The following is a 288,358-nucleotide window of genomic DNA, read 5'->3' on the forward strand; positions in this document are numbered from 1 at the left end:
GAGGGTATCAAATAAAAAATAATCTCCAGGTATTATTCTTATTTGAGCCCTGTATTAAGGAGGTGGACATTTCTCAGTTGACGCATTTCAACAGATGTTGAGGTTAATTCACAACGTATTTTGTAGAGGCATAAAACTCAATCACCACTGATTTTTTTATATAAAGGTTTTATATATAACCTTCATATATGTAAACTTGGGCTTTTCAAACAAAGAAATACTAAGCCTTATCTGTATTAGTCTGTTGTCACAGTTCCACAAAGAACTACCTGAGACTGGGTTATTTATGAAGAAAAGAGGTTTAATTGACTCAGTTCCACAGGCTTAACAGGAAGCACGACTGGGAGGCCCCAGGAAACTGACAGTCATGGCGGAAGGTGAAGAGGAAGCAAGCACCTTCTTCACAAGGCGGCAGAAGAGACAGTGAGAGAGTGAAGGGGGAAGCCCTAGACACTTTCAAACAACCTGCTCTTGTGAGAATTCCATCACGAAAACAGCAAGCGGGAAGTCCACCTACAGACTCAATCGCCTCCCGCCAGGCCCCTCCTTCAACACTGGGAATTATACAATTCGACAAGAGATTTGGATGGGACACAGAGCCAAGCCACAGCATTACCCATCTGCAGTATCTGTAAATCCCCCTAAGCAACTCCTGCTTTTCTGTAGAGGACAGAATGCAGCCTCACCAAAGGCCAAAGATAATAAAATTGGTATTGTAACAAAAATAGAAGAACTTGGAGAAAGGAAGCAAGACAGGTTGACTGGTGGCTCAGTGCCGAAGCCTGAGCTAGAGCAGCTGGAATCTTGCTTCCCTCCCTTCCTCACCCTGCATTTTTTTTTTTTTTTTTTTTTTTTTCAGTCTCTGCTTTGTTTTCACAAGCAGCCCCTGACTGGCTCTTTCCTAATAAAAAGAGCAGTGTGGGAAGGCCTCAAACTTCAGGCATCTCGGAGAAACAAAGAAGGTCAAACCAAGTCTCCTTATTAGTTGTTATAGCAACGAAGAAAATATTGCAGCGACGCTGAAAATGCCTCCTGGAATCCCACTTCTGGAGCTGCAGTTACAGCACATCTCCCCTTCCTGAGTGTTAACCCACGCACGGAATCGCGACTGTACCTGTGTGCCAGAATTCTGCATCTCCTGACAAGGGAAGCGTCTTGAGCAGCCCACTCGCATGGAGGCACTGGCTTGGCTCTACCACCTGACTTTCCACAAGTGTCTTGGATAAAAGCACATTGCCAGTTGCCTCCAGGTGCCTCAAGTCTTACCTGATAGGGACTCTCTGCATTTCTGTCTCCTCGAGCTTTGTTAAAATGAGATTTTATGCCATTTACCACCTGCACCGGAGTTACCTAGAGACACCGATTGAAAATGTAAATGTATGGACTCCACCCTAGATCTAGTGAATAAGTGTCTTTGCCAGCATTTAAGAACTGCTAGCTTACGGAGGGGAAGTGTGGGTGATGGTACTTTACTTAGTGCAGATCCAGGCAAAAGATTATCACCTTGGTCCTGCCTTGGTTGAATCAAATCACAACAGATTGATCCAATGAGTTTGCAATGAAATCAGCCAACTGTTGATTTTCATGACACGACAGGCAACCTTACCTTCGTCCAGTATTTAATCTACAGAATTTAAAACCTGAATATGAAAAGGAAATTTCAAGTTTGCTGTCTTAATGGAAATCTGAACATCAATTTTTTTTTTCCCCAGGACCAAAGGAAAGATTTTCTTTAATATAGTTTATACAGTATTTCTAGTTCATAAAGTATTCTCTTTCTCAAAAGTCAAGATTGTCCAAAGAAGAAATAGAAAAATGTCTTCTCATACAAATGTATGTTCCTGTTAGTTTTTCTGTGTCCGGAGCAATTGGGTTATAAATTGAGTCTGTGGATCAGGCATGGTGAAGGCAAACACACTTCTCTGGTATACATCCTGGCATTCCCATATATACTGGTAAATAAGTACTTGGAAAATGAATGAATACATTTCAGAAACTCAAGCAGTCTTCCCTGAGAGCATTTGAATCACTACTGCAATATCCTGCCTTAAACTGGGTAAAAAAAGATATTTTTAACAGAGTTGAGGATGCAAAGAGGAATATGAGATTTACTTCCCTACTCCCCCACCCTCACCTCCCACCAAAAGAAAAATGTTGCTTTTTCCAATATGTAATTAAAACAGAAACATCATAGTTCAGCCTCCAGATCCCAGTTTATTTGCAAGTTGCCATGAATGCTTTAGAATTTAGTTTGCATTAGGTAAAAATCCACCACAGCTTTGAAAAACTTTCTCACACTATGTTCACTACTTGAGGTAGGGATTTAGAAAAAATTCAAAATCACTTCAAATTATCAAATTATCATTCCCCTTATTTTAGGCCAGATAGTAAAGTATTTACATTTCTTATGTTTTCTACCTGAAACTGTGAAATTAATGTAAGATAGTATTTGAGGTTTTAATTTTAAAGCAGAGGATCCAGAATTGAGTCAAATCTGCCACTTGTATTTGTGAATAAAGTTTAATTGAAACAGCCATGTCTATCCGTCTATGTACATTAAAAGCAGGCTGCGCATGGTGGCTCGCACCTGCAATCCCAGCACTTTGGGAGGCTGAGACAGGTGGATCACTTGAGGTCAGGAGTTCAAGACCAGCTTGGCCAACACGGTGAAACCCCATCTCTACTAACAATACACACAGAAAAATTAGCTAGGCGTGGTGGCACGTGCCCGTAATTCCAGCTACTCAGGAGGCTGAGGCAGGAGAATTGCTTGAACCTGGGAGAGGGAGGCTGCAGTGAGCTGAGATAATACCACTGCCCTCCAGCCTGGGTAACAGAACAAGACCCATCTCAAAAAACAAAACAAAACAAAACACAAAACAGTCTATGGTTGCTTTTGCACTAGAAGGCAACAGAGACCATATGACCCAGAAAGTCTAAAATATTTGCACCCCAACTCTTTACAGAGTAAGTTTGCTTTCCCCTAAGGAAGCTGGCCTTAGGGATTTACAGAGCAGACTCAGGAATCAGATTACCTGGGTTCAAACATGAATCTATCATTTAGTAGGTAAAAGATCTTGGGCATATTAATTACATAATTTAGACTCCTTGAGGCTCCATTTCCCTATCTGTAAAATGAAGATAATTATACTTACCTCATGGAGCTATTGTGGCAATTGAGATAATACCACAAAAGCACTTAGAGTTGTGCCCGGCAATAAATAAAAGCTGATAGCATAACCTAATTGAATGCTCTTTTCCGTCAATACATTTCTTTTCTTAAAAATCCTAAAAGAGTTTTTCACTTATAGTTACCTACATTCAGCAACATTTCTTTGCACACTCATTAGCTTGAGGCTTGCTTCAGTAATTTTAACTTCATTAAAATTATAATTATTTCTTTAATTCCATTTCCTTTATCTACTTCTTCAACTTAATCCTCCCATTGGCTGCCAAGGCCCTGGGAATCATGGAGAATCTATTATGAGACAGTCTTAGAGAGAAAGAAAATAAAATAAGAACCAGATAAAGTCAGGAAAATGAACAGTGAGGTAATTATCAAATGTGCCTGGCAAACCAAATTTTTAAAACACAAAAATGAAGACCCCTGAGAGAAGTAGGATCAGCTAAAATTGTGTGAAAAGTAGCTACAGAGAACCCAGAGAGAACACAAATGCATTTCCGGGAAGCCATTAGCACTAGACAATTTATATATCCCTAATCTACTAATTAATTGTTAGTTGAATTCAATCCTTTCACCGATATTTCTCAACCCCTTGAAAAAACGCATCCTGACCAGCAGTGTCCTTGGAAATCCCAGCTAACTCAGATCTATAAAACTATGCATTGCTTATCTGAAATTCAAATTTAATTGAGTATCCTGTATTTTATCTGGCAAAGAGTAGTGAAACAGGCAGGCACGATCCCTGCTTGCTCTGCAGCTTTAGAGGAACTCTAACTTACGGTGCTCACAAAATTCAATTCACATCCAGCACTGACCTTCTCTTTAGAAGTTCACGGCCACCGGGGGCCCATTTAGCAGGTGTCACTGTATGAGATTTCCAACTTGATTTTCTTGTGGTACTCTTCTGGAATTAAAGTCTTTGGCAACAAAGACTGTGTCTTTTGATTTCTACATCCCCGGACACCAGTACAGTGCCGGAAACCCATAGACACTCAATACAGACCACGTTAATGAATGAGTGAGAAAATGCGTGAATGGTTGAATTCATATTAAACACAATACGCAATACGCTCAAAGCTCACATGCAAAATATCCACACACCCTTCAGAAATACCTAGGATAGAGAAAAACGTGTTGCCAGAATCCAAAGAACATATGGGTGAAGAATGATCTTTTATTTTCAAATGTTTTACGAAGGTACTCCGAACAAAATAAACGCTTTTAAAAAAGGGGGTAGGAGGGTGAGGAAAGCATATAAGAAAAACTGTAACCCTGTAAACAATACGAACGGGTTCTTTGAAAGAATAGTTTTGAACAGAACCGATAAGGGTGAGTCAAAGCACTGATTTAACTAATTGGTGATATAATCAAATATAATTTCCAGTAGTTAATCAGAACCACAGTAATAATAACTGAGGAACAGGGCGTAAACAAACAACAAATAATTAAAAGCCATTTTATTGTCAATACTGACTGTCATACAACTGAAACACTTGGAAGGAAAATCACAAGAATCCACTAAAGGACAGATTCAGAGAAGTGCAAGGGATAAGGTATCTACAATAGAAAATCATTTCGTGACATTGACTTCTTTCTGTCCAGCTGTAAAAGAGGGAACACAGAGTCAATATGTATAGAGCATGTTTCAATTACGCTAAGAATTTAAAAAAGAAAAAGAAAATAAAGAAAATTATAGTATTGCAGAGTTTCCCAACGACCACACAATTAGCCAGGACGTTAAGCTTCTTCTCTTCGTCGTCACTTCCCTTGCTGTCATTCTGTGACCTCCTGGGTGAATCTGTGGCTGACACATCACAAGTGTGTTAACAATTCTCGGCAGTTACTGTCAGTGCTCAGATCTGTAGGCTGGAAAAGTCTCTGTTCGATGAAGCTTCAGAGGGCTGGCAACATCTTTTCCAAAAAGAATTTAAAATCAACAGTTACAAGAGAGAGCCCACAATCAAATTAGCTGGTAACAATTTTCTCTATAACAGAAATAAGTAAATGTACTTAAGGCAGAATTTTTTCCAAAGGCTACTCACGATGATATGTAAATGAGTCACAGATATTGTATGATTTACATATCATTTGCATGTGGTCTCTGGGTTGAGCTATGGTCAGTCCATTAGTAATTATTTTCTTCCTTAATTTTTCACCTGCCTCAATCCCTACATCCAGGGTATTTAGGAGAAATGAGACAGAACTATGGAAACTTTTAGCCAGAATACTTTTTAGAAACCTGAGTAGCAATAAGGCAGTCTTATGCTTACACTTTGCTAATCTTGTAAATGTTAAAGAGAACTTCCTAAAATTCATTTAGCTTTTATTATTTCAGGTTTAGATTTCAGACCAAACAGAGTTTAAAAAGGCAAGAAGGCAATGCACAAGATCTTTGTGACATATTAATAATATATGGATTGTCAAGCATTTTCTAGAAAGAGCCATACACTAAATATTTTAGGTTTTGCAAACCTTACGGTCTCATTGCCACTACTCAGCCCTGCTGCCTGTAGCACAAAAGCAGCCATAGTTAATATGTAATGAATGGGCCTGGACGTCCTAATAATGCTTTATTAATGAAAACAGACAGCAGACTGGATTTGGCTCACAAGCCCTAGTTTGCCCATCCCTGTAGATAACACTGCGCTGATTTAACAAAAACTAGAGGTTCTACTGCCACCTGCTGCCCAAGGGTTACCACAAGCAAAGAAATGCACACTGCTAGGTGAAGAGCTCAGGACTCAGTGCAAAGCCTTCGGAACAAACTTCCGCAGCCTTGGTGAGTAAATGTGTGCATCAAGCAGGCGCAAGAAACAGGACTGCAGCCAGTGGAGCATGTCCGCCCACCCACACACATTCAAAAACATGTTGTTTTTATTTTTATTTTTTTTATTTATTTTTTTCGCCAGGGCTGGAGTGCAGGGGCGTGATCTCAGCTCACTGCAGCCTCAACCTCTTGAGCTCAGGTGATCCTCCCACCTCAGTCTCTCGAGTAACTAGGACCACAGGTGTGCGCCACCACACGCGACTAATTTTTGTATTTTTTGTAGGGACAGGGTCTCGCCACATTGCCTAGGCTGGTCTCAAACTCCTGGGCCCAAGTGATCTGCCTTGGCCTCCCAAAGTGCTGAGATTACAAGTGTGAGCCACTGCACCTGGCGATGTTGTTTTTAAACACTAAACCATGCAAAAATGTTTATGGTGGCGTGTGGCCCTTAAGCCTTGAGTTTATGCTCTATCATCTTATCATAAGCAGCCCTGACCTCAGTTCAAGTCCCATTTGATCTTCCTCCCAGAAGCATGAACTTAGACAAGGAACAACATCGCTTTGACCCATTTTTCACTCCTGTGGAATGGGGAGAAAACATTTGTTCCCCCTCCTCACAGTATGTTGAAGAATAAAGGAAGTAGAAATGGCTTCATGACCTGTAGAGTCTTTTTTTTGATTCGGAGTTTCGCTCTGTCGCCCAGGCTGGAGCGCAGTGGCCGAATCTCGGCTCCCTGCAAGCTCCGCCTCCCGGGTTCACGCCATTCTCCTGCCTCAGCCTCCCGAGTAGCTGGGACTACAGGCGCCCGCCACCTCGCCCGGCTAGTTTTTTGTATTTTTTAGTAGAGATGGGGTTTCACCGTGTTAGCCAGGATGGTCTCGATCTCCTGACCTCCTGATCCGCCCGCCTCGGCCTCCCAAAGTGCTGGGATTACAGGCTTGAGCCACCGCGCCCAGCCACTGTACAGTCTTAAATCTATTACTATGGTCTCAACACCAAAACAGAAACAAGCAAAAAATAACATCTTGGATTCAGATACTTGCAAGACTCAAATCTGAACCAAAGGAAAAGGATTTATCCAGTCATATAGTTGCTAGTACATAACAGCAGTGATTATTATTAGCTAAGTCTTGAATATTAATATATCCCAAATAATTAGAAATCATTTATCCCAAACTCCCGGCCAGTTTGAACACACATTCTATTCTCCTTCCAACACACAGACGCATGCACACACTGTAACGCAGAGAAATTGTATTAATGAGTTTGAGTACTATAAGTAAAAATCCAGGAATATCTTTATGACTGTGTATCAAAATCTCCTTCAGGGAGCAGAGACCATACAAATATTGTTAGTGCAGAATCCAAAGTTTTAGTCAACTGCACAGAGAAATGACTGACAGCATTCACTTGAGGTCAAGTCAAAATGAAAACGCTTACAGTTTCTATCCTGAAGGCTGAGTCTTTCCTGCATGGTTTGAATGCTGTGTTTAGTGTAACGCCAGCAAATGGAATGAAAGGCTTCCCAACCCTCCCTACATTGTTGCAGTTCACACAAAAGTCACAAGCTGATAATAACCTGTAGACCACATCTGGACCCAGACCTGTTCTCTGGCCTCCACAGGCTTTAAAACATTTGGAATTGCTTATTAATATTTAAATAGCTGCTGACTGCCCATAAAGATGTCAATTTCCCTGTACTCCTGGAAAACTGGAAGGCAAAACTAGCCCTACATTCTGCTAAGCATGACCATCTGCAGACAGCAGACTGCCTGCTCTCCCTGACATCCGCCAGGGACCCCGCCACTCCTATACCTGTCCCATTTACTCATCTGCATAGCCTGCCTGGACCCTGTAGACATGCGGGTTTGACACCTTTCACATTTGCTTGGATCCGAATCTATTGCTTCCCTCTTAACTTCTACCCATTTGACGTTTGTGACTGTGGTAGGATTAATACTGAAAAAAACAATGTTAACTTCTCCAAAGTAGCCCCTTGCTCCAAGAATCGATGATCTTTAAAATCAAAATGTAAATTGCATGGGTTGGAATGAATCCTCTGGAGGCATTTCGGTCTCAGGGAACCTGCATTTGAAATCACCCATGGAGGCATGACTTCCTCCCACAGGTAAGACCATATGATGAAGGCAGTAGCCTGGATTAGAAGTCAGAGCACCGGAGCACTAATGCCAGTGCCTACATCCACCAGCCACGTGGCCTGGAGTAAGACCTTAACCTCCAAAGGTCTCCATTTCTTCAGTCATTGAAATGGAGAGGATGGTCCCACTCTCACCAACTCCCGCGGTTGTCAGGAGAACCACATAAGGCTAAATGGAAGATGCCTGGGTCAGTGACACAACTGTTCAGTGTCACCCTTTTATTTCCTCAAATTACCTTAAGTCCGATCTGTGATCTAGGTGCCTAGTTTTTCTTGTTTTTGTTTTGAAACAAGTGATGCTATCTTCCAAGGCAATTCCCACAGAAGAGCTCTGAAAATCCTGGAGCAATGAAGCACCTTGGCCTAAGGGTAAAGCTTGCTGAGATGATAACTTTGAGAAGGAGGTGAGAGAGTTAGAGGCGCATTGTACTGAAGCAGACCCTCTGGCGCTCATGTGCAACAGTCTTGGGGCTAGTCTCCCACTTCCTCTCCTGTTCTCTTGTAATCCCTTGAATGAAAATGTCAATTAAATCTGACACTGCCATGCTGAGGAGGACCCTCTAATGCTTCCCCTCACACTTAGGATAAGCAAGTCTTGGTCACCTGTGGTCACCACCCCAGCTGTCTCTTTATGTCCCTTAGGCACCAGCCACACTGGCTCCTTCCTGATCTTTGAATGCAGGCAGCTAATTTGTGACTCAGGGCCTTTGCATTGCTGATCTCTCTATGGAGAATGCCTTCCCCTGGCTCTTGGTATGGCTGCCTCTTTTAGACTTAAGGTCTTCAGTGATGCAGGGGCTTCCACTGACTACCCCATCTCAAGAAGTGCCTTTGTCAGTGTCTTCTCAAAACCAACAGCTCTGCCTCACCTTCTTTATCATAAAAACTTTCTTTTTTACTGTTCCATATACCAAATCTGAAATTAACTATTGATTATGGATGGTGACTCTCCATTAGATTATAAGCTCCGAGGGGGGAGGAATGTCCCTGCCTGGGAGTCCCAGGTATGTCTGTCATCTAGCACAGCGCTTGGCCTAAACTAGATGCTCCATAAACATTTACTGAGTAAACAAAGAATGGATGGACAGATGAATGAGAGATAAAAACCTTACAATCCCAGCACTTTGGGAGGCCGAGACGGGCGGATCATGAGGTCAGGAGATCGAGACCATCCTGGCTAACACAGTGAAACCCCGTCTCTACTAAAAAATACAAAAAACTAGCCGAGCGAGGTGGCGGGCGCCTGTAGTCCCAGCTACTCGGGAGGCTGAGGCAGGAGAATGGCGTAAACCCGGGAGGCGGAGCTTGCAGTGAGCAGAGATCCGGCCACCGCACTCCAGCCTGGGTGACAGAGCGAGACTCCGTCTCAAAAAAAAAAAAAAAAAAAAAAAACCTTACAATCTTTGCTACTTACTAGATAGGTGGTCTTGGACACCTTAGTAACCTTTCAAATTCTCAGTTTCCAAACAGCAAATGAGAATCAAATACCCTGTCAGGCAGCTGTTTTGGGATCTAAATGAGATCATGTATTTTAGGTCTCAGTGGAAAGCCGGGACACAGTAGGTCCTTAGAAAGAGTAGTTTTTAGAAAGACCCCATTGAATATGGCTTGTCTCCCTCGTAATGACGAAATCTGAGATTTCAGCACTGCACTGGTGGCATGTGAATGTTTGCTCATATAGCAAGAGGGAGAAGAGGTTTCATGTCCAAATAGATGTGCAGAGCGTTGGTTTAAACAAGTTTAATCAGGTTTTTTTTTATTGCAGGACATCTCAGAGCCCTGAAATTATTGATTTGTTTTCTGACTCTCCATGAGAATTTAACATGTAGCATTTCCCCTAAACTCGTTTGACCACAGTACTTTTCTTAGGGGGAAGGTGCTATCTACCAGAGTTAGCTTTCCAAGGAACGTAATTTGGGAAATGCTACTACTGTAACTGCTGTTATTTTATCCAATGCATTCCTAAAAGAATCCAGTGAAGAGTATTCAACATAAACTTGTTGATTGCTTCTGTAAGTTTCTTCCATAATTTTCTTTCTTTCTTTCTTTCTTTCTTTCTTTCTTTCTTTCTTTCTTTCTTTCACTGAGACAGAGTTTCACTCTTGTTGCCCAGGCTGGAGTGCAGTGTCACGATCTTGGCTCACTGCAACCTCTGCTTCCTGGGTTCAAGCAATTCTCCCACCTCAGCCTTCCGAGTAGCTGGAATTACAGGTGCCCGCCACCGCGCCTGGCTAATTTTGGTATTTTTAGTAGAGGTGGGGTTTCACCATGTTGGCCAGGCTGGTCTTGAACTCCTGACCTCAGGTGATCCACCCACCTTGGCCTCCCAAAGGGCTGTGATTACAGGCATAAGCTACCATGCCCAGCCAGTTTTCATTATAAACCTACTTCCAATGTTGATTTTGTATCTGTATAATCATAGAAGAGAATTTCTATGAAAATTTTAAAACGAAGTGGGAGAAGCAGTGAAGGTAGATTATGTATGTCTTGTATGGCACGTGTCAAAACCAGCACCTCCCTTTCCCCACCAAAAACGGTAATAAAGTGGTAATTCCCAAATCAACCAGCAGGTGGCTCTCGAAGACTAAATTTGAGAAAAAGACCATTATTCTCAAACTGATTTGGCAAATTCCTCCCTAAGGGTCTGTATGACTTCCAACCATAACCTCCAGATTTGCCAGGGAAAAAAAAAAAAAAAAAAAAGCCTGAAATTCATCAATGTAGGTGAATTGGCCAGAGGAATTACAATCCATAATCACCAGCAAAACAAGAAGAAATTAAAGGCTCTGTAACTTCATCACATGGCACACCAGGCCACCAAGTCATTAACTTTACCCAATCTTATTTTCTTTTTCTAAGGGGCATGAAAAGGAGGGGAGAGGGAAGGTAGGCAGTATAGGTAGAAGAATAAAATTTTTTTAAAAAAATTTACTTGTTGTTTAAATAGCCACTTGTAATAAGCAAGATAATTTTAGGTACTCTGTGAACATATTTTAAATCTTCAATACTTATTATTTTATTGTCTATTAAAAAGCATAACTAGCTGGGTGCAGTGGCTGATACCTATAATTCCAGCACTTTGGGAGGCCGAGGCAGGAAGATTGCTTGAGCTCAGAAGTTTGAGACCAGTCTGTGCAACACAGTAAGACCCCCTCTCTACTAAAAACAAAAAACAATAAATTAGCTGGGCTTGGTGGCACACACCTGTAGTCCCAGCTATTCGGTAGGCTGAGGCAGGAGGATCACTGGTGCCCAGGAGATTGAGACTGCAGTGAGCCATGATCGCACCACTGCACTCCAGCCTAGACGAAGAGCCAGACCCTGTCTCAACAACAAAAAAAGTATAACCAGTGGATATAGCAGTATTAAGGTAGTAAAATATGCTTTAAAAAAAAAAAAAAAAGTGTATCCAAATAGAAGAGAGTAAAATTGAGTAACAGTCTGGTATGTATATGACAAAAACTGTGATAACTCAAATATTGCAAAAAATTTTTGAAGTTTAAAGGGGATCAGTGGCATGCCATGCTCTCTGCTAGTGAACAGAGCACAGAGACATAAAAACTAAAATGTAAATACCCCCAGTGCCTTCTTAACATTATGCATTCTTTCAACAAATACTAATGGAAGGCACGCAAGGCACCGGGGGATCAAATGATAAAGACAGACAGAGGCGCAGCTCTCCTGCCCTCCTGGACATTATTGCTTCCTAGGAGAGCTGACCATGAGTCAAGTGGCCACATAGTTAAATATGAAATGAACACTAGTCATCATCTGCATCTTATGAGTGCGCATCATCAGAGGTGTCCACGCAATCTACAAGAAAGTCTGGAGGGCTTCCTTGGAGTCTGAGGGGCACTGGAGGTGAGACCTGGAGGTGAGCAGGAGTCAACTAGGATGAGGGACCAGCGCAGCCTACAGGAAAAGCTGCCTGGGGGGAGAAAGGACCAACAGCAAGGACTGAGAAAAAGGCTGTTGTGACCAGGGTTCAGAGCGGGCATGGAGGACTGAGGTTGCAGTCTTCCTGGTCATTCATTCATTCTTGCATTCATTTATTCAGCAAATTTCTGCATGTAAACTACGTGTGGTCTAGTGCCTGCTATTTCGAGTTTGCAAGTATACTCCACACAGGTTTGTTTGCTTGTTTATAAATTATATGTGCGTAAGATATTCTTATGTAATATGAAATGTAAAAAAAAAAAAAAAAAAAAAAAAAAAAAAAAACATGTTTGAAGGGACAGGAGAAGGTTTAAATATAATTTTTTTCAGACAGAGTTTTGTTCTTGTTGTCCAGGCTGGAGTGCAGTAGCATGATTCGGCTCACTGCAACCTATGCCTCCCAGGTTCAAGTGATTCCCCTGACTCAGCTGGGATTACAGGCACACGCCACCGTGCCCAGCTAAATTTTGTATTTGTTTTTAGTAGAGACAGGGCTTCACCACGTTGACTAGGCTGGCCTACAACTCCTGACCTCAGGTGATCTGCCTGCCTCAGCCTCCCAAAGTGCTGGGATTACAGGTGTGAGCCACCGTGCCCAGCCAGTTTAAATAGAATTTGTAATTGTTCACACTGTCTGCACTATGGGCCATTGGGTCTCATGCTTCAGAGACCACTCCTCTGAAAGAAGAGCTTACTAGGATTTGCCTAAAGTCATTCAGCAAACCTGAAGCCATGGCTTCTGGCCTCAGTCCAGGGCCCCATCCAGTCAAACATTGGCTCCTAGACCTGAGGTCTCGGGAGAATCACCCGGAGGGCTTGTTCAAACACACACAGCCTGGCCCCACCCTCAGAGCTCCTGATTCAGTAGGTGTGGGGAAGGGCATGGAAATTTGCATTTCCAGCAAGACCTCAAGTAATGCTGATGCTGTGATTCATCAGTCCGCTACATCATTTCTTGAAGCCTGGTCCCTGGCCCCTCGCCCAGACCCTGCGTACGGTCTGTTAAAAGTGCAGATTGCTCAGCCACATCCTGTGCCTTAAGATCTAGAGTCTCTGGGGATGAAACCCAAGAATCTGCATTTTAAGTGACTTCCCCCAGGACACTGTGATAAATGCAAATAGCTGAGAAGTATGGCTCTACAAAGATTAAGTGCCTCATGTTGTGAGGCCTTGGTGGGGGTCCTACCTTTGGAGGAAGGGCACTGACCAGCTGGCATGCAACAGCTGGGAGTTGAGCTGAGCCCTCTCCCCAGAACTGCCAGGCCTGGCCCACACCCTGGACACAGGCAGCACCGCGCTTACCTTGCAGGCGGTAGAGCTGCCCCGTGCTGTGCTGCCGTGTGATGTGCTGCCAGTAGGCGCTGCGAGGCAGGGGTACCATGGTGCTCAGTGAGGCGGCCCGCTCACTCATCTTCATCTGGAGCTGCAGCCAAAGGGAAGAAAGTTGTGTGTCAGGAACACTGGGGCTGAAAGAGGCCTGACTGAGGAAACAGGAGAGCATGGAGTACAAGAACCACAGAGCTGGCCAGGCTGCAAATCAATGGGCATTGACTGATGGCAGTGGGCACGGTGGCCAGCTACTGTTTTTGCTTACTTAGCAGCATCCATTCTTTACCCTGCTTGCAACAGTGCATTGATGATGTTCCTCTGGGGAGCTTCCCTCCAACTCAGCTCAGTCCCTCCAGTCCTGGTGGGGCTGACTCCCCCATTCACTTTAGGGTTGGGCTGGTGAGCCACACCAGACCAGTCAGAAAGAATTCATTGAGACATTATTAGAATTTTTGTGGAAGAGAGAATCAGCAGAAGTGAGCTAAAGATTTGTGACTGCTTTGTTCATTGCTCTATCCCCAGAGTCTAGAATATTGCCTTGCACAGAGGAGATATACAAGTAACATATGTTGAATAAATGAACCTTCTTGTGGAGTTGATAAGAGGTTGGAGATGGGACTGGAGGCTATCTTGGAACTATGAAGGGACCAGGTGACAGTGAGTAGACACCGTTCAGAAGAAGACAGCCAAGAAAAGGAGAGAAATCTTGACAAGCTCCACTGAGACCTTGGATCCCACTGAATCCAGAGGCTGGCCCCAGACTTTTCAATTGTATTAACCATTTCATTCTTTTCAGTTTTGGTTTTTTGTTTGTTTGTTTGTTGTTGTTTGTAGGTTTGTTTGTTTTTGAGACAGAGTCTTGCTCTGTCACCAAGGCTGGAGTGCGGTGGCACAATCTCAGCTCACTGCAACCTCCGCCTCTGGGCTCAAACAATTCTCCTGCCTCAGTCTCCCGTGTAGCTGGAACTACAGGCGCACGCCACCACGCCTGGCTATTTTTGTTTTTTATTTTTAGTAGAAATGGGGTTTCTGCATGTTGGCCAGGCTGGTTTCAAACTCCTGACCACCCGCCTTAGCCCCCCAGAATGCTAGGATTACAGGTGTGAGCCACCACACCTGGCCTAATTCTTGTCAGTTTAAACTGGCTTGTGTTGGGTGTTCTAGCATCAGAAAGAGAGGGAAAAAAGTCTGCTTGAACAAGTAACTTTTTTTGACAAATTATTGTTCCAGACATTGAGGGAGGAAAAAAGATGAAATGGCTTTTGGCAGCAGGCAACTCTAAAGACACAGTTCTGGTCCCCCAGATTATCAGAGAGCAGTCAATGGCCTGACCAACCACATCGGGGAAATAATTGTACAAAAGAAGGAAAGTTTCAGAGAGAAAAGAGCCTGTAGGATGGGTAGAATAAAAGGAAAGGTGAACGGGGTCAATGCATGCAAGAAGAATGGGGATGCAAGTGGAAGCAGCCCTCCAGGCACCCCCATATCTGAGCCCTGGTCTTAGACACAATCATGATGCAGGTTGATTATGCCATTGTGTAAGAAGTCACTATTTGCAAAGTTGGATTTCCTGGATACTTGAATATCAAATAATCCATTCCCATCTTTAAAAAAATTCACCCACAAAGACTTATGCAAGATGTTCATTGGGAGGTAATTGGACATTGGCGAAAGCTGACAGCTATTTAAGTATCCCCTCATTCAAGGCCTGGTTATCTAAAAGTAGGTACAATGTAATACCTGGCAAAGAGGGAAGATTTACATGAATTGGGAATGAAACATTTATATATTGTACCATGAAGGAAACACAGGGGGTTACAGACCTGGTGCAATGTCATTTTAGTTACTCATATGAAAATTGTTGGCATTAAACATCTGTCCATTTGGGAAGTATGAGAGTTTGATGAGATGATACGTACTTAGCCTTACCTAGCAACAAATAGGTAAAGAGGAAAAATGAAGACGATGATGATGATGATGACGATGATGATGATGATGATGATGATGATGATGATGATTAGAAATTGCAATGAATATTTTAGGATTTTTTTAAAAATATTTTCAATCTCTTAAAGAAAAAAAAGTCTCCACTGTACACATCTCATCAGCATGGTAGTTTCAGGCATAATTCACTCAGTAAAGCCAAAATAATAGGAGGTTTCCTATGTTGAAGACCAAAACTCCTTGTAGTTGATGAGATTCAACTTGAAATAAAGATTATATACTCACTCAAAATATAATTTAATTTATAGTCATTGAATTTACATTTGCTGAATCGAATTCCCTGTCCCTATAATAATTCCACAATTACCAAAACATGTCCCCAAGTGGAATCATAAAGCATTAGGTTCCATGAGGACAACTTTTCCTAAAAATAAACTCTTAGATTAAAAGGTCCAAAACCTAAGTACTAAGCTAGTAGAAAAATTCTGCAGCTGTTTCCTGTTTTTAATTTTTAAAATGTATTTTTAATGGACAAATAATAAGTATGCATATTTATAGAGTACAATGTGACGTTTTTATCTATGTATATACAATAAAAAGATTCACTTGAGCTAATTAACATATCCCTCACCTCATCAACTTCTCTTAGTGGTTGTTTCTGTATACACGAAAGTCTAAAAAAATCCAAAATGATTTACCAGTGACTCTTAGTAACACTGTATTTCATGTGCATGGAATTCAAAAAATAAAAGAAGGAAAAGAACTCAATTGAGAGGTACTGGTTATTTGATTTTCTTAATATAAAGAGATTCTATTTAATTTAACAGAAAATTTATATAAAGAAAACATTTGTGGAATACTAGTCACTTCAAATTATTCACTGCTTCACTGCAAATATATTTAGGCAGCCCAGCATGATTTGACTGTATTTTTAGAAAGCTGATTCGGGATCGAGAGTGAAATGACAGCAATGCCACATTTTGAAGAGGAGAACAGTACAAAGCCTGGCTCTCTAGTTCTTTCTCAACCCTTTGGGAAAATATCTAATTTTATGAAAGGAGCATTTTAATTGTCTTTGGACAAAAAGAAAAGCCTTTTAACAATGCAGAAATGTCTGCATAATTGTGTAAGGGAGAAAAGACTTAGGAAGTCATTTGGCGAGAATCCAGCAGGCAGATTTCTGCTCCCGCTTCTGTGACGCTCCAAGTCCCTCTATCCTTGATATCAACCACCAGTGGAGGGCTGCAAGTGGCACTGATGTACCACCCTGGTGGAAATAGCAGTTAGCACTCATTTTTGGAGGAGTTAAAATTGGGTTACCTGGAGTGCCGCAGGTCCTCAAATAACGTCAAGTCACTCAGCTTTGTTTCATTACGACTTTGATGTGAACATAAAAATCTCTTCCTGGCAGGGTCACTGTCTGTGTAGCTTTGGCATGTTCTCCCCATGCCTGCTTGGGTTTTCTCTGGGTCCTCTGCTTTCCTTTCATAGCCCAAAACTGCCTGTTGGCTTCATTGGTGCGTCTCAATGGTCCCTGTCTCAGTGGGTGTGGGTATCGGTGAGTGTGTCCTGGGATGGGAGGGCATCCTGTCCAGGCTGGGTCCCATCTGGCACCCAGAGCTGCAGAGATGGGCTCTAGCCACCCGTGATCCTGAACTGGAATCACTGGGTAAATAATCATCTTGTTTTTATTAATCTTTCTTAAATGTACGTATAGCTCAAATTTATTTCAATGTGTAATATTAGAAGTGTTTTTGTCTTTATCTAGAAGTTTGGTAAGGTTTTTGTAACCAGAAATATGCTATAGGAATTTAACTCTTCTTTATATCAGTCAGCCTACGGGAAAATTGGTTTTGTTATATGTCCTTCCGCTAAAGTCACAGAATCTATCAACAACGTTAAATGAGGGCTTACTGTATTTGGAGAGAAGGATTACATACAGTCTTCCTACCTAAAAACCTATATATTTTATATAGGTTTTTTTACAATAAATATAATATCCTCACATTAACAAGTAAAAATAAAAATTACCCCAAGCCATAGAATTGTAAAGTATGGGGATTTCCCCTGTAAGGTGACACAGACATTCTTGAAAAACCTCCCATTCACAAAATTGTGGGAAAATTCAGGGAGTGGGTTGACCATTCAAATGTATGCCTATTTACAACCAAAGTCATTGTTACTTTGGAGGATAGCTTGCACAGCCCAGCTAGACTGGAGGTTGATTTGGGGTTATAAAAAAATGTAGAAAACACTTGATTGGAAGTGCTGGCTTGAGGAAGTCCAGGTGATAGACGTGGAGAAGAGGCTCTTGCAGAAAGCTGGCAATGGTGGCTGTGCAGCCACATGAGCAGGAGCTGAGCACGGCTGCAAAGGCTGGGCACACCCCCTAACAGGGAGGGAGTCCAGGGACCTGTGCTCATGGCTCATCTTCTGGAAGAGGCCCTGCCTGTGCACCAGTCTATTAAGTACCTTTTCCTTTCCAGCTTAAGGTTACAATTTCATTCCTGCTAATCTATGCTTCCTTTTCTCAGGAAAAATTGCTTAGGAACCAACACAACCTTAATATTGTAATCAATTTCCAATTTTTCAAATATATCTGAGGTCAGTGGCGATATAGAAATGGTGTGGCCGGGTGCGGTGACTCATGCCTGTAATCCTAGCACTTTGGGAGGCCGAGATGGGTGGATCATGAGGTCAGGAGTTCAAAACCAGCCTGGCCAACATGGTTGAAACCCTGTCTCGACTAAAAATACAAAAGTTAGACATGGTGGCAGTGAGCTGAGATCATGCCACTGTACTCCAGCCTGGGCGAAAGAAAGAGACTTCATATCAAAAAAAAAAAAAAAAGAAAAGAAACGGTGTTATAGTGGAACAAACTGTATACTATACGTAACCCACACTCCTGACCTCGTATAACCTACTAAAATCATGTCCCTGGACTCTATAAAAAACAACCACAAAAATTACAAATAATCCACTATTCCTGTGTCAGAAAAATTTAAAAGAATCGTGGAACATTAGAGTTGGAAGAACCATGGGGGATATCCAGCCCAGTCTCCTGAGTTAACTGGTCAAGGGACTATATATCCTCATGCTAATGGCCAAACTTCTTAGACTGGGGGGCTCTGATCTTGATACCCTTCCCATCTCAGGCCTTAACACAGCCTAAACCACACCACTCAGCCCAGCCAGTTCCGACCACCAGGAAATCCATTGCACATCTGCTCCTAAGCCCAAAGGTTCTCCCCATGACTTACATGGCTAACTTCAACCTTCCCTTCAGGAGTCAGCTCAGGAGTCACCTCCTTTACACACTCTCCTGATATCTCTTCTCCTCCCTTAACAGGATCAGGTGCTTCTACCAGATATCTCATCATTTCACTGTTTTGTGATAGTCACTAACCTAGCTCCTGCTCTAGACCATGAACTGCTGAAAAGTAGGGATTATCTTTTATCTCTGTATCCTATCCCCAGCACCTAACTACAGCCTTCAGAGACTTAACAAATGTGTAATGAATGAATGAATGAACCCAGGCTTTGCCTAAGTAGCAGAAAATAGTCTTCAAAATAAATCCCAACCAAGCTATCAAGTTAGAAGCACTGTTAGCCCAAGGCTGAATTCATGCTGAAACTTTAGGTCCAGGTTAAATTAACATGGCTGTGATTGATTGTGGGTTTAGGCCCTGGTTAAATTAACATGGCTGTGACTGACTGTGGGGAACGTGGCAATAAGACTACTTCACTCGTCTTTGCCATTCAAGTGATGAGCAGAGGCAGGGCCTTGGGGAAAGATCTTTCTTATGTGTATATGCACAATCATTTAGGACCATCCAACAGCAGGGAAGTTTAGCACTGCACATTTATTAATTCTATTAGCGGTGTTAGCTCAAGATCCCACCAGAGTAGAAAGACAAGTCTTTGTGAAAGTCAAACAAATGCCTTCTTGTGCTTCAACACTAGAACTTTCCCTCTAAACAGTAGGAATGCATGCAGGTGTCTGCCTAACCCGGCCTAAGTGAGTCATAAAGCAATCAATCAACTTATGTCATCAACTGGGTTTTGAATGCCCAAAAAGTATCATGCTGCTGGGGAGAGAAGCTAACCATGGAACAAGAGACCCATGTTATAATGTAGAAGCAGAAGACGCTTTGCTTAATGCAAGTTGTTTGGGATTACAGGTCTCTTTTCTCTTAGTTATTAGAGACACATGATGAAACTGTATAGAAATTAACAAAAATATTCAGATGGATATAAAAAGAAGAATGAAGTTCTGATACATGCTACAACACGTATGATTCTGAAAACATTGTGCTAGTCACGAAAGTGCAGGGATTGTATTATTCCATGCTATGGCTTGAATGTTTGTCCCCTCCAAAAGTCCTGTTGAAATTTAATTGTCTTGCGACTATTTTGGGAGGCGGAACCTTTCAAAGGTGCTGCCATTATCTCAGGAGTTCATTTGTAACCATCTGACGAGTTCTTCCTGCCCATTGCGCAAATAAAATCAATTCATGGAGATCATGGCATTGCACTAAAGAAAGAGCTTGATTGACATGAAGTCAGACACACCACGTGGGAAATGGAGTTATTAGTCAAATCAATCCACCGAAGGCTCAGAGGTCAGGAGCTTTTTAAAGATAGTTTGGCAGGCAGGGGTTAGCGTGTTGGTGTTGCTGATTGGTTGGAGATGCGATCATAAGGGTGTGGAAAATGGTCCTCATGTGTTGAGCCCACTTCTGGGTAGGACCACAGGACTAGTTGAGTTACAGGTCTGGGTGGGGCCATCTGGTTGTCAGAAATGCAGAAATCTGAAAAGCCATCTCAAAAGGCCAATCTCAGGTTCTGCAATAGTGATGTTATTTGCAGGAATAATTGGGGAAGTTGCAAATCTTGTGGCCTCTAGTATAATGTCTGGTTATTTTTAAACTACATCTACATCTTAGAAGAATTCAGACCCCTTTTATCCTCCTAACTTGGCCTTTCATTAATTTTACAAGGGCAGTTTAGTTTCGGGGAAGGGCTATTACCACTTAAACTAAAAACTAAATTTCTCTCAAAGTGAGCTTGGCCCATGCCCCAGAATAAATGAAGGCAGCCGGCTTGTGAGGCTAGAATCAAGATGGAGTCAGCCATGTCAGATTTCTCTTACTGTCATAATTTTTCAAAGGCGGTTTCAGGTTTATTACTGCAGGAGTATGTTCATCCCCTCTTGGTCTCTCTTCCTGTCCTCTCTACTCTTTCACCATGTGATACTTTCCAACATGTTACAACACAACAGGAAGGCCTTTTCCAAGATGCCAGCACCTTGATCTTGGACTTCCCAGTCTCTAGAACTGTGAGAAGTAAATTTCTGTTCATTATAAATTACCCAGTCTTTGGTATTCTGTTATAGCAGTAAAAATAAACTAAGATATTCCATTTATATGAAATGTCCCAAATAAACAAATCCCTAGAGAGAACATAGAACAGTGGTTGCTGAGGCCTAGAGGGTACTGTCAAAAATATTTGAGAAGATTTATTCTGGGCCAAATATGACTGACCATGGCCCATGACACAGCCCCACTAGATCCTGTGAACATCTGCCCAAGGTGGTTGGGCTACAGCGTGGTTTCACATATTTTAGGGAGATATAAGACATCAATCAATACAAATAAGATGTACATTGGTTTGATCCAGAATAGGTGAGACAACCCCAAATGGGGGCTTCCAGGTCATAGGTAGAATCAAAAATTTTCTGATTGGCAATTGGTTGGAGGAATTTATCTAAAGGCCTGGAATTAACGGAAAGGAGTATCTGAGTTAAGATAAGGGGTGGTGGAGACCAAGGTTTTTATGAAGCAGATGAAGCCTTCAGGTGCCAGGCCTCAGAGAGAATAGATGGTAAATGTATCTTATCAGAATTAAAAGGGCACCAGACTCTTAGTTAATTCTCTCCTGGATCAGAGAAAAAACCTGGAAAGGGAAAAAGATTCTCTACAGAATGTAGATTTTCCCCGCAAGAGACAGCTTTGCAGGGTCATTTCAAAACATGTCAAATAAATATATTTTGGGGTAAAATACTTCAATTTCTTTCAGGGCCTGCTATCTCTCATGTTGGTATCTTACTCCTACAAAGAGTCTGTTTTGTCAGTCTTAAGGTCTGTGTTTTAATGTTAATGCTGCTCAGTTTTGCCTGAACTCCAAAGGGAGGAGGATATCATGAGGCATGTTTGACCCTCACTTCCCATCATGGGCTGAACTAGTTTTTCAGGTTAACTTTTGAATGCCCTTAGCAGAGAACAGATGTCCTTCCAGCTGGCTGAGGAGCTTAGAATTTTATTTTTGATATGCAGAGGTGATAGCTGAAGAAGGTGTGGTTTCTTTGACTTCAAAAAAAAAAAAGAAAATGTTTTCGAATCAGTTGTGATAGTTTCACAAATCTGACTACATTAAAACCATTAAATTGTACAGTTTGAAAGGGTACATGTGTATGGTACGGTACATGTGGTATGTTCATATCTCAATAAACCTGTTACCAAAAAAAAAGCAGATAGTAGTATATGCCTTGAAAATTATTTTAAAAACATGATAATAATCCCAGCACTTTGGGAAGCCGAGGCAGGCAGATCACGAAGTTAGGAGATTGAGACCATCCTGGCTAACATGGTGAAACCCCATCTCTACTAAAAATACAAAAAAAAAAAAAAATAGCAAAAATACAAAAAATTAGCACAGCATGGTGGCAGGTGCCTGTAGTCCCAGCTACTTGGGAGGCTGAGGCAGGATAATGGCGTGAACCTGGGAGGCAGAGCTTGCAGTGAGCCGAGATACACCACTGCACTCCAGCCTGGGCAACACAGCGAGACTCTGTCTAAAAAGAAAAACAAAAAATAGCATGATATGATGAATTAGTGAGTGGCTACTTCTGGTCAAGCAGCCCCGGGGAAAGTACCATTGAAGGAAGACATGACTGACAACTGGCTGAAGCACGGTCCCCCATCATTATTGTTGTTAACAGCACAGTAAAAGCCTTGTAAAAACTTCTCACTACTCACAGTGAGTGAAGGGCTGATTGCCAAGGCCCTTTCCTCATAATGGTGAGAAAATTCTATCAGCCCTCTTGGGAGACAAAAAGATTCTAATGACTGGACCACTGTGCATAGCTTGTCACTGAGAAAAGAAAAACAACTGTCTCCCACATCTGCCAAATGCATTTCTGGTTTCCCGGTTCCTCATTTGGTTTCACTGACACTTACTTGTTGCTAGCGCACTTCTTTCATGAGTCTGAGACCAGGAGAACAGAGCAGTGGCAGGTCTTAGCCTCAATACTGTACCATATTGTCCTTCTCTGGAATCCAACTGTTTTTACGGTAGAGCACTGTGTTTTGCAAAATTGAACAGCACAACAGGATGTAATTGTTTTCTGCTTCAGTCAGTCATGAGTACCATATGCCGTCTTTGTGACACCAGTCTGGATTCATTCAGAAAGGAGCACAAATCTTCACATGGCAAAAAGATCAGCACCTCAATACTTAATGCCATCCTCATCAAGCTCCTAAATTTTCATCAGGTTGCTCCTTGAAGTATGAATAACTCAAGTGGGGTCTTTGCCAATACCAACTCTGCATATGCAAATTGCATTGTAATTTTCCTTTCATTCAACCTGGGCCCTAAAGCTACTGAATAAAGACACTGTCTTGATAAGATTCAGCTGATTTGGAAGCCACATCCACGCCTGAACACATTCTCAACCTGAGAAACTTCCAATTCTAATCGTATCTTCTGTTTCGTATACAAAATTCAACTAATTTTCCATCAGTATTTCAAGCACAAAATATGGGCAAAGTTGAGTCAGAAGGGCCATCTCAGTCCGAGAGAGAAAGAGTAAAACCACGTTCCAAATGAAGCCAGCCTCTGAATACCTGCTTTTCTCACTCTGCTGAAATCTCAGCTCTCATCTACACTGCCCTCTACATTCACTGACATTCTCCAGGTAGCTTCCTGAACAACACCTTTGGGTTCTGCCTACTTATTCTTCTGTGAAAATAATATTTGAAACATGATCTCCCTATGCTTTCTGGGTCCTGGGTCAGCAGTTCAGTTATCCAACTGCAAGCAGAAGCATTACCTGGAGGGCTTGTTCGAATGCAGATTCCTGGCCCCACTCCTAGGGTTTCCAGGGGTGGAGTCCAGGAATTTTTTTTTTTTTTTTTTTTTTTTTTGAGATGGAGTTTTGCTCTTGTCACTGAGGCTAGAGTGCAATGGTGCGCTCTTGGCTCACTGCAACCTGTACCACCCGGGTTCAAGTGATTCTCCTGCCTCAGCCTCCAGAGAAGCTGGGATTACAGGGACACGCCAGCACACCTAGCTAATTTTTGTATTTTTAGTAGAGATGAGGTTTCACCATGTTGGCCAGGCTGGTCTCGAACTCCTGACCTCAGGTGATCCACCCGCCTTGGCCTCCCAAAGTGCTGGGATTACAGGCGTGAGCCACCACTCCCGGCCAAGAATTTGTATTTTGTAACAAGTTCCCAGATGGTTTTGATCTTAAATGATTTAGGACCCATGCTTTGAGAATTACTGTTCTGTGCTATTTATTACCTCTAGACCAATCATTCTGGGAAATTTTCCACTGTGGTAAGAGCCCACATGAAAGTCAGAAAATCTGAGTTAAAGTCTGGAATCCGCCACGAATAACTGCATGACCCTAGGCTCATTACTTAGTCTCCCTTAGTCCTTAATATCTTGCCAATAAAAAAGAGAGAAAATAGTTCTCGCTTTGCAGCCAATTCTTAGGCCCTGCATAATTCATTGTGGAGTTCCATAGTTATTACCAATATTTATAATTAGCTCTATATCATGATATTGTCTTTAGCAAGACTTTCTGAAAAAAGTCATAATAGAAGTAGTCACATTTTCTTTTCAAATCTAAATATCTGATATTGGACTGTATTTCTAGCTTGAGGGCAGAAGCCTTAAAATATTTTTAGGCAACAACGACAAAAAGCCATACATAAAACCACCAAATAATATGCTTAGAGAATACATTGAATCACCTGGTTTCAGTGAATGTGCAATGAATCCAAAGAACAGGCTTGAGTTAAGATGTTGCTATAGGCATGGAACCATTGCAGGAACAGGAAAAAAGCAAAAAAGCTCTAAACCCTCACATTCAGTCATGACCCCTGCAGGGAGTTTACAGTCTCCAAGATAGCTCTATCGTTGGCTCTGGTAGTATTTTGCCTGGCACCAAAAAGTGGGGATGTCCATATTTTGTGATACTACCTTTCTTTTCTTTTCCTTTTTTTTTTTTTTGAGACGGAGTCTCACTCTGTCTCCAGGGTGGAGTGCAATGGTGTGATCTTGGCTCACTGCAACCTCCACCTTCCGGGTTCAAGTGATTCTCTTGCCTCAGCCTGCCAAGTGGCTGGGACTACAGGTGTGTGCCACCACATCCAGCTAACTTTTGTATTTTTTAGTAGAGATGGGGTTTCACCATGTTGGCCAGGATGGTCTCGATCTCTTGACCTTGTGATCCACCCACCTCAGCCTCCCAAAGTGCTGGGATTACAGGTGTGAGCCACTGCGCCCAGCCTATTACCCGTTTTTTTACACGTAATAAATTATATTATTCTTCCTTTTGCTGTATTTTTTATTATGTTCAGAAAATACAGAAAAACATATAAGGTAGATTTTAAATCACCCCATATCCATTACCCAGAAAAACAAAACAAAGAAATAAAAACCATTTTTGAACATATTAGTATATTTTCTTCCACCCTCCTTCCTCTCTCCTCTCTCTCTCTCTCTCTCTCTCTCTCTGTTTTTTTCTTTCTTTCTTTGCCAGGGCCAATATTTTTAAAAAGGTACATACATAATGTATATTTAACACAAACTGGACATATTCTTATGCCATTCTGGTTTTTCATTTAGTATATTATGAACATATCCTAACATTCCTAATTACTGTCTTCTACAGCATCATTTTAATGTCTGGATCTCAGTCCATCCTTTGGCTGTATCATACTTTGTTTGTTCATCTCCGTAACCACTTTTTAATTTACCAGATGAGACGGTAAAATTAAATTCTGACACAATCTCCTTTGTAACATTTTTTTTTTCCTGCTGACCACAATTTTCCTCCTGGGACCTACTATATTGAGGACTGTTCTGATAACCAGTTTTTAAATGAATATTAGAACTTCATTTTAATTTGCATGTTAAAATGGATTTTTAGACGGACTCAAAAATTACTTATGTTACTGCTATATCAAAAAAGTAGATGAGATGGTAATTTCATTTTTATTCTTACACAGAGGAGCCTTACCTTCACATTATTGTGCAACAGACTAATCTGTAGCCAATAAGAAGAGAAAAGGTAAATCTTTGTGCAGTGATACGAAATGATCGTAAAAACAAAGGAAGGCAATTATTAATCAAACCGATTCACAGAGAGAGCTTGTCATTCAGATGGGTTTAAATACTGTCTATCGACAACCTGACAATTCCCATCTGGAAATCAGCAACCCTTATCTCTCCCCCAAATCTCAGAGTTGTGTATTTAACAGACTATTTCCCACTCCCACCCAGATGACTGGTAGGTATCTCCCATTTAACATATCCTGAACTGTTGTTTCTCATGCTCCTCTCCCCTCAACCTCTTCCCCTTCCAAGTTAAGGTTTCCTCCATTCTACATGTTGTTCTGGTTAAAACATACACAAAAAAACTACAGTCTTGATATTGACTGTCTCCTCTACTCTATAAGAGTTCTTACGTATCAGCAAATCCTGTTGGTCCAATCTTCAAAAATATCTCCAGAATCCACCACTTTCCCTCACCTCCATCACCACCATCTTGGTCCATACCCTGATGCTCACCTAGATACTCAGATGACTGCAGTAGCATTTAACTCATCTTCTTGCTTGTATCCTTGCTCTGGGCACCCCCAGTCTTTTCCAAACAGCTTCCAAGGTGATCAATTCGAAAGCAAAGTTAGCATATCACCCCTTTCTCGAAACCCTCCAATGACTACGCAACTCTCCCCAAGGAAAATCCATAGCTCGTAGCTACAGGGTCAGACAGGACCTGGCTCACAGTTTCCTTCAGAATTCACCTACTATGCTCTTCTCATTTCATCTGCTCCAAAATCACCAACCTCTTTGCACATGCACATGGAAAGCACAGACCGCCTCAGGGCTTTGGCACTTAAGGGCCCCTCTGCCCAAAGCACCTTGCCCTTAGGAATTTTTAGTGCTCCTCCTTCATTTGCCTCAGCTGTGTGCCTGGGTATCACTTTACCAGAGTGACCATTCCTGGTCATTCGCTCTGCCTTACACTGATGTCTTCTTAATAGCATCCATCAATTCTTGGTATATATTTATATATTGATTGTTGATTGGCTTCTCCACCCACAGCAATGTAGTAAACTCCTTGAGGACAGACTCCTTGAGACAAGAACTCAAACTCCTTGAGACAAGAACTCCCTGAGTTCTTGTTCTCTGTTGTACTCCTGCTTGTTGGAACAAGGCCATACAGAGCATAGGTACTTGTATGTGTAAATGAATGAATGCATTAATAAATGTTTTATATCTATTAAACAATTTATATTCTGGAAAGATTCAAAGGAATCTGGTAAAGTGTTGGCTTCTGAGAATGTAAATTGGGGGTCTGGGATGATGGGACTTGTTTTATAGTGTATGTTCTTTTGCACTATCTGCACTTAATATCATGTTGCCAACAGAATCTTTTAATCCAAATGCTTTATTTTGAAATTAATGCAACTCAAAATAAATCACAGCTTCTTCGCTCACTTGCACAGTATTCTATTCACCAGTTTCAAGGACTCTGTATCTGTGGATGAGGCACTGAGGGATATGTTAAGTGCATTACTCCTCTAAACGCAGTCTTATCAAGAGGAAATATCTTCCTACTTCGTACACTGTGGTTTTATAAGTCCTCCCCCCAGCACCATCCCTAACCCTTTTGGTTTTCTCCAAATGACACTAGAAAATGAAAACCAGGGGAAATTCAAAGGAGAACAGCAAACAGTCCTCAAAGAAACCAAACATAATTTTGAGTCTCTAACTAGAAAGAAATATTCAAAATATTTCATGAATAACAAGTAAGTTTTTAACTGAATCTTAAAATGGTCCCTGTATTTACACAAGATTCAGACCAAATGGTCTCCCTTAAAAAAGAATGATGATCATAGACAATCCATTTTCTAAAAGACATTAAAAATAAAAAATGTGTTTGTGCCATGTGTCATCTATTTACCAAGTCTGAAAAGTCAGTATTTCTGAGGTTTATAAAATACCTTCCTAAAGTTCTCCCAAATGTATCTTGTATGGCTTGGTGTGGGGCATAATTTATTGAGAAAAATACATCAGCGGCATTTTGGGGGGCTCGTTCTGCTTGATGAAGCAGGTTCGTTTAATCAATACACACTGCTTAATATGCTAATTGCTACGCTAAGTGGCAGTAACCAATTCCTCTGGAACAGAGATGCAGATGTTATTGAACAAGTTTTGTAATAATCATGAGGCAACCACGTGGCTGACGAGTAAGCCATTCTTAGGGCATACAGAGACCTGCACATCAGTTCTGGTTCCTCCTCTTTCCTCCATCTGCTGGATTCGGTGCATTCCCCTTTGTGTTACAGGAAGAATGAATCCTTAAAAGGATCCCATTTTCTTCAATGAGAAAACGTAATCACTTATAACTTGTTCTTGTTTCCCTGAACACTTGCAACCTTGTGAACATATAGGGTTAACACACACTAAAGGCTGGTGAGCGTCCGGTGTGATGAGACAAGTAGAAAATTATGCCTGAATTGACTCTGTTCTCAGCACAGGATATGATTACTGATCAGTGAGTATGTCTCACTGTGAACCGTTGTATCATGAAGGGTGGAGAAGCATAAGGTGCATGCTATGATTTCTCTAGCTCCTGTTTCATCCCTCGTTTTTTCTTGATACAGTTACACTTCTTGAGAATATACATCCTTTTGTTCTTTTCAGGACTAAGGGGCCAGATCCTAAAATCCACTTCAGAGCATCAGTGCTGAAAGCATGTTACCTGGTCTAGCCACCTCAACATCACCTGAGTACTTAACCAGAAATGTGCACTTCAATGCCCTGCCCCAGGCCTGTTAAAACACTCAAGGTGGAGCCCAGAAATCTGTGGCTTTACAAGCCTTGTAGACGACTGTGACGCACAACTAAGTTGGAGATCCACTGCGTCTTTCTTTCCCTTACCCTCACCCTGTCACCTTTACCCACACCACAGACACATTTACACTCAGACCCCAGAGCCTCTCTCTGCTTTCAACCTCTGATGAGTCTCCCAAACCTGTTTCTTCCTTTCAGTTCCCAGTGAGTATCCATCTAGGGCTTTTGGTTTCCGTCCTGACTCTCTCCTTAACTACAGGGTGACCCACCGAGCCTCAGTTTCTGCCATTATGAAATGGATCTACTAATAGATCCAATAAAATGCAAGATACTCCAGCAGCAACACTGATTTAAATATTTTAAAAAGCTACTTATATCCTTTAATTCAGCAATCCTACTCCCGAGTTTAGAAAACTCAGTTAACTAAAGTTCACAAACTCGGTTCAATTAGGTTAACAATCTATAAGAACTGCGTACAAGGATAATTGATGTAGTACTGGTTTTGATGTTGTTGTTTTGTTTTGTTTTTTATTTTCAGGGACCCACTTCACAGCCAAAGAGTATTGTTTTAATGGCAAAAAATCTGATATTCTTATAAATAGGTTTAATAAATTATGTTACATCAAAACTCTGAAATATCATGCAGCCATCAAAAAGAATGAATAAGAACAAAGTTGGCAAACTTTTCTGTTTTGGACCAGATAGTAAATGGCTTTGCAGGCCACATCATCACCAACTACTCAACTCTGCTGTTTCACTGTGAACAACAACTCATAAATGAACAGGGAGGATATAGCTGTGTTCCAATAAAATTTAAATTACAAAAACAGTCACAGGCCAGACTTCGCCCCTGGGCCGTATTTTGTCAACCTCTGAATTACAACTGTACTAGAAGACTTCAAACTATTTCCATTAGATGTTTACTGTTGAATGGAAAAACTAGGGGTTAGTTGTGTGATGTGATCACAATTTTGTACAAAAAACAATTGCATCACGACACCCATCTTTTGTATGTATCTGTGTGTGTAAGTGTCTATGTATATATGTAGATGTGCACATCTGTACAGGATTATATGGGTACACAGGAAAACACGGAAAGGTACTTCCGTGTGAACTTCTTAACTAGGTTTAGGAATTGCTAATAAAGAGACAGGAGGGGAAAAAGATGCATGTAAACAAATTATAAAAAGAAAAAATAGAGCACTAATCATCATCTATATGATCATAATTTTGCAGTTAGTTAAATTTTACAGACATGTGTTTATGTAAAAATAAATTAAATAAGATTCAAAAACCAGTCCCTATCTCCAAGGATAGTTGTGAAAATTGAACGAAATAAAGCATGCAGACTCTCAGCAAAGAGCCAGATGGAGCCGCTCATTCCAACTCTAATTATCCCTCAATTAGAAGAAGCCTCCTAACTGGGTTTTCTGCTCACATGCTTCCTACCTAAAAACCTCCACCCTTTCCCTCACCCCTTTCAATTCTGCACTCAGTATTCTTCGGCTCATTCATTCCCTCATTCCATCCATTTATATACTCTGGGCACCATTTATGAGCCACACACTGTGCTAGGGACTGGAAACTTAAAATAAATAAAACGTTCACACTTTCTCCGTCCCCCAGGATTTTAGAGTGTCTGGTCAGAGAGCTCGCTGAAAGCCAGGTTTTGGATATATCGTTGTCTGCCTCCACAACGGTGCTCCTTCCCCTAAGAGAAGACCGTCCTCGCAACAGAGTTCTCCTTCCTGAAGGCAGAGGTTTCTTGGATATGCTCATATACGTCGTGCCCACCAGGATTCCTGGCATACAGTAGGCATTTAATAAAAAGGGATTGGATAATTGAATTATGGATGGACGAATTGATTGAAGAAATGAATGAATCATTTGTGTGAATGGGAATTCCCTATAATCTGCCTTCCCTTGTTTCTCCCACTACAAGTCAGTAATAGTAACAGCTCAGGTTGCTGCTGTATTTAATAGGTACCAGGCGCTGTGCCAAGAAGCCACCTGCCTTATCTCACCTGGCAAGGTGTGAACTAATATAGTCCACACTTTGTAGAAGGGAGAACCAGTCCTAAGGGTGGTAAAGTGAGTAGCCCCAGGACCCTGAGCTGGTAAAGATGTCCAGCCAGGATATAGGACCTGGCCTCTTACTCCAGAGCTACGGTTCATAACACAATCCTACGTATTTCTCATAGAAAGTACTGAGAGTATTCTCCAGATCCTAAAGGATGGACTCAAATCTACTCTGTTCCAAATGCTAAAAGGCACCTTAATTGTGTTTCCAAAGCTTAAAGAAATGGCAACTAGCCAAACGTCTAGGCTGCAAGGAGATGAGGCTACCCCCACCACCATCTTGAAAAACAGGATATTAGAACCTCTATGAGGCCCTTGGACCCCCACTGTCCCAGGGGTCTCCTTTCAAGTGGAAATTAACGATCTGCCAAACATGTGGTCTTCCCCAACATTTAATGAACCGGTCCTCAAGGGCCGCCTAATTCTGATTCCAGCTCTGACAGATGTTTGGCAGGAACCACCCAAAGAGCCGTCTTTACCTTCTCCAACTCCTCTCTTTTGTTCTGACATTTGGAGGAAAAGTGATGGGTACTCCTATCATCCAAATGTTACCAAGTTATCACAGAATATTATGGAGCTGTCAAGAAAATAAAGTGAGTAGAGGCTTACTTCCTTGATGTTAGAAAATAAAAAAAAATAAAAAAAAATTGTGGGTAAGAAAGAAAGACCGCTTTCCTGCTAAGGGAAAGAAAACCATGCAGCAAAGACGCTAGACAGTGAGCAGAACGCTGGCGGAAACAATGCCTCCATCGTCGCTTACGGCTTTCACAAAGCAGACTGTTAGTGAAATCAACCATTTGGGGCCAAATTTCCAAGTGCAGCATGTTGCCGAGCACCAGATGCACTCAAATGGTTATTTTCACGGGGAATGCAAGTGATTTGCATCCATTTATTCAGAGCCATCTGAATTCTCAGCCACATGCACAAAACAAATTCACTGCTCCCTTTGCCTCCGGTAACTTTTTCTGCCTCCTTACTAAAAAAATCCTGTCCCCCACCTGTACATTGAAATAGATGTCCTCAGGGACTGAGTTTTCTGTGGCCTTTTAAAGCAGACTTGCCTGGCACCTGTGCCCTGTTTGGGCATTAGCAGAGAACTGGACTTGGTATTTTGGCTTCGATTTTTCTTTTCCTCTTGGCTCACATAATAATTTATTTGATCCCTATTTTGTTCATTCAACAAACCTTTAAGCCCTGTGCCAGACCCTGAGCTTATTACACACCCATGGGGCCTTGTCCCTGCCTTCCAGACAGGCTCGAATGGAGCTGCCACTTATTCAGAGGTCAGCTTTTAAAGTTAATGCATAAAATAAAAATCCCATCTAATCAGATTGTCCCTTTAAAGACTAGGGCTCACACTCAGTGGAAGCAGGTGCTTTTGTGACAAGATGCCAAGCACATGCCAGAGTGAAGGGGTGGGCTGCTGGACAGAATCACCTGCACCATGTATTCATACATTGTTTTCTTGTTGCACTTTGCTTTACAAAGCAAGTATAACTATGCGTATTACTGGAATTCCTGCTGAGTACTAGGCTATGAGCCGTACAGAAGACAAGGGCCTCATAGTCACATGTGGTTGCGCTTGCTCTGTTCTTTGATACTGCACAAACATCATCAGGGTCTTGAGGAAACAAGAACTCTCGGCTCCATCATTCAAATTCCTGGTGTTGCCTGTTTATGTCCCCATTGCTTCAAGGTGAGTCTCTTTCTCCTGACCCAACTCACATTGGTTTAAGTAAAAAGGAAATCACCTGCCGGGCACAGCAGCTCACACCTGTAATCCCAGTACTTTGGGAGGCCAAGGCAGGTGGATCACAAGGTCAGGAGACCGAGACCAACCTGGCTAACACAGTGAAATGCCATCTTTACTAAAAATACAAAAAAATTAGCCGGACATGGTGGCACACGCCTGTACTCCCAGCTACTCGGGAGGCTGAGGCCAGAGAATCGCTTGAACCCGGGAGGCGGAGCTTGCAGTGGGCCAAGAAAGTGCCACTGCACTCCAGCCTGGGTGGCAGAGCAATACTCCATCTCGAAAACAAAAAGAAAGAAAAAAGAAGAAGAAATCACTGTAATAGTCCACATGTGTTGAATCTTACTATGCCCTGTCGCGGTGCCTTACATGTACTAGCTCATATGAACCAAAACACCAAGGCATAGATAGGCTCTAGTGTCACCCATTTATTACATATGATGTGAACAAGGCAAACAGAGGCTGAGTTGCACAGCTCAGAAATGATATTCAACCCCAAACACACAGACCCATCAAATTCTGGCCCAGCTTCAAGCAGAACTTGTCTATCAGAAGAGCAAGGGTTCTCAACCTTGGCCCTACTGACATTTGGGGCCAGCTCATTCTCTGTAGTGTGGAGGGGGGCTGTGCTATGTATTGCGTGGTACTTACAGCACTCCTAGCCTCTACCCACTAGATGCCAATGGGACACCATTGTTGGCAGCCAAAAATGACTCCAGATCCTACCAAATGTCCCCTGGGAAATAAAACTGCCACTAATTGAGAACCACTGTTTTAGGGTGACTACACGTTCCAGTTTGCTTGATCACATCCTGTTTAGGTATGTTCCCCAGGCATAACTCTTCACTGAGGCTGACTTCCCAGGAGTACAGTGTGTGCAGTCATACAGGGCTCCGTGCTTAGAAGGGTCCTGTACTTGATTTCATGCCCTGTTATGACCATTTTGAAAATCTTAAGAGTTTTTGAACTCACTCCCTGACTTCCCAAAACAGATTGGAAACTGCACTGAATTGATTTCTTTCTTCTCTCAATCCTCATCACTTCTACCTCTATCTTCTTTGCCATGCTTGACACGGGGAAATAGGATTGCTCACCACCACCCACACGGTCAAGCAGATGCACGTGTGATTTTACGCTCTGAAGTGAACACCTCCAAATAAGGGAAGGGTTGTGGCATGACAGGCTGCCTTGCCACCATCAAGCTCGCAATGTACTGCCTACTGACAGAGCCCCCATCTCAAATATTAATACTTGTTTTCGAGTTTATAAACAAAGCCACAATCTGTTAGCAAAACAAGTTGTCTCCTTTTCCTATAGAGGCAGAGCCATGAGCCAAACAACATCCCTGGCACCATGATAGGAGCTCCCAGCTCTGGGGAGGAGCTGTGTAAGCTAAGGCAGCATTTAATAATCAGGTGAAAGCACTATTAAAACACACCCCTGCACATTGCAAATTATTATGTTGTTACAAGAGACTGAAACAGAAGTGCTCAGAAAATGAGATTTGTTTCCCCTAATACACAAGAACAAAGCCATCGCAAATTTAAGGAAGAAGCCTGAATTTCATCTGCATCTATCCTGTCTGAATAAGCAGTTTGTTCTGTGTTAAATGTCTATTAGTAAATGTAAGTTAATCTCATTTAGCTTTTTTTTTTTTTTTTTTTTGAGATGGAGTGTCACTCTGTCACCAGGCTGGAGTTCATAGCGCGATCTCGGCTCACTGCAACCTCTGCCTCCTGGGTTCCAGCGATTCTTCCGCCTCAACCTCCCGAGTAGCTGGGACTACAGGCGCACGCCACCATGCCCAGCTAATTTTTGTATTTGTAGAAGAGATGGGGTTTCAGGATGTTGGTCAAGATGGTCTTGATCTGCCAACCTCATGATCCGCCCACCTCAGCCTCCCAAAGTGCTGAGATTACAGGCGTGAGCCACCGCGCCCAGCCTATTTAGTTTCTTTTAATTTCTACAGAATTCATAAGTAAGTACAGCATGGTGGTACAAGTGTGGGCACCGGAGCCAGTGGCTGTCTGGGTTTAAATCTTGGCTTTATCACTTCCTATCTGAGCATCCACACTTCCAACTCCTAAGCCATAAAAATGAGATGGTAGTACCCTTTGATACACCATGTTGAAGATGAAATGTTAATACATCTAGTACTTAGAAAGTGCCTGGCACATAATAAGTTCTCAAGAAATATCAGACGTATCATCAATACCATCAGTAGCAGCATGTAGCTAACTCTTGTTTATTCTAAAATTCAGCCCAGGCATAACCTTCTCCAAGAAGATGTTCTTGATCCTTCACAGACACTCTATAGCCCTGAGAATTTTCCTATCAAGCTTCTAAACTCTACCACATATTTTTCTTTAAGGTGTTATCATCTTTAATCACGATTTTTTTTTTCTTTTGAGACTGAGTCTCACTCTATCGCCCAGGCTAGAGTGCAGTGGTGTAATCTCAACTCACTGCAATCTCCACCTCCTGGGTTCAAGCGATTCTCCTGCCTCAGCCTCCCAAATAGCTGGGATTACAGGCACCCACCACCATGCCTGGCTAATTTTTGTAGTTTTAGTAGAGACAAGGTTTCACCGTGTTGGCCAGGCTGATCTCAACCTCCTGACCTCAAATGATCTGCCCGCTTCAGCCTTCCAAAGTGCTAGGATTATAGGGGTGAGCCACCGCGCCCAGCCAATCATGCATTTTTATGTACTCGAAGTGAAAGAACCCTCCCTCTCTCTTACCAGTTGAATCAATTACATTTGCCATATGCCAGAAATTCAACCACTGTTTCTTTTTCCAAAAATACATTACATAGCCATGGTTTAAAACAGTTAAATATAAGAGAAAGACATAAAGTAATATATGAAAGCCCCTTCCCACACTCTCCAAATCATAGTCTTGCTCCCAAAGGGTAACCAACACTAGCACATCCATTTGTACCCTGCCATAAGTTAATTTTCTGCACTTAGAAGAGCATTAGTGAGGTGTCAGAATCCACCTTGAGTTCTGCCTCATAGTCATTCATTTCCTTTATACACCTTGATATGACTATAATACGACTCTCTTCATGTTGTCATTAGTACACATGAATTTCCTCTATTTCTAGTTGACTGCCTCATGTAATTCCTGTCCTATCATGTGCCATAATCTGTCCCCCTGTGGTGGACACTTAACCTCTTTCTAGTTATTTCTGCTCTTACAAATAAGCTCCCCAAGAATGGGAACTTCATCTTCTTCAGAGCCATGTCCCCAGTACCTCGTATATTATCTAGTGGATAGCAGGGCTCAGCAAATACTTGTTAAAAAGAGGAATCTAAGAATAAAGGAATGAGTCCTCCCGTGAACATTTGTGTACACATCATCTTCACTTCTGCTAGTATACTTCAGAGTAAATTCCTAGAAGTACTACTGCTGAATAAAAAGATGTGTGAATTTAATTTCAGTAAATAAGAACTCACTGTCCTCCAAAGCGACCATAGCAAATTAAACCCACAGAATTACACTGTTGCATGAGGGGTATATTTAGAACTCCTTATTTAAATGGTAAGCTACTTTAAAGATGAAAACAAATGCCAGGCGTGGTGGCTCACACCTGTAATCCCAGCACTTTGGGAGGCTGAGGTGGGCGGATCACTTAAGGTCAGGAGTTTGAGACCAGCCTGGCCAACATGGTGAAACCCTGTCTCTACTAAAAATACAAAAATTAGCTGGGCGTGGTGGCAGGTGCCTGTAATCCCAGGTACTTGGGAGGCTGAGACAGGAGAGTCACTTGAATCCGGGAGGCAGGGGGTTGCAGTGAGCCAAGATCGCACCACTGCACTCCAGACTGGGCGACAGAGCAAGACTCTGTCTCAGTAAAAAAATAAATAAATAAAAGATGGAAACACTTTATGCTTTATTATATATTCTCCATAAGATCTAACACATTGCTTTGCAAGTAGTAAATAGGTATTTCATAAAAGTTTTTTGAAGGATAATTAATATGCCAGGATATAAAAAGGGTTTAATTCAGGAGGGGGAAAACGATAACTGCTTTAAGCAGTACATTTTTAAAAATCCATAAGTTAACCCAATTAACCAGAGCCCATAAGTAGAAGAGGGAAAGACAGATTTTCTTGCGGGGGGAGGGGCAAGGAGCATAGGAGATGCTGAGTTGTGAGAAGAGCATTTACACACATAAAACCCCACCATGCAAGGGTCTACTTTAGTGTCTATATAGTAATGAAATTGACTCTATGATTTCTTTGATGCCCTCTATATCTAAGGAAACAAAATGTGTAGCATATTGCTTTTAAAATTAGATTGACTATAAATTAATCTGGTTTCAAAAATTGTGGAAGAATGCCACTTGAATTCTACTAATTCATTAGCAAATTGTATTTGCAAATCCCAGCTCGGAAGTAAATCAATCTCTTAAACAAAGAAACACAAAGAAGTGACCAAAAAAAAAAAAGAAAGTTCAGATTGAACTCTCAAGCCTGTGTATAATCAGGACTCCAGAGTATGGGGCAGAAGTCACCCGGGGGTCTGAATGTCCCCCTCAGTGGAGCTCCCCCACCCTACCCGGAGCCCCTGGGAAAACCTGTTAAAAGCAGGCATTCTTCACCTTGAGGCTCTCGCCTTGAAGGAAAGTCTAAAAATGACAAGCCCAGTCGTGGAATGAGGAATATCCCACACACTGCCACTCCTCGTTCCAAAATTAGACTTTGTCATAGACACTGATCTCAAAGGTGGCAAAAATAGCTATAGCCGCTCTAGGGAGTGCCTGAGCTGTCCTGAAGTTTTGCTGCAGCTTCTCCAGCAAGGCAGCTGGCAGCTGGTGCAAGACAGTCCTCGCCTCCCCGCCTCATTCACAGTTAGTTCTGCACTTCATACTCCAGGCCCACCCTTCCTTCTCCCAGCACCCCCTTTAGAGTGAATAATAACAATGCATTGAATTTTTAAAGTGGAAATGTAGAGGAGAAATAATAAGGTGGCAAGACTGCTCTCTAAAGCCAAAACTACACAAATAAATGAGATTTCATTTAACAGTGATTTTTCATATATATGTAAAATTTATTGAAACAAGGTCTTGCTCTGCTGCCCAGGCTGGAGGGCAGTAGCACTGTCATGGCTCACTGCAGCCTGGATCTCCTGGACTCAAACCATCCTCCTGCCTCTGCCTTCCCAGGAGCTAGAACTACAGGCATGCACCATCATGCTAGGCTAATTTTTAAATATTTTCTAGAGATGGGGTCTCCCTATGTTTCCCAGGTTGGTCTCTAACTCCTGGCCTCAGACAATCCTCCTGCCTGGGCCTCTCAAAGTGCTACGATTATAGGCATGAGTCACTGTGCTCAACCCTAACAGTGATTTTTTTTAAAGATATATTACAAATTGATAGACGTTTCTGAAAGGTGCTCTGTCTATCAAGGTCATTTGAAAATGCTAAGACCAGCCGGGTGTGGTGACTCACAGCTGTGGTCCCAGCACTTTGGGAGGCTGAGGCGGGCACATCACGAGCTCAGGAGTTTGAGACCAGCCTGGCCAACATAGTGAAACACCGTCTCTACTAAAAATACAAAAAATTAGCCAGGCGTGGTGGCAGGTGCCTATAATCCCAGCTACTTGGGTGGCTGAGGCAGGAGAATGGCTTGAACCCGGAGGCAGAGGATACAGTGAGCCAAGATTGTGCCATTGTACTTCAGCCTGGGTTATAGAGTGAGAGTCTGTCTCAAAAAAAAAAAAAAAAAAAGGAAAATGCTAAGACCATGCTGAGTAGAGACATAAGAGGTTTAAAACCCTTCAAAGGAGTGAGACATCATGGCCAGAGGTAGAGTTTTGGAACCAGATAAAACCATCCTGCATTCCTGGCTTCAGGAGTAATTAGCTGTATAGCTGCAGACAAATGACTTCACCATGCTGAACATCTCTTTTCTCATCTACATCATAGGACAGTGATTCCTTCCAGGTCAGGGATCATGAATATTCTCTGCCATTGTAAGCCCCGTAGGAGCATGGGCCTCAAGTGTCTACTTGCCACTGTATCCTGCCACACAAAACAGAACATAGTAGGTTCTCAATAAACATGTTTAAATGGTCAAATGAATGAGAGTGAACAAATGAATCTACCTCACAGAGTTATTGTGGTTATTAGAGAAAAGGCAAGTAAAGATGTAGGAGGCCTGAAAAATAACAGTGGCTGTTATTACTAAAGAGTTGGGCATATCGTAGATGTTCAATAAACACATAGTGTTATTAGCAAATGCCATAAAGTAGGAAAAATATTTAAAAGTGAAAAATCAAACCACTAAGTAAATATTATTCCAGAAATTTTCATGGTGCAGGGGACAGACACTGAGGTGGCCCCATGATCTCCTCCTCCTGGTGGACATATCCTTGTGCAGTGCCCTTCCTTTGCATGTACAGGGCTTATGACTTGCTTTTAGTCAACAGACTGGCTGGGTGCAGTGGCTCATACCTGTAATCTCAGCACTTTGAGAGGCAGAGGAAAAAGGTTTGCTTAAACCCAGAATTTGAGACCAGCCTGAGCAACATCATAGGGAGACCTCATGTCTACAAAAAATAAATAATAAATAAAAAGAGCCAGGCATGGTGATGCATGCCAGTAGTCCTACATACTCAGGAGGCTGAGGTACAAGGAGGTCAAGGCTGCAGTGAGCTGTGATCTCGCCACTGCAGTTCAGTCTGGGTAACAGAGCAAGACTCTGTCTCCAAAAAAAAAAAAAGAAAAACATATTGATAGAGTATGACAGAGTGAGAAGATGAATAAAATAATCCTTCCATGATTGGGATACATAGGATTGTGGCCTCTTGCTAGCTATGATGAAGTATGTGGCCGTGCTGGCAAGGTTCATGTGGCCAGGAGCTGAGAATGGCCTCTGTCCAACAGCCAGCAAGAAATTGTAGCCCTCCGTCCCACAACCGCAAGTAGCTAAATTCCACCAATAACCACGTGAGCTTGAAAGTGGATCCTTCCCCACTTTTACCTCGAGATGAGACTGCAGCCCCAACAGAAACCCGCATTACAGGCTTGTGAAAAACTTAAGAGGAAGGCCCAGTATGCTATGCCAAACTCCTGACTCAGAGAAACTGTGAAATAATAAATGGATGTTGTTTTAAAGGTGCATAGTTTGTGGTACTTTGTTACATGGCAATAGAAAATTAATTTATGTAGTAATATAGACATCAATTAGCCACAACATCAGCAGCGAGATCCTAGAGAAAGACGTGTGAGGCCAGACACTACTGGGTGTGTCTAAGCATTGCCATGTCAGGATGCAAGATCAGCACTGCCAGAGCTTTGCACTTTTCAAGAAAATATAAAAATCAGAGATTCATGTGTAAGCTCTTAATTTTTAAATGTTGGTCACTAATTTGGAGTTTTCAAAATAACAGTGAGTTAATCTCATGCAGGGTAAATAAAACATGTCTAAGGGCTTGATTCAAAGACACAGTATAAGGCGGGGGTTATGCCAGCACACCTGTTCCAAATTTGAGCCCCACTACCTTCTAAGCTGGTGGTTTGGGGTCTTCAATGCAAGAGTTTTCATGAGGTTTAGAAATTACACAAAACGTCCTTAAAATATTGTCTGTTACAGAGAAGATATATAACACATTCTTGTTTTGTTACTGTTCTCATATTAGTTTTCTATGGCTGTCGAAACCAATTACCACCAATTGGTGGCATAAAACCACACAAATTTATTGTCTTACAGTTCTAGTGGCCAGAAGTCCCAAATCAGTCTCACTTGACTGTAGTCAAGGCATCAACAGGGCTGGTTCCTTCTGGACATTCTAGGGGAGAACCTGTTTTTATGCCTTTTTGTTTTGTTTTGTTTTGAGATGGAGTCTCACTCTGTCACCAGGCTGGAGTGCAGTGGTGAAATCTTGGCTCACTGCAACTTCTACCTCCCAGGTTCAAGCAATTCTCCTGCCTGAGCCTCCCGAATAGCTGGACTACAGGCACACGCCACCACGCCCAGCTAATTTTTGTATTTTTAGTAGATATAGGGTTTCACTCTGTTGGCCAGGCTGGTCTCGATCTCTCGGCCTCATGATCCACCTGCCTCGGCCTCCCAAAGTGTTGGGATAACAGGCGTGAGACACCGTGCCAGGCTGTTTTTACGCGTTTTCTAACTTCTCAAGGCCACAAACATCTTTTGGCTCACAGTCCCTTCTTCCACCTTCAAAGCCAGCTGCATGGCATTTTAAAATCTCCCTCTCCACCCCTTCTCTCTCTCTGTCTCTCTGCTTCCACCATTGCCTTGCCCTCTGTTTGACTCCTCTTGTTTCCCTCTTCTGAAGACACTTGTGATTATATTCGACCCACCTGGATAGACCAGGATACTGTCACCGTCTCAGGATCCTTAACTCGATCACACCTGCAAAGTCCCTTTTGCCTTGTAAGGTAACATTCACAGACTGCATAGACTTGAATGTGGACATATTTGGGGAGCCATTATTCAGCCTCCTACAACTGTTACTATTATTATCTGACCCACAGGCCCCTTCTTTATGAGTTTTGGGATTGAGGGTCATAAGGCTGACTCTGATCAATTCACTCCAGGACGTAATTTCTGCCTGGTATGGGCCCCACATTGCAGTATTCTGTCTGTAGACACACTCGGGAATTTTACAACAGGGACAGTTAGCAGTGAGTTAGGTCTTCCTAATCGTGAGGCTAAGGCCAGATATGAGTTTTGCCATCTTTCTCCAGTTATGATCTTGGCCATCTCATAGAAGCAAGTCAGCAGTCATATAAAAGCAATTCCTAGTAGGGAATGCAGCCAGGTCTATGTGGATCCACTCTCAATAACCAGAAAAGGCAAAACAATAACCTAGGCAGGGTGACCCAGTAATGTTGCCTTCATTTGCTTTATTTTAGCATGGTATCCCCTAATCAGAGATTGATTACAGTACATTGATTTAAGTTTTCACAATCCCTCGTTTAACTCCTTAAGATTCAGATCCCACATTGAAGCTTACTCATTTCCATCTATAACAGGATGCCGTGGCTTTAAAAATCACATTTATTTTATAGAACCCATTAAGCACACAGCAAATTAAGAGCAGGTGACATTATTTTCTAGTTAAATTTGCAAAGGGATAATCCAAACGATTTACTCATATTCCTGATTAATTTTTAGCGGAAATAATGAGGCTGTAAATGGAAAAACATGTGCGTGAGCAGGCGGAACCCGGCTTTCAAGTACAAAACAATTTATGCTAATTGATGGCTCTACGAACAAGACAATCTTAGACAAACTTCTTGAGGTGCCTAAAGGGAGCTGATGGAATAGCCACACAACCCTAATGCAATGACATGTCGCCCTGTAAGTTTTAAGTGACCTGAATTCAACTTCACAGCTCGCTCTCGCTCTCTCTCGCATTCCCCTCCCTCTGTCTCTCTCCATCCATCCACTGATGTCTCTTTATTGAAATATCCAGAATTCCTAAGTACGTGGGAAAATAAATACCAACATTGTATTAGTTCAAAAAGAAAGTCTTCCTGGAAGGCTACTTGGAAAGAAAAGCAAATCCTTAAAAGCATTCTGAGACTTTGATTCAGCAATCAAGTTTTAAGAATTTATCTTAAACAGATAGTCACTGATGCATACAGATTGAACATCAAGCTGACGCACAGGTTTTTTGTTGTTGTTATATATTCATATATATATAAAACCTCATATATAAATATATATAACCATATATATAAATAAATATATATATAACCATATACATATGTGTATATATATTAGAGATAGGGTCTCCCTTTGTCACCCAGGCAGGAGTGCAGTGGCAGGAACCTAGCTCACTGCTGCCTTGAATTCCTGGGTCCAAAGGATCCTCCTGCCTCAGTCTCCTGAGTAGCTGGGAGTACAGGTGCAAGCCACTGTACCTGGCTAGTTTCTAAATTTTTTATAGAGACCAAAACTTACCATTTTTCCCAGGCTGGTCTCAAACTTCTGGTCTCAAGTGATCCTCCTTGCCTAGGCCTCCTAAAATATTGGGATTACAGGTGTGAGCCACTGTGCTCAACCTTGATGCATAGTTTTATAAATCTATGAAATATCCATATAATAAAATAAGACCATAAAATATGATGTTGAAGATGATATTTAATGAGACAATATGTATGTATTTTCTTGCAAAAAGCTAGCACAAGCAATGTATTCAATATAATTGTATTTCCTACATCCACCTAGTTAAAATACTGGAAAGCTACACATTCCAAAGTGAGTAACAGGTGTATTCTTGTGTGGCAGGCAGAGGGATGACTTACTATGTTCTTTTTATTCTGCTGTGTTGTCTACAATGTTTCAATAATGTGTAGATTCCTTTTGAAATAAGAAAATAATAAATATAATTATTTCTTAGAGTTTCTTATAGTAGTTTCTAATTCTCTAAAATCTATTAAATTATATCATTCCCCATTCCTTCTCAATCTAATTTTACATTTGCTCTACTTAGACATTTAGAGAGAAAGAGAGAGAGATGGCGAGAGATGGAGAGAGATGGCGAGAGAGAGAGAGAGAGAGGACTTTAAGATAAATACTATTACTGCTCCCATTTTACAAAGGATAAAACTGGAGCTCAGGGATATCAAGAACTTTGTTCTCCTCCACAAAGCTGGAATGTTTCAGAACTGGTGTTGGAACTAAGTCTGGCTTCGTGGGTCATGATCTTGAACACAGTATGATGGTACTGAAATTTATCTCTTGTTTTATCTATGTCTACCCCTAAATTAGTTATATTAGTCACAGTTTTCCAGAAACAGAGTAAGTACGATATATACACCAAGATCTGCAGTCTTAAGGCCTGAAAGCCAATGGTGATGATTTCTGGTCTGGATTTGAAGGCCAAAGGAGACCAATGTCGCAACTCAAGACCACAAAGAGAGCTAATTCTCTCTTACCCTCCCTTTTGTTCTATTCTGGCCTCCATCAGATTAGATGAGACCCACTCACATAGCAGAGGGCAATTTGCTTTACTCAATCTATCAATTCAAATGCTGCTGCCATTCAGAAACACCTTCAGAGACACACTCAAAAGAAAGTTTAACCAAATATCCAGGCACCCTGTGTCCCAGTCAAGTTGACATATGAAAACCACCATCAAAACCCCTTAATTCATTCCATGCCTCCTCCTCAGCATGCCCACCTCCGCCACCTCTGAGATCATACACAAGTCTTCAAGCCTGGTTTCTCACAAATGCTTATGTCAGCAGTGGTTCACGGGGGCACTTGCTCTTTTCCAACAATAAGCTCTGTCCTGTGGCCCAAATCCAGCCTCCTGACTGTTTCTGAATGACCCATATGCAAATAAATAAATAAATAAATAAAGTACACTTATTAATGGTTGAGAGAAAATGAAGAGTAATATTTCATGACATGTGAAAATTATATGAAATTTGTATTTCAATGTCCATTAAGTTTGTTTTGAGACATGGCTATGCTCATTTGATTATATCTTTCCCATAGCTGCAGTTGTGCTACAATGGCAGTTAAGTACTTGCAGGCCATATTGGTCCACAAAGCATAAAACATTTACAGGAAGCTTTGCTGACCCCTGCTCTAAAATCCTGGAGTGCTGCCTATAGACGTCATTTGGAAATAACCCGAGGCTGTGTTGGAACAGATCACGTTACTGGCATGCTTTGCCCCTCCACTCTTTAAATCCAAACACCCCACATGTTTCAATCGTAAAGTTTCAAACTACCCAAATCTTACCATGCCAACCCAATTCCTCTTTGTTTTGTATATTTCCTTCCAGATGTGTAGCTCTATGTATGTGTTTGCAGCCACAATGCATGCTGTGCATTATTTAACTGTTGTGCATTCATTTATGATTTATGATTTCATGAATTTACTCTCCTTAAAGAATAAACTCATGAACATAATTCTTTTATTTTTTTTGAGGCAGGGTCTCGCTCTGTCACTCAGGCTTAAGTGCAGTGGCACAAACTCGGCTCACTGTAGCCTTTACCTCCTGGGCTCAAGTGATCCTCCTACCTCAGCCTCTTGAGTAGCCGGAACTACAGTCATGTACCATCGTGGCTGGCTAATTTTTGTATTTTTATCAAGACAGGGTCTCCCCATGTTGTCCAGGCTGGTCTCAAACTTCTGGGATCAAGCGATCAGTCTGCCTCAGCCTCTTAAAGCTCTGGGATTACAAGAGTCAGCCACCGCGCCTGGCCTCATGAACATAATTCTTTATGTAATCCAAGTCCCTAGCACAATGTAAAGCAAAGAGTAAATGTTCTGAGGGCATGTTTATGTATGCTGTGTGTTTGGGCATCTTTATATACCAATGACTATAAGACACGGCACATGCATGACTGTGGGTAGCAGTTCACCCACAGACAGGTTCTCTTTGACCCACCCGCAGTGTTGGAGTCTTACTAGAATTAATTTCCAACAGTTACCAACTGGCAGGTATTACACACAGACTCAAATCTTTGGCTTCCCTTGAAAAATCAAGTGATCTACCCACATGGATATCACAATCTCATGTTCTCACGTCAACAGTTGTCTGGTCTTGGGCTTTTGACATTTCACTCCAGTTTCCCTCAGCCCTCTTCTTTCATTTACATTTTTCTCTCTGGCCTCTGTTGACATTTGAAATAACTTCTGATATAGCAAGACATATCTCCATAGGTAGATGATCCACATGGTTGTGTCTACAGATGTCTATACACATGCAAATTAATTTTACACACCCTTGCGATTGAGTTGCAAAGTAGATAATGGGGATGCATGGTTAAGGGGTTACCCACGGCCTACATCAGGCATTCCGGAATGGCATTTAATCCAAGTGATACACTATTGAGAAGAGGAATCAATCATCTGCTCAAATAATGCTGACCATATTTTCCAGCACAAAAACGAGCCAATTGCTTTCTGCAGTGATAGGCACTGGGACACGAGCAAGAAATTCCAAACATACCATTGAGTTTTTCACGCTCTGTAGCAAGCGCTCGTGCTGCTCGGCTATGGCCAAGGCAGCAGAGTGGACTTTCTGATAGATGGCCTCCCCGTCTCGGGTCTGAAAGATAAACAGCCCTTCACCAGTCTCACACATCCTGTGAAAAAAAAAAAAACAAAATAGCTTCTGAAAATCCAGCGCCTAGAAGTTCAATGCACTAAAATCCTGGAATACTCCACTAGGCTGTGCCCGTTTATTATTTTTTATGAGATCAAGATTCTTGTTCACATTTGCTAAACAAAGTTAACTAGAATCGAAATGTTCAAAGTGTTCAATTAATTGTAATTAACAAGGGCAGGGGACCAAGGGACTCCAGGCTAACCTGTGCTGAATACTTTCTATCACAAAGTAAAAGAGAAATTTAATAAAAAAGCTGTTTCTTGATTTTCAGTATAATAAATACTTCACCTTCCCTATCTTTCACCTTACCACCCTCAAAGAGAAATACCTGTGCAAGCACATTCCTTTGTGCAGCCTGTGAATAGCTCCTCATCAGAAACTGCCAGTGCAGAGGAGAGGAAGATTCTATATCTCTTAGCTTCTGTTCTCGCTTTCCCTACCGACCATGGCTTTAAGGATTCTTTCCTTCCTAAAATCCTAGATTAAATATTACTCCAGCTTTCATTCAACGGGATGGATCAAATGCCGTTAATTTTTTTTGGCCATGAGTATGACTCTGCTGAACTAATATTTGGAACATTAGAAAAGTTCTTCACGGAAAGCTGTATGGTTTTGATAATGAACATCAAGCATTAAAAAGAAGGGTATCTGTACCTCAGATGGTAAAGGTAAACAAAGAGAAATAAATTTCATTAATAAAGGAAGACTGGTACACACAATTAGGCAAGAAACAAACAAATGTTTTTTACTTAAATACATTTTAGTATATATGTGTGTGTATATATATGCCATACACATATTTTAGCGTGTGTGTGTATATATATAAAACTACACTAAAATATATTTAATTATTATAAATATTTTTAAAGAACTTGGACAAAATCATACACAGGGATATTAAAAGAAGCTCTGAATTTGATACATCCATATGCCAACAGTAAACTAAGAGGTTGTTTTGTTTGCTTGCTTGTTTTTAAAGGCCCGATTATTCTAAGACACAATGCCACTCCTTCCATTTCAGAATTTCTTGCTGAAAAACTGAACGGTAGCTTCAGTGCCTGAATTTTGCTCCCATCTAAAGAACTGTTTAGCACAACATAGAAACAAAGCAAATTTTCAGCCTAAACCACTGTTATTTTTTTTTAGTCTAGCCCAGTCTATGCAATTAATGCAATAAAACGAGGAAGAGGTATCTAATGTTTTGCAGTTGGTCCAGTACCGCAGTCAAATGACAGCTTTCTATATATAAGGCATGGCCTAAGTAATGGGCCAAAACCCATTAAATTTGAATTAAATTTCATGAATTTTATGAATATGAGCCATGTATGAAGAAACAGAGGGAGTTTGGGTGCGGTGGCTCACACCTGTAATCCCAGCACTTTGGGAGGCCAAGGTAGGCAGATGATCTGAGGTCAGAAGTTCAAGACCAGCCTGGCCAACATGGTGAAACTCCATCTCTACTAAAAAATACAAAAATTAGCCAGGCATGGTGCAGGAGGCACCGGTAATCCCAGCTATTCCGGAGGCTGAGGCAGGGAGAATAGCTTGAACCTGGGAGGTGGAGGTTGCAGGGAGCCGAGATCATGCCACTGCACTCCAGCCTGGGTGATAGACAGAGGCACCATCCCCCTTCACCCGCCACTAAAAGAAAAAAAAGAAGAAGAAGAAACAGAGGGAAAAAAATGATGGCTCTTTCAATAAGCTAATCTAAAGAACTAGCTCATGAGGTTGATCATGTGATTTTAATTATTAAGTCATTTTAATCCAAAGAAGATCTGAAACTGAAATTCAAGGCATTTTCAATAAAGTCTCATTTCTTCCCTGAAGACATCTCAAAATACTTAAACCCTTTCTGCTACCTTGTCCTTATTTAAGCCATCATACAAACTTGACTCTATTGCTTGGCATCCAATTCTGTAAGGTTTTGTTTTTCATACATCTTTTTTCCATCAAACACGGAAATATTAATTTGTTAAGAGAAGGAAGTAATCTTAATCAGTTCTTTCAGAGGAAAAAGTGGCCACTGGTTTCCCCTGGGGCAGAGGTCACTGTATATTTATTTACTTCCTTAAATGCCAACCTTGGTTCCAGAAGTAATGAAAGTACCTGTTACTCAGAAACACTTGTAGTGTGACAGATTAATACCAAACCTTGCAGCTATGTTTCTCCAGCTTGGACAATCTAGTTGCTTTCAAAGTCTTTGTTAACTGCAACGCACCGTAGGAAATAAAGTTTAGATTTTTAGCCAGTATACCTATCAATCTATCATCAATCTATAACATGCTATTATTTTCTATTCTATCTTATTTTTAATACTAGTGGTGGAATGCTTAATCTATATCATAACCCATTCATTTTACTCTTGGAAAATCACTCTTACCCAATGCCCACGTGTTTTTTGTTTGTTTGTTTGTTTGTTTAGATGGAGTCTTGCTCTGTCACCCAGGCTGTAATGCAGTGGTGCAATCTTGGCTCACTGCAACCTCCGCTTCCCAGGTTCAAGCAATTCTTCTGCCTCAGCCTCCTGAGTAGCTGGGATTACAGGCATGTGCCACCATGCCCAGCTAATTTTTGTGTTTTTAGTAGAGATGGGGTTTCACCATTTTGGCCAGGCTGGTCTCCAACTCCTGAGCTCGTGATCTGCCCGCCTCTGCCTCCCAAAGTGCTGGGATTACAGGCGTGAGTCACCGCACCCGGCCCCCAATGCCCACTTTTAAGCAATGTAATAAATCTACAACCTTCCTTTAATGACATTTAAATCGCTAAAATAATATTGTTATCAAAAACAAACGAAACCAAAACAACTATAGTACCAAACATTCTTCTTTAATGTACATAGACTTCCCTCTCCTCCGCCTGAAGATCTGGAACACACACACACACACACACACCACTTACCACTAACAGAAAAGAACAGGAGACACAACCTCAAATTCCATTAGAGTTCAGGCAGAGAACATGAATGCTCAAACCCATTATGACCAAGGGTACAGGGAGCACAGCTAGCCGAGAGCACAGGTCCCGTCTAAGCATAGGAGCCAGAAGTCAGCCCTAGTCAGGTGTCTACGTGGGGGAATGGGGAAATACGCGTCCAAGGTACTCATAGTTTCTGATTGTTTAAGAGAAGCAAGACTTCTTGACTTTTATGTGAAGACACCTGAATTTTATATGTCAGCAACTTGTTTCATTTTCTTTCTAAGTTGTGAGAGTCCAAAGGCCTTAATCAACCAGATCTGGCCAAGAAATCACCACTGTGCAGTAAAGACACAAAATGCATTAAGAGCTCTAAATAGAACAGAAATGAGGTCTTTGGTGTAAATTGTTAGGGCTTTTGCTCCTATTGCTTGAAGGCATGTGTCCTTCATTGGACAACCTGACCCACGAAGATGCTAATGACCACAAACTGACCTTCAGATGCTCTTCCATCGGGTCTCTGCTATACTCTACCCACAAGTCCTTTTATCGTATCTACCCCTCCTACTTGATGTGTTTGGAACTGTTTCATAAGCAGCTTTACAACACTTTAAAATGTTACTACATGCCTCCATCAAAACCACATGATGGGCTAACTCCCCAGGGCAGTGAGAAGAAAATAAACAAACGAAAAAAAGGAAGTGAAAAGAAAGGTACATCAAATAGGCTAATGGTCTTACATAACCTCATACAGCCATGTCTGCTTCTCGTCTCCAGAGAAAATTCAACACAGAACAAAGATGTTCTAATGGGTTTACCCTTTAGCAGAATAGCAAAGCCACCTGCTTTGACTTCTGATGCTCCCGATTCCTCCTTTCTCTTTACCCATTGATTTTTACCCTGGATGCTCTTCCTGTATCCAAAGTAGTCCCAAGTGACCCGACACTCCTTACATTAACGGAAACCAGTGGATTGGAAACCCAGAGAAGGTTAAAAAATAAGTTTAAGTTAGGTCTTTCTAATTTCCTCTATGAAGATAAGCATTCAAATATAATAATATTGCTGCCATACAGATGCAGGTATAGTTTTGAGTTTCCCAATAATTGCCTAAATGAAATGCCTGTCACTCCAAATCATGGATTATTCCATTATTCAAAAGTCCAGAGGGAACCAATAGCTCAGAAAATGTTGGGAACCATTCATTCTTCCACATACCAAATACATGTCAAGGCAACATAATAGAATGCAGGAGTTTGACCAGGGTTCACCTGGCTGACCTGGCATCTCACCAGCTTTGTGACCTACCACCAGCTATCTAACCTGTCTAAATCTGCATTTTCATATGTAAACAAACGTAATGCTAAGAACTCTCACCTGGACTTACTGCAAGTATTAAATAGAATATGTAGAGTACACAATTATATCTTCGACTAAAGAGAGCTTCTATTACTCTACCAGAATGTGAACTCCCTGTAGACAGGGATTTTATTGTGATATATTCACAGCTTTTCCACTAATGCCTAGAGCATGGCTGGGTTTACATTTGGTGCTCAATAAATAACTGTAGAATGAATTGTGAAGCAGAAGGCAGTGCTAGGAAAGGCATAGCTGGGAACCTGACCTAGGCTTCCTTGAGCAACTTTTACTGACACTGAGAATTCATTGAGTTACCCTGGGGAGGGGAGTGGTTTGAGAAAGAAGGCAGGAAAAGCAGTCTTGACAGACAGAACTGCACATATAAAGCTTTTAGGTGGGACACAGGTAAGTGAAGCCAACACGTTGGGGAGAAGGTGGGAAGAGGGGCAGCCTGTGGGGCTGAGCCTAGTGGACAGAGCACAAGTGTGCATGTCCTGGGACTGTGGTCCCGGGTACTGTGAAGATTCAAGACCCAGACACTATGGTTCATACACACGGACTGCCCAACTTCAGAAACTCTGTTCTCTCCTTTTGCCCAAAACATTGCACATTAACATATCTTATTAGAAAAATACTAATGGGGCTGAAATTATGAAAACTAAAATAAATTATCTCATGGTAGACAGAATGAATAAGTAAACATTTGAAATCAGTAAGCCAACTAGTTTCATATTTTCTTGCTTCCAAGATGTATGCTGTGCACATGGCTCTCTCTCTCTCTCTCTGTTTCTGTGTGTGTGTGTGTGTGTGTGTGTGTGTGTGTGTGTGTGTGTGTGTAGAATATATGGACATTGCCAAAAGCAGAACACATTTTGACCTCAACGTGTGTGTGTGTGTGCGTGTGCGTGTGCGTGTGTGTGTGTGTGCGTGTGCGTGTGTGTGTGTGTGTGTGTATGTGTATATATATATATAGAGAGAGAGAGAGAGAGAGTCTTGCTCTGTTGCCCAGACTGGAATGCAGTGGCACCATCTCGGCACACTGCAACCTTTCTGCCTTCTGGGTTCAAGAAATTCTCTGCCTCAGCCTCCTAAGTAGCTGGGATTACAGGTGCCTGCCACCACGCCTGGGTAATTTTTATACTTTTAGTCGAGACAGAGTTCCACCATCTTGGCCAGGCTGGTCTCGAACTTACCTTGGGTGATCCACCCTCCTCAGCCTCCCAAAGTGCTGGGATTACAGGCATGAGCCACCACGCCCAGCCAACATGTACATTTAAGGTAGGCTTTTCTTTTTCTCCACCCCTGCCAAGGCAGCTATTAAATCAATGTTGTATTTTACATTTACAATTACGTTATAATTGAAAGAATAAGGTACTCGTTACACCTACCAGAGACAAAGCATAACAGCCGTTGTGAAGGATGTAAACATAAGCTTTTTCTTTGAGGAGCTGAGAACTAATTTGGAGAGACAAGATCTACATATGCAAAACGTTTGAGAATAATATCATGGTTGCATGAGCCATACTGATGCAGTAATTAAAAAAGGAAATGTACAGTTGAGAAGAGGGGTGGGTGTCAGCGTTGGGAAAATGAAAATCTGGTATTCAAAAACCTGAGAAAAACAGATCTGAAGCACCTGACAGAGAGGGATACAAAATTAAAAGGGGAAAAAAAGCACAATGTTTACTTTTGTCTGTGAAAGTGAGGCAAACTGAAAATACAGTTAGAAGCTGGGTGCAGTGGCTCACGCCCGTAATCCCAGCACTTTGGGAGGTCAAGGAGGGTGGATCACGAGGTCAGGAGATTGAGACCATCCTGGCTAACATGGTGAAACCCCGTCTCTACTAAAAATACAAAAAAAAAAAAAAAAATAGCTGGGCGTGGTGGCGGGCACCTGTAGTCCCAGCTACTCGGGAGGCTAAGGAAGGAGAATAGCGTGAACTCAGGAATGCGGAGTTTGCAGTGAGCCGAGATCACGCCACTGCACTCATGTCTGGGCAAGAGAGCAAGACTCCGCCTCAAAAAAAAAAAAAAAAAAAAAACAACAGGTTGAACAAGTGGAGTACAATCCCCTCCCTCCATCCCTGGGGCTATAGCAAGGCCAACAACACTATGACAAGAAAACATACTTGCACAGACATGAGATGAAGAAGCAAGAGGCTTAGCCATGTAGGCTCTAAGAGCTTCATTTTGAGGAATAAATTCAGGAGGAATTTCAAAGGAGCTTGTAATATGGACTTGATCTCAGCTCTACTAAAGTCAGCAACACTGACGTCGTCCAATCATGCTTTGCTATTAGGGCTGTCCTGGGCGTTGTAGGATATTGAGCAGCATCCCTGGCCTCTACTCACTAGATGCCAGTGGTACCCCACAGTTTGACAACCAAAAGTGTCTCCAGACATTGACAAATATCCCCAGTTGAAAATCATTGAAATAGACTAAAATGAGGACAAGGGACAACCCAAGTAATGAGTAGGTGGTAAGAGGTTTTTTATACAGGGCAGCGTCTGAGTTTAGGGAATTGTTGCTTCAGTACAGACTGAGATGACATGGACATTCTGCGGTTGACTATCTTTGTTGTCTTTCCTGTTCCAATCACTGACATTGCTGCCTGGTTGATCTCAGCTTAAGACAAAGCAGCAGTCTATTCTCCTAGTGCCCCGTGTGTGTGCTCACTGGAGATAAGGGCAATCTGGCCCACTTGCTGCTGCAATAGTTTTCCTAGCCCTTTCTATGACTGGTCGGGTGAGAAATGGGAATTGATGTAAGATATTACATCATGTATCACTTGCCACTCAGGCTTCTGAGCATGGGACAGTTGTCGACATCCATCATTCATATACAACTTTTATGATGGTTGTCAAATCATTGTGCCACTATGTGATTCGTTTTTAATCAACTTGCTTCATTTTCCTTAAATGAATAAATTTTTGTAAGTTGGAATCATCACATCAATATCAAATCAGTATCCCCTGTTGTAAGTTGAAAGCAGACTTAAAAACTACATTAAAAGGCTGGGCGTGGTGGCTCACACCTGTAATTCCAGCACTCTGGGAGGCCGAGGCCCGTGGATCACAAGGTCAGGAGTTCAAGACTGCCTGGCCAAGATGGTGAAACCCTGTCTCTACTAAAAATACAAAAATTAGCCAGGCGTGGCGGCGTGTGCCTATAATCCTAGCTACTTGGGAGGCTGAGGCAAGGAATTGCTTGAACCCAGGAGGTGGAGGTTGCAGTGAGCCGAGATCACGCCACTGCACTCCAGCCTAGGCAATACAGCAAGACTCCATCTCAAAAAAAAAAAAAAATACATAAATAAATAAAAAATTGTTATAAAACTCTGCTACATCCTCTTGCTGTCAAAGATCTGAGCTAGAAGTTTGCTCACTTCTTAGTAACACAAGTATATTAGAAAGTTTTACAGATGTATGTCAAGCATGCAGCATCCAACTAAATGGTTTCTCCATTATTCAACCAAAAGGATCAAAAACTAAACAGAAAAGAAAATGACCTTATCACTGTGAGACTCACATTTATTTAACATCACCTGTACTGCCCAAATTCATGCCACATTTTGGAAACACAGGTCTAGTTCCTAGAGCCCTGCTCCAGGTGATGTGGAGCAACGTCTGGAAGATAAGAAGTCTCAATCCCAGCTCCCTCCCATGATGCAATCACAATCCTGGACGAGTTCCTTGACTTCTCAAAGTCTCCATGACTTCATATTTCAAATGTGAATAACAAGGTCTCCCAAACCACACAGGATGGTGAGAGATTGCGTTTTGTATTTAGCAAAGGATCTGGCATCAAATAAGCATTGAATTGGAATCTGTTGTTGTTGCTATCTTAACCCTTTAAAATGTCAAAGCCAAAGAGAACATGACTCTCTGGAAAAACCTCATGAGAGAGGCACAACCACAAACTTGCCTTGAAGGAAATGGGGGCGGCTTGCAACCCAGAACAGCAGTGGGGAAGCAATAATGACGAAGATGTATGGGAATGGAATGTGTGTGGCTGGGAGAAAGAGTGATGTGGAGGCTCATGGGTGGCTGAAAACAGAATAAAATAAACCTCTTCTTTGAGAATGAAAATATGAATTCAGAAATAAGAATCGCCCTCTAAGAAAAGGATCAGCTTTAACTAAAGAAACCTAGGATGCAAAAATTGGGTGTTTTGTTTCTCCAGCTCCAGTGAAGTACAGTGTCTGTGCTGGAGGATTAGCACACCTTATGAGATATAAAGCTTATTAGCTGGAGTGCAGGGTGAAGAGAAAGACCCCAGTGCAGACTGTGCAGGGCCACACTGTGGCCCTCCTCCTGCCATTTCATCGTCACTAGCACAGTTTTCCTAACAGCCAGAGTCCCCTCAAATGTGCACAGAGACCTTCGCTATCACTTTTAGATGTAAATTTTAATACTTACTGTCTGGACTTGAAGGTTTGTGGAAAAACAAACAAACAAAAGAATAAATTAACTACTATCTGTAGTCATAGAACAAAGCTAGTATAACAGACAGTGGTTGTTTATTAATTGTGTCTGTTCTTTATCACTTATGATATGCATAAAGTCAAAGGAAATCACTTTGTTCCATTTTGCTTTATGATGTGATCTAACTCCTTGTGTGAAGAAAGCATTTTCACACATTCTTCCTGCAGTAGCAGTTATAAAAAATGGGTTGGAATTAGCAGTGCTTTTAACACTTCTAAACTCAAACACAATGTGTAGCTTTACTAATCCCTGACAGGATGAAATGGCGGCTTAGTAAGTGGGGTAAACTGCTGAATGAGCCTTGAAGTTAGCCTTTCCAAAACTGACCTCTGGAAAATCCTCAGCCCCAGTGCCCACTCTGCACCCTTTCTCTGCAGTCTTAGCTGCTCCTGGAGGGTGCCTAGCACTTCCCTTTCCCTCTTAGTCCACATCCAATCTGTCAGTAAATCCTTCTGGCTTTAGCTTAAAAACCTATCATTATCCAACACTTAAGACCATATTCACTGTTACCCACATGCCTACAGCCATTCTTGTCCCTCACATGAGTACTACAATACCCTGTAACTGGTTTTAGCCTGAGAAAGTCTTAAAGAAAAAAAAAGATTATGTCACTTCTTTGCTTAACACCTCTAGCATAGAGAATAATTTAACCTTGTCTAAAAATAGCTCTTTGCTAGGATCTCCTGCAAGGTAATGTTTGCCTGCCTGGAAAGTTAGCTAGACATATAGGAACAATATGACTCAAGATAAGGGCTTCAGGTCATGTGGTGTCAGTCAGCCTGGAGACTGAGATCCACCACGTGGGCCACCAATCAATCACACGTACATAACGGAGCCCAGTAAAATCTTTGTGCGTGGTGGCTCAGGGGCGTCTAAGTGGACAATGCTCCATGTGTAATGTCACATGTTGGTAGGAAGAAAGCAGCATGCCTAGATTCCACAGGGAGAAGATAACAGAAGCTCCACACTTGGTACTTCTCTGGACTCCCTCCCATGTGCTTCTTTGCTTACTTGATTTCACTCTATATGCCCTACTGTGATAAACCATAACTCTGTTTAACAGCTTTTGGTGAGTTCTGGGAGTCATTTGAGTGACTTACTAAATCTTAGGGTAGTTTTAGAAACCCGTGAACTTGCAGTTGGTGTCAGAAGTGAGAGCCATCTTGGGGACTTGCTCAAACTCTGTAGTTTTCCAACTCTACACAGCCCCTGATGGCTCCCCATCAGACTAAGACTAAATGCCAAATTCCTTACAACCACCTTCAAGCTCCACATGGCCTGACCCTGCTGCATCTCCACCTGTGTCATGTGGCTTCCCATCCATTGATTCTGCTCAGACACACTAACCTCCTGGTTCTTCTTTGAATACTTCCTCTTCAGCATTTTCTTCCATCTTCCTTCTGGAAGAAATGCTCTTCCCCCAGATTCCTACATGGCTCACACTCTCACCTCTTAACATTACTTACTCAGTAAAGCCAGTCCTGCTCACTCTCTTTAAAACTGCACCCATTCTTTGGCACTGTCTATTGTCCTTCCCAACTTTATTTTTCAATCTGACATCTATTTTACCTTTTAAAATGCTTGTCATTGTCTATATCTCTCTCCTCTATTGAGTAAGTTGTATGTTGTTTTCACTGCTATATCTGCAGTGCTTAAAACCACACCAGGCATTAGGGTTCACTAGGTGAATATTGCATGAAGGAAGGAATGATTCATTTTTACTAGTCCTTTCTAGAATTCCAAAATACCATCTCAGATAAAGTAATCACAAATGCCAGTGGGCCATCACCTACGTTAAAGATAGCCACAGATGTTGCTGAGTGCCTAATTTTGCCTCAAAGGTCAGAAAAAAGTCATCCTTTCTTTCAAGAATTGCACATGCTATTTAATAAAATCACAGAAGCTCAGAGGTGGATAGGATCTAGCTAAGCCTCTTACAATTGTGGCCTTGTCTTGCTTGTCCTCATACCTCTCACTTAGCACAGTGTGTGGTAGACAGTAGACATGCAATAATGGAACATCCATTAAGATGATTATTAAAGAGGTTACTCTGTGGAGTAGAAAATGCTTCCTTCTGATTTCATACATGCCTCTACTATTGGAATATTTATAATATGTGCATTATCTTTGTAATTAAAATTATTTTTGAGGAAAATGCTAATGAATAACAAGTGGCCATTTAAATGACACAATGTTTGTTCCCTTTTTCTTATAAAAGAAGAGGATTTTACTTCTCCAGAGCAAACTTGTGTTAGATCCAGCACATTTGTATTTTAATCGTTATACTCAACATAGTTGGGGGAGTTGAGTATACTGGATTGCTTACCTGCTTTAAATTCTTCAATAAGGATAAGTGAATGCTCTGTAAAACATTCAGAAGTGGGAGATTACTAAGAAGCTACTAAGAAGATAAATTGGGAACATGTAGCTTTCAAATATTCAAATAGACATATATTTCAGATATTCAAAGAGATAAATAGAAAATATTCATAAGCTATCAAAATAATTGTCATTTTACATGTAAACTCACCAATTAAAGGAGAAAACAATTTTTTTCTTGAATAAAAAATTATTTCCCCAATTAGGCTGGTTTTAGGGTGAAATATGCAAGAAACTAATTATTTTCTAAAGCTGTTCAGATGCCTTTATATCCAAATAAATAAAAATCTATTTCAAAAACCACTTGTGAACTCCATTTAAGGAAAAGTATTTGTATTTGCAATTTGGATTTTCACATATTTTTGGCATACCTAAAAGTTTCTCTTAAAACCATGGCAAAAGCACAAGAGAGACTCTCTCTGGCTCGTGAAGAAAGGCACTCATGTGCAGTAATTATTTAGTACGTTCTGCCAAATGTCACCTGAGCTTCTCTAGCTCCTGCAGGTGCAAAGCCCAGGGTATTAATTTAAATCAGTCAGGAGGTAAGGCGAAGTCTGACATTGAAGCATGCTAACTCAGCAGCGAGCTATACAGTTAACAGAGAAAGGCACTGGACACCTGCCACCCTTCTCTACACAATCACATTGCAAGAATGGTTCCCAGGGGGGTGATGCTGCAGTTAGAACTTCATGTCAATTGGATCTTCCCTGAGAATTTCATGTCAATTGCATCTTCCCATAAAAAAATTAGTGCCCCTGACAGTCTGATGTGCCTCAGTGAGGTTTCAGGGCTTTGAAGTGGAAAGAAACAAACAAAATACTAAGAAAACTTCAAACAAAATAAGTAATATATCCCTTAGCCCCCAAGATAAACTAATTATTCTCTGTCTCCAAGGGTCATTAATTGTGCAATTCATCTTATTAAAAATGTTATATTCCAATTTTGAATTTCCTCAAGAAATAGAGACTGTGGTCAGATTTTCTGATACCAGGAGGAGAAGGAGAAAAACATGTGCAGAAGACACTAATGACCTGTGATCCGCAGAGTGCCACCCCGGAAAGATGAACAATCCTGGCTGTATGTGCCTACACTCCAAACTAAGAGAACATATAGGGGGTTCCAAAAAATCAACTCAAACTAAGGACATTTATACCCCAGTGCACAGCTCAGGAGGAATATTTACATCACCAGCATCTTTGCAAGTCTGTGGCTTATTGACAGATGCCTTACTCATATTGAGGCTGCTTCAGTGGGAAAGGATAATATGCTCACAACATCATCCAAAATGGATTTAGCAAGCTTTGGTTATGCAAGCATGCTTGCTCTTCCTCACCTCTGCAGAAGTTAACTAAGAACTAGGCTAACCTCCAGTAGAAGGTGAGCCTTCTTAGAAATCTATAGAGTTTGGAAGTAAAAGATCTGAGCGTGAGTCCTGAATTTATCAGCCTTGTGTCTTTGGACCTCTTGCCATTGCCCACGTTTCATTTTAAGATGGAAATGACTGTATCCCCTAGTTTCTATGATAATGAGTAGTTTAAATGGGGTAATGAGCCTCTTAGCACAGAGGCTTTCTTATAGTAAGGGCTCAATAAATGGCAGTGATGATTTTCAATGTCTCATACACCTGCTACAGTAGGGTTTCTCAACCACATGATTAGACCTGATAATCCTCTGTTGTCGAGGACTGTTCTGTGCAGTGTAGGATGTTTAGCAGCATCTCTGGCCCCTTTATGCACTAGATGCCAGTAACATCCCCTGCCTAGGTTGTCACAATCAAAAATGTCTCCAAACATTATCAAATGTCCCCTGGGAGCAAAATCACCTCTGGCTAAGAACCACTGCCCTGGACCATTGAGAGTGCAATGTTAATTACAGTCAAACAGCCTCTTGACCTAATTTGTTTTGAGCAATTATTAAATGTTATATTGTACATATTTTGTTAGTTTTTAAAAACCTCACCTCTACTCCTCCTCTGATGGCAACAGTACCCTCTTCATGCCTTCAGAGAACCACCCTCATTGCGTTTGTACCCTGTGAGCTTTGTGTAAAGTGCAGTGCTTGACACATAGTATATATAATGACAGCAGAGAGTAGTAACATATCTCTCTTCTACTGAGATAGTGTGGGGAGATCTCAAAGCTCCTGAAAGTCACCATATGGAGCTAGAATGAAACTATTTTAGAAGAAACAGAACTGTCAAATAAAACCTGGGAATATCATTTGGACACTGAGCTAAGCCAAGCTTGAAGCCATCTTTACTCCTCAGACTTTCAGTTTATGGAAGTCAGTGAGTTTCTTTTCTGTACCAGTTTGGGTTGATACAGCTGCCTACCACATCCAGGCACTATTCCAGGTGTCTTTACATGTGCCTTTATTTAATCTTCATAGCAATCTTGTGAGACAAAGTAATATATGTGTTCCCAATTTACAGGTTGCAATGAAATAAAGCTCGGTGAGTTAAGTGACATATCCATGTTCCCACAGCTAGTATGTGATAGAACTGTAATTTTACTTCATTTCCTCCAACTTCCAGTTCAGTCTATTACACATGTCCCACTGTCAGCTTTGGTGGAGTGAAACGGGGCCACTGAGCAGGAGTAACACTCAGTTCTAGTTCTAAGAGAGGTTGAATATGAGCAGAACTTTGTCCAAGAAATATTTCCTGTGTTCTAGAGGATATTGTTAAGTTTTTGCAGATGCATGTGGGATATGTGAAAACTATATGCTTAGACAGACAACTTCTGCTCACTTCTTGATGTGAGAGATGGGGAAAATTACATTGGTTAATATAAAACTGCCTTGTTTCAACACATCCAAAAATAGCCAAGGAAAAAATGATCTTCACTAATAAAGCAAGGCAGACATGAAACTTTCATGCTTGGTGGAACACGAATGATCTTATTATCCTGAGCATCTTGATGGTAACTATAAAAATTTATCTTTATTTGAGTTTCAGGCAAAATATAAAATAGTAATTTTACCTTGCATTTAACACTAGCCTGCAAGCCCATGTTCTGCTCCAAAAGTAATCATAATAGAATACCAAAGATACTATTTAGGAGAAGCTCAGCATCCTTCCAGGTCATCTACATGCATTTCTGCCTTTACCTACAACAAATCTGCAAGGAAGTTATTACTCCAATAAATTTACAAGGAAAGTTAAGAACTTTGTCCAAGGTTAGCAGCTAGCAAAAGTAGAGATTACCCAGGGTTTCTCTAAATTCTGAATCAGTACTTCGTATACTATACCATGCTGTTTGAGAAGTAAGATCCTAAGCATACAACTCCCACACTTTCCTTTCTGACCATTCAATCTCAAGTTTGCACCAGGCCTGCAAAACATGGCCAATGCATAAGAATAATGCTATTCAAAATCAATAAATATTCTATGTCCCTACAATATTGGAGATATAACATTGAGTGGCCTGGGTTGTGAATATTATAATCATCTAACCAATGGAGTTCTCGGATTAAATAAGCAAATGGATGGACTATAAAGGGGTCATCAAAGTCATGGAATAAAACACTTGTATCTTCCAAGTCAGCATGTTGGTAAACACCATTGAAATAGTTCTGGAATTTATGTCACCAATATATCTTTTCATCCACCATTGTTTCACTTGAGCCGGTTCAATATCCCCCACATCCATACCTATCTCCTCTATCCTACTGTCCACACAATGTGGTCAAAGTGACCTTTATATACTTTTTTTTTTTTTTTTTTTTTGAGGTGGAGTCTTGCTCTGTCGCCCAGGCTGGAGTGCAGTGGTGCAATCTTGGCTCACTGCAAGCTCCGCCTCCTGGGTTCACGCCTTTCTCCTGCCTCAGCCTCCCGAGTAGCTGGGACTACAGGCGCCTGCCACCACGCCCAGCTAACTTTTTATATTTTTAGTAGAGACGGGTTTTCGAGCCAGGATGGTCTCGATCTGACCTCGTGATCCGCCTGCCTCAGCCTCCCAAAGTGCTGGGATTACAGGTGTGAGCCACCGCGTCCGGCCCTTTATAAACTATTAACACAATTACATCACATACTCACACAACCCATATACACACATCTCATACACACACACAGACTCAAACATACCAGCCTCCAAGTCTCTATGGTTTCCTACTGCACTTAGGAGAAATATCAACATCTTTTAAGCAATCACCTAAGTCCTTAGCAGTTCTATTGGATTTCAATATGAATAAACTAAATGTTTGCAGGATATGTATAGTGTTCATCCTAAACCTGGAAAATTAATAAGATAATATGTTTTTAAGTTTAAAATAGACATGAGATACTAATAAAATTTACTAAGGTTTTGGTATTCAAACACTGCCATAAAAAGCTATACACTTTTTCTACTACTATTAGAAATAGCAAATAAAAAATGATTTTAAAATATTAATAATTGAGTAAGTACTGTCCAAAACAGATCCAAAGAGTCTTGATCGATGCAGAATTCTCTTACACATCAATATGAAATATGAATGGAGGTGTTTTGAGATATAGAGTCATAGAAAAGTCTATTTATATTATAAAACATTTTCAATACTTAGATTTCACTGGTTATAGTTAATGCATACATAATTTCTGAGACCTAAAGGAAAAAATACACCAACCTTACCAAAAAAATTATTAATTTTCTATAGGGATTTTCTTTTGTTGTTGTTTTTTTCTTTTTTTGAGACAAGGTCTCACTCTGTCGCCCAAGGCTGGACTGTAGTGGCATGATCATAGCTCACTGCAGCCTCGACCTCCGAGGCTCAAGTGATCCTCCCACCTCAGTGTCTGGAGCAGCTGAGACCACAGGTGTGTGGCACTATATGCCTGGCTAATTTTTTTTTCATTTAATTAGCTTTTATTTTTTTCTACAATATATCCAGTAATGAATAAGTATTCTTATTTTCCTTTTTTTTAACTTTTGTTTTAAGTTCATGGTACATGTGCAGAATGTACAGGTTTGTTACATAGGTAAATTTGTGTCATGGTGACTTATCGTACAGATTATTTCATCATGCAGGTATTAAGCTCAGTATCCATTACTTATTTTTCCTGATCCTCTCCCTTCCCCATCCTCCACCCTCAGATAGGCCCCAGTATGTGTTGTTCCCTTCTATGTATCCATGTGTTCTCATGATTTAACTCCCACTTATAAGTGAAAACATGCAGTATTTGGTTTTCTGTTCCTATATTGGTTTGCTAAGGAATTAGGCCTCCAGCTCCATCCTTGTCCTGGCAAAGGACATGATTCATTCATTTTATGGCTGCATAGTGTTCTATGGTATATATGTACTACATTTTCTTTATCCAGCCTATCATTGATGAGCATTTGGGTTGATTCCATGTCTTTGTTATTGTGAATAGTGCTGTGATGAACATACATGTGCGATTGTTTTTATAACAGAACAATTTTGGAGAGATGGGGTCTCCCTATGTTGCCCAGCCTGGTCTGAAACTCCTGGGCTCAAGCAATCCTCCTGTGTTGGCCTCCCGAAGTGCTTGGATTACAGGCATAAGCCACCAGCCTGGACTGGGATTTTCTTATAAGAAGAATAAATAAGTAATTCTCACAAAACAAAAACATTGCTCTAAACATTAAAGGTTTACTTTTTGTGATAACTTTTATAGTCTTTGAAAGATTCACCAACTTGTTTCTAGGTACTTAAAAATAAAATAGACCAGAAAAGAGCTGTATGAAAAGTATAAAGTAAAAAACTTTCCAGACAGTTGTAAGAACATCAAATTGATCATATTTCTAAAATGTAAATTTTAAATAATTGGGCTTTGATTATTTAAAATGTAATTTTTTTTTTTTTTTTTTTTTTTTTGAGATGGAGTCTCACTCTGTCACCCAGCCTGGAGTGCAGTGGCGCAATCTCGGCTCACTACAAGCTCCATCTCCCGGGTTCACACCATTCTCATGCCTCAGCTTCCTGAGTAGCTGAGACTACAGGTAAAACGTAAATTTTAAATAATTGGGCTTTGTTCATTAAAATGGAATGAACAGATTAGTTAGAGGGGACCACTACTGTTACCCATTCACATGGATTGGGGTGTTTAGAACTTCTGTGTTTACTTTCCTTATATCAAGAGTCATATTCCTGTCAGGAATAACTGTCTGCTTTTACAAGCAATTGTTATTTAACATCACAAGTTGATGGTTTTCAATTTCAGTGTAATGTCAGGCCATATACAGAAGAACTTATACTTCTTAAAATTTAGGCATTTAAAATTCTAAAATAGAAAATTTATCTGGCTGGGAGTGGTGGCTCATGCCTGTAATCCCAGCACTTTGGGAGGCCAAGGTGCAAGGTCAGGAGATCGAGACCATCCTGGCTAACACAGTGAAAAACCCCATCTCTAGTAAAAATACAAAAAATTAGCCTGGCGTGGTGGCGGGCACCTGTAGTCCCGGCTACTCAGGAGGCTGAGGCAGGAGAATGGCGTGAACCCGGGAGGCGGAGCTTGCGTGAGCCAAGATTGCACCACTGCACTCCAGCCTGGGCGACAGAGCAAGACTCCATGTCACAAAACAAAACAAAACAAAACAAAAACAAAACAAAACAAACAAAAAAAAATCTGCAGTGTTTCCAAATGAATCCTAAATTCTGAGGGAAAAGTTAAGGACAAGGAAAATAGGATTCTGACTAGAGGAGTCTTTTTGTAGGTAGCAACCAACCCATATATTATTGGCACTATTTTATCTCTCCCAGATTAACCCTAAGAGGAAAAAGAGAAAACCCAGAAAGTGCTTAGTAGGTATCACAAAGAGCAAGTTTGAGCATGAATCTCTTCCAGTATTCATGGGAATCCTTACACTGTAAGCCAAATAGATGGAACTCAATAAATTGCAGCTGGTAAAAACTCCATGGCCCCTCATATTAATAATCTACCACGGTTAGCTCAGATGAGGAAACATAAGTGAAATAATAATATGAAACTTTCTCAAAATCAAGAAGCTGGCCTCTGTTCAGCTTGACCCAGGAAATGGTACCTTGTTAACGTTTTTACCTGGATCAACTTCAGTTTGTGGTATGGAAACAAACTGTGTAATGAAAATTTGTATCACGCATGTGAAACATTAGAATCTTCCACAGGGGAGAAAAGCCATGTTGAATATATAAATATTTTACAAGACCCCTCATATTATGTAATTGCAACCCTATGAATTTCCTCAAGTGACTTCAGTTGGGTCTCATATGCAAATCTACTGTCTCATATGATGCGAGCCTAGTAAAAATGAACACACACACACACACACACACACACACACACACACAAAACAGAAAAATAGTCATTAAAAGTCATTAAACTCACCTCCCTGCCTCAAAAGTGAACCATGTAGTATCACGTCCATACCGCCGCAGGGCGCTTAGCGGCCAAGAGATGAGTTTGACTCTGGGATTCTGGACGTCCCAAAGACAGATATACTCATATGTAATCTGCAAGGCACATTCGCCATGTACATCTAAGTTAGGAGATGGCATCAAATACACATTGAATCTCTCTGGGAGAAAAACAAAAGGTTAGTCTAAAATCCCCAGGAATAAAACATCAAAGACATTGTAGGAACACAGAGGCATTTAAAAACATTTCAAGTTCACATTCTACATTTTGGTTGCATATTCAGAAAGATAAATCTTTCCCATTAATTAACAGTCCCAGAAAATAATTTCTGAAATGCAGATCCTATTAAATAACATAATAATGATACAGCCTGACTGTCAGCATACACTAAGCACTATTTACATGAGCAAAGACCATTTTTAGAATTTTTAAATTTGCATAATAAAAATGTGTATGCCAATAAAAGTCTAAAGCAATAAAACCATTAAAAGCAATTTTTTTTTTCCTGCCAAGAACACATTAACTAGATCCACACTTTTGTGCTCACAAAAGATGCAGGTGCAAAACAACTATGTCATGGTTTAATGTTATTAAAGTTATATTGATCAACTTGTAATTTCTATAACTAAATGAATAAAACTGTATCCCAAATCATTTAAACAAAACTCCACAGTAATACTATGCACTTCACTGGCCAACAATTTGGGAAAATGCTAATGCATATATTTGAACTAGTTTTAACAAAGAACTTTCTTTAGCAAAATACTGGAAAGAAATGTTCATTGCATATTTGGATGATTACTAAAATGCAACCAAAATTATTCTACATAAACTGCTTGGCTGATTACTGCAACCTAATTTTCATCCCTGCAGTTACAGTCACCATATTTCTGGAAACTTCATTAAGAAGTTTTTGAGTCAAAATCTTTCAGTGAAATATGAACAAAAATATTACCATAGCCAATATATTTCCAACTATGCATCATTATGATAGATTGCCTACATATGACATTGTGGCATTAACAATTTTATATTAGTGGCATTTTAAATACATTGTTTTATAATAAGATAGTCATTTGAATTTTCATAGATTTTAGTTGAATTTAGTAAATAGTAATGCCAAGATTGTGTTCATGAAATGTGTTCCATTATCTACTATTCAAAAATGTTAAATTATTTCATGCTCCCAATAAGCAAATATTCATTGATTTCTAGTAATTATTTGAAAAAAATGTATTCTAATTGAGCACATTCCCCCCTTGAAACTTCCAAGTAAGAAAGACTATCTATATAAAGTAAAAGGTAAGAGAGATCATTATCAATCTATTTGCTTAGACGTTCTCTAAGTCCTATCTCACTCAAGAATAACAACAGGGGAGAGGTAGGAAAAAATAATAAAATTTTAAAAAGAATAACAGCAATAGTGGTAGAGTAACCATTTTATTTACAATCACTTGACGTCATACTAACTAACATTGTAAAGGGCCTGAGAGGACTTAGTTGAATTTATAATAATCCCTGATACTTGTAGACCAGAGCTATGATTTCCATTTAACAGAAGAGGAAACGGAGGCACAGAAAGCTGCTGTGGGAAAGGTATCCCCTAGGCCCCAGCAATTTTTAAATTCAGACTGTAGTGCAGTCAGGATACTGCTTCCCAAATACAAATTTGTGAAAAGTGCTGATCTGAGCACTCTAGGTGAAAAAATGAATCATAATCAAAACCTGCCAGGTTTTCTTTATGCTTGGCTCCTATGTATCCTCTCTGCCTGGGGCATCCTGATTTAGTGAACCAGAGAAGGAGGAGCCTGGGGATTGGTTGTGTAATCCCATCAATGACTCAACTTCTCTGTAACTCAATTTTCCAACCTACAAAGAGGCTCCTCTGAATTACCCAGCGCTTCTAGGTCTCGGTCAATAACACTTCCATGGAGATGGGTTATGGTAGATATGTTGCATCCAAAACAGTCACAGGTCGTAAATGTGTCATGAAGACAGAGTTCCAACTGGGAGGGACAGCATTTTTTTTACTGACATTGGAGTGTGCACCTACAGAAAGAGTCAGTACAATTCCATCTCTGCCATGTCCATAATCAAACCAGATGACCCACAGACCTTTCCATGGTGACATGCCCTCATAGATCAAGTCAACCAGCTAAAGCAGAGCTCTGTGATCTGATCTACCCTGTCCCCAGGCTCAGCTGTTAGGAGACAAAGAAACGATTCCTCACATTCAGGTTTGTTCTGTAAATCAACATTGATTTTTGCTGAAGTGTTCATGAATATTTTGGTCACTATTATTTTAAATTATTTATTCCCAGATTGAGTGCTGAGCTCAGAGTTGGCTCAAGTGTTTCAACAAAATATATACTTTTTTAATTACAGATTTTAGATGGGTTTAAATTTGGTGAAATATTCATAAAGTTTGAATTACATTGAAAGCATTGCAAAGCTGTTGATAACATTTTAAGTGAAAAAGGCAAGACCAAAAAATGCCCATGACATTTTAAAATCTATACACTGTAAATATAGGCCCAACAGTATTGTCTAGAATCAAACACTAGTGAGCTAATGGAATTGAAGCAAGGTCTTTACTTCCTCTAAATTTTAGTTTCCTCATGTGTAAAATGAATTATACCTATACCATAGGGCTGCTATGAAATGTATTTATACCTATATCATAGGGCTGTATGTAATTATACCTATACCATAGGGTTGCTATGAAACGTATAATAAATAATCTGAGATGAGTAAAGCATCTTCCAACAAACTGGCACATAGCAGGTTCCCCAAAATTTCTAATTGATATTATTAATGTGGATACATTCATGTTACGAATTGGAAAAAGAAAATAAGAAAAAGATACACTGAAATGTTAACACAGGTTGTGGATTAGATAAAAGGTTATTTTATTAATTTCTTTATGCATTTTTATACCCCAAAAACTTTACATAATGAAGATGTCTCATGTTTTATTATATGGAGACAGAAGCAGTTTTGAAAAAGAGAGGAGAGAATTTTCTTTACATACCACTCTGTTCTCTCTCAACCCCAGTGGCCAGTAAGTCGGGCTCTCCAAGGCTGATGTCATTGATCCGTGTTCCTACACACTCCATCTGGAGTACTTTGCACCACTCATCGGCCTCGAGATCTGTGGAAATGTCCAAAAGATTAAACTGTGTGCCCAGCATCCATTCAAAATCTAAAAGCAAAAGCCCCCCTGCCCTGCCTGAGACAAACCTGATTCGCAAGCAAAAGTCTTGGAGGTATCGTCATTGAAATAAATCCCTATGGCATGTTTCTTGGTGCTCTTTGGCAATCGAGCTACGTTCTTCACATTGTTGAGTTCTGTAACCTGAAAATGAACAATTAAAAGTTGACACACTCCCTGAATGAATGTCTCCAGTGTACAACACCAAAAGTGAGGCCCAGAAATCAGTATGGCACAGCACAGCTGAGCACAACCTGTTGAAAAAGTGTCTACTATCTGAAAGCTAAGATGTATTTAAGTGAATTTAGTGTTATCTGTAACACACAGCAAGAATGGTTAACAAATTATCTTTCCTTACTAAATTTTCTGAAACGTATTAAGTGGAACAGGCTTAAAACTTTATAGAGGAAGAACATTTTGGTTTTTCTTTTTTCTTTAGTTTTTTAAATCCTCCCAAAGACTCCCACTTGATCAACAGTTCTTATGTCTGTTTTGGTCTCTGTGGACAGACAGCCTTCTTTCTCAGCCGACTGCAAAAGCCTCCAAATATTCCATCCCTTCCGAGTACTCCCCACGTTAAGTGTCTTAAACACATCAACCCAAGGAAGGGAAGGGAAGGAAGAGTGTTCCAATTCATAACTAGATTATTTTACTCTTGACCAGTCAGAGGTTGAGTGTCAAGAGTCTTAAAAATGACCCTTGACTTGAGGTCCAAATTATAGAAAGTACATAATGAATTTGGTTTTCCAAATATTTTCCCTCTGTCTCTGACTTACTCCTAGCTCCTCAATGGTTATGGGGCCTCTGTTTTACGCTCTGAGAACACTACCCAGTGGCACCTTCTTCCTAGCAGGGAGGAAAGCCATCTCCACTGGACATTCTCTCTCTCCTTCCTCTATCTTATGATCCCTTGGCTCCTTTAACACTTTTGTAAACCCCTCCCTTTCCACAAAGTGTCTTGGCTCATTGTGTTTCCACAGTGGTCATCCCTTATACAGTTACATCCGCATCCTCGGCTGCATTGGAGGTTTGGAATATTTGGGTCATGCCTGAGAGAAGGCTTACGTGGCTTCAGGGTAAGTATTTACAAGATCAATAGCTTTTCGCACTGACAAGTTTAACCTCTCTTTCATATATCTCTTTTGTGCTGTTACACAAAAGCATCTGCTTTCCATCAATCTTTGCTTGCAATGATGTTGTGCTGTTTCTCCCGTCTATTACTCTAAATTCAGTAAGTGCTTAGCTCAAGAAGCAGGTGGGAAGAGAAATAAATACCCTCCATGCACAACACTAATCTGATTATTTCATTTCTCTGCTTCTTCATCTCCATCAGCCCTTTTTATAGTATAAATGCAAATTTCTTAGCATGAAATGTCATACCCCTGCTCCTCAAAAACTGCCCAAACATATCATGTTAGTGACTCAGCACCATGTATCTTATTCTGCAACTACACCAAGTGCCTCAGGACTCACCAGATACAACTGTTGATTTGTTTGTTTATTTATTTGTTTATTTTCTTGCCACTACTCCAATTCAAGTCACTATCATCTTGTGGCAACTACTTACTGGTCTTTCCACTTCCATTTTAATCCCCATTAATGCATGCTGCACATAGCAGAATTTTTTTTCAAAACATAAGTGTTGAAATATTACTCTGCATAAACAGAACACTTCAGTGACTTCCCATTGCACTTGGGACAAAAGCCTGCATCCTTAGAATGACCACCAAGACCCCCTGTGGTCTTGTCCACACTATCTCACCAGTGTCCTCTCTATACCTTTCCCATGTGCTCTATGTCTCAGCCACAGTGGACTTTGTTCAGTTCCCAGAAGACACCATAGTTCTCCTGGCACAGGACCTTCTCTGTCTCTCCTTACCTCACTCCCATTCCCACATGGGTCTCAGTTTAAATCTCAGTTACCCACAGAGGCCCTATTGGACACCTCCCATCCTAACACCTAGTCAGTCTCAAGGCTACACCATCCAATGATGTCCTACACCTTTCCTATGGGTTATTGGTTTCATGCTCGTCTTGCCTGAAAAGTGAGAGTTACATACTACATAGGGCAGGAATAGGTTTTGTTTTTGTTTTTGTTTTGTTTTGTTTTGCTCTGCTCATCATTGTGTTCCCTGAGTCAAACACAGAACCCCTCACATAGTGAGAACTCAATAATTATAAGTGGACTATATGAATGAAAGACCCAACTCACCCATACATTTACTTGCATGGTGCTTCTGGAAGGCAAATGCCTCTCTCTCTCCTGCCTCTTTTCTCCAGGGAAATTTCACTTTTCCCTCAAGATCTACTTCCTCTAGGAAACATGCACTGACCTTAGTGTCAACTAACATTTCTCTTCTCTCTGTTCTCATATATGCTGCATGAGGTTCTACTGCATTATCTGTTGTTATACTTAATGTTTCTCTCTCCAGCACCCAGCTAGACTTGAGTTGCCCAGCAATGACTTACTGAAGGGCCAAACCAATGAAAATAATCATACTGATGCCAACATGCATTGGTCCCCACACATATGCCACATAACGTGCTTAGCTGTTTTGTTTTGTTTTGTTTTGTTTTGTTTTTTTCGAGATGGAGTCTCACTCTGTTGCCCATGCTGATCTCAGATCACTGGAACCTCCACCTGCCAGGTTCAAGCTATTCTCCTGCCTCAGCCTTCTGAGTAGCTGGAATTACAGGCACCCACCACCACATTCAGCTAATTTTTTTTGTATTTTTAGTAAAGACAGGGTTTCACTGTTTTGGCCAGGTTGGTCTCAAACTCCTGACCTTAGGTGATCTGCCCGCCTCAGCCTCCCAAAGTGCTGGGATTAGAGGTGTGAGCCACTGCGCCCGGCCAGCATTTTTATAGATAATATCTCATTTGATCTTCATAAAAGCTCTGTGAAGTAAATATTATTATTATCACCTTTTCACAGATGAGGAAACTAGACTGCAAAAGGTTAAAGTCATACAACCACGTTCACAGCTTAAAAAATGAAGCAAACTGACCCTAAAGCTGTGCTTTTAACACATCTGAAACACTAATGACTAACTAAACACTTTCAGCCAGAGGATCTTTAGACCCTGAAAGCCACCTCTCATTTTAAGATCTCTTTCTTTTCAACGTGGTTAGAAATTGAGGTGGAAGTAGAATACGTATGCCAACTGTATTCCGACCCTCTAGTGAGACATTATGTAAGAGTAGTCCACCCCAGCCAGACACACAGCAACGACTTTGAAACATGTGACTTCATTACATCTCCATTAAGGGCAAAGAGGAAAAGATAGTCACCTGAAATAGTCAGGAAATGTAGGGGGAATTGTATGAGTCAGAACACGATTACCCATTTAGGAAATTGGTTTAGGAAATCAGCAACTGAACACCCCCGCTCAGGAGAAGCAAGTGACTGTTCCCAGAGCAGGCAGAGTCATAATTTTATGGGTCAAAGGACAATCAGATTTTAAGGCAACAGTCTCTGTCTGTACCTCAGAACTACACCTAGTGGGCATGTGCACACACACACACAACACATACACACATGCACACACACAACACACACAAGCCTTGCAATCTACACTAATTCATAATGTCATAATGGAAACTTCCTCAATATACATGCTAAAGTAATAATTATGATAACTAAATTTTGCAGATATATTTACAAGTCACATAAAACTTTTCAAAGATGTATTTATTTCCACTATCATTCCATTTTGCAAATGAGAAAACCAAGGCAAGACATAATAGTCCTCTTACAAAGAAATCTGCCTTATAAGAAATGCTAAAGGAAGTCCTTCAAGTTGAAATGAAAGTAACATGAAGATAGTAACATGAAAGCAAATGAAAGCATATAATTTACTGGAAAAGGGGGTGTGTGTGTGTGTGTGTGTGTATATATATGTATGTATATATATACACACACACATACACAAATACATATTATAGTACTATAACATTGCATTACATGTAACATTACAAATATCATATAAACAGCTTTTAATTTTGATATAGAAGTGAAAAGATAAAAGTATAAAAACTATAAAATTATGTTAATGGATACATAATATAAAAACATGAAATTTGTTACAACAATAACATAAAGGAGTCTAGTGGAATAGTACAGTTTTTGTATGTGATTGAAGTCAAGTTGTTATCATCTTAAAATAGATTATCATAACTATAAAATGTGTTATATAAGCCCCACAGCAACCAGAAAAGAAATACCTATAGGAAACACACAAAAGAAAATGAGGAAGGAATCAAAATATGATCCTAAATAATTTTTTAAATCACAAATAAGACAGCAAGAGAAAAAGATAAGGACAAAAGAGTTACAAGGAATATAGAAGATAATAAAATGATAAAAGTAAGTCATTTCCCATCAATACTTATGTATTTTTATTATTTATTTATTATTATTATTTTTAAACAGAGGTTCACTCTGTCACCCAGGCTAGAGCACAGTGGTGTGATCTCAGCTAACCTCTGCCTCCTGGGTTCAAGCGATTCTCCTGCCTCAGCCTTCTGAGCAGCTGGGACTATAGGTGTGCACCAACATGCCTGACTAATTTTTTTTTTTTTTTTGTATTTTTTGTAGAGACAGGGTTTTGCCATGTTGGCCAGGCTAGTCTCAAACTCCTGACCTCAAGTGACCCATCTGCCTCAGCCTCCCAAAGTGCTAGGATTACAGGTATGAGCCACCATGCCTGGCGTAGTAATTACTTTAAATAGAAATAGATTAAACTGCCCTATCAAAAGATAAATTAAAAACCAGGTCCAATGATATGCTGTCTACAAGAGACTCGCTTAGATTTAAGGACACACATAGGCTGAGAGTGAAAACATGGAAAAAGATAACCCATATAAACAGCAATCAAAAGAAGAGTAGGGGTGGCAATACTTATATCAGATTAAATAGGCTTTAATTAAGAGACAAAGAAGGACACTATAATGATAAAAAGGTGAATTCACCAGTAAGATATAGCAATTATAATATATTTGTATCCTGTACCAGAGCAACCAAATATATGAAGTAAACATTGATTGATAGAATTGAAGTGAGAAAGAGAAAGCAACACCATAATAGTAGGAGATTTCAATACCCCACTTTCAATAACAGATAGGACATCCAAAGAGAATATAAGTAAGAAAACAGAGTGCTTGAACAACACTGAAGACCAATTATACTTAACAGACAAATACAGTCAATAGCAGCAGAATACACTTTTTTAAGTGCACATAAGATAGATCATGTGTTAGGTAACAAAACGAGTCTTGACGAATTTAAGTATCTTTCCCAACCACAACATAATAAAACCAAAAAACAGTAACAGAATTAAGTATCTTTCCCAACCACCATGGAATAAAACTAAAAAACAATAACAGAAGGAAAACTGAAAAACAATCACAGCATGTGGAAATTAAACAGCACAATCTTAAACAACCAATAGATCAAAGAAGGAGCCAAAAGGGAATTTGGAAAATATCCTTAGCTGAATGAAAACAAATACACAGCATACCAAAATTTGTGTGAAGTAGCAAAATCAATACTAAGAAAGAAGATTATAATGGTAAATGCCTACATTAAAAAAGAAGAGAGACCTCAAATAAACAACCTAAATTTACACCCCAAGGAACTAGAAACACAGCAAACTATGCCCAAAGTAAGGAGAAGAAAAGAAATAATAAAAATTAGATTAGAACTAAATGAAATGGAGAATAGAAAAGCACTAGGAAAAAACAGTGAAACCAAGAATTGTTTTTTGAAAGATCAATGAAATTGACAAACAGCTAGGTTAAGGAAAATAAGTGGAGTCTAATCAGAAATGAAAGGAGATACTACTGCTGATGCCACAGAAATGAAAAGGATTATGAGACTACAATGAACGATGATACACCAAGAAAAAGTCAACAGCTTGGATAACCTAGAAAAGGCAGATAAATTTCTGGAAACATACAACCTATGTAGACTGAATCATGAAGAAATAGAAACTTGGAACAAACCTGTAACTATTAAGGGATTCAATAATTAATCATAAATCTGCCAACAAAGAAATACACATGATCAGATGGCTTTTTGTGTATTTCTTTGTTGGAAGAAATGTTGGTGTATTCCATGAAACATTTAAAGAAGAATTAATGCAAATTCTTCTCAACCTCTTCAAAAAAATTAAAGAGGAAGGAACACTTCCAAATTCATTTTGTGAGGCCAAAATTACTGTGATACCAAAGCCAGTCAAAGACACTACAAGTAAAGAAAAGTGCAGGCCAATATCATTGATGAATATAGATGCAAATTTCTCAACAAAATACTAGCAAACTGAATTCAGCAGCATATTAAATGGATAATATATCATGATCTAGTGGGGTTTGTCTCTTAGATGCAAGGGTTCTACATAGCAAGATGGAGACACCACATTAACAGAAGAAAGGATGAAAAGTATATCATCACCTCAACAGATGCAGAAAAGGCATTTGACAAATTTCAATACATTTCATGATAAAAACACTCAACAAAATGGGAATAGAATACTTCAACATGATGAAGACCATATACTCAATGGTGAAAAACAAAAACATTTTTTTTTCCTAAGATCAGGAGCAAGTCAAAAGGTGCCCACTGTCACCACATTTATTCAACAAGGTAGTAGAATTCCTAGCTAGAGCAATTAGACAAGAGAAGTAAAAGGCATCAATATCTGAAGGGAAGAAGTAAAATTATCTCCATTTGCTGATGACATAATTTTATGTGTAAAAACCCTAAAGATTCTGTCCACACACCAAAAAAATGTTAGAACAAATAAACAAATTCAGTAAAATGGCATGATACAAAATCAACATACAAAGAGTAAACAAATTCAGTAAAATGGCATGATACAAAATCAACATACAAAATCAGTTGTATTTATATACACTCGAAATAAACAATCCCAAAGGAAAATTAAGAAAGTGATCTCATTTATTATTGCATCAAGAAAACCCAAAATATTTAGGAATAAACATAACCAGGTGGGTGAAATATTTGTACACTGAAAGCTAGAAAACACTGAAGAAATTAATTTTAATAGACACAGATAAATGGGAAGGCATTCTGCTTTCATAGATTGAAAGACTTAACATTGTTAAAATTTCCATACTATCTACAATGATCTACAGATTCAGTGTAATCTCTATCAAAATCCCAGGGGATTTTTCAGAAATAGGAAAAGCAATGCTAAAATTCATATGAAAACACAAAGAACCTTATATAGTCAAAACAATCAACATAAAAGAACAAAGCCAGAGTTGCTTCAAAATATACTACAAAGCTACAATAATCTAAATAATATGGTGCTGGTACATAGGCAAACGTATAGATACATGGAACAGAAAGAGAACCTGGAAATAAATTGATGCTTATACAATAAAATGGTCTTTCACAAGTGTGTCAAGTTTACACAATGGGAAAATGATAGGCTTTTCAACCAGTGATGCTGCAAAATCTGTATATCCATATGAAAAATAATGAAATTCTACCCTTTACTTCACCATAAACAAAAAATCAATTCAAAATGGACTAGAGACTTAAATGTAAGACCTGAAACTATAAAACTCCTAGAATAAAACAGAGGGAAAAGGCTTTATGACAGCAGTCTTGACAGTGATTTCTTGGATATGAGACCAAAAGCGCAGGCAACGAAAGCAAAAATAGACAAGTAGGACTACATCAAACTAAAATGTTTATACATAGCAAAGAAAAAATCAACAGAGTGAAAAGGCAACCTACAGCATGAGAAAAATATCTGCAAACCATATCCTTGATAAAGGATTAATAGCCCAAATACATAAGAAATTTGTATAACTCAATAGCAAAAATAATAAAAGTAAAAATAAATAAGCCAATTTTAAAATGGGCAAATGTCTATTCAAAGATAGACATTTTTCCAAAGAAGATATACACTGACCAACGGATATATGAGAAGATTCTCAACATCACTAATCATCAGAAAAAGGCAAATGAAAACCGTAACCACAACCTCCTATCTGTTAGGATGGCTATTATCAGTAAAAAACAACCCCACAGACCTAAAAGATAAGGAGTGTTAGCAAGGATGTGGAGACACTGGAACCTTTGTGCACTTTTGATGGGAATGTAAAAAGGTGCAGCCACTTAGGGAAAGAGTGACAGATAACGATGTGTTACTGTAAACTGTTAAGATTTTGGAATTATTGCCACAGACATTGGCTAATACACCCTCTGTTTGATTTCCTTTTGGCCAAAGATTTTCATAGAGTTTTCTCTCAAATCCTATTGTGTAATAATATTGCTTCTTGTATGAAGAAGACCAGATTTCCTAGCCAAATTCCTAATAATCAGGAAACTCTACTAGAACATTGGCTATCAGTTTTATTTTAGCAGTTGAATCATGTTTTCTTTTTAATTTTCAAAGGAAACCTCACACAGTGTCCCATTATATGGATGCAGATCTAGTATAAGGAAATAAAGAAATGAATTCCACTCTAATCCTCTTTCCAGTAGTAACAATTATAAATCTACTTCTCAAGAAAGAAGCCCATTCACTTTAATCAAACACAGAATACTGACTGATTTTAAAGTAATACTAAATTCTCTGGATGATACAACATCCTTGGTAAACTATTATTAAACCCATTATAAGGATCAGTAAAGTGAAAATCAAAGAAGTAACTTAATTATAATTTCAAAGAAAGGAAGGGATGCCGCCACACTCAAATCTAGAACCTCTGGCTTCCAAAACAGGTATGTTTTTCCTAATACTACTCTCCATAGCAAATGTTCCTTAAAAATCAAATAATAACATGTGAATGAATCCATGACAGGCTGAGAAAATCAGCAAATGAATAAAATTAAAGATGCAAATGGTCTTAGAGAGAAATATGTTAAAGGATATTTCTGAAAATCATAAACTGCATCTTTAAAAGTACATCAGTTGGAAGTGGGAAAAAATGAATGCAAATCTTAATTTCTATGTAAAAATAAAGTATTTGTCAATTCAAAAGAAGGCAGTCTCAACTGAACTCATCTTTCCGACTTGCACTTTAAAATGTGGAAGACAAACTCAGCTTCTTAAAACCACTTGGTTTTATCTGGATACATATGGCACCATGGTTTAAAGCCCACGCAGGCTACCACTCAAATGAAATTTAAGACACACAGCATAGGAATCTGGATGCCAGGTCCCGTGGCAAAGCACATATAGTAAAAAACAGAAATCTCAAGACTGCAGTTCAGTGAATCTTTATTCGTTATACAACTGTGTAGTCACCATACAGAGCAACATATAAAAACAATTTCAGTCAATCCCACCCCTTCCTGGTCATTACGGCCCACATATAAAACTACCATTCTGACCTCGACCACCATTGATTAGTTCTTTCTTTTAAAACCTTTTTATATAAATAGAATATCATATTTTTTGTGTGTGTCTGGATTCATTCATCCAGTATCATGTCTGTGAGATTCATCCATGCAGTTGAAAATGTAAGAAGTTTTGGCTTCTGAGCAGTAGTCCATTATGTGGATGACCGTTTTATTTATTTAAAGTTTATTTTAAACTTTTATTTGCTTTCATTTTATAGGTATCTCTTATAGAAACATATAACTGATTTTTAGAAATATAAAATCGGATTACTATACTTTTATCCAATCTAAGGCATTGTCTTTTGATATAGATGTTAAATCAACTTAAACTAATTATGATGACTGACATTTTAGGAATCTTTTCAGTCCTCTTTCATTCTTTCTAAATCTTTTCATGCTTCATTTTTTTTAAAGGTATTCTTTGTTTTCTGCCTCTGTTCTTTTCTCCAGGAATTCTGTGTTCATGATTCTCTTTTTCAAAATTTTATTTTTAAGATTTTCAAATACAGAAAAACTAAAAGAATAATGCAACAAACACCAATGTATCCTCTCCTTAGGATGAACAATTATTAAGATTTGCTACTTTTATTTTTTGATTTATCCTCTCTTTATATATAAATGTAATGAGTGTTTGCGTGCATGTGCATGTGTACACACGTGCACATACTTGCTTTTGGTTAAATGATTTGAAAGTAAATTATATAATTTATCTCCACAACTCCAGCAAATATTTCTTACAAATAACACAGTTGGCCTGTAATCCCAGCACCTTGGGAGGCCAAGGTGGTTGGATCATTTGAGGTCAGGAGTTTGAGACCAGCTTGATCAACATGGTGAAACCCCACCTCTACTAAAAATGCAAAAATTAGCTGGGCACGGTGGCGGGCGCCTATAGTCCCAGCTACTCAGGAGGCTGAGGCAGGATAATCGCTTGAACCTGGGAAGTGGAGGTTGCAGTGAGCTGAGATAGCGCCACTGCACTCCAGCCTGGGTGACAGAGCAAGACTCTGTCTCAAAAATAAACATGATTGTATATTTAGAAAACCCCATTGTCTCAGCCCAAAATCTCCTTAAGCTGATAAGCAACTTCAGCAAAGTCTCAGGATACAAAATTAATGTGCAAAAATCACAAGCATTCTTATACATCAGTAACAGACAAACAGAGAGCCAAATGAGGAATGAACTTCCATTCACAATTGCTTCAAAGAGAATAAAATACCTAGGAATCCAACTTACAAGGGATATAAAGGACCTCTTCAAGGAGAACTACAAACCACTGCTCAGTGAAATAAAAGAGGACACAAACAAATGGAAGAACATACCATGCTCATGGATAGGAAGAATCAATATCGTGAAAATGGCCATACTGCCCAAGGTAATTTATAGATTCAATGCCATCCCCATCAAGCTACCAATGAGTTTCTTCACAGAATTGGAAAAAACTGCTTTAAAGTTCATATGGAACCAAAAAAGAGCCCGCATCTCCAAGACAATCCTAAGTCAAAAGAACAAAGCTGGAGGCATCACGCTACCTGACTTCAAACTATACTACAAGGCTACAGTAACCAAAACAGCATGGTACTGGTACCAAAACAGATATATAGACCAATGGAACAGAACAGAGTCCTCAGAAATAATACCACACATCTACAGCCATCTGATCTTTGACAAACCTGAGAGAAACAAGAAATGGGGAAAGGATTCCCTATTTAATAAATGGAGCTGGGAAAATTGGCTAGCCATAAGTAGAAAGCTGAAACTGGATCCTTTCCTTACTCCTTATACGAAAATTAATTCAAGATGGATTAGAGACTTAAATGTTAGACCTAATACCATAAAAATCCTAGAGGAAAACCTAGGTAGTACCATTCAGGACATAGGCATGGGCAAAGACTTCATGTCTAAAACACCAAAAGCAACAGCAGCAAAAGCCAAAATTGACAAATGGGATCTAATTAAACCAAAGAGCTTCTGCACAGCAAAAGAAACTACCATCAGAGTGAACAGGCAACCTACAGAATGGGAGAAAATTTTTGCAATCTACTCATCTGACAAAGGGCTAATATCCAGAACCTACAAAGAACTCAAACAAATTTACAAGAAAAAAACAAACAACCCCATCAAAAAGTGGGCAAAGGATATGAACAGACATTTCTCAAAAGAAGACATTCATACAGCCAACAGGCACATGAAAAAATGCTCATCATCACTGGCCATCAGAGAAATGCAAATCAAAACCACAATGAGATACCATCTCACACCAGTTAGAATGGCGATCATTAAAAAGTCAGGAAACAACAGGTGCTGGAGAGGATGTGGAGAAATAGGAACGCTTTTACACTGTTGGTGGGATTGTAAACTAGTTCAACCATTATGGAAAACAGTATGGCGATTCCTCAAGGATCTAGAACTAGAAGTACCATATGACCCAGCCATCGCATTACTGGGTATATACCCAAAGGATTACAAATTATGCTGCTATAAAGACACATGCACACGTATGTTTATTGCAGCACTATTTACAATAGCAAAGACTTGGAATCAACCCAAATGTCCATCAGTGACAGATTGGATTAAGAAAATGTGGCACATATACACCATGGAATACTATGCAGCCATAAAAAAGGATGAGTTTGTGTCCTTTGTAGGGACATGGATGCAGCTGGAAACCATCATTCTTAGCAAACTATCACAAGAACAGAAAACCAAACACCGCACGTTCTCACTCATAGGTGGGAACTGAACAATGAGATCACTTGGACTCAGGAAGGGGAACATCACACACCGGGGCCTATCATGGGGAGGGGGAAGGGAGGAGGGATTGCATTGGGAGTTATACCTGATGTAAATGACGAGTTGATGGGTGCAGCACACCAACATGGCACAAGTATACATATGTAACAAACCTGCACGTTATGCACATGTACCCTACAACTTAAAGTATAATAATAATAAATAAATTTAAAAAAAATAAAAAAATAAAAATAAAAACCAGTGATTAAGACCAAAAAAAAAATAAATAAAAAATAAAATAAAATAAAATAACAGGGTTGTCTCACATTACTTCAAAGCCATTTACACAACTAAGAAAATAGGCAATAGTTCCTCATATATTTAACTTCCATCCCATATCCAAGGTTCCCTAAACCTCCCCAAAACGATTTTTAGCGCTGTACCCATGCCTCTCCACCGTCACTCCAATCCAGAACCCCATGAGGATTCATGCCTTGAGTCTCTTTGTATCTCTGAGTCTCTTTAATTTAGAAAAGTCCATATTTTTTAAATGATTCCTGCCTGTTGAAAAGATCACGTTAGTTTTCTTGCAGAATGTTCCACATTCTAGATCTGTCTGTTTTCCCGCAGTGCCCTTCATTTTTCTATTCCCTGTGCTTCTTCTAAAATGGAAGTTACACTTAAAAGTTTGATGAGATTCAGGTAAACATTTTGGTTAAGAATGCTTTGCAAGTGATGCTGAGGACTTCACACGGCATTACATCATAAGGCAAAGAATGCTAGAAAATCCCTCCATGAATGAGGCGCAGCTTGATCACTTGGAGGTAGCTGCCATTTCTGTTTATAGTAAAATAGCAATTTTCCTAATTGTCATTAGAGCCAGGTGATGTTTTGGCATCACCTACTATCCTGTTTCCCAACCATTTCATCAAACAGTCTTAGCATTCATCTAAGGCTGTTCTCTGCATCAAAATACTATTTTTTTTAATCCCCCGGTTTGTCCTCCTAAGCCTACATGTCTATGGTTGCCAGGTTCAAGCTAAACATTGACTGAAGACATTTTTCCTGTTTCTACTCCACAATGCTTTTCACTAATATAATCTGCAGAGATCCCGATTATTACTAGAGTCACTATTGTTATTCAATTTTTAAATTTCAAAAATGTGTAACTACTGCATTTAGTCACATGAGCAAGTTCAACTCTTTCGAATTTACTCTGCCTGTTTAGCTGACATCAGTGCCCACCACATAGTCCTTGTAGGCACAGACATCCTCATCCTCAGCTTTTAACTTAGATATGTCAATAGGTGAGCTGCTATACACACTCAGGTAGCTTCCTCAAGAAAGGAACAGTGGCATTAAAACATCACATCATCATCGATCCTCTTCATGGGCATTTTAGCAGAAATAGCCAGCTGGCTGTTATCACAACCACAAGTTCGAACTGTACTTATTAAGGATATGAAGAAAGCCAAGCAGAGGTGGATACAGGTGTCCATCTAGTCCTGTGGAGAAGGGATATGGGTGATGCTCTGCTTCTCAGGTCTTTTGGCGGCATTTGCATTCCATCATTCCTTCCATCATGCCTTCAAAACCTCCCCAGGCAGCACAACATCCTTCCTTCGACAGAGACTTGTGGCAGATGGGGAAGGCGGTCCGGCTCGCCTTTCCTGGAGCAGTGCAGGAAATGACAGAAGGCTACCTTGTTGGTGATGTGTTTTTTGGCTCCAGCATGTGATTATGTTGGATGGCACTGCCTGAAAAATCAGTCTGAACAAACTTTGATTCCTTCTTCTCAAGATATATTCGAACCGCATGTGTTCTTCCCACACAGTCTGAGTTCCTCTAAAAGAAACGGCTCTGTTTGCATAGTTGGAAGAAGTAAAGCTGCACACTGAAGTTCTGCTTGTCTAGTGGGCAGCCCTTTGGAACTCTCAGAAAGCTCCCATACACCTCTCTGCAAGCATGGCCTTACTATGATGCTAGAGGTCATTATGTGGAAGACACTCTACTGAGATCAAGTCAATGCACAACCAATTTTATTATCTTTTTTTTTTTTTTTTTTGAGATGGAGTCTCCCTCTGTCACCCAGGCTGGAGTGCAGTGGTGCGATCTTGGCTCAATGCAACCCCTGCCTCCCGGTTTCAAGCGATTCTCCTGCCTCAGCCTCCCAAGTAGCTGGGACTACAGGCGCCCGCCACCACGCCTGGCTAGTTTTTTGTATTTTTAGTAGAGACGGGGTTTCACCGTGTTAGCCAGGATGGTCTTGATCTCTTGACCTCATGATCCACTTGCCTCAGCCCAAAGTTCTGGGATTACAGGTTTGAGCCACCGCGCCCGGCCTAACTTTATTAACTTAAGAGCCCAACTTTATTTTATCTTTAAAGCCCAACTGAAATCCATTTCATTTATGTGGTCTTTTTCTGTTGCTCCCAAGAAGCATTATTCCTGCTCCGGGCTTTGCACTTGTTCTTCTTTTGCCTGGAAACACTTTCTCTAGCTATGCCATTGGCTCACTCTCACCCTACCATCAGTGACTTGCATATTACCTCTTAATGAGACCATTCCTGATTATTCTGCTTAAAACTGCAACCCTTTCCTTCCGTACTTCCTATCCTCTATTCCTGCTTTAATTTTCTCTTTGGCATTTATCAGTAACACCAGTACACGACATATTTTGCTTATATATATTCCTTTCTGTCTCCCTCTATTTCCTCTATTGCGTCAGCCCAAAGTTCTGGGATTACAGGTTTGAGTCACAGCTCCCGGTCTAACTTTATTATCTTAAGAGCCCAACTTCATTTTATCTTTAAAGCCCAACTGAAATCCTGCAGTAGGGTCAGGGTTTCATCTGCTGTATTTGCCACCATATCCACATTGCCAAGAACCATGCTTTGTACAGGGTAGACCCTCAGTAAGTATTTGTTAAATTAAAGTTCTACTTCCAGAGGTGAATATTGGCATCATCCCCACTGTGAATGCAAGAAGGCTGAGAGGCACAGTGATGTCATTAACATACCCAGGGTTGGACCATTCCCAACCAGTGGCAGAGGCAGGCGAACTCCAGAGAATGATTATTTAGACCAAGTCTGCACAAGTGCAACAGAAGCACACAAAGGAAAAGATCCAATAATCTGATCCATAGGGTTCCCAAAGGTCCCGAGACCTAAAAAGGCAGGGGGGGGGCGGGGGGGGGGCTCCCTGCCTTGCTTGTGGGCCATTTGTAGAACCTTAAACAAAAGATATTATGATAGCATAATAACAATAATAATGGCAGTGGCTGACATTCATTTGGTTCTTAATTATATGCCAGGTATTAAGTTCTAAACACTTCACATCAATCACGTCATTTAATTTTTTTCCAATCTTCTAACTGTCTGGCACTATTGTGTTCCCATTGTACGTATAAGAATGTTGCGACGTAAAGAGGTTAATTTGTTCATACAGATGGCGAATAACTGAGACAGTAATTCGAACACAGAAAATTGAATAACTCTTTACTAAACCACCAAATGAATATAGAGAAAAACATCAGAGAGGCTATCATTTCTGGGTTAGGCCTTGTTAGTCCTAAGGTAAGTCTCGAAGGATGAGCATGGGTTTATGAGGCAAAGAAAACAAAGATAAGCTTCCAGGCAAAAGAAACTACACGTGCGCAATCATAAGACGGCAGAGTTTGGTATGACGTAAGGAAGAGTGATGGGAGAAAGGTGGCAACAGGAAACTGATGAGCATGAGGCTGGAGCAGCCGGACCAGAGCTAGATCCTAAAGGGCCTGGTGCGCTGCACTCAGGAGTTCAGGGTGAATCATAAGATCTGAAAAGCACAAATTAAGAGGCTTAAGCAGGCAAATGGAACAGTCATATTTATTCACTAGAAAGATGATTCCATAGGCCAGTGGTCCTCAGTCTGGGGAAGATTTTGCCCACTCCCCTTTCCCAGAGATATTTGGCAATGTCTGAAGATATTTTTGGCTGTCAGAATTAAGAAGATGCTGCTGGCATCCAGTCGGTCAAGGCCAAGGATGCTGCCAAAGGTCCTACAATGCACAGGACAGCCTCTCACAACCAAAATGTCAACAGTGCTGACGTTATATATAGTAAAAGTGGACAATGAACAAGGCAGCTGCATCATACAACTATAAGAAGCACCACTCAAATGGAATCTCTGGGAATGACACCTCCTGGATTTGAGCCTTGTCCAGCTGGCTTGGCCACACATTTTGACCTTTAACCATGAGAAGGATGGGAACCGGGCCTGAGGGCAGGAGAGGAGGTCCTGAGAGCTCAGCAGACAAAACAGCAAAAAGTGATTAAGACTGTCACCTAGGTAAGAATAAGGAGGAATAAAAAAGCAGGGAGATATTTAAGAAATAGTTAATTACTATACAGTTCTTGGTTTCTAGCTTTCTGAGTATCAAATACACAAAGTACTGTGATTCCATCAAAGGAAAGAAATACTCAACTCTCTCCTAAATTACAGATAAATCTTTATGCCATCCAATTAGGAATTTCCAAAAATGGACTGCCAAATTAATTTGTCTGTTTAAAGCCATACTCCAGATGTCTTATTCATCATAAATGATAGTATTCATTGAAATAAATGTTTAACAGCCAACAATTAACAAAGTGGTCATACTTTAAAAGTTTAATTTGCTACCGATATAGTTTTGCATTAACAACTTGGAAAACAATTGCAAATTACACAATTCAATTTTCCAAATGGATTATTTTGTAACTAGACAGGGAAACTGTTGAAATTTCTTCTGCTATTTCAAAAAGATTCATACAATGGGATTTTTAAAGGCACAATCCCTTGAGGAACTGGCATACTCCTGTCAGAATTATGCAATTAGTCTGCATTTTGTGGGAATATCAGCTGTGTTTCTGGTATGCTGCAAAGTCAAAAGCCATTTTTATAAAAAAAGGACCTGATTTCCAATTTTTCCCTTTATTTTGCTGATGATCATTTACAGATGATGATTTATTTATGTTTACCAAGTAAAAACAAGACTGCTACGTAAAAGGTAATTTTCTGCCCTGCTTTGTAGGTTGTATCCTAATTATTTTTTCCCTTGTGGGACTGAATGAATTAAGTGAGCAATTCACTTTGTATATGCAAATTGCAAAGCTCTGCAGAAGCTTCAAATTATTTCATTCTTAAAAAAAAAAAAGTAAAGTCATTATCCTACGGAAAATAAAGAGGCACAAGCCCCTTTAACTTTTGTAGGTTGTCTTCAAAAATAAAACTAACATGAAAACCATCCATTTCTGAGTCCACAATGTTTCTGAAGTGTTAACAAATAACCCAATTAAATTATAGCAATTATTTTTATATAATTATGTTTAAAATGGCAGAATACTCTAAAGTACTCTAATAAGCATTTCTATTAAAAATTTCCAAAAGATTTTGTATAATGTGTTACAAAACTTTTAACCTTTTCATATTATCTTTTCTAGAAAAACACCAGTGACTTAAATATACAGTGCCAGTGAGCAGGGAAAAGCGAGCAAAGAGAAACACCCTTAGTTCTCATCAAAAATTTTATCCACAATACATTTCATCCAAGCTCTTCCCAGGACCCTTGAACGTGGCAGTTTAAGCAAATACTTTATTAACATTTTCTTCAGAAAGAACCAGTCTAGACAGTCATAGTCCAGTCCTCATATATATGGTTTCATTCTTTCCAAAAATATCTACATGCCCCTGGTCACTTAAAATAGGGACTAGCGCCTGTCTGAGTTATAAATGTGGACGTCTCCTTGAAGAGTGGATCTTTATTTGTCCATGTGAAATAACTAAAATATCCATTTGTGCATTGTGTCTTCCTTTAAAAATGCTTAAGTTGAAAAGTTTACATCTGAAATTTACAGAGAGAATGGAATCTGACATGAGGAGGACTTTCATAAGCTGTCAGTGGGTGGATGATTTTATATAACCTTTCTAGAGACATCTGGTGTAACTAGAAAAAACTTAAAAGTGCAGGCTATTACCTGATAACCTCACTTCTAAGCCTGTTTAGTCCACAAATATTAGTCTGAGCACATAAAAATAGATGCACACGTTCTTTACTGTAATATAATTTGCATTAGCAGAAAATTGGAAATATTGTTGCCCACCAATTTGGGTATGCTTAAACAGATTATGGTGTATTGATACTAAACAGTACCCTAGAGCTGTTAAATTAAGGAGGTATAGCCATTAATTACTGACTTAGAATTAAAGTCAAAACATGAGGAAAAGGGGAGTAGGGTAATTCGTGTGATCATATAATTTATCTCATTAACCACAATATTTTGAATATGAAAGGAATTGCCACTATAATTTATGCAAGAACCACAAGCTCACCAAATGTGTCCTATGGAAACCTGAATGTATGGACTACTTAAATATAATACGTATAATATGTAATGAATTACTCCATTTTAGCTCTAAAACTAATTTATATGTATGTGAGAATGTGTTTCTGTGTGTGTAGACAGAGGAAAGAGTTTGGAAAATGTGCATTAAACTATTAGCATTTTTTTCTGATGACAGGGATTAGGGTCCAACATCAGATTTTTTTTCATTTTAGTTCATACATTTCAGAATCATTTATATTTGTTACATACAGAATAAGAAGTGTAAAGAGAAAAAATAAATCTGCAAAAAAAATTTAAACAGATTAGTAGATTTCCATCTTTTGTCAACAGAATTTCTTGGACAATGACTGCCTTGGCTAATAATAGCCTGTGATTTCTCCCAAACAGAAAAACTATCTGACAAACTTTTCACCAACTGGAGAAAACCCACCCTTTCCTTTTGGCATCATTTACAAGGAGATTATATGTGTACTTGGATTAGCTTTAGGTGTTTGTGCACATATGCATACAAATGTGAAACTGGAAAGATTGTATCCTAGAGATACACGTTATTAAGAAATTCATGTAAGAAACACATATGAATGGAGGAAAAACATCTACGATCAATTCATAAGTAAAGTTTGGTTTTGTCTCGTTTTTCTTATTTCATTATGTGTATTGTGCGTTTCTTAAGACTATAACTAAGCTAACCAAAAACAAATAGTCCAATGACAGACTAAACAAATTAAACTTTCATAAACTGATAAAAACCTGAGGCTCCTCCCAAAACGCAAAGACAATTAATCATTTCTAAGATCAAATAATTGTGGGGTAGGAGAGAAAACTAGATGATTGTTTTGTCATATCATAGGCCAAAAATGACTGGCTTATACAAATTAGATATTCAATTTTAAAAACCTTAAAATTTAATACAAATTAAATGAAATAATCAGGCATAAATGTAATAAAATGTACAGGATTTGAAGGCTGGACATTAGAAGATGCTGATGAAACACACTTTTAAAATCCTCTAATAAATGGAGAATCATACCATGTTCATGAATGGACTTAACATAGAAAAGATATCAGCCCTCCTACAATTTGATCTATAGGCTTAACATAATTCTTAAAATCCCAAGGATTTTCTGTAGATATAGACAGGCTTATTTTTAAGTTTTATGGAAAAGCACAGCCACTAGATAACTTTGAAAAAGAGAATAAAGGGAAATGAATCACTCTACCCAATATTAAAGATTACTATATAGCTACAGTAATCAAGAGAGTATGATATTGGCAGAGAAACAGATATACAGCTCAATGGAAAAGAATAGAGAATCCAGGAACAGACTCACATAAATATGCCCAAATAATTTTTGACAAAAGTAAAAAAGCAATTCAATGAGGAAAGAATAATTTTTTTCAACAAATGGTAGTGGGATAATCGGACAATCACAGGGAAAAAGAATTAAACTCAATCCACATTTCACTCCTAATACAAAAATTAAACTCAAAATGAATCATATTTCAATGTAAAACTTAAAACTATAACTTCTTTCTTAAGAAAAAAAAACAAGAAAATCTTTAGGATCTAAGTTCAGGCAAGGAGTTCTTAGACTTGACACCAAAAGCATAAGCAATAAAAGTAAAAATTCATAAATTGGATCTCATCAAAATTAATACTTTTCTTCTGCAAAAGATCCTGTTAAGAGGGTGAAAGAAAAATCTATGCATTAGGAGAACATATTTGGAAGCACATATCTGACACACATATATACACATACACACACGCACACAATCCCAATACTCAATAGTAAAAAAAAAAAAAATAGAAAATAAGTCAAATACATAAAGGGACATTTCATAGAAGATATACAGAGGCATGTTCAACATCATTAGCCACTAGGGAATGCAAATTAAAACCACAATGAAATGTCACTATTAGAATGACTAAAATAAATCCCAGTGCTTTGGGAGGCTGAGGAGGGGGTATCACTTGAGGCCAGGAGTTCAAGTCCAGCTTGGGCACCTCATCTCTACAAAGCATTAAAAAATTAGCCAGGCATGGTGGTGCATGCCTGTAGTCCTAGCTACTTGGTAGGCTGAGGTGAGAGGATCTCTTGAGGCCAGACCTTCAAGGCTACAGTGAACCATAATCATGCCACTGCACTCCAGCCTGGGTGACAGAGCAAGATCCTGTCTCAAAAAGAAAAGAATTGACGAAAATAAAAATAGTGACACCACCAAATTCCAAATGCTGGTGAGAATGCAGAGACACTGGATTACTCATACATGGCTCATGGGACCGTAAAATGGCAGAGTCCCTCTGGAACACAGTTGGACAGCTTTTCACAAAACTAAACGTGCAACTATTTATTGCTACTACTATTATGACCCAGCAATTGCATTCTTCAGAATTTACCCCAGAAATGGAGAGGAGGGGGGGACAACTTATGTTCATTTAACATGAACTTGAATATTCATACCAATTTTATTTGTAATGACGAGAAACTAAAAACGACCCAGATGTTCCTCAGTGGATGAATGTATGCAAACTCTGGTAATGCATCCTATGGATTACTACTTAGCAATAAAAGGGAATGGACTATTGCTATGCACAGCAACTTGGATAAGTCCCAAGGGAGTTATGTTGCGTGAAGAAGGCCAATCTCAAACGATTACATATTCTTGAAAAGAAAAAAAAATTGTAGAAATGGGAAACAGATTAGTGCCTGCTGGGGTGGTGGGGTGGGAGGACTGGAGGATGTGATTACGAAAGGGCAACACAAAAAGTCCTTTTGCTGATGGAAATGTTCAGGGTTTTTGTTTTTGTTTTTGTTTTTGTTTTTGAGACGGAGTCACGCCTGTCACACCAGGCTGGAGTGCAGTGGCGTGATCTCGGCTCACTGCAACCTCCATCCCCCAGGTTCAAGTGCTTCTCCTGCCTCAGCCTCCTGAGTAGCTGGGACTACAGGCACACGCCACCATGCCCGGCTAATTTTTTTGTATTTTTTAGTAGAGATGTGGTTTCACCCTGTTGGCCAAGATGGTTTCCTGACCTCGTGATCCGCCCACCTCGGCCTCCCAAAGTGCTGGGATTACAGGCATGAGCCACCATGCCCGGCCATGTTCAGTATGTTAATGTGGTGAGGAATACAAGAACCTGCAGGTGACAACACGCACATAGTAAGCTTCCTGGAGCTTACAGTATACTAGCAGTAAACAAATATACAAGTAGATTACTTTTTTTAAAAAAGACAATGTTAGAGAGACCATGTTGAGACTATGTTGCTCAGGCTGCTCTCAAACTCCTGGGCTCAAGTGATCCTCCCACCTCAGCCTCCCAAAATACTGAGATCACAGGCATGAGCCACTGCACCTGGCCAACATAATTCCAACAGTGAGAAAGGCTATGTGCTTAATATATGGTAGTTTTTCTTGTCCACAGTTTCCGTTTCAGAGGTTTCAGGTTACCTATGGTCAGCTGTGCTCTGAAAATAGGTGAGTATGGTACAATAGATACTTTGAGAGAGAGAGGCCACATTCATATAACTTTTATTACAGTATATTGTTATAATTGTTCTCTTTTATTATTAGTTATTGTCAATCTCTTATTGTGCCTAATTTATGAATTTGTCATAGTTATGTATGTATAGGAAAAAACATAGAATATATAGGGTTGACAACTATACACGGTTTCAACCATCCACTGGGGGTCTTGGAATATATCCCCCACACAGAAAGGGAGAGTACAGTACTAAAGAAATGTGATTCTGAGTAGCATAGAGTATTCATACAGGGCCATTTTCAGGCACTGAAATTGAGCTAATCCCTGGAGGAAGAGAAAAAAAAAATGGGGGCGAGCTCGATAGACCAAAGGAACAGAAACTGCAAAGGCTTTGAGACAGGAGAAGTGAAGGGAGGTCATTGTAGCAAAGTGACAAGTGGCAAGGCAGGTCGGAGAAATGTGCTGGAGCAGGATCGTGCAGGGCCTTGGAGCCCAGGGTATTGGCAGTGAGCTTTGATAGAATTCTAAGGGTGATGGGAAGCCTCAAAAAGAAAAAAAGAAATCTTGCAGAGGCACAGCTTTGAAACCATCTTGTACTTGCAACTCACAGGTGATATCTGACCCAACGTTTGTGACTCCTGCCCCGGTAGATGTTACAACATGGGGTTGACATCACCTTTGACCTTGTTTCAACCATGGTCATACTACATGGTATGTGTATATTTTCTCTCTCTCTCTGATTTTGTTCTTTGTGTTTCCTTTGAAACCTGTCATTCTGGCATATAAAACATTCAGCTTTCCAATCACAATTAGGGTATCCTTACAGAGGAGGCATAGACACAAATTTGTCCTTGATGATTTTAATGGTGGTATTGACCAAAATAATATTTTGTGACGCGTATGTGTATCTCTAATAAAAATGTTATTATAGCTGAAGTATTTGTAATGTTTTCCATCACAATGAATGTATATATATAAAAACTATAAAGAAGTGAAAGAAAATAGGAGTCTAGGTCCATTGCAAATAAAGTATGATGATAGTTTTATTTGTAATTTACACATATTAAAATAGTAGACCTACTAAGCATAGTGTCACATGTTGCCTCCTGGGAATACCGTTGCTTTCTCTTTCTAGCATTAATTCAAGGGGTAAATAAGAGATTTTAAAAAATTTTAAAGGCAGCTTTCAGGCCAGTCACCCAGAGAGATATTCAATTTGTCCTTTCTTGTATCAACTAAAAGATCTTTGCTTCCAGTCTCTCTCGAAACAATGGAACATGTGACAAGAGTGAGCCCACATTGCTGTAAGACAAGAACCTTGTACTGAATAACAGGAAAGCAAAAAAAAAAAAAAAAAAACCTGACAAATAGAGAAGAGAAAAGCAACGGGGACAGGCAATAAGATCGTTAACAAATGAGACTGATATAAGAATCACTTTCTAACATTTATGGGGAAGGGCACAGGGGTTTAAGCATGTTACTGAATGTTCCACATACAGTAGAATATTTATTGAAAGTAAAGTAAGGGTCACAATTTGTAAGTAAGAAGAAAGAGTTGATGAGATTTCATAAATGAGCCAAACCATTAACTTTCTAAAGGGGAGGAATCTGTTGGTAATGCTGGAAGTTAATAAAACAAGAAGCAAAGTTATAAACACATCATTGAGAGTTACAGAGGCAACCACCAGGAAAATGAACACCAGGGAATGACAATGGTGATTAAGCCTCGGGAGGTGAATTCATGTCCTAGAATAGGGTTGTAGTAACAAAGTACTGGGTTCTTGCACAACAGAAATGTATGCTGTCACAGTTCCGGAGGCCAGAGCCCAAAATCAAGGCACTGGTGGGTTGCTTCCTACTGGAAGCTGTGAGGAAGAGCCTGTTCCATGCATCTCTCCTACGGTCTGGTGGCTGCTGGCAGTCCTTGCCACTTTTGGCTCTTAATTGCATCACTCCAGTCTCTGCCTGTCTTCACGTGGCTTTCTCCCTGTGGGTCTGTGTCTCTTCTTGTAAGGGTACCAGCTATGGGACTGGGGTCCACCCTAATCCAATAATCCCACTGCAACCTGAATACATCTACAAAGATCCTAGTTCCAAATAAAGTCACATCCACAGGTATCAGCAGTTACACCTTAGGCATATATTTTTAGGAGGTCGCAATTCAACCCACAACAGATGGGTGGGAATAAAGTAGGCATTACTACTTTTCATGATATGCTCTTCAATACCATTTGATTTTTCTTAACCTTCTGCATGTTTTAGATTGATTTTTTAAAAATGTAAATATGTGTACAAATGAGGCCTGGCACAGTGGCTTGTGCCTGTAATCCCAGCACTTTGGGAGGACCAGGAGGGAGGATCACTTGAGCCCATGAGTTTGAGACCAGCATGGACAACATAGCAAGACCCTGTCTCTACAAATAATAAAAAATCAGCTGGGTATGGTGGTGCACGCCTACAGTTCCAGCAACTCAGGAGGCTGATGTGGGAGGACTGCTTAAGCTCAGGAGGCAGAGGTTGCAATGAGCTGAGATAGCACCACTGCACTCCAGCCTGTATGGCAAAGCAAGACCCTGTCTCAAATAATAATAATAATAATAATAATAAGTAAAACTTAAAATATGATGTCATTATCTCTGTTATTAGAGGGTCTTCTCCATAAGACAAAACTATGCATGTGCTCAGATGACAGAGAATTTGGCATGTGAGTCGCACAACCCTTTTAATTCTCAATACACCAGGGTTCCCTAACATTTCTACTACACAATACTAGTATAAGTAGGCCAAGAATCATTTCCTGGGAACCCTAAGGGTCTGTGGAATCCAAAGCACCTATTTTGCATGAGACACTATGCTGGAAAGATAGATACAAAGATGAATAAAGCATGGTTTCTATCTTCAAGAAATTCAAATCCAATGGACAGCGACCATGTCAGGATACTCCTGACTGTGAATAATAGGATTCCCTATCCAGAGTGCATTGGATGATGAGGAAATTTTACTACATCTCTAATAGCTAGGGCTCTGGTGCACATGAGAGAAAATCCAACATTATAAAGGCTTAAACAAGAAAGAAGTTTATTCCTCTCATATAAAACAAATCCAGAGGTAGGTAGCCTTGGGCTGCCCTGGTGTTCTACGGTGTCAGGGAGCACAGACCAGCCCTGAACACCCAATTCCAGGCTTCTACCTGTTGCTGTGCTACCCTCAATCCATCAGCTTTCGAGTATCATGGGCCAAGATGGCTGACGCCCATTTTCGAATCAGTAGGAAAGAGCAAGAGAAAAAGAAGGGCACGTGTCTTCCGTGCTTATTCGCCTGAGGCCAGGAATCAGTTGCAGGAACATATCTCGCTGCACAGGGGTCTTTACTATGGGTTGCCTTGTCTCCAACTAGAAATCAGATATCCATTACCAAAGAAGAAGGGATCGGCCCTAACCGGACAGAACCTGCCACCACCGTGAAAATAAAGCCCTGCTTTCACTGTGACCAGTGCATCCCGGCAGAGCGGGCCCAGCAGATGAACCACCTCAGGGAAAGTCGAGAAGACTCATGGGGAGGTGAAGACAGAGCAGAGACTTTGAGGGATGGATAAATGTTTGCACATGGACCAGGAAAGAACAGGGGTCTATACAGCGGGAGGGCTGCATGCAAACCTTGTGACGGATTGATTTGGGAGGGAATACGGGAGAGAGTAAGTCAAAGAAAACTCCCTGGCTTCTGCCTTGAATAACAGAATGGATCTTGATGCTGTACAATGAGGCACAGAAGCCCATAAAGAAACCAAGCTCAGGCCGGGCGCAGTGGCTCAGGCCTGTAATCCCAGCACTTTGGGAGGCCGAGGCGGGCGGATCACCTGAGGTCAGGAGTTCAAGACCAGCCTGCCCAACTTGGTGAAACCCCATCTCTACTAAAAATACAAAAAATTAGCCGGGCGTGGTGGTGGATGCCTGTAATCCCAGCCACTCAGGAGGCTGAGGCAGAAGAATCACTTGAACCCAGGAGACGGAAGTTGCAGTGAGCTGAGATCCCACCATTGCACTCCAGCCTGGGCAACAAGAGCAAAACAAAAAAAAAGAAACCAAGCTCGGGTAGGAAAGAGTTCATTCCGTTTTGAACGTGTTTCAGGAGTCTTTGGCACTCTGGTGCAGACTCATACTTCCTTGACTAGGAAAAGTACTTAAATTGGAAAACATAGGGGTTTTTTGTACTACAGTTAACCTCTTCTATCTATCTACTCCTTAGAAATATGGGAATGGAATTATCACCTGGGAAAAACATCAGAGTAATAATCCATAGTTTAATTTATGAAGATGTAAAGAGTCATGCCCTCTTTGGCATAAGCTTAGGAAACTTCCAGAACATGGCATGATGGGTAGTTTCCTACATGAGGAGGGGATGGCTCCAAAGTAAATATCTGAGTATTGAAAGGGGGGGGCTATAACATTTTATGATTTTGAAAAGACATATTACAGACAGCCGTATCGGAAGAGGAAATGTTTTAGATGAGGAAGAAACTGAGTAAAAAAAGAATGAATCATTAGTACAGAAAAAATTCTCTCTCTCTCTCTCTCTCTCACACACACACACACACACACACACACACACACACAGATAAGTTGGATGAAATTCCAGAGAAATAAATTTTAGTACATTAGCTCATTGTGTGGAACCTAGAATCCTATTTTTGCAGAAACCAAGAATAAGGTCGGACATTGAGCTTAGGAGATACAAGTGACCTAGTCATTATATAAAGGATAGAATGACAGAACAAATAAGACTAAAGGTGTTTGGCAGAATAAAAATAATAATGGCAATTAATCCCTACAGTTAGAGAGTTGTTCCCTTTTCAAATACATTCACATTCATTTAATACACACATTAACCCTGACTTTGATAAAGTAGAAACGATCGTCCCTAGTTGTTTACTGCTGAAACAACAATAAGTAACACATGAAAGCAGCATATCCCAGACTGTGTTCCCTAGAATTAAATTTATTTGTTCCCTGGAATATGTAATTTAAAAAAAAAAATAGTTCCATGGAAATGCTGACTCAAAGTCCCTCCAATTTCTTAACTGTAGGACTTTTCAGAGCCTGTGAGGGGCTGCAGTGGGCTATGAATCTCAAAGATGGGGCCATAAATGTTGCATTTCCCAATTTCTTTGACCACACAATCTTTAATCATGAAAGGTTCCTTTGACACACTCTGTCATACACATTTTGGGAAACACTAAACACAGAATTTGCTGGACTTGTTCTTCTGGTCCAAGGTGAACTGAATCCCTGCAGACTCAGCCATGTGTGATGATGAGGAAGTGAATGTGTAACTTGCCTCGGAGGCCACCTTTACACAGAAAGAGGGTGACTTGTCAAACATACACGGTGGCAAAGCTGGGATTGGAACTCAGACTTCCTAAATCCAGGACCGGCATACTTCACACCACACCATTTGCCTTGGTCTCAAAAGCGGTCGATAGTCTTCTTTCCACTCTATTTCATCTCGAGTGTTACTCATCTTGAAAAAGTCAAACTATGCACAGAAACTTTCATCCCCTTCTCATTAGTGTAAGCAACATTATTTCCTGAATGAAAACATGGAACTGGTGTTTAACAAGAAGGTCAAGAACTATATTTAAAGTAACTGGAGTCTTAATATTGTTGGAATTACAGTTAATCAAATTCACAGCCATCTCTGACAACTATGGGTGCTTGAGGGGTGCTTCATGGTGGAAGTAAAGAAATGAAAAATGAATTGTTCTATATGTGCATTATTCATATATTTATTTTCCAGTTTTTGCAGGAGTGTACCTCAAGCTACATTTTCAGTGAGGGGGCACCAAATTTTAAAATTCCACAGTCTTTTTCTTGTGTTGAAACTTCTAAAAAGAGTCAGATATGCAAAACTGGCATTTTCTTCTTAATAATATCTTTAAAAATAAAATGGGAGAAGTACTGCGCTCTTATCAATGCTACAGATTTCCTCCAGGATGGATATGTCTGTATGCACCACACCACCTCCGTATTCATCAAATAGCATGATGTACATTTCCTCATTTCTTTTGGAAATTGCTTTATTTATATTAGAATAAACTCTAAAATTTGGTCACGGTGTGCTACTTATAACCTGAGTATTTTATTATCAAGATTCATAAATTACACAGCTTTTAGATGAAAAATGCATATCTCAGAATTACTCCAGCTTTTTATATGCCCCGAGAGATTAATACTAAATGTATCAGATCTAAAAGAGTAGAGGATGAATCAGCTACAGGAATTCATCAAGGGCTTGGAGGCTAAATGTAGATAATTCTTCCGTTCTAATGCTTTGAACTTTGGTTAATGATTATTATAGATGAAAGAGAATGTGGCTTACCAAGTTCCCCAAAGATTTACATATTAAATTCCAGAGCCAGCAGGTAGAGTCTGAAATAGAGCAAGTTTGTCCTCAACTTCCCTTTCTTCATTGCACATTCAAGCAAGAGCTTTTTCATCCATTTTGACTTTATATTTTTCTGTCCTCCTAAAACATCCAAATCCTGGTTTTTTCTGCCTCCATCACTGCCCACCCTATTTTCTTCAAATCAAAATTCCTTTTTCTGGTTTCAGATGCCTCAAGTACAGATTTCTTCTGGTAAGCTAAATAAAAGTATGACACATAGACATCTGTATGTATTCCATTTCCTCTATTGATAACATTTCTTGCTTTTCAGCCAATACTTTTAAAAGTGTTCACTATGTGTTAGATTCTGAACTAATAGTGAATCGTGTCTCCCATCCCCCCAAAAACCCTGTTTCTGTAGACCTTATTTTATGCGGGGGAAAGAGGAAGACGATAGGAAACAACCAAGCAAGTGTGTTATGTTATGGTGCCTCCTAAGAAGAGAAATAAGAGGGATGTGGAAGGCAGTGACTAGGTGGGTTCTATTTTCAACAAGGGAGTCAAGAAATGGCCTCTCTTAGAGGAGCAATTGGAGCAATGCACTGAACAAAGTAAGGGAGTGAGCTCAGTGGGTACCTGGGGGAGAACATTCCAGGAAAAGGGAAGAGCAGGTGTAAAGGTGCTTGGCATCTTCTAAGGAAAGAGAGGAGCCCAGGGCACCTGGAGCAGAGGAAGGTAGGACTAAGGAGACTCAGAGATGAGGTTAAAAGGGCAGCAGGAAATCAAATCATGTGATCGCATAGACCAGGGACCCTCACCCCTGGGCAGCAGATGGGTACTGGACCAGTACTGGTCTACAGCCTATTAGGGACCAGGCTACACCGCAGGATGTGAACAAGCATTCCTGCCTGAGCTCCACCTCCTGATTCTCATAGGAGTGTAAACTCTATTGTGAACCTAGGGATCTAGGTTGCCTGCTCCTTATGAGAATCTAATGCCTAATCATTTGAGGTGGAACAGTTTCATCCTGAAACCAATCCCACCCCCAACTCCGTCTGTGGAAAAATTGTCTTCCATGAAACCTGTCCCGGTGCCAGAAAGGTTGGGGACCACTGGCGTAGACCATTATAACACCTTGGCTGAGAATGTTGCAGCAAAGAATATTGCAGTGTCATACAAGTGTTTCGAACAGACCCTAGAAGCCCAAGAATTTGGCAGTCCACTGCCTAGGACCCCAGTGGTAGCAGTAGAGGCTGTGAGCTGTGTTCAGAGTCTCCATGCATTTTGAGCATACGGCCAACAACATTGCTGATGGATGGGATTTGAGGAGTTCCTATAACGTATTCCTCATTTATCTTCTTTCTTCTCTTAGGTATGTATAGGTCTATCAGTAAAACATAGCCTATTTCTTAGTTTTTCTACATTCAGAAAGGTTGGCATATGGAATTGTAAAGAATCAGATATGTGGATTGTGAAGAACCAGACATATTTGGAACTCTACCAAGACAAAAACAGGATCAATGGCCACACACAATGACCAAACAGTACAGGGCCTCGTGGTGAATTGCAAAGTTACAGACTGGCTAAGTTTCTCAAGAGAAGTCCTGATGTGTAACGATAATTTCTGGCCACCTAAAGCTCTGTCTGTGTCTAGATGATAAGCCAAACATCTTCCTGGGTATTTTGATTCTCCTTTTAAGAAAGGGCTGATCGAGCTAAAATAAAGCAAGTCACCCTTATAGCATTGCTCGCCATCTTGTTATAAGATAAAATACTGGATACATGAGGGATAGCTGGGCCATAATACGTCTGATTCAAAATGACTGGATACAAATAGTTGGGAGTGTTATAGAAGTGGAGAGTTTGGCTCAAGATTATTTGCAGGGTTCAGAGTTATGCTATCACTGGCTTCATGGATCACTGTGCCTCAATAATACATTCGCAATTCAACAACACTTCCCTGAGAACAAAAAATAGATATATTTGAATAGCGTCATTTCATATTTGGCAGATGAAAGATAAATGATAGAGGAAATCTGGATTCAAAAAGGTATAAGTGGGTTCTCCTTTGGAGAGAAGGAAGGCTGGGAGTGGAAGCCTTGGAATGTGGAACTACTTCATGGGGTGACAGGGAAATGAAACGCATGGAAGATGCCGCCCTTGACTCCCTTTTCTACCTGTCCCAGAAGCTTGTTTTGTGCTTATTCTTCCCTTATGTACATATAGATGTGCCTATAAAGTATAGCATAGTCCTTATTTCTCTAATTTGAGAAGAAATGCAGCTTCTCCTACTGTTTTCATCATCATATAAACCAAAGTGTCAACATAGACCCTTTATAAGATGTCAAAAAGTCACTACTTTTGGTGGATTTGCACAAAAGGAAAGACTGTTCACTTCCCCCACCTAGCCAAGTTTCTGTTCTAATAGATCGACTGGTTTCACATAAAATTTTAAATGGCAAAGAAGCCTGGCCTCAGTAAATTCTCACCAAATGAGGCTTAAAGAATCTTCAAGATGGAAAGCCAAAATTAAAATGTTCTATCATAAAAATAAGCATAGTTCCTTCACAGACAAAAGAGTAGTATTTTCTCCACCTGAAAATAACCAGAGCCTTGGAGGAGTGTTAACCATGTGCTTTCACACGTTTTCATGAAAAAAAGAAAATACATAGGCTGCGTATTAACAAGGACCATGGAAATATACTGCCATGTAGAGGGAAATATTTAGCTAATTTGTGAAACCAAGTGGTAAGTAAACCTTGTACTTACCTTAATGAGTTCTAACACACAATGACTGTTTTTAGTGAGGAAGTCTCACTACTACTAAGAAAATTTAGTCATCAAACTTAAAGAAATCAACAAATGGGTCGAACTTCCGCTTCGTCCACAGTTACCTGTTTTCTGCTGCTTCCCCTCCCTTCTCTCCCCACATTCCCCAAGCATTGAATGAGTGCCTTTCTGCATCAGGCAGTGTCTGAGACACAATGAGGTCCAGTCCTCATTCTCTCAGGGTTTCAGTACAGGGAGTATAAGAACATGATAAGTCCCATAGCACAGACTGGAAAACAACAAGAACAGCTACAGCAAATAGCAGGAAACCAGAAGAGTGACTTTACATTAGTCAATTACTTGAAACAATTAGCAAGCAGATGTTATTTTAGGGGTGTTTTGTCCTTGGAAAAGGTATTGCTTGTACCTTTGTTAAATAATTTAGGCAAGTCTTCAGACTCAATAATTCCAGTTGCCTCCCTGTAAACAGATTTCTGGAAAGCTACAGCAATTGAGTCTTACCTTATGATAACACCTGAAATATGCAGCACGTTCATCAGAAAATTTCTCCAGTCTTTTTGGACCTTTGCTTGAAGCTTTCTTGAATACTAACCAGCATCGTTGATAAATCTGGAAGGAAATACAAAGACTGAGCTCAGCGTCTCCCCTGACTGACATTTGCATTTAAATGTTTTCTTTTTGACGTTTCCACCTGTGAAATATTTGCAAGCCAGAAATGTGATGTTGCTTTGGGAAAATAAAGTTTTAAAAATCAAAATTATTTCCACAATGGGCATATTATGTGTCATTCAGACAATTACTGGAATCAAAAGAAAATAAGTATTTGAAGATAAATTTCTTCATGCTTTGATAGCAATATCACTAGGTATATTTCAGAAATAGTCCCAGATATAAAAATCCCAAATAAGTACAAATAAAATAGGCGTTCAAGGCACATGCTAGAATTTCAAGTGCAATTAAATCTGAAAATCATGGGCTTGGTCTATGCTAAAGATCTCATTACCCATCCTAGAATCTGACAGCTTATGGTTATCATGTGATATTCTTAATAATGGATAGTGAAGAGTTGGACCAGACACTAAACTAACTAGCTAATAATTGACTGATTAACACCAACCAAATTCTTGCTTAGGATATTCAACCCAGAGACCGGAAGATCACTGCCAGAGGTGCAGACCAAATTGAAAGGTCAATGCTGGTAGGTTTACACAGAAGTTGTTGGCCATGTTGAATCACTTGCAGGAGAGTTAAGCAGTGGAACCTGCTACAGGGAACTAGATCATTTCTACTCTAGGTAAAAGAGACAATTTAGTTCTTCACCATCTTTCAATTCCTAATATTGAGATCTTGCCTTTCCTCTGGGTTTCTTGGAAATCGTCTATATCCCAAGGAACCCATTACCATCAACATCACTGCAACTTTTAATTAAGCTAGCTTGAATGGGGGTCTGATTCTAGCAACCAAAACTACCCTGAAGAAAATAACTGGTAAAAAATACACTAGTACTTTAAAATATTAGTAATGCTAGAGAGAGAAAATGCAAAGAGCTAATGAGCATATGAAAAACAATGTTCTCAAAAAGCAAAATAAAGTAAGACTTTTTTAAACCTAAAAATTAATGAATTTTTATTTTTATTTTTATTTTTTTTTTTTGAGACTGAGTCTGGTCTCGCTTTGTCGCCCAGGCTGGAGTGAGGTGGTGCTATCTTGGCTCACTGCAACGTCTGCCTCACGGGTTGAAGCGATTCTCTTGCGTCAGACTCCTGAGTAGCTGGAATTACAGGTAAGCGCCACCACTCCCGGCTAATTTTTGTATTTTTTTTAGTAGAGACGGGGTTTCGCCATGTTGGTGAGGCTGGACTCAAACTTCTCACCTCTTGATCCGCCCACCTCGACCTCCCAAAGTGCTGGGATTACAGGCGTGAGCCACCACACTCGGCAAATGAGTATAAATTAATAGTAGTATTTACTGATGGCAAATGTCTGAGTGGCACTATTATACTTGACTGGTGATCTTTAAAGGTCACTTGACAATAAATAACCTTAAAAGAATAGAAATCAGGCTGGGCACGGTGGCTCACGCCTGTAAATCCCAGCACTTTGGGAGGCCGAGGCAGGCGATCACAACGTAAGGAGATCGAGACCATCCTGGCTAACATGGTGAAACCCCATCTCTACTAAAAACACAAAAAATTAGCCGGATGTGGTGGTGGCACCTGTAGTCCCAGCTACTCGGGAGGCTGAGGCAGGAGAATGGTGTGAACGCGGGAGGGGGAGCTTGCAGTGAGCCGAGATCGCGCCACTGCACTCCAGCCTGGGTGACAGAGCGAGACTCTGTCTCAAAACAAAAAGAAAAGGAAAGAAAAAAAGAATAGAAATCTATTCTTAGGAAAAAACCCAAAACAAAATGAATTCCATATTCAAGGGCAGATGGGTGGACTGTCTTCAGTCATGATTATCCTCCATCCTTAAATCACCTCCAATTACCATACATATGTGGTTTTGTATACTTTACCGATACATAATTTTTATGCACTACAAAGTTTAAGAACCTCTGAGCTAATAAGAAGAAACAAAACAAAGTCTACATAAAATATTTGGTCCTTCAAACCATAGTCAATTTTAAAACCTTTTATAATTCTATCAGTACCTGGCAGATGTGGGAGGAATTCAAGTTAACTACTACTTGTCTGCAATGTTTATATATTCCATTTTTCTCTTCTGTCTCAGAAACTTGAACATAAATTAACTGCTTTGTTCAGGGTGAAAAAAGGAAATCCACTCTACTCCGAAGTTTAGCTCTAAATAAAGAGGGTGAGATATGTGTCTGATCCCACCGAATGTACAATAAAATGTTCACAGCATTATTTACAATAAAAAAATAGAGATTACTCAAATTTCAACAATAAGGAGTCACAAAGTAAATTATAATATTTCTATAATATATAATGTAATATACCTACTTATCTATAAAGTAACAGTAGCTATATATAATAAATGGTACACATACAGTAAATATGTAGTACATATTATGGTATACATATAGAATATATCTATAATAAATGTTATGCATCTATAAGATAACATAGGCAATTATTTTATAAAAATAGTAATATAGATAATATACATAATATTTATATAGTAAATTATACTACATCTATAGTACGTAAGTTATCTATCTGCAGGATAACATAGGTGGTTCATTTGAAACAAGTTTCAGAAGGAATTTCCAAGGACATAGGAAAGTGTTCATAATATGTTATTGTGGGGAAGGGTGAAGCAGAATACAAAATTTCATTTAGGTCATGATCTCCACTACACTAAAAATGCATGGAAAAAGACAAAAACAAAAAACCCAAAATGTTAACAATGTTTTCTCTGGGTCATAAGAATAGGTTTTGGTTTTGTTCGTTAGTTTTTGTTTTGTTTAATAAAAGTTAATACTGTATGGCTGGGCACGGTGGCTCATGCGTGTAATCCCAGCACTTTGGGGGGCTGAGATGGGTGGATCATTTGAGGCCAGGAGATTGAGACCAGCCTGGCTAATATGGCAAAGTCCCATCTCTAGTAAAAATATAAAAATTAGCTGGGAGTGGTGGCACATGCCTGTAGTCCCAGCTACTCAGGAGGCTGAGGCACGTGAATTGCTTGAACCCGGGAGGCAGAGGCAGCAGTGAGCCAAGATCATGCCACTCAACTCCAGGCTGGGCAGCAGAGAGAGACTACCAAAAAACAAACAAACAAAAACAAAACCAAAAAAAACCCTGTAAATTAAATGAAAGAGGATTCTGTTATTTTTTAAATACCCAGAGGTATTAGTATAATTAGTCAATTCTATTGGTTTCCATCCTGCAGTTATTAAATCCACCAAGCAATATGAAAACACAGAGACAAAGGTGGAAAAGCAATTCAGTGGAAGAAGAGCAAGCTTTTCAATGCACAGTACCGAGGCAATTGGACATCCATGGGGTGGGGGGAAATCGTCGACTTAAACATTAAAACACTCACCTTAAATAAAAAATGGCTAAAAATAGACCTAAATATTAAATAAAACGATAAAAAGAAAATGCAAGAGATCACAGTCGGGACAGAGTTCTTAGACCTGTTACCAAAGGCACAATCCATAGAGGGAAAATTTGATAAACTGGACCTCACCAAAATGAAAACTTTTGCTATGTGAAAAAGTCATGAACAGACATCTCACCGGAGACAGTGTGCAGATGGTCGAGAAGCACATGAAGACATGTTCAACAGCACTACCTATGAAGTGAAAATTAAAACCACAAGGGCTACCCATACACACCTATCAGATTGGCTGAAATAATAATAATACCACCACCACCCAATGCTGACAAGGAGGTGGAAAAATTGGATGACTCATACATAGTTGGTGGGAATGTAACATGGTACAGCCACTCTGAAAAACAGTGGTAGTTTCTTTAAAAAATGAAATAAGCAACATACAACCAGCAGTTTCATTCTTAGGAATTTATGACACAGAAATGAAAACTTTTATCCCCACATACAAAAAAAAAAAAGAAATCTGTATATGAATATTCATAGCTTTATTCAAAATAGCCAAAACCTGAAAGCCTGATAACATGGGTGAATGATTAAACAAATGGTGGTATTTCCTCCATATGATGGGATACTACTTAGCAATAAAAAGAAATTAACTATTAATATCTGCAACAACTTGAGTAAATCTCTGTAAGAATTATACTGAGTAAAAAAAAAAAAAAAACATCCAAATCTAAAATGTTACATACTACATGATTGCATTTGTATAGCATTCTTGATGTGACAAAATTATAGAAATGGAAAACAGATTAACGATGGTCAGAAGTTAGGAATGTGGTGGTGGAGGAGAGAGGGAGCCCAGGGATGTGGGTTTGGCTGTAACAGGTTAACATGAGGGATCCTTGTAGCAATGGAACTGTTCTGTAGCTTGGCTACATCAATATCAATGTCAATATATTTGTTATGATATCGTACTGTAGTTTTGGAAGACTTTACTACCAGAGAAACTGAGTAAAGGATATAGGATCTTTTTGTAATATTTCTTACAATTGAATGTGAATTTATAATTATCTCAAAATAGAATGTTTAAATTTTTTAAAAGACAGTAAGATGTACAGATATTAAAGCAAGATCTGAAAATTACAGCCTAATCTAACAAATGTCATCTACATTCTTCTCCAGTCCTTTTTTTTTTTTTTTTTTTTTTTTTTTGCCATCAGATCACAGTCTAATTAACCACTAGACTGAATAACTCTAAGAAGGCAAGTTACAAGAGCCATTGGTAAGAGTTCAAGCACCAAATCCTTTTCAGGGTGGAGATTCAGCCATGAAAATGAACATTCTCAGTACTATGGTTGGCAAGGAGAGTCCTATCAACATCTTGCTTATGTCTGAATAACCGATGAGACAATTGGCTCCCTTAAAATATTACCACAACCTGAGGACTGTAATTACAGCGGGAATGACTGCCACTCTGCTTCTTCAAATAAAGGATGTGAAAAATAGGTTTCTTGCTGTCATTCTACTATTGGCAACCTCTTGCTTTTGTACATGCCCCAAGAATGTGTTCAAAAACTGAACATGCTAAACATGTGCAAAATGTATGCCCACTGCGAGAAAAGAAATCTTCACCAAGAAAGATATTTTAAATTTCCTAATTATCCCTCAGTTTTCAGATCCAAACTTCAATGACAGCATTTCTAACAGTTTAAAAAATGTGTTCATTTTCTTCACAGTTGAACCAGTGTTTGCCTGGCTTATGTCCAAAAGCTGCTGAATGCAAACTAAAGGTTCTTCAATTTCAGCATGCCTAATGATTTCCATTTTGGACCCATCTGTATTAAGTCTAGGGGACTTTTTTCTCATTTCTTATTTTTCTTTTTATTTATTAAGTAGTAAGGACAAATGAAAACATATTGGTTCATTAGAAGATAAGGAAAACTCAAATTTGGTTAATGAACAGGCAGTCTGCGATGTCAAACTATCACATACCAATACACAGTACAAAAGTAGACAGTACGAAAGTTGAGAGCAATGTGTGCAATCAAGAGCCTTCCTTTATTGTCATATATCATACCTCAGTGATTCTCACTGGTCCAGCATCACTCAGGATAATTGCTAAATATGCAGATTCCTAGAGACTAGCCAAGGTCCACTGAGTCAAAACCTCTTCAGTTGGGACCAAATATGCTCTTCACTATGTTTTCAGGTATTTTATCTGTAATTTGCAAGTCAATGTCATAAATATTTATAAAGTACTTTCAGACGATGCTGTGTCTCCCTCTCGGGGCTGCCGACAAAGACTTCTAAAAGTACTTCCGGATGCGGGCACCTGAGATGGGTGGCTTGCAAAAGGTGGCACATGGTGGCCTTTGAAACAGAGCAGCATAAGCTGCCATCTTGAGTTTGAGAGAGACACTGAAGGAGAAATGTAATCCATTAAACTAAACTCCCAATTTCAACTGCTAGCACACTGTCCTAAGAACACCAGAAGAGCCACTAAGTATCCAGAGGACTAAAAGCTTATCTTAAATATCTCAGTACTGTTTAGCGAAAATAAAACAGGAAAACTTACTAAATATGGTAGCATGTGGGAACTACTTGGATTAACACTGACATTGTTTCAAAGAATGACAATTTGAAAATAATCCCATTCACTTAATAGTTTAGGGCAGTTTTTAAAAATTAATTCATTCAACTGTCTCCTTTATATTTTATGTAACAAATCTACTTGTCATCGATAGTATTATTTAGTTAACATTTTTCTTCAAATTGACTTTTTAAACTAACATATGTTTATTTAAAAGAGAAATCTTTTATTCGAACTATAATAGTTTCACTGGCTATAAATAGTAGTTAATCCTGGCTGGGTGCGGTGGCTCATGCCAGTAATTCCAGCATGTTGGGAGGCCAATGTGGGTGAGTTGCTTGAGTCCAGGAGTTCAAGACCAATCTGGGCAACATGGTGAAATCCTGTCTCTATAAAAAAAATATATATATATATAAAAATTAGGTGTGGTAGTGCATGCCTGCAGTCCCAGCTACTTGGGAAGCTGAAGTCAGAAGATCACCTGAGCCCAGGGAGGTCGAGGCTGCAGTGAGTGGAGATTGTGCCACTGTACTCCAGCCTCATGACAGGGTCTTAAATAAATAAAGATAGGTAATCCTAATGTAAATACACTGTATGAGATTTCAATGACAGTACAATTTCCATGTTGAAATATCTCACCTCCTATACATTCATGTTTCTCAATTTTAGCACGAGTGACATTTTGGGCCAGAAAATTCTTTATATTTGGGGGGTTTTCCTGTGCATGGTAGGATGTTTAGTAGCACCTCTGGCCTCCACCCACTAAATACCAGTAGCAGATTCTCCCACCTCCACTGAAATCCAAAATTGTCTCTAAACATTGTCAAACATCCTCTGGGGGGCAAAATGAGGACCACTGCCACAGCTGAATGCACGCTGATCTGAAATTGTATATTTGAAAAATATGTGTCTTTGTGAGTATCTTCAAAGCCCCTGATTTGAACAAGTCAATCCCCACAGGCCACTGTCAAAGCTTAAGCAAATAAGCATATCACACAGTTCCAACAACCTGGGTAGAAGGACAGCAGATTTAGTAGTTACACGAAAATCTCATTCAGCATGTACTTTGTTGTTGGTGATGGTAGTTTTATTACACCTAATTTTCAGCCTTAAATTGTCACCAATCCATGTATAATTTGTTCTGTTTTTCCTTTGTCTTTTCTTCCTTTAAAATTTGATACTCTTAATAATTTCTTAGCCCTGGTTTAAAATCTCTAACATTTTTTATTGGCTTCTTTTCCTAGCAAAGAATATTCTGATAAGTTCACTGAAATTTCCAGTTCTAAGAAGCAGCTGAAACAATTAAGAATTTGCTTAGAATTCCTAATTTTACTATAATAGTAAGCCTTTATAATGTCTTGAACAGAATCACAATTATACCTCTAAAGGATTCAAGGACAGTTATGAAGAAAACAGAAAATTTTGGTGCCAAAATTCCTGTTGAAAGGAAATAGTACACTGCCTCCATGCAAACTCTAGAGATAAGATGGGGCTCTTTAGGCCTTTATAATCTACCACAGGAGTCAGCAAACTTTCTGTAATGAGCCAAAGAGTAAATGTTTTAATCTTTGAGAGCCCCCAGGTCTCTTTGCAGCTACTCAACTCAGCAAATATAGCATGAAAGCAACCACAGAATATATGTAAATGAATGGGTGTGGATACCTTCCAATAAAACTTTATTTACAAGGCCAAGCAGTGGGCCAGATTTGGCCTTGGGCCTTAGTTTGCCAACCTCTGGTCTACGGTAGTATTTCTCAACTCTTTAAGCACAGATCTCATAGAAATCTGTTTGACAAGTCTCTCCAGGGAGAAATGGAAGTAATTATGCCTTCTGTGGAATCCCTATACATTCCACATCTCCCCACAAGCCAAGATTCTACTCCAGTAAAATTCTATTAAAATGTTGACTTGAGGCTTTTTCAACCCCCTCCACCAAATGTCTGGTCTCCCTGTCCACCACTGGGGAGTCACTGTTCTACAATTAATGTGGATGCCATCCTGAAGAGCACTTTCTCATGCAGATCCATTAGCATCCCCATCTCTAGCACTGGGCTGCAGTTAGGTTTCTATAGTTACTCTATGAAGTTAAGGTACAACTTAACTAAGTAGGTGAAAATTGTTTTCCATTTTGCCAGCATGCCCTTTCTGTAATCCCATTGACTTTCTCTTCTCAGAGCATTCTCTCCAAACTCTGAAGATATATATCAATGAGAACACTTGGACACAGGGTGGGGAATGTCACACACCAGGCCTGTTGTGGGGTGGGGGGAGGGAGGAGGGATAGCATTAGGAGATATACCTAATGTAAATAACAAGTTAACGGGTGCAGCACCCCAACATGGCACATGTATATATATGTAACAAACATGCATGTTGTGCACATGTACCCTAGAACTTAAAATATAATCATAAAAGAAGATATATATCATCACAGTACTGACTGAATTAGCCTCAGTTCTCATGTGCTATTCCTATTGGCACCTACTTTCCAAAACAAATCAAATATTTTTCTCAAGCAGGATGTTAATATTAATGCCTAGCATTGGCTGAACTCTTGTTGTGCACACTGTGGAATGCTGAGCCCTTTATGTGCATTATTTCAATTAGTCCTCCCAACATTTCTGTTTGGCAGATTCTATTATTATTCCTGCTTCACAGATGAGCAAATTTTGTTTTAGTGAGGTTAAGCATCTTACTCAAGGTCAAAAACTAAGAGAAATATGCCAGGATTCCAACTTTTGTTTGCCTGAATCTGGAAAATAAGCTCTTAACCACTACTCCAGGAATTGTTTCAGAAAAGTTGGACTCTTAGGGATGCATAAACTCAGGCTGATGGTCGATCCATCTGTAAGAAGTTTATTTTCATGCTTATCATAATCTAAAAAGAGACACTTAGTTGTAGCCATATGCTCTTTCATCTGGACGACGACTTTATAGATAATCTATTTCAGTGTGACATTTGCATTTCTGATTTTAAGTTCACTCACTGGCACTAAGTGTTCACCCACAGTGATAGTTTTGAAGGGAGTTTTTCTGAAACTGGGTTCTTAAGACAGTAATTCAGGACTCCATGTAGCCTAGCAATCTGCAAGAAGTATTTGCTTTGAAAAGAACTCCATATTATCTCTCCTTAAGTGATAACATAGTCAGTGTCTTTGACAGAAGTGCAGGGACCCAAGCTAAGTATTTTCCAAACTATATTAGAATTAGATGTTATCTCATGCAACTTCTCAATTCTTCTTGGACTTCCTTGCTTCTCTAACTCTCAGCCTCTTGCTCTTCATTTGCCATGGCGGTAGCAAACTAGGCTAAGTGACTCCCCACTGGCCTGGACAGTCCACTACCTGGGGCTGACCAGTCACTTCTCCATGAGCGTCCAACCCTCCAATTTGGCTGACACTATCGCCGTAGAGTCTCAGTCTCCTCTGTCACTTTCAGGCTTTTCAATAGCCACAGAAAATGGTGTGGGTTGATATAATCTGGAAGTCAAGGGTGGAGATGTTAACCAAGGAGAACTAGGACATAGGAGTTTGCCCCACAGGTAATGCCCCTCCATCCTATATAAGAGTGAAACCGTCTTTACAAAAATTGTAACAGTGAGAAAATTAAGACAATGAAAGGGATTTGATCTAATCAGCCCTCATCTTGCCTTTAATCTCAAAATCTCAAAACTGCCCTTAGTCATTCTCAGGCTTGGGCCAAGCTAACATTGGGAGAAATTTAGTTTATAGGTTAAATGATAATCGCTTTTCTTCAGAACTAAATGTTCTTTGTGAAACTTGTGAAAGACCGCCAGGTTAGGAGGATGAGAGGAGCTATTCTGCTACGATGTAGGTGTAAAGAATGACCAGCCATGATTCTGGAAGTCACAAGATCTGCAGCTTCTTCAATTACTCCTGCAGATAACACCAGTACTGTAGAACCTAAGTTCTTGAGTTGTCTTTTTAGGCTTTTGCATTGTTGACCACCAATAGCCCCACCCAGACCCATGACTCTTGACTCAGCTGATCCTGTGGCCTCCACCCAGGAGTGGACTCAGTACACAGCACTGTTTTCCACACACCTACGATTGCATCCACAACCAATCAGCAGCACCCATTCCTTTGCCCATTCAACTATCCTTGAAAAACCCTAGCTTCCAAATTTTTACAGAGGCTCTGGTCTCCTGTTCAGACAGCTCCGGGTGAATTAAACTATTTCCCTATTGCAATTCCTCTGTCTTGGTAACTTGGGTCTACCTGGGCAGTGATTAAAATGAACCATTGAGCAGTTACAAGATCATTGGCCTGGATGATCTCTGAGGCCAAGAAGGTCAAAACTTTTCAGTCCTATGAATGACTCTGTCGTGACAGGATTTCACAGTTGGTGCTTGAAGATTACAAAAGAGTGATTTCTATGGCCTCCCCCAATCGTAATATACAGGCTGCTACCAATTCCACTTACCAAACTAATGAACTGGGTCAGAATCATGTATTTTATGAAGGGAAAAAAATCTTTTTAATGAGTAAACAACATGATTCTATGCCTAAGATTCATATATATCCTTCATTTGTAAGGAAAGAAAAGCCAATTTGGAGAAAATTGCACAGTGGGTATCAAGATACATTTTAAATTCACTGTAAAGAAAAATACCAGCAAAAATGGGATGATTAATCATAAAATAGAATATGTATAAAGAAGACTAAGAATATGTAAAAAGCATCCACAGGGAATAAATTAGCTATGCCAACCCTTTACTGGTGGTGAAGTAAATTAGCACAACCTTTCTAGAGGCAGAATTATGTCTACATTTTGACCCAGAAATACTACTTCCAGGAACTTCCCTTTGAGGAAATAATTAAGGAAATATGCACACATCTGAGAATAGAGTTCTTTGGAGAAAAAACTGGAAATACTCTAAATGTCTCAGAGGACTGGTTTAATTAATCATGGCAAATCTGTAAACTAAAGGTTGCCATCATTAGAAATGATGTTGTAAAATAATATGTATACCATAGAAAATGCTATTAGTAAGTTATTAAGTACAAAAAGGAGGTTGTCCCTGCTTTTTAATCTGTTTCTCTTCTAGTTTATATACACATACACTCGTTCTGTAAATAAGGTGGAGGTTGCAGTTGCTCATACAAGATTTGAGCTATATTTAATCCTCTCCCTCCCCCTCCTCTCTCTCTCTCTCTCTCTCTCACACACACACACACACACACACACACACACACACACAGCAATTCTAGGGAATAATCTGCACTTCAATGGAAAATTGGGCATTCTCTAGCAAGCACCTTTCGAGAATTATCTGTTTTTGATTCTGTGGGAGCTATTCTACTTCTCTGTAAATTGTAGGTAAGTGAAAACAATGCAAAATTATTCTAGTCTCTAAAGATGCAAATTATGTCCCGTCCAGCAGAGGTTCAACTGAATCCCACCCACCCCACCCCCACTGTCCACAAAGCTAGATTTGCCTCCTTTTGAATATTCATTTCATCATTCGGGATATACAAATGTGTGAGTTCTTTGAATTACCCTTTGAACTAGTTTTAATATTCAACATTGTTCCTTCATTTAATTAACGAGTTAAGTAGAACCTTCGACACATGTTCATTCTACATTTGTATGACAGTCATCATTTTACCTGTTTTGAAAATTATCTTTTAACGCAATTCATCAATCACCAAATTCTGTGTATTTTTACCCTTTAGCTAAACCTGGAATATTTGTATTTCTCTACAAGGGACTGCTACTCTAATCTAAGCCACCATGTTCTGAGTTTCAGAGGGCTCCCTGTTTTATTCTTGCTACTTTGCAATCCATTTTCTACCTAATATCTGGGGTGATTTTGGCAACACTAATCTGAATACATTGATCCTTTACCTCAAGTATTTCTGTGGCTGCCTGATGTCTTTAGGGCAAAAATCAACAAAAATCAACGTCTTAATAAGACATTCCAGAACCCTCAAGAACTGGCACCTCCCTATGTTGTAACCTATTTTGCGGTTTTCTTCATTTTACATTCTTTTTTCATAAATATATGTTCTGTAGTATGTGTTTTTCATATAATAAAAATGAATACATTATTTTGAAAACATTCTCATGGAATCAATATCTGCCATGAACAGCTCAGACCATTCTTGCTACACATAGGGAACCCTTCCTTTGTCAGTACAAAGTTGACCAGTGTCAACCAAGCAAGCGCTAAAAAAGAGAAAGTTATATATGCTTTTCCTTCTCTCTCTCCAATGCCTTTCTCTTCTCCAAAGCAGAAGCACTGCAGAAAGAAGCCATAATTTGGTATATTTATTTTTCTAGCTTTGATTTCTAACCAGTTTTATTGAAAAAAGTAAAGACACTACTCTAAAGAAATGCCAGAAAATCTAAAATACTGGGTGAGCATTCTATTTAAACGAAAACTTGAGAGCTGATATCATTCTTTAATTAATTCCACAAATATTTATCAGGTGCCCACCATGTGCCAGGCATTATTTAGGTACAGGGGCTATGGCTACGAACAAAAGGGAGAAAATCTGCTGTGTTTGTTGTGCTTTCAGACAATCAATAAGATATATATGCTTACGTGTGTGTGTGTGTGAGTGTGTGTGTGTGTGTGTGAGTGTCTTATAATATGTCTTACGGTGTGATGGACCATGAAGGGAAATAAACCAAGGACAATGATAGGAATTGTTAGTGGTGGTTATTGTGATTTTAAATAGGGTGAGGGATGATTAGGGAAGTTCTCATGAAGAAGGTGTCATCTGAGCAAAGACTTGAAAGAGACAAGGTAATCAACAGAGTGGATATGTGAGGGAGGTGGGCTGTAGGTGGAAGAAATAAATGGCCTTGAGTCAGACCCGTGTCCAGCATGTTAAAGGGAGAATAAAGAAGCTTGAAGATGGCCGGGCGCGGTGGCTCAAGCCTGTAATCCCAGCACTTTGGGAGGCCGAGACGGGCGGATCATGAGGTCAGGAGATCGAGACCATCCTGGCTGACACGGTGAAACCCCGTCTCTACTAAAAAATACAAAAAAAAAAACCTAGCCGGGCGAGGTGGCGGCGCCTGTAGTCCCAGATACTCGGGAGGCTGAGGCAGGAGAATGGCGTAAACCCGGGATGTGGAGCTTGCAGTGAGCCGAGATCTGGCCACTGCACTCCAGCCTGGGCGGCAGAGCGAGACTCCGTCTCAAAAAAAAAAAAAAAAAAAAAAAAAAAAGAAGCTTGAAGATAGGAGAAGAAATCAGGGCTGGCAGTGGTGGTGAGTGTGGGTCAGCATGATCAGGCCTTATGGGTCCTACTCTAAAGATGTTGGCTTGGCCAGGCACGGGTGGCTCACACCTGTAATCCCAGCACTTTAGGAGGCCCAGGCGGGTGGATCACTTGAGGTCAGGAGTTCTAGACCAGCCTGGCCAACATGGTGAATCCCCCGTCTCTACTAAAAATGCAAAAATTAGCTGGGCATGGTGGTGCACGCCTATAATCCCAGCTACTCAGGAGGCTGAGGCAGGAGAATCACTTGAACCTGGGAGGCAGAGGTTGCAGTGAATGGAGATTGCACCACTGCACTCCAGCCTGGGCAACAGAACGAGACTCTGTCTCAAAAACAGTAAAAATTAAAAATATATAACTAAGTAAAGACATTGGCTTTTTCTCTGACTGAGATGGGAAGTGAGATGAAGCATTGAATGGAAGTGATATAATCCAACTTCAGGTACTATAGGGCAGGAAAGGCACAGGTCAGGGAGCCAGTTAGAGAGGATCATAACAAACATTGTGGGGAGTGACGCTGACTTGGACCACGATGAAAGTGGAGGAGAAGTGGAAAGTGCTAAGAATCTGGACATATTGTGAAATTATAGTCAACAGGATTTACTGATGGGATTGAATGTAAGGGTAAAGTTAAGACAAAAGTCAAGGATGATTCCAAAATGTTTAGCTCAAGCAAGTGGAAGAATGGAGTTTCCATTAGCTGAGAAAGCCTGGAAAAGCAAGAAGTTCAGTAGGGAGGGTGTGAAATCTGGGGATGGGTAAATTGAGCTTCTCATACCTATTAAACATGTAAGCCTGTATAAAAATTATGTTATTAAGCATAATGAAGAAGTAGTTCTGTATACATTTTGTATATGAAACTATATATACAAGATTTTATTGCACTCTATAAATACAGTAATATTATCTTCCCTATAGGGCTGTGTGAGAATTCAATATGTCAGTGCATTTAAAGTACTTAGGGCCAGGCACGGTGGCTCACATCTCTAATTCCAGCATTTTGGGAGGCCACTGTGGAAGAATTGCTGGAGGCCAGGAGTTCAAGACCAGACTGGGTAACATGGTGATACCTTATCTCCAAGAAAATAGAAAAATAAAAAAATTATCCAGGTGTGGTGGTGCGCACCTGCAGTCCCAGCTACTCGGGAGGCTGAGGTGGGGAAGGATCACTTGATCCCAGGAGGTTGAGGCTGCAGTGAGCCATGCTCATGCACTGCACTCCAGCCTGGGCGACAGAAACCCTGTCTCAATAATCAAATAAATAAATAACATACTTAGCATATTGCTTGGTATACAGTAAACACTCCATAGTGGTTAGCAGTTCATACCGTCCAGCTAGGTGGTGATTTGCGTGCAAACAAGGGCAACACATTTTGTTTCCTTCATTTACTCATTTATTCTGCAGATATCTACTGAGCACCTACTATGAGCCAGACACTGTCCCAAGCAATGAGGAAAGAGCAGTACACAAAGCAAAGTCCAGAAACTTTACTGTCTATTACGCAGGGACAAATAACCAGGCACTCCAGGCCTTCACACAACGCCAGGTCTGTGGTCATAATGGTGATAGACTATGTATGCAGAGCACTCATTTTGTGGTATGCACCCAATAAGTATTTTGGTAGAGTTTAAAAAAAAGCAATGATCTTTTTGGGGCTTCCAAAGGGACTTCCAGAGAGGTCTTCTGAGTAGTCACCAAGACTAAGTTCCAGTTGCTTACCCTACCCTATATAACTGACCCCTGCTTACTCATTAGGCCTCATATCCTACCACTTCCTACTTCACTCATAATAGGCCAGCCTCCAAAGTCTTATATTCTTCTCTGACAAGAGATGAGAGAATATTTCCTCCCCTGCACTTCACATGGTTGACTCCTTTTCCTCCTACAGGTCTTAGGCGGAATTTCTCTATCAGTTAGTTATTGTTGCATAATCAATCATTTCAAAGCTTAGTTGCTTAAACAACAATTTATCACTTCCCATGAATATAACTGTTGATTGGGCAGTTCTGCTGATCTGACCTGGCTCCATTAATCATGGCTGGGTTCATTTACCCATGAGCAGTCAAGTCCTGGGTTGTCTTAAGTTTGCCTGGAATGACTTAGCTCTGTGGCTCACGGTGTCTGATTCTCTAATAGCCTATCTGGGGCTTATTCTTCTGGAGCAAGCAGGAGTCCATGAGAACAGGCAGAAACTGAAAATGCTTTTCATTTTTCAACTAATCTTTTTATTTGGAGATAATGGTTGAGTCACATGCAGTTGCAGCAAATACTACAGAGACATTGTAGCTACTCTTTCTCAGTTTCTTCTAAGGGAAACATCCCCCAAAACGATAGCATAATAATAGAGTCAGGATACAGACATTGATACAGGCAGGATTCAGAACAATTTCCATCAAGAGGATCTCTCACTTGCCCTTTCATTACCACAACCACTTCCTTGCCTGCCTTAACCCCTGGCAACCACTAATCTGTTTCTGTTCTCCCCCACCTTTTTTTTTTTTTTTTTTTTTGGAGATGGAGTCTCACTCTGTCACCCAGGCTGGAGTTCAGTGGTGCAATCTCACCTCTGCCTCCCGGGTTCAAGGGATTCTTCTGCCTCAACCTCCCAAGTGGCTGGGACTACAGGCACGCAAGACCACGCCTGGCTAATTTTTGTATTTTTAGTAGAGAAAGGGTTTCATCATATTGACCAGGCTGGTATGACCTCGTGATCCACCCACCTCAGCCTCCCAAAGTGCTGGGATTACAGGCATGAGCCACCACACCCGGCCGTGTTCTCCTTTTATATAATTTTGGCATTTCAACAATGTTATATGCATATAATCATATAGTATGTAACCTTTTCGATTTGGCTTTTTCCATTTAGCGTAATTCTCTACAGATTCACCCAGGTGGTGATAGTCCATAGTACTACTGTAACACAGTTTGTTTACCCATTTGGTGACTGAAAGACATCTAGGTCCTTCAGATTCTGACTGCTATGAATAAAGCTGCTAAAAACATTCATACACAGATTTTTGTGTGATTATAAGTCATTACTTCTCTGGGATATACTTTATCACCCTTCACATAATTTTATGTCTCCTATTTATCATTGTCCTAAATATTTTTTTCTATATCCATTTAGAAATATCAAAGACAGTGTTACAGTTTTACTTCAACCATCAAACCTAATTTAGAAAACTTGAGGGGGGAAGGAAAATGTATTGCGTTTACCCATATTTTTGCTCACTGAGTTCCTTCTTTCCTCCTGATGTCCCAAGATTCCTTCGTGTATTGTTCCCTTTCTGTTTAGAAATCTTCATCAATTTTTTTTTTTTTTTAGACGGAGTCTCACTCTGTCACCCAGGCTGGAGTACAGTGGCGTGATCTCGGCTCACTGCAAGCTCTGCCTCCCTGGTTCACGCCATTCTCCTGCCTCAGCCCCCCGAGTAGCTGGGACTACAGGCGCCCGCCACCTCGCCTGGCTAGTTTTTTGTATTTTTTAGTAGAGACAGGGTTTCACCGGGTTAGCCAGGATGGTCTCGATCTCCTGACCTCATGATCCGCCCATCTCGGCCTCCCAAAGTGCTGGGATTACAGGCTTGAGCCACCGCACCTGGCCATCAATTATTTTTTAAGATAGATCTGCTGGTGACAAATTCTCTTTATTTTCTTTCATCTGACAATGTCTTGATTTCCCCTTCATTCCTGAAGGACATTTTTGCTAGGTATAAGATTCTGGGTTGACAGTTCTTTTCTCTTAGCACTGGATGAGCAAACTTCCTTCTGCCAAATCTTTTCAGCTATTATTTCGTTGAGTTTATTAGGTCCTCCTTTAATGTCAATAGGTTCTTGCAAACTGTGACTTGAAGCAAAAAAAAAAAAAAAAAAGTGCATAATAAAACCATTTTTTTTTTCTCACCATTATAATGAAACGACATTACTCAAGAACTTGTTGTTGTGGCCAAGTGTGGTGGCCCACGCCTGTAATCCCAACACTTTGGGAGGCTGAGGCAGGTGGATCATGAGGTCAGGAGTTCGAGACCAGCCTGACCAATATGGTGAAACCCCGTTTCTACTAAAAATACAAAAATTAGCCGGGTGTGGTGGTGTGTGCCTGTAATCGCAGCTACTCAGGAGGCTGAGGTAGGAGAATTGCTTGAACCCAAGAGGCAGACGTTGCAGTGAGCTCAGATTGTGCCACCGCACTCCAGCCTGGGTAACAGAGTGAGACTCCATCTCAAAAAATAAAAATAAAAAGAACTTGTACATCATTTCATTTAAAGTCACAGTTTCCAAGATTCTGTCAGCAATGGAGGTGAGGACTTCCACACTTTTCAGTCCCATGTCTCTCTCCTCTCCTTCTGGGCCCTGTTAACATGAATGTTAGATCTTTAGTTACAATGCCATGGGGTCCCTGAAACTCTTGTGATTATTTTTCCATTCTATTTTTTCTCTGTTGTTCCAATTGGATGATTACTATCGCTCCATTTTGCCTGTGTTCTCTCTATTCTGATGTTGAGCCCATCCAATTTCAATTATTGTATTTTTCAGTTCTAAAGTCTCCATTGGGCCTTCTTTATATCTAATTTCTCTTGAGAAAATTTTTAATTTTTTTCCTCATGCTTCAAGCAAGTTTGTAATTGCTCCTTGGGGCATTTTTTATCACAGCTCCTTTCATATCTTTGTCATATAATTCTATCACCTCTGTACTGGCGTTCATTATTTGAGAGCTTCCTGATTTGGTATAATGAGTACTTTTTATTGGAACCTAAGTATTTGGCACATTATCTCATGAGGTTCTAGATCTTAAATAAATCTCTTTCAACAAGATTCCTCTAATGTTGCTACAACAGGAGAAGGGGTAGGAAAGTATGCCTTCTTGTTGCTGCTGGTAGAAATCCAGAATCCCCAGAAAATCATACTTGATACTTGATGGGGCCCCTCATTATTGATAATGATACTTGACAGGGCCCCGCATTATTGCTGGGTTGGGGTGGTAGGGACTCTGTCTGCTCATGCGGCCTCCACTGGCTCCGCATTGGGAGTGGCCTCATTACCACTGGGCAATGCTGACTCCATTAGGTCCGCTCTGACACCACCCCAGTGGGGAGAGGAAGGAGCACCTCATTCCTACTGAGCAGAATTAGAAGTCCCGACTTCTCATGTGGTCTCCGCGGACACCATGGTGTGGAGGACTTGTTACTGATGGGTGTGGATGAAAGTTTGAGCTCCTTACTCGGCCTTCACAGACATCATCTTGGTGAAGTTTTGGGATAACTCATGACTGTTCCATGAGGATGGAGGACTAGGTCCCCCACTTGGTCTTCATGGGAGAGGGTGCGGCCACAGTCTCTTCTTTAGTGTTTGAATGGTACAGAGCAGCTCTTATCTGAAAGTTTCTTGCCTTGCTAGACTGCCACATTTCCTGGTCCTCTGGCCAGGGAGAGCAGGTTTTTGTTGGGACTTTTTTTGTCTGTGCCTGTTGGGGTTTCTGGGTTATTGGCTTCTTCATTTCCATGTGTGGGATCTATGAGGCAAAGGTTAGTCTGGCTAACTTCTTCTCTCCACCTTTCAGAGTCTTATTAGGTTTGATTTATATGCAATGTCCCAGCTTTATAGTTTCAGCAAGAGGAGTAAGAAAAGGTACACCTACTCACTGTTCCCAAAAGTGGAAGCCTGTAAATACTTTTATAAGCCTTTGCTGTGTCAAGTTTGCTAATATTTTATCTCATGTGGTTAAACCCAGAGTCAGAGCTGATGGAGACAATAAAGTCACATAGCAAAGATTATGGCAGTGACTGAGGCCACTGATGCACTCACAATCTACTGTGATGTCACCATCTCAGAGACACATCTCCACCTCCCAAATCTAAAGCACCCCCAGGACTGTACATATTGACTTCAAATCAATACCTGAAATTATTTTGCTTACTGATTTGTCTGCATTTTTAGTTTTTGCCTTGGTCTTCAGAATATAAAAACACACTATATTTTATCTGAATCACTTCGAATCCTCAAAGCCTGGAAGAGCATTATGTTCTCATTTCTTTATTTTTGAATGGCTAAGTGAATAAACAAATGAGCAAACAAATGAGCGGGCAAAAGTCATACAGAGAACTCATGAAATTCCCAGAATTTCATAAATGAGGTCCTTGGATCAAAAAGCCTCAGAATATGCCTGACATTTCCAAACATGCCTTAACATATTTATATAAGAGTTTTATTTAAAAAAAAAATAAGCCCAGAATATGTAGAGTACAAATATTCAAATCATATTGAGAGACATTGTTTGAAAAGAAACATTCTTTTAAACAATTGTAAAACACATTTTTCATTAAAAAGTTCATTGTACCAAGTGCTACTTTTTATACCATGGAGAAGGGCTCTGGGGGCCATTTGTCACATCAGTGTTTTCAGACATCAGTGGGTTTTGTTCTAAAACCACAGAACCTCAAGATGAATAAATTTCCATACAGATAAAACAAATATAGAAATATTTGTTAAAAACAAGCTGTAGCAAAATTAGAGATATATCACTCTACTGCGGCCAAAAAAAAAAAAATCCCAAATTAGGGACTTTGCATTAAAAAATGTCTATTCTGAAATTGAATCACTGTAATAATTTCAGAAGGAAACATTTCAGCAAAGTTCAGTCTCTCAACCTCCACATTATGGAAGCCACATTGAGTAAAAGACATTTTGTGAGAAGGCTCAGTACAGAAAACTAGAATGTCACTCTCAAAGAAGGGAAGAGAAGTGAATTCCATGGTTGAGAAAGCACTCTTTAAGAAAAAAGCCCACAAGGAACAGATGTTGCCAGAAAAGGGCAGAAGGGGAAGAATAATAGTCATGTGGTAAAAAAAATTTAAGCCAAGAATTTAAGAGAAGGAAACCTGGGTGGCCATAAAGGAGACAGTTGCAGATTTTCACGGATAACTTCCAGGAAAGAAACACGTTTTCGGCTGTGCGCGGTGGCTCACACCTTAATCCCAGCACTTTGCAAGGCTGAGGCGGGTGGATCATGAGGTCAGGAGTTCAAGACCAGCCTGGCCAAGATGGTGAAACCTGGTCTCTACAAAAAAAACACAAAAATTAGCCAGGTATGGTGGTGCACACCTGTAATCCCAGCTATTCTGGAGGCTGAGGCAGAGAATTGCTTGAACCTGGAAGGCAGAGGTTGGAGTGAGCCGAGATCGTGCCACTGTACTCCGGCCTGGGCAACAGAGTGAGAATGTATCTCAAAACAAACAAAAAACAAAAAAAAGGAAACATGTTATGTTTTCAAAATCAATTCTTATTGTGAAGAGATATGAAAGGGACAGCATCTGCAAGGTGTTTTTGTTGTTTGTTTTGTTTAAAGGATGAGAGATATTAAGCGCTGTCAGCACACTCTTTGTAATATATCATCATCCTCCTCCTCACAGATCTTCACTGCTCAGTTGACGGGTATTCAACTAAGTATTTCACACGTACGCTTTAAATGTCACCCAAACTGTGTGAACTAAGACCTGTTCACGTCCACTTTATACAAATGAAACAACTAGGACTCAGACACTTACGCAATGTGATCAAGGTAACACAGCTAATATATTATGGAGTCACATTTGAAATGTGGCAGTGGCACACGCCAGTAATCTTAGGACTTGGGAGGCCGAGGCAGGCGGATCACTTGGGCCCAGGAATTGAAGACCAGCCTGGGCAACATGGCAAAATCCCATCTCTACAAAAAAACACAAAAATTAGCTGGGCCTGGTGGCATGTGCCTCTAGTCTCAGCTACTCTGGAGGCTGAAGTGGGAGGATCACCTGAGCCCAGAGGGATCGAGGCTGCAGTGAGCTGTGATTGCACCACTGCACTCACGCCTGGGTAACAGAGTGAGATCCTGTCTCAAAAAAAGACACAAAAAAAGATTTGAAATCAGGTTCATCTCTCTCCTAGGCCCTGCTTTGCACCCTGAGCTCAAATTCCTGAGGTTCGATCAAAAGCAAATCTTTACCACCATCTGAGTTTTATAATGGGTAGTCCAGCCATACTGGCTATTTTCTTTTTTAATTCATTCTTCAGGCTTTGAATTTACTCCTGACAATAAAGTAATACTTTAATAAGCCACTAGAAAAATAGTCAAAAATTAGATAATTATCAAATAAGTTATAGTATGGTTGCTATCTATAAATACTGCTAGTTGAAAACAATGACCAGCATTTTGAGACCCCCCTTTCTCTAAAATTACAATATTAATAAAAAACATAATTGTCATCTTTTAATTTGGACCTTTACTTATAAAAAGCAATAATTTCTCTTCTGGCATCAAGCAAATAATAAAATCAGAAATAAAAATATTGTTTATTATATCACAAATTTAATATTAAGAAAGGTTCAGCGCAAGCTCTAAAGATGAGAAGCTTGAGATAGAATTAAAGTAAAAAAGATACTGCCATTCTGCTTTGAGTGAATAACTTACCCTTTTGAGCTTCAGTTTTTCCATGTGTTAATGATGATAATGGTAGTGCAGAACTTACGGCTATGTGTATAAGGTACCCAATACTTAGTGCTTACTAAGGTTAGCTATTATTTTATTACGATGCATTCTTTTGTTAACTGGATGTTTTATTATTATTTTATTATTATAATTAATTTAATCACAATAGGTTAGAAAAAATGTCTAAATTTCAAATTATTGAAATGCTATGAAATGGCCTCTTATAACATATCATCCAGTTCATAAACACAATCCATATCAGAATGACACAGGATTGTAGATGAAGAATACTGTTCCTTTATGCTCAGACCAATAGTTCTCAACTAGGGGTGATGGTGTCCCCCAGTGGACATTTGACAATGTCTGGAGAAGCTTTTGGTCGTCACAACCAGGAGGGGCTTCTAATGGCATCTCATGGGTGGAGACCAGGGATACTGACAAATATCCTGTGACGCACAAAACAGCCCCCACCAAAGAATTTTCTGCACCAAAATGTCAATGGTGTTAAAGTTGAGAAAAGGAAGGCATTAGGCAAAGAAGAGGATTCTCAAAATTAAAGCCATTATCCCAGATTTAAAAGGAATAATTAATCAGAATTTGGTCTACTGGATAAGGCAATGTACAACCAAAGTGCTTGTCACTTTAGAAACCAACAAGATGACAAATTAGCGTGGCAAATGCTTTAGGATGAGGTAGACACAGATATCAACGTGTTTATCAAGCCAAGACGTGCCAGTTGTCCCAGGAGGATATACTTGAAATTTTCAAGCATTTTCAAACTTAGGTAGCACAATTAGCTCTGGGCCAGGAGGTCAGGACAAGGCCTGAGGAAATGTCACTCAGATCGCAGGTCTCTGAGCCTCCTGGCATCTTGCCCAAACTTGATCCTGGCTAGCAAAGTCACTGCCAGCATGAAGACATGGAAGACAACAGAAAAAGTGACACGGTGAAGATCACTCAGTGTGAAAAGAAACAAAACAGAGGCTGAGAACAGCAGCAGTCCTGGCACATAACGTCTTGAGTCTATAGGCAACCTACAAGACTTGCACCAAGCTATGAAGATATACCCACCTCCAACCTCCCACACGCCAGGCTCCTTTCTTTCCTGAAACTATTCCCACCTTCCCCACCTTCTTTCTTGCACCTGGGCACAATGCATCTATGTGGAATAATGTCTCCATTCCACACCCTTCTACTTGGCTACTTATCTTTTATGTATCATGTTACTTGCTCTAGGAAACCTTTCCTAATGCCTTCTTCTCTATAAACACAGCATGGGGAGAAGCATCTACAATTAAAGTCAAGAACACAACCTCAGGAGCCCCCCTGCCAAATTCCGAAATGTACATGCAGTGTGGCCTTAGGCAGGTTAACCTCTCTGTCCTTCATGAGATAATTGTAATCGTGTCTACTTCACTGGGTTGTTGAGAGGGTTAAATGAGTTACTTCATTTAAAGCACCTTAGAACAAGGCCTGGAATATAAGTGGTTAATAAATGGGAGATGCTCTTACTAGACTCCAACTTCCAGAGGTGGAGGGTATTTGTCTATAGCCTTCATTACTGTATCCCCAGCTTTAGCACAGGGATCACCATATTGTAGGTATTCAAAAAATACTTGCTGTGTAAATGAATTACATGAGAGGCCCCTCTCATCTACACTCAGAGCACACGACCTTTCTCCATCATAAATAAACTACACTTAAGGTAATTGTATAATTATCTCTCTTTAGACTGTCAATTCTATGAGGGGCAGAGCCTGCTTTATGCACTACTCAAATTATAGTAATTGGATCATGGTGAGCACAAAACAAAACACTTTCCAAGTAAAATGAAGAAATAAATGAATGTCCAACTTAAAGAATAAATAACATCAGCAGAGCCAGTGGCATTCGTATAAATCTTGCTTTGTGCTTTCTTGGAAACTTGTCTTTGTAAAGTTTTACTGGATTGCTTTTTCAAAGGATGTGAAGAAAGTGAGAGCCTTTCCACTAGAAACTAATTGGAACCTGAATTCCCCAAGACTTTGTCTCCAACAGTAATACGTGGAGGTAAGAGACTCAATTTCTATCTTCCTTGTATCCAAAAACAAAAAGAAGCTTGTAGGAGGTTGCTGAATATTGCAAAGCCCTGGAATGGCATTCTTACTCTGATTTGTTATAAAATGAGAAAAGCTGGTGATTTATTTCCCCTATAATATCAATTTATCCTTAGGTGTTCTATCTATAGTGAATTTTACCCAAACTCACTCAAAATTGAAAAACTTCCCTAGCTATAACCTAGGTTCTTGCAGCTTTAGTCTTTTGGAGCTGTGGGGTTCTATGACTAAAATTGAAATTGACTCCAGATCATCTGAATGAGAATTTTAAGCTCCAGTGAAATGCTTTTCCAATACCACATAATATACAAAAGTGGAGCGACACTAACGAAAATTCAGAATATAGTTTCACAGACATTCATGATGGACCACAAATTGTTTCTAAGCAAGCAACATAATTCAAACTTGGTAAGTTGTGAATAACATTCTCCATAAGCCAAAAACAAACCAATTACTGAGGAAAGTCACAACTATTCTTTATAATTGGTCCAGACAGTAATATTGTCTCAAGCTCTTCATAACACATAGGAGTGTGGTTCAGACAGTCTCCATGGAAGGGCAACTTGACAAGATTGTTCCCCATAATGTACACATCTTCTGATCCTGCAATTCCACTCACAGGAATTTAGCTTACCCCTTTATTCTTATATTCTTATGTGGGTCATATATATTCTCACATTTGGGAAATAATGGGTGTACGGGGTATTGCAGGGGTGAAAGGCAAGTTTCTCTTCACCCTCTAAAGGCTGTCTAAAAAAATCAACTCACAAAAGACAGATTAATAGGGGAAAAGGCATACAAATTTATTAACGTGCACATGGGAGAGAACCACAGAGTGATTACCCCAACTCTCCAGTGGGGTGCAGAAGCTTTAAACCACCTTGAGGTTACAGAAAGAATGAGGGCTCAGGGTGGCCCCAAATAGGCTAGGCTGGTAAACCAGCTTAGACTGGCAAGACAGGTCATGGGAAGCAGAGAAGAGGAAGCTTGGTTAGCAAAGGTGGTCTTGTGTAAATGAAATCAAACAGGTAGCAGCCTTCAGAGAGAAGAAATGGTAAATGTTTCTTCTTTAAGGGTGTCAGACTCTCAGTTGATCTTCACTAGATCAGGATAAGGGAAGGGTTGGCTGCCTCAATGTACATTCTCTACAGATGCAAATCTCCTCCACAGAAGACAGCTTTGCAGGTTGCTTCTGTTTGCTGGCCCTGTGAACAGCCATTTCAAAATATGTCAAATAAATGAGAGTAATTGGGCAGACTCCCAAGCCAGAATAGGCTCACAGAGACTTTAGCATAGCCACATGGTAAAAAAGGATTCATAGACACACACCAAAAAAAGGACAAAGAAACGAAAGTGAGATACAAAAACAGCCAAACTGGTTACACTATGGCACTTGCACATGATTTGAACAGTTGACCATCTTTGATTAGCCGAAATTCAGTAATTGACACAAGAGTAAACTACAGTTCACCAAAAACCTTTAGGCTAAACTTAAAATATATAAAAAGAGGCAGCTGTAGGCTAAACTTAATTTAACAAACCCAAATGTATACATGGATGAATAGATAAACAAAACATGGTCTATCCACACAATGGAATATTATGTAGCCTTAAAAAGGAATGTAGTACTAATGCATGCTACGACATAGATGAAACATCAAAAATATTGTACTAAGTGAAAGAAGCCAGACACAAAAGACCATATATTGTAGGATTTCACTTATATGACATTTCCAAGAGAAGCCATTGCATGAAAACAGAAAGCGGATTCATGGTTTTCGGAAATTGACGGAAGGGAAAATGAGAGGTGACTACTGTTAATGGATAGGGGAATTCTCTATGGAATGATGAAAAAGTTCTAAATTTACATTGTGATGATGGTTATACAACCGTGTGAATATGCTACGAATACTGAATTATACATTTTAAAAGGATGAATCTTATGGTTTATGAATTTTATCCCAATAATGCTGTTTTTTTTAAGTCACACTTATAAACTTGCTGTTGGGGGTAAAATTCAAAATAATTACAGAATGCCTGGCACATGGTATGCCAACAACAAAATCATCCCCATCTTGCATTTATTGAGCATTTATTAAGGGTCAGTGACCTAATCAGCATTATCTTCTTTAACTCTTACAACAATTCCATGATTTATACAGGAACTAGTATTAGTAGTAGTATTTCAAGGTGATAAGTTGAGGTTTAGAATACTAAAACTGCAATTGAAGAGCAATTATTGTTCAATGGAATATACTACTTTAGGAAAGCATTCCATATATTTTAATTTCATTATTATAATTATGTCTCTCTTCCTTAACACCCTAATGCCTTTGCATTTAATCATTGGAAGCCTAAGTGACAGCCAGTAATTAGCATTTGACATTAGAACTGTATCTCTGCAAATATTTTTAGTAGAAATAAAAAGACCAAGAAATCCAAATTGTGTATGCACCTGGTTGTCTCACCCTGCTCAGGACCCAGAGAACGGCCATGCAGTAGGTGATCCATTCAAACATGCAAAGATGCTTTAACATCAAAGAGTAGGTTCAAGCAAGATACAGATCATTTCTATCGTGTCACTAATCTCGGACAGATGACTTACCACACCTCCACTTATGTTTTCATTTCTTCTTTAAAATATGCATCCCTCTGGGTTTTTTTTTTTTACTGATTATTTAAAAATGCAACAGTACAAAAGTATATAAAGAAGAAAATGGAAGTGTTCCTGCTCTTCATCTCCACTTCTAGTACCCAAAGGAAGCCACTTGCAGCAGTTCCAAAAAGCTGCTTCCCAACAGCCATTCTCTTTTTATTTGGTAGTACAAAACCCTCGGCAATGTGCCAGCTGACAGACTGTGCTTTCTATTCTTCCAGGTAAAGCCAAGTGACCAAATATTGGCCAAGGAGATACAAGAAGTTTTGTGTGAGCTTTCCAAGAAGGCTTTTTTAAAATGAGAAGGGACAAAATAAGTTTACTCTTCTTCCATTCCTCCTTTTTCTGGTCATTAACATACATGATACATGGAGCTTCAACAGCCATCTTGGACCATGAGGTAACCTGTAGGTGGCAAGCCATATACAAGAATGGTGGAGCAGACACGTGAAAGAAACCAGGTTTCCTGTTGACCATGGAACTACAATATTAACTTTGACTTCTTCCCCATGAAAGAAAACTAAACGACCTTAATAAGCCACTATTATTCTGAGTTTGAGGGCATATGCAGCCAAACCTAATTCAAATAGAGATATAATTCTATCTTCCTATTTGTCTATACATGTATGTGTTTTTTCTGTTTGTTCGTTTTTTTTTTTTGTTTTTCGAGATGGAGTTTCACTCTTGTTGCCCAGGTTGGAGTGCAATGGCGTGATCTCAGCTCACTGCAACCTCCACCTCCTAGGTTCAAGTGGTTCTCCTGCCTCAGCCTCCTGAGTGGCTGGGATTACAGGTGCCTACCATCACGCCTGACTAATTTTTTGTGTTTTTAGTAGAGACAGGGTTTCACCATGTTGGCCAGGCTGGTCTTGAACACCTGACCCCAGGTGATCCACCCACCTTGGCCTCCCAAAGTGCTGGGATTACAGGCATGAGCCACCACGCCCAGCATATGTGTGTATTTTTAAAAATTAAGAGGATCAAGTATGTATTACATTCCACAATGTTCTCCTTTACTCTTCCTGTAGAAAGCAAATCAAAGGCCACTTTCCACTTCATATCCATAGCCCTAACTATTTCTTTGTAATGCACACACAGCTTTCCACTGCATACACCAACCTTAAGGACTACTGGTGGACACAAACTGTTTCCCTGTACTCCTTTGCCATTTGGTTGAATTCTTGTTTAAAAAGGCCTTTCTCAAATCCATTTCTACTCACTTCCACCTTCCCAGGGCAGTAAGTTTTACTTCTGTTCTTAGGGAAGCAACTTTGTTTCCCAGCTTCCATTCTGGAACTAACAAAAAGCTCTCTGGGGTTAACCTCCCTCATAGTGGGGACTGAAGCGTAAATCTCCTAATAGCACACAAACCTGAAAGGTTTGCTCTTCGATTTGAATTTAGCTGTGGACGCCATGACAACATATGGTTCTGTGAAAGCAGCGAGCTGAGGGCTGTTTCCTGGTAACAGCTAGAGAATTGCAAGTGTAAGGAAGCTTCATCAAATCCTAAGCACATGGACGTATGCTTGAAATGTATCTCCATTGGCCAAACCATAAAATAGCTATTAACTGTAGAGGAAAATAATTGAATTTGAAAAAAAAACTTTTAAAACGGCCATTCTCAAACAGAAGGCTAATTCTGAACTAAAGATCCTGAAATTTGCCATTGGAATTAGAATTGCAATTGTATGGGTAAAACAGACCCCATATATCATTCAAAATCCGTGTTTTCAGGCAAGTTGCTCAACCTTTTAATTTTTGAGAGAAATATTAAGGAAATAACTTTTGTGAATTGTTCTTTCCTCTAAAAGTACTATTATCTTGATATCCTTATCAGACCTATACAGAAACCTCAACTATTTTGAACCATTTCCCAGTAAAATTCAATGACAACAATAAACCAGGAAAATTGTACCTTAATATGTAACATGGTCTATAATAAGTACAACCTCATGGTTTCATAGATATTACCTGCTTCTAGTTAAGCAATTGATCGAAAACATCTCCACTTCTGAAAAAGAAATCGCACTTTTCTTTCTCACTGGTATTCAGAAAGGGAAAAAAAGACGCTTTTCGAAAACAGACAGCCCCACTCTTTTCTCTGGGAGTTCAGACACGGCCATGTGTATAAAGAAATATCTATTATTGGAAAATGGAGGTGTTCCAGGTATTTCTGAAAAAACACACAGTTTAATTTCATTACACGGCTCTAGGGAACTTCTAGAAATTGGACATCTTCTTTGTGTTCTTAAATTTTGGGGTTTTTAAAAATCGCACATACTTGGATTCTGCCAAGTACTCACTTTGTTCATAATCAAACCAAGAGTCTGCAGCAAGAAAGTTCAGTTTGAGTCCTAAGAAGACAATCATGACTCCTAATGTTAACATCAGACTTGTCAGCTTCCATGTTTCCTTTCACTTGCCAGCCAGCACCCCGGGTAGCCAGCTCTGGATCAAAGGACACAAATACGTTTCTTTCCTGAATATTCACTAGCTAAAACTCCACGGATCCTGGCGCCATGCTGTCGTCATCCTAGCTTTGGGGTCTCACCCTTCACAATGCAGAGAAAAGACACCCCTCAGACTGAAAGTGCTCTTTAAACAGCCTGTCTTTATCCAACATTATGAAGCGAGGAAGGAAGAAACAGTTTGGCAATTCTGAAATCTGACCTCAGCAAACCTAAAAGAGAGGAATGCAGGAAATAGTTAAAAAAAAAAAATCTTGGTTTACTTTCACGCAGGCTTCTGGGCCAGAGATCAGAGAAGAGTGAACCTTAACTGGGAGAGGCAGCCAGATTTAAAGACTAAAACTTAGTGAGGGAAAGTGGTTGCCACACAAAAGAAACAATGCAGCCTGTCACTGGAAGCTGGCACGAAAAAATATCACACTCAAGCGCACAAATTTAAAACAAAAAGTCTATTTGTGTCTTAATGTTTGGCCCCGAATCTGTAGGCAAATCTTCCAAATACATTGAATCAGCAAATGGGAAGCATTAGAAGGCCTGAATACAACCTCTAACAAATCCCTCTATCATTTCAGCAGAGATCAAAGGATTGCCTAAATTACCTTTGCAAAACCACAAAAATTTCTACATCGTAGAAATAAGCAGCAAAACATGGTTTACTTTCAAATGGAGAATAATGATCAATATTTAGTAAAAGCCTAAAATCTGGACTTCTGCATAAATGTAGCCTATTTAACTCGCCCAGTTAATATTATTATTGTCTCCATTATATAGAGGAAGAAACTTCCAACAGGTTGAGTAACAGGCTTTGACATCTCAAGACCAGATCTACATCCAGATTTTTCCATATTCTCTCTTACCTGTAGCCTTTAGTGTCTCACGATTATTATCAGCCATTCAGAAATAAGGTGCAGTAATAAAAACTAACAAAGCACCATGTGTTACTTGCTCTTTAGGGTACTTCATTGGATGTTTTCTCTGACAGTGTATATTCCCTGCATAAATATGTTCAAAGGATGTATATTTGAAAATAAAATAAGAATTTTAATGTTCAAGTCCGAAAGGGAATTCATCTTGACCCACTTGGTATATTTTCATTTGTTCCTGTAATGTTGTAATATTCATCTGTACCCCCTGGTTAATCAGGTGGGTAATTTAATGATTTTCAACCAACTAAGAGAACAGGATTCCACATTCTCCTGCTAGAGCTCAATAGTTTGTTAGTCTGTCACCCACCCTTGGGGAAAACAACTTCCTTTCAGGACAAGGACACTCATAATTAGACTCACTATAAATAACACAAGTGCTCAGAGCAATGCCACTTGGAATATTTAACATGTGAGCAGGGCAAGAACTTCCGCCTGCTCTCCCACTGGACAGTGACCATCACCCACTTGGGAACACCCTCAAATAATGCTCTTCTCCAAAGGGCTGTCCTCTGGCTGAAAACAAATCACAGCCAAGCACTATAACATACAAGCTGCAAAGAGTGACAAAAACTCAACCTTCTCCATCCCCCTTTGAAGGCCTGATTTTTAATTAAAGGACTGGTATAGATCCATTTCAGCTATAAGCTCGAGTATGCAAACTGTCTTAGTGAAAATTAGTTATCAAGAAAGAAAAACAAGTTAGCAAGGGAAGAATATTAAAACTTCAAGAAATGCTGTATGTTGGAAGTTGACTCTAATAGTCAGAGAAAGCTGAGTTTGAAAGCCAGCTGTCCTTCTGCTGTGTGACCTTAGGCAAATACATTCTCTAACTCCCCTTGGTCTCAGTTGTTCCCACTGAACAATGAAGGAAATACAACCAACATCTTCATAGCTACCTCACAGTATGGTTCCAGGAGGGAAGGCAGGTCCTGAGGCATACAATAGGCTGTTTCAGTGTTAGCCACAGCTAATAGATTTTCCTAAAATCAGAGAATTCGAGAGGAGCCTGTGGTCAGAAAAGCAGAGTTAGGAGTTTCCAGGAACTGTTCAGTTTCAAAGGGTAAGTCCTGCTCCTGTTCATTGCATTCTAATGGGCCATTTATCAGCATATATCTGTTTATGTTGTCAAATGAACCACACTGATTCTGAGAAACATCCCGGGTTGGATCTTTCCCTGCAGCTAAGCTGCCCCTCACTTCATCCTTCTTTCCAATTAACACCCTTCTGTTTCTCCAATCCCAGAATTCCCTAGCACAATCTTTCCTCCCCTCCTCTACCATGCTACTTTTCTCCCCTCAGCCTTCCATCACCCCACAGTGGGAGGGCATAAAGGTTGGGCTAGAACTGGGAGATGCATGGAGTAGGGTGACAGGTGAACAGGGTGAACCATTGCTAACCCACATTTAACAAACTTTTAGTCCCAGAACAACTTTTCAAGCCTGCTATGAAGGAGATTCGCAGAACAGCATCCACAGTTTTCAATTCTGCAGCCAGAAAAAATTCAGTCCCTGATGCTGACCTTAAATACATTTATTTGGCCGGGCACGGTGGCTCATGTCTGTAATCCCAGCAGTTTGGGAGGCCAAAGCAGGTGGATTACCTGAGGTCAGAAGTTCGAGACAAGCCTGACCAATATGGTGAAACCCTATCTCTTCTAAAAATACAAAATTAGATGGATGTGGTAGTGCACATCTGTAATCCCAGCTACTTGGGAGGCTGAGGCAGGAGAATTGCTTGAACCCAGGAGGAGGAGGTTGCAGTGAGCCGAGATTGCACCATTGCAGTCCGGCCTGGGTGACAAGAACAAAACTCCATCTCAAAAAAAAAAAAAAAAGGCAGTTATTTATTTATTTTATTTGATTGATTTTTTTTGAGACAGAGTCTCACTGTCACACAGGCTTAAGTGCAGTGGCACGATCTTGGCTCACTGCAACCTCTGCCTCCCAGGTTGAAGCAATTCTCCTGCCTCAGCCTCCCGAGTAGCTGGGACTACAGGCATGGGCCACCACGGCCAGCTAATTTTTGTCTTTTTAGTAGAGACAGGGTTTCACCATGATGGTCAGGCTGGTCTCGAACTCCTGACTTCAGGCAATCCACCCATCTTGGCCTCCCAAACTGCTGGAATTACAGGCGTGAGCCACCATGCCCAGCCCAAAAAATAGTTATTTAATTAATAGTTGTAACATTTCTATTGGAGTTTTGAAGTTAAGTGCCCTCAAAGAGGCCAAGTTTGATGGTTACTTTCAGAATGCTTAATGCGTTTCTGACTTTGGCACTACAATGGCCAGGAATCAGACATGTTGGAGCTTTCTCCCTGGAGCCAATAGGAAATACAAGCCTTTCTCTTTGTAGCAATCATTCATTCACTCAGCAAATATTTTTGAGCACCTATTATGTACCAGGCATACTTTTTTTACTCTAATAGGCTTAAAAGGGTTGCATTTGTCATGGTATTTTGGCTTACTACAAATGGAAAACCCATTCAACCTTACTTAAGAAAAGGAGAATTTATTTTCAGGACAGAGGCAAAGCTCAGAGAATTTTCCAAGAAAAAGAAGTAAAACAAAGATCATGAAAAAGTAAAATTCCAACCAGAAAGTTCTTCGGAAATCAACTTTGGGCCAGGTGCGGTGGCTCACACCTGTAATCCCAGCACTTTGGGAGGCCGAGGTAAGTGGATCACTTGAGGTCAGGATTTCAAGACCAGCCTGGCCAACATGGTGAAACCCCGTCTCTACTAAACATACAAAAATAAGCCAGATGTGGTAGAAGACGCCTGTAATCCCAGCTACTTACGGGGCTGAGGCAGGAGAGCTGCTTGAACCCGGGAGGCAAAGGTTGCAGTGAGCTAAGATCACACTACTGCACGCTAGCCTGGAAAACAGAGCAAGGCTCTGTCAAAAAAAAAAAAGAAAGAAGAAAGGAAGAAAAGGAAGGAAGGAAGGAAGGGAAAAGGAAGGAAGAAATGAAGGAAGGAAGGAAGGAAAAAGGAAGGAAGGAAGGAAGGAAAAAGGAAGGAAGGAAGGAAGAGAGAGAGAGAGAGAGAGAGAAAGAAAGAAAGAAAGAAAGAAAGAAAGAAAGAAAGAAAGAAAGAAAGAAAGAAAGAAAGAAAGAAAGAAAGAAAGAAAGAAAAAGGAAGGAAGGAAGGAAGGAAGGAAGGAAGGAAGGAAGGAAGGAAGGAAGAAAGAAAGAAAGAAAGAAAGAAAGAAAGAAAGAAAGAAAGAAAGAAAGAAAGAAAGAAAGAAAGAAAGAAAGAAAGAAAGAAAGAAAGAAAGAAAGAAAGAAAACAAGCAAACTATTTTGCTTTCTCTCCTTCTCTGTCTCCGACCCTCATGGAGCATGTTTTCACTCATGTCCGCCTCTACCTATGGTCTTCCTCCATGAACTAATTGCATTAATTAATGTCCAATTTAATTCATGGAAGTAATTCATTCAGTAAGTACTGAGTGTCTATGGCAAGCTTGTCTAACCTGCGACCCATGGGCTACATGTAGCTCAGGATGGCTTTGAATGCCACCCAACACAAATTCGTAAACTATCTTAAAACATTATGAGATCTTTACGTGCTGTTTTAAAATTTTTTAAAGCTCCTCTGCTATCGTTACTGTATTTTATGTGTGGCCCAAGACAATTCTTCTTCCAATGTGACCCAGGGAAGCCAAAAGATCGGACACCCTGGTCTATGGTGTATTAGCACTGCTCTGGGTGCTGAATGAGACCAGATAAAACTGGCAAAAGTGACTTGTTTCTGTAGAGCGAAGTTCTTGCAAGTGGGGACAGACAACACCCAAGAACAATATGAAGCAGTTTGGCTGGTGTGATACAACAGGAAACATATATTTCATCTTTGTCCCTGGTTCCAGCACAGAGACTCCCAACCCCTGGAATGTCCCGAGTGACAAAAGTGACTGGAATTTTAGGAGTGTCTCTTGTGATTCAAAACCAGCCCCTTTCAACCAGTCTTGAGTTTATGCAAATGAGGTGACTCTCGACTGGGCAGAGGAACCAACGTTGTGATTGGAGAGTTGGAACTTTCAGTCCCAACCCCAACTGGAGATGGGCTAAAGATGGAGCTAATCACCAATGTCCAATGATTTAATTAATCATGTCTAAATAATGAAATCTTCATAAAAGCACCTAGATGACAGGATCGGGGGAGCTTCCAGACTGGTGAACACATTGAGATCCTGGAGAGAAGGCATCCCCCAAGAGGACACAGAAGCTCCTCACATCACACCCCATATCACATACATCTCCTTTATATCTGTTCCTGAGTTGAATCCTTTATAATAATCCAGTAAATGTAAGTAAAGTGTTTTCTTGAGTTCTGTGAGTTGTTCTAGTGAATTATTAAACCTGAGAATGGGAACCTAGAAATTTCTCGTCTGCTAAACAGGTGTAGGTAGGGTGGGACCCACTTGTGGTTGGCGTCTGAAGTAGGAACATTCTTGTAGGATTGAGCCTTTAACCAGTGGGATCTGTATGAGCTCCAGGAGTTAGTATCAGCATTGAATTAAATGGCTGAGCATTAATTATTATTGGAGAATTGGTATGGAAAAAGAGAACAGCAAATGTGATATTAGAAGTCATGTCATTAAAAAAATGGATACCACAGCTGGTGATAAGTGACATGATACCACATAACAGATGGTAAGGGCCATGAGGGAGAGAGGTGCTGCTTCAAAGGTTGCTCATAGAAGGTCCCCCGAGCAGGCACCATTCAACCAGAAGGCCAGGTGATGTAAGGGAGCAAGCCGAGTCACAAGCAGGGAAAGACCATTCTCAGGAGAGGGTAAGTGCAAAGGCCCTGGGGCAAGTGTGCTTACCATAATTAAGAAAAAGCAAGTCAGCTTATAGAGTAAAGGGAAAAGTGATAGGAGACCACACCACAGAAGGATATAGACACACAATCATGGGAAACTTCAGAGGCCATGAAGGACTCTGTATTTTATTCCATGTAAAATATAAGACATGTAGGGAATTTTTTTGTTTGTTTTTTGTTTGTTTGTTTGTTTGTTTTGAGACAGGGTTTCGCTTTGTTGCTTAGACTGTAGTGCAGTGGCATGATCATAACTCACTGCTGCCTCAACCTCCTGGGCTCAAGCAAGTCCTCCTGCCTCAGCCTTTCCAAGTAGCCAGGACTATATGCACACACCACCACACCCGGCTAATTTTTTATTATTATTTTTAGTAGACATTAGGTGGTCTCAAACTCCTGAGCTCAAAAAATCCTCCTGCCTTGACCTCCCAAACTGCTGGGGTTACAGGTATGAGTCACCTTGCCTGGCCAAGACTTGCAGAATTTTGAGTAGAGGAGTGGCATGATCTTACAGTCTCAAAAATAATCTCAATCAAAAATGGGCAAGGGTAGAAAAGGAAGAAGGTTAGAAGGTGATTGCAATAGTCCAGGTGATTACATATGAAATCTTGACCTAGAGTGGAAACAACAGGGGGGGTACCAATCACTACATCCAGATGTATTTTGAACACAGAGCTAATGGAATTTGTTAAGAGGCTTAGAATTTGCTAATAAAATATGAGCAAAAGAGAGAACTCGAGTGACTTAAGGTTGACAGCCTAAGCAAGTGGAAGAATGGAGATGTCGTTTACTGAGATGATAAGGACTTATGGGGAGCATTTAGGGGGCAGGATCAGGAGTGCTCTGCTGAGATGCCTTTGGTTCAATTGACTGTGGCAAGGACATGGAGGGGCCCAATAACATAAGCATTGCAACCAGAGTTCAAATGTTCAGTGAAGCTGCAGGTCAAGGAGCAGTGGTGGGCAGGTATGTGCACCATAGAGGTTAAAATACACTTGGATGTCAAGGACCAAAACATTAAGACAACAGGATTCTCTCTTGAGAATTTGAAATGAGGTGTTACTAAAAGCCTGGAGTCAAATTTGCCACAGATCATCTACAATTTCTAATGCATCACGTCTCCTTGAAGCCTAAAGAAATATTAATTCAAGGATAAAATAAGACAAATTGGGTATCTCATAGCATAGAGCCAAATTCACAAACATAGCTATTGAATGCATCATTCTCTTTCAGATGAATTTGTGTGGCATCATATTTAAACAGCTTATTTCTCTTTCTTTACTGAATCATAAGATAATGATATTATAGATATTTGTTTAAGAATACAAGCTAAGTGTTTGAAAAAAAATGAGTATAAGCCTTACTCAAACTTGAAACTTTGACCTAAATGATGAATCTATTTTTGCTATTCTGTAGAAATTGCAAAAATCTTGGCATTCCCTTATCTTCAGCAATATGGGCAATAGTAACTTTTGCATCCTTATAGAAGAGAATAAACCACATAATGGTTTTTAAATTTTAAAGGCAATAATAGAATCAATAAATATAACTTATAATATTATCATTTATAAGTTTAGAAAGAAATAGATCTAATACCAATTAAATACCTAGTAGTTATTTAGCATTTACTATGGAACAGATGCTAATTATTAAACATACATCATGTCTCGTTTAATCTTTATTATACCTGAATTCTTGGTAAAAGAGAATGTAGTTTAAACTACCAGAGCACAATAAAACATTAACTGAGACACAGTATATATTAGAAGTATTAAAGTTAATCAAACTTACGTTGGAGCATTAAGTGAGCCTGGACATGTTAAGCAACTCCACAAACCTCAACTTCTCATCGAAAACAGGGATTATGATAGCAGCTACCAGAGGGGGCAACTGAGAATGCTATGAGGTGATGCATGTAGAGTACTCAGCACAGTAACTGGCAAGAAGGAGGGGCTTAATAACTGTAAGGCTGAGTCCATTGGGTCTCTATAACAAAACCCTCACAAACTAGATGGCTTATAAACAACAGAAATGTATTGCTCATCTCTGGAGGCTGAGAAGTCCAAGATGAAGGCACTGGCCAGTTCAGCATCTGGTGAGGGCCCATTTCGTGGTCCATAGACAGCCATCTTTTAGCTGTGTTCTCACATGAAGAGAAGACAAATGACTACCTGGGGGTCTGTTTTGTAAAAGCACTACTCCTACTTGTGATTCATGACTTCATCACCTCCCAAAGGCCCCATCTCCTAATACCAAATCCTTGGGGATTAGGATTTCCACATTTAAATTTGGGGTGGGGGTGCATAAATATTCAAGCTGCAGAAACACTGTCATCACCACCATCATTATCATCATCAGTTTAGCATCTCCACCAGCACCTTCACCATTATTATCAAGCCTATAAAAGAAAACAGTATATTACTTTATTAAAAAGGAAACTAACAGAGAAATATTAAATAAATCACCCAAAGCCACACAGCTTACAAATGGCAAAGTCAGCCTTTAAACTAAACATATGAAACCTCAAAGAATATGTAACTCAAATTGCATGACTCCAGCATACACAGTGGTTAGGCTACAATTTTATCCCATGTTGCCTACATCATGATGCTTTAGTTTTATTTCAAAACGTAAGCTTGTTATACAACTTCTGTAAAATAGCATCTGATTCTTGTGAGAATCCATACCTATGTCCATTATTCAGATGAAGAAAATGAGGCTAAGCTAGCCCAAATAGGTTAACCGATTGCTGATAAATCTTAGCAAGAGAGAAGAAGGGGTTAGAACTCATGTATATGAAACTCAGGGGCATGACACTGCACATAGGGTGGGAAGTTATATTTGAATCAAATCAGGTCTGCTAATTCTTTAGGGATTTTGCATACAACATTATTTTCAAACTCTCAAAAAAGGGAATGAAAGGATTACTACAGAGCGAAAACATCAATCAGAGATATGTTGCATTTAAAAGCAATAAGCAAGGCTTTCAAGGAACTTGGTAACATGAGGGACTCTGAGCCCGGGAGACAGTTTGTAGAAACAGAATTGCTTCTGAGAAAAACCTGTTTTAAATTCAGTGTTGCAGAATAAATGCATAGATATTAAAGACTTAATTGCTAGTTTAGGAGTAGGTCTACCCCCTGGACGGTAAATTCTTTGAGGGCAAGAGCTAAATTCAACTTCTACATTCTCAGGTCTAGCAAAAAGCTTGACTTTTAGTACCTATTTAGTAGTTGAGTCAATGAGTTCATGTTAATTTTTACATCGTATATTGCTAGGCTATATCTTGGGTCAGTGTAAAGCACACATCCGGGGTCAAGCTGTCAGAGTTGGATTCCCATCACCATCATTTGGAGGGACCTGAATTTTGGGAGCATGAGCACTTAGCACAGGATGTTATAAGGAGAACACACAGTTCAGATATGATAGCATACTCTACCCACAACCCAAGGAAGGCAAAGTGTCCTTAAAGCTAGAGTATTTACAAGGGGTTAAATTTAAATTATTTTCTTCTCTCACTATGCCTTTCCATCTGTTGTAAAAGCCTCTTTAAGTCAGGCAGAGCTACGGAATACATACACACATACTATCTCCTAAGAGGCAATCATCTCAACAATACTGCTCAGTTTTTTTTTAGACTGAATTAGAACCCCAATTTGAATAAAACAACCCCCACATCATTTTCAAATTCACATTTTTTCTTACCGTAATTAAATATGTAACTCTAGCTGACAGTGATTTCTCCACACGCATATATAAATATACTTTCTCTTCCCACTGTAACAGGATTATATAACCAGATACACTTCTGCCCACTTAAGAAATTATATACGGGGAAATGAGAATACGGGAGCCAGATTCTGAGATGCTTGTCTATCTTTAGCCTAAGGGTACATGACACACTGCAAGTGAACATTTTACTATTATACAAACTTCTCTTTTTGCTTTCCCTGTCCACTTTATGAGTCAGAAGTAACTAGAACCAGAAAGAGATAGATCGAATCAGGGACTGCTGTCAGCTAATGCATTCCCCAATTACTGCAGCATCACAGAATTGCATAAAAGCATATGTTGAACATTCATGCCATCGCCTGGCAAAACTGGCTGATGGCCAGTAATCTTACGTATTATTAGTCTACGTTTCCGGGTAGCTAGCATCTCCTCAAGAGGTATAAAACCCATCTTGGCATGCTCTCTTTAGTTGGACTATGCCACTTTTCATTGGTAACCAATACAAGAAATGATTTTCTTCTTGGTAAACAAATTAACTCTCTGAAATGGATTAGTCAAGAGAGAACACAAGCTCAAACAAATCTGCATCTGAACTGACATTGGTAGGATGTTCCCGGTTTTAAGATCTCAAAGTAAGGATTTAGTAATCAATATCAACAAGATGTGCTGTGGTAGACAAGAAAATGTCCCCCCAGAGATATCTACATCCTTGGCTTTTAAAATCTCCATGTCCTCACAAAACTCAGCAAAGTTCAACATTGAGATAATCTACAAGTTAGTTACGAACCTGGACTGACTCAGGAAAATAGGTGGTGGTTCCAATTAGATTTTCATCTTGTCCAGTGGTTGTTTCCCACTAGGTTATAAGAAGCAGAATTAAGAAGAGAAATAATTCAGTTATTAAATCAGTCATAACTGGCCGGGCACAGTGGCTCATGCCTGTAATCCAGCACTCTGGGAGGCCGAGGCGGGTTGGACCGCCTGAGGTCAGGAGTTCAAGACCAGCCTGGCCAACATAGTGAAACCCCCATCTCTACTAAAAATACAAAAAATTAGCTGGGTGTGGTGGTGGGCACCTGCAATCCCAGCTACTCGGGAGGTTGAGGCAGGAGAATCGCTTGAACCCGGGAGGCGGAGGTTGCAATGAGTCGAGATTGCACCATTGCACTCCAGCCTGGGCAACAAGAGTGAAACTCCACCCTAAAAAAAAAAAAAAAAAAAATCAGTTATAACTAACACATATCTCAGAGCCTGATGTTAAGTCCATAGAACAATAAGATTATTTTCTTTAAAAAAAAAAAAAAAAGAAAACGGAAGAAATGAAGAAAGAAAAAATGAGGCCGGGCGCGGTGGCTCAAGCCTGTAATCCCAGCACTTTGGGAGGCTGAGGCGGGCGGATCACAAGGTCAGGAGATCGAGACCACAGTGAAACCCCGTCTCTACTAAAAATACAAAAAATTAGCCGGGCGCGGTGGCGGGCGCCTGTAGTCCCAGCTACTCAGGAGGCTGAGGCAGGAGAATGGCGTGAACCCGGGAGGCGGAGCTTGCAGTGAGCCGAGATCGCGCCACTGCACTCCAGCCTGGGCAACAGCGTGAGACTCCGTCTCAAAAAAAAAAAAAAAGAAAAGAAAAGAAAAAAGAGAAGAAGGGAAGGAGGGAAAGAAGGATGGAAGGAGGAAGGGAGGCAGAAAGGAGGGAAAGCAGGTGAGCATTTCTGTAATTCAACTCCCTGTGACATCATTCACTCAAACTATTCAGCAAAGGAAAGATTAAGCGGAAGATGGCTTCCTTGAACTTGCTTCTAATTGCCTCAGACAGGGACCTACACATTTCTTCTAACATCAGTTTTATGTTAGAAAAGACCTCAAGTCCCAAAGAAACACCATATTCCTCCTCCTTTTCTCCATGAAGCCCATCTCCAATTGCTCTCCCCTGATTACCTTTCTGTAGCCAAAAAAAAAAAAAAGTAAAACTTCTCTCAGTAAGCTAGTAAAGCTGTAGTTACTAGGCAACCCTCAATATATATTAAAATAACCTGAAGTTCCGCAGCAAGAGGAAGGAATATTTAAGAGTCCATTAAATGTTGAATTTTTAAAGCACACCTGAACCAAAGTTAGCAACAAAAGAGATCTCCTGCCATTTCTGGAATCATTGGAATTCCTCTTCTGTGTCAAAACTGAAGCATGACCTTGGACTCCTACAAACTCTTGACATATTTTGACAAGTGGAGAAGGCAAATTCTCACGCTTAGTACAGTGCTGGGAGGATGTGGGCTTTGCAGAATTATTCAGAATAATGAAAGAGGAGTAAAATGTCAAGTTGGCATCTGTCAAACCAGAAGATGTAACATCCCAGGGGGGACTCCAAAAGGAGCCCTTATTCAGAGCCACATGTCCCTTAACTGGAGCAGCGATGGCTTAGGAGGTACCAACGACTCTCGCAAGAAATCAGAATCCAAACCACTTCGGACTGCCCAGCTATTCCCTTGAATTGCATCCTGCAGCACACAATGAGTACAAAAGGTAGGGTGCAGCTACTGAATCCCTTCAGAATAAGTATTCTGAACCTCAAAATTCCAGATGGGAGGTCATTCCAAGGTCACTAAAACCACACAGATTTCTCTCTGATACTCTGTCCTAATTCAAAAAAACTTTGCAAAATAAAGGCCCACAGCCCTTTCCTCTGCTAAAACTTAATAATTCTCAACATCTAGAAAACTGTTCTCGTATTTACTCAAAATTCTTCTCCTGAAAAATAATTGTTTTCTTTTTTACCCTATTCTGCAGAAGATAAAGGATAGTCAACATCAGCTGTCTAAAATCCCTTCATATATATGAAAACTATTAATTAGTCAATGCACAGCCCACTCTTCTTCAACTTTAATAATCTCACGTTTTAAACATCTTCCTTTGACAGTCTTCTTCTCTAGTCCTTTAGTGACACACTTCTGAATTACCTTCAACCTCTCTGTGGTTTGTTGAGTGAATAAATGAAAGCAATAAATGATCAGTGGTGGCAAAATGGTGGCCTAAAAATGGATGTTGGTTTTGTTTGTTTGTTTGTTTTGCTCACAGAGTATTTAAAGCAAATAAGCAAACAAAACAAACCAATATTTTAAGACAACATTTTACATAAAAGCAGATTTCTAATTGTTTTTAAAAATTGGAAAAATTGGTGAAGCTGGGTCCCAGGCTGGATATAAAAAGTGACTGCTTAACTGAGATAGACCAATGGGTCTGTATTCACAATCTCTATGCAGCCCTCCTTACTTGTTTATGTTGGCAATTTGCCCCAAGATAACTGAGCTTTTGACTCTTTGGAATTATGTCTTCCACAATGATAGCTCATTTTTAAGTACCTACTATGAGTTAGTGACCTGAGATTAATATTATCTACTGTGCATCAATTACCCATTAATTTCCATCATTCTCACTATAGCCCTGTTGGCTTGGTATCATGGTTATTGACACCTTACAGAACTGAGGTTCTGAGAATAGGAAACTCAACTGGAAATGTCAATAAAAATTATTTAAGGGACAAAAGCATGTATGTCCTTACACTGAGCCATGTCTCCAATTATGGTAAAGTGCTTGTCAATGATATGTAGTTGAAAAGGACAGATTCATAAGGTAAGTCAATAGAGAGGTCATGATGTACAATGAAAATGAGCAGTTTGGTTAATTCCCACTGCCAGTTAATTAGTCCCCAGCAAGTTAAGCAGTGTAAGAACTGGAATTGGATTTCTCAATCCCTGGAAGCCATTCTTGCTTATAGATGCTGATCAGTTTTAAGATTTGGGACAAAGAAATTTAACTAACATCTCTGCTCTTTACTTTGTCAAATGGAATACACCATTTCTTTATTGCTCCTGAATTAGAGTACAGTTGTGAACACTTCCTGCAAAGCGGAGGTTATGCTTGTTTCTTTAGCTTATTACTTCAATTTTACCTACTAATGTTACCTACTAATGTAACAGGAGCCCATCATAAAAAGTGAACTTACATCTTGCTTAAGAGAAGACGCTTTGCTGTGGAGCAGACTCACATTCACAAGTTACTTAGAATCATTATGCCTCAGTTTCCTCATTTGCAAAATAGAGATGTTGTTTCCAATACCATTAACAATCTGGTTGTAGTAAGAATTAAATGAAATAACAAATAGAAGGCATGTGGCATAGTGCCTGGCAGGTAGCATGCCCTCAGAAAAGCTCAATTAACTACTACGAACAGTATTTTTCTAATTAGGAATTGCATTCAGCTGAAGTAACAGAAAACTAATTACTACGTCTTGTTAGCCCATAGTACCAAGATGACCGCTCAATCTCCAGGAGCATCCCCGGGTACACTCTAGGAAGAGGCAAAAGACAAGTTGCCAACTGATTCTGACCCTTATTAAAGGGATTCACCAGAAGCCCTATTGAGTGACTGAGCATGAGCTGAGGAGCTGGGAAATGTAGTTACTTTAGCTGGGTATAGCATGACCCCAAACAACCCGAGGATCTGCTGGTGTATAAGGAGGAAAAAGCCATCAGTGAGATGCCCAGCAGTGTCTACAAAACAAACCTACATCATGGGTTTGTTATGAGGAAATAAGAGTTGATGCAAAATTTCTGAAACACGCTTAGGCCCCCACAAATGTTTGCTCTTGCTCCTCTCTCCTTGCTTTACTCCTTTACACCCCTCTTCCACTCCCAGCTGCCACATGCTCTGGTAATGGCCTTCCCCAGAACCACATTACAGCAACTATGCAGTGACTGAGGCCAAAATCTAACATACACCATTGAAATGGAGTTTATCCTTCATAGCAAATTTCTTTTTTTAACAAAAAGTGTTTTTGTAAGAGTAAAGCAAAGTACAACATTTTAACATAAAACAATACTACTAAAAATGCCAAACTTTCTTATCAAAACCCATGTTTTATCACCCTCACTGTCCCTAAGGCAAATAATTAGTGGGCCTATAATTAAGCCAATACCTTCCTCTTTGCTTAGTGTGGATCGAATTTTCTGCCATTTGCACCATCATTGATACAAATTCCAGCTATGAATCTTTACCTAGTGTTAGTTGACAGTGAATAAAGACTAAGCCAATGACTGTTAAATTCTCCAAGAAACTATGTATAACATACTAGCATACTGGAAACACATTTTTAAAAATTATCAGTTATCTACCAACTTTTCTACTTTACTTTCTTTGGTTTATCTTTTGGTGAGGCCAGAGACAACATCTGTTGTATGAGCATGAACAAGTTAAACAAGCGACTTCACTTCCCTAAACCTAAGCACCCATTAGCAAAGCCATGTCAATACCTTTTATTGAGCACCTACTATGTATCAGGCACTATGGTACCCTGCTTGATACAACAGTTCTATGTAGTGTATCCCCATTTTAAAGATAGGTAAATGTGAGCATCCAGGAGTTAGTCCACTTGCCCAAAGTCACAAAGCTAGGAAGTGGTCAATGCAGCATTGATACCCTGGAAGTGTATGACTAAAAGCACCCTCGTCCTCCAAAGTGATGCTACCTAGCTCATGAAGTCAAGGTCAAGCTTAATGAAAACGCACATGAAAATGTTTAGCTCAGCACTGAGCCCATAGAAAATATAAATGGCAGCTATTACGGCTGTTGTTGTTGAAGCCTGGTGGTGTGGGTTTGACTGTCCTCAGACGCAAATGCTACTCTGTTGTCCTGCTAAGCACCATGGACAGTGTTGATCAAACCAGCCCTGAGGAGCCCTCTGGCTCATTCCCATTTTAATGGGCTACTCTTTCAACTCCAGAGGCCCAGGAGTGAAATCAAGTGGACAAATTTGTAGATGGGGTGGGCTCCCAATAGCTGAGGAGGGAGAGTAATTTCAGCCCAGCAAGCACACAAGGCCAGGCAGCCTTCCAAGCCAACACAACCCAGGGCAATGTAAGTGAACTCAAGCAAGGCAAGGCAGAGGCGGCTGGGCCAACTGGATTCCAGCAGACCAGGAGGTAGGATTGTTCTCGCCAAAACTAGGCCATGGGATCCTATGTTGAATTTATTTTAAAAGCCCCCACAACATTTCTCTCAATGTTTCAATAATATCATCAGTTTTTCCAGTTAGTCATTATTATGTAAAGCAATTTTCTGAGTATACATCCCTGGCTGTGGTTTCAAGACATTGGCAATAAAACACCTCTCTTAACGGTGACCAAGAATTTAACATAAAATGGTTTTCTTCTCTCTTTACATCTAAGAAGAAGCTAAAAACTGCACAAATAACAAAGGTTAAGATCAGCTGTTTTAAAAATGTTACGTTATTTAGTGGACGTATATTTTAAAATTAAGTGTAAAGTGTGACTCTTAATTACTGAGGAGTTGTGGATAAACAGCCTCTTCTATGGTGAGTTTGCTTAACCAAGGAAGGCAGAAAGGAGAACCTACAGTGAGAAAAATGAAGAGCTCTGTTTATCATAGCAGCAGATTTCCCGTATCAATAAAGAATGCAAACCAAAAAATGTAAGTCAGTATTTTTTAAATTTTTATTTTTAGTTCTGGGGTACATGTGCAGGATGTGCAGGTTTGTTACGTAGGTAAGCGTGTGCCATGGTGGTCTGTTGCACCTGTCAACCCATCACCTAGGTATTAAGCCCAGCATGCATTAGCTATTTTTCCTAATGCTCTCCCTCCCCCCACCCCTCCACCACCCCCAGTATTTTTGAAAGCACATGTACTGCCGTCTGAAAGCCTCCGATGGACATTTCCAGATCGCAGCGTAACTGAGTGGTTTTTAGGCAACTGGCTCCCGGGCAACGTTAGTTTTCTAGGTGGAGGCAGGGGTCAGTGAGAGCAGGCAAGCAGTCTGTCCCAGAATAAAATTTCTCTCTGTGATGAAGGCTTGGTCTTTACCAGCATGAGTTTTTAACTTACAGAATTAGAGAAGTGGAAAGGAGGGAAAGGAGAAAATTCTAGTCAATAATAAATGCTCTTGTCACCATCTTGCTTGAAACCCTTTCATTTGTTTCTGCTTTGCAGATGTTAAAAATAAGATGAGAAAATGAATGTAAAATGCTTACCAAAATACTAGTCGCCATCTCTTGCTTAAAACCCAGCAATGGTCTCCCATCATATATGAAAATATATTAAAATCTTTCCCAATTGGGCATGGTGGTTCAGGTCTATAATCCCAGCATTTTGGGGGGCGGAGGTGAGCGAATTGCTTGAGGCAAGGTGTTTGTGACCAACCTGGGCCAAAAAAGCAAGACCCCTGTCTCTACCAAAAAATTGTAAAATTAGCCAGGTGCAGTGGTGCATGACCGTAGTCCCATCTACTGGGGAGGCTGAGATGAGAAAAATCACTGGAGCCCAGCAGTTTAAGGTTACAATGAGCCATGACTGCACTACTGTACCCTTGCTGGGTGACAGCACAAGACTCTGGCTCAAAACATAAAAATTAAAATTAAAATTCGAAATTAGGCCGGGCACAGTGGCTCAAGCCTGTAATCCCAGCACTTTGGGAGGCTGAAGCAGGTGGATCACTTGAGGTCAGGAGTTCAAGACCAGCCTGGCCAACATGGTGAAACCCCATCTCCACCAAAACACAAAAATTAGCTGGGCCAGGTGGAGCGTGCCTGTAATCCCAGCTACTCGGGAGACGGAAACAGGAGAATTGCTTGAACCAGGAGATGGAAGTTGCAGTGAGCCGAGATCATGTCACTGCACTCTAGCCTGGGTGACACAGCGAGACTCTGTCTAAAAAAATAAATACATAGCTGGGTGTGGTGGCTCACCACTATGATCCCAGCACTTTGGGAGGCCGAAGCAGGCAGATCACCTGAGGTTGGGAGTTTGAGACCAGCCTGACCAACATGGAGAAACCCTGTCTCTACTTAAAATACAAAAATTAGCTGGGCATGGTGGCGCATGCCTGTAATCCCAGCTACTCGGGAGGCTGAGGCAGGAGAATCGCTTGAACCCAGGAGGCAGAGGTTGCGGTGCGCCGAGATCGTGCCATTGCACTCCAGCCTGGGCAACAAAGAGTGAAACTCGAAGTCAAAATTAATCAATTAATTAATTAAAACATTCTCAAAGCCTACAAGCTCTTCATGAGGTAGCCCCTGCACAGTTCTCCAGAAGCAGCTCTGAACACTCTTCTCACCATCACCTTACCCACTTCCTTATTTTCACCATCCAGATATAAGCTCCAGCCATCTCGTGTGCGTGACAAGCATCATTATATCCCCAGCCCTTTGCCTGTGTAATTCTGTCTGCCTGGAACAGTCATTTCCAAAGTAAAATGCAGTGGGATAAAAGAAAAAAATATTGAAACTTTTATTCGTGTTTGGTGGGGAGGTGGGATAAATAAGAAAAGTTTTAGTAAAATAGTAACACTACAATTTGACAGCAGAGCACACGCATAGGGAATAAACACCTATACAAATACTGGGAGTTGCTACTTTTAATTGAATGTGTTGTGTAATCAGAAAGGTTTGAAGTCTATGGGTCTAAAACACCCTCTGACTCTGAAAACCCCATCTAAACCCAACTTTGGTGTGGGTAAGTCCTCTTTAGGACACATTTCCTCTAAGCCGTCTTTGAGCTTCTACAGCTGGACTGGATGTCTCTCTCATGGCTTTGTGCTTACATGCTTGCTGTTAACATTCTACTCTCTACACGGCAGTCAGTGATAGCTTAATCATATCACTTCCCTTCTTAAACCCTCCACTGGTTCTCAATACACTTAGAATGTATCCACTCTCCTCATCATGAACTCTTTAAACTCCTACCAGAACCGGCCCCAAATAACTCTCCAATGTGATATGACATCCTTTTTGTTCTCTAGCGTGTAGCCCCAGTGGCTTTGTTGATCTGCTTTTAATTATCATAAGAAGCCCATTCCTGCCCTAGGTTCTTTGCCTAGTTCTATCTTGTAACCATGAGGGCTTCCTTCAAATTTCTCATGGCTAGATGCTTCTTCTCATAAAAGTCTCAGCTTCCCCTGCCATTCAATCTAAAGTAGACGCCTCATCATTCAAGACCTGCACTGTGCAATGTGACAACAACCACCAGCAACATGTAGCTTTCAAGCTTTTGAAATGTGGCTAGGCTGCAGAGAATTGTGCCACAGGGTGTAAAATACCGGATTTTTGAAGCCTTAGTGGAAAAGAGAATGTAGAATGTTTGACTAATGATTTTTATATTTTTATGGGTTAAAATGATAATGTCTTGGATATATTTGATTAAATAAAATATATCATTAAAGTTAATTTCACCTATTTCACTTTATTTTTTAATGTGGTTTCTAGGAAATTTTAAATTGTACATCTGCCTCACATGTGGCCTCAAATTATGTTTCTATCGGACAGTGCTGCTCTAGAACACATATATTTTAATTTTCTATGTAATTGTTACCTCGACCTATCATTTTCATTTATTTATCCCCACTCAGTCCCCCTTGATCTCCTTAAAGGCAGGGTCTTCTTGTTCATACTGTACCCCCAAGTACTTTCTAAACTCCTGTAACATGGTAGTAAGTACTCAAAAAATACTTGTGAAACAAATGACTGAGTTTGTAGAAACCTTTATGTTATACTAAGAGCTGATGTTCACTGAGCACTTAGATGCATGATCCAAATAAAGTTGATGTTCCTATTTTATAGATGAGGACAAGGATATAGATAGACTACATAAACTGTAAATGGCTAGCTTCAAAGAAATCATGCTTAGGACCAAGGCAGAGTCTGTGATTCCCCCAAAGCTGCACTGCTTCAGAGCAGTGACCTCACATATGATCGCCAGGTATTTCTCTATCTCCCCATGAAGACAGAAACCAGAACTCATTCATTGTTTCTCTAGTGCTGACACATAATAGGTATTCAAAAATAATTATCAAGCCAGGAGCAGTGGCTTATACCTCTAATCCCAGCACTTTGAGAGGCCAAAGAGGGAGGATCACTGGAGCCTAGGAGTTCAAGACCAGCCTGGGCAACCAGGGAGACTTCGCCTCTACACAAAGTTTTTAAAAATTAGCCAGACGTGGTGGCACCTACCTGTGGTCCCAGCTACCTGGGAGGCTGACATGGGAGATCGCTAGAGCCCAGGAGGTGGAGACTGCAGTGAGCCATGATCGTGCCACTGCACTCCAGCCTGGGTGACAGAGAAAGACCCTGCCTCAATAAAATAAATTAAAATTAAATTAAAAAATAAAATGGCATGAATTGAGTAAGTCCTCAGTAATAATGTCAATCGTGGTAATAATAACAGCTAACATTTATTGAAAATTTACTACATGGCAGACATTGTTCTAAGCAATCCCACCCAGATGTCTAAGGGGCAGCTCAAAATTAACATATATGATTATGACTTCTTAACCTTGGCTCCAAAATCTGCCCTATCTCCGTTTCTTCCACATTGCAGTTAATGGTCATCCCATTCCTGCCATTGACCAAGTCAAAGTATCAAAGTGTTCCTGACTTCTCTCTTTCTTTCCTGATGCACTCCAAATCTGTCAGGGAATTCTCATCTCTTTTTTATTTTTATTTTTTTAAATATAGGCAGAGCTGGGCTGCTTCTCACCACCTCTACAGCTCTAACCCCAGTTCAAGCTGCCACTCATGGCCACCATATGCAGCCAGAGTGATGCTTTAAAAATGCAATCCAAAGCACACCATCCCCAGCTCACAAGCCAAGTAGTGTAGTGCCTTCCTTCCCATGCAGAACAAAATGCAACATCCTGTCTGTGGCCAAGGAAGTCCTACTTCACTGAAAGCATCTTCAGGGCTCTCCTCTCCACCACCCAGCGGGCTTTCAGTACACTGGCCTCCCTGGTTGGTCTTCAAACACTCAGAGACACACTCTCACCTCGAGGCTTTTGTCCTTTTATGCTGGCTGTTCCTTCTGCCTGGAACCCTTTTCTTCATGTGTCCACATGGCTCTGATGTCATGTCACTCTTTCAGTGAAGCTTCCCTAATGAGCCTAATTAACATTGCATCTCCCCCCCTTCCATACTCTCTCTTTCTCTTGATTTCCTGCATTTCCCCCTCTGAACTACTGGATCACTTTACATATATTTTACATTTTGGTGGTGTTCTTTTTGCTTTACTGTCTGTTTCCCCCCTTGAACTGTAAGCTCCACGAGGGCAGGGACTTTTGTCTGTGTTTCTTCACTCTTATAGGCTCAATACCTCAACATAGCAGCCCACAAACATTTTGGAATTGAATTTATAGGTACTCACCTGTTTAATCCTGGGCTCAGCTAACTTTCTTAGTATATACCTTAGGCTTTGTGAGCCACAGGGTCTCTGCCACAACTGCTCAACTCGCTGTGAGGTGTGCAAACAGCCACAGATTACACGTAAACTAACGGGTGTGGCTGTGTTCCCGTGAAAGTTTATTTGCAAAAATAAGCAGGACTGAGGGGCACTTTGGCCTTTGGATCATAATTTACCAACCCCTGATTTAATCCTCACAACTACCCAGTGATTTGGAGCCTGTAATATCCCTCCATTTCAGGGACTTGAAGTGACTTGCCCAAGGTCAAACCACTGGTAAAATGCAGAACCAATTCAAACCTGAGCAGTGGGGTGTGGGATGAGGCACAGATTCAAAGATGGAGGGGATCCAGGAGACACCACTTGGGGAATGCTACTGCAACAGATATGAATGGAAGCATCTCAGTGAGAAGCCAGCCCCTGGTGCTTTCATCCACAGTTAGTAGGTCTGCCAGAAACTTAAAGTCATGAGGTCTCTTTAGCTACACAAAATTCTCCAATGGGTACTGAGATGGTCAAAAAACCTTTCATAGATTCGAGCCAGACTATGCTTTCTTCTCACCTACTACCTCAAAAGCCAACAAGACTTTGATGCACACAACATTTGTCTTTGATGCGTGCCTATGACCGGTCTTCAGTAAGCTCTGTCTGCAGATAAACAAAATCACTCATTTCCTTTCTGTCTACCGTATGATCATCTAGCTCATCATTTCATTGGTTTAAGAAGCAGAAATGCAGATAAGGCCAAGGATAGCATGACATCTTCTCCAATCACCCCCGTATCCTCCTTCAACTGCCAGAGGGGAAAAAGAAATTGTATTGGGAGAGGCAACAAATGGCACAGAACCTCACAGTGAGAAAGATACTCATTTTTCATGTCAGTCCTTCTGAATGAGTCAGGAAGAAGCTCCATTCAGTGGGTAACAATAATTTTAAAACCCCCCTAAAACTTCCAAATCTTCCTTTTCAACAAAGAGAAAGCCTCAGGCTCAGTGCCTTCATTGAGCAACATGTCTGGATACAATTTAATAATATTGTTTCATTTTCATTATATTTATTTTTAGTTATCTTTTGCAATGGATTTGTATTATATCAGCTCAGTTATGCTAGAACTGTTTTTCAAAGAACTGCTTTCCCTGTACAGGTCAGAATTAGGGTGGACCATGAAACCTAGAAGGTGGACAAAGGTAGCCATATTGTAGGATGTGGGAAGGTGAGGGTAGCCATATTGCCTTCCCCGCTGGAAGCTCAGAGCAGTGCACACTACTCTCACTCATGCACACTGTCTGATGTGCTGGCTCACCAGAGTAGCATGGACAACAGCTGGGCTGCAAATACTTTAGCTGCTTCCAGATCCTCCTTCAGCTCTTCAGAAACCTCAGCCAAGTGCCTGCTTAGCCCTTGTCCTTACAGGATGACCCCATCTTTGAAGTTGGTGGATTGGGGGCTTTGAAAATCAGACGCTTCCAGCCCATCTTCATAGGCTGCAGTTTGTCTTCAATCCCCTCATTTTATGTCCATCTTCACTTCTGATGTCAGGTCTCAGCACTAGAAGTACCTAGACCCTGCACACCAGGTCCCTACAAGTGCAACAGAAATAATCCCCCAAATCCCCAAACCAAACCTCTAATTAAATATTTCCCTGTGGTTCTTCTTCTCTGAATGAACTCCAACTTATGCAGCCTCTACTCATGAAAAATAATATTGATTTTTTCGTTAATGGCACTGCTGTAAAATTCCAAAAATAGAGAAAAATAAATTATTTTACTGAAGTACTAAGTGAATAACAGTGAAAGCTATTCAAAGATATGACAAAGACTTTGAAGGGGACGCAAAAATGACTGACATTTGGGAAACACTTAATTACTTTTCCATTTTTTTTTAAATCAAGAATAAAAGCAACAAAACTATGAATTAGATCCAACCAATGAACAAGTTCCAAGACCAGGTCCACTTTGTGACTTCCTGCATTCCACCTGATTATACTACTTTTCCAATACCCTAGTCTATAAAATTATTTTTTAAAAAATCCATGTGTACTCATATATTGAAAATGGCAGAATAATAAAGAAATATACTTTAGTTTTTAATTTTATAGTTAATATAAATTTTTAAAAAATTAATACATTCACATGGATCAAAATTCAAAATTATTTCAGAGGTATATATTAATGAGTCTGCTTCCCACTTCTCTTTCCTACCCCTGCGCCAGACCCAGTCACTGACTTACAACTAAATGCATTATTTCCTTGTGCAAACACAAGCACATATATACAAATACAAATATACAGTCTTACCCCCACTTCTTACACAATATATAGTATTCTGTGTATATTGTAGATCAATATTTCCAGATTATAACTTGAAGAATATTTGTCAATAGCCATAGAAACTTGCTCCACTTTAATTTGCAATTCTAGTTATTAGGGAAAAAAATCTAAATGAAAGAAACTTATATAAAGATATGCATTGTAGTACTATTTACAATAATGATAAAAATAAATAAACAAGAATTCAAAATCAATAGAATATTTAACACAATGAAATACCATGCTGACAGGAATAAAAAAGAAAAGTGGCCAATCTTTAAGTAATAATTAAAAGAGCTTTTCAAAATGTATTAAGTGACACGAGGTAGTTAGAGAATAATGGATGCAGCATATATACTATTTTTGTGGGAAAAAATGGGGTGTACACACATATAACATATATGCAAATACACCTATATAGGTATATGCTGATATGTGCTTGAAATATGGCTGAAAGAGAAGAAACTATAAAATTGATTGCCCTCTTGAGGAGAATTGGTGGCTCTGGGTAGACGGGTGAGAGAATCTTTCCTGTATACCCTTTTGAACTTTTAATCCTTGAATTCCGAGCCATGTGAATAACTGTAAAATTTTTAATAGTGTTGCTATAGTAATCCTAAAATGACTCATTAAATAAGTGCATATCAAAGGGACGATACTCACCATTCATCTATTTTCTGGTTTACTCTGATTCACCAGTTACCTACTGGTACCAAGAATTACCTTATACATAGAAGGTACTGAATGAAAAGTCGTAGAATAAATGAATGAATGTGTGGTCTACATGGATCCACAAATGAATGTAAATGCATTAAATATACTAAACTACAAGAATGACTAGGTCACTGGTATAATGGTCATTAAGTTGGTCTCAATTATTATTGTAGTTTCTAATAGGCCACACACATACCACAAATAGCTAGAGATGCACATTCTGTCAGTGCAGAACTGACTCAAATGAGCACGCTCTCTCTTTATTAACCTTCCCAGTACTGCAGTGGAGGTAGATCACTTTATCAATGGCATATAATTGATAAAGAGCATAAGCCACAAAGCCAAATTCAATGCTTTCCATTGTTAGCAAGTATAGCAAGTAAATTACATTCAGATTATTAACCGAGGAAATAAAATTTGTTCAAAAGTCAGACACCAATATTAAGTGTCTTCTTTCTAGTTTTGCAACAAATGAAATAAAAATATTCATTGAAATCATTTGGTGGCATTTATTAATGTGCTGAACACAGCAGAGCTCAGCATTGTTAAGTCATATTTAAGTTTTCTTTGGTTATAATGAAATTCCTGAATGTGTTAAAGAATTTACAGAGACTCTATGGAAGTCACAAAACATTGTATGTACCTTCATGCTAAGGGTCGGAATATACACATTGGACTCTACATATGACTTTGTTTTATTACTTAGTTTGGGATCCTGAGCCATATCCTATAATCAGAGCATGGATGACTGCAAAACAAATAGAACATCAGCTTCCTCTGTGGTCCACTGCCAGATTTTTAGCCTTAAAATTTGGCTTTAATGTAAATTGTGGCCCATAGGGAAGTTAATTTGTAATATGTATTAAGGGCCATAAAAATATTCAAACTCTCTAACTTCATGATCACATCCATTCCAAGGAAACAACCTAAAACATGGTCAAAGTTACAAGCCTGAGTGTCACTTTTAATTTAAAACAATTTAAATGTTTTTATTATCAAGTAAATTATGTACCTAGTCATCACAGACTTCAAACTCACGGTTTTAAAGTTAAAATGATGATTTGGGGAAATACTTACAACATAACAAAATACATTTAAAAATATACACGGCCAGGTGCGGTTGGCTCATGCCTGTAATCCCAGCACTTTGGGAGGCCGAGATGGGCAAATTGCCTGAGGTTGGGAGTCCGAGACCAGCCTGACCAACATGGAGAAAGCCTGTCTCTACTAAAAATACAAAATTAGCCAGGCGTGGTGGCGCATGCCCGTAATCCCAGCTACTCAGGAGACTGAGGCAAGAGAATCACTTGAATCCGAGAGGCAGAGGTTGCAGTGAGCTGAGATGGTGCCATTGCACTTCAGCCTGGGCGACAAGAGCGAAACTCCATCTCAAAAAAAAAAAAAAAAATACACTGGGTATGATATTGTAAATATGCAATCATTGTAACCATGTGAATTTTTAAATGTTTAGGGGAAATAAATAGAAATAAATATATCAAAATGATAATTTTGTATTGGTGCAGTAGGTTTATATTATTTTATTAAAGGGAAAATATTGTAAAATCCAGCAAAATAATGACAATAAAAAAGAATAAAAACGTTTATTGACATCTATGTTGTCTTCCCTATTATTTTTGTGTCTAGTGTTCAAATTTAGTTTATTACAATGCAGTTGATCTTGGTTATTAAGATTCTCCTAAAGATTGTAACTATGGAATTTAGCTTTAGTCTTTTTTCCTAGATAAACCCACAAAGAGAGCTCGAACCCCTGCTGCATCTTCCTCCTTTTTCAAGTCGGTTGTATGGCATTCACTTTGGTTTCCTTAAAAATCCACGTTTTAACTTTTTTATTTAGCAACTTCTTCAAGCTCCTCATTTTCAGAGGATCAGGTAAATAAAGCAATTCAAGAACATATCTAAAAGAGACAATCTTCAAGTGATAACCTGGGGTATTCAGCTAGCCCTGTTACTAATATTAAAATTACAAGGATTGGCGGGGCGCGGTGGCTCACACCTGTAATCCCAGCACTCCCAGCACTTCGGGAGGCTGACGTGAATGGAACACGAGGTCAAGAGATCGAGACCATCCTGGCTAACACGGTGAACCCCTGTCTCTACTAAAAATACAAAAAATTAGCCGGGCGTGGTGGCGGGCGCCTGTAGTCCCAGTCACTCATAAGGCTGAGGCAGGAGAATGGCGTGAACCCGGGAGGCGGAGCTTGCAGTGAGCCGAGACCGCATCACTGTACTCCAGCCTGGGCTAGGGAGCCAGACTCCACCCCCCCAAAAAAAAAAAAAAAAAAAATTACAAGAATTGGCTACAGGGCTATGCATCAATATAGCAGTGATTAAGCAGAGAAGGCATGGATCTGAGCCCCTCGCTCCTCCTGTTCCAAGCTGGGCAATCTTCAGTAAATTGTGCATCCCTCCAAGCCCAAACTTCTTTATCTGTAAAATGAGTTCAATAACAACACATCAGAATAGACTGAGACTCAATTCAATCCCAGATTTAACCATTATGCTCTATTGCTACTTGGTCAAGTAATGTGATTAACCATAAACGTGGATGTGAGCATCTTGTTTGTGTAAATTTGATTCATTAATCTGCGTCTTAACCTTACTAATGTACACAGAGGTCTTTTTAAATTGGCCAAAGAGACAACATAAGTGAAACAGAGAGCCTCCCACTCAGTAATAATTCCACTATTATTGGCTCCATAGCAGTACAATAACTGCCATATTAGCAGAACATTCACAGATGCAGTATTTGTGGGTGATGCCTAATTCAGCCACACTTCCTCATCCATCCAGCATTCTGATGAGACTTCTAGGTCTGTCTGTACCAGGGTAGGTATAATTAACAGAACTAGCTTGGACACCGGTACCGCAAATACAAATTCAAACTCTATCCAATCCTTTACCCCATCCGTAACTCTGGACAACTTCCAAACTCTTGGAGCCTGAGTTTCCTGAAAACTTAAATGAAGTTAATAACATACGCCTTAAAGGATTAGTGAAAAGAGAATAAAAAAGATGATGAATACAGAAAATCTAGCATGGCACGTAAGAATCCTGCTCTCCCTCCCAAGGGAGTAACAGCAACGTTTAAACCTTATCCCAAGAGTTAAATTAAGAATTAATTAAACATTCCCAAACTCAAATTCTAGGTTCATCTCTCTCATCATGGGCCTAGGACAAGCTTTGACCATGCTCTGATCCCCAACTTCTTCATCCATGAAATCAGGGTCACCGGTAGTAACTGTTTACCCCGTACATGCATATAGTGCTGTACGGAACCAGTTATTAGTCAGTGTCTCATTATTATTAATTTCAAACTCAGAAGGCTGATGCATATAGCTCATATCTGTCAATATTTCCGTATTTCTATATCTGCATTACAAGTGACTGCACAAGTGGCAATTAGATGGCTTTATTCTTCCACGGAGGGGGACAAAAGTCTTTTTTGGCTAAAGAGCCAAAATGTGTAAAAATATTAGCTCGTGAATAAAATAAGCTCAACGGAACATGATTTTCTCCTTCCCCACTTTCTATTATTGTCCTAAACAAAACATGCTCTTTATACAATTCACCAGGATCATGGCCCTTAAATATTGAATGTACTTTTGCTACACAAGGAGCAAACACCAACACTTGCAGTGTGACAAAAATTAAAAGAAAACAAATGATCAAGGTACATTTTATTTTCAAATCGGCTTGATTTACTCTGAAAATATGACCCAACTTCCTCTTCCCAATTGCTCAATCTGACCACAGCCTCTCACTGACCCAAATTGCAATTCTTAAATGTATGAGCAGATGAATCCAAATCCCATCTTTCTCTCCTTTGACAAACTAGAATTGCTGTTGTTCCCTCGGCAAACATAGTAGGATATGAAATAAGACAGTTTAATCCTCTGGTTTATGACAGTAGGAGAGATGTTGCTGAAAACCCTCGGCTATCAGTGCTTTTAATTAAAACAACATTAGTAATGGTCACTAAAGGAAAATATATTCCATTGTAAATGTCAAGATTTATATTGTTTTTGACAATGCCACAGTAATTATGCTAAGGTGCAGGAAGTAACACCGCCTTACTAATTCTCCTGCAACACAAAATATATAGTGAAAGTGACAAATGGATTAATTTACATATGGATGAACATGATCTGTCGCTCTCCAAGGTCCCAAAAGATACATAAGAGAAAAGTTTAGTGATGTTACTGGATGATGTCTTTTAAGACAACACAATACAATATATGAGTATGCACCCTTATCACATAGAGAAGGGATTTGCAAAATATTTTAACTTAAATGGGTTCATTTAAAAAAATCATCACCCAACAACAGTCCCTTTTCTCTGGTCAATTAGGGTCATAATACTGTTTTATTGTATTACAAAAGTTAAGAATGTACACTGTATAAATGAATAAGTAATACAGATTACTATATAAGCAGATAAATAAATATAAAAGCACAAACATACAAAAGCAAATGACCACTCAACTCACTTCCACCCCTTCAAGGAAAACACAGTTCCTTTACCATAGTTACCATCAGAAGCCTTTCCTTTCTTCATTTTCCTACAAGCATGCAGAAATATACATGTGGACACATTTGTGCCAAAACTCCTTCTTTTCTGACACTTGCTTTTTTCCTCCTACTCCACAATATGTCAGGACAATTTTCTACAAGATATAGCAAATGGAGTAACATAGAATAGAGCAAAACATGAAAACTTCAAACTCATTAGTGGGTGATTTTTTTTTTGGTCTCATAACAGATTATGCCACCTTTTCACCTTCCACTCCTCCATTTAGAAGGTGTTACCTATGCCTATGTTACACAAATTTACACTTCAATTATGAGTTCAGAACTAGATAGTCCAAAAGTAAAGTAGTGGCATGTTGTTCAAATGTAAGACTGTTTAAATTGGATTTAAATGGATGACAATTTTAGCCTACATAGTGCATGAAGCAGAGTCTCTACATTCTGGTTTGTAGTATTCATTCATTGATTCATTAAGGACCCACTATGTTCCAGGGCTCAGGAATCCAGGTGAACAACCAGCCATGGTCCCCAACTTCAGAATCCGCTTTTCAAAGTAGCTAATATGTTATGAAAAGGCTCTACAGCAACTATTTTATTATGTTCAAGACATCCCTGTGATTCAGGAGCCATAATTAGTGACATTGTTTAGCTGAGGAAACAGAAATTAGGAGAGGTTAAGTAACATGTCCAGAATCACAATGCAACCATGGTATAGAAAGATCTGCCTGTCCACCACCTCCCACAGAGGTTTATGCTCTGACCCACCAGGTTATAGGTTTTACAGCTTAAAGATGTGGTTACTAAGAGACCAGAATCTTGGAGAAATCATGAAATCTCACTTGCCCTCAGTTTCCCCATCAGTAAAGTACAGGGATCAGAGAAGTTAATATCAAATCTCTCTGTACTCTAAATGTCTATTTATGCTGGGGTTTTTTTGTTGTTGTTGTTTTTGTTTTTTGAGACGGAATCTCTCTCTGTTGCCCAGGCTGGAGTGCAGTGGTGCGATCTTGGCTCACTGTAAGCTCCACTTCCCGGGTTCACGCCATTCTCCGGCCTCAGCCTCCCAAGTAGCTGGGACTACAGACACCTGCCACCATGCCCGGCTAATTTTTGTATTTTTAGTAGAGATGAAATTTCACCGTGTTAGCCAGGATGGTCTCGATCTCCTGACCTCGTGATCCACCCACCTCAGCCTCCCAAAGTGCTGGGATTACAGGCGTGAGTCACTGCGCCTGGCTCTTTTTTTCTTTTCAAGGATTTCAAAACTTGAACTGATGTTATTCATCCAATATGTTCTCTCTTAAATTTAATATAATCTTCACTTGCATGCCTCTTTAGATCAGAGAATAGTAAGACACATTTTTAATAATCCTTATATCCTTCCTATTAGTCTTTCTCCAGCTAATATGCCAGTGCCTTTCTCAGTCAAAACCTTTGGAAGATAAAAGGAGAAACTGGCATTTCTAACTTTGTATTCATAACGCCTATTTAAAATCAAGATCAAATTCCCTAGAATGCATGACCTTAACTTGCAGAAAGTTGACCCATTCTTGAGTTAATATTAGAGCAATTAGTCTAACAAAAGGTCGTTTCTTCATCTTTATAATATTCAACTTCATCTGTGTCTGAAAACTAACTTCAAAATTTAATGCCAATAAAATGTCCAATCTGCTTCACACATACTTGATCCTCTGTCTGTCACTCTAAAATGAATTTAACTTCAGAAATTTACTTCTGTATGATAAAGAACAGTCCTATGTGTAAAATTGTCAATCTCACTAAGAGGTACCCCAGGAGCCCGGGAAATGTACTTCTAATTTTTTTTTTTTTTTTTTTTTTTTTTTTTTTTTTTTTTTTTTTGAGATGGAGTCTCACTCTGTTGCCCAGGCTGAAATGTAATGGCATGATCTTGGCTCACTGCAACCTCTGACTCCCGGGTTCAAGCGATTCTTCCGCTTCAGCCTCCCAAGTAGCTGGGATTACAGGCACCCACCATCATGCCCGGCTAATTTTTGTAGAGATGGGGTTTCACTATGTTGGCCAGGCTGGTCTTGAACTCCTGACCTCAGGTGATCAGCCCACCTTGGCCTCCCAAAGTGCTGGGATTACAGGCGTGAGCCACTGCGCCCAGCTACTTCTTTCTAAATATTTAATCAATCTCAAAACATCTGCTTGTCTTGTCAGCATAACCTCTATAATTCCATCTATTATAGAAACATTCCCCAGATATGTATAGCTGCCCAATGAAATTGACAGTTATGAGAAAAAAATAAAATAAAATTGTCTCCCCTTAGTCAGTAGGCTACTTGATGGCCAAATACCCTGTTCAGGATTAAAGTGGAATCATCCCCACAGACAAAAGCATCCCTCTTCCCTCTGGCTACAATGAGCTATAACCAGCATTCCCTTTTCAGGGTGAAATAAACAGGTACTCAGGAAGAGCTGTTATTAGGCCTTTGATGGAAGAAAAGCTAAAGTAACGTTTCTTTAAGGCATAGAAATCTTGCCTACTGTTTGGAGCTTCTTCCTCCCAGAGAAAAACACGGTTGGTACTAACCCTTTACCCAGTGCAAATTCAATGTGATGAACCAGTTAAGGGATTTTCTTTTTTATTTGTTTAGTGTATGAATCTACTGAGGAGATTGGGACATTTTTAACAACATAATAAATAAAATATGATCTACCAAATTTCCATTTTATGAAAATTAGACTAAAGAGCCATTTTAGTGTTGAGAACATTGGGTAAAATAAAGGGAGAACCATGGGCCAACAAATCAAGCCCGATTCTTGCAAAAGGTCTTGAATCCCTCTTTAGAAGGTTGGTCTAAAGTTGCAGATTTGCAATGACACATCAGGTTGCCAGAGACTGGGTTTTCCAGGAGCAGATTCCAAGGAGATCTGCATGTGGGGTGTTGACTGGGGAGGGTTCTCAGGATCAGCACCTTGGAGGGAGTCAAGGGCGGGCACGGGTCAGCTGTGATGCACTCTCAGTAAGGGCTTCCAAAGATTTTTTTTCAGTGTATGAATGTACTGAGGAGACTGGGGCATTTTAACAAGATAATAAATAAAATATGATCTGCCAAATTTCCATTTTATGAAAATTAAAGAGCCATTTTAGTTTTGAGAACATTGGGTAAAATAAAGGGAGAACCAAGGGCCAAGCTACCTTGCCTAAAGGTGCCAGCCACCACACCCAACTAAGTACCAGCTCTGCTGCAAGTTGTCACTGAATCACACTTCAGGCAGCTGGGAGAAGGAATGCTTCAGTCATTAAGACAGGGATGGAGATCTGGGAAGCAAACTGTTAAAAGCATGCTCACCACACAAGTCTAGCTCAGTCATGGTCAGTCTTCCCACAGTTAAGCAATGGATTCTGAAATGTCAAGCCCAACAGGAAAGGCTAAATATCCCCAGATGAATGAGTCTTGCTAAGGTATCCATCGCAGTTTTGAAGGAAATGGGTAAAAGTGTAGAACATCCAGCTCCTTCCCAGGAGGTCCACTGAACATTAAGAATACGACAATAAAGCTAAGAGCTAGGAGGAATTCTTTAATTCATTTACTCATTTATTCATTCAACAGATAGTTATTGAACATTTAATATATGGGAAAAAGCAAGAAGCAAGACAAGCTGTGCCCTTGTGAAGCTCACAGGCTTATGGAGCCAAAATCATCAAAACAACACTCTCAAAACAAATACTTTTAAGCCATGAGTGTCATGAAGAAGTAATACAGGGCTATAGGGCAGCACTGTTCAATAGAATTCTCTACAACTATAGAAATATTTTGTTTAATTTTTAATTTTTATTTTGAGACTGGGTCCCACTCTGTCACCCAGGCTGGAGTGCAGTGGCATGATCATGGCTCACTGCAGCCTCCAACTCCTGGGCCTAAACGATCCTCCCCCCGCAGCCTCCTGAGTAGTTAGAACTACAGAGGCTAGCCACCACACCCAACTAAGTTAATTTGTGCAGAAATGGGGGTCTCCTTAAGTTGCCCAGGTTTGTCTCAAACTCCTGGCCTCAAGCAATCCTCCCACCTCAGCCTCCCAAAGTGCTGGGATTACAGGCCTGAGCCACTGCATTCAGCCTGGAAATATATCTGTATTCTCCAATATAGTAGCCACTGATGACTATGTACGTGGCTACTTATCACTTAAAATGTGGCTAGTGTGACTTAGGATTGGGTTTTTACATTCGTATTTAATTTTAATTAAATTTACATATCCACCTGTAGCAAGGGGCTAACCCTACCATTTAGATGGGGATGTGTCAGAAAAAGCAACTCCAAATCAATGACATTCCAGCCTGGATTTTCAAGATGAGCAGTAATTAGAGAAACTAAGAGTAAGAGTAAGAATTTGCTAGTCGACAGGAAGAGCACATATAAGAATGGTGACAAAGGAAAGAGCACGTGGCTACTGGAGGAACTAAAGGAGGTGTGTTGGGCTTATGCACTGATTTTGTGGAGTATGGTGTGACACAGCGAGTGAATGCAGCAGGCTCTGGGTCACACAGTGTCCTGAGTACATTTCAGAGATATTCATGTGCAGGGGGAAGGCACTGGAAAGTTGTAAGAAAGGTAGGATAGGATTAGGTTCAATTTTTAGGTGATCAATTTACCATAAAGAGAACAGATTTGGGGAGTGGGGGATTGAGCCAAGGAGCAGACGGACAGACGGACAAACACATCCTTTTTTTTTTTTTTTTTGGAGGGGGACAGATTCTCACTCTGTCACCCAGGCTGGAGTGCAGTGGCTCAGTCTCGGCTCACTGCAACCTCCGCCTCCCAGGGTCAAGCAATTCTCCTGCCTCAGCCTTTCGAGTAACTGGGATTACAGGCACCCGCCACCACTCCTGGCTAATTTTTTTTTTTTTTTTTTAATTTTTAGTAGAGACAGGGTTTCACTATGTTGACCAGGCTGATCTTGAACTCCTGACCTCAAATGATCCACCCTCCATGGCCTCCCAAAGTGCTGGGATTACAGGCGTGAGCCACCGTACCTGGCCAAGAACATCCTTTAAAAGGTTGTTCTCTCTGTTCTCTCTCCTCCTAAAACACACACACACACGCGTGCATGCGCTCGCACACACACAAAGCCACACTCTTACAAGCACTCTTTATCAGAGTGTACCTGGTACAACCTCTTTGAAGAAAATTTCGTATTATTCCTCAAAAGTGTAAATGTACATAACTTTGTAAGATAACTTCCTTTTTAGGACTTATCTTAGAAATACAGTATCAGTATGCATGAGTGTATAGTCAGGGATGTCACCACCTCATTATTTATATAGCAAAAACTGGAAACTACCTAAAAATGTCCATTGTTAGTAGACTGCATTAAAGAAATTGTGACATAGGAAAAAAATGAATATTGACCATTCTTAAAAATGTTTGAAAAGTGTTTCAACATCAGTTAAAAGAGACAAAGTATATAATAGGATTGTATAGTATGAACTCTTGTGTGTAAAACAAATTACACATATACACACAAGTACACGCACTTTTATGCTTGCCTCTAATAAACATCACTGTACAAAGATACAAGAATCTACTAAGAATGACTAATCCCAGGAAGTGAGACCAGTCTGGGGTTGGAGAAAACTTTTCTTTTCATTCTATCCTATTTTGCATTGTTTTATTTCTCTATCATGTATATAGAATATAAAATACCGGTTAATTTAAAAGAATTTATATATATGACATATGAATTTATAAATATGACATCTATGTCATATATGTATATGATATCCTTCGTTGTGGAGTGGGTCGATGTTCTTTCTTTCCCTCCCTGTGTCTTTCTTTCTTTTTCTCTTTCTTTCACTTTCTCTCTCTTTCTTTCATTTTTTGCCATTCTTTGCCAGAAATTAAACTCTGCTTTTTCTAATATCAGATCACTCTTGGAATCCAAAGGAAATAATAAATTCAGTTGTTTGGGATCTGATACAAGTCATGGCAACTTTGGAGAAAAATCTCAAGTTTTCTCTGCTATTTTCCACTCAGGAAGCCAATGGTGGGATGCCGGGGAGACCCACTTGGGACTGAATAGAATGTTCCGGGTACTTGAGAGGCTCTTCACATCCACAGTCACACTTCCTGTGCAGAGGTGAACAGCTGGTGGGGGAAGGAGGGAAGGCATTTCTGTCTCCATCTTCTGCAGTGGAAGCCAAGGTGTAAGCAGTTCAGTGACCTGGTCTGCTCATAGCAGATGGCCAGAAGTAGGACAGGGGTGAAAATTGGACCCTTCTCACCCTGGCCAGGTTTCTGTTCTACCAGTTTGACCTGTCCTGGGGATTGCAGCTGCGATACTGCAAAGAGACTACAAGAATCAAGAATCACACAATAGAATTCCACAAACCTTTTGCAATTTCTTGACATGTATGAATGTCTTGACGTGTATGCATACTATGCTAGGGTGACTCACCTCTTTCATAATTTAACATGCAAGATGTTATTTCAGGTTTTCAATTTTCACTTTATTTATTGAGCACCTACTGTGTGCTCAGATAGTATTCTAGCCACTAAGAATTCAGCCATGAACAAAACAGACAAAGACCCGCTCAGTGCTTGTGGTTACTAAAAGAAACGAGCAACAAAGAAATGAATAATTTAAGAAATCATTACCATTGTGAGGCATGATCCTGCATGCAATTAAAAGGGAGAGAGACAGGGAATACCTGAAGGAGACCATCTGAGATTGAATGGTCAAACAGTTCTCTGGGCAGGGGACTTTTGACCTGACAATGAGGTCAGAGCCTGCCATGGAAGAACATTACTGACAAAGGGAAGCATGAGACGGCAAAGACATAGACGGAAAAGAGTTCATCATTTGAAGAGTGAAAAGGAGCTGATGTGGCCAGAGCTTAGAGAGAAAGGAAAGGAGGCTGGGTGTGGTGGTTCACGCCTGTAATCCCAGCACTTTGGGAGGCCGAGGCGGGCGGATCACAAGGTCAAGAGATCGAGACCATCCTGACCCACATGGTGAAACCCCATCTCTACTAAAAATACAAAAATTAGCTTGGCATGGTGGTGTGCGCCTGTAGTCCCAGCTACTTACTTGGGAGGCTGAGGCAGGAGAATTGCTTGAACACAGGAGGTGGAGGTTGCTGTGAGCCAAGATCACGCCACAGCACTCCAGCCTGGCGACAGAGCAACACTCCATCTCAAAAAATAAAAACAAAAATAAGAGAGAAAGGAAAAGAGAGTCTCAAGATACCAGATACCTAGGAACAACATAAATGCAATATTCAGAAATTATATCTAGCACTCAGTACAAAGAATCACATCATCCCCTACCCTCCCACTCCTGCCACACAGCTAGACACACTCGAAGTATTTTATAAGATTGACCAAGAATATAGACTGAGCTGCATTAGTCAATATGTATTTATCTGATTAAATTTAAAATGTATATACGTATGTATGTATATATGTATGTGTATGTATATATGTATCATTTCATTCAACATACATTTATCAAAAGTGCACATTCATAATTTAATTTTTAGAGTAAAAATAAATACAGTAACAGCTAATAAATAATTTATCCTATCTTCTAGGTAAAATATTTCCATAGAGCCATTTCCCAGGAATGTGTGTTTTAAGAAAGTAAATTATGATTTATATGTTTCTAAATGTTCACTAAATAACTACTTTTTGAGTAAATATTACTGTTAAAACAAAAAAACCTGTACAACTGAAAAGATTCTAATTATAAAATGCCCTAAAACTCAGCCTCAAGTCAGGGAAATCTATACACAAATGAGTCCATTTCTCACCTAGTAGACTGACAAAACATTGAAAAAGCTCTTGGGCGTAATGTGACAAAATGAGAGGAAATGGGCTTTCTTGTACATTGCTGGAGAACATCCTCCAAAGCAACTTTCATGAAATTCTACATGTGAATACCCTTGGAACAATAAGTCCCACTTCTTCTAAGAATTTATCACCTCCAGGATCTCCACTGGGTGTGATGAGGGGTAGTCTGTAGCACTGTTTGTAACAGAGGGGAAAAAAATGGATTTACCCCAATGTTCCATGAAAGAGAAAGACAGTGGATTTGAACCCAGGCTCTAACACGTAAGACTGTGTGAGTTGGCCGAAAACTTAACCTCTTAGTATCTCAGTTTCATAATTTGTAAAATGGGCATAAAATAACACCTACTTTATGCACATATTTAACAAATAAAAGGAAGGAAGGAAAGAAGAATCAATAAATAATCAAATAAGATATATCCATACAGGGGAATCCTATCAAATTATTCAAAACTATGATATATCACTAAATAAAAAATCCATGGCTCAGAAGACTATATAAGTAAAAATTGCATGCAAACGCACATACAGACACACACATGCACACACACCCACACACACACACAAAATTACTTATATATAGACTATTCTGGAAGAAACTATTCACAGTGGTTGTTTCTGAAAAAGGGAACTAGATGATTCTAGGAAATGGAGATGAAAGGAAACTCTACTCTTCAGTGTATAAACTTTGTATCCTCGAATTTTATACCAAGTGTACATATTACCTACTCCAAAAGAAATCAAATAAAATTTAATTTTAATGGAGTAAATCCAAACCTTTGATATTAATTGCTGTATTTCCTGATTATGAATTTGCAGATTATATATAAACAACTATGAGAAATTCTAAAACGTTCTACTGCTCAGAAAAGAATCTACTGCAAAATGAGATGGGATATAGGCACAGTTTTCTATTTGTCTTCTCACATCTGAATACACCGTTCCATTCTTCTGACAGGAAGTAAAACCATTCATCCATTCAATCAACAAATATCGAGAATGTACTAAGGACTATGACCTGGGGATACAGCAGTGAACAAGATAGCCAAAGTCCCTGGCCTCAGAGAACTTACTCTAAGATGTAAATAATTTGTAAAATGGGCATAAAATAACACCTACTTCATGCACATATTTAATAATAAAAGAAAGGAAGGGAAAGGAAGGCAGAAGGGGAGGGGAGGGAGGAAGGGAAGAAAGGAAGGAAGGAAGGAAGGAAGGAAGGAAGGAAGAATACATAAGCAAATAATATATGTAAGATAAAACTTATGTCTCTTAGAGTAAGTTCTATGAGGCCAAGGACTTTGGCTATCTTGTTCATTCCCTTTCTTACAGAAGAAAAACAAGAAAAAAAGAATGTATATAGAAACAGAGAAACAGAAAAAGAAGAGAACAAATGGCATCAAATTTTAAAAAATTGTTAAGTTCTATACATGAATTAAATTAGGTGATGTTCTAGAAGAATGTGAGGAGTCAACTTCAAATGTTGTAGTCAAGGCAAGTCATTCTGAGGCAGGAATATGGATGCCAAGAGACAGCCAGCCAGGAGAAAATCAGAAGTAAGAGCAGCCAGTTAATGGACAAGATGGATTCAAACTAGTGAAGACTTCTCCAAGAGGACAAACTTTCTTGGAAAGATTCCTATCCAACTTCACTTTACACCACATTGAATTAATGGATGCTGAAGACTAGACTAGGTTCGTGATAACTTCCACATTTGAGGCCACTGCTAGTGGAATGGAACCCAGACTCAAAAAGTGACTTTTTCACGGATTAGCCAAAATTTCTGCACTTTGGTGGAAAGAAACCTGGAAACTGAGAAATTAGTATAAAGAGGGGATTCAAATAAGTATGATTTCTTAAAAGTTTGGAAAATAAATTTCTTTTATTGAATGAATGTATGGTGTTAAGATAATAAAATGAATTCTAAGAGTTGAATTGTTCTTCTAAACATGAAAACTTGTATTAAATAAAAGCATTGAACTCAATACCAGTGTTTTAACTAATTTGAGTTAGTCCATTCACGAGACTTGCTAGTTTTTCTTTGTATTAATCACAGCAGTATCCATTGTACATTTGAATGAAGGGAAGAAAAAATAAGGGCTTGGGCAAAACCAAAATAAGGTTGTACAGTTTTTGGGGGGTGAGAAGTGACATACACATGGTGATATCAGAGGAAAGTTTTGTAAGATGATGGTATTGGGTACACAGGAGTTTTTTCCCTAAGCACCTAATTTTTAAGTTATTTATATAAAATGATGACATAGAGCAGCTATAAGCAAAGATATTTTAGAAAAGCTATTTTAAAAAATAAGTACACTGGTCTGCAGTTTCCCAAACTTCAGCCCTGCACCCTTTGGATTTGCACTGCCTCTGTGTACTATCACCTGCCTCCAAAATTTTTGCCACTGCATGGTCATATAATACCTGCGCTGTAAGTTAACATGAATTAAGTTACTTTACTTTTTTAAATAAATAAGCCTTATTTAAAGAGGAAGCACACATTCTTATCTGAAATTGGAAACCAGTGTCACTTGAAAGAAAATGTAAAATTTAACATCATATAAAGTTAATTAATGCAACGAAACATGATGCTGTCAGCCTGAACACTCCGCACCTAAGTTAGGATGGTCCCCTCTAGGAAAAGTCCTAGTAGTCACCAACTCTTTGAGATATGTTGAGCAATAAATAACACTTTTTCTCATTTTATGATTGAATGTTGTTTACTACCATAAAATTCTCTCTCCAGACATATAAATCTCACATTTGGACAAACCTGTTAGAGTTAACAGGTAAAAATACTGTGGCCAGTCTTTTAATCAAAGGTCTGCCATTTTGGCTAATACATTCAAGTCTTTATGTTCTAAGATAGGATTTCACTGGAGGCTCCTAAACAAACCCAATATTACAAAAATATATCACAGAAGTCAACACTAAGAGGAAGACAGAATGCAACCTTATTTTTTATTATCAAAAACATGACTCTTCCGCTGGAATATGAGTGAATTAATTTCCACCAGGCCATGGTTCTTACAGACAATAAACTAAAAATATCGTTTCAACCTCTTACCAATAAAAAATAAAAATCAGTAGTATGACTCACTGAGTTTCTACTATGATTCAGGCACAGGATTAAGAGCCTGGTATACTCATCTTTCATATATTATCCTCATTTTTCATATATAAGTAAGGTAAAGATCAGAAAGAATAAGTAATTTTCCCTTAGGCCACAGAACCAATAAGCAGCCAAGCTGAGACCCAAATTAAAATGTGAGTCTCAAACTTATGCTATTTCCACCACAAAAAAAAAAAAAAAACTAATGCACAAATTAAATTGTGTATGTGTATGTGTGTAGAATGAGACAGTGTCCCAGGAAGATTTCTAGTAGTTATAGACATTATTTAAAAATTTATATTAAAAGGCAAAGGAAATAGAATAGCTAAAACAATTTTGAAAAAGAATAAACTGAGAGGGATCAGTATGCCCTATTTCAAGACTTAATGTATAGTTACAAATACAGACATATATAGACATATCACTGTACATATATAAGGCATATAAAACAATGGAACAGAATAGAGGGCCCAGGCAAAGACACACATAAAAATGCTCAATGAAAGAAAAAACAACCTTTTCAAAAAAGTGCTGGAGTAACTGTGTGTCCATAGGCATAACCTTGACCTGAAATGCACACCTTATACAAAAATTACTCAAAATGGATAACAGACTTAAATATAAAAGATAAAACTATAACACTTACAAAAAAAATTAAAACATCTTCAGGATATTAGGCTGGCAAGGCAAGAGAGAGAGAAGATACCTGCAAATCACATATCTAAAAGGGGTTGATGTCTAGAATATATGAAGAACTTTCAAAACTCAACCGTTACAAAATAAGCAATCCAGGCATTTCACTGAAATGGGTATACAGATGGCAAACAGGAACATGAAAAGATGTTCAACATTGCTACCCTTTACAAAAATGCAAATTAAAACCACAATAAGATACCACGACACATCTAGAAGTATGGCTAAGATAAAACACAGTGACGACACCAAATGCTGGCGAGGACGCAGAAAAACCGGATCACTCACACATTGCTGATGTGAATGTAAAATGGTATGACCTCTGTGAGAAAACAGCTCAGCAGTTTCTTTAAAAACTAGACACAACTCTACAACCCAGCAATTGCACTCCTGGACATTTGCCTAGAGGCATGAAAACTTATGTTCACATGAAAATCTCTGCACAAATGCGGACATTAGTATATCAGCTTTACTCATGATAGCCAAAAACCAGAAACAACCCACGTCCTTCAACAGGTGAGTGTCTAAACAAACTACATACACACCATGGAACACTACTCAGCAAGAAAAAAGAACAATCTCATACACACAACAACCTGAACGAATCTCAGGGGATTATATTGAGTTTTTAAAAAGGCCAATCCCCAAAGGTTACATCCGTATGGTTCTATTACTTTTTTTTTTTTTTTTCTTTTGAGAGGGAGTCTCACTCTTATCACGCAGGCTGCAGTGCAATGGCATGATCTCGGCTCACCGCAACCTCCACTGCTCACTGCAACCTCCACCTCCCAGGTTCAAGCGATTCTCCCGCCTCAGCCTCCAGAGTAGCTGGAATTACAGGCACACACCACCACGCCCGAATAATTTTTGTATTTTTAGTAGAGACAGGGTTTCACCATGTTGGTCAGGCTGGTCACAAACTTCCGACCTTGTGATCTGCCCAGCTCAACCTCCCAAAGTTCTGTGATTACAGGCATGAGCCACCATGCCCGGCCTACATAATATTCTTTTTTTTTGAAAATTCTAAGACAGAGTCTCATCTTGCTCTGTTGTTCAGGCTGAAGTAGAGTGGGATGATCACGGTTCACTGCAGCCTCAACCTCTCAGGCTCAAGTGATCCTCCCACTTCAGCCTCTCAAGTAACTAGCACTACAGGCATGTGCCACCACTCCTGGCTAATTTTCTATTTTTGTTTTTTGTAGAGACAGTCTCACTATGTTGCCTAAGACCGGTCTCAAACTTCTGGGCTCAAGTGGCCCTTTTGCCTTGGCCTCCCAAAGTCCTGGGATGACGGGAATGAGCTACCAAGCCTGGACTCCATTTTTACATAATAATCTTGAAATGACAAAATGACAAAAGGAAAACAGATTAGTGGTTGTCAGGGGATTAGGGATATGGGGGACAGGGGCAGGAGAGGCAGCTATATAAGAAGACTGTGAAGGAGCCTCCAGGGAATGAAATGTTCTATATCTCAACTGTATCATTGTCAATATCTTGGCTGTTATATTGTCCTACAAATTCGAAAGATGTTACCATTGGGGAGAAAATGGGTAAATGGCATGGAATATCTCTCCATATTATTTCTTACAAATACATATGAACATAACAATTATCTAAAATAAAAATTCATTTAAAATAATGAAATATTGATCTTAAGTTTTTCCTTTTGTTTAAGACAAAGTCTCGCTCTTGTTCCCCAGGCTGGAGTGCAGTGGCGGGATCTCAGCTCACTGCAACCTCTGCCTCCTGGGTTCAAGGGATTCTCCTGCCTCGGCCCCCCCGAGTAGCTGGGATTGTAGGCGCCTGCCATCATGCCCGGCTAATTTTTGTATTTTTAGTAGAGACAGGGTTTCATTATGTTGGCCGGGCTGATCTAGAACTCCTGACCTCAGGTGATCCACCCGCCTCAGCCTCCCAAAGTGCTGGGATTACAGATGTAAGCCACCATGCCCAGCCTGATCTTAATCTTTAAGAAGGCACAGTGGGTGGGAAATGGGAGAGGCTGGGGCAGGGAAGACCAGACTTCTGTAAGAATCTCATACTAGCTGCAATGCATTGTCTCAGAAAAGTCACCTGCATCCTCTCCCTGGAGCCTAGTTAACAACTCGGCTTAAGCACACAAGACACACAGTTAACATGTTTGTTCTCTGGGATCCAGGGCATAAATAGAGGGTGAGAACACTAGTAAAATAAAGACAGCCCCCACAACTGCTCTGTAAAAATCAGCTTTCAAATACTTATTCAAAATTTAGCCATCTGCATGCTAGAAAGAAGCTATTTTAATTTAAAGATTCACATATATCATATGGCATTTCTAAACTCACAATTTTATTTTGAATTTCACAGGAACGGCAGTTGCAGGAGGGAGGCACCATAATCACTTGAGAGCTTAGAATCTCCAAAGGTTTAATTTCCACCCCACTAGGATCAAATTCCTAGAGTAAGAGAAAAATCAAACTTGTCCTTCCTCACTTCACAAAAATAGAATAGAAAAATATCCGCGGGCATCTTTTCACTTCAATACTTGACCTGTTACTCAGATTCATTCCTCTTTATGGTGATACATTAATCTCTTGTTAATAACACAAATCCAAAATTAAATTGTCAACTCCTTGAGGATGGTGATTGTATCTGCCTTTTTAAGGTGGCTTACATTAAGCTTAACACAAATAGGTACTCAAGAAATATTTGAGGAATGATAAAATAAATGAAAGAAAAGATATTCCAAGGAAAACTAAGTTCTTAAAATACCAAACAATTCCCCACAAAAATTACAAAGCTGCTTTAAAAATAAATATCTCTAGTCTTCTAATAAATATGATTTCGAAAATACATTGGCAGATGTGAGGAAAATCATATCACTAATTTGGTTTATGTCTATATGCAAAGTCACTAAATTGGCTACTCTTTGCTTAAATCAGTTTTGGGGATGATGATGTCAAGGCTGATTTTATGCACAATTAATCATATGATCCACGTGGACAATCAGATGAAGATGACTGAAATACCAGCTGGAAAGCCCTTCTGACATGGAAACCATGTCAACGAAGCTGATTCAAATGAAGCCAAAATAATTGAGTCATCCTGACTGATGCATGTATATATACGCAGTCTATCTGGCCATAAATTTCCCTACCGGTAAAGTTATCCCAAAGCCTCTTGTTCTTAAAGAGTAACTAAACTTCACATATCTTACTGAACAGTTGCATGAGTTCATATGTGCATGTGCATATTTATACTTAAATAAAAACAGCATATGATGAGGCTGGGCGCGGTGGCTCATGCCTGTAATCCCAGCACTTTGGGAGGCTGAGACGGATGGATCATCAGAAGTCAGGAGTTCAAGACCAGCCTGGCCAACATGGTGAAACCCTGTCTCTACTAAAAATACCAAAAGTAGCCGGCTGTAGTGACACGTGCCTGTAGTCCCAGCTACTCAGGAGGCTGAGGCAGGAGAATTGCTTGAACCCGGGGATGGAGGCTGCAGTGAGCTGAGATCGCGCCAGAGCATTCCAGCCTGGGCAGCAGAGCGAGACTCCATCTCAAAAGAAAAAAAGTAGTATATGAGTTTATTCTATTAGTATAATTTTCATATCATGACTATAACTTAGTCATGGTACCATTAAAAATGCATGGATTCCTGAACATTTAAATCTAAAAACCCCAAATGCAACATGAAAGCCTTTGTGGCATACCAGGTCAGGTAAAACTATAAGTGAAAGAGTTAGAAAATGTTTATTTTTAAAACCTGTACATGAGCTGACCAATTTTTAAGATTTCTTCTCTGCCACAAAAGAAAACAGTCCCCAAGTTAACAAAAATACCTCCTAGTCCAGTAAATTCACTCATATTGAAGTTACCTGAAGAGGTACTTCTCCTTATTCCATATCTCTGCCATTTGTGTAGAATCTTAAAAAATCTTATAAAGGTGAAATCTTATAAATTCCTTCTATATCAACCATCAATGCCAAGCAACATTTGGTACTTGTACTAAGTTTGTTTTCCTAACTAAAAAAAAAAAAAGTTCTTTGAGGATAAGAACAATTGCAGTAGAAACAGTGAAAATAATAACCAGTTAAGTGTCATTGTCTCTAACCACACTGGAAGTAGGAGTGAGAGCCCTAATAAACATTAATTGGGTTTTTACTGTGTCAAGCATTGTGTTAAGCTCTTTATGTTAAGCTCTTACTACGTGTTAAGCTCTTACTACCCATCTATTAGGTGAGTTGGGATTTTAACACAGTCACATGTCAGAGCCTATGTTCTAGTCACATAACCAGCCAGTGAGTTAGGATTTTAGCACAGTCACATGTCAGAGCCTATGCTCTTAAGCCACTACACAGTGATGGGGTCATTAATTTATTCCACAAATCTTCATCAAATGCCCACTCTGTGCTGGGCCCCGTACTAGGCACTGGGGTACAGCTACGATTAAAGAAGACAGAAACAAGTCCCCAACCCTCATGGAGCCTCACACGTCCTAGGCAGTATATAGACAATACAAAAATAAATGAGGGAGGGGGTAATAAGTCTAGGGAGAAAAAGGGGCAGGGAAAGAAGGAAAGGAGAGGGAGAAGAAATAAAATAGAGTGGTCTGAGGCCAGGCGCAGTGGCTCACGCCTGTAATCCCAGCACTTTAGGAGACCAAGGCTTGTGGATCTCAAGGTCAGGAGTTCGAGACCAGCCTGGCCAACATGGTGAAAGCCCGTCTCTACTAAAAACAGAAAAATTAGCTGGGTATGGTGGCGCATGCCTGTAATCTCAGCTACTTAGGAGGCTGAGACAGGAGAATTGCTTGAACCCAGGAGGCAGAGGCTGCTGTGAGCCGATATCACACCACTGCACTCCAGCCTGGAAAACAAAGCGAGACTCCGTCAAAAAAAAAAAAAAAAAAAAAAAAAAAAAAAAAAAAAGATAGATAGATAGATAGATAGAGGCCTGAAAGCCCTCACTGAAAAGGTAGCAGCTGAGAAAAGGCTGAAGGAGGTGAGAGAGCAAGCCAGGAGAAGATAACTGGGAGTAAAAGAAAGGGTTCTGGGGCAGCACAGGGCCTCATGGCCCATTGTACGACTTCTCTGCAGTATATGAAAAGTCACCAATGGTTTTGTTACCAGACAGGGATAACATCCAGACCCCAAGACAGGGTTCTTGGATCTCTCACAACAAAGAATTCAGGACAAGTCCGTAAAGTGAAAGCAAGTTTATTAGGAAAGTAAAGGAATAAAGAATGGCTACTCCACAGACGAAGGAGCCCCAAGGGCTGCTGGTTGCCTATTTTTATGGTTATTTCTTGATGATATGCTAAACAAGGGATGGATCATTCATGCCTCCCCTTTTTAGAACGTATAGGGTAACTTCCTGACGTTGCCATGGTATTTGTAAACTGTCATAGCACTGGTGGGGGTGGCGCCATGTAGCAGTGAGGACAACCAGAGGTCAGTCTCATGGCCACCTTGGTTTTGGTGGGTTTTGGCCGGCTTCTTTACTGCAACCTGTTTTATCAGCAAGGTCTTTCTGACCTGTATCTTGTGCTGACCTCCTATCTCATCCCGTGACTTAGACTGCCTTCACCATCTGGGAATGCAGCCCAGTAGGTTTCAGTCTTATTTTACCCAGCTCCTGTTTAAGATAGAGTTGCTCTGGTTCTCACGCCTCTGACAGCTTCAGCAGCCAGGTGACATGACCTTTCTTACATTTCCAAAGGAACACTTTGCCGTATTGAGAAGGCACTGGTGGGAGCAAGAGTGTAGGCAGGAAGTCAAATTAGAAGACTGTTGCAATGTTACAGGGAGGAGATGAAGAGGGTTTGGACCAGGGTGGTAGCAGTGGATAGTGTGAGGTGACAGCTGGATTCTAGATATATTTCAAAGATACAGCCCACAAGATCTCGTGATGGATTGCCTGTAGGGGTGGGAGATGAGGGGAGAAGAGTGAAATGACACCAAGGTTTGCTTGTGATGTTTCCCTTTGCAACCAAAATGCTGGGACCTCTAGTGGCTAAGATGGAGAGGACTCTAGGAGCAGCAAGTCTGTGAGTCATCCAAGTGGAGATGTGAGGTAGACAGGAGAATTTACATGAGTGGAGGTCAGAGAAGAGGTCCAAGCTGATAAGTCCTTGGTAGACAAGAGCGCAGAAATGTCACTTAAAGGCAAGAAACTGAGGGATTGTGTGTAGATAAATAGACCCGAGTTTCCATTCTGAACTTGCACTGTGGGCAAGCCATGACAATGATTGATGGAAAATCCTCTCCATTGCAAGGAAAGAAACGAAGTGAGAACTGTTATATGATGCCATCTAAGTCACACATTCAGCAGGTTAATGTCGTACAAATTGCCTGATTTGCCTCTCCCCTAAAAAGAAATTTTTAGTGCATTTTGTGGATTAGTCAGATAATTATAGACAGCTGCTTCCCTCCTGCCCCCAGCCCCCCAAATAGTAACATCGACATTCCTGAACAAATTTGGTACCTAGGGCACAGCTGGAGACCTCCAGGAACCAATGGGGATTAAGCTGGGGAATACAGATGTGAAGATATTGAAACTCTTGAGTTAAATGAATCGTATTTCATTAAGCTTTTTGATATTTAAAGAAGAGAATAAATCTATACATAGTTGATTGTTTAATCATTTAAACTCTTTAGGATTTCAAATGAAGGTGAGCACTTATCTGTCACCCATTTGGATGGGAATGTTTTTAGAATGTTTCCCATCCTGTTAAAAAATCACATGTATAAATACATATGTATATTATATATTATACAATATATACATATGTTGTATGTATATATTTATTCCTATGTATAAAAATACACACATACACATATATGTATATAATATGTAAAAGTTTCATCCATTGAAAAAATATGGAACTGCATAAACAGTTATGCCTTTGTACACTTCTACATACAAAGAGAAGGAAATAGATAATTTCTGTATCCGTCTACCAATCCTAATTCATCTTTGATTAAAAAAAAGATACAAGTAGCATCAATGTTCTAGACTTTCATTGCATTTTCACAAATATCTTATTTAATGCTCCCAAGAACATCACTAAATAGTATTCATTGTACAGACTAGAAAACTGAGGCTAAGAAAGGTCAAAAGTCAACAAACAATAGAAGTAGAATGCGTTCCCTTCCCTTTCTCCAAATCTGAAGAAGCATTTATTCCTCGGCACAAGGAACAGCTGCTTACCATGAAATGTTTTTGTATTTAATAATAAACCTTCCCAAACATGGTCTGGATTCCACTAATAAAACTGCTGTTGTATTAGTTCCTAAAGAAGGTTATAAATGGCAAGACCATCCATGCACTATATAGTTCAGTGCATATTTCAGCAGGAACTTACCAAGTGCGTATTGTTCTAGACAAAATAAATGCCCTACCTCTCTTTGAGACTTGCACATGTTCATAGAATATACATGTCCCATGCTGTTCTAGGCTATATGTAGCCTAGATTAACACCACTAACATTCCTTCCTGTGGACAAATGGTCCCCATGCCAATTCCCTACAGCATCCTTGACCAGTATTTGCAGCCTCCATTAAAACTTTGGTTTGCACTGTGTTCTGGCAACTATGTAATGAGCCTCTTTTGTAAATCATACCATAAGCATATTTTTAAAATTAACTGGCGAGAAAACCAATGCTAACAAATAAGACCAGATTTATTTGATCATATTTTTGACCTTTTCTCTCCATGAGCAATAACCATAATTCGATAGATATTCTGAAGTCTGAATGTGAGCACAGACAAAAAGAATAAATCTTGAGAAACTATACTGCTCACTAGCATCCAAAATGTTATAAAATATAAAACAAATACAAACTAAACTGTATTTCTGTTCCTTCTGCTTCAAATATCTGTCCATAAATGTTGGCGCACACATAGGGCTATGTTGTGTCAATTGTAATAATTTACAAAAAATAATCTCAGTTACCACAAACAAGAAAGTGACGGTAACCAGTCTTTCAAATAAATTACCATGTGTCACAATTTGGCATAAACTCTGATCCTTATGAATAATTCATATTTTGTGCATTAATAATGCATGTCCTCTTCCCATTGCAATGCTCCCTAACAGAGAATGGATGTCTCGTACCAATTCCTTCCATTGACATGATGGAGTAAAGCTAAATTAGAATGGTGGGGTTTTTTTTTAACTTACACCCCTTAAAATTGTAACAGTTGGCCAGCCTATAAGCATACCAAAAATAGAAAGTTCCTATTACTGTTTGCCCCTTACATGGGAGTCACTCAGTAAAGTACCCCAACAATGGGTGTTCTTGCAGATGAGAATATTTGCATAGCAGAAAAGAAAACCAAGGAAACTTTGGCAGAGCTGATGGAAATGGTGAGTTCTGTTGCATTTCTCCCTAATTACATATGTATATATTCACAATAACACAGGACATAATTGCTAAAACATGGTCACCAGCAGGGGAAAAAAAGAAAAGAAAAGAAAAAGACCAAAACGAATTAAGCAAGAGTTTTATAATAATTGTGGCTGTTCCTCCCCACAGGGCTTCCCTCTCTAGCTGAGTTTACTACTGTGAAATTTCTTTTCAGTTTTCAGTAGAAGTATCTGGCACATTAAAACAGTCCAAAGACTAAGTAAGAGAAAGATGCCAAATGACACATATTTGTAGAGAAAGTTATTCAATTTATCACTATCAATAGGGGCATTCCACACGATTACTGACATTACAATTATTTCAGGCATTACACTAAAGGATATTTTCTCTCCCCTCCCCACCCCCGCACCTCCCCACCCCCAGTTTTCACCCGCTATGTCTGGCCCAGACGCACAGGATCAACTAAAACAGCGACAACACTTGATAGGAGGCAAAGAGAAATGAGGGACCTAGTTTGAAATTTTTAGGAAATAAAAAAAAATCATTCCAGTCTCTTCCCTTTCTCTCAAGAATTCTTTCACCATCATTCAGGCCCAAGGAGAGGAAGGGTGGGTTCTCTCTTGAAGCCTCCTCCAGGGAAGAGCCAGAGAGAAAGGGGCGAAAGAGAGGGAGTTTAAAGGAAGCAGCTCGCCTGTGTCAACATCCGTCCCCAAGTGCCCTAAGATTCATTCATTCTTCCTTTCAGGACCTATGTAGGGAGCACTTGCGCTACGCCAGGTATTAGGTTCCACGTAAATAACCCTCCCCTGGACCTCCAGGGTGTATCACAGCAACAGAAATCCACCACCCCGGCTTCGAACCAGGGAAAATCCAGATTCAAGTATCTACTCCAGTTGGCCGCGGTCAGAGGCCAGCCCGCACCGCCGTTGACACGACACCTGGGACAGAGGCGGGGGAGTCCAAAGACACCTTACACTTGGCAGAAATCTCTCCCTGGGGTCAGAGGGCTCGTGACCTCTTTCACACCGAGTACGCGTGTCCTCCTTCTCAACCGGCCAGTCCATCCCCCGGAAAAGTTAAGTTGGCGGCGAGTGGGAAAAGAGGGGAACCGGGGGCATCCGGCAGGCACCCCCGCCCGGGTTTCTCAGCTCCAACTTCCATGGCTACCGAGAAATATTTATTTCGAGTAGATGGGCTCCAGTGGCTACTGAAGCCCAACACGCGGCCACCATCAGAAAGCCAAGTCATCCAAGAGATAAAGATAGATCCATTACATACCTAGACGCTGGCCTTACAGTGACAGCCCCGGAGACGCGGGTTTCGGCTGAGAAAGCCACCGCGTAATTCTCCGGCCCGCGGCCGGGGACTCTCCGTCCACCCTCCAGGGATGCTGGCTCAGGAAAGAGACAATCGAACCGGCGAACAGCAACACGGAGAGGATCGATACTCACCCCGAGGCGTCTGCTCCGGATCCTCACGTACCCTTGCTTCACTATGTCATTAAAATTGGAAGCCATCCCAGACAGCCGGTGACCCCCCTTTACCCAAGAGCGCGCACCCGAAGTGGCTTTGGGGAGGGTGGAGGGCAGGGTCAAGACAAGCAGTCGGTGGGAGAAAGTTGGAGAGGTGAAGCTGCTTCGGCGGCGCTGGGCGAGGCTTTAGAAGACGCACATCACTTTCTCTGTCCCCCCAACCCTGAGAGTGGGCGTCCAGCTTGCAGCCACTTTCGGGGAGCGCAGAGCGCGGCGCGGGGAGGCGAGGCTGGAGCGCCGGCGTCAGCTGACTTCGCGGCCGGCCTGCCAGGAGGAGGAGCGGCGGCGGCTGAGGGATCCAGCCCTGCCTCCTCCCGGGGCCGAGAAGGAGGAGGAGAAGGAGGAGGAGGAGGAGGAGGAAGGAGGAAGAGGAAGGAGGAGGAAGGGGTGGGGGACTGAGAGGAGGAGCCGCGCGAGTCCCAGCACCGGGCTGCGGTCACCCGCGAGCAGCCGCCTTGGAACGCGCTCCCCGCGCCTCCCACCCACCTTTCCCTCCCCGCTTCCCCTTCCGATCCCTCCCCTACTGGCAGACCCAGAGCGTGCCCCCCCCCCCCCCGCCCCTGCACCTCGCCCACAGCCTACGGAGATAGCGCCCGCTCTCCTCGCTCCGGTGACTTAGGAGGAGAGGAAATTTCACTTTTTTCCAGCCGCCGCCTACCCCGCCTCTCCCTCCAGCCCCTGCTCTTTCCCCGAGAAGGGCCGATGTTGCGTGTGTGTCTGGGGAGATGGTGTTGCCGCGACTCGCCTTGACCTTGGCATCTGAGGAGAGCGATATTGTCACGGCCTTATCTAAATGCGCCCTTGGGTTTCCTTGGTGTCAGGGACCCAGCCCTCGCTGGTATCATTTGCCACAGTTTCCCTGTTTGAGCCTGTCTTTCCCGCCTGAATGTGTTTCCCAGGGGGCTGAGACTTGACCTCATCACTGTTTGTCCCCAAAGCCTGACCCTAGAGCAAGTGCTCAGTAAATCCTTGTGGTTATCAAGATGGCCACCTGGGTGCCAGGCACTCTCCAAGCCTTTCGCATGGATTCACTCATTCAAACTCCCCTGCACTTTTTGAGGTAGGTGTCCTGTTATGTACATACCAGGCTCATATTTAAGCCTCCTTAGGCTGGCAATAGAGCTCTCATTGCCATTATGAGATACTGCCTATACAACAAGATGAAGAAGGGGACTGGATTTCACACTCACCTGCCCCTGACTGCATTACCTCCCTGAAGCATACTTGATTGATAATTGCTAGCACACATTGAGCACCAGTGTGCTGGGCATTGCGCTAATCTTGTTAAGGGAATAATGAGTTAGGTACCAGCATCCACACTTTACAGACCGAAGCTCAGAAGAGTTAGGCCCCTGGGACTTGCTAAGGTCTCACAGCTGGCCACTATCAGAGCTAGGATTGAAGGGAGGTGTGTGTGGTGCCCAGCTCTGCTCCTAAACATTCTCCTATTCCTCTTCTGAAGAGCAGATCTCACAGAAAGAGAGGTTACTAGTTGATTTCCAAGGAAGATCTTTCTAATCATTTGCACTATTCACAAAGGCAAAGGTAATTATCAGAAATGACACAAAAATTCTTACTCACTGGAAGTGACCAAGCTAAAGCTGGGTGATCACTGCTCAGAGCTATTGAGAAGAGGATTCAGTTACTAGTGGATTGTTTGACCTGATGACATCCACAGGTCTTTCAGCTCTAAGACGATATGAATCTTCCCAATCTCACTGGGAACATTAGCTTTTAGTCACCTTGGCTTGATGAGTTTCAGTTAAAGAACAGAATCCCCCAAGAATGTGTCATAGGAGAACCGAGACTAAATGGGGACAATCAAAAAGGAGATATTCTGGCAGGGAGAACTATTTTTGCTACGTAGTAAACCATCTGTCTTCATGTTGCCATTCTATGGAAAATGATGTTCTAATTTTAAATCTCTCGCCAAAAGAGATGAAATGGTAAAATCATTTGGAGAGCTCTTTTTGAAGGATTGGAACTTAAAAAAAAAAAAATGCTGCCCATGGTTGCTGTAAAATAGAGGTGTTCGTGGAAGACATTTATCTAACACATCATTTATAGACCAGATCCACAGCATTATAGAAACAAAGAATAAAGAAATCAAGGCATAAGGAGCTTGAAGTGAAGGACCCACAATAACAGAAATAATTACTGACAAAAACTGAAAGTGAGAAATCCATCTCTTGATAGTTAATGCTGACTATAATCAACATCCATAAATAATTTAACTGGAACTGAGGAAACTCGAATCAAACCAGAAAATATCAAGCTAGATGTGAAGGAACAAGTGATTTCTTTTTTAAATTGCAAGACTGAATCCAATATATGGTTTTGTTTGTTTGTCTGGTGAAATCAAATTGACATACATGCAAAACATACAGACTGTGATATACTATTCACAGGACATTTACACTTGTCCAAATTGTGCAATACACAGCCCTGGCAGCAAGGGAAAAGAAGCCGGGCGCGGTGGCTCACACCTGTAATCCCAGCACTTTGGGAGGCCGAGGTGGGCGGATCACCTGAAGTGGGGAGTTTGAGACCAACCTGACCAATGTGGAGAAACCCCGTCTCTACTAAAAATACAGAATTAGCCATGTGTGGTGGTGCATGCCTGTAATCCCAGCTACTCGGGAGGCTGAGGCAGGAGAATCACTTGAATCTGGGAGGTGGAGGTTGCAGTGAGCCAAGATTGTGCCATTGCACTTCAGCCTGCGCAACAAAATCGAAACTCCGTTTCAAAAATAAATAAAAAAAGAAAAGAAAAGAAATGGAAAAGAACCATTCACAGAGGTAGGCGATGTAAGCAGCGCTTATAGAGTTCTACAGTGCACAACTTGCCTAACCACGTGCTGCCAAACAAACATACTGTCACACATGATTTAGTTTTACTGGAAATGTCTGACCAAAAAAAAAAAAAAAAATACTATTTCATTCCGTGTTTTGAACTCAATTTTTGAACATTTAGAGTTTCTTATTTGTAGTATGCATTTCTGTTTGTTTCCTCAGCATCCAGACTTTGTTCTTCCCGTAGTAGTCACCATTTTCACTTTAAGTGTACTTACCCCTGTTTCCAGCTCACATGTGCAGCCCTGTCCATGGCCTTCCTTTGGACAACTAGTGGTTGGTGATTGGTTCAGACATGGGCACATGACCTAAGCTGGCCAATTAATAATGAATTGGGTTACTTTTACTGAATACTGGGAGGAAGACTCACACTCCAGTTGAAATGGAATCTGGACGGAAGAAGCCCAGGAGCTGCTGACACACATCATGAGACCCTAGGGGAGGGCTTATCAAAGAGTGAAGGCCACGCTAAAGGAGCAGAACCAAGACATAAAGAGAAGCAAATGATAGATCCTGATGACACTGTTAGAACCCCTCTTCCAGCACCCCAAGAAGTTATTTAAATAGATGTGAAGCTTTTGTAACAACTAGACTCCAAAATATAATGATTTAAGATGGATAAAAGTTTGTTTATTTTTCATGTAACAATCCAGGGAGGATAGTTTATCCTGGGCAAGGAGGACACTTAGTCCTATAAGGCCACCCAGGGATCCAAGCTTGTTGGTCAACTCTGGTACCTCAGGACATGGTTTTTCATTCTTGAGTCTAGTTATTGTCTGATATGGTGTTTCTGTGTCCCCACCCAAATCTCACCTTGAATTGTAATAATCCCCACATGTCAAGGGTGGGGCAAAGTGGAGATAATTGAATCGTGGGGGTGGTTTCCCCCATACTGTTCTTGTGGTAGTGAGTAAGTCTCATGAGATCTGATGGTTTTATAAAGGCGGGAGTTCCCCTACACAAGCTCTCTTGCCTGCTGCCATGTAAGACATGCCTTAGCTTCTCCTTTGTCTTCTGCCATGACTGTGAGGCCTCCCCAGCCATGTGGAACTGTGAGTCAATTAAACCTCTTTCCTTTAGAAATTACCCAGTCTCAGGTATGTCTTCATTAGTAATGTGAAAACAGAGCAATACCCTCTCATTTCCCAGGAAGCAGGAAGAAAACATGGAGGGAAAATAACCTTCTAATAAAAATATGATCCAGATGTGTCAAACATCTCTTTTTCTTGCATCGCATGGACCAGTGTTTTGTCACATGGTCACACCCAGCTCCACAGGAAAATGGAGAATGAAGTTTTCATTTGGGCATGGTCTGTTACTGAAAGAACAAAATGAATCCATAGGCTGGGTGAGGTGGCTCCCGCCTGTAATCCCAGCAGTTTGGGAGGCCAAGGTGGGCAGATCACGAGGTCAGGGGATGGAGACCATCCTGGCTAACAGGGTGAAACCCCGTCTCTACTAAAAATACAAAAAATTAGCCAAGCATGGTGGCAGGCGCCTGTAATCCCAGTTACTCAGGAGGCGGGAGAATGGCATGAACCTGGGAGGCGGAGCTTGCAGTGAGGCGAGATGGCGCCACTGCACTCCAGCCTGGGTGATAGAACGAGACTCCATCTAAAAAAAAATAAGTTGAAATGAACATGAGTTTAAAAGACAATACACATAGTAGCACTCTTATGTGGTCATCTTATTGATAGGATACAAAAGTTATCATGCACTCAAATAGAACCTTCTAACCATAGGATTGCAGAGCCAGAAATTAATCCAAGGGTCATCATCTACCACATTCAAAGCAGAAATCCACTCCAGCTTAAATATATGGACAACTTTGGCCCTGCTCTCTGAATTTCATTCAGCCCGTTACCATCCTTATCATTGTCATTATTATTCTTTAGCTATTGAGGGCAAGAAATTATGTACAAAAATCCAGAGGCTTCTACACTTTTCTAGAGCAGGTGATGAGCTCCCAAGCTTCACCAAAGGAGGCTGTGTTTTCACCAAGTACCACAAAGCACCAAGGCTGAAGCTGGAATGGCACTTTTCCAATACCCTTACCAAAAATAACTTGAGCTTTGGCCCCACTGCCTGCTGCTCTCAGTGTGAGTGTCACAGAAACATATGCGGCCTTTCCTCTGGAAAGGTGAGACAGTGCTCATGAAAATGACTTGGCTATCACCAACAAGGGAGGTGATTTGTTCTACAGCCAGCTCTCCCCTCTACCGGTCCTCAGCCAGTGAAAGAAGAATGACTTGGAAGATGACATCAAATCAGGTAGGAGAGCCTGGGAACAGCTCTGCTTCAGTTCCTCAATGCTTCATTCCTTCCTTTCTGCATTTAACAAATACATATTGGGTATCTGCTATGAGCAAAGATTGTCCACAATAAACTTTGGCACACACAAACATGCACACACACACACACAGGGACACATGGATAAAAAAGGTTCCCATCCCCATGGAGCTTATGTCTCAGTAAGAGACAGAAAAATAAACAAGTAAATAAACAATGTAAATAGCTATCGATGGTGGTGAAAAGGAGTCAGTAGTGTGCTTTGTAAGGAGTAACAAAGAATTCTACTTCAGATAAGAGAAGGCCAGGGAAGACATCGCTGAGGAGGTGATACATAAGTTAAGATAGGAAAGATAAGAAAAAGCTATGGAAAATGTCAGGGGAAGTGCATCCCAGCTAGAGAGAAGAGCGGGCTTGAAGGGTTCAGGCCAGCTTGCAGGAAAAAGGTTGGTGAGTTCAAGGGGCTGTGGGAAGGACAGTAGGGCTTAAGCTCAGAGAAGGAGGGAGTGCTGGGAAATGTAGTCCTAGAGCTAGGTAGGAAGGGGCAATGCAATTCTGGTCCTTGCAGGCCACAGCAAGGAGATTGCATTTTATTTAAAAGAATGAAATCATGAAGTGGCATCTGATTTATATTTTTTAAAATATTAGCCTGTCTGATGAATAGAAATGAATTAGAAGGGACTGGACTGGAAATGGTGAGATCATATAAAAACCTACATCTAAAAGTCATTACCCGAATATCTTTAGAAAAAGACAAATAGAACTGCTGATGAGAATGTGAATTTATATCAATTGATATAACTGTTTTGGAGCACAAGTAATATTTATTTTTAAAAAACTAAAAACTTTACTAATTGCCTATCCTTGGTCTTCAACAATACCATTTCTGGATGTGTATCCACATGTATCCAAAGACACAAATATTTAATTCTAAGAATGTCCACTGCAATGTTGTTTGTGATAAACAAATGGGAAAGTTTTGTTTGGGAAAGTTAGGTTTTGCCTTGGAGTTGATGCCCAATAGGTAGCAAGTGAATTAATAAAATTTTGCTCTTTCTGTCATGGAGATATTATGAATCCATTAGAAATCTACCTGCTAGAAGGTCCATCTGCAATTCTTTTTTTTTTTTTTAGACAGAGTTTTGCTCTTGTTGCCTAGGCTGGAGTGCAATGGGGCAATCTGGGCTCACCACAACCTACCTCCGCCTCCTGTGTTCAAGCGATTCTCCTGCCTCAGCCTCCCGAATAGCTGGGATTACAGGCATGCACCACCACGCCTGGCTAATTTTGTATTATTAATAGAGACGGGGTTTCTCCATGTTGGTCAGGCTGGTCTTGAACTCCCGACCTCAGGTGATCTGCCTGCCTCAGCCTCCCAAAGTGCTGGGATTACAGGCATGAGCCACCGTGTCCGGCCCCATCTGCAATTCTTTTGTCAGTCTGGTTACTCTTTTACCTCCTCCACCTCCCAGATTCCAGTGCCCCAGATGGATGCTGAGTTATGTTTGCGCTTCTGGGTGGTCCTCTTGGTGGCATCTATTCTACGATAACCTCTAGTTGTTCCCTCTGTATGTTTAACCAGTCAGAGGAGAATCTCACTCATTGTCGCCCTTGTACATGGACAGTCAGCTCACTCCTAAGGCGGCCATGGCTCTTTGCTCTGCCATAGTCAGGGCAACTAGCCAACCCACAGCCTCCACCTTTAGACTCCTAGCGATGGGTTTGGCACTTGTCCCTGTGTCCTCAGCACATGAGGGAATGCACATCTGGCCTTCCGAGTGATTCTCTTGAAAACGGCTCCATTCCTTTAAGGTAAAGGGCAAGCTTCCCTGTCTGTCCCTGTGGGAAAGAGAAGACCAGCTCTCTGCCAGGAAATCTTCCCTCTTTAATCTCTTTACCCACCATGTCTTATTTAGGCTGGAGGTGCATGATCAGCTTATGCAGACAAAACAGTTTTAAACACTATTTTTGGCAATTTCTGCACAGATGGTCCAGCACCTTGCTTTAAAAACATTTAGAGCATTTTCTAAATGTTTTTTGCCCCCTGGGCCTTTAAGGCTTCTACTAAAATGAAATCAACAGGAAGAGTCACATTTACCATTCTGTTACAAATCCAAATCACAGCCATTAAAATGAGTGGAAAAAGTTTCACTTACTTGTTCACTCAGCAGATATTATTTGAGCCACAATTTGAGCCAGGTATGCTAGGTGCCTAGGTGTCAATAGAGTAGAGAGAAGGAGACCAGACTCTCCGCCCTCATGGAGCTGGCTGTCCACTGGGAGTGAGAGATATTATAAAAATAGTCTGGTAAGTGTAAAATTATACACGAAGGAAAATTACAGTATATCATGCAAGGGCAGAACAAGAAGACAGGACCTGACCCCTTTGGAAGGTAAGGGATGGAGCAGTTAGGGAGCTGAGCTGAGAAGGAAGAGGTGCTGTTATCTGAGCAAAGGTAGAGAGGGTGATGGGATGCCATAAACAATGGAATAGCATAGGGTAGAGCAAGGTCAGGGTGGCTGGAACTGGGAGAATAGCAAGATCCCTATGTTATAAATTATCTATGCAGTATGGTCCAATTTTTAAATAATGTACTTTTTATGTCCAAAACAATCTGAATATCTCTACATTAAATATTAGCAGCAGTTACTAATTATTGGTAGAAGTAGTGGAAATTTTCATTTTCTACTGTGTGATTTTCTTTTTTAAATAAATTCCAAATGCAATTGTTAAGAACCAGAATGACTGTTTCTGCACAAGTGGGTCTCGCATCTTAAGTTTTATGACTAAGGACACACAAAAAAACATATGCCTCTAGTGAACTTGATAGGGATAACCATAAAGATTCTTCTGATCATTAAACTCTTCCAGATATTTTCTGAGTTTCCTTTCTGGTGAGAAGAGCCCTCCTCTCTGTAGGTCGCTGCAAAATGGATCCAAAAAAAAATCTAGGCCAACACACAAGAAAAAGACCAGAGAGCAGTAACTAGATAACACAGGTATTTGGTATTTCTAAGACCCTTTTTCAAAATGAAGCGTGCATCTAATGGTTGTTGCAGGAAGATTAGAAGTCAATATTCCAGAGGACTCCTCAGGGCTGTTCTCCTGGTTCACCGAATGACTTTGGGCAAGCCATTAATTTCTCCCTGCTTCATAACCTGATCTGGAAAACAGAGATAAATGGGACCATCCTTATTGGTACAGTCTGTTGAGGTCCCTGGATAAAATGTGTGAAGAGGGCAAAGTCTTATGTTCAAAGTTCTCTGCCAATGTTAATTAATCCTCACAGCACCCTCAAGCCCTGTAATATTATCCACATTTCACAGCTCAGGGACCTGATGCAGAAAGACTAAATGACTTGTCCAAAGACAGAAGAAGACTGCTTGAGTTTGGGGATTAGCATTCAGCAACATTGCCATCTTTATAATAAGCATTTTAACTTCACTTATAAAATACCATTCAATTGTGTCTGGAATGTTTTTATTTTGAAAACATAGTTTCTGTGTTGATGAATTATAGGCAGGTAAAAAGCCAGACACATTTACGAGGTAATGTGACAGACCCATTTGCAATTTTAGGGACTCCTTTCTTAGAGTGGTGACTATAATTAGCTAAACATGTCAATTCCACTCTTATCTCATTGGCCAGAACTTAGTCACATGACCTCATCTTCAGCGAGGTGGAAAAATGTGGGCTTTATGCAATGCAGCATGTTTGGGAGTCTATTGCAAAGGAATAAAGACTGCTGTGTGGGGAATGGATGTGAGAGAACCTCAGAAGATGTAGTGACCAGTTAGGAAGCTACTGAGGGACAACGGCAGCCCTAACCAAAATGCCCTGATCTTAGCAGGCCTAAAAACAAATTCAGAATCCTCCCAACATGATTCCCCTCCAGTATTGCCAGTTATATCACTTAGTATATTTTTAGCTGAAAATAGCATAAAGCTCAGGCGCCAGAATCTCAGATCAAAGGCATTTATTGCCGCCGCCTTTTATAAAATCTAAGATGCCATCAATTTTAAGATACACCTCCATTTGATGCACTAGTAAGAAAAAAATACCACTAACTTACCTTTTCATATCAATGAGCAATTGTATGTTTTGAACAAGCTTCATTGAGATATAATTGACATACAACAATCTGCACATACATAAAGTGTAAAATTTTATAAGTTTTGGCCTCTATATATATACCTGTGAAATCATCACCATAATCAAGATGATTAACATATCCCTCACTTTCCAAAGTTTTCTCATGCCCTTTTTTAATCTCTTTCTCCATCTCACCAGATTCCAGTCCCTAAGCAACCACCACTCTGCTTTCTGTCACTATAAATCATTTTTGCATATTTTTAGATTGTTATGGAAATATAATTATACTATGTATTCTGTTTTATCTGGCTCCTTTCAATCAGCATGATTTTGAGATGCATCGATATTGTAAGTATACCAAATAGCTCATTTTTGTTGTTGTTGTTGGGTAGTATTCTGTTTTACAAATATACCACAATTTGTTCATCCTTTTACCTACTAATGACCTTTTAGGTTGTTTCTAATTTCAGGCTATTGTAAATAAAGCTGCTGTGAGCATTCATGTACTAGTGTTTGTACAGATGCAAGCTTTCTCTTCTCATGGGCAAATACCTCCAAGTGGAATGACTGCATCATATGGTAGTTGGTGTCTTTCAAGGCACTTGTCCATTATTTTGAGATGCATCCATGACATCTCAATGACAAAATTAAATGAATCAGTAGCAGAAAGATATGTGGAAAATCCTCAAGCCAAATAGTATACTTTTAGTAGCTTATGTGTCAAAGAAGAATTCAAACTAAAAAATACACTTTATTTATGTGCAGATTGTTGTATGTCAATTATACCTCAGTGAAGCTTGTTCAAAAAGTATAATTGCTCATTGATATGAAAAGGTAAGTTAGTGGTATTTTTTTCTTACTAGTGCATGAAATGAAGGCATATCTTCAAATTGTGTTTAGAACCAATGTATTGGCATAAATTGGTTGTAAATACTATCTTCTTATCTTTTTATATCTGTAGAATGATGGCAGCTGTCTCATTCTTGATATTGATAATTTGGTTCTTCTCTCTTTTTGCTCTGTGCTACCTGCCTAGAGGTCTATCAATTTTTTCTTCTCCAAGAACCATCTTTTGGTTTCATAGATTTACTCTATTGATTTTCTTTTTTGTATTTTGGTGATTTTCACTCATTTTTTTTTTCCTTTCTTCTGCTTGCTTTTTGTGTAATTTGCTCTTTTTTGTAGCTACTTAGTGTAGAAGCTGAAGTCATTGGAGACTTTTCTTCTCTGCTAATACTGGCACATAGTGCTAAAAAATTCCCACTAATTACTGCTTTAGTGGTATCTGACAAATTTTAATATATTGTATTTCCATATATTAAGTTCAAAATATTTCCTATTTTTTAGTTTGAATTCTTGTTTGACCTATAAATTACTAAAAGTATATTATTTGGTTTGAGGATTTTCCACATACCTTTCTGTTATAGATTCATTTAATTTCATCATTGTCAAAGAAGATATTTTGTATATGTGAGTTCCTTGTTGAGACTTTCTTATGAACCAGAATATGATCATTCTGATAAGTATTATGTATGGGTTTGAAAGAAATGTGTATTCTACTGTAATTGGGGGCAGGTTCTATAAATATCAGTTAGGTCAAGTTGATATTTTCTATCTACTTGTTCTGTCAATTACTGATAGAGGCCTGTTGAACTTGCTGATTATAAGTGTGCAATTGTCTATTTCTTGTTATTTTTTGCTTCATGCGTTTTGAAGTGCTGTTATGAGGTGCATAAACATTTAGAATTATATGTCCTCTTGATGGTCTTCTTAATTACTATTTCTGCTAATAGTCTCTGCTCTGAAATCTTTGTTCAATATTAACATAGTCACCTCATCTTCCTTTAACTAGGGTTAGCCTGTATATCCTTGTTGATATTTTTTTCATGTTTTTGTATATTTTCATTTTAAGTGGTTTTGTGGTTGATTTTTGTAGGTATCATATAGTTAGGGCTTCCATTTTTATACTATCTGACAATCTCTTTCCTTCGAGATACTTAGACCACTATAATTTAAAGTAATTATTGATATGTTTAACTGTAAGTCTTGCTATTGGTGTTCTACTCATTCCATCTATTCTTCTTTCTCCCTTTCCCTTTGTCTTCCTTTTTGAACATTACTTTAATTTTTTATTATTCATTTTTATTTCCTTAGTTGGTTTATCAGCAATAAATATTTGTTTTGTCATTTTGGAGTTTGCATCTCCTCTTTTAGCTGAAAATACATATGTCCCCAGAAGCCTTCTAACACATACCCCTTACCTACTTTGTAGTCTCATGACTACAACAGAAGATGGAGAAATAACTATTTTGCTGTGTTTAGCCTCTACAATGAAAAACAAAGATTAATGACATTGAGAACATTAAAAGAAATTGCATTTTCTTCATGACACCTTAAAGACATTAAGAATGATTTTTAGGTAGCCAGTCAATGATGTCAGCCTCATCTAAATTCATGACTGCTACTAGCTTCTGTCCACCTCTATAATCCAGAAAACCTAGGAGGCATCTCATATGCTTGCCTATTTTTCAATCATCACAAAATCTATCATCAACTCTTGTTTACTTTTATTCCCCAAATACTCTTTAGACACTTCCAATTCTACGTATTTCTACTTCCCTAGACCGTGATACTACCATCTCTTGGCTGGACTAACAATTTACTTACTCTTTACTAATATGACGTATCTTCAGTTCATTCTCCATGGTGCTGCCAGTGATCTTTTCAAACAATAACCCTAGTTACTTCCCCACACTGTTTAAAACATATCAGTGCCTCAGACATATATTCATAGCATGGAACACAAGACTTCTCCCTGGTCCTTCTAGGACGTCTCTCTCTTCTCAACTCTCCTCTTTCATTTCTCCATGTAACCTTTCCATAATTCCTCATAGTCAACATTGTCCTTTATCACAATAAGACTGTGATAGCCATGTAGTTGCCTTTAGGAGAATCTTTAGTGACATCCTCCAGCTGCCATATCTTTGGATCCACTGTGCTTGTTCACATCAGTCAACACTTTCACTAGACTGCTCTCAGCCTAAGATAGAGTATGGCACGATTACCAAAATCACCAATTTCTGCTCAATTCAGACCCTCTCTAATGAACAACTTTGACTTAGGGACTTCCTTTGGCCTGAGACTTTCTCGGCTTTCTGTTGAAGTCTAAAGCTCTTCCTACCCAATCCTTCCTTCCTTCTCTCCCTTCACAGATCAGATTAGTGTCTTGGTCTAAAGTCTTTCCCAGTCCACTCCTACTTGCGCCCTGCAATGGTTAATTTTATGTGTCAACTTGACTGGGCCTCAAGGTGCCCAGATATTTGCTTGAACATCATTTTGAGTGGGTCTGTGATTGCATTAGTTCATTTTCACACTGCTGATAAAGACATACCCAAAACTGGGAACCAAAAAAAAGTTTTAATTGGACTTTCCAGTTCCACATGGCTGAGGTCAAAGACACTTCTTACATGGTGCCAGCAAGAGAAAAATTAGGAAGAGGCAAAAGAGCGGAAACCCCTGATAAATCCGTCAGATCTCATGAGACTTATTCACTATCACAAGAATAGCATGGGAATGACCAGCCCCGGTGATTCAATTACCTCCCCTTGGGTACTTCCCACAACATGTGGGAATTCTGGGAGATACAATTCAAGTTGAGATTTGGGTGGGGACACAGCCAAACTATATCAATGATGACGTCTCTGAATGAGATTAACACTTGAGTAGTGTTGATTGCCCTCCTTATTATGGGTGGGCCTCATCCAGTCAGTGGAAGGCCTGAATGGAACACAAAGGTTGAGTGAGAGGGAACTTCTGCCTGCCTGCTGAGCTGGGACATTGTTTTTGTTTGTTTGTTTGTCTGCTTGTTTTTTCCTGCCTTCAGACTCTTCCTGGTTTGCACACCTGCTGGAGCTACACTGTCAGCCCTCCTGGGTCTCCAGTTTGCCAACTGCAGTGCTTGAGACTTGTCATTGTCTTTAAACATATGAGCCAATTCCTTACTGTAAATATAAACATATAAGTATATATCCTATTGGTTTTTTTCTCTGGGGAATCCCGATTAATACATCCCCTGCCTTCACAGGTGTTTTCTCAAAATAGGTCCCTCACATGTTGAGTCTCATCTTGGCTTTTCCTTCTCAGAAGACCCAAACTGGTGCCAGGACATTGTAATATGCTATTCCCTATACATCCAAAACTCTTTCCACTCTTTCTCCTCAAACCCCTATTTGCCTTTCACATCCCAACCCTATTATCTTTTCTTTATGGATGATCTTTCCAACCCCCTGACAAGATCAACATTTTCAACTCAATGCTGCCGTATCATTATGCACTTCTTTATAGCCCTTAACACAGATGTGATTCTGTATTGATTTAGGTGACTTTATAATGAATGATTTTCTTTCTCCTTAAACTCTACATCATGTTTCTTACTGTTTGTTTATTGTTTTCTGTTGTGTTTTTAACTTACCACTATGCCCCATGCCCTGAGTTCCTGGCATATAAGGTGCTCAATAAATATTTAGTGAGTCAATAAATATTATTTTGCGCATGGGTCTTTTTTTCCGTTTTAGAATAAATTCTAGGATATGGAATTTGGGGTCAAAAGGCCAGAAAAAAACCCTTGTTTAATGTTTTCTTCATGCCACAATCTTTCATCCTTCGTTTTTATTTTCTAATTTTTTAAACAAAATTTACATACAATAAAATATAAAACAATTACATCTGCAATGGACAAGTTGTGACAAGCATACACCTATGTAGCCAACACCACGATCAATATGTAGAACCTTTCCATGAACTCAAACGTTGTCCCCATGCCCATTTCTAGTCATCACCCTCTCACCCCAGGAGCAAACTGCTGTTTTAATTTCTACTGCTACCAATCGTCCATCCTAGAACTTCACAAAACTGAAATCAATGAAACACAGTATAAATGAACAGTAGTTACTCTTTTTTTGGCTTCTTTTTATCAGCATAATGTTTTTGAGAATCATCTATGTTATTATGTATATCAATTATCTAATTCCTTCTAATTGTTATATAGTGTTCCATTGTATGCAGACACCATAATTGTTTATACCTCTCCCATTGATTGCATTTGATTGTTTCCAGTTTTTAGCCATTGAGAATAAAACTGCTGTGAACATTTTTATGCAATTCTTTGTATGAATGTATTTTCATTTCTCTTGAGTAAATTCCTAGGGAAAGAATTGCTGGGTCATAAGGTTTATGTTTAACTTGCACGAAACTGTCAAACAGCTTTTCAAAGTGGCCAGCAATTACAAGAGGTCCATTTACTCATATCCTCACTAGCATTTGGTATTTTCAGTCATTTAAAATTTTATCCATTCTAATAACAGTAAAATATACCTCATCCTGGTTTTAATATTTATTTCTCTGATGCTTAAGGATATAAGGCACATTTTTATGTGCTTATCATGTAACTGCTCAATGAGTTATCCTTGCGACTGCTCAGATACAACCGATTTATCAAGACGGGGGAATTGCAATAGAGAAAAAGTGTAGTTCAGGCAGAGCCAGCTGAATGGGAGACTGGAGTTTTATTACTCAAATCAGTCCCCATGAAAATTTGGAGACTGGGATTTTTTTTAAGGATAATTTGGTGGGTAGGGTGCTAGGGAGTGGGGAGTGCTGATTGTTGGGTTGGAGATGAAATTTTAGGGGAAGTAGGTTCTTCTTGCTGTCTTCTGTGCCTGGGTGGGATCACAGAACTGGCTGAGCCAGATTACCAGTCTGGGAGGTGCCGGTTGGTACATCATAATGTAGGGTCTGAAAAAAATATCCCAAGTACCAATTTTCGGTTTTACAATAGTGATGTTATCCTTAGGAGAAATTGAGAAGGTTTGAAATCTTGTGACCTGTAGCTGCATGACTCCTAAACCATAATTTCTAATCTTGTGACTAATGTGTTAGTCTTAAAGACAGTCTGGTCCCCAGGCAAGAAGGGTTTTTTGGGGGGAAGGGCGGTTATCATCTTTGTTTCAAAGTTAAACTATAGACTAAGCTCCTCCCAAAGTTGGTTTGGCTTACGCTCAGGAATAAACGAGGGTAACTTGGAGATTGGAAACAAGGTCAGATCTCTTTCACTGTTATAATTTTCTCACTGTTACAATTTTTTCAAAGGCAGTTTCAGTCAGACATTCCTAAACCACAATCTCGTTGTGAAGACACAGACCACACTGAACTGCAGAATGTTTCATAAAGTTTGCACTCAATAGTTGTGTTTAGTGCATGGTATTATTACAATTTTCTGATTTTGGAAGGAAGCTGTTGTCCTAGCTACCTTAGGTAAGAGAACTGCTAGAACCTGGGAAGTCAAGTCTGCTGTGAGCTATGATCACAAAACTGCACCCAGCTTGGGCAACAGAGTGAGACCCTGTCTCAAAAAATACAAAAGAAGACTTCAGAATTAACAAATACCATTTTGTCATTTTTCTCCTATTATTTTTGATTTAAATAAAATGTTACAAATAAAGTTAAAATTACCCCATATTTCTCCTCAGTCCATTTCCTTCCTTCTCAAGTAGAAACTGTGATGATGACTTCATGTGTATCTTTTCAATCTAATATACAAATAAAAACAAATATGGTGAATTATTTCCGTATTTAAAAAATCATATATTTCTCTACCTATTTGACTACAACCTACCCTTTCCCCCGCCTCATTCTGTAGAGACCTGCACTGGTTGAATACAGGGAGATCTAGTTCATTAAACTGCTGAATCATAGTTCATTGTATGACAATAACACATTTTATTTCTGCTTTCTCCATTGATAGACATTTAAATTACTTCCATTTTATCCCTATTACAAGCAATAGGCCTTAAATTGTTATGCTTAAAATATGGAATAAGATCATCGCTGCAATAATATCTTTCTAAAAAATACCTAAAACCACTGACAATCATTGACACTCAGTATCAGAATTCTTAAAAATATAGGTGCCCGTGGGCTTTTCTAAATGAAATCAAATACTCAATAGACCTTCTAAGACACTAGTGCAATAAAAAGTCTATTTTGCGGAAACTCTACAGGGAGAATAAAAACTAAACTAATACATTTTAAATATTTCTTTGATTTCCCCTGTAAGCTTCATATTTTAACTCTCACATCTGTCTATTTAAATAACTGCAAACATGTAACTATGACTGAGAGAAACAAGAACATGTAGGACATTGCATTAGTATTTTGATGGTTTGAAAGGTAACACTTGGCCTTCCTTTTGGAGTGCCCCCAACAAGATCATATTCCATTGGCACACAGAATAAAATCCACACTCCTCTCATGACCTACAAAGGCACAAATGCCTGGGTCCTTATCCACCTTCTACCTTCCTGATGTCATATCCTCCCTCTTGCCCCTGGTGTTACCTTCCTTTCCATTCCTGAAATATACCAAACTCACTCCCGCTTCAGCATCTTAACATGTGCTTGTTTCCCTCTTTTGCATACTCTTCCTGTAGGTTTTCACATGGCTGCCTCCTTCCTTGCATCTAGGTCTGAGCTTGCATCATCTCTGAGAAGCATTTCTTGACCTCTGAATCCAAATTAGCACCCTCCCTCCAACCAAGTCACTCACCTTCACAAAACTGTTTTATTTTTTTCAAAACACTTATTTTGAAAAATTGAAATTATCTTGTTTAATGATACATTAACATGTCTCTTGTCTGTTCTCCACCTCCCCATCAGAGTGTGAGCAGGGACTTTTCCAACTTGTGCAACAAAGAGCCTCAGTTCCTAGGACAACTCCTGGCATTGCTGAATGGATGGATGGATAGATGGATGGATCAATGAGTGGAATTAAAGCAACACAGACAGTTCTTGCAGTCTATTATTTGATATTCTATGTGCCTTGAGATATTGAATGAATAACAGAAACTTAAAATAATATCTATATCATTATCATCTCACTTTTCTTTTTTTTTTTTTTAAGATGGAGTTTCACTCTTGTCATCCAGGCTGGAATGTAGTGGCATGATCTCAGCTCACGGCAACCTCCACCTCCTGGGTTCAAGCAATTCTCCTGCCTCAGCCTCCTGAGAAGCTGGAATTACAGGTGCTCACAACCACATTTGGCTAATTTTTGTATTTTTAACAGAGACAGGGTTTCCCCATGTTGGCCAGGCTACTCTCGAACTCCTGACCTCAGGTGATCCACCTGCCTTGGCCTCCCAAAGTGCTGGGATTACAGGAGTGAGCCACCATGCCCGGCTATCATCTCACTTCTATCTTCCTCCAGCATAAGCCATTTGTGAATAAAGATTCTCCCTCACTGCTTGCTTTACACTTATGTAGAGTTAAATGCCAGTGTCAGTGTTCAAGATAGATCTATTTCCATAGAGGCATTGTATACTAGATGAAGAAATAAATCCAAACAAATAAGCAAAAACAACCAGCAGCTATGATTTTGGGAATCAAACATTTTGTTGGAATTCCTGCGCTACCACTTCCTGTGTCTCTGAATCAGTGGTTCTACTGGGGGCAATTTTGCCACTCAGGAGACAGTGGTCGGGAGATATTGTGGTTGTCGTTACTGTGGAGGGAGGGGTGCTACTGGCATCTAGTGGATACCGGCCAGTGATAAAAGAAAAACTTCAGCCAAATTAAAGTGTAATGGAGGGATGAAGATTCGCAAATTGGACAGCCTCCCAAGCTAGAGTTTTCTCAGAGACTGCAGCATAGTCACGTGGTGGAAGATTTATGGACAGAAAAGGAAAGTGATGGGCAGAAAATGGAAGGGAGGTAGCCAGTCCAGAAATGAGTGGATGGGTTATAGGTTGGCATTTTTGCCTTATTTGAACAGGGTTCGAACAGTTGGCTACATTTGATTGGCCAAAACTCAGTGACTGGCACAAGCATAGGCTATGGTCTGTTTATATCTGCCCTTGTTATAGTTCACGATGTACAGAAAGACCTGTAGGCAGAACTTAAAATATGTAAGGAGGCAGCTTTAGGCTAAACTTGATTTAACACCAGAGATGCTACTAAACATCCGGTAATGTGCAGGGCAGCCCCAGCAAAGAATTATCTGGCACCAAATGTCAGTAGTGCTGGGGTTGGGAAATCCTGCTCTAAACAAATTACTACTTTCTCATCTGTAAAAGATGAACAAGTATTGTTAATCGTGTAAGATTAATGTGGAGATTAGTAAAAATATGCTTAAGGCACCAAGAGCTGGGCCTTGAGCATGATAAGTCTGCAAATAAACATTGCTTTTGTTACGAGCATTGCATATGATACTGATAATTACTTGCTTTTGTATCTCACTGGCATGTGGCTGCTTCTATGGCAATGAATGTTTCCTTCTTTACATTGGATTTTCAGTCCCTGACAGAGGGTCTGGCACTTAGCAGATGTTTAATAAATGTTGCCTGAATTAAATTAAAGATTTGTTGTTTCAAACATCTTATACTTTCCTCTCATTTTATTTTCCTCTCTAAAAATTAGTTTGACCACTATATGCTCAACTTTCTTATTTTTTTATTTTTATCAATCCTTATGACCTCTTAAATCAAGGATTAAATTATAAGACGTGGAAATTAATGATCAGGACCCTTAACTATCTCTGTGATCATATTCTACCTTCTTCTCTGTGGTTTTCTAGATGTTAGCACACTGACTTTCTAGCTCTTTCCTCACAGGCCAAACCGGACCTTTGCAAACCTGCTAGCCAGATGTTCTTCTCCCCTGGAGAGCAACATGAGATTTTAATATTCATTTCTCTGGTGACCATAGGGGTTGAGCATTGTCATTTATATACTTTCCAATTATGTTGTATATTCTGTGGGATACAGTTCATGTCTTTTGCTAATATTTCTATTTATTTATTTTTTGTGATTTATAGAAATATTTCATTGATATATACTATAGGTAAAATCTACTGTAGATAAAATTTTTTATCACTTATAAGTGTTACAAAAATCAGCCAGCCATGGTGGCTCACACCTGTAATCCCAGGATTTGGGGAGGCCAGAGCGGGTGGATCACTTGAGTCCAGGAGCTCGAGACCAGCCTGGGCAACATGGTGAAACCCCATCTCTACTAAAAATACAAAAATTAGTGGAGCATGGTGGTGGGTGCCTGTAGTCCCAGCTACTTGGGATGGTGGGGCAGGAGAATCACTTGAACCTGGGAGAAGGAGGTTGCACTGAGCAGAGATCATGCCACTGCACTCCAGCCTGGGTAATAGAGTGAGACTGTCTCAAAAAAACAAACAAAAAAAAGTGTTACAAAAATCTTTTCTCTTTTGTTTAATGATGTCTTTTAATGAATAGGCTTTAATTTTTATCAAAATCAAACTTACCAATCATTTCTTTCATAGTCATTTTTGAGCCTTGTTTAATACATTCTTCAGTATCCTAATGTTATAAAAATATTATCCTGTATTCTTCTTCCATAATTTAAAGTTTTTCCTCCTTGCGTAAGTCTTTAATTCATTGGGAATTATTGTTTTATTAGGAAAGAGAGGTGCCATGGAAGGTTGGAATCCAATTTTACTTATTTCCATGTGGAAACCGCTTGTAGCAGCAACCTTTCTTTCTTTGTTTATCTACAATGTCTCATTGGTCACAGATCAAGTGTCCACAGGCAAATCTGTTTAGGGACATTTGGTTTTATTCCCACTGCCTTTGTGACCATAGCTTTCTATTGTTAAAGCCACTGCCTTTGTGACCATAGATTTCTATTGTTAAAGCAAACTAAATATGGCCTAAGAAGGACTCTGTACTTCTATATTTGAGTCCTTGTGGATGAACTGCAACCGAACTTAATAGGCAGACAAGATAGAAAACCTCATTGAGGAGTATGCACCTGTGACAATAGCTGAGCCTTGACCAATCCCAGCAGCCACACTTCAGCTACTCATACACTGCGAAGCGTTCAACCTGTATTCAAATAAGGCAAATAAATAAATAAATAAATAAGCTGTAACCAACCCAGTTGTTTCTGTACCTCACTTCCGATTTCTGTACACCACTTCCTTTTTTTTTTTTTTTTTTCTTTTTTTGTCTGTAAATCTTCTTCCACCATGTGGCTGCACTGGAGTCTCTCTGAATCTGCTGTGATTCTGGGGGCTGCCCAATTTGCGAATCATTCATTGCTCCATTAAACTCCTTTACATTTAATTCGGCTGAAGTTTTTCTTTTCACACTATTGTAGGAGCTAAGAGAAAACTTCCCCTTTACCCTCTGAAGGTTTGCTGAAAAGTCAACCCACAAAAGGCAGATTAATAGGTGAAAAGGCACACATATTTATTAACGTGCACATGGGAGAGAACCACAGAGTGAATACCCCAACTCTCCTGTGGAGTTCAGAAACTTATAAACCATCTGGAGATTACAGAAAGAATGGGGGCTCAGAGCATGGCCCAAAACAGGTTATGCTGGTGTATCAGTCTGTTTTCACCCTGCTGATAAAGACATACCCAAGACTGAGTAATGTATAAAGACATAGAGGTTTAACGGACTCACCGTTCCACGTGGCTGGGGAGGCCTCATGATCACGGTGGAAGGCGAAAGGCACATCTCACGTGACGGTAGACAAGAGAGAATGAGAATCAAGCAAAAGGGGTTTCCCCTTATAAAACTGTCAGATCTCAAAAATAAATAAATAAAATAAAATAAAATAAAATACAACCATCAGATCTCATGAGACTTATTCACTACCATGAGAACAGTATGGGGGAAACCACCCCCATAATTCAATTATCTCCCACCGGGTCCCTCCCACAACACGTGGGAATTATGAGAATTAAGATGAGATTTGGATGGGGACATAACCAAACCATATCAGTTGGTAAACCATTTATAGTGGCAAGGCAGGTCATGGGAGGCAGAGAAGAGGAGGCTTGGCTAGCAAAGGCCACCTTGTTGTGTAAATGAAACAAAACAGGTAGCAGCTGTCAGAATAGATGGTAAATGTTTCTTCTTTAAAGATGTCAGACTCTCAGTTAATCTTCCCTAGATCAGGACAAGGGAAGGGTTGGCTGCCTCAACGCACATCCTTTACAGATGCAAATCTCCCCACAAAAGATAGCTTTGCAGGTTGCTTCTGTTTGCTGGCCCCCTGAACAGCCATCTCAAAATATACATATTTTAGGGTCGAGTGTTTTGATTTCCTTCAATATCATTTTTCCTCCTTCATTCAAGCTTCTCCTGCTCATTTTTTTGTTTGCTTGTGTATGTAGGCTCTCTTCCTTTTTCTATACCTTAAATGCTGGTGTGCTTTGGGGTTTGGTGAACGTGCTTTTAGATTTTCTCATTCTAAATACATTCTCTAGGATTCCATTGCCTTTTAGAGGCATCGGCTTCCCAAATACATTTCTGAACTGTGATTTCTGTCAAAGATAAACAAAGCTGGAGACTAAAGCAGTAAGGACAGATTTTAATAAATAATATATGATTGCAATCAGAAAGAGGGTCCAATGTGGACTGAACTCAACTTTGATTTGTGTGGGGGTGAGTGGACATTTTAAAGGGAGAATGAAGAGTAGAGAGGGGAGGTGGGGGTGGCTACAGTAGGGTCAGGGAAGTGAAAATGACAGAGAGTTGAATGTAAATGCAGTTTGGCCGACTGAGCTGTTAGCTGCCAATTGAGGAAATTAGGATTCTGTCCTCCCACGGAGCCTGGGAGGCAGAGGCCCTATCCATCCTGATGATTACATTTTTCAAAAGAATGACTTTCAGGTCTTTGAGAAAACCACTTCTAAATTTAAGGAGACACACATACATCTCAAAGGGACAGAGAAAGGATTCACAGTTGTAAGTCCTTTAAGTAACCACTATAAGGAAGAAAGGTCAGGGGCCTATGTCAGGTGTTGGGTAGGACAGACAGTACATTTTTCTGGTAGCTTGGAGCTTTCCTAGGCAGGCACTTTAGGAAGGGCTCTGGTCATGGTTTGAGCGCAACCTTGAGCTGTTAGAAAGGATGTTAGTGTTGGTTTAAGTCTTTTTAGGTGGGAGAAAGAGTGGATGAGACGGTTTGTACTGAGAGTCGGCAATTTGTATAGGCCAAAGTTGAGGCCTGGTAGAGAAGAGAGCTCGGAGTGTTAGTGATGGCAACTCCTGCAGGTCTGCAGCAACCTCAATTCTTGCCTCCTCAGAAGAAGGAATTCAACCAAGGGGCACAGGCAGAGTGAGAGACTGAGGCAAGTTTTAGAGCAGGAGTGAAAGTTTATTAAAATTTTCAGGGCAGGAATGAAAGGAAGTAAAGTATACTCGGAAGAGGGCCAAGCAGGTGACTTGAGCCAGTCAAGTGCACTGCTTGGCCTTTAACGTGAGGTTTTATATATTGGCATACTTCCGGGGCTTGAGTTACTTCTGCCCTTGGGGTAGGCTGTCCGCATGCGCAGGGCCTGCCAGCACCGGGGAGGGGCCACATGCGCAGTGTGTTTACTGACATTGTGTACATGCTCACTTGAGGCATTTTTCCCTTTCCAGGTGAGTGTTCCTATAAGGTTATAGACCAGTTAGACTCTACCATTTCGCCACTTAGGGTGCATCCTTCAGCCTATTCGCCCAACTCCTGAGATTTTATCAGGAAGCTAATCACCAGTTTCAAGTTTTTGTGTCTCCTGGGAGATTGCCTTTCCCTAGCTCTGGTTGCAACGAGTTATTTATTTATTTATTTATTTATTTATTTATTTATTTGAGACAGAGTCTTGCTCTGCCACCCAGGCTGGAGTGCAGTGGCGCCATCTCAGCTCACTGCAAGCTCCGCCTCCCAGGTTCACGCCATTCTCCTGCCTCAGCCTCCTGAGTAGCTGGGACTACAGGCGCCCGCCACCACACCGGCTAATATTTTTGTATTTTTAGTACAGACGGGGTTTCACCGTGTGAGCCACGATGGTCTCAATTTCCTGACCTCATGATTCGCCCGCCTTGGCCTCCCAAAGTGCTGGGATTACAGGAGTGAGCCACCGCGCCCGACCAGAAATTGTTATTTTAGAGAGACAGCTTAACAACTCCCTGACCACCACCTGATGGGCACCTGACATTCCTGGTTGGGGCTGGGGTTGGACGGGGTGTGTGGGGGGGGCAGGGGGGAGGGGGGAAGGGGGCCTCTCCTGCCCTGCTCATGTCTGCCTAACTACCTACCCAAACAAGAGGACTCTGGCTAGAGTTTGGTCAAAGAGTGAATCTTTGTCACCTCTCTCAGGTTCCACAACCATATTTATGGTAATAGCAGCCCACGTATGCCGAATACATACTTTGTGCTGAGCATGATCCAGGAGTTTGCCATGCACTTGCTCATCAAATCCTTCTAGCAGCCCCGGTGGCCGGCAGGCACCACCATTATTGTTTACGGTCACCAAGGAGAATGCCTGGCACAGAGAGGTTAATGTCTCCAGCCCTTGCGTGGAGAAGGAAGGGTGGTCACGGCATGGGACCTTGTGAAGTGCACATCCTGGACCAGTGAGCTCTGCCGATTATTCCACAGCTCTGTCTACATGCCCCTGGGCCCTCTCCAACTCAGCCCAGATGTTCCAATATAAATAACTGTTAATGAGGTTTTTCATTGTTCTCAGAGGGATTGAGTATGCATTCTCATGTATGTACGCAAGTGTGTGTTTGTGTGTTTACAGGAAAAAATAATATCCAGAACTCTGCTTCCTTTCATTTATTTTTGGTAATATTCAACTTACGGAATTTACAAATTTACAAACCTTGTGACAAAAGAAAAAAAATGAGAGCAACTTGAGTGAAAGATAGAGGGAACCTTTCTGTATTATCTTTGCAACTTTCTGCAAATCTGCATTTCAAAATAAAGTTTTTTGTTTTGATTATTCCTTTAAACTTCAACTACTAAAAAACAATAGTATTCCTTTTATTGGTTCTGCAAAATCTGCCTATCACTTCTAGGGAGTCTTGGAAGGATGATTGCTTTCATTTCCAAACTTAATTCAATACCTTAAAACATTTTAAACTGTATTTATAAATGTAATATATTCAATTTCCTTAGTACTTCAACTGTCTACCTTAGCATATAGAGTCTTCCCTAATACAAATAACTTTTATGTATTTAAAAATGGGCAAATATATGAGCCTAAATATTTCTTAAATATCTCAATGCTTAGCAACATTACAATTTAGTCAGAAGCCTAAATCAATTCTTCACATACCCTTTTGTGTATGTGTATGTTTATGTGTATGTATGTGGAGTTAAAAAAACTTTCACTCAAATAGACTAAATTCTTTGATTTTAAAAGCCTAAATATGTAACAAAATGTTAATTCTGTAGTTTAGACTCTACTTTGCCTATCTACACGCTACATCTATGATTCTAAATCTTCCTGGATTCCACAAGGCATACCCTGTAAGCACCAGCTCAGTTCATGCAAGGCATGAGTCCTCATGCTTCAGAAGTTCCCATCATCATGAATTATTAAAACAAAACAATGATTACTGTTATTCACATTAGCTTGACAGGTGGTCTGTTTCTCAGACTGGAGGTTCCTAAGGCCCAGGGTGCTGGCTGATTCTTATCAGCCACTTACCCGGCATCCCTGAACCCCATGTTAGAGTTTCCATGTCACGGACCCGGCAGAGGAGCCAAAGAGCTGCTCTTCCAGGTCGCTCGCATCATGTCCCTGGATTCAATTTACATTCAACGTCCTCATTCTTCTTTTGCGCTTCAGAAGTCTGCACCTCCCACTCAGCTTGCAGTCTGATTGGAATTTGCATTTCTCTGATCCTTGTGTTGGGACTCAGAACAGGATATCCCAAAATATGACACCTTGGCATACTGTGTATTTTAAGCTGAAGGAAATTGGGAAAACTACGAAAGCAGGAAGGTCACTCTGACTTTCTCCCACTTTTCTCCCCCAAGGCCCTAAAAAGAATCCTCTGACCTACTTGTTCTGAAAGTAGAACAGAAGATTCTTACTCCAAAGGGGTCCTGCCCTATACCAGGCGAGAAGGAATGGCACAGAGATAGGCCAAGAGGAATCTCAACAATTGGGGCTTGCTGCCGGGTGCGGTGGCTCACGCCTCTAATCCCAGCACTTTGGGAGGCTGAGGTGGGTGGATCACAAGGTCAGGAGTTCGAGACCAGTCTGGCCAACATGGTGAAACCCCGTCTCTACTAAAAATACAAAAATTAGCCAGGTGTAGTGGTGTGCGCCTGTAGTCCAGCTACTCGGGAGGCTGAGGCAGGAGAATCACTTGAACCTGGGAGGCGGAGGTTGCAGTAAGCCGAGATTGTGCCACTACACTCCAGCCTGGAAACAGAACAAGACTCCATCTCAAAAAAATAAAAAAAGAAAGAAAGAAAGAAATCAGGGCTTTCTAAGTTCCCTGAGTTTATTACCATTAGATTCCACCCACTTTGATACAAACACACTTCCCTAAAACTGCCACTCTTCCTCAAAATAGTTTCCTTTGTTTCTTTGCATCTTCATTTCTGAAGGCTCTCATATCATATAAACGTATATGAAATAAATTTGTTATGCTTTTCTCTTGTTAGTCTGTCTTTGGCTCTAGGAGTGTCATCCAGGAACCTCACAATAGATGCTGAAAGGTAATGCGCTTTTGCCCCTCTACTGGAGATCTGTAACTGTTTGCTGTCTGGGTCTAAATACCAGTGTATTTGTCAGGAATCTTGGATTCTTGCATATGCTTTCTCTCCTTGAACCAAACAACTCTCAGTGATGTTCAGAATGACATCCTTTTTAACTTTGTTTTCTCACATTTGATTTCGGAGGCCATCTTCTGATACCTTCTAAGCCTCCTCCAAACTTACCTTTCCCTTTTCTCCCCAAATTTAGTCAGCCATTCTCTACCCACATTCACTCAATAATTGACATCTCTTAGTTCTTTAGACCTAAACCACATACTCATTTTTTTTTCTTTAGACCTAAACCACATACTCATTTTTTTTTTTCTTTTTTTTTTTTTTTTGAGACAGGGTCTCATTCTATCACCCAGGCTAGAGTGCGGTGGTGCAATCACGGCTCACTGAAGCTTTGACCTCCCAGACTCAGGTGATCCTTGGTCCTCAGCCTCCTGAGTAGCTGGAACTAGAGGTGTGCGTCACTATGCCCAGATAATTTTTTTTGAATTTTTAATAGAGATGATGTTTCGCCATGTTGCCCAGCTGGTCTTGAACTCCTGGGCTTATGCGATCCACCCACCTTGGCCTCCCAAAGTGCTAGGAATACAGGCGTGAGCCACTGCACTCAGCCCATACTCATCCTTAATTCCTCTTCCTCCCACATACTCCCACTCCAACACTTTTTGATTTATGTATTTTGATTTTTTTATTTCATGCATAAAGCTACATGACTCTATATTTCTACTCAGTGGTGTAACACCAAAATAAAACCAACTTCCTTTGCAACGTTAATAATTTTTGCTTTGAATTCTGCTTTTTAAAATTAATTTTTCCTCTTAATGTTTTTCTGATAACCTGGCAAATCCATCCTTTATTTTCAATCCCTAGGTATCATTTTTATAGTATGTTCTCCTTCAATTAGTGTATAATTTTATGTATCTTTTCACTGGATAGTTTAATCCATTTTTAACATTGATTGGTGTATTTGGTCTTTCTGCTGTCCTCCTAATTTTTTCTTTCTACTTTTATGCTCATTTTACATTTCATCTTTCTCCTTTTTTCTATTCAAGGCACATTTTCCTTTTTAATTTTTAATTATGCTGATGTTTAAAAAAGTTGCTTACTACTGATACCAGCTACATCCATACAACTTACTGTTCATGTTAACATGATTTTATTATGCATTATAATTCTAGGCATGAAATTCTTGCCCAGAAAAAAACGAAGTTGCACATAACTTTATTGTTTGTTTCAGAAACTTCCTGAAAATCCATTATCTGAACAATGGACTATTTACCTTGCTCTCTTCAGAACAAGGAACAAGTGCCCCATCTTGCTATTAAACCATGGATTGCTCAAGTGGTTTCATCCAATGATTGTCCATTTTTTGAAGATTCACCTCAAAATTGCCTCTCCACATCCATCAGTTCTTCACTGTTATATCACAGACTCCTAAATTCCAGTCAGGCACCCGCATAGCAAGACTTACCTTAAATCAGAACACCAAGACCCCACAGATATTCCACTTTCTCGATATCATTTAGATATATCCCACGTTTAAGTTTCCTCTTTACAGATGCTACTGAGACTGTCTTCTCTTACTGCAGTCAACAATAAACTTGACTCTTCTTGAGCTATATAGGTTATTTTGATGACCCCCTTAGGGAGTCAGCAGTTAACACCTTGACAGGGACCCACTTGGATCCCCAGAGATGGCATAAAGATTAAATAAGCCTGAACACGTTTGAGATTCAACAAATGCAGAAAAAGGAAAAGTCACCTAGGAGCTTCTTCTCTTATGTAAATAAAAGCAGCAACTTCTGGGAAGCAAGGCTGCCATGAATTCTTCTTTAGAGCAGATCTAGTCCCAGGAGGAAAAACCTGCACAAAACCTACCCCAAATCCTTTCTCCAGGGGAGTTTCATGGCCCTGAAGTAGATAGAAAGTCCACTCATTCCCGTGTAAACAAATATTTTTTAAAATGTTCTTATTTCCTGTTCATTCTCCTGAAAATCCAAAATGACATTTGTTTTTCCATAAGTGCCTTTCTCTCCCTCCCCTTTATCTATTAAGATGGTATTTACGTCTCAAATTTTAACTACCTCTTTGAGTTACTTGTCTGTGAATTTGCTTGCATGTGTGTGCGTTGCACACACAAATGAACTGCTTTATTTCCCTCTTGTTAATCTGTCTTTTGTTAGTTTATTTTGCAGGCCTTAGTGACTGAACCCAAAAGAGTAGATGAAAGGCTTACTTCCTCTCCTACACTGGCCTATTTATCTTTTCCAGGCACTTCATTCTATGTTATGACTATGTTTTAATCTATTTTTCATGCTCATGTCAAAATTTTTTCAAGTCTAACTTTCTTACAGAAGATGAAAAATTAAGCAACTTTTATTTATCCTGATCCTACCTCTTTTCTAGATTTCGCTGATAGGATACGGAATTATAATGATAAAGATGATGATGCTTTTATATCATACCTGCTTTTTCAACAATTATTTTTGACATTTCCATTTGGTTTTAAAAGTATATAAACACATATGATGGAAAATTAAGTATACTTCATTTTATGCCTACTTCTTCTAGTATCTGTTGCTATAATCTGAGATTTTCTTTTTTTTTCCTTTTTTTTCTTTTTTTGTTTTGAGACAGAGTCTCACTTTGTTACCCAGACGGGAATGCAGCAGTGTGATCTCTGCTCACTGCAATGTCTGCCTCCCTGGTTAAAGGGATTCTCTTGCCTCAGCCTCCCAAGTAGCTGGGACTACAGGCGCACACCACCATGCCTAGTTGATTTTTGTATCTTTAGCAGATATGGAGTTTCACCATATTGGCCAGGCTGGTCTCAAACTCCTGACCTCAAGTGATTCACCCACTTCTGCCTTCCAAAGTGCTGGGATTACAGGCATGAGCCACTGTGCTAGGCTCAATCTGAGATTTTCAGTCCAGAAATTATTCATTTTTTCCTGTATTTTCTTCTTGTTCTCAAATTTTGAACTCAAAATTCTTTTTGTTCACTATTATTATAACATTTAATTAAATCCTACGATTAAATTATATCTTATATCTCTCTTGAGCACTACTAATTTTTCAATACCATCATTTTCCTTCTCTGAAATTCATTTTTTTTTTTTAAGACACAGTCTCGCTGTGTCTCCCAGGCTGGAGTGCAACCTCCACCTCCTGGGTTCAAGCAATTCTCATGTCTCAGTCTCAGCCTCCTGAGTGACTGGGACCACAGGCGCAAGCCACCATGCCCTGCCAATTTTTGTTTTTAGTAGAGATGGGGTTTCACCATGTTGGCCAGGCTGGTCTTGAACTCTTGGGCTCAAGCTATCCACCCACCTTGGCCTCCCAAAGTGCTATGATTGATTATAGGTGTGAGCCATCATGCCTGGCCTTGCAATTGTTTACTTTGATGCTTTCTTATGAATAGCAGGAAGGCATCTAATTTTTCTTCAGGAAACATACCTTTATTTTTCTGCCAGGAGAATGACCTCATGAGTTTTAATGCAAACCAGACAAAGGCCATGTAAGGCATCCAAAATTTAACTGAATATCATTGTAAAGATCTCCATCAGTTGTATAGATTTGGGAATATTATGTTAAAAAGTAACACCATAAAACTGACAAGTTTTATCCTTGGGCAGAAATTATATTTATGCCTTCAAAATTCCATCAAATTCTTAAGTCTGAGTTAGCAAAGGACAATGTAATATGCTTCAAGAGGTTGGGGGGGGGGGAAAGCAAAATCAAATAAAGTGTCCAACTTTCTTGAAAAACTAGAAGAGTTACAGAAAGATAGCGCCTAGTGAATAGACTTATGAATTAGTGAACATGTATAACTTGAATTTGAGAAAATAGACTACTTGGCTACATTCTGAAGTTACAGAAATGGGAAAAGAAAACTATAAAACAGTGCTCAGTGAGTCTCGGCAGGATAACCAGTAAAAATCCAGGAAATCTTTTGCTAATGTTCTGGATAAAACCTCTGGTCACGAATAAATTCAGTTAATTGGAATGGTAACTATTTTCCTTAAATGGCAACACATCTCTTGCACTTTAAGCATAAAAATTATGACTAACAAAACAATAGTAATACTATTTTTCTGTAAATAGTAAATGTGGACATACTGTATGCATTAGAAATATTTTAAGAAATTTAAAAATTCTTATATTTTTAATGAACGCCATTCTAACTAACGTGAGATGGTATTGCATTGTGGTTTTGATTTGCATTTTTCTAATGACTAGTGATGATGAGCTTTTCTTCATATGTTTGTTGGCTGCATAAACGTCTTCTTTTGAGAAGTGTCTGTTCATATCCTTCACCCACTTTTTGATGTTTTTTTTTTCTTATAAATTTGTTGAAGTTCTTTGTATATTCTGGATATTAGCCTTTGTCAGATGGATAGATTGCAAAAATTTTCCCCCATTCTGTAGGTTGCCTGTTCACTCTGATGATAGTTTCTTTTGCCTTGCAGAAGTTCTTTAGTTTAATTAGATCCCATTTGTCAATTTTGGCTTTTGTTGCCATTGCTTTAGGAAACAACAGATGCCGGAGACAATGTGGAGAAATAGGAACATTTTTACATTGTTGGTGGGAGTGTAAATTAGTTCAACCATTGTGGAAGACAGTGTGACAATTCCTCAAAGATCTAGAACCAGAAATACCATTTGACCCAGCAATCCCATTACTGGGTATATACCCAAAGGATTATAAATCATTATACTATAAAGACACATGCACATATATGTTTATTGCAGCACTGTTCACAATAGCAAAGATTTGGAACCAACCCAAATGCCCATCAATGATACACTGGATAAAGAAAATGTGCACATATACACCATGGAATACTATGCAGCTATAAAAAAGGATGAGTTTGTGTCCTTTGCAGGGATATGGATGAAGCTGGAAACCATCATACTCAGCAAAGTAACACAGGAACAGAAAACCAAACACTGCATCTTCTCACTCATAAGTAGGAGTTGAAAAATGAGAACACATGGACACAGGGAGGGGAACATCACACATCGGGCCTGTCAGGGGGTTGGGGGCTAGGGGAGAGATAGCATTAGAAGAAATACCTAATGTAGGTGACACATTGATGGGTGTAGCAAACCACCATGGCATGTGTATACCTATGTAACAAACCTGCATGTTCTGCACATGTATCCCAGAACTTAAAGCATATTTAAAAAAAAAAAAAAAAAAAAACTCCAAGTTCTAAAAAAAAAAAAAAAAAAAAAAACTGATATTTTTATGACTTTAAACATTGGTCAATGAACAGACTTGGTAAATATTCAGAAAGCTGTTTTTATTAAGCCAGGCTTTTAAAATCATTAAAGAGAGCAAATACATTAAATTTATAAAAGCTGTTGAAAATGTTATTGGTGTTTAAGCTTGTAAAAGGAACCAAATATTGTCAAAGCCCCCTTGAAAGTGATGGTTAAAATCTACTGAATTTATAAATAGAATAAATTTGTGAACTTCACTGAAAGGTTAGGAAAGAGCTAGTTTTACTTTTACATTTATAATCTTAATAAATTGAATACTAGTTCTTAAAAACCTTCTGAATAGTATTTTCTGTATGTCCTAGCCATTCTTGAGTGTAACAAAAACCTCGCATGAATATATCCTTCTTTTATCAATAATTTATCTAGTCCTTAAACATAGGTTTATTAAGTGCCTAGTTCATGTAAAGGGCAAGACATTGGGAACAGGGCAGGAAATGAGGGAGGGTTACTAGCAATATCTTCACACAGGCACACATTTTAACTACAATTACACAGGATAGCTGTCTCCCTCCCCACAAACTGCCTGTTTGTTACACTTTCTTTTTCATCAGATGGTGGTAGAGTAATCATGGATTTTGTTTGGATCTGGCTAAGAGAGACATAAATTTAGGATACATTATTTTTGGTTTTAGTGGGATATATTTAAGTGATTCATAGCTATTGATGTGTTCACTTTTTTGCTAACTGTTCTGGCATAGAAATTGCCTATTGAGATTCTCAGTGCCTACTAGGTTGACTATCCTGGCATCATGACATGAATATGCCCAGTCTTTAGCCTTGGGCAGAAATTACATTTATGTATTTAAAATTCCATTGAACTCTTAAGTCTAAGTTAACAAGGGACAGTGTAATATGCTTCAAGAAGTGGCAGAAGAAAGAAAAATCAAATCAAGTGACCAACTTGAGTGAGAGAACAGAAATTATATCAAAAAGAGATATGATCCTGACCCCAAAAGTACATGGGACATGGAGGAGAAATGACATTTGAATGTTCACAGTCAGATGCTAGCCTATGGAAAACCCTGACACAAACATCTCTATTATTAGGAATTGATAAAATAGCATAAGTGACAATAAATGTACCACACATTTTCATTTCTCTTTTGTTGAGAATTATGAGAAACAGAATTTCAGAACCCTTGAATTTATGGTGTACCATCCGCAAAGTATGAGTGCCACCATATTAAATCTCATCTCAGCTTATTTGACACATTTTGTCCTGATGAAGTCTCATGGATCCAGACAGAACAGCACACAAAACTGCCCTCAAAATAGAGATCATCAATCATAGTAGAAGAAAGACTGAATTTGCTTTCGATTCTCCCTCTAGAAAATATTATAAAATCATTGTCACATGAAGAAATGATTGAAAGTTATACCCATAAAAAAGTAGGGGAAAAGTACTGCAGAGGTTTGAGTCATAATCTACAAAAACATTAATAATATACCATGTTTCTAGACTTTGTAACATGTGGTTTTTATCAACTTTAAAATAAATTGTAACAGGATTTATGATTTTTTATGATTTATGAATTATTAAATGATTTATTTTCTCACTCTAAATAAAAATTTGTTCTGTACTCAATTCTGTATTCATTATTTTGTGTACTTTTCCATTTTAAAGAGGGCTGTAATAATTGTATCAGACAACAATAAACAGAATCTGTCACTAGTAGTGGACCAAACAGCTGAAGTTCTTGGGTTCATGGAACATGTTATTGCAAAGGGAAAGTACCTGTCCCTTGAAGAGTACTAGCAATATGTTTGGGCTTATAGTCTTGCTTTATTCTCTTTTTTTTTCCTTCTAAACATGTAGGCATCATTTCATTGAATTCTGGAGGTTAGTTTTGCAGAAGGCTGGTATAACAGGAAAGATAAGACAACATAATCAGGAGGTGGGGAGGGCATTGTGAAATGAAAAAATTGGGTTTCCATGGAAGACTATGCATCATCTATAACATACCCTTTTTGGTTATCAGAGTATAGCTCTATTCCTTGATTTTGAGCTATCTTACAACTCTATAAATTGCAGATAACCAGTAAATATGCAAAGTATGTCTTATCTGGTGGAGGTCCAGACTGTCTCCCCTCCATCCCTGGGAGAAAACAGTTTGTGTCATTGTTTGCAATTCATCTTGACATTCCTTTACCCCAGATAAACTGTGCTGTTTTGACTTTCCCTTTGAACCAGTTATAACATCAGCCTGGATCCTTACTTGAGTAAAGTAAAATATTTAACACATGTTCATTTTTATATCTATATAAAAGCTGTGATTTTATCTCTTCCTAAAAATGATCTTTTACCAATAGGGAAGCCCTGTCTTAAGTCCCCCACTCCTAGAAGTCCCAGAAGGCATTGAATTTTATTTCTTTACAGATAATTTGATTTTTTCCCTCTAGACACTTAAGTAATTTTTCTTTATCTTTGAAGATATGAAAGTCATCATAGATAAAAGTTATTACTTTGTGGTGATGTGTGAATTTTAAAATATAGTCTATGGGCAGGCATAATGGCTTACACCTGTAATACCAGCACTTTGAGAAGCTGAGGCAGCAATTGAGGCCAGGAGTTTGAGATTAACCTGGGTAACATAGCAAGATCCTTGTCTCTATTTTTGTTTAAGAAGACAAGAAAATTAAAAGTAGTATACAGTATACAATCTCTAATTTAAGACAAGGCAAAAAAATGCACTTTGATTTACTATTTTGAATTCTCTTGATTAGTGCTATTTGTGGATATCATTAAATATTGTTGAAATTGCAACAGACTACTGATTTTTCGAGTCAAAAAATTTTAAACCATCTTAGAGTTAGACAAAGCCTGAGAGGCATTGTACAATCCCACATTCATGTTATTTTACCTAATGCCCATTGGGTCTATTTTGATTCTTTCTGATGATATTATCATCATCTTGAATTTCAAGGAGAAATAAAATGTCTGAGGTATAATATGATATTATTTTGATCTAAGAATCGTTCAAGCAGATTATTTGACATTCTTGCAATATTGCCAGCAAAGCGTATGTGCCTTGTAAGAATGCAGTTTACAGCATTTTTAGGCTTACGGTGTCATATCTTTAACATGGTCAGGCTGTAAGTTTAAATAATGCAAGATGCTTATTTTCAGAAAATCAATGCAATGCTTCAACCCTGCTGTTTTTCTTCATCTACCCAAGACATTTTCTGTTACATTTATCACTCAAAATTCCCCCTCATAAAAAAGGAAACCATATTTTGTTTCTCTGAATCACATTATGTGTTACAATACATCAAGACTGAATCAATTCTATAGCCAAGAACGGCAAGAGTTCAAAACTATTTGCAATAGCTATCTTGATATCACCCATGACTCTAGAACCCGTCCTAGCCACCAGAGTTAATCTTCTTTTTAAAATGGAGACAAAATTCTCTAGATATATGGGTAGATACAAATACAGAAATTTAAACATGGTAACAAGTAAACCAAAAATGAAATAAATACATTATACGTATTTAATTGTAAAAAAGACTGAAGGTTATATACTAAACACAAAAAAATTTATCTTGATATTGAGATTACAGATTATTGCAATTTTTATATTGATACTTTTCCACACTTTACATTTTGTATAAAAAGTTCAGATTAATTTAAAATAAGAAAAAAATAGGCCAGGTGCAGAGGTTCACACTTGCAATTCCAGCACTTTGGGAGGCCACTGCATGAGAACTGCTTGAAGCTAGGAATTCAAGATCAACCTGGGAGACATAGCAAGACCCTACCTCTACCAAAAAAAAAAAAATCAAAATAATTAGCTGAGCATGGAGACATGCACCTGTAGTCCCAGCTACTCCAGAGACTAAAGAGGGAGGATTGCTTGAGCCTGGGAGGTGGAGGCTGCAGTGAGCTGTGATCACACCGCTGCACTCCAGCCTGGGCACCAGAGTGAGACCCTGTCTCAAAAATAAATAAATAAATAAATAATAAGAAGAAAAGCAAATAGCATTAATGAAATGAAAAAATTTTTTACCCTACAATAGTAGAGTCAAAATTCTTTGACAGGACATAAAGAAGATATCCACACGTGGCCCAGCCTGCTTCTCTGCCCTCATCTATCACTGACCCACCTGCCTCACACATCTCAACTCTACACTCCAGCTCCACAGAGATAATAACATGGAATCTATACCCCTTGGCCTTTTCAGAGTGATATGGTTTGGCTGTGTCCCCACCCAAATCTCATCTTGAATTGTAGCTCCCCTAATTCCTACACATTGTGGGAGGGACCAGGTGGGAGATAATTGGATCATAGGGGCAGTTTCCCCCATACTGTTCTAGTGGTAGTGAATAAGTAAGTCTCAGGAGATCTGATGGTTTTATAAAAGGAAACTCCTTTAGCTTGATTCTCATTCTCTCTTTGCCTGCCACCATGTAAGACATTCCTTTGCTCTTCCTTCATCTTCTGCCATGATTGCGAGGCCTCCCCAGCCATGTGGAACTGTGAGTCAATTAAAACTCTTTCCTTTATACATTATCCAGTACTGTGTATGTTGTTATTAGCAGCATGAGAACAGGCTAACACACACAGTCGCTCTCCCTGATTTTGTTTCTGCCTGAGAAAACCTTTTCCTTATTTTTGTCAGTGGCATGAGTTGTAACCACAGCATTTTGGCATCACCTCTTCAGTGGAAATTATCATAGCATGGCTGTCTCATTAACACATACTCCCCACTCACCTGTGGCATGGACCACTTCTTATATATCCTTGCATATCTGGTGTCTGTGTCCGACATTTAGTGTGCCCCATATTTGTTGAATAGATGAGTCAATGAGCAACAAAATCCAAAGCAAGATTATGGGAATTTTTTTCATTTTCATGCAAACCTTACTTTTAAGAGGCCTGAGTGTACTTCCTGCACCCTCCATTAAATTGCGGTCTGAATTGTCATTCTTTTCTGTAAGTTTGGTGAAAAAAAAAACAAATGTTTTTTCAATGTTGATGAAACTTTCCTTTTCTTCCAGAACAATCAAAAGAAACGCTCCTCTGCATCTCTGGGGAGAAAAAGGTTTTCTCTCAAGAAGTGTCCAGTCTATAAATAAAGAAAGCAATTTGTGAAACTTGCTGCAGAATCACATCTAGGTCAGAAATTATGATCCTTTTGTGTATATCTCACTTATTTTGAAGTTACTTCTTATTCTGGCAAAAATACATCTTTGGAAGCTTATCTCCTGTATAAAGGAAGATGGTGGAGTCAGCATTAAAGAATTCGAGGCTTCATAAAGACTGTCTCGTGACTAGGCACTCATCTTTTGGATTAATCTGGCAGTGACGTGTTAAATAATTACCTAGCACTTTTTCCTCAAAGCACTTAAATCTCAGTACTTTCCCTTAGTACTCCGATGAGGAAGGCGATTTTATCATCCTAAAACAAATAAAAACATAGAATCCTTGTGTTATGGGTTGAATCGTGTCTTTTGGAAAGAGAAGCTAAAGTCCTACCCCCAGCACATCAGAATATGACCTTATTTAGAAATAAAGTCTAGGCTAATGTCCTACCTGCAACACCTCAGGATGTGACCTCATTTCGAAATAAAGTCACTGTAAATGTAGTTAGTTAAGGTGAGGTCATAGTTGGTAGGGTGGGCCTTTAATCCAATACAAATGGTGGTTTTATAAGAAAGGAAGAGACACAGGGAAAGAGACACACAGGGATAAGGAGATTGAAGTGATGGATCTGCGAGCCAAGGAATGCAAGCATTGCTAGCAAATACCAGAAGTTAGAAGAGGGAAGGAAGGATTCTCCCACTGAGGCTTCGGTCAGAGCGTTACCCTACTGACACCTTGATTTCAGACTTCTGGGATCCAGAACCATGAGACAAAAAAATTTTATTGTTTTAAGTCACCCAGTTTGCGGTACATTGTTAAAGCAGTCCTAGGAAACTAATACATATGGATAGATTCAGCCCATTTTGCAGAATTTTGTATCTAGTTATTGGGGAAAATAAGTCTGAGTCCAAGTCTGTTCTCTGAGCCCGTCCGTGTTTGAGTAGGAGACAATTATCACTCTCTAGTTATAATTCTCCTCTTTCTGCTATAATTGCAAGCCGTGACTATTTAGTCCTGGGAGCTGCAGGAGGTGAAACATAAATTTGTAGAGAGATAGACTTGTCTATTCCCTTAATTTCCCATTTAACCTTTTGCAAGGTTGATCTAAGAGTCAAGAACAAACCCAGTAGGGTTAAACTAGGCTATAATTTTGCATTATCGTTCATCTAGTCATTCATCTGTCCTGATGTTCTGTGAAGTAGAGATTTCTGCTTATTAACCTTTCAGCAAAAGCAGGCCTGACTTTTTGGTTAGAAGCTAAAAATATTAGAAACAATTACCTTAAATGGCACTGCATTTCAAATCTAGGAATTTGGCCTTGTAGATGTTCTTTAAGCGGTCATTTGTTACCTAAAAGATGGAATGGAGATGAGAACAAATGATGGATTAACAGGAATAAAATCTACAGATGCAAACTAGGAATTAATTTAATGCCTGTAAGTGATCAACTTGTGACACTCACAGAAAGCAAACACTGGCTATGGGAGACAGAAGAGAATCCTGGCTAAGAGTCTGGAATCTGGAGCCAAATTTTCAGTTTTAAAATCCTGGTTCGACCGCTTAACAGCCTTAAGAACCTGGACAACCCACGCAACCTCCACATGCCTCAGGTTTCTCATACATGAAATGGGAATAATAAGAGTTTCTACCTTATAGAATTGTCATAAGCTCAACAGTTCTTAGAATCTAGTTCAAGAGAAACAAATTACTGATTGTACTTTGGGACTAGTCCATCCCAGGCAGAAGTAATCACCAGAAATGATTTTCAGATCCATCCCAAACTGAGGAAGGATGCAGGACACAACTCCAGAGGTAGGACCCAGACACAGAACCAGATTGAGAACTATCTAAAGCAGGGCTGTGGCGGAAGCAGCTTTCCAATCAGACACGCCCACCAGTGTGCCAAGTCGATTTATCATTGCCACGGCAACATCCAGGAGTTGCTGCCCCTTTTCACGGCAATGATCGAATGACCCAAAAGTGACTACCCCTTCCCTAGAAATTTCTGCATAAACCACCCCTTAATCTGCATGCAATTAAAAGTAGGTATGGCCCAGCATGGTGGCTCATGCCTGTAATCCCAGCCCTTTGGGAGGTCAAGGATCACCTGAGGTCAGGAGGTCGAAATCAGCCTGGCCAACATAGTGAAACTCTGTCTCTACTACTAATAATACAAAAATTAGCTGGATGTGGTGGTGCATGCCTCTAATCCCAACTTCTCGGGTGGCTGAAGCAGAAGAATTGCTTGAACCCGGGAGGCAGAGGTTGCAGTGAGCCATGATTGCGCCATTGCACTCCAGCCTGGGCAACAAGAGTGAAACTCCGTCTCAAATAAAAATAAATAAATAAATAAATAGATAAATAAAAATAGTAAATAAATACATAAATAAAAGTAGGTATGAATACGGCAGCAGAACTGCCCTGAGCTGCTACTCTCTGCCTACGGTGTAGCCCTGCTCTGCAGAAGCAGTCACAGAGCTGTAACACTGCTGGAGTGTAACACTACCTCTTCAGTAAAGCTGTTTTCTTCTACTTCCGGCTTGCCCTTCAATTCTTTCATAGGCAAAGCCAATAACCCTCGTGGGCCAAGCTCCCCTTTGGGGCTTACCTGCCCTGCATCAAAACTATCCAAGAAAACTCACCCAAACCTGCTCTTCTGACAGCAACTCCTCAATGATGTGCTTCAAAAAGCCCCCCAATCCTTCAACTCCACATATCCCCAAACCTTAAAAAGGATCAGCCCCAAACCCTGCAAAGTGCAGCCTTTTATGCTTGCTCGGAGAGTCACTAAGCCTTTTCAGAACAGTTCTCCCTTGCTTGGCAATCAATAAATTTAGCCTTTTCTTTCAGATATTGGGTGTTGGCCTCTGCCTTCAACATTGCCAGGATAAATTATTGAATATAGAGAGATGATGTTGATAGGCTGCTAGATGGATAGATGTTCGGTAGGTCCCATAGACAATGCCTGGTGTATAGCAAGCATGCAATAAATATTTATCATAGTTATTACCAATTATAGTGGCCCTGACCTACTGGATGGACCAGCAGGAGGGAGACAGAAGTGCAAGATGGTAATCAGGAAGCAGGACCACCTTTGTCCAAACTCTAGTTGCCACTTAACAGCTATTTTTATTTACTTATTTATTTAGAGACGGAATCTCGCTCTGTCACCCAGGCTGGAGTGCAGTGGTACGATCTCGGCTCACTGCAACCTCCACCTCCAAGGTTCAAGCAATTCTCCTGCCTCAGCCTCCCAAGTAGCTGGGACTACAGGCACCTGCCATCATGCCTGGCTAATTTTTTGTATGTTTGATTGAGATGGGGTTTCATCATGTTAGCCAGGATGGTCTCGATCTCCTGACCTTATGATCCACCCGCCTCGGCCTCCCAAAGTACTGGGATTACAGGCATGAGACACCGCGACCGGCCCTAACAGCTATTTAAATACAAGCAAATCACCTATGAGCCATAAGAGGGGTTGGCAAACGATAGCAGGCTAAATCCCACCTGCTGCTTGTTTTTGTAGACAGTTACATTGTTTACATAACGTCCAAGGCTACTTTTAAGCTACAAAGGCAGAGTTAAGTAGCTGCAACACAGACTCTATAGCCCACAAAGCCTGAAATATTTATTATGTGGCCCCTTTACAGAAGAAGTTTGCCCTGCTCTATAAACCTCAAGTGCATTTATGGAAATGATGTCAACAACAGTCACTCCTTCACAGGGAGGTTGTGGATGTTCAGTGAAAGAGTATATGTCACATGCATAGGAGAGCACTTGGCAGAGTAAACACTGTTTCAAGAATTAGAAACCAGCCAGCCAAATCAGTGGCAAAAGCTACCTTTTTAAGAAAGAATGAATTTGAATGATTTTAGATGAGGCATGACTCTTGAATTTGGCTGCAAGCCTCACCTTTTCTCCTTTCTTTAAAATCAGGTTGATTTCCACCCGCCTGGCTACTGTAGCCATTTAAAGACAAATACATGGATCCAAATATTAGCCATTACTCTTCTTCTCTTATTCTTTTTTTGGGGGGAGTTCAGGAGGGTCAGGGTAACCCCTGGAACCAGAATAAGTTTAGAGAGACTTCCCCTTTTTTCTTCTAAGAGGTCACTTAAAATCTCATGAATGCTCATTTCTAATTCTATGCCCACTTTTTTTTTTTTTTTTTTTTTTTTAAGAAGTATCTCGCTCTGTTGCAGGCAGGAGTGTGGTGGCAGGATCACAGCTCACTGCAACCTTGAACCCCTGAGCTCAAGTAATCCTCCCACCTTAGCCCCCTGAGTAGCTGGGACTACAGGCGTGCACTACCAGGCCCATCTAATTTTTTTTTTTTTTTTAGTGTTTAGTAGAGGCAGGGTCTTGTTCTGTTGCCCAGGCTGATCTCAAACTCCTTGCTGGGCTCAAGCAATCTTCCTGCCCCAGCCTCCCAACATGCTGTTATTACACATGTGAGCCACTGTGCTTGGTCCTAAATATCTTTTTTTAAAAAGAGAACAGTTTTCACACAGTAGAAGCACAACACATGCAATTTAAATTAATTAACAACTAGCACCTCTTACATGTCTGGCACTGTTTTAGGCACTGGAGAGAGTAACTTTCAGTAGGATGGGTACGGCAGCCTCCCCTGGGGAGAAGTATCTGAGCTGAGTAACTTGTGGAAGGGGTGCAGAAAAACATGTTGCAGGAGTCAAGGCCTGGGGCTGAGTGAGTTTGACCACTTCGGTGAAAGGCAGTAAGTCAGGGGCAGCTGAAGCAACAACACAGGGAGTGTGACATGGGACAGAGCCAGGCGAAGCAGGGACCCTGGTGGCGTTAAGGGGTTGGACTTTTCTTCTGGGTACCATGAGAAACTGCCAGATCTTTTAAACATTAAAAAAGAGAGAGAGATCGAGATTTGACTTCCTTTCTTCGAAGATCTCTCCGGGTACTCTTTGCAGAATGAATGAATGGTAGCCAGTTTTCTGTGTTCATTATTAAAAAGTCAACAGGGAAGGGCTTAGCAACTCAGCTGAAACCAGGAGGCAAAAAAGCCCATCTGAAACTTTCCCGTGAGGAGGGCCGGGTGTCCTCAGCTACTGTGTGCCAGACACGGAAAAAGAAGACGCCAACTGGGCGATGAGCCGATCTGGAACTGCAGCAGGTGGTGCAACCCTCCTTCCAAAATGTTCTTTTAAAAAATCTGTTGTGCAAATATTTAATTAAACTCTTGAGGTTCTCGCTAGAAATAGCCACATCTACATTCAAACATGTGGAAATTTTTCAGTATCTACTTTAAAAGAATCTAGACAACAGATCCTTTCCTATCATGTGTTTTTGTGAATTCTAGCAGGGTAGGATGTACTTTGAAAACGTTTTGACCAGAAGGCCTTGGCATTGCCTTTAAAATTAAATAACGATACAGACTGGAACTCTTTGGCTGGATCTAGACGCATAATTGGACTGTCCCATTTTGACTTGCTTGCCCAATTCAATCATTCAATTAATATTAGTTTGGCTATTACGTATTTTAAAACAGTCACAATAAATGAAGTATCGTACTAGACACGTAACATTGCATTTTATCCTAAGAAACCCCTATTATTATTAATAACATTTAAAAAGGAAATATTGCCATTTGCAACAACATGGATGAAGCTAAAGGACATTAAACTAAGTGAAATAAACCAAATACAGAAAGACCGCATGATTTCACTTATTTGTGGAATCTAAAAAAGTCAAACTCATAGAGGCAGAGAGAAGAATGGTGGTAGTTGGGGGAGGAGGGAAGAAGGGAAAATAGAGAGATGTCAGTCAAGGGATAAAAGGTTTCAGTTACGGAAAATGGCTGAACTCTGGAGACCTAAGGTACAGTATGGTGATTGCCAACTGCTGATTGTAGTGTAGAGTGACCATATTGTGTACCTGAAATTTGCTGAGGGTAGATCTTAAGTGTTCTTGCCACCAAAGAAAAATGAAGCAAAAAGAAAAAAAATGGGAACTATGTGGACTGATGAATATGTTAGTTAGCTTGGTTGTGGTCATCATTTTACAGTGTATGAATAAATCAAAATATCAATTTGTATATTTTAAATACATAATTTAAGGCCATATGTACACTATGTATGTAATTATTATTTGTCAATGATATCTCAGTAAAGCTGGAAAAAATACGAATGAATGAAACCATGAGAAGGGCTTAGAGTCGTTCTTCTCAGGAACTGTTAGATAAAAGTATCATTAGTGTCAGTTCATCATTATTACTGCTATGACTGCTATATTGTTTTTGCTGTTACTAACTCAATCAGTATATAATGAAACTAAGGCTCAGAGAAATTAAGGAAATTTCTGAGGTCAAACACCAGGGTAAGAATGGAAATCTCAGAGTCTGACTAGAACCTAGAGCCATACTCTCAACCACCAGAACCTACTGGATCTACAATAATTCTCTAGTTTAAGTATATTATTATTTGGGCCAATATTTGAACCAGTTGCCTAGATGGATCCATCTTTGATGTCCCTTTAAGATTTACTACATACAAATAAGTGTGTACGCGCGCGCACACACACACACACACACACACACACAGAGAGCTGTCCACATAAAGATTCATAGTTCTGGGGACACTTAGGAACTTTAGTAAATGACAATTATAGACTGTGTGATAAATGTGCTTGGCAAGTAAAAACACCAAGAAGTTTTTTTTAAAGCCTTTAAAAATATATTGTAGACCTAATAGTGTACAATAATTCTCAATGAAAAATATCCCATGATTATATTCCCATTCATAACAATAAATTTTTTAATGTTGCCATTGTCATTTCCATAGGGGCAAGATTTTCTGTGCAAAAGCCCGGAGAATTTTCCAAGGATGTTTTCTGATAAATGTACAATTTCTTTCCTTCCTTCCTTCCTTCCTTCTTTCCTTCTTTCCTTTGTTTCTTCCTTCCTTCCTTCCTTCCTTCCTTCCTTCCTTCCTTCCTTCCTTCCTTCCTTCCTTCTTTCTTTCTTTGCTTAGCACAGGTGGTTTCTTCAACAAGGTCTCAGGAAGGCAAAATAGGAGGATTATTTCAGTAGGAACATATGCAGAAATTAAAAATCTGCAAATTACTGTCAATATGGTGAATATTATTAAAAGGGGAAAAATAATGCTGACTAAAGCTGCAAGCAAACAGACTGTGCCGAATGCTGGGCTGTGTCCCCCACTGAGAAACGTAGCATTCATTTTGCTTGTTTGGGATTTTTGTGACAGGTTTCAGGCACGCAAACAGCTTTCGCTCCACTACCTTCTACTTTCTGCCAGTTGACAGCATATGCCACGAGGACCTTCTCCCTACTCTGTTCAGTGACTCAGGAACACGCCAGGCTTGAGTCAGATTACAGAATCATTCCCACTTGTCCTCTTTTGTGCTCTTTATTTAAAGTTCACTGAAGTAGAGCTGTTTGCCAAATTAATTGGCAGGCTCTGTATCCATCTTCAACTAGGCTGGTGTAAACGACAGAATCCTTTTCATTGCTACCCCTGGGTAACAACCTAGGCAGTCACCACTTGCTTTAGTGATGATGGCAAGCCAGGTCATCCTGCTTCCTCAGTGCCCTTGTCTAAATGCCAGAGAGAAACTGGGGTAGAAGGATGCCAACCCAAAGGTCAGCAACTTTTTTCCTATGTCACATTATGCTATGGTCTGGCTGTTCGTTCATGTATTCATAGTCACGTATTCATATGTTCATATTCAAAATTCCTATGTTGAAACCGAATCACTAATGGGATGGTACAAGGAGATGCAGCCTTTAGGAGGGGAGCAGGTCATGATGGTGGGAACCTCATGAGTTAGATGAAAGTTTTTATATAAAGGGCCCTAGAGACTCCCTCGCTCCTTCTGTGAAGCGAAGACACAGTGAAAAGATTGTGCCTATGAATCAGGAAATGGGCCTTCATCAGACACTACATCAGCTGGTACCTTGATCTAAGACTTGTTAGTCTCCAGATCTGTGAGAAATAAAAGTTTGTTGTTTATAAGCCACCCAATTTATGGTATATTGTTACAACAGCCTGAAAGGACTAAGACACAGAACCTCAATTTTATTCAATTGTCTGGCAGAGATTCCTCAGGAAAGAGAGAAGCAGACCCCAATCTAAGGGTGATCATGTGACCCAGGTGTGACAGAAGAGAAATAAAAGCAAAAATCTCTGGGGGCGCACTGGGAGAATGAGTTCCCACCAGATAAGAGGATGGAGTTGGAAAAGAAATACTCTGCACCACTCCTCCTTGCTTTCAAAATTGTTGGGTAAAGACACCGTGCTAAGAAGTTTCAGGACTATCTTGTAACTGTGAGTGGAGGGTTTAGAAACTGACCTGGAGCCTAAGGTTGAACTACTGAACCATCACCAGCAAAATCACCTTTCTCTAGAACTCTGTTTTATGTGAGAAAGGAAAATACTCCTTTTAAGAGCCTGGCAAGTGAATATTCTTGCTTGTAGCCAAAATAACTCATACTCTTTTTTTTTTTTTTTTTTTAGACAGAGTCTTGCACTGTTGCGCAGGCTGGAGTGGTGCAATCTTGGCTCACTGCAACCTCCGCCTCCCAGGTTCAAGTGATTCTTCTGCCTCAGCCTCCTGAGTAGCTGGGACTACAGGCATACGCCACCACGCCTAGCTAATTTTTGTATTTTTGGTAGAGACATGGTTTCAGTATATTGGCCATGCTGGTCTCGAACTCCTGACCTTGTGATCTGCCCGCCTCAGACTCCCAAAGTGCTGGGATTACAGGAGTGAGCCACTGTGCGCAGCTAGAATTCATACTCTTACACCAGTAGAATTGACCCTTGAACAACACAGTTTGAACAGCACAGGTCTACTTATTCGTGAAATTTCTTCTGCCTCTGGCACCCTTGAGACAGGAAAACCAACCGCTTTTCTTCCTCCTCCTACTCAGCCTACTCAGCATGAAGATGATGAGGATGAAGATCTTTATGATGATTCACTTCCCTGTGATGAATCATCAATTTATTTTCCTTATAATTTTCTTAATAACATTTCTTTTCTCCAGTTACCTTTATTGTAAGAATACAGTATATCATCTATATAACATACAAAATACGTGTTCATGGACTGTGTATGTTATTAGTAAGGCTTCCAGTCAACAGTGGGCTATCAATAGCTAAGTTTTTGGGGAATCAAAGTTATACCTGGATTTGCAGCTGCACGGGCGGTCAGCACCGCTTACTGCCTTGTTGTCCAAGGGTCAACTGTACTCTGATTTCCTGTTGTTCCCTGCCCTTTTCTAAAACTGTGTGAGATTAAATTTGCTGCAATTTCTTGTATCAATCCCAAGGAACTGGCTCTTCCAAAGATGGTTCTTTTCCCTCTGAGGTGAGCTGAAAATCTGAGCGGGAAGGAGCAGTGGCCATGGGCTCTGAATACCCCTGCACATTCCTGCTGGCCACGCCAAGAATGAAGGCCCTGACTGCTCTTGACCCAGGTCGCTTTTCAGGGTTCTGTTTGCAGTCAGAAGCTTTGAGGAATGAGGTAATTTTTCCTCCTAGACAACAACTAGGCTTACTTCCTGCTCACTGTTGTAACAGCAGTGAATTCCTCAAGCTCAATATTTCTCAGTTGCAATGCAAGCCTGTTTGGTCCCCTCTATGCAGACAACCCTGGTCCTCCCAACCATGAGACTTGGAGGGCAGTAGGAGCCAACACAAACATGAGGCTCATGATATTTGCTGTGCATAATACAGTCTTTTGTTTCTGACCCAAAAGCGTCATGTCTTCTGCCAGCTGTATGAAACTTTGTCTTCAAGTAGGATCAAACCTCAGACCCTTTACAGTCTGGACAGGCCTGTGGAGGAAAATTCCCTCCTTAGATGAGAGTCAGATGCTTTCACACCCTGAGCCTGTGGTTTTCACTCCCATCATCCCTTCTGTGAAAATCTACAGCATTTGTTTCCTTAAAGTCATGATAATGTGCCACTTAAGGGCATATTCTTTGTAGGTTCACTGAATTAGTGTAGGATCTGCCACTTACCAACTAGACGACTATGTGAAACTTTTTAAACCTCTCTCAGCTCTAATTTCTTCATCTGAAAAATGGGAATAATAATAGCACCTTTTCAAAATATCATTGTGAGTTTTAATATTCTTCAAGCACGAGTGCAACATCTAATGAATTGTAAGCAATCTCTATGGCTTCCCTTAGGTCTAAACCACTGCAGTCTCTTTCCTATCTGATGGTCACAGTCCCCTCACCAGTCTCCCTGTTTCCCTCTTGCCCTATATTGATTCATTTTTCACACAGCAGCCAGAATAACATTTTAGAAATTAGATTGTGTCTTCTTGCCCCTCATTCCTCCAATAGAGTAGAATCACATGGCAACTCCTAATTGTGCCCTTTGAAACCCTACATGTTTTCCCTGTGTATCTTTCTAGTCTGATCCAAAAATCTCCCCATTTTTATTCTGCTCCATGAAGAGTTCAAGCTCATTCTTGCCTCTGGGCACCTGCATTTTTTTTTTATTTTACTTTATTTTCTTTTTTTGAGACAGAGTCTCACTCTGTCACCCAGGCTGGAGTGTAGTGGTATGATCTCAGCTCACTGCAATCTCCATCTCCTGGGTTCAAACAATTCTCCTGTCTCAGCCTCCTGAGCAGCTGGGAATACAAGTGTGCACCACCATGCCCAGCAATTTTTTTTTTTTTTTGTATTTTTAGTAGAGATGGGGTTTTGCCATCTTGGCCAGGCTGATCTTGAACTCCTGACCTCAAGTGATCTGCCCGCTTTGGCCTCCCAAAGTGCTGGGATTACAGATGTGAGCCACTGCGCCTGGCCTTGCACCTACTATTACAGCTATACAGAAGGCTCTCTCTGTGAATCTTTGCATAATTCACTGCTGTTCATAATTCAGGTCTATGATAAAATGCATTCCTTTGAAAAGACTTTGTTGTGTCACTCTATCAAGATTTGTCCCTACCCTACCATTTATTTTATATCTTTGTCTTTTATGGAATTACTCAAAATTATTACATTGTGTTTACTTAGAAATTTTTATTTTTGTTTTTCTCCTTCCAATTAGGATGTGAGTTCTTTTTCTTGTTAATTACTGTAACTTTTGCACTAAGAAGGGTGCCTGGAATAGCTATATTGCTAAATGAATGAATGAATGAATGAGTTATGCTTATATCACGAGGATATTAAAGAAGCAAATGTTCATACTCATTAAAAGAAGTAACAGCCGGGCGCGGTGGCTCACACCTGTAATCCCAGCACTTTGGGAGGCCGAGGCAGGCAGATCACAAGGTCAGGAGATCGAGACCATCCTGGCTAACATGGTGAAACACTGTCTCTACTAAAAATACAAAAAAAAAAAAAAAAAAAAAAAAAAATTAGCTGGGCGTGGTGGCACATACCTGTAGCCCCAGCTACTCAGGAGGCTAAGGCAGGAGAATGGCATGAACCTGGGAGGTGGAGCTTGCAGTGAGCCAAGATCAGATAGCGCCACTGCGCTGCTCCACACTCCAGCCTGGGCGACAGATCCGTCTCAAAAAAAAAAAAAAAAAAAAAAAAAAGAAAAACAAGGCAACAGTTTATGATCGTTAAACATCAGGACTTTGCTACAAAAACAAATAATTCCCACGTCTTTCCCAGATCCGTGTTTATTTGTAGAAAGCCAGTGGTTTATGAACGATATTATCTCTTAACTTTTTTTTGCAATGTTTAAACTACATAAATACAATATTGAGGGAATTCTTACACCTTAAAAGATGACCCTTATGAATTTAGCCAAAAATTCCCTGCAGATGAGATTGTTTTTAATCATACACATTCCTCTGGCATCTGTGCCCACAAGGACTCAGGCTCTGTGGATTTCAGAGCACTCTGATAGACTCAGAAAGCCCACAAAACATCTAGAGAAATAAACACGTTGTTGACCTAAATATAGTTTTTTTTAGGAATATGGGCTTTTCACAGGCATTTATGGCTCGAAATGACATTTCCTATGTATAGTAATGTATTTCACAGGAAATGCCTAGTTTTGGGACAATCATCTAAAATGCACTTTCCTTGTCATTGGAAAATAGCTTTCTGTGTAGGGGAGGGGCTTTAAAAAGTAATGACACCCTGCAAGATGCAGTTTTTAGTCTTCATTCTTACCAAATATTAAGTGCCCAAAATATATTGTTTTAATGTCCTAGGGGAAATCTGGCTAGATCTTTCCTATTACAACTCTTCTGCAATATCCAGGCTTTGGATGCTAATGTATTAATGTAATGAAACTACACACTGGTTTGTAAATGTTCAGTCTATAAGCAGCTTATTACCAGTTTATACGAAATCTGAAAGAATCATTGCATTCTTCACAATGTCTATCACAGTTATTGGCAGAGAGTACGTGTTTCTTAACATGAATTTATTAATATATTGGTTATAAGAAAAAGAAAAATATTTTCGTTATGAAAAAGCAATATGTTAGCATTAACCTATCATATAGAAATGAAGGCAAATACTTATAGTCTATTTTAGTAAGTGTATCATATTGAAAAGAATAAGAGAGGCAAGAAAAACTACGTAGGTTAAAAATAGGGGTTTATTTTTCTTCTCATTTTTCTTATTTCAATAGGTTTTGGGGAACAGGTGGTGTTTAGTTACATGGATAAGTTCTTTAGAGGTGATTTCTGAGATTTTGGTGCACCTGTCGCCCAAACAGTACACACAGTAGCCAGTGTGTAGTCTTTCATCCCTCACCCCCTCCCACCCTTCCCCTCAAGTCCCCAAAGTCCGTTGCATCATTCTTATGCCTTTGTGTCCTCATAGCTTAGCTCCCACTTGTAAGTGAGAACACACAACATTTGGTTTTCCACCCCTGAGTTACCTCACTTAGAATGATGGTCTCCAACTCCATCCAGGTTGCTGCGAATGCCCTTATTTTGTTCCTTTTTATGGCTGAGTAGTATTCTATGGAGTGTGTGTGTGTGTGTGTGTGTGTGTGTGTAATCACATCATATTTTCTTTATCCAGTCATTGAATGATGGGCATTTGAGTTGGTTCCATATTTTTCCAACTGCAAATTGTGCTGCTATAAACATGTATGTGTCTTTTTTATATAATGACTTCTTTTCCTCTGGGTAGATACCCAGTAGTGGGATTGCTGGATCAAATGGTAGATCTACTTTTAGTTCTTTAAGAAATCTCTGACTGGGCGCAGTGGCTTATGCCTGTAATCCCAGTACTTTGGGAGGCCGAGGCAGGCAGATCACCTGAGGTCAGGAGTTCAAGACCAGCCTGGCCAACATGGAGAAACCCCATCTCTACAAAAAATACAAAATTAGCCGGGCATGGTGGTGCATGCCTGTAATACCAGCTACTTGGGAGGCTGAGGCAGAAGAATCACTTGAACCCGGAAAGCGGAGATTGCGGTGAGCCAAGATAGTGCCATTGCACTCCAGCCTGGGCAACAAGAGTAAAACTCTGTCTCAAAACAAAACAAAAAAAGAGAGAGACAAAGAAATCTCCACACTGTTTTCCACAGTGGTTGTACTACTTTACATTTCCACCAGCAGTGCAAAATTGTTCTCTTTTCCCCAAATCCATGCCAACATCTATTCATCTATTTTTTTTTAATGTTTAAATTATGGCCATTCTTGCAAGAGTAAAGTGGTATTTCATTGTGGTTTTACTTTGCATTTCCGTGATAATTAGTGATATTTAGCATTTTTTCATATGTTTTCGGCCATTTGTATGTCTTCTTTGGTTATTGTCTTTTCATATCCTTAGCCCACTTTTTGATGGGATTATTTGGCTTTTTACTTGCTGATTTATTTGAGTTCCTTGTAGATTCTGGACATTAGTCCTTTGTCAGATGCATAGTTTGCTAAGATTTTCTCCCACTTTGTGAGTTGTGTGTTTACTCTGCTGATTATTTCTTTTGCTTTGCAGAAGCTTTTTAGTTAAATTAAGTCCCATCTATTTCATTTGTTTTTGTTGCATTTGGTTTTGGGTTGTTGGCCACGAAGTCTTGCCTAAGCCAATGTCTAGAAGGGTCTTAGATTTAAGTCTTTGATCCATCTTGAGTTGATTTTTGTATAAGGTGAGAGCTGTGAATCCAGTTTCATTCTTCTGCATGTGGCTTGTCAATTTTCTCAGCACTATTGTTGAATAGTGTGTCCTTTTCCCACTTTATGTTATTGTTTGCTTTGTCAAACATCAGTTGGCTGTAAGTATTTGACTTTATTTCTGGGTTCTCTGGTTCTCTATTATGTTCCATTGGTCTATGTGCCTATTTTTATACCAGTGCCATGTTGGTTTGGTGATTATAGCTTTATATTATAGTTTGAAGTAGGGTAATGTGATGCCTCCAGATTTGTTCTTTTTGCTTACTCTTGCTTCAGCTATGTTGGCTCTTTTGGGTTCCAACAACTATGGGCTTATTTCTCTTTTATTTAGCTGAAGGCCTGAAAGTAGATAGTCTAGATAATGCAGATTATTTTTACATCTCAGTCTCCTGTTTTTCAGTTTTCACTGTTTCTATTGTATGGTTTTGCTCTAAAGCTTGCATCATAATAACTATATGGCTGCTGCGGTTCCAGCCATTATATCTACATTCTAGCAAGGAAAAAGGAGAATGGACAAAAGAGTACCGAAAGTTAAGTTCTTTAGGTGTTTCTCATGAAGTTCTACTAAGATACTTCCATTCGTAGCTCACTGGCCTGACCTTGCCATATGGCAAACCCTATCTTCAAGGGATGATGAGAAACATACACTTTTAGTGGATATGTTGTTGTCCTCATCAAAACCACGGCTTGTCTTAGTAAGAAAGAAGAGTTGAAGAATTATTGAGCAGGCAACTTCTGCCCTAATAAGGTACAATAAGCCTCAATTTCCTTTAATATTGAAGACAGACATACAAGATTGTTTGGATCAGAAATGGAAGATAAGCATTTTATATGGTATAATTTATTACTTTAAATTCACATAACACTATAGATTTATTCTCAAATACTTTGAAAAATAAAACACTTAAATTCGGGACTGTTATCTAAAAGATGGAAATGGAATAATGAAGCAAGTCAAATATCAATATTATCATTTTAGCTGTTTAATAATGATGGCTATTGAATGCTAAACATTTAATAGTAAAGGTAGTATGATATGGAAGATACTATTAAATTATTAGATATTATGGCCCACCTGGTGAGCTTAAATATAATTTTTAAAATAAATCTAACAGTGAAAATTATTGAGAGGGTTGATTTTGAAAGTGGGCATTGTCACTTAGCACCATTGATTGAATGATGATGATAATGGTGCTGGAGATGATGATGCTCATGGTGCCAGGTGTGATGATGCAGACGTAGTACTGGTTTCAGGTGTGGTAGAGATGGTAGCTAACATAAAATTGGAGCCTAATATGTGCCCATCCCTGTCCTAAGCACTTTACACATACCACCTCATTGAAGACTCACATCCATCCTATGAAACAAATAAAAATTTTTACTCCATTTTATAGATAAATGAAGAGAATAAATCATAACGCGAGGACATTTGCTTAGTTAGAAATTGAAGTCTGACTCCAGAGTCTGGCTCTTAATTCCCATATTATACTACCTGTCTGAAGGGATGAGGAAGGAAAGAGCAAAGAGGATGATGAAGATCTGAACCTTTATCACAATCTACTAATCTAAATTGGTAGATTTTTATCCATCTTGCTCTGCCCTCACTTAAAGACTTGTCAAGACTCCTCTGCCTTTCCTTGGTACTGGAACAATAAGAAAACCCACAGACGAACCAGGTCAAGGAAGAACCTTTATTAGTGTATATATGAAAACACCAAATGCATCAAGAAAGACAATTTATGGAGAACCACATTCTGGGATTGAAATTGGTGAATATTAGGGCCCTTTTTGTGGTTTACAATAACCAGTGAACACATTTCGTTCTTTCTGTGATCCCCTTCAGATACAAGGGGTCTTCAAAAATGTCATGAAAAATATGTATTATGAAAAAGCTATATATGGATTTCAAAATTTTATTTTGCACCAAAATAAAATTGTACTGATTTGTTATCAAATGTCTGAACGGGATCTAGTTTGAGGCACTAAGAATGGTAAGACATCAGTTTGAACAAGAGCCCCATCAGAGAAACATGAATTCTGCTAAAATTGAAGCAAGAACAAACATTGATCATGAAGCTTCTCTGGAAGAATGGTGAAATCACTGATGCTTCCTGCAAACTTTATGAGGACAATCCCGTAAAGAAATCAGCAGTTTACAAATGGACAAGTTGTTTTAAGAAAGGACAAGACAATATGGAAAATGGAGCCTGCAGTGACAGGCCATCCACATCAATTTGCAAGAAAAACATTCATCTCATTTGTGCCCTAATTGAAGAGGACTGATGATTAACAGCACGAACTACTGCCAACACCATAGACATCTCAATTAGTTCAGCTTACATAATTCTAACTAAAAAACTAAAGTTGAGCAAACTTTCCACTCAATAGGTACCAAAACCATTGCACCCAGATTAGTTGCAGCAAGAGTAGAGATTTCAATGAAAATTTTAAACAGTGGGATCAAGATCTTGAAGCATTTTTTGAAAGAACTGTAACAGGAAATGAAACGTGACTTTTAAAGTACAATCCTGAAGACAAAGCACAATCAAAGCAATGGCTACCAAGAGGTGGAAGTGGTCCAGTGAAAGCATAAGTGGACCAGTCAAGAGCAAAGACCATGGCGACAGTTTTTTAGGGGATGCTCAAGGCATTTTGCTTGTTGACCTTCTGGAGGAAAAAATAATGATAACATCTGCTTATTATGAGAGTGTTTTGAGAAAGTTAGCCAAAATTTTAGTAAAACAAAACAAAATGAAAAAAAATGCCCAAGAAAGCTTCACCAGAGAGTCCTTCCTCTTTACACCAATGGTCCTGTTCATTACCCTTATTTTAAAAAGGCAATTTTTAAAGACTTTCAATGGGGAATCAACAGGCATCCATCTAAGAGCTCTTTTTCTTTTTTCGAGATAGGGTCTCACTCTGTCACCAAGCTAGAGTCCAGTGGTGTGATCACAGCTCACTGAAGCCTCAACCACTTGGCCTCAAGCAATCCTCCTACCTTAGCCTCCCAAGTAGCTGGAACTGCAGGCACATGCCACCATGCTCAGCTAATTTTTTAATTATTTGCAGAGATAAGACTTCACTATGTTGTCCAGGCTGATCTCAAACTCCTCTGCTTGAGCAATTCTCCCACCTTAGCCTCCCAAAGTGCTGGGATTAGAGGCATGAACCACCGTGCCCTGCCAACTTAGAGTTCTGATTTGGCTCTTGCAACTTTTACCTATTGCCTAATCTTTATAATATCTGTAAAGGGTACCCATTTTTCTTCAGTTAATAATATAAAAAAGATTGCATTGATATGGTTAAATTCCCAAGACCCTCAGTTCTTTAGGGATGGACTAAATGGCTGGTATCATTGCTGACAAAATTTTCTTAAACTTGATGGAGGCTATGTTGAAAAATAAAGTTTATATTTTTTATTTTTATATTTTAATTCAATTTTTCCATACACTTTTTGAAGTCCCCTCATATTTATAACATCCAAAAGTCAACTTTGTATCACAACTAGAACATTATTGTGATGGGCACTGGTTTTGAGGAGGGAGCAATATTTAAGCAAGGACTACTTTTTGAAGTAGTTTATTACTTGTTGCTTTATATTATATAAAATTATTATATAACTTTTACTTTCTCCTCAACCACAGATTCCTGATAAAGATATCTGAGATATGAGATGTGAAGATCCTCATATGTTAATGGAAAATAAGAAACTGTTGTTTTTAACTTGCATTGTTTGATTAATAATGTACCATAAATATGTTCCATTTTATTAAATATCATTGTACATATTATATATATTGTGAATTTATATATATAGTGAGGATATACTATTATACATTTAACAATACATACTGCTAGACTCTTTGACTCTAAAAAATTAAATTGTTATTAATGAAGCTACATTACATAGATTTATAATTAAATCTTTGCCCAAATCTTTAATTATTTTAGATAATACGTTTCTGAAGCATGAAATTATCATGTTAAAGGATTTGTATGTGGTAGGAAAAATTCTAAATAAGTAGTTTTAAATTAGCATTTATTGGAAAATTGCCTTCACAGACTCCATAGATGCACTGGAACTTGAATCTCAATTTATGTCCATTGGCTCTTCTATCCCAGGTATGTATTGTTGCTACAGAAAATGGAAGCTCCTCAGGCCAGCTATCCTCCTGTAAACACTTTTTATCCAACTACTGTTTTATGTTTCTCTACCTCCTTCTTCTTCCCCTCTTCCAAAACCTTGTGCTCCTTGGAAAACCGGCTAAATCATTACCATGTATGTCACTACTTCCTCAATCTACTTCCTTATCACCTGTTCTATTTATTGTTATCAACTGGAGTCTTTGTATTTCTGTAGAGCATTGAAGGAGAGTGATACTTTCTTCCACACCCCAGTTTCCACAGGCCAAGCCATGGCTCAGCACTGTCCTAGCTTGTCTCCAGCCATTGCACCATATCCACATGTAAAAGTACCCTTTCCTTTAGGAGTCATAGCATCTGCTATCTGTCCAACTGTCTCACCTTCTTTCCTTGTTAATAATCTTGCCTCACACAGAAGCCAGAGTCATGTCACTCTTTGTCTAAAAAACCTGATGGCCCCCATTACCCACAGAGTAAAATCTGAAATCCTTACCACAGCCGGTGAGGCCCTAAAATATTTATGCTCCATTCTCATTTGTTGCTATTCTCCAAGTACCCTCTAAACTCAGAGCTTGAAGGTCACACTTTCATCTGCTGGAACACACTTCTGACACATGGCTCACTCTTTTACCTCCTGAAAGCCTTGGCTTAAGCATCTTCTTATCATAGACATCTCCTCTTTCTACCCTCACCTCCTTCTCTGTTTTTTTTTATCCCTACTTTATTCTTCTTCATAGTCCTTGTGCTCCCGGCCAACCCATGGCATATATGAAATGGCACATATCCATGAAAGCAGAGGAATTTTTTTGTTTTATTAAATGGTGGATCTCCAGTGTCTTCAGTCTCTGGCACAGAAAGGGTGCCAATCAATATTCATATAAATATATAAATGAAGAACGATAAGTTATATACTTATCATTTGGCCTCTCATCCACATTTATTTTACATTTTGACAATCCCTCTCTATACTATGATTACGTTTATTTTCTTGTCTTGCAAAATAGACTATATACTTCCTAAAGGTTAGGAGTCTGTTCTATTTTTCTCTCATATAAACTTAGGAAAAACCTAACATATGATAGATATTCGGAAAAATATTTGTTGAACTGAACTACTCTCCCTTTCAGACCCTTTCTTATCTTCCCTGTTCCATTATTCCAATTTTGCAGAGAAACTAAAGCCCAGTGAAGTTCAGAGAATTTCCCAAGCTGGTAAATGGCTGAGCCATGAGTTTAAACTCAAGTATCGCTCCACGTCTACTTCTTTTTTTTTTTTCTTTTAATGTTGTTTTTCCTACTAATGGCCTATCCTAATCTTGAATTGATATATACAGAAGCTTCTAGCATTATGCACATGCTGTGAAAAGTTATGCTTGAGACCTTGGGATCCTTAATTTGTCAAATGTTTGGAAGAAAAATATACTGCTCTAATTATAGAATGCAGATGGCTCTTTGAAAACTTACAAACTATGTCATTTAGCAAAGTAGAACATAAGAGAAACATGCTTTATGAAGTGGCCTTATTTTCTTAAAGGGACAATTTTTGTGAATCTTACTTCAAAGGGCATAAACAGGATGCCTACACAATCTTGATTATAAGAATACCTTAAGTAATCCCATTAAACACTGGTTACAATAATTTTAACCCTCAATTATGAAAGTGGGTCTTTCTAATTATAGGCAACATTCAGCATTTCGGACCAAGTTATTGCTGGTTATGTAAGTTGCAGATCCAACCAAAGCCAAATATACCCTAGCTGGATTTTACCCCACATTTTTAAATTTCCAATTATATTGTGATAGCATCAGCAGCACTACCCTCTGCAAAAATTTAAAACCTCATGACTCAAATTAATCTACAGGGAAACTTCCAGAAGCAAGGGAAAAAAATGTGAATGAGGACGTGGTTCAGTATCAAAGCCAAATATCCTGAGGAAAAGCTCTTAAAAACACAAGTAGCCACGAACAACGGGATTCTTTATTTCTTTATGAATTTCCTAGAAGTGACGCAAAGTTTCCCAATTCTTCCATTTCCTCTGTGGAATGCCCAGTAACTATAACCATCATAGTGAAACATGTTATCACAATTCCCATTTCACCCACAAAGCATGGCGTAAAGAAAGTGGAGAGAGTAAATAACTGAATCAATTAATTAATTCCACAAATATATATTAAGCAGTGAATAAGACCAGAGATCCTACCTTTGGGTTGGTGCCATGCACCTATAATCCGAGCTACTAGGGAGGCCAAGGCAAGGGGATTGCTTGAGCCCAAAATTTCAAGACCAGCCTAGGCAGCACAGCAAGACCCTTGTGACAGTTCATACTGAGTGTCAACTTGATTGGATTGAAGGATGCCAAATATTGTTCCTGGGTATGTCTGGGAGGGTGTTGCCAAAGGATATTAACATTTGAGTCAGTGGACTGGCAAAGGCAGACCCACTCTTAATCTGGGTGGGCACCATCTAATCAGCTGCCAGTGTGGCCAGTATATAAAGTGGGCAGAAAAACGTAAAAAGTCTAGACTGGCCTAGCCTTCCAGTCTACATCTTTCTCCTGTGCTGGATACTTCCTGCCCTTGAGTATCAGACTCCAAGTTCTTCAGCTTTAGGACTCAGATTTCCTCTCCTTGATCCTTAGCTTGCAGACAGCCTATTGTGGGACTTTGTGATCATGTAAGCTAATACTACCTAATAAGCTCCCCTTTAGATATATATATATATATATACACACACACACACACATATATATATGTGTGTGTATATATATATATATACACACACACACATCTGTCCTACTAGTTCTGTCCATCTAGAGAAACCTGACTAATATAACCCTGTTTCAACAACAAAAAATAAAACCAAAGATCTCACCTTTGTAGAGTTTATATTCTAATTGTCCTTAACTGATTATAAAATCCACTCAAGAGGATTTTAAAATTAAGCTTGTCAACTATCTAACATGGTGAAAAAAGACTGATGCTTAAAGTATAAATTTGCTAGTTTCCCAAAATTTTGGATATGAAGTGACTTCAGGTGTTGAACGTTTTTTAAAAAAAATTGATGCCTTTATTTTCATATGTATCTGAAAAATATTGTTTATCCATTTAAGCCAGTGACATATTATATTTGTATTAATTTATATATAATATATATTCACATATATTTACATATGAAAAGAAAAAAAGAACTTTTCCATTTAAAGAAAAACATTAAATAAGTAAGAATAGAAATAATATGATACATGGATACAGCAAAACTTGGGAAGATGACACATAAATGACCAAAGTTTTGCAAAGACTAATCTCTTCAGAAAGTGATTTTAATGTACATAGTTCCAAATTGCAGGTATGCAAATGCTTGACATTAGAAAAAAACTGCTTAAGTCTAGAGGGCTTATTTTATCAAACACAAGAATTCATATACATATATGAACATATACATATGTGTATATGTTGAAATAATTGTGCAATACTGATTAGGCGCTTATTACATTCCAGGCATTGCTGTAAGCATTTCACATATTTTATATCTTTAATACACACAACCAAATTATAAAATAGATAAAATTATTGTTTTCATTTTGCAGTTTAAGAAATTGGCACAATAAGAAAAAGTAATTAGAAGCATAAGAATTAGAAAAAAGGAGGCAAAACTATGCCTATTTTCAAATGACATTTTTTTTGCGAGAGGTCAAAATACTTTTAATTTTTAATTTCTTAATTTTTTAATTTTAGTTTTTATTTATTTAGAATTTTAACTTTTATTTTAGATTCTGGGGTACATGTGCAGGCTTGTTACCTGGCATATTGCATTACTCCGAAGTTAGGGGTGCAATTAATCCTATAATCCAGGTACTGAGGGTAGTATCCACTCATTCGTTTTTCAACCCTTACTCCCCTCTCAACCATTAGCACCCAGTTTCCATCGTTGCCATCTTTACATTACATGAGGTTATTTACGTATCTGGAAAACCTAAACACAACAGTGGAAAATTTCTACAAACAATAAAATAGCATATTAAAGTAGCAGGTTTAAAATCAACATACCAAAACCAATAGCTTTTACACGTACAGCAGGTCTTTGAATAATGTTGCTTCATTTAGTGCTGTTTCGCTATGCTGATGAGAAAAAAATAATCAGTTCCCAGCTGGGGCCACTGTCTGTATGGAGCTGGCACATTCCTCTCTGTGTCTGCGAGAGTTTTCTTTGGTTACTCAAGTTCCCGCTCACATCTCACAGCTGTGCCCATTAGGTGAATTGGCCTGACTGTGATCCCAGTACAAGTGGGTGTTGGGCATACATAAGTGCGTTCTGTGATGGGATGGTGTCCAGGGCAGGCTGGGTCCCACCTGGTGCCCTGAGCTTTGGGGACAGGCTCCAGCTACCTGAGCCCCTGAACTGGAATCATTGAATAAATAATTATCTTACTTGTTTTTATTAATCTTTCTTAAATGTATGTATAGCTCACATTTGTGTCAGTGCTTAATATTAGAAATGTTTTGATCTTTATTTTGAAGTTTGGCTATGTTTTTGTGACCAGATATTGACTGTAGGAACTTAGTTACCATTTATATCAATCAGCCTATGATCAAATTGTTTTCATTATATGTTATTTCAGTTGAAGTTTCCAAGAACCTACTGATGATATTAAGTGAAGACTTACTGTACATAAGATGATAAACTGTAGCAGATATAATGAGAGAGAAGGAAAATAAAGATAAATGAGTGAATAAAATAGGTGTAAACTTAACAAGAAATGTTCAAGAACTATCAAGAAAACTCTAAAATACTCCTGAAGGACACGAAAATTAACTTGAACAAAAAGAAAGAGACAGTGTCATTTGAAGAAATGGTATTATAAAAATGTCAGTTCTCTGTAACTCGATTTATAAATTCAACAATCATTCCAGTAAAAATACAAAAACATTTTTTGGAGCTAGACAAGTTTATTATAAAGCTTATAAAGTTTATTATAAAGCTTGTTGGCCAATCAAAAAAGCAAAAACCATCAGAAAAATCCTTTAAAAAAAAGAATAACAGTGGAGTGGGAAATAGCCAGTCCTACCAGATATTAAAACATATATAAAGCCTTTCAAGTAAAACAGTGTGATATTGGTGCGTGGGTGGATATAGAGAACAATGAATCAGAAGAGAAATCCAGAAATTAATCCAATTGGATAAACAAATTTAGTACACAAAAAAACTCAGAATTATAACTCAATTGGGTAAAAAGGGATGTTTTAATAAGTGATGTTCAAATAATTGGATTACTCTATGGAAAAACATAAAGTTAGATATAATTCTCAAACTGTGTGCAACGATGATTTCCAAATGGTCAAAGATTTACATGTAATAAAAAAATGAAACAATATAAATATTAATATAAGGAAACATTGATGAATCTCTCTATAAATTATGAGAAAGATTTCTTAATTATAATTCAAAGTCTGCATGCAAAAAAGGAAAGGACTCTGAATTTAATTACTTAAAAATAAACTTTTGTACTATAAGCAAAGTAAAAATGTAAATTACAAAACAGGGAAAAAAATATGTGCAATTTATATACCCTTAAGACAGAAAAAGACTCTAAAAAAAGTTCAACAATTCTACGAGAAAAACAAGCAATGGATATGAACAGATGGTTCACAGTAAAAATACAAATACACTTTAACAAAATATAAGGTGCTCAAACTTGACTCATAAATAAGATGCTAGTTAAAAATCACTTGGAAAGGAGCGAATCAATAGCAGATCTGTGACTTCCTGCCTCTCACTCTGCAAGGATCAACCTTAAACAGATCTCCTTTTCAACTTTCTAAAGCTTTTACCAAGATACACCAGGTTTGTCTACCTTGCTTGTCATAAATGGCCCCAAATTTATTAACGTAGAGAGCAGAGCTAGTGGCAGAATGGAAGCTGGGTTGCACAGACTCTCTCTCTGCATGACTAATAAGAGAATAAAAACAAAGAAGCACCAAAGTGTTTAAAGCTTCCTCTGAGCTGATGTGTGTCACACATATTGTTACTATTTGTCTTACTTTGACGTCAAAACATGTTCCAATATGAGAAAGAGGACTATTTTTTGGAAGTTGCATCTGATGGGTTGGGTCCCTACAGAGAAGCATGCTGTGTCTTTGTTGCTACTTGCGTTAGCTTTTGAATCATTAGTGTAGTCTAGTGGTAGGTACGATCTATGACTTGCTTGAATTGCTCTGACAATCTGACATTTTGTGGTAAAGGAGATATTACTGCCTGCCTATTGGGGTGACAAAAATAATCTCTCGGTTTTGCTACAGGGAGAGAAGCCTGTTTAAACGGTGCTGGTTGGAAAACAAAATGGCCGGGCGCGGTGGCTCACGCCTGTAATCCCAGCACTGTGGATGGCCAAAGCTAGCGGATCACGAGGTCAGGAGATCAAGACCATCCTGGCGAATCCTGTGAAACCTCGTCTCTACTAAAAATACAAAAAAGTTAGCCGGGCATGGTGGCGGGCGCCTGTAGTCCCAGCTACTCGGGAGGCTGAGGCAGGAGAGAGGCGTGAACCCGGAAGGCGGAGGTTGCAGTGAGCTGAGATCGCGCCACTGCACTCCAGCCTGGGTGACAGAGCGAGACTCCGTCTCAAAAAGAAAAAAATTTAAAAAAACAAAAAACAAAATAAAATGGCATGTGAAATGTAGCAAGGTAGGACACAATTATCTAGGCATACCCTTTGATCTAGCGCTCTGCTTCCTCTTTTGGGAATCTAGCCAAAAAATATAACTCTAAAAATATTTTTTAAAAAGACACAAGGCTATTAACTGAAGTCCTATCTAATACAGCAGAAGATTGGGAACAACCCATATGTCCATTGGTAGACAACCGATTTAATCAGCAGTGGAATGTACACACCCCGGAGGACTACACAACTGTTTAAAAGAGGGGAATATCTTAATACAATTCCCGTGGAGTGATTTCCTGAATATATTTTTAAGTGAAAAAGCAAGGTATAGAACAGTATATAGTATCCACATATTATCTAAAGAATGGGCATTATACAAATGCATATACACGTTTGTTTATCTTATAATCAATGAAAGGACAAATTAGAACATTAAAAATAATAGGTTATCCATGAGGTAAAGGAAGAAACGGGTCAAGAGGCAGAGATGTAAGCTAAACTTCCCTGAGTACATCTTGATTTAAGGTTCACAGTTTTAAAACAAAAATGAAACAAATACTGAACAAAAGCAATCCCTAAAATAAAAAGCGAAATAAAGCAAATCAGCCTAATGGGTATTGATTGGTAGCTCAACCACTCAGAGAAAAATTATTTTAAGTGACTTTAAAACATGGTAATTTGATTGTATATCCTTAATAGGATACATTATAAGGGCAAAATTATTTTAGTAAAACTGGTATTTTTTCTCTCTCATATATATATGTCTATATGAGAAATCATACATATATACAAATGATTATAGTGATATTATTCTGACACACATTCACATGCACACACATGTATGATTAATCACATGCACTTGGATACATAAATGTCATTAAAATTAAAGAATAAGTACTGGACACCTAATACATAACATGGTGACTATAGTTAATAATGACATATACTTCATATATGCTGAAAGTAGATTTCATGTGCCTTCACACACACACAGACACGTGCACGCACACACACACACACAAAATAGGTAACTATCTGAGATGATGGTTGTGTTATTTAGCTTGATTTTAGTAACCATTTCAAAATATAAATGTATATCAAAATATCAAGTTGTACACCCCAAATATAAGCAATTTTTTTCAATCATACCTCAACAAAGCTGAAGAATTAAATAGGTAATTATGTTAATACCATTAGGAACCAATTTTTCTAGCATAAAAGTAAAATTACACATTAAATCAAAGAATCGAGTAAGAACCTTGAAACTACAAATTTAATTTGCTAATAGCAGTAGAAACTCATTATGTATTTTTTTCTTAGTAAACAAGCATATTTCCTGTCTCTGCCCAATGAAAAGACCAGCTCTGTATTACTAGGTAACCCCAGCACCTAGACTGTGCTCTTTGAATGCCGTTTTCGTCTGAGAAGAACCAGGGCTCTTGGGAGAAATGGGGATTCCTGGGTCTGGGGCAGTGAAAATTTAGGATGAATTAGAAGCATCCTATAGGGTAGAAAATCCAGAAAGCTGTGAGACTCCTGAAATTATGTCAAAAAGACTCAGGAGCCAACATGAAGGAGCTCCTCTTGGCCAAAGATAAAAATAACTGAGTCTCAAAACAAAACAAAACAAAACAAAGAGACAAAAGATTGAACAACAAATGTGTTAAAAAATACATTCATAATACAGTAGTCCTCCCTTTTCTGAAGACTATATGTGCTGTTTTTTTCATCTGACGACCAAGAGGGCTTCTGAGTTACTCAGAGGGTCAGGGGACAGTGTGAAGATGCTGGAAATAGGGATAATTCACAACTGCCCAGGATGGAGCCGAAACAGAATAAGATTTCATCACACTCCTCATGGGGAGCTCTTTCATGTTGGCTCCTGAGTCTTTTTGACGTAATTTCAGGAGTCTCACAGCTTTCTGGGTTTCCTACCCTTCAGGATGCTTCTAATTTATCCTACATCTTCATTGCTTCAGACCCAGAACTCCTCCTTTCACTGCATTCCTCAGAACGGTGTGCAATTTAAAACTTATGAATGGTTAATATCTGGAAATTTTCATTTCCAGATCATATTTTCAGATCAAGGCTTAATATGGATAACTGAAACTTGGAAAGTGAAACCACGGAAAAGGAGGAGAAATATTTTAATAAGAAAATATAATACTAATATCAGACCAACAAACCAAAGAAACCTCTTTGGTCAACTTTTTGGAATTCCAGTGAATGAAGACGGAAAAAAACATGCATTTGTCCTGCTATCCAGGTGTGGACTGTATCTCAAGGTAACCATACAATAGATCAGGGGAGGTTTTCAGCACAGAAGAGTTCCAGGCAGGTAATGCATGTAGGAGTTACCAACTTCCAACTCCTACTAAAATAGTAGATCGAGGGCTGCAAAAGCCATGAGGTGAAAAGCTAATGAGGAACTCTTCCTAATAGATGGATTGGGCTGACAATACTTAAACCCACTCATTAACCATGGCCTGGAAAAAGCAGAGCACCAGGCATTCTGGGCCTCCTGGCAGGATGCACACAGCACCACCTATGACCCAGGTAGCATCCTTGGGGTGGGAAGAGGACTTGACTCGATTTTCAAAAAAATCTAATGACAGAGTGATGTATTAAATGATACAGGGTGCAATCAACCAAATTCAGGATGGCGATTTTACAGAACAATCTAGTTGTCCCAACAAATAAATCGCAAGAGTGAGGGTTGGAGAGAGGGATGCGAACTTGTACATTAAGAGAGATTTAAGAGACATATCAATCGAATGTGATGTGTGGACCTTTTTTGGATCCTGATTTGAAAGACAATATGTAAGATGTGATCAAGAAAATTGGAGCACTGGCTAGTTTATAAAATTAAAGACTTATTTTTTGTGTGTGATGATGGCGTTATGGTTATGATAAATTTTAGAGGTACCTAAGGAAGGGATGACAGATGAAAATAGTATGAAATCCAGAATTAACTTCAAAATAACCCAATAGTTGAGGGGGAAAGGGGAAAGGGAGTTCCTTTAGATAAAAACCACATTTGACCATGAGTTGATAATTACTGAATCTGGTTGACAGATACATGAGGAATTTATTAGTCTCTGCACTTTGATGTATGTTTAAAACTTTCCAAAATCAGCTAGTACACACATACACAGATAGAGAAAAAGGCACAAAGATGTTAACTAACTTGCCCAAGGTCAAACAGTTAGTAAGTTGTAGACCACTATGAAAATTAAAATACATGTTAAAATTATTTAAAAATTTGAAGAGAGTAACTAGGTCTTATCATTAAAAAAACAAAAAACAAAAAAAACAAAATCAAAACAGGTCTTAGAAGAGTATTTGGCACAAATTTACCCAATAAAGCTTTGTTGCATGAAACATTACCTATGTCCTGTCTTGTTCTGAATAGGACTTTTCATTTATTTAGGTCTTCTTTAATTTCTTTTAACAATGTTCATAGTTTTCAGAGAATAACTTTTGTACTTCTTTTGTTAAATTTATTTCTAAGTATTTTATATTTTTGATGCTATTGTAAATGGAATTGTTTTGTTCATGTTCCCTTTGGATTTTTAATATATAGAAATATAATGGACCACTCTGAAACCTTCGTGAAAGTGTTTATTAGTTCTAATAGCTTCTTGGTGAATTCCTTAGGGTGATATCTCTACAAGATCATGCCATTTATGAATAGAGGTGGTTTTACTTCCTTTCTCATATAGATATCTTTTATTTCATTTTCTTGCCTAATTGCCCTAGAACATCCAGTGCAATGTGGGGTAGAAGTGGTGAAAGTGAAACACCTTGTTCTTTTAAAGATTTTAGGGGAAAGCATTATCTTTTACCATTATAAAATAAATTAGGCACAGAAAGACGAATACCACATGACCTCATTTATATGTGGAATCTAAAAAAGAACTTATAGAAGAAGAGAGTAGAATAGTGGTTACTAGGGCTGGGGTTGAGGAAGGAGTGTTTGGTGAGATAATGGTGAAAGAACACCAAATTTCAGTTAAATAAGATGAATAAATGTAGGAGATCTAATGTACAATATAGTGACTTTGGTTAATAACAATGTATTCTATTCTTGAAAATTGCTAAAACAGTATATTTTAAGTGTTCTCACCATAAAATAAGAGATAAAATATGTGAGGCAATACATATATTAATTAGTCTGATTTAGCCATTCCACAGTGTGTAGATCTTTCAAAACAACATGTTGTACACAATGAATGTACACAATTTTTGTCAATTTAAATAAATAAATGTTTAAAAAACCTAAGATTTCCTTCATAACACACTCCCACACATTTTCTTAATCTCATTCAATCCCTAGTCATATTCAAATGTCCCCAACTGTTTCCAAGTCATCCTTTTTCGTTGATTTGTTAAAACCTGGATCAAATCAAGGTTCACAATTTGCATTTGATTATGTCTCTTTAAATCAATAACAGGCACCCACCTCCTTCTCCTTTCTTAAAATAGAATGGAAGCAATTGGATCACTGGTACCTTTCAATTTTGTCATTAAGAATAAAATGCATAATTGTCAATGGAATTTATATTGAGTTGAGTGGTGTGAACCTATTCTAAAGTGAGGCATTCAATGGGAGAGGGTAAGGGAAGTTAAAGTATCTTAATAGTGGTGTGTATTATGTTGTACGTTTGCTTGTTTACTATTTTTTAAATCTTATTTCCCAGTTGCTAGCTTCTGAAGAGCACTGGCTCTGTCTTGTGCCCTGATGAAAACCCAGTGCCTGGCACATAGTTGTTCAATGAATACTTCTTAAATGAGCAAGTCAGTGAGAGACTGAATGAATGAATGAATGAGTTTCTCTGATGGAAGTATAGACAAAGTGCTATGAAAACACAGAAAAGTTCATTTTTATATAGTTCCCTTTTAAGACCAACAAATAAACTGAAGAACATAGATAGTAGGAGCTATTTAAAAATCTACTCTGCTTTGAAGGAGACGTGTTTCAAAACGAAATGCCTCATACAGAAAGGTTCTCATTGATAATAAGCCTATATCTGAATCCTTATTTAATTAGAAGATGAGCCATGGTATTACATTTTAGGGTCACCTTCTTCTTTGATACTCATTTGGTCTTTTCATCCTTCTTGAACCTCTCCTACTTTGTATTCATCTTCCAAGAGAAATAATTAAAATTCCAGCACTGTGGCATGGACACAAATCTTTTGGCTTTAAAATAAACCCTTTTGTTTCTGAGGTTCACTGTATAATAAAGAGCCCATATAGGGGATAAAAAGGCAAGACTTCTAGCTGCAGCTTTCCTCCTGGAACTTAAGCTATCTCTCTCAAGTTAGACGTGACTAATGTAAAATAGTTTCTATGGCATTTAGGAAAAATTCAGTCTGAATGCACTCACATTACTTTATAAGCTATCCAGCCATACACCTCCTGACAGAGCCCATTTCCCTAACATTAAAATTTAATATAACCATTACTCCTCTTCTCAATTTGGTGTTTAAAAATGTAAGCACTCTTATACTCAAGCTCTCATTAAACAATTCTTTCCAGTTTCATATGCTGTATATGAATCCTGGAAGTTCTTTTTTCCTTTTAGAATATCGGGATCACTGGTACCTTTCAATTTTGTCATCAAGAATAAAATGCAAGGAACTGGTAATAATTTCCAATGTAAGTTATATTAAGTTGACTTTTGTGAATGTCTTCTAAAGTAAGCCTTTGAATGGGAGAGGGTAAGTTAAAGTGGCTTAAAATATTCTTTCCTAAGGCTTGAAACAGTGGTCATAGTTCGATTATTTCCCTAGAGACCCTGCCAAAGAAAATGCTGATGAATGTGAATAAATTTTGATGCCAGTAGCCTTCCCATCTCCATCCCAATGGACAGATGTATTTTGTTGGCTGATTTTTGCTGCATATCACCTGTTCTCTGTTTATAGTAAAGTCCATGTTTTATCCTTTAGAAAGAAATGCTCCGTAATCTAGTCCATTTGGTTTATTTGAGATTGAATCAATTTATTTCAGGGTAGCTCCAAGGGTAGTCATCTGACTAAGGCATGAATGACCAGAGCATTTTTTTTCCACCTGGATACCACCTTTGGTTCAGGAATGTACATAAGCACAACCAATAAGACACAACATAAAGATTTGGATGAAATCATTATAAAAAAGAAATTCACTTTATAGTGTGTTACTATTTCTAGCAGGATGGATGTCTAGAAGTGTTGGAGGACATTTTGCTGCAATGAATAAAAAGGCTGACTTAAGCCAAAATAGAAGAAAGCAAGGACAAGAGATACAGATGACTCTCTAATTACAAAGTCTAAGCACCTGGATTTAGCCATAGCTAAAGATTATCCTGGACTTTTCTGTTACATTAGCCAATAAATTATTTCTTACAGAAGACAGTTTAAGTTGGATTTTTGTCTTTTGAAACTGCCAGCATACTGACACATGTATAACACGGTTGTATCACTATCACTGGCCCAACTTTTGGAATTCTGGAAGAGGCCAGCAATTCTCACATTTACTGCTTGAAGAAAGGATTCGCATAGTGTTCATCCAAGAGCAATAGCATTTTTCAGGAAAATCCATTAAGACTTAGTCTTTTTAGAAAGATCAAGTCCTTAAGAGACATCTAACTAGACATTGTCTATTTTCCTTGTGTTTGACCTACTTTGTGGACTTTCAAAAGAAAAATGTAAGTCTAGAAGTAGTAGGTTTCAATGGAATCAGCTCATATTCAACTCTATTTTCTTTTCTTTTCCTTTCCTCTTTTTTTTTTTTTTTTTTTTTTGGTTGAATTTCTTTTGCAGGTTCAAGCCAATTTGGCCGACAGACCAGATTGGAATATCGATTTAGCACTCAGATAGGAAAGCCAACCTTTTGCCAGGATGGCCAAAATACCATCTGTAGCGAATGAAATCTGATTGCTTTGCACAAAGTCTTCTGGATCCCAGTTTTTGGACTAGGTCTGTGAGGGTGAAAATGCATCCAGAAGCCAGACTCTCCTTAAATCACCCTCATTCTTGAGACAATGAGGAAAAGGGAAGAAAAAGTCCACCTACAAATGACAAATGATCAACACAGCTTGCTTGCTAAGTGAAGCTGACTAATCTATTACCTCTGAAATGATTTCAAGGTGTTACAGAATGAGCTTGCCTATATTTCACATTTGCGGGGACATGAGGCAATAAATTCTAAGCATGCTTCGTTGCCCTGTAATAAGTTACTCACATCATCTTCACACTAGTTGATTACTGATCAAATCGTTAGGTGACCATGATTGAGACTGCAAGCATATTTTTGCCAAAGGATATGCATCGCAAAATGTTTTCACAGTAGAAAGACTCAAGGAAATACACAGTTGGAAGTTCCTGAACTCTGATGTCGGTGGAATAACACTTGATTTATTCAATCACAGCACATTATTTGCAACCTGTATAATTTGCATGTCATACATTTCTACAGAATCCGAGAACATTCATGTTTTATCTAATTTATCTCCATAATTTCCCTGGCTGGTGAAAAGAAAGTGCTGATTGGCAAACCTGACCCAAGTTATCATGTTTTGCAAATAAGGACCTCACTGCACAAAAAGGTGGATTAGTTTGTCCCAGGACATTCGCACACAAAATCTAAATTATCAAGACTATATTGATTTTCTCCTTCACCGTTACATCTTAAAGACCCTGAAGTGGAAAATGAAGGCACACCTATTGGTGGTGGGTGGTAATTGCCAAGTAATCCTTCTCCCTTCGTGCTGCATGGCAACCCTTCGCTCAGAAATTTCTTAACAGTGCAGAGCAACACAACACACACAGTTTCTCATTATCCATGTGCCCCTATCTGTGCTAGCACCTGGGAGGTTAACAGATGAATGTGTCAAACTGCAGCTCTCCAGAGCCTCTTCTCATGATGGGAGGGATATAGTTAGACATATCAAGATACAGCTAAATATGTAAAAATGTTGGCACTGTCTTACACACTATTTCTTCATTTATTTAACAAAAATAAAAACAAAAACCGATGAATAAAAAGTTAGCGGAACCAATCTCCTCTTTTCTAATTCTAAACCCTCAAGCATTAATGTGATCAAATTGATGTGGAAACTTCTTCTACCTTTTTCTGTGCTTGTACAAACTTTTTTTTTTTTTTTTTTTTTTGAGACGGAGTCTCGCTGTGTCTCCCAGGCTGGAGTGCAGTGGCGTGATCTCGGCTCACTGCAAGCTCCGCCTCCCGGGTTCACGCCATTCTCCCGCCTCAGCCTCCCAAGTAGCTGAGACTACAGGTGCCCGCCACCACGCCCGGCTAGTTTTCTGTATTTTTAGTAGAGATGGGGTTTCACCATGTTAGCCAGGATAGTCTCGATCTCCTGACCTCGTGATCCACCCGCCTCGGCCTCCCAAAGTGCTGGGATTACAGGCTTGAGCCACCGCGCCCGGCCGCTTGTGCAAACTTATACAAACCTGTGTTGACTTTTAAAATTTTCTCAATGGAATCATACTATATAAAGTGCACTGAAAGTAGCTTTTTTTTTCTGTAGTAATATCATGGACATTCTTCTAAGCATATATGGAGAAAATTAACTTGTTGTTTTTCAATTTCATTTTATTCATTTTTTTTTTTTTATTTTGTGGGGGGCAAGGTCTCACTCTGTTGCCGAGGCTGAAGTGCAGTGGCACAATCACTGCTCACTGAAACCTCGACCTCCTAGGCTCAAATGATCCTCCTACCTCAGCCTCCCAAGTAGCCAGGATGAGAGGCACATACCACTATGCCCACAGAATTTTTTAGTTTTTGTAGAGATTTGGCGGTGGGCGTGTCTCTCTATGTTGCTCACATTGGTCTTGAACTCCCGAGTTCAAGTGATCCTCCCCACACAGCCTCCTAAAGTGCTGGGAATACTGGTGTTAGCCACTGTGCCTGGCTGAAAACTAACTTTGTAGATAGTTGCATACTATTCTGTATTACAGGTATGCTATGGTTAATTCAACAATCCCATAATTAGTGGACATTAAAGTTATTTTTTGTGTTTTTCCCCAGTGATCTGTGTCTTCTCCTCTTCATCCTCCTCCTCCTCCTCCCTCTTCTTTTCTTTATACCTCCAAAGGTACAAGAAAACATTTGTACTTATATTTCCACTTAAGGATTTTCTCATTTCTGTCAAAAAGATTCACAAAAGTGAGATTACTGGGACAAGACATCTACTTTAAATCTTGATTTAAATATCTGTATTACTTCACCTGAAGTCTTTTAATTTTTGGTAATATAGTCATATTGTGGTCAGCTTATTTGGCTGCTTTTGTATCTCTTCTTTCACTGAGTTTTCTTTTCATAAGAGACGTCTGTTGTAACAGTTCAGCAATCCTGTTACGATGTCTGTTACGTTAGCAAATGCATCAGTACTTAACTATGGCCCAGACAGCTCTAAATGTACCCATCATCTCCTCTAACCCTATAACAACATGTGTGCTAGTAGTGTCTCCATTTTACAGAGAAGGAAAGTGAGAAAGAAACAGGCTATTTAATTTGCTGATGGTCATAGAGTTCATAAGTGAAAGCACCAGGATTTGTAACTGCGGGTATCTGGCTGAGCCCACATAGCTGCCCACTGGGCTACACTACCTATCAATAAGCAAAGAGAGGTCCCAGCAACTAGTAAGTAGAAAACCTTGGGTTCAACTATTGACTATGCTACTTACTAGTCGCATAGCCTTCAGAAATTACTTGTTATTTCTGAATACAGGTTGTCAAACACTTCTAATCCAAAAATCTGAAATCCAAAATGCTCCCAAATCCAAAACTTTTTGAGCATTCCTGCAACACCATCAGTGGAAAATTCTACCCCTGACCTCACGTGATGGGTCGCCATCAAAATACAAGGCACAAAACCCAATTTGTTCAGTCTGCCATTACCTGTTTGTTGCTGTTGTTTAACAGCTGATCCCAGTATCTGCTGAGGGTGCTGTGTTTCTTAGTCACCCCTAACACGTTATTTTTTCACTGTATTACTGCTATGCCATATTTTTTACCATTGTTCGTTCTCACGCTTCTATGAAGAAACATCCTGAGACTGGATAATTTATAAAGAAAAGAGGTTTATTTGACTCACAGATCTGCATAACTGGGGAGGCCTCAGGAAACTTACAATCAAGTCGGAAGGCACCTCTTCACAGGGCAGCAGGAGAGAGAATGAGTGCTAGCAGGGGAAATACCAGACACTTACAAAACCATCAGTTCTTGTGAGAATTCACTCACTATCACAAGAACAGCATGGGGGAAACTGTCCACATGACTCAACTACCTCCAACTGGATCCCTTTGATGATACGTGAGGATTATGGGGTTTACAATTCAAGATGAGATTTGGGTGGGGACACAAAGCCAAACCATATCAACCGTTAAGTACTTACTGTAAGTGTAAGAAAATAAATGCATATCATTAGCATATAAATTCAGTCAGGAGTGATGGAAATGCTGTATAACCACAAATCGTCCACATGGGTGGCTGAGACAGGGACACCTTGCTTTCTGATAGTGCAATGTATGCAAAATTTGTTTTATTCATATACTTATTTGAAACAATATAAAATTATTTTTAGGCTTTGTATGTAAGGCATGTATAAAACATAAGTGAATTTGGAGGTAGACTTGGGTCTCTTCCCTAAGGTATCTCATGATGTATATGCAAATATTTCAAAATCTGAAAAAATATAAAATCCGAAACACTTCTAGTCCCAAACGTTTTGAATAATGAATGTTCAACCTGTATCAGTTTTCTCATATTTAATATAGACTCATAGCATCCTCCTTGAAAAGTTGTAACTGAATGAGGTCATGTTTGCAGAGTGTCTAGAACATAGTTCAGTAATTCTGTGTCTCTTGCCTCCTCCCACTTACCTTTTTCTGTCCTCCATTATTTCCCTTTCTTCTTTCTTTGTATCCCTAGCCCCTTATTCAGTGTCTAGCATGCAATATTCAAAAACTTTTTGTTGTTTTTGATCATTTCTCTTTCTTTTCCTTGTTCACATCTCCATGTTTTCAGACTACTCCTCTGTCACTTGAAAGACATTCAGTAATTGAAGGCTGAATTTAGCAAACTTTGGTCTAGTATTCAGATCACTTGGAAAATTAAAAAATAAACATATCTATGTGCATACATGTGTAGAGAGGCCCATGCCTCAACCCTTGAGAGTTCATTTAGTTGATTTAGTCTTGGTGTCAAGAACTTTAAATTTTCATCAGAAGATACTATCCTGTGCCCAGAATTGAGAGCTGCTGGTCTGATAGAAGAGTCCATATTTCTTAGTCATTTTGAAGGATCAGGGGCTTTTAAATTTGAAGCACTTCAGAACTACTCACCAGGAGGACTTATCAGAACCCAGTGTTTGGCCTCATTCCCAGAGTTTCTGATTCAGCAGGTCTGGAGATGGACCTGAGACCACATTGAAACCAAGTTCTCAGGTGAGGGTATCAATGCTGCTGGTCAGGGTAACACTTAGAAAACCACTGTGCTGTGTTTCTGGGAGGGAGGATGATGCTTCATCCTCCGGGAACTCTGTGTTGCAATTTTATGTCAAATAAAGAGCCTATTCTATGCTTCCAAAGCACTTCCTACTGCTTAGCTTTTGCTTCCATCATTACATTACCAGATTTGTCTGTTTTCTCAACTAGAATAAATTCTTCTCTAGCATTGAAACCATAACTTTTTTTCATTTCTATAACACCCTAAGGTTAACCTCACCACTGACAGATAGTAGGCAGTCCTAAGATGTCAAATGAATGGAAGATTTCCACCTTAAGGCAGGAACAGTGAAGGAAGTTCTTAATTCATCACCAGATATTATCTCATTTGAATGCCACTAAACTCACTGAACTTTCAGAGCTTAATTACAGAGGCACACACAGTGGATAGAATAAAAATACTTGATTCCACATTACGCCCAACCCAATTACTAGTTTTCCTGGAATGGTGGTATAGATATCCTGTATTCATATAATGAAAATTAATTTCACCTCTCCATAACAGCAATACTCAAAGACTGCATATTCCTTGTCTCCCTTACCATTTCATTTTAATTTAACAGATGTTTAATAGTATATAATTATATCTCAGCACTGTTTGGGATAGGAAAATTAGGAATTCAATTTGCATTTTAGGAATTGGAAACCTAAAATCTAATTCTCTAATATCAGATTTGGCCAAATAGAATATGCTGGTGATCATTTGACAATAAACTCTGGTATTTGTCTAGATAAATTCAAGAACTGGGCATACACTCATGCTTGAATCGATTGTTTTAGGTCATATTCTTAGTAGGGGACACTTTATTTTTTGTCTGTGCATTCCTATTCTCCAGTTTCCTTTTGGGAATCCTTTTGTCCCATTTGTATTCAGTCTTGGTAGTAGGATAATCTTGAGTGGCCTTTCCCTAAGGATGCTAGTGTGAAACAAAATACCTTCTTTTGTTGGCATGGGATAGACCTATTTGTACATAAACCTCCACCACTGGGCACTCCCTCGCAGGATTTTAATTTTAGCCACTGATAAACAGGGAGAAGAAAATGCTGCTGATATTTGAACCAGGTCATTCTGGATATAAAGTGGTTGCTAAGCTTCCTGCGTCCTTGGACCTGAGACCTTCCCAAGCCTGGTGTGCCACTTTTCCTTTAATTCTGTGAGTCCTTCAACTCTGTGGACCCACAGTCCTAATAAATTTTCTGGGGCTTATGTTTGCCATATCTTGTTTCTATTGCTTTCAACTGTAAAATTCCTATGCAGATTGACTCAAGCACAAATAACTAATCTTATTTCTTCCTGCTTGCTAACCTCTCCAGACACACCCATTTTGGGCATTAACTAGGATTCTGTTTTTAGTTCTTAGATTGCTATTTAAAAGCATATATTTTTTCAGTCCTTCCATAGCTTTTTCTTTCAAGTGAAATCCCCCACCCAAATTTTAAGAAATTTGTTTTAATTAGCCACATTACTATGACATATACTAATTTACATACATGAATTAAGTGCTATATTGAAACTTTGTAGCCCATCATATGTTTTAATGAGAATACCTTTGTCCTTCTAGCAATTGTCCTTTTTTCAGATTAGTGAAGTATATCCTGTGATCTATGAGAAATACAATTTATTTTTTCTAGAAAGCAAATATAAAAATATCTGTCACCAGAGTTTAGCAATGTCTCGTACATGCTCAAGACCTATATTTTGGGATGACTCAATATGATTTCAAGCAATGATATTTGAAGGGATGTTAAAGATTAACAAGATCAATCCATTACCTACCCATTTAGAAAGTTAGGTTTATGGGAGTCTGAGGTAGGTGGATCACTTAAGATCAGGAGTTTGAGACCAGCCTGGCAAACATGGTGAAACCCCATCTCTACTAAAAATATAAAAATTAGTCATGTGTGGTGGTGCATGCCCATAATTCCAGCTACTCAGCAGGTTGAGGCAAGAGAATCACTTGAACCCAGGAAGCAGAGGTTGCAGTGAGCCAACATCATGCCACTGCACTCCAGCCTGAGCAACAGAGCAAGACTCTGTCTCAAAAAAAAAAGAAAAGAAAAAAGAAAAGAGAAAAGAAAGTGAGGTTTAGAGTTGTTATTTTGCTTGTTCACCAGCATCTAAAACCACCTCAACAACCAACATAGTCTTTAAGAGGATGAGTTTTGGCTTCTAGTAGAGTTGGACACTATGCACGTCACCAAAAACCTCAGAGACTCAATTCCTCAAATTGATAATGGGGCGTACAGTAATAACAGCCATCTTTTTTAAGGTACAAAGTGTTAGCAGTGAATCAATCACATAATGAGTGCTAAATAAATAGTACCATTTTCATTGCTGCAATTAAGATTTTGATCTTTTCTAATATTTGCTGCCTCAGTTAAGTTGCCTGAGTGCAACTGCTACATTTTTCCAAGTGAGATTTAGGAACTGTTTTATTATTGATGGCTTAATTAAACAGTTCTTAGTGATGATGGCAGTTCTTGGAAATATGGAAGGATTGCACGCCCAGGAAAAACAAACTTGGCAGTTTCAAAATAGCACAACTGGCTGAATAGTTTAAAGGAAGATATTAACAGACACAAAAATGGCACAGGGTACAGATCAAATTTAAAGACTAAAAAGATATTGAAGGCATGCAGCTTGTAGGTTGCAGGATAAAACAAAGCATCTTCTGCTTTCTAGGAAATCAGATAGATCAGGTATCAACAAAGTATGGCCAGTGGGCCAAATCTGGCCTGGCACCTGCTTTTGTAAATAAAGTTTTATTGTAGCACTGCTGAGTTCCTTCACTGGCATATTGTCTACGACTGCTTTTGTGCTATAACAGAAAAATAGAGTTGTTGAGACAGGAAATATATGGCTGCAAGCCCTAACATATTTGCTAACTGGTCCTTTGCTTGAAAGGTTTACCTAACTCTGAGCTACATAATTTATCCCCTTATGGGTTTAATGACATTTTAGTAGCTGCAAAATTTGATTTCTTTGAAATATTTCAAGCCCTGATTTAAAAATGATTGCTTTTTCCTTGTCTGCATTTCTCGCTTTACATAGCATGTACACATGTTCTCACATATAACTAATTTGTCCTCTTACATATGTATTTACAAGTCAATTTCTTTAGCTGCCTGTTGAAACATCCTATAAAGATGGCTAAAGAAAATAAGTAGATTTGCAAACAGAAATAAGTGGAGAATGTCACTGGATTTCAGCTACTTTCCAGTAGGAAATGTTGACCAATGTCATTACACATATGCAGTACAAAATTCTGAGGGTGGTAAAAGTCAGGTTTCGGAAGAACTAGACAAGTCAGGAAAGCCAATCTTAAATTTGCTATTCACACAATGGGTAGGTTCGATTGTGTGGAGGGCGACCATCCAATGACCACAACCAAGGAGGATTTGACACAGGGATTTTATCACTTGCAACAAGTAAGGAGAATGCTGGGGATCGTTTCCAAAGCAGTGTCTCTCCCCGAACAACAGTGAAAACAGGACTATTATCGGGCTGGATAGCTGAGTCATTGCACGTAGAGGTGGAGTAAAGGCAGCCTAGACACAGTGCCCAACCACGTTTCTACATAAATGGCATTTATATATTGCATATTCCTTGTTTCTACATAACTAGCATTTATAGAAAATAGTGAATGTTTCCACATAAATGGCATTTGTAGAAAATAGTAAATTTTCTATATAAATGGCATGTTTCTACATAAATGGCGTTTATAGAAAATAGTGAATAAGCTACTCTCTGGGTGCAGATTTTCATATGGTAAGAGGAGAGTTGGCCAAAGTTCATTTCCAACTCAGGCATCTTGGGATCCAACCACTCTCCCCCATCCCCACCCCACTGGGGTTGAACTTCTTTTGGGTTTTTTTTTGTTTTGTTTTGTTTTGTTTTTTTGACAGAGTCTCATTCTGTCACCCAGGCTGGAGTGCAGTGGCATGATCTCAGCTCACTGCAAGCTCCACCTCCCGGGTTCACTCCATTCTCCTGCCTCAGCCTCCCGAGTATCTGGGACTATAAGCACCCGCCACCATGCCCGGCTAATTTTTTGTATTTTTAGTAGAAATGGGATTTCACTGCATTAGCCAGGATAGTCTTGATCCCCTGACCTCGTGATCCACCCACCTCAGCCTCCCAAAGTATTGGGATTACAGTTGTGAGCCACCGTGCCCGACCAGTTGAACTTCTTTCTGGAACTTTTTTGAAACAAGAACTCAAGGTGCAACAGTTACAAGTGGTTACTTTTTCACAGTGTGTACCCCAAAACCCGGGTACCCTGGGTTACAAACTCACCCCAGGCTGTACCTGTTTCAAGGGAAGGAACTGTGGCTATTTCACAATACTTATAGCACAGATCTACTGACTGAAAGGAATGAAGAGTCGAGTATCCCTCATTCTAAATGCTTGGGCCTAGAAGTGTTTTGGATTTCGAATTTTTTCAGATTTTGAAATATTTGCATGTACATAATCAGATATCTTAGGAATGGAACCCAAGTCTAAACACAAAATTTATTTGTGCTTTATATACACCTCAAATACATAGCATGAAGCTAAATTTATACACTACTTTAAATAATGTTATGTGTGAAACAAAGTTTGTGTTCATTGGACCATCCAAAAGCAAAGGTGTTACTATTTCATGTCAGTGCTCAGCAAGTTTTGAATTTTGGAGCATTTTGGATTTTGGAGTTTGGAATTAGGGACACTTAACTTGTATTTAGATGCTAATCATCAGAGTATTTCAGTTGAGAGCAACTCTTCCCTATTTCCCATATACCGATTACCAGAACAAAACAGAAATGTCCCTTGCCTCATCATGTGGGTCAGCTGCCCTCCACCAGCGAGGGCAAGGGCCCGTGTGACAGCCTTTTCTGGGTATCCGCACTTGGCGGATCCTGAGCTTGTCCAGCGTCTAAGAAGAATGAGGTCACGTGGAGAGTTGAAAGGTGGTGAAGGTGGATAATTTTATCGAGTGATGAAAACGACTCTCAGCAGACAGGGGAGCTGGAGAGGGGATAGGAAGGGCAAGTTGTCTTCCCCAAAGTCAGGTTGTCTCTTCCCCGAAGTCAGGCTATCTCCTCTCCTACTGACTGAGTGTGGGGTCTTTATATGCACAGGATGAGGAGTGCATGCTGATTGGTTTGTGAGTATGTAAAAAAGGTTAAAAGGAAGACACCACTCAAAGGTGGGCATGACAGTGTAGAAAATCAGGTAGGTATATGTAAAATAAATGAAGGGTGGGGATCAATCAGAGGTAAGCATGCCAAATAGAAGACAAGTTCTCAATCCAGACTGAGATTAACTTGTAGCTTGGCTGTTGGGCTTCACACTGTCTTGGGTTTGGAGGTGGGGCTTCATCAGATACCCGCCCCATCTGCCTAGGCATTTGGCTGCCTCCTGTTGCTATCAGCTCTTTAAAAGAAGTTGTTGGCCCCATCCCTAATTTGCACTGTGGAGTACAATTAGGCATCAAAGCTTCAGTAGACAGTGAAGGACAGCCAGGACTCTGAAATAAAATGTCAAGAACGATTAAAAACAAAGAAACCATCTTTTGTCCTTCTTAGACTAGCAAAACTTGTAACAGCTGCAGGTGCCTATTGTTTGAGTCATAGCTACAGTTGCCATTTTCTCACTTTAAGTTTAAAAATATCACTCACTTCTGTTCAAAAACACAATAAATGGCAAGGCTGCCTCCTCATTCAGGGCTGCTGCGTGAGTAGATAACATGTTCACTTTCTCGATTATGGAAGCTTAGTCCAAGAGTGCAATTAGGAAAAAACCTTAATGAACAGACATGGTAATGAGGCTGACTCATTCTATAGCAACACAGAGGCAACAACGACAACAAACACAGCTGCTAAGTGTGATAGTGATGTTTCTTATTTGTGAGCATAAAACAATATATAAAAAACATTGTCATACATCAAAGTTGCAGTTTTTCAAATTTTTTTCTTGCGTGTCCGTGGAAAAACTGCTTGACATACAAAAAGTCTTAATGCGTTAAGAAAGTTATCCATTTTAGAGAGACTTACAAAAATGGTTAACAGATTCTATCAGTAATGTCCCTTCTAATGCTACTTCTGATCTTTTCCTCCCTCATGACGAACTTGCTAGGGTTATAGCTCAGTACTTGAGGACTTTGCTAAGTGAATGGCCACTGATACACTAAACAAATTGCAGCTCAAGTTTTAATGGATAGGAGCTGGTGGGTTATCTCTTTCAGATAGCTATTATCTCATTTTAATTTGCATTTATTCCATAATCATGACTCTCCTTTATTTCTGTTTTATATTCCTCTGACAAGTTTTGGTGTTTAAAAAATTTGGCCCAGCATCTTTCGTAAATGTATTCCTAGGTATAACTTTTTTCACTTTTTTTGTTATTAATGTGAATAGGACCTTATATTGCATTATATTTTCTAACTAACAATTTTTAGCACATAGAAAAGCTGGCCATTTTAAATAACTTACTTATTATCAGTTCAATTTTTTTCTCACTTGCATTTTAGAAAGAAAAACAAGGACTCTGAAAATAATTATAATTTTGTTTAATACTTTCTAATATTTATAAACTGTTTCTTTTTCCTTGTCTTATTATAAATGTGAATATCCTAAAAATTGATATCATTATGTGAAGCCTAAGTTTATGGAATTTGGTAGTAATTTGTGTTTTTTTTTAAAAAAAATGCTAGATAGAAATAAAATTGATAAATTCTGATCTGAAGGATCATTTTGCTGACATTATTTCTCTGCATCTCAAATTCTGCATTTGTAAAATGGAAATAAGAATTTATGATATTTTATTTTTTATGTTTTAGTTCACTATTAGATAAGTAAAACAAAATAATAAATATAGCTTTGCTGAATAAAATTATAAAAACATTAATTCTATGGGAAGGATAGGACATTTGTGGGACACTGCATTAAAATGATGCTATTCTTCTGAAGCAAAGATACCATGTTCTTTGAGATGTTATCCTGACAGTGTCAACATTATTGTTAAGTTTGCAACAAACTATTTCTCAAAAGTTCTGAAACAAATAGTATTTTTATTACCTTCTCACCGGATTTTTCTTTTTTTTTTCTTTTGTTTTCTTGTCTTGTCTTTCTTTCTGAGACAAGTGCTCACTCTGTTGCCCTGGTTGGAGTGCAGTGGCACGATTATGGTTCACCACAGCCTCCACCCCTGAGGGCCCAAGTGATCTTCGCACCTCAGCCCCTGAGTAGCTGGGACCACAGGCTCATGCCACCACGCCCAGCTAATTTTTTGTATTTTTGGTAGAGATGGGGTTTCACTACATCACCCAAGCTGGTCTTGAACTCCTAATCTAAAGTGATCCACCCACCTCGGCCTCCCAAAGTGCTGAGATTACAGGCATGAGTCACTACACCCAACCCAGCTTATTCTTTCTTAAAAAGTTCTGGACAAGTCATTTGCCTGATTCTATCCATCCAATGGCTTCCCCAGCACTCACTGTGTAAAGTCTCAATGGAAGGCATGTAAGTCATTTTATAAGCTCGTTGAAGCTATTTTTCTCAATGAATACTTTCTTTTATCATGACCATCCTGATTCCATCTCTCCACATGTACCATCTAGAAGTGCTGTTCACACTGGGCATCTTTTAGATAACCAAAGAAATCTAAAAGAAGTGCCAATCCTCTGTCATCATGTCCTGTTGTGGCTAGGTCTTTAATGACACACAATACAATGGAGCGTAGTTATTTGTTCATATTTTTTTCTCTCCCTCTAAAGAGTGAGTTTGAGATCAGGGACAATACCATACACATCTTTGAATCTCTAGAATTTAACACAATTCCTAAAATATGATGTTCAATAAATATTTTGTATAAAAAATATTATTGTCTCTAATAGTGTGGAGAGACTTCAGGGACTGTCTGTAAGTAGGTAGTATGTATCAGAGTTACCATCTAATCATAAGCACCAGGTAAGATGCATGGAACATTGTGTAAAATATATGTTAACAATAGCGCAAAGAACGTGAAGCAGATAAATGGGAGTATACTGCTATAAGGTTATTTTATTATATTTGATGTGGTACAACATTAATTCAGAGTAGACTGTAATAAGTTTAGGATAATTATTATAATTCCTAGAGTAATCCTTTTAAAAATAAAATTTAAAAGTATTGTCAAAAACCAATAGAAACAATCAAATGCAATTTAAAAGGTATGTGTTCAATCCAAAAGCAGGTAAAAATGGAAGAAAGGGAACAAAAGAAAGTTGATAAAAATAGAAGATGAAGCAGGTTGGTAGACACAAAACTAACAATATCAATAATTACATTAAATGAATGCAATGAAGTAAGCACACCACATAAAAGGCAAAGATTGTTAGATTAGATTTTCAAAAAGCAAGACTCAACTATATGTTCTTTATAAGAGACACATTTTAAATCCAAAGACACCAGATAAAGGAAAAGGTTTAAAAATAAAATACAGTACAAGCACTAATCCTAAGAATGCTAAAGTAGTTACTATAATATTAGACAAAGTAGACTTCATGTTAAAGATTAACACCAGAGAAAAAGGAAATATTTTGTGACATGTGTCCATTCATAATGAAGATGCAGCAATCATAATACATATGCACTTAATAACAGAGCTTCAAAGTATACAAAGCAAAAACTAATTGAAATAGATACATTCACAGAGTTGTAGGTTTTAATATTCATCTCTCAGTAATAGATAAAAGGAATATTCAGAAAATCAGCAAGTCTTGAACAATTCTATCAAGTGACATAACCTAGCTACCAATTACAGGGCACTCAAATGAACAACTGCAGAATAGACATTCTTTTAAATGCACATAAAACATTCAGATATTCTAGCCGGGCGCGGTGGCTCACGCCTGTAGTCCCAGCACTTTGGGAGGCCGAGGCGGGCAGATCACGAGGTCAGGAGATCAAGACCATTCTTGCTAACACAGTGAAACCCCATCTCTACTAAAAATACAAAAAAATTAGCCAGGCATTGTGGCGGGCGCCTGTAGTCCCAGTTGCTGGGGAGGCTGAGGCAGGAGAATGGCGTGAACCCCCAGGAGGCGGAGCTTGCTGTGAGCCGAGACTGCGCCACTGCACTCCAGCCTGGGCGACAGAGTGAGACTATGTCTCAAAAAAAAAAAAAAAAAACCAAAAAACAAAACAAAAACAAACAAACAAAAAAAGATATTCTATAGATTGAGCCATAAAACAGTCTTAATACATATGAAAAGACTGAAAATATATACAGCATGTTCTCTAGTCATAACAGAATTAAACTAAAGGTCAATTACAAAACGTATCTGAAAAAATAACTATTTATAAATAGAATGACAAACTTCAAAATAACCTATGAGTTATAGAAAAAAAAATCACAAGAAAAATGAGAAGCTATTCTGAACTCAGAATGAAAACATACCAAAATTTTTGGACTACATCTACTATAGTCCTTTAAGAAAAAAATTAAAGATGTAAATCTAATATTACAAAAGACAAAAATTTTAAATTATAATTGAATTTTCCAACTAAGTTATAAAAAGAGCAAATTAGAATGGAAATAAGTAGAAAGAAGGAACTAATATGTAAGAATTGAAATCGATGAAAAGGGAAATGGGAAGCAACAGCAAGAAGGAACAAACTACAAAAACAGTTTTAATAAAAAAGAGGAAAGTCACAAAATTAAGACTGAAGGGGGTACATTATGATAAAACCTACAAACATCTCAAGGCTAACAAGAAAATATTATAATCAACTTTTACCAATGAATATAACAACTTACATGAATTATCGAAATTACTTGTATGACATAATTTAGTAAAATGGACATGAAAAGAAATAGAAAAATCTCAATAGCCTGTATCTGTTAAGAAATTGAGTTGATAAAGAAAACGTTTCCCGAAACTCCTAGATCAAATGAATTCACTGGTGAATTCTTAACAACATTTAAAGAAGAAATAATACCAATCTAACACAAACACTTTCAGAAAACAGAGAAGAAAAGAACATGCCCCAGCTGATTTTATCAGGCCAGCATATCCTTGAAAACAAAACCACATAAGGACATTATATAAAATGAAAATTCAGCCAGCACTCCATGTGAAAATAGATGGAGAACATTTTAATAAAGCATGGCAAAATCAGATTCAGCAATGTAAAAAAGGAATAATACATCATGACCAAATGGAATTTATTTCAGGAATACAGCATTTCAACATTCAAAAATTGATGCAATTTACCACATTAATACAATAAAGAAAAAATATATTAATAGATGCAGAAACATATTTAACAAAATTCAAAACTCATTCATGAAAAAATTCTCAGGAAACTAGGAATAGAAGGAAGTTTTTGCAGTTAAAAGGCATCTATAAGAAACTCACAGCAAACAGTATTTTTAATGGTGAAAAACTGAATGTTAGCTCACAAATCAGCAACAAATCAAGGATGTCTGTTCTTTTCACTTGGATTCAACATTGTGCTAAAGATCCTGACCAGTGCAATAAGTGGGGAGAAAAATTTTCTCCCTACTTATTTAAAAGTTTATAAAGAAAGTAATACATTTTTATTTGCAAATGGCAATTTCATGTATGTAAAAAATCTTAATGAGTTTAAAAACAATAATTAGAACTAGTAAGTAAGTTAGGCAAGGTCACAAGATACTATGCCAATCTACAAAAATTATATCTCCTTATTATAGCAAAGGAGAATTGGAAAATCAAATTTAGAGCAACAATAACATTTACAATAACATTAAAAAAATACTTGAAGTTGGATATTAGGAGAGGGGTGAGGTCCATACAACAATTAGATACTATGCTTATTACCTGGGTGACAAAATAATTCCTACTACAGCAGTACCCCACAACACACAATTTACCTATGTAACAAACCTGAACATACACCCCTGAACCTAAAATGAAAGTTAAAAAAAAAAAAAAAAAAACAGAATTACCATGGATAAATTTGATGGCATACTCAGCGTTGCATACCAAACAATGCTGAGAGAAATTAAAGGCCATCCGAATAAGGGAGAAGCATACCATATTCATGGATAGAAATAAGCAATCTAGCTAAAATGAACTTCTTCAAAATGTATCTATGAATTCAATGCAATCCCAGTCAAAATCTCAGCAAAATTTTTTTGGTAAAACTTGACAATCTGATTAGAAAACCAAAACAGTCTTGAAAAGAATAAAGTTAAAAAATCAACACTTCTGTATTCAAGTTAGATTAAGTATGGAATTTGCATAAGAATAGAGAGATTATTAAAACAGAATAGAAACTCAGAAATAGATTCCATACATAATTTTCGTTAAGATGCCAAAGCAACATATCAAGAAAAGGAAAGTAATTTTAATAAATGGTGATTGGAACAAGCAGATAACGTGAAAACTAAAGCTATCAACCTTCTAGAAAAAAAAAATTAAAACATTGTTTGGAACCAGGTGGTAGGCAAAGATTTCTTACTTAGAACAATGAAAGCAACCTGGAGTAGACAAAAATTTCTAGGGATATAAAAATTATGTTAGGCTTCACCAAAATGAAAGACTTCTGCTCACTAAAAACTATTATAAAGAAAATCAATAGTTTAGGACCAGACTGAAACTTATTGTAAAGCTTATGTATAACAGTAGGCTTGTATCCAGTGTCCAGCTATATTCCTACAAGTCAATAAAAGGACAATCACTCCAACTAAAAAATCAGGAAATATTTCAATATATCTTGAAAGAAAAATATACAAATGGCCAATAAATGTGTGAAAAGTTGCTCATTATCAATAGTCATCAGAGAAACACATAACAGAAGTACAGTAAGATACCACTGCACACACACTATGGTGGCTAAAACTAAAAAGATGGACAGCATCACATATTGGCAAGGATGTGAAGCATCTGGACCTATTATATTGGTGTTGAGAAAGAGAAAGTGATTAAACTATTTTGGAAAATGGTCTGAAAATTTCTCATAAATTTACGTATGCATCTACCACATGAGACGGTAATTCTACTACTATATATTTACCCAGTAGAAGTGAAAACAGGTATTTGCAAAAAGTCTTGCACATCAATGTTTACAGAGAAGATTTATTTGTAATAAAGCTAAACTGGAAACAACCCAAATGTCCGTTAGTAGAAAAATAGATAAACCAATTCATATAATGGAATACTAATCAGCAGTGAAAAAGGAACAAACTACTGTTACAAGCAATCTGAAAATAAAACAGAAAACTTTTAGTGAGTGAAGAAAAGGCAGACACTAAAGAGTATAAATTGTGTGACTCCACTGACAGAAAGTCCTAGAATAGGCAAAACTCATCAATGGTGGTAGAAGTCAAATAACGGTTACTCTTGTCAAATACAAGTAGGAGATCAGTGATTGAGTGGGAAGAGGCACAATTTGGGGGGCTAATGGAAATAATCTATATCTTTATAAATTTATAGGTTTGAGGATTATATAAATGTATACACTGAATTGTACATTTAAGCTGTGTGTATTTTATAATCTGTATAGTCTATTAAAAATAACACATGGGGTTGCGTAACTATAATATATCCTTTCTATGTGTTGGCTGTTGCTGTTAATTATGGGACAGTTTCTTGCTAATTTATAGATATGAACTATAAAGTATGAAGTAATTATCATTTGTATAATTACGTATGAGTTTGAGTTATTTACTCACATATTAATGCTTTAAAATACATGGAATGTTAATATATGTTACTAACATTGCCTAAGTTCACCAATAGTCTGCTTAGTTATGGGTCAGCTTTATACACTCTGAAGATAATACCTAAGACATCAATAGCACATAAAAATGCATTTCACTCAATAGCTTTTCATAAGATCAAAAGAATCCTGTTTATTTAGCTGTTAACTGAATATTCTTTTTACAAGAACTTATCTGTCAATGTAATGGCAAATAAGTGTTATTCCATATTTTAGTATCAGCCTCACATAACCTTTAGTAGTTGTTGGGTGAAAGGCTAGGACTGAGATCTGGAGGGAGGAGTTCCATGATCAATTAAGAATGGCTTCAGTGGCACCTGAGCAGAAGCAGGGGCAATGGCAGGGCTGAAAATATGCTGGGAGATATCGTTTGCTATCCTGGACTCATGTTGTCAAAATGTACAAAATACTTCAAATGCAAGTGCAAAATACTGAAAACACACCCAGTGGAATTTAATCTTTCATTGATGATTCAAAGGAAACTTCAAGATATTATAAGATAACAGGCTCATCATGGACTTGAATGGATGGACTGACTAAACATTGTGTTTGGTTGAGTTCTGGGTAAGCAAACATTTGCTGTGTATCAAATGGCGGTGTGTTTAAATAAAAGTGCCTTTAATTGAGAAAGTATATACAGAGGGAAACACTCCCACCATTTTAGACAGCATCTGGTGCTCCTTTATGAGATTTCAGGAACATGAGGCAAGGCTTCTATGACATGATAGTCATTCTAACAGTCAAATTGACTCCCTGGACATCACTCTAAGACTTAATAAGCATTACTTTATCTGCCGTGAACAGCAGGCGAATAGCTTTCTTACTCCCTACATTTCCAGCAGTTTGAATTCCAGATGTTGGGCACTGCTCAGCAGGGCTTTCGCAGCTCCATGCATTTCTTAACAGATAGTTCTGCTTTCACTGCCTTGGGGAAAAAAAAATGAATTGGCAAATTTGCAATGCCATCTTTTCAAAGAAAATAAGAAGGAAAAATGACTTGCATATTTACTAAACTGTTAGTTACAATTTCCATCATCTTTTCTCTGTTTCTAAGACTATGCATCACTCGGGAGAGAGCAAAATAAAGGGACTGAATTCACAAAGATCCAACAAAATCCAGCATTGGGTTTCCTGACTTCAAGCCATCGAATGTAAAACTACACTATTATACTGCTCCTCGGAGAGAAATCAGAGCTAGGCTGTTTATCTGGGGGAGCCACATGTCTATTGTAATGATGCTTGGTTTGCCAGAGTGCTATTTCACTTTTTTTTTTTTGCCCAGAAATTTATCCCAATATGGAGGTGGGCATGATGCATTAATAAAATCTTATTTCTTCTCCCTCTCTCTTCCCAACCAGGCTTGCTATATGGAGCTGAAATTATAGGCAGCAAATCTCCCTTTTCTCCAAACATTGCTTTGTGGAGTACAAGAAGCTGCTGAAAAATGAGCAAATGCACATAAATCCCAGGATGTGAAAGATCACTAAGTAAACCTTCTTAGTAGGGATGTGACGGAGAAGACACACAAACTTGAGACTTGCCAGCTGGTAATAGACTTGGTTCCGACACTGACTTAATGAAACAAAGATGTAACATTGGTTGAGATTTGGGCCTTCAGAATCATAGATCCTGGGATAATAGCCCGACGCTGCCCCATCAGCTGTATGAGCTAATTGGCAGTTGTTTCCTTCGTAATTTGGGAATCTGCTATGCCTACCTCATAGGATTTCCAAAGGATTAAAACAGATCATGCCTGGGAAGTGTTTGCACAATGCCTGGAACAGAATCAGTGCTGAGTAAATGAGACCCACGATTTCTAGAGTTAAGCAAGTTATTTCTCCTTTTAGGGCCGTGTGTATGTGTGTGCGTGTGCACGTGCGCGCGCATACCCAGATGCCATCTCCACCCCCAAAATGTTCCTGAAGATCTCTACAGGACCCTGTTGAGTCTCCTTAGTAAAACTACTAATTACTAAGGTTTTTTTGTTTATTTTTTGGTTTTTGTTATTGTTTTTATTTTTGTTTTGAGATGGAGTTTTGCTCTTGTTGCCCAGGCTGGAGTGTAATAGCACAATCTTGGCTCAGCAGAACCTCCACTTCCTGGGTTCAAGTGATTCTCCTGCCTCAGCCTCCTGAGTAGCTGAGATTACAGACATGTGCCACCACGCCTGGCTAATTTTTGTATTTTTAATAGAGACAGGGTTTCTCCGTGTTGGTCAGGATGGTCTCGAATTCCTGACCTCAGCTGATCCGCCCTCCTCAGCCTCCCAAAATGCTGGGATTACAGGCGTGAGCCACCACGCCCAGCCAAGTAGTAAGTTTTTAGGAGACTCCACAGGGTCCCATAGAGTGGGTGTTGAGGTTCCCAAGACCTTCAACCAAAATAGTTCCTCTTTAATGTTTCCACTCAACAGGTTTTTGCCAAATATGTCTTCTGAAGAGTATTCTGCTGTTAAGAAAAAGGAGGGTGGGGAGTTTGAAAACCTGAGGTCTAGATTTTCTCCCAGCTTTATGATGTGTTTAAATGCTGATTGAAGACCTACTGTGCACCGGCCTCTTTTTCAGACATTAAGTTTCTGAAATGGTTGATGCTTCCCTTGGTCTCAAAGCCTCAAAGCCATGTAAGGCAACCAAAAAACTGAGGGGCTGAATGTGACTATTGGGGCCACACAGAAAGCAGGGGGTACTTCTGATTGAGAGAATCCAAAATAGATTCACAATGGAGATGACATTGCAATTTCCCATCATTACAAACCATAACCAATAATCATCACTGAGGGATTAACTACACGTCAGACATGAGCTTGATGTTGCACATGAATCAACTTGTAGAATTCTCCAGAAACCGAATCACTATTCCCATTTTAAGAGCTCAGAAAAGTGAAGCACCACTGCTCCAAGCGGTGGAGCCAGTATTTAACTAGGTCACTGGCGCTGAGTAAGGATTGTTATACACAGAGGTATACAACTTCTCTAAGGCAGCCTGACTTTAAAGGGTAAAAATCAGATTTTACTAATTCTAACTGCCTGTTGTTTTTCAGAATTTATATCTCAGAAATTGGGGTACATCTTACATTCAGTAACATACTCTATGTTTCTTGGCAGGATTTTTTTTCTCTCTCCCAGAAGCATATAAAATAATAGCGTGTCTTGGGTGTCAAAGGCATCTTAATGGAGTATGATGACATTGTGGCAGGAAGCTAAGGAGGTAGGACGTCCCAGATAGACAAACCCACACGTGCGACAGTACAGAGGCTGAGATGGCATACTGTACTCAGGAAATAAGTGGATTTAGAGGATTCATGATCACGGTCAAAAGTCGAGGCTGCAAAGGCAGAACGGAACCGGAATGGAGCTTCTCAAAGGCAGAACGGAACCGGAACAGAGCTTCTCAAAGGCAGAACGGAACCGGAACAGAGCTTCTCAAAGGCAGAACGGAACCGGAACAGAGCTTCTCAAAGGCAGAACGGAACCGGAACAGAGCTTCTCAAAGGCAGAACGGAACAGGAACAGAGCTTCTCGACAGGTATTTGTCAAGAAGACTTTTCTTTGCTTCCTCAAAGAAGAGTTATGGAAATACATGGGGCATTTCTTCCTTATCCTAGTAATGAGGGTTCTATAAGCATTTAGTGGAGACAAGAAGGTGCAATTGAGATGCAAGTGTCTTGCAATGCATAAAACAGTCTTGCCCAAAAAAGAATTGTCTCCCCTTTGGCCTAACATTCAAATGCCATTCACAGATGACAAACCTGTTTATGATTAGTTGAGATTAGAACCTAAGTCCATTGACATAGGAAGATAAGGTATCTTTGAGGATTCTAATACTCGATTACTTTCTCAAATATGAAACTACTGTGTAACTCAAAAGAAACGTAGACTCTATCTCTTTGGAACTTTATCAACTTTTCCTCTTTAGCACAATTCTATCACCGACAACCATGTGGATCACAGCAGTATTTAAATTGCCATCCGTCGTGCCTGGATCAGCCTGCGCTGGAAGCTGCCAAGTCTACCGTGCTCCCATCTATGGGTGTGAGCAGCAAGAGATTTCACAGGATTTCTAATGAAGTTAAGTATTCGTATTTTAAAATACGTAGTATGTTATAACTTACATTAGTTCTAATTTCCTTTATTACAGTTACAGGATTATGATGATCTTATGTATATAGTTACATTGTATTATTTATGAATTTCATTTCATGAAAAATAAGAGGACTTCACAAACATTTATTACAAAAAGGTTGGGAAGGTCTGGGGTCTGCATGAGTTGTGATTCATTAGGCAAGATCAAGGTTTGAACATTTGACCAAGATTAAAATCTGAGAGCAATGAGAAGGAATCAAAGGATTTTTGACAGATTTTACAAAGTTTGAAAAATGTAGAAAAAAATTGGAATAAAATAAGCACCATTAATTTTTTCTCACTTTTTTCCTATCCACGTATGTTTTTGTTTTTAAAAACATGTTGAAATTCTTTCTTACATTATAATTCATATAATTCATTAATTATTCTCTAAAAATACCTCTTTTAGTGGATGCATAATATTCCATCGGAAGTCTCTTTATGTATTGATTTTAGGATACATTCAGAAGAGTTAGCTAACCTCCCAATATGTTTTGTAAAGAGTATATAATAACAGAATTTTAGTGGTGAAAGAGGTTTTCAAATTTTCCAAATTAATCTCCTTATACTACAGACGAGGAAATAAAGAAGCAAAAGGGGTAAGTCACAGGGTCATTTAGCAGCACAGCAAGAACGAGAATCCTGGTCTCCTTCTGCTCAGGCTGATGCTGCTCTGTATTATTTTGTAGCTGCCTCCCCTGATGTGCCCTCTTTAAAGAACTGACCCACGACTGGCATCTCCAGGGTATATTTAATCACTTGTTGTAACTATGGATTTGGCTCTCAACACAGACAAAAGCTGGATAGTCAATGGGGTGTGCAGCTAAAAGGCAATGCTTTCTGCTTTGGGAGCAAGACTTGTACAGATCAACAAGAAGCATTTCTTAGTCTCAGCACCCAGCAGGAGTTCTTAATGATCAAGGCCAAATTGTTGTACTATTTCAAGAAAGTTTTATTACCAGGAACATATGGGAGGGATGATTTCATATCAGATTATTTTCAGCTATAAAAAAAGATGATAACAGCTTGACTTCAGACGTGATACGTAAACACACGATTCTGCAAATTATAGTTGGCTTATGTGTTAAATGTAACGCATTCCGTTGAGTATATGCACAGTGCACATTCATAACAAAGAGTATCTATGACACTGCAATTCAACATAAGAGATGGACTTACAGTCCATGCTGCAGGTACAGAGTAAAAACCTCTTCAGGAGATGGTCAAACTAGGCACTTAGTAAGAATAAATACACAGCCTAAGTGACATGTCGGTTGTTGAGTGGGAGAAAGAGAAAACAAGGACATCTGGAACAATCAAGAATCAAGGATAATCAAGAAAAACTCTGGAACAATGTTGCAGATCAAGGCTTCTGCCACCACCATCTCTGCCTAAATGATTGCAGTAGCTTCTTGCTAGTCTCCCACCTCCGGTCCTTGTCCTCCACAGCAGGGTATGGGATCCTGTTAAAACCTGAGACATGATCCTTCGATTTAGGTTAAGGCAAAAGTAGAAGCAATGTGGACAGCTTTCAGACCAATGTAGCTCAGAGCTAGCGTGCTTCCTCCCTGCCTCTCTTTGTGTCAGGAAGCTTGGAGACCCCATGATCCAGATGCAAAAGGGCTGCCTGACTGACATTTGATCATAACATGAGTAACACATATACTTTTATTGTGTTCAGTCACTGAGATTTGGGATGTGTTTGGGGGGGATGTATAGTATTTGTCACTGAAGCCTAACATAGCTTATCTTGATGAATACAGCTGTTAGTGTAATAAAGTCATGGAAAGCCTTGATGAAAAAAATTACCCACCCTGTAACAGTGTCTCGTGTTCCATGAGGAAAACTGCATTTCTTTTTCAACTGATATTTTGTTCTGTAAGAAGTTACATGTATTATACACAATATGGGGAGGTGGATCCAATCACCACACCTCCCTAAGCACGTTCTTCTTCCTGGAGCTCTTGTAGAGATGCTCATGCAAAGTCCTTTTGAAATTCAGCTTTGAAGGAGAAGTAACATTTATTTGACTGTTTTAAGGAGTTTCCCGCTCTCGGCATTAAAAAGAAAATCTAAAGATGCAAGCGTGTGAGATATTTCTCTTAATTATTGATGGGTGCTGCTGAAGCCATGATCAAACAAGTCAGCTCAGCTCTGCTAAGGGAGGAAATATCTCCCTGCAAAACAAAACAGAAACTTTTCTACACATCTTGGGTGGGTCGGGTATGAACATCCTTGAGCTGACTTCAACAACGGTAAAAAATGTTCAGATGTGGTGATGGTTAGGGCACTGTTGGTACTATTGAGAGACTGAGAAATGGGTGTCAGGCCAGGAATCTGCTAGGAAGAAGAGGTAGAAATGATAATGATGATAGTGGTGGTGATGATAGCTTGTCATTGAAGAAGAAGAGATGTAACAATCACATAATCGCATTAATAAAAGTGTGGCACTGGCCGGGTGCGGTGACTTAAGCCTATCTAATCTCAGCACTTTGGGAGGCCGAGGCGGGTGGATCACGAGGTCAAGAGATTGAGACCAGCCTGGTCAACATGGTGAAACCCCATCTCTACTAAAAACACAAAAATTAGCTGGGTGTGGTGGAACGCACCTGTAGTCCCAGCTACTCAGGAGGCTGAGGCAGGAGAATCACTTGAACCTGGGGAGCGGAGGTTGCAGTGAGCCAAGATCATGCCACTGCACTCCAGCCTGGGCAACAGAGCAAGATTCTGTCTCAAAAAATAAATAAATAAATATAAAAGTGTGGCATTGAAGTGAAAGAAATGTTAGGAATAAAAGGAGTGCATTCTGTAAAAAATCAAACCTGACCCAGAACAGGAGTGGAGGATATAGTGATATCAGAGAAGACTTCCTTCAGGAAGCGATGGTTGAGATGATCATTGAAACGTCAGAAAGGACCAGGGTATTTCAGACAGAAAGAAGAGTATGTGCAAAGGCCCTGTGGTAGAAGGGAGCATACAGCATTTGAAGGACTCAAAACAACTACAGAAATAATACTTTGTTAGTCAGGGGGTTAGCAGCAAGGGGTGTAGTTACACATTAGTGAGGCAGGTAGCACATGCAGGGCCCTGAGGTTGTGTTAAGAAATTTGGTCTTTGAACTCAAACAAATTTACAAGAAAAAAACAAACAACCCCATCAAAAAGTGGGCAAGGGATATGAACAGACATTTCTCAAAAGAAGACATTCATACAGCCAACAGACACATGAAAAAATGCTCATCATCACTGGCCATCAGAGAAATGCAAATCAAAACCACAATGAGATACCATCTCACACCAGTTAGAATGGCGATCATTAAAAAGTCAGGAAACAACAGGTGCTGGAGAGGATGTGGAGAAATAGGAACACTTTTACACTGTTGGTGGGATTGTAAACTAGTTCAACCATTATGGAAAACAGTATGGCGATTCCTCAAGGATCTAGAACTAGATGTACCATATGACCAGCCATCCCATTACTGGGTATATACCCAAAGGATTATAAATTATGCTGCTATAAAGACACATGCACACGTATGTTTATTGCAGCACTATTCACAATAGCAAAGACTTGGAATCAACCCAAATGTCCATCAGTGACAGATTGGATTAAGAAAATGTGGCACATATACACCATGGAATACTATGCAGCCATCAAAAAGGATGAGTTTGCGTCCTTTGTAGGGACATGGATGCAGCTGGAAACCATCATTCTTAGCAAACTATCACAAGAACAGAAAACCAAACACCGCATGTTCTCACTCATAGGTGGGAAGTGAACAATGAGATCACTTGGACTCGGGAAGGGGAACATCACACACTGGGGCCTATCATGCGGGGGGGGGGGAGGGATTGCATTGGGAGTTATACCTGATGTAAATGATGAGTTGATGGGTGCAGCACACCAACATGGCACAAGTATTCATATGTAACAAACCTGCACGTTATGCACATGTACCCTACAACTTAAAGTACAATAATAATAAATAAATTTAAAAAAAAAAAAAAGAAATTTGGTCTTTGTTCTAGGAGCAACAGTAAATAATGTAAGTGCTTCAAAGGAGAAGAGGGACAAGAGGATGGCATGATCAGATTTGCATTTTTAAAAGAACACTCTGGCTGCACCATTCAACCCTAGATCAATCTAATTCCAAAGCCCATGCTTTCATTCCAAGCCACCTCTGACCTAAGGTATAGGCGAAAAGGGTGGGGAAGGAGGGCGTGGCTTTTAAATAGGAAGGCTTGGGAAGCCTTCATGAGAAGACAATATCTGAATAAAGACCTAGAGCAAATGAGGAGAAAAGGCTTGCAGAAACTAGAAGAAAAAAAAAAAGACATTTAGAGGAGGAAACGGAAGAAGAAAGGTCCTCAGATGTTACTTGTTGTAGGGGTGGATTCTGGAGCTCTTTGGTGGATCACGGAAAGGCTGAAACACAGAAAGTATACATTTGTATGACTGTGCTGACAGTGGATCCAAAAAAGTAATTAGCAGGATTTTATGGTTAAAGAGGGGACCACTTTGCAAGGTGGCTTTGGAAGAATTGGGATGCCCAGTGGTCACAAGCACAGGATTAGGAATCAGACAGCCTCAAAATGGAGCTGTGGCTCTTTCGCTTTTGTACAGCTTACATTTCTCGGAATCTCAGTTTGGGTGTCTGAAAATGGGGGCAGTAATGACTGATCTCATATAGTCATTGGGAAAATTGAGGAAAATAATGATGGAAAATGCCTGAGCAGATGTTGCCAAAGCCCTACCATATCACCTGGGCCACTGCACAGAAACTGAAAGTGATTATCCACAGTACACAGCTACAGCTGATTTTCTTCTCTCTGCCTGATAGAGGTCGCTGACCAGTACACGTGCTTAGCTGATCATTAGGCTGATCAGAAGGATCAAGACTGGAAAGTCATTTCCCAGGAATAATTCTCAAACAATACCCCTGTTTCCTCATCTCTTGGGAGACAAACACGGCTTTTGCTCTGATTGTCACCCAGAGGGTTCCAGCAGATTCAGCCCTGGTGGCCTGCAGTGGTCACTTGCCCTTCGTTGCACACTTTATACACTTTCCTGCCTTGCGGGTCTCACTTCTCCACTTTCAGGCAGCGTAACCTGAGATCTCTTCCAAAAAAAAAACCTGCTTGTACTCAACTGCTTCCCTCAGGAGTAAATAAATCTGTGACTGTCTAGAGAAAGCATTCAAGAAACCTGGCAAGAGAAAGCATTCAATCAAAGTGAGTTGTTACAATTATTGCTACAGGAGTGAACAGGATATAAGGAACTGAACTCAGGATTATGAGGCAAGAGAAAGAGGAGTCTCATTCAGGGCCAATTCAGTGAACAGAATTGAGAGAAATTTCAGGTGCTTCTGTCAGTAAACTCTGCCTACAGCTGGTTTAATTCGGCCTCAGACAGAAATGGCTTTACCCATAGGAGACTGAAAGTTGTACTCATCCTGTAAGCAGAATTGGAAAACACTCAAAAGGAAGAATCTAGAAAAACCACTGTGAAGACAAATTTAATACCAGAGACTTTGTCTTCTATAAAAAAACTCTCTACCCAAAGATCTCTATATATATATATAGTAAATAGATGACACCATCACAAAATATGCACATGTTTTTAATATATATTCAGACACTGATACAATAAATATTTATTGAGCATCTATTGTGGACCAGAAACTGGCTTAGTTCTAAGTTAGCAGTAAAAAAAAATAAAAAGTGAAAAAAAAAGGAAGCCATGAAAAATTCCTGACCTCACAGAACTTACATTCTAGATTGTGAAGATGAACAATAAGCAAAACAATTAAGTTAAAATTTGAGAATGTGAGAGAAAGAGAAGTTTTGGAGACAAATTAACCACAGAGAGAGGGAAAGAGGTGGGAAGGAGGAGGTTGGCACTTTTAAATAGAATGGCTCAGAAGGTCTTAGTGAGAAGGAAAGATCTGGATAAAGACATGAAGCAAATGAAAAAGAAAACCATTCAGACATCTGCAAAAAATAATGAAAACAAAAAGCAAAATTTAAGCCAAGGGAGAAGTAAAGCAAAGGCTCCGAGCAGAGAGAACAGCATCAGGTTCAAAGAACAGCAATGAGGAGGGTGCGGTGGAAGCATTTGGTTGCAGGGACCATGGCAGACAGAGGACAGCAGTTGGCACATTTATTTCTATAATGGATCAGATAGTAAATAGCTTTGGTTTTCTGGATTATGCAGTCTTTATTACAATGACTCACCTCTGCCATTGTAGCACACAAGCAGCCACAGAAAATGCATAAATGAATGGGCCTGGCTGTTTTTCAATAAAACTTTATTTATGGGAATTTAAATTTCATATCATTTTCATATGCCACAAGTATTATTCTTCTTTTGAGTTTTTTCAACCATTTAAATATATATTAAGAATACATTTCTTTTTTATCTATTTATTTTTTATATATTTTTATTGAGACAGGGTCTTGCTTTGTTGCCCAGGCTGGTCTTGAACCCCTGGGATCAAGCGATCCTCCTACTTGTCTTGGCCTCCCAAATGCTGGGATTATAGGCATGAGCCACCACGCACAGGCTAAGAAAAACATTTCTTAGATTACCAGCTGTACAAAAAAAAAGGAATGGGCTAGATTTTGACCACGGGCTGTTTGTTTGCCAGCCCCTAACATCGGACGTTGTAGATTTCAAGAAAGATTTGGCTTTTGCTCTGAGTGGATGGGAAGGAATTGGAAGGCTTTGAGTGCAAGAGTGGCATTGACTTAGATTTGAGCAGGGAAGCTCAGACTTTTGTGTTGAGAGTAGGTTAAAGAGGGTCAAGGGCTAACGAGATCTTTAAAAGGCTTGGCACATATCTTTTTACATATCTGTTTAGTTAAAGCTGTTTGCTGGAGTTATCATTTGTGATTCCAAATGCATATTTACGATTTCCACTAATGGACAGTGAGCCCTCTGATTTTTACCCATTATAACAGTGTTCAAAATAAACATGGGCTATCAAGAAACATATCAAATAGATCGCACAAGAGTACAGGGCAAAAATCCGATTTGTATTTTTATTTCATAGCACTGAGACATATTTATCATTGAGAAAGAGAGCTCATCTCCTACTTTGCATGTGCTTTTTTTGAATGTCTGACTTCAGAGGCAATGCTCTTTGGTCATGTTTTTAATATCATCACGTTTGTATTTAACTAAAAATCAAAGCTAACGTGGAAGCACCTGATTCAATGAAAATGCATCGCCCAGCCGCCTCCTCTCTCCCAAGCACCTTCTTGATTCTGTATTTTGTACAAAAACTGGGAGAGCTGTTACAAACATCGATGATATATAACTGAATGATTTTGGTCTGAAAACAGAATTTACCACAGAACTATAAAAATGGTGCTATTAGGGCAAGTTGTCAAGAAATGATTAATACTTCTAACTGGCTATCATTTTTTCTAGCCTTCACACTTCAGTAGGCCATTAATCTGAAATTGGTACCACAAGTGTCACTTGCTTTGTTTGTCCATAGGGACCAAGATACCAAGATATCTTCTTTAGAATGGGGAAATATTACCAGATTAAGGTTGGGGCTCAGGTTTATGCCTTAGAGTACAGGTAATATGTGTGTTTGCATGCGTGTGTGTGTGCATGTGCACACGTGTGTGTGTGTGCATGTAATGTTTCATGAGCATGGAGCTGGTTCTTGGCAATTTAGTGATGTAACATTTTGTTTGTGCCCCGATGTGGTATATGATTTCTGATTCCCTTCTGTTGAATCAATAATTTTAAAATGTTTATAAAAGTAATATATATATAATTATATATAATTAATATATATAAATACTATTATATATTAATAGTATATTATATATTATATCATATATAATAATATATATGATATATATATTATATTATCATATTCCAGGAGATTTTAGTGTAGAAAGTTTATTAGGTGAAACTTATGGCTCAAAATAGCATCTAACTCTGGTCACAGTGGAGTAAATGTCACTGGAATTGCTCTCTACACTACAAAACTGAAGCAAATATATAAAACAACTATTTTAGACACAAAAAACAAGCACTGAAGGACTGTGATTCCTGTGAAAAGGCATACAAACAAAGTGGGCCCTGTCATTGTCTGAATCTTATCCTTGCAGGCACTTTCTGGACTGAAATTCAAAAAGGGAGAATGCAGAGAAGAGCATGATGATCTCAGTGCTTTGAGAAGACAGAGACTGGAGTTCAGAGGGGCTAAGGCTGCTCAGAGGTATTGGTAGAGTTCCATAAAAAGGGGAGCTATGGAGAAAAAGAACTCCAGATATCTTCATAGGGGTTTCATTAGGCTTTGCTGAATAATGAGCTGTGCAAGTGTAGAGAAAAACTCTGCACAGCTGAACAAAAAATGACAAGGAATTGTAAGATGATTGATGCTAAAAGCTGACTAAGACTGGGGCTCATTCAAATGCCTGTCAGTCAGAATGGACAGTCATTGCTCATTACTTGAAATAGAGACCCCAGGAGAGTCATACCTTAGTGATATGGCTAAACTTGCCCTACATCCATGCTAGTGGAGCTGTTAAAAAAAGACTTGAATATATTAAACTGATCTGTCATTTTCTTAACTGCCTGCCATTCTACAAAGCTTAACAATCCATAAAAGAAGACAACAGAATCCAAGGGTTTAACCAGATAAAAGTCACAATGTCATAATGTTCTGAATCTAATCAAATATTAGTAGGCATGCCAACAAGCAGAAAAATGTGACTCATAATCAGAAGAAAAATCAGTCAATATGGGCCGGGCACAGTGGCTCACACCAGTAATCTCAGCACTTTGGGAGGCTGAGGCAGGCAGATCACTTGAGGTCAGGAGTTTGAGACCAGCCTGGCCAACATGGTTTCACCCCATCTCTACTAAAAATACAAAAATATATAATTAGCCAGGCATGGTGGCAGACGCCTGTAATCCCAGCTACTTGGGAAGCTGAAGCAAGAGAATCACTTGAACCCAGGAGGCGGAGGTTGTAGTGAGCCAAGCTTGCGCCACTGCATTCCAGCCTGGGCAACAGAGCAAGACTCCATCTCAATTAAAAAAAAAAAAAAAGTATAGGGTGACAAGCTCAAGAACCTCAGGAAACACCAATAAAGATAAACACAAGGAAAACCAAAGACATATGATAATCAAATGTTTTAAAACAACGATAAAGAGAATATCATAAGAAGGCAGACAGGGGAAAAGATACATTATTTATATAGGGGAAACATTAAGAATTACTACAGATATTTTACCAGATATTTTCCAGGCCAGAAGACAAGAAATAACTTTCAAGTACTTCAGGAAACAAACAAACAACAAAAACCCTTGCCAACTAGGAATTATATATTCAACAACAAAAAAGAATCCCTTAAAATAGAATAAAAGAGACACTTTTACAGATAAACAAAAGCTAAGAAAATTCTTTGCCCGCAGTCTGTAGTATAAGAAATATTTAAGGTTGGGCACAGTGGTCCAAGCCTATAATCCCAGCACTTTGGGAGGCCGAGGCAGGCCGATCACCTGAGGTCAGGAGTTCAAGACCAGCCTGGCCAACATGGTGAAACTCTGTCTCTACTAAAAATACAAAAATTATCCAAGTGTGGTGGCAGGCACCTATAATCCCAGCTACTCAGGAGGTTGAGGCAAGAGAATAACTTGAGCCTGGGAGGCAGAGGTGGCAGTGAGTCAAGATCGCACCACTGCACTCCAGCCTGGCCAACTAAGCGGGACTCTGTCCCAAAAAAAAAAAAAAAAGAAATATTTAAGGGTAATGATAGAAGAAAATGGTAGTAGATGAAAACTTGACCTTGCAGAAAAGAATGACATTTCATGAAAATGCTATATATTTACTTGGCAAATACAAAACTTTTTCTTATTCTAGTCTATGTGAAAGATAATAAACTGTTTAAAGCAAAAATAATAACAAAGTATTGTAACATTTATAAAGATATATAATATATGTAATATTTATAAAAATATGTAAAGATATTACATATTTATATGTAATATATGTAACAAATATATACTTATGTTTAGATGTAATATATTTACATTTATACAAATTTACATATTTATCTTTATATTTACATATTTATCTTTATATGTAATATGAATACATATTTATGTTAGGTTGGCACAGAAGTAATTGCAGTTTCGCCTATTATTATTTTTTATTTTTTTAATTATACTTTAAGTTCTAGGGTACATATGCACAACGTGCAGGTTTGTTACATATGTATACATGTGCCATGTTGGTGTGCTACACCCATTAACTCATCATTTACATTAGGTATATCTCCTAATGCTATCCCTCTCCCCTTCCCCAACCCCACAACAGGCCCTGGTGTGTGATGTTCCCCTTCCTGTGTCCAAGTGATCTCATTGTTCAATTCCCACCTATGAGTGAGAACATGCGGTGTTTGGTTTTCTGTTCCTGCAATAGTTTGCTGAAAACGATGGTTTCCAGCTGCATGCATGTCCCTACAAAGGGCACGAACTCATCCTTTTTTATGGCTGCATAGTATTCCATGGTGCATATGTGCCACATTTTCTTAATCCAGTCTGTCATTGATGGACATTTGGGTTGGTTCCAAGTCTTTGCTATTGTGAATAGTGCCTCAATAAACATACGTGTGCATGTGTCTTTATAGCAGCATGATTTATAATCCTTCGGGTATATACCCAGTAATGGGATGGCTGGGTCAAATGGTATTTCTAGTTCTAGATCCTTGAGGAATCGCCACACTGTCTTCCACAATGGTTGAACTAGTTTACAGTCCCCCCAACAGTGTAAAAGTGTTCCTATTTCTCCACATCCTCTCCAGCACCTGTTGTTTCCTGACTTTTTAATGATCGCCATTCTAACTGGTGTGAGATGGTATCTCATTGTGGTTTTGATTTGCATTTCTCTGATGGCCAGTGATGATGAGCATTTTTTCATGTGTCTGTTGGCTGCACAGATGTCTTCTTTTGAGAAGCATCTGTTCATATCCTTCGCCCACTTTTTGATGGGGTTGTTTGTTTTTTTCTTGTAAATTTGTTTGAGTCCTTTGTAGGTTCTGGATATTAGCCCTTTGTCAGATAAGTAGATTGCAAAAATTTTCTCCCATTCTGTAGGTTGCCTGTTCACTCTGATGGTAGTTTCTTTTGCTGTGCAGAAGTTCTTTAGTTTAATTAGATTCCATTTTGTCCATTTTGGCTTTTGTTGCCATTGCTTTTGGTGTTTTAGACGTGAAGTCTTTGCCCATGCCTATGTCCTGAACAGTATTGCCTAGGTTTTCTTCTAGGGTTTTTATGGTTTTAGGTCTAACATTTAAGTCTCTAATCCATCTTGAATTAATTTTCATATAAGGAGTAAGGAAAGGATCCAGTTTCAGCTTTCTACTTATGACTAGCCAGTTTTCCCAGCACCATTTATTAAATAGGGAATCCTTTCCCTATTTCTTGTTTTTGTCAGGTTTGTCAAAGATCAGATGGTTCTAGATGTGTGGTATTATTTCTGAAGGCTCTGTTTTGTTCCATTGGTCTATATCTCTGTTTTGTTACCAGTACCATGCTGTTTTGGTTACTGTAGCCTTGTGGTATAGTTTGAAGTCAGGTAGCGTGATGCCTCCAGTTTTGTTTTTTTGACTTAGGATTGTCTTGGCAATGTGGGCTCTTTTTTTGGTTCCATATGAACTTTAAAGCAGTTTTTTCCAATTCTGTGAAGAAAGTCATTGGTAGCTTAATGGGGATGGCATTGAATCTATAAATTACCTTGGGCAGTATGGTCATTTTCACGATATTGATTCTTCCTATCCATGAGCGTGGAGCATTCTTCCATTTGTTTGTGTCCTCTTTTATTTCATTGAGCAGTGGTTTGTAGTTCTCCTTGAAGAGGTCCTTCACATCCCTTGTAAGTTGGATTCCTAGGTATTTTATTCTCTTTGAAGCAATTGTGAATGGAAGTTCATTCATGATTTGGCTCTCTGTCTGGTATTGGTGTATAAGAATGCTTGTGATTTTTGCACATTGATTTTATCCTGAGACTTTGCTGAAGTTGCTTATCAGCTTAAGGAGATTTTGGGATGAGACGATGGGGTTTTCTAAATATACAATCATGTCATCTGCAAACAGGGACAATTTGACTTCTTCTTTTCCTAACTGAATACCCTTTATTTCTTTCTCTTGCCAGATTGCCCTGGCCATAACTTCCAACACTATGCTGAATAAGAGTGGTGAGAGAGGGCATCCCTGTCTTGTGTCAGTTTATATTTATATGTAATATATTTCCATCTATATAAATTTACATATTTATATTTATATTTACATATTTATCTTTGTATGTAATATGAATACATATTTATGTTAGTTTGGTGCAAAAGTAACTGCAGTTTTGCCTATTATTTTTAATGGCCAAAACCGCAATTACTTTTGCACTAACCTAATATTACATATAAAGATATATAATGTTTAAAAATATATAAAATATAGAAGTAAAATATAGGACAACAATGACACAAAATATAGAAAGGTAAATGGAACTATACTGTTATATGAAAATAATATAATGCCAGAAGTGGTATAATGTTATTTGGTGTGGGATTATAAAAAGTTAAAGATGCAAATGTAAATTTAAGGGCAAACTCTGAAAATATAAAATAAAGAGAATTAGCTAGTAAGCCCATAGTGGAGATAAATTAGATTCATTAAAAAATACAGATGAGAAAAAAAAAACAAAGAAAAGATAAGACAATTAGTAAACAAACACCAACATGTCAGATTTTGACCCCATTATATCAATGATCACATTAAATATAAATTGCCTAAGTACTCCAAATAAAGGCCCAGTGTGTAAGACTGGATTAAATATTATTTAAAATTTTACATGTCACCTGGGGCCAAGGGATTGGCTCAACCTGCCTGCCACCACTAGTATCCACATGTACCATTTAGGGACCCAAGGGCAGGCTCATCTTACCTGCTGCAGGAACCTGTGTACATTGTGTGGGGACTTAGAAATCAATTTACGTCACCCATCACAAGCACCATCCACATACTATCGGGGGGCCTGAGGACAGGCCCATCTGTCTACCACTGGTACCACTGGTGCCTGAGTACCAGCTTGCCTGGTGTCCTCACACAGGCAGCAAAGCCTCACAACAGACTCCACTAACAATTGCAGTCTGTCACTGGGAAACTCACAGACACCACTGATGCTAATTACAGCCAAAGAAATCATGATGAGACTACACTATAGTGCGTACCCAGAATTAAAGCCAAAGCGCCCCACCTATTCAACACTGTAGATCCATCTATAGAAAAATGTTCATCCCTATGAAAGCCAACTCATAAATTTGGAAGAAGTGACTGTTATACCAGATGACAGATATCAATGTAAAGACACAAGGAACATGAAAAAGAAAAAAATAATAATGACACCTTCAAAGAATCACAATAATTATCTGATAATAGATTATTTAAAAAGGAAATATATGAAATACCCAAAGAAGTATTCAAAATAATAATATTAAGGGAACTCAGAAAGATATAAAAGAGCATAGATAAATAATACAAAGAAATCAAGAAAACAATTTACAATCTGAATAAGAAACTCAACCAAGAATGATATACCATAAAAAGGGACCAAATAGAAATCCTGCACCTGAGGAATTCAATTAATGAAATAAAAATACCATCAAGAGCTTCAAGAATAGAGTAGATAAAGCAGAAGAAAAAATTTCTGAACTTGAAGACAGGTCTTTTGAAACAACCTAGTCAAGCAAAAAAGAAAAACAAAGAAATAGAATAGAAAAGAAAAAAAAAAAAAGAATGAAACCTACATGACATATAGGGCACAAAAAGGTGACCAAATATTCTAATTATTGGTGTTCCAGGAAGATAAAAGATGAGCAAAGACATGGAAAACTTGCATAATGAAACAGTATTTTAAAACTTCTCAAATATTGCAAGCAATATAGCCATCCAGACGCAGAAAGCTAAAACCTTTCCAAATAAAGTCAACCCCAAAAGGTCTTCTTTAGGGCACATTATACTTAAACTGTCAAAAGTCAAAGACAAAGAGAGAATTCCAAAAATGGAAAGAGAAAAGTATCAAGTCATGAATAAGGTAATTCCCATCAGACTAACAGGAGTTCTTGACAGAATCCTTACAGACCAGGAGAGAATAGGACGATATGTTCAAAATGCTAAACAAACAAACAACCAAAAAACCCGTCAGCTAAAACATACCATTCCCAACAAAGCCATCCTTCAAAAATGAAGAGGATATAAAGTCTTTCCCAGACAAGCAAAAACTGCTAGACTAGCCCTACAAGAAATGCTAAGTAAGTCCTCCACATGGGAGCAAAAGGACAATATCTACCATCATGAAAACATAAAATTAACTTGTAAAGCAGATACAAAAATAAGAAAGAGAAAGGAATTAAATGTTTCACTACAAAAACTCCAAATCATAAAAATAAATAATAAAAGAGGAAGAAAGGAACAAAGGATATAAAACAATCAGAAAACAACAAAATGTCAAGAGTAAGTCCTCACCTACCAATAACAAACTTGAATGTAAACAGTTTAAATTCCTGAATTAGAAGTTATAAACTGGCTTAATAGAAAACAACAACAACAACAAAAAAGACCCAACTATATGCTGCCTGCAAGAACTCACTTCACCTGTAGACACATAGACAGAAAGTAAAAAGATGAAAAAAAAATTTCATTTAAATGGAAACTCAAAGCATGCAGGAGCAGCTACACTTATATCAGATGGCATAATTTCTAAATAAAAAATAAAAAGTAAAAAGAGACAAGATCATTATGTAGTGATAAAGGTATCAATTCAGCAAGATATAACCACTGTAAATAAATATGCAGTCAACTGGAGTACCCAGAACTATAAAGCAAATGTTATTAGAGCTAAAGAGAGAGAAAACCAAACTTAAAAAGAAACATCAGACATAATCTACCTGATGGATCAAATGGAACTAACAGACATTTAAATAGCATTTTCTCTATCAGCTGCAGAATACACACTCTTCTCATCAGCACATAGAACATTCTTCAGGATAAATCACATGTTAGGCAACAAAACTTGTACAACAAATTTTTAAAACTCAAAATCATAGAAATCATATCAAGCATCTTCTCAGACCACAATGGAATAAAACTAGTGATCAATAAAGCGGAACTTTGGAAACTGTACAAATGTATGAAAATTAAGCAACACGTTCCACAATGACCACTGGGTCAATGAAGAAATCAAGAAGAAAATTAAAGAATTTTTTGAAACAAACGAAAATGGAAACACAATTACCAAAACCTTTGGGATATAGTAAAAACAGTGCTAAGACAGATGTTTGTAGCAACAAATATTGACATCAAAAAAGTAGAAATGTTTCAAATAAACAGCCTAGATATATATCTGAAAGAACTAGAAAAACAAGAAAAAACCAAACCCAAAGTTAGTTTAAGGAAATAAATAATAAAGATCAGATCAAAGAACTGAAAGACCTAGAAAAGCAAGAAAAAAACAAACTCTAAGTTAGTAGAAGGAAATAAATAATAAAGATCAGAGTAAAGCTAAACAAAATAGAGACTAAACAAAAGAAATACAAAGGACAAATGAAAAAAAACTTGATTTTTTTAAAAGAACAATGATAAACCACTAGCTAGGATAACCAAGAAAAAACAGAAAAGACCCAAATAAATAAAATCAGAAATGAAAAAGAATACAATGGATACCAAAGAGAGGCTGAGGCAGGAGAATGGCGTGAACCCGGGAGGCGGAGCTTGCAGTGAGCTGAGATCCGGCCACTGCACTCCAGCCTGGGCGGCAGAGCGAGACTCCGTCTCAAAAAAAAAAAAAAAAAGAATCATTAGAGACTATTATGAATATATGCTAACAAATTGGAAAACACAGAACTGCATAAATTCCTGGACACATACAGCCTACTAAAACTGAACTAGGAAAAGTAGAAAACTAGAACAGACCAATAACACATAACAAGATTAAGTCAGTAATAAAGTCTCCCAACAAAGAAAGGGCCTGGACCAATTGGCTTTAATGGTGAATTCTACCAAACTTATAGAGAAGAACTAACAGCAATTTCTCTCAAATTATTTCAAAAAATTTAAGATGAGGGGATTGTTCCTAATTCATTCTGTTAGGTCAATATTGCCCTGAAAATCAAATCGGACTAGGACCACAACAACACAAAAAGAAAAGTATAGATGATACCCCCATGAAATCAGTTGGCCAGAATAGCGAAAGCAATCCTGAGCAAAAAGAAGAAAGCTGTATGCATCACACTATCTGACTTCAAAATATACTACAGTGCTATAGTAACCAAAACTGCATGGTATAGGTCTAAAAACAGACACACAGACCAATGAAACAGAATAGAGAAAACAGAAATAAATCCACATGTTTATAGCCCATTGATTTTTGACAAAGGCACCAAGAACATATACTGGAGAACTGACATCCTCTTAAATAAGTGGTGCTAGGAAAACTGGGTAGCCATGTGCAGAAGAATGAAACAACCCCTATATCTCTCACCATATAGAAAAATTAACTAAAAATGGATTAAAGACTTAAATGTAAGATCCAGAACTATAAAACTACTAGGAGAAAACATAGGGAAAACACTTTAAGACATTGGTCTTGGCAAATATTTTATAGCTAAAACATCAGAAGTACAGACAACAAAACAAAAATAGACAAATGGAAATATGTTAAACTAAAAATCTTCTACACAACGAAGGAAACAATCAACAGATTGAAGATACAACCCATAGAATGGGAGGACATATCTACGAAATATTTATTCAATAAGGAACTAATGTCCAGAATACACAAGGGGCTCAAACAACTCAACAGCAAGATAATGAATAATCCCCTTAAAAAGTGGGCTAAAACTCTAAAATTCTGAATAGACATTTCTCAAAAGAAGACATAAAAATGGCCAACAAATATATGAAAAGAAGAAAAACTCAACACCATTAGTCATCAGGGGAATGCAAATCAAAACCACAATGAAGTATCATCTCACCCCAGGTAGAAGGGCTATTATTTAAAAGACAAAAAATAACAAATGCTGATGAGGATGTGGAGAAAGGGGAATTCTTATACGCTATTGGTGGGAACGTAAATTAGTACGGCTATTATGGAAAACAGTATAGAAGTTTCTCAAAGAACTAAAAACAAAACTAATATACAACCCAACAATCCCATTACTATGTCTTACTAGGTAAGAAGAGTATATCAGCATATCAAAGATATACCTACACCCCCATGTTTATTGCAGCACTATTTGTAATAGACAAAATAATGGAATCAATCTAAGTGTCCAACAATGGATGAATGAATAATGAAAATGTGGCATATATACGCAATGGAATATAATCTTATGACTTATTTTGGCCAATAGAATGCAACAGAAGTTATGGTATGTGAGTTCTGAGACAAGAACTCAAGAGGCCCTGTTCACTCCTGCTCTTTCTAGGAGCCCTGCCTCCATTATGTGTGCAAGCCTGGAATAGACCATTGAGCTAAAGAGCCATGCGGGACTGTTGTCATGGATAACAGATCACGTGGAAGAGAGCCCAGTTGTTCTGGCCAAGGCCGTTTTGGACCAATCTGCAACCAACAAACCCCTAATCATCTCAAAGAGCCCACCTGATCAAGCAGAACCACCCACTTGATCTGTGGTTGAAGAAGAAGTAAGTTCAACCGAGATCCATCAAATCCCACAGAGATCAGTAGAACCATGCAGCTGCCCATAGATTCATAGTAATATATGCTTATCTATTTGAGTTTGGGGAGTCATTAGATAGCAATAGCTAACTGATAGTTTATATTGATATTCAATATATATTGTATCACTGAAAATCTTGAATGCATTCTAATGAAATTATTTTTGACATATTTTCTTAAATCTAATGTTTTCTTAACTACTCGAAAGAAATTAGAGAAGGTAAGCCTATTAGAATGTGTATTTCCAAATTATTTTCTTTTTAAGGATATTAATAACGTTAACAAATGGTGCTTGAAAATGATCTTGTGGAGTTTTTCTCCCCTCTACTGGCTATTTGCATAACATTATAAGCAATCTGCCCTGTGTCTTGGAATTAGTGTGACTGACATGGTATAAATGCTTCAAAATCTTCCAAGTCTACGCCTGAAAACCTGGCATCTTGCATCACAAGCAACACTTCCTAGAGCAAGAGGTTTTATTCTGAATAGCAACTCTAGGAAACTCTTTCTTGCTTGGATCATGTTACCACGACAACAGTCCCACATGGCTTTTTAGCTCAAGTTCATTCTTTTAATTAGAGGACTGAGATTCCTCTTTTTCTCCAACCACTTCCCCTAGGAGATTTTTCCAAACACTTATGGCTCTTGTTTTACCTTTGGGTGTTTGCATGATGCCAGGAGGAATGTGCTAATTAGAACATCTTAGTGTTTGGTGATGGTTTTTGCAATTTTGAGAGAGCATCTGTAGAGCTGATTTTCTTAAGGTAGTTTTATCCCCCAAAGTAGTAATCCCATGGTCTATGTCTATGCAACAACTTCCCTTTCTGCAAAAGGGATTTAGAAGTGGCCTCAAGTAGGGAGCCAGGTATCCATGTTGGCAAGGTGAAGTTAAGAGTGTAGAATCATACTGAACTGCAATTCTTCCTTAACTCTGATGGCTACAATACAATCTTCATTAATTCATTCAACAGATGCTTTTTGACCACATTCCAGCTATATCACCAAACATGATGACAAACTGGAGACTATAATGAACAAGACCCTATCTTCATGGAGTTTAAACTGTAAACTACAGAATATGACAAGTGCAATATGCAGGAAAATCAACTTACCTATCTGGTTTTCATTTCCCGCCCTCTAAAATGGCTTTAATCTTACTACTGCCATCTGTGTGTCATGTGAGGTTTCAGTGAAGAAATTCTTGAAAATGTCCTTTGGGATGGTACTTAGCTATGAGGAACAGGAAACCTAAATAGAAGTTTATTGTTCTCAGGTAACAAAAAATCTAGAAGTAGGTAATTGCTGGGATTGTTTTAGTGGCTCCACACTGGGAAAGTGTCTTGACTCTTCCCTCAGAGTCTAAATATAACTGCTTGTTCACAGCAAGATGAAATGAACGACAGCCAGATTAATCTCTCTCTTTTGTTAGTAAAAGAGTAAAAGCTGCTTTGGAACCTACCCCAATAACTTTGAATTCGATATTATGGTCCAGAATGCATCACAGGGTCACCGCTCGCTTTGGGGGAAGCTGTGAATATGGGTACTTAGCTTTCCCAACCTCTAAAAGGTGGGAGGAGTGGGTTGCAAATAGATGCTGGATCTGCCAAACTAATGTGCTGGCCACAAACATTTAACACAAGCATGGACTACAACTGGCCCTCAGTGCTTGTTAGTTATCTGTTTCTTTATGTTTTCCTGAAGTTCTAGAGACAGAAGGATTTTCTGGATGCAGTAGGCTGATGCAGGGAGCCAGGAAATTGGATTTTCATTGACGCAATCAATTTAGGATCAGCCAGCAATTTTCTGGGACTGAGCATAACTGCTCAGAGAATTTTAAATAAAAAGGCAACTACATCTACATGATATGAGAAAATGTCATTTACAAGAGAAGGATCAATATTATATATAGATTAATGGTTCATGAATTGCAGATTGTGGACTATTTGGAAGCCTCAAGAATGTGTTGGGATGCTGAAACTGTGCCCATGTGACCTTTTAATTTCGTGTTTTTATTTAAATAATCATACCACTTCCAAATTAACATATGGATATGTTGGATTGTGTGGATGATTTCTGCATTAGTGAGATTAGATTAAGTTATTCTGTTGCAACAAATAACTTGCAAATCTCAGTGATTAACAAAGCCAAGGTTTATCGCTCACTGCAGGGTGAAGGGTTGGGTCAGTGTTAGAGGCTGCTTCCTTTGTATGGAAGCGTCTAGACATTTTCCCATTACATTTCTTGCTTCTTACATTCACATTTCATTTGCCAAAATGTGTCTGTTGATACAGCTAGTTTCATGCAGGTGGGAAACCTGTGATCTTCCTATGTGTTTCAGAATGAGGCCAAGAACTGAAGATGTAGTGGTAGTAATGTCTATAACAGTTATTATGTATCTAAGTACTGTTACTCCTTCTCAGTACCATAGTATGGTACTGATTGAGTCGAGATCAAATAACGCTACCTTAATTTTTTCAGGGAAAGAAGAAGTGGGCGTAATGTGTAAATGATCCAGTCACACCAATAGATGGTATAAAATATCATAGTATGCTGAGGAAATGAGCAGTTCAGATAGAAAAAAAAAAGTGGTGGGAAAATAGTCATTACCTGGCATGAACTACTAGAGCCATGCTAAACTCAGAAAAAAACCTTGCTTCTAGCTGTTATTCCATTCACTTGTGAGCAGAATTTGGAATTCAGCAATACAACATCATGTATTATATTATGTTAATGTTTTCAACTTTAGCTTTATCGGTTTTACGGTTTTATTTGACATTGACTTGTAAATTTCTTGTGCTTTTATAGTTGCATATGAGAAATAAAAATAAGAAAACTGTCATGTTTATTAAATAACATAATAAAAGCAATTTAAACTAACACAAGGGGACCTACATCTTTTCTATAAATGGTCCCTACATTTTCTAAAAGTTGGAGGTACATTGCATAAATTGTTCAAAGATCACTCAAAATCACCGAACCAAGATCTCCTGAATACATTGAAATCTCTGTTTTATCATGCAATACAAGGCACAGGCTATGTAGTATGTAGAACCTAAGTTCAAAGTTAAAAAGGCGGTTTAAATGCAAGTATCAGCATTTGTTATATATGGAAACTGGAACAAATGGTTTTTGCTCAAAAAAACTCTGAGCATGAATTTACACATGCCTAAAAGGGGAGTAGCAATGCTATGTGAACCGATCTCAGAGGATATGGCAGAGATTGAACGAAATAACAGATGTGCCAGGGACTACTTGTCCCGTATCAATAACTGCATATCCAGTATCAACAGTAGCAGCCGTCCTTATTGTTGTTATTATTATTACAAGTCTCAGAGGGGGTGAAAACTTCTCAATGAACTCTTCTTTGGATGAATTGGATCAGCAGCTTTCTGATGGATTAATTCCATGCCTTCCCTCAAGTCCAGAAATATATCGCCTAGATTTCCCCCAAATAGATCAATGAGGCCCAAACTGAAGTGGAAATATAGCCATTTTCAGAGGTACTTAATTAAAGGAGTGAGTCCGGTCAGGTCATTAACATCCTACATTCAGAAGAAATAATCATTGCAGGAGTGGAAAGTCTAGCCCTAGGAATTA

General features: G+C 39.3%; 1 protein-coding gene across 2 annotated transcripts; it reads right to left on the reverse strand.

Annotated features, from left to right (window-relative positions):
* Window positions 1-4,338: 4,338 nt before the first annotated feature.
* DOK5 (docking protein 5) lies at window positions 4,339-178,016 on the reverse strand. Of its 2 annotated transcripts, none has more exons than XM_050746533.1 (8): window positions 177,474-178,016; window positions 98,718-98,825; window positions 67,116-67,230; window positions 66,907-67,026; window positions 63,846-64,035; window positions 45,252-45,387; window positions 13,349-13,469; window positions 4,339-5,095 (listed from the first exon to the last, which is right to left on the reverse strand). In XM_050746533.1, exons 1-8 carry the CDS (start codon window positions 177,537-177,539, stop codon window positions 5,031-5,033), a joined length of 921 nt encoding a protein of 306 aa, XP_050602490.1. In that variant the 5' UTR covers window positions 177,540-178,016; the 3' UTR covers window positions 4,339-5,030. The 2 variants fall into 2 exon arrangements, with proteins under 2 accessions (XP_050602490.1, XP_050602491.1); XM_050746534.1 differs by lacking the exon at window positions 177,474-178,016 and adding an exon at window positions 177,301-177,410.
* Window positions 178,017-288,358: the final 110,342 nt, after the last annotated feature.

Source organism: Macaca thibetana, chromosome 10 (genome assembly GCF_024542745.1).
Source record: "Macaca thibetana thibetana isolate TM-01 chromosome 10, ASM2454274v1, whole genome shotgun sequence".
NCBI classification, from domain to species: Eukaryota; Metazoa; Chordata; class Mammalia; order Primates; family Cercopithecidae; genus Macaca; species Macaca thibetana.

Coding starts and splice junctions, on each gene's coding strand:
- DOK5 (XM_050746533.1), bottom strand. CDS start 177,539: ATGGCTTCCAATTTTAATGACATAGTGAAGCAAGGGTACGTGAGGATC. Junction 67,027..67,115: donor GACTTTTGCTTGCGAATCAG/GTTTGTCTCAGG, acceptor ACATTTCCACAG/ATCTCGAGGCCGATGAGTGG. Junction 13,470..45,251: donor AGAGCGTGAAAAACTCAATG/GTATGTTTGGAA, acceptor CTTTGGCTGCAG/CTCCAGATGAAGATGAGTGA.